At 38.0% G+C, this 288358-nt stretch overlaps 1 protein-coding gene across 1 annotated transcript; it reads left to right on the forward strand.

Annotated features, from left to right (window-relative positions):
* The first annotated feature begins 3371 nt into the window (after nucleotides 1-3371).
* On the forward strand, nucleotides 3372-189022 carry LOC139692332 (alkaline phosphatase, tissue-nonspecific isozyme-like). Its single transcript, XM_071590452.1, has 9 exons — nucleotides 3372-3906; nucleotides 9826-11771; nucleotides 93228-93484; nucleotides 121775-121949; nucleotides 127092-127270; nucleotides 179997-180204; nucleotides 183283-183423; nucleotides 184479-184673; nucleotides 187824-189022. The coding sequence occupies exons 2-9, from the start codon at nucleotides 11639-11641 to the stop codon at nucleotides 188432-188434; spliced, it is 1899 nt and encodes a 632-aa protein (XP_071446553.1). The 5' UTR covers nucleotides 3372-3906; nucleotides 9826-11638; the 3' UTR covers nucleotides 188435-189022.
* The last annotated feature ends 99336 nt before the right edge of the window (nucleotides 189023-288358 follow it).

Below are 288358 nucleotides of genomic sequence, written 5' to 3' on the forward strand. Positions count from 1 at the left end.
AACGGTTCCGGACTGAGAAAGAGAGGCATACTTAGGCATTGGCCTTTTAGGAGGGAGAAAACGTCCACCCCCAACTTTTGACTTCCGATTCAATATTTTCGTGGACGGCATCTTCATGTATGTCTACGTACCCGAAAAAAAACTCCTTTTTAACTTATACATCAATTCAAAAATCCTATTTTCTCCTAGACACGAAATGAAATTCCCCCTTGCCTGAATTTTAGAACCTACAAACTAGGGAAATTGAAAGGAATATTGAGGAACTTGGTTGCTTCAGACTTCTGATATCCCTTTCACGTCAAAAGTTGCTGAGCGGGGTTGAAAAGACTTCTGAATGGGAGGACCTGAGATATACTCAACGTCTTAAGATTATTGTTTCATTAAGATAATTGCGACATTCGATCAAATAAGCCGGCAGTCATTATTAAAATCAAAATGTAAGCTAAGGATGCCCCAACTTGACTGAACTAAAATGGGAGTGGAAGAGATAAAGATTGAGTCCCTAAAGCAGCCGCTCTTAGACAGAAAATTAGAATTTCATTATATTCAGTCATAAAATGCATAATTACTCTAAATTAGAAATATCGCTAACAGATAACTAATAAAATATGCAACGTTTTTGAATATGGAGTAAATGGAGAATGTCATTATCAAATCTTTAACTTTAATTAAGAAATTCACGTTTTCTTTTCCAAGTTTCAAAAGTAACTCTAATAAAATATAATACGGAATATTCATTCCAAATTTTTACACATATTCAAGAATGCGTTTTGTCACGTCACTTGCTATACCAATTAAACCAATACGGGTTAGTAGGAAAAAAAACATAAAACCAATATAAGATTTAAAACTTGGAGCAAGGTTAGCATCGGAGCGCATTAAAGTACTCGATTAATTAAAAATAGCAATTTTCCACAAAAATAAAATTTAATGCGACCGGTTTCAATGTTACTACATCATCATCAGGTCACCTGATGATGATGTAGTAACATTGAAACCGGTCGCATTAAATTTTATTTTTGTGGAAAATTGCTATTTTTAATTAATCATGATATTCCACCATATCACGCCTGAAACGTCTCTTTTTAAAGTACTCGGCTGAAAAAAACTGCTTCTATCTTATTAGGTGCGAGAAAAAGGCCATCGGATGATATCGGAGATTAATATTATGTACATCACATAAACGTTAGCGTTAAAAAAATATTAACATAATAGAAAAATCAAAATTCGATAGATCATGGCATGAAACCATGAATTTAACTAATATTTATCTGTGAAAGCTTTGTTCGGACCTTCAGAAATTAAGTTACCGGAAAATTCCTTCCCTTAAAGTTTTGAACAAAAGCTCAATACGTCAAGTCTTTAGTCGGAAAAGGCGTTGATTACCAACTATGTTGTCGACACTTGGCCGGCCGATAGTAGATCGGTAATGACCACACCCAGTGACCCCCACACAAATTATTTTGTGGTCTCTCCCGTTCGCTCTGTACTTTGCTTTCCTCTAATGCTGCGCAATGCGTACATTTTCAGACTTGTTCCGTTTCCAGGGCTGAAACACACCGAGATGTTCCATTCGCGAGGACTCTTCACTTTTTTCTCGTCCCCCCCCCCAATCCTCCTCCCGCTGAACCGCCAGTTCTCTTCTTCCTGCGGGAGCATCCCACTCCGTCCGTCCCTTTGCCCTCTCCCCCTTCGCTTCCTTACGCATCTCGCGTTCCTCTTTCACGCCTCGTCTCCCAACCCTCCCCTCCCCCTGATGCCCCCCTCTCCCTTCTTACCCTCACCACCCTGTCTTCCCCCTTTCTCCAACTCTCTGTCTATACTCCCCCTCCTTCACTCTCGAACACTTCAGGGGAGGCATCTTCACCACCACCCCCTCCGCATTCACAGTCCAGTCTCTCTTTAAACCTTTATATGTACAGGGCCCATCCTCTCCTCCTCCCCCTCATCACCACCCGACTTCCCCACCCTATTTTCCCGTCCCCCTCCGCCCCTTCGGCCCTCCCTTCTTCCCTCCCCTCCTTCCGAATTCGTACGCCCCCGCCCTTCGCATCCACCCTTCCCTCCCACTCACTACTGGAGCTCAGTTTCCACTCCCTGCCGCATTATGCGCGGTAATCGCCCCTCTCCCTCCCTCCACAGCGGCCGGGGAGCGCTGAAGGCGGGCTGCTGCCCCCGCAGTCGCACCCGTGTTCCGAGGCGAGGCGGCCGGTCTCACTCTCTCGCTCGGAACGGGGACGGATCCCGGTTTCTCCTCCGCCTCCCTCCTTCCTCTCGCTTCCTCCTCGTTCAAAAAGTTCAATTCCCCCTCCCGGCGCACACGCGCGGGCCGCACGGATACGGCGTGAGAGAGAGGAGTGGTCTCGGCGGGTGAGGTGGGGAGCGGCGGAAAAGACGAGCGCGCGCGCTTTCTCGTCCGGTCACCAGAGACGTACGCACTCCACAACGCGGTCCTTTTGCTAACTCGCGTCGGATTCGCTATAAAACAAAAAGTTCGTCCGGGACGACTGCGAGAGGACCTTCACCCGAGGCGCGACCTTTCCGGTCGGGGTCGAGATCTTCAACGAGGAAGATAAACCATCGCCCCTTGTGCGGAGATCGTCGTACTTCCTCAAGTTCTTTGTAAGGAGTTTGTTTTCCTTTCATTCTTTCTTCCGGCGTGAGAGAACGGACGCCAAGGAGAGAGCATCTCTCTGCCGTCCTCGCTAAGTCTTCCTCGGCTCGGAGAGAATGATTACCATCTTGAACGGGGCCACCCGCCGCTATCGCGAGGACGGAAATCCCTGAAGAAACAACCCCGACGGAAAGAAATTCCTGCGGTGGTTGTGATCAGATTGTGAACCTGTTTTCCCAGCTTTCGAGAGTTAGAAAGGAATCAACGAAGAGCATTTATTTGCTCGTATTACGCGCATATACTTCGGTGATTTCGTACACTTTTTTCCGCCAGGAGAAGAATCGTTCGTCGCCCGCGTCACCCCGGCGCCCTTCCCATCTGTGCGCTTCGAAATCCTCGGCGCCCTAAAACTTGGGACCAATGCCCGGAGGGGACAAGGGTGTACCTACTTTCGCGGTGCGTTCGCGCGAGATACATCTGAGGGGATCTCAACCTCGGCTCACTCAAGTTCGCACTTCAAACTCGCGAGAGCGCCGGAGTCAGATAGCTTAAACCCTTGTCGCCCAGCTCTTCTCCCATTCATCGACGCGGATGATGAGCCACACGGCGGCCGACCACTAACAATCACCGCACGGGGAAAGATAGCCGCGCGGGTGGAGGGAGGAAGGGAGGGAAGGTTGACATTTGTTGGGATGTGAAGTTGGCGCCGGGGAGTTCTACGCCGCTGCTCGCCTAAGCCCCCTGAGAGACGTGTGCCACCGACCCCCACCCCCCCTCTCGCAAATAGTTCGGCAGAAAGAGGCAGAGGACGATGGTTAGCGGTGGCGATGACGAGGGAGGAGGAGGGGAGGAGTGAGGAGAGGAGGAGGAGCAAGGAAGAGGAGGAGAAGCGGGCAAACAAAGTTTTCGTTTGGATGGCAGGGCGGCCGCGACGCTGAAAGGGGTGTTTGTGTCCTGTGTGGAAACCGTTCCGTGGAAAGGGTCGGCAAAAGAGGCTCCCAAAGCTTTCTCCCCTTTCCCCACTCGTCAGCCCCGACGCTTCTCCGCCCCCCCCCCACTGCCCCGGCCCACTGGACCGCGGGGGGACCGCCGGATGTTTGCGCCCGTTGCGTGTGCTTAAGGATCCGTGGTTCATCCGGCGTTCGAGTGCGACAATCAAATAGTTCAATTGAGCGACGGATAATTGGTTTTGTGACTGGGAAAGCAAGGGAAGGGACCTTGCATTTTGTTTTTTCCTTTCATCTGGATGGATTTAAAGAAGAAGCAAAAAGGATTTTTGATCCCTTGACAAGGTATGTAGGGCGTGAAATTTATTGGGTGTCGGGTGTCAATTTAGCAATAAATGTCTGGTAATCAAATAAACAAAAGAAATCATGTGAATATATTATTTTTCCGCTGATTTTTCCCCCTTCGAAGAAAGTATACATATAGCCATATACAATGTTTGTTACTTTTTTCATGAGACATAAGGCACGGTATCAGTGTATTGTATAATTGTTTTAAGGGTGCTGCAAAATCTTCCAAGTAAAATTTCTGAGGTGCTGTTCCTTTGTGAGTCCACGAAAAAATCAATAAAGTAGAATTATCTACTTGAGTGAGGAGCCGTTATAGCAGCAAGCAATTTCATTTGAATTATTGTATTAATATATATATACGAATTTGTTTTATACAGACATGATCCGCTATTCCTTTCAGTACTATTTATCAGGCAGCATAATAACTTAGATTATTTATGTTCACCTTAGATGTACACTTATTAAATGAACGAAATAATTTTGAAATATTTTGCCTTCAAATTTTTACTGCAAGTAATTTAACCCTGGAAAGAAAACCTGTAATAGATGCGCCAAAATCGATAAGTGAAGGAAGAACTTGAAAAATAGGAAGCGATTTCTACTTACAATTTATTATTACTTGTATATTTCTAATAAATTTCGATTAACGAACAGTTAAGTGACCGCTTTCGGTCAATAGGAACCGTATGTATGTGTACTTAAGCAACATTAAGCGTAAATGGCCAAATCATGTAAAGAGCGCCCATTGGAAATAGCCTTATAATGGTGTGATTATATGACCGATGGAACGTGACCTGAACCGGTACACCAAACGCAAAGGTCAAGAGTTCTCAGGGGCGAATGGAAATGCAATTCAGCTTCGTTTCAACGCATAAACTTTCATTTTGACGTAAACATTCCTTGATAAATTGTAATTTCACGCTTTCGCAATTTTCGTTTAAATCCTAACAATGCATTTGGTTTACAGTATGAGATCACTACGCGCATGAGATAACATGAACGGTTGTAAGGGAGCCAGGCAGTTGTTTACGAAATTAACCGTGCGCTCTCAGTTTCCAAAATCAGAATCGGCCGACGCCCATTTCCATTTCCAGTTGAGTGCTCAACAGCTTTTAGCTATATGGCAATCCATTCGATTGAAATCTGGTCTCGTCATTTGTCTTCGGCTATTCTTCCTGAATTTTGGGATGGGTTGTTCATTAATTCACTTAATGATGGGGAATACAGCAGAGCCGACGGGAGGACTCAGCCCGTGGATTTGAGTGAGAATTCAATTCACGGGTGTCAGTCACGGCATCTGATATGATTAACGGTTTCACTATGCACTAGAAATTAATCCCTCTCATTAATACTTCTGCAGTGCTTTAAAGTATCTTTACGGCCATACATTCGCTTAATTTCCAAGCCGGCACAACGAAAAAAATATATTCACGTAGTGATGACGTTATCAAATGCCGATGCACCCTTGTAGCTAGGTGGAGAAGAGTGAATAAACGTTTAGCATTCTTACGTGGCAGTGTTTGTTAATGCGAATAAAGATAAAAAGAATTCCGCACATAATTATAAAAATATTAAATCCACTAAAACCACTAAGCTTTCCAGTAACGGAAAATTGTAGTTTGATCAGATTTGGACTTCATAGATAAAGAAAAAAATGCTAATTTCCTACTACAGAAAGGAAATATGAATGTTAAAATTAAAAGTTTAATATTCATCGCATGTCTTTCTATTTCATTTCACCAAAAGAACAGTTTTAACATATAATACGGTACCATTGCTCTCTCAAACAGAGAATAATTATGACAGTTCATTATGTAGTATTTCGGATCTGTAAACTTCCATAAAAAGGGATAAGAACTAATTTTAAGAATTATTAACTTTAATTATTATTGATACATAGTTTTATTAGTCTCGTATCTTAAATCTACTGTAAATTTGTCGCAAAAAGTGAATTGATTTTTAAGTATAATTAAGGTAATTATATTAACAAAAAATAAGTTATAGCAAATAGATATTGTGTACCTTAAAATTTGGTCATTGATTGTTTTAAAATTGAAGTAAACTCTCCCATCAGGAAATCATTCTGAAAATGCATGAGTAAATTAATACAATCTGCGTTAAAGTATGTTTCTTCAATTCTCAGAAAAATCTTAGAATTTCATCCTTTCAAAATTTTAAATAATTTACGTTTTTTGATATTTCCAGCTATCAAAGGTTTCTTTATTTTTACTTCTCCAAATTTTGCCTAAGCACAGAGCTTCTGTACCGAACTGCATGATTTTGGAATTGTCCAACTATGCAATAACTACTAACGTAGGGCATTAACCATCATGAAAAATAGTACGCAAGGAATAAGTTTGGGAAGAAAAAAATCTTAAGCCCATTGATCCCACAACTTAAACAATAAAATCATCAAGGAAAGTTATATACTAACATCAGCCGAGCTCTAAGAACCGTTCACCGCAGGATGTGTTTCATTCATATACTCGAACGACGGATATTTTACAGCTAGAAAAATGATGATTCTTTATTCAAAATATTTTAAATGCATAATGTCTTCCCTTGGAGCTTATAATAATGATCATCGATAACTAATGTGCAATTTACGACCAGGAGACCAAGCTCATTGTTTTAATGCGGCGCCCAAAAAAAGATTTAAGGGATTAAAGATTTCATTATATCATTGGAGGAGAAAATATTTGTTTAAAAATAATACTTGGATATTGGTTCTAGTTGACTACAATACCGAAATCCGATCATTTCCAAAGCAGACGAACCGCTAACACAGCGTATTTTAACTAAAGTGGAAAGAGAAAATATGGATTATCGATGAGCTCACCAAACCTTCTACCGCGTTGGTTGATTTGTCTGTCGCAATGCTAACCGTCCAATATTTGATGTAGTTGTATATTTAGGACTGCCGTCTTCGCCAAGGTTTTCTTGTGTCAGATACTGTAATTATTTTGAAGCGGTCTGAAGCCTTTTTATCAACTAAATTTTTAGTGAAAAAGCTATTTTAAATAATATTATCATGCTTACACTTATGATTCCTCATCATTGCCTTGAAAATGGAATCAGATCCCTTTAAGCGACAAATTTCGTAAGTGGAAGGTGATGAATTGAGACTTGATTTGAGGAGTCGTGGCAGTCATAGTACAGCAAAGTAATATATATATATATATATATATATATATATATATATATATATATATATATATATGTATTCATGAGGTCTAACCTGAAGACATCCTCAGAGAAGAGAAGGCCAAAAGCTCAAACTTTCTAAAATGTGTCCTTTTACGTGCTATTTCTTTTATTTTTATGTTTTGCTGTGCCCAAATGTCATATATGTATATATATATATATATATATATATATATATATATATATATATATATACACACGCACACATATTCACCAATTATTTCTGTACACATATTCAAACAAGATAAACCACCAAATGGCGAACAAACATTCATTCACATTGATATACGAGGGTCATCCGGAAAGTAGTACCCGTTCGTGAAATAAAGACACAAAAGTAAATATTAACAAACATAAAAAATTTTATTTGAAAGAGGATACTTTAAACTACTTCTCAACATAATCTCCAAGCAAATTAAGGCATTTGTCATAACGTGTGACAAGTTTCTGTATTCCTGCTGCATAGTCCTTCGCCGCCAGCTCATTGAGATACGCGAGGGACCCATCTTGCACAAATTTTTGCATAATGCAGATGGTGTTTAACAATTTCATGAACAATTGTTCGAGAAACATTGGGAAAATGCTCACAGATGTCATCAATTGTGACGCGCCGATCGTTCCTCACGAATTCGTCAACTGAGCTCACCAGTTGGTCTGTAATGACAGACGGTCTCCCCGAACGCTCATCGTCGTGTGTGTTCCCCCTCCCCATGTTGAAGTTGCGACACCACCGCCGAACAGACGACTCGTCCATTACATTGTCTCCATACACCTCCTTTAATTGGCGATGAATATCACATGGGCGAACGTTTCTTGCATTGAAGAATTTAATCACTGCCCTCACTTCACAACTGGCGGCGTTCTCAATTTTTTTAAACATTGTAAACAATCACAGAAACAACACAGGCAATGCTAGCGTCACGCAACTTGGCTCAGAGAAGGCAGACAAGCCACTGAAGCTATCTGACCTCGTCCAGCGGCTACTCGCGTCGTCAGCACTTCATGCGGCACGAACGGGTACTACTTTCCGGATGACCCTCGTAGATATAAGGAATAGGGAGAAAAACACATAAAAGTAAATTACGATCCGGTCTCCCCCATTTTGCCGATGCTTATCGTGGTAGTTTTTAGGGGAGGCAACCGATAGGCAAGGCCGTTTGCGCAATTACAGATGAATGGGAAAGTAGGAATGGTGGCGAGAAATCCGGCGTCAGCATTAGCCTGTTCTAAACGAAAGGCGCCAAGGGGTCTGCCGTTTAACTTCCCATCTGACGGACGGCGAACTCACTCAAAAGGCTCCCCATAAAGCACCTCAAGAAGGGATCGGAATACCACTGAAAAATATCTGCCGTCTCTATGATTCGAACCCAATCCCTCTCGGTGGGAAGACAGTTTAATACATTTTCCTTATATATATATATATATATATATATATATATATATATATATATATATATATATATATATATATATATACAAACACTCGCATATGAACATCCTACCACCACAGTTATCAATGCGAAGGATGGTATTTAAGGTGAGGGTAGAGCTCACCGTGTTCTAAGCCCAACGGCGGACATTGGGCTGGCTGAAAATCATCCACAAGTGCAATATTTTTAACCAAACCTTTCAGGCAGGGGTTTTGAGGTTGCATGGTCCAAAAATGTTAACGAAATTATATAAACTAAATTTTGAATCTAAAATGGCGGAAATTAGCATGATATTTCATTTTTTCGACCAAAATTTGTTAATTTGTCGTGGAGTTTTTGAGTTTGCGGGATACGAATATGCTGATTTTGAATTTCACACGACACGGCGTGTGAAATGCACACATAAGGGGGCCAATTGGTTTCCCTGTGTCACCCACATTTTCCCAGTAAGATCTGGTACCCGAAAAACTACACAAAGGCTAAAGCGGAGGGTGCATAGAGGGGATTCCGAGAATTGAACCCGGGCTCACCAGTACACTACACAGGCCTCTACCTTGCACTACATGTATATTCTCTTCATTTATTTGATTAATTTTCGTTATTTGAGTACTTTTTTACTTACAAAACTATACATATTATATTTAGAATTATTCAATAATATGTATTATACATGCACTCTAACACAAGATTAAGATTAAACGTAATTAACATCTAAATAAAACATTCATAAACATGTTGTTAACCCCTTCTGTAAAAAAAGTTACATAAATACGTAGAGCTAAATTCTTTTTTTTTTAATTATAAACATACAAATGCAAACTTTTGCATCAGCATATCGTTTATTGGCAAATGTCGCATGGCGATAGACCAGTAGTACAGCCATGAATCTGTACATTTTATTAATTCATTTTTCAGTGTCAGGACACTTTCAGTGGGCATTTGTATGAAAACTCTGACCGAGTTCGCGATGTCACTTCATTCTTTCACCCACCCGGCTAGTAGGACTAAGCACATATCACTCTAATCGATCCAGAGTTACCGAAGGGAATTCCATTCCATCTTGATGATGCAATATGCAATAACGTTCGACGAGCACCTTTTACAGAATTGAGTTCTCCCAGAAATATGAGGGCAAAAAAGAATATTAATAAACGAAACAAAAATTCGGAGCAGTAAACGATTTTTTTCGTTTGCACATGCGAACGCCATTGTTCTTTTTTTCATTACGAACCAGCTCGATGAAACCATCATGAATTTAGCGTTATTTACGCTTCCGTTTCAGGTGGCGATGACCATGAGTTCAACAAAACGAGAGAGCCGAAACTGAGAACAATTACGGACTCCACGTTGGACAAAGGGCAGCTAATTTAGACCTCTCCCCTCACCCCCGGGTCATCGCCTGGACCGCGCGCTCGTAAAAGAGATCTCCCGGAGCGGACCGAAGTGACGGCGGACTTCCCATCATCGCAGCTCCCAGCCCCGGCCATCGTCACGCCACTGCACAAACAAACGGCGCCCACTTGCATCGCCGTCACAGTCGGGATGCACATCTAGCAGCAGCGCCCAAAACCGTGCGAGCAGCCGCGGGTGTCGGAGCGGATGGGGAAGGGGAGGAGAACGGCCGCATTAGTTTTGTCGTTCTCTCGAATTCAGCCGCTCCGGGCAAGTTATGCATACCTGGGAAAGCTGAATCCCACTCCCGGGCACGGGGACGCTTCGACCCTCAGGAGCGACGAGACCATTTGGCTTGCGCCCACACGATAAAAAGTCCGGATCCCGCTCCTCAGCGCAAATAAGCTGCCGACTCCCACACAAACGCGGGGCAGAAATACGGTGTTATTCTTCATTTCGCCCTATATCTCTGTTTCGCGTCCTTTCTCTCTTTCTCTCTCTCATTCTCTGACTAAACACATACTCCCTACACCATTTGAACAGCGATTACTCCCCTCACGGTTAAATATGTACGTATGCATGCGCGCGGGTGCGAATCCTGTTGGAACTCATGCCATGGGAGATACGTACTTGAAATTTTATTTTTTTCTGTACGTCCTCGGCCATTCATAGACGTGACGAACTCATCGAGAGCTCATCTCCTCCCACACAAAAGTACAGTCCTTTAAGGATAAAAAGCCAACCTCGAAATTTCTCGTAAATAAAATTTAAAAATCTCCGACGCACCATATATCTCCCGCGCAGTCCTGCAAGTGAAGTGGGAAGTGTTGGAGCTGACTCTTGGAAAGATGGATACTTGAAAAAGGAAGAGTAGGAGGAAAAAAAAACATAATATATTTAGAGTATAGGAGAGGAACAAGACCGTGATAGCCCTAGAGGATAGTGACAAATCGCCCTGACGAATACATAAGTCAGGGGAGTCAAAAGGATCAAACCGTCCTTTCGCTCCCACTCTCTCGACCCTCAAAACAATCCACGAAACCTTCCCCTCCGACCATTCAACAAATTCCACACCCTAGGGATTTCCCCATCCCTTAACGCCAGCCCCTGTCACGCGATTCCCTCTGCCCAGACGGAAATTCACACTATTTTTTGCGTAGTTGCTGTCATATTTACCGTTGTAATCTTTTTCTTTTTTGCAAGAACTCCCTCAGTTTACCTCTTCCACCCTTCTTCACTTTCGTTCCACTTTTGTTTGTTTTCTCCCCTCGTTGCTCCCTCCCTCTAACCAATCCACTTTCCAGGGATAAGTGCCGAAGTGGATGCAAAGAAAGGAGGGGGCGTAGGAGTGGGACGTCGGGAGAGAAAAAAAGGAGGCGGAAGGTTCGGAGGATGAGCGCGGGAGGATTGCAAAAGGCGAGGTGATGGGGAAGAGTGAGTGAGAGTGAGTGAGTGGTGAGGGGGACAAACGGAAAATAGTCGACGATAAAAAGTGCTCGGTGGGCCAGCTCCCCCAAGTTCCAATTTACCCTTCCCCTCCCCTTCTCCACCATCGCCTTCCTCCGCCGTGAACTCACTGAATATCCATCTTCGCCCGTCCTCCCCTCCATCCCCGACTATTCCCTCACCTTGCATTCACTTCTTCCCAGTTCGTGTTTTTCCGGACGGGACGTCGACGAGGACGAGCTAAACGAGTGGAGGCGATGGGTTTGAGCCGCGGAGCCGGCGGGTGCAGCGGTGGGAGCAGGGGAGGAAGGATGAGCGCGGCGGCTTGCACCTGCGGCTTGGCGGTGTTCGCTGCGGCCTGTACCCTTGCCTTTGGCACCGTTGTCCAAGGTAAGCGAGCAACGCCCCCGATTACCCCGCTCGAACCTTTATATCCTCTCCGCTCGATCGTCTCTCGGCGATGAATGAATGTCCTCGCCACCTCACCCACACTTCCGCAGCCTTTAAGTGACGGTCGCGTTCTCCCTTTGCCGAGGGGAGGTTGGTGGTCGTCTATGGCGAGGGATCAAAGAGTATCTCTCACATGAGAGAATTTCGGCGACAACCGTACGTATACCACCCATGCACTGAACCTGGAGTCCACCACAAGTGTGCGGCAGAGTGTTCCATAATTAAGGAGCTTTGAAGGAATGACGCTAATAACATTACTTATCGTCAAATTCCTCTTATTTCAAATAACTTATCGTTCATATCGAGGACATCTCTCTGAGATATTGAATGCAAGAAAAAATATGACCCAAAGAGTCACGAAAAGGTATGATTAATCCTAAATAAACCCAATCTTGCTCTTCCTTTTTGTTCTTGTCGTTCAGAGTAATTCGAGGAAAACTCCAGTAGTTATGCTTTAATTGGTCGGTAAATATGTTCCATAAACAGATAATTTTCAGTCATGAATATTTTGACAACATTACTTAGAGGGAATTTCAAAATAATCCACTGCCAATATGGGATGAATATGACATCAGATGAATCCTTTAAAGGTGAAAATTACATTCATTTGTTAAGTATTCTATTACAACTGATTTGACATGAATAGACTTATAATTATTGAAAAAAAATCAACGTTTAGCAAGAATAAATGGATTTTACATTGAAAATTATTATACCCTTTTTATCTCAACTAATCCATTGGTATATTGTCAATAAAAATATCTGCAAAAAATAATCTCAGCAGTGCCTTTCGGGTAAATTTTTGTGGAATTAATTAATTTATGAAGGAATCTCTGATATGCTAATCCACAGAAATCTGTAAGGACGAAATATTATGCGCAGTATGCTTACACACTCACACATATATATAGACATACACATATATATATATATATATACACACATATATATACATATATATATATATACATACATACACACGGTACATACATAAGTGTGTCAGCCACTATACCGGTGTACACATTCGTTTTAAAGAAGAAACATTTACAGCGATGAAAGAGAATTTAAATTCTTTGCAGGGAACCTCAGGCTCCTACTTCTATAAATTAAAAACAAATAATGCTCTCAATTATTTTGAGGTAAAAAAAGTCCAAAATCAACCAAAATAATTGTATTTATTAAATTTTCCATTGACATCTCCACCTCCAAAAGATAATTCAAATTGAAATCATTGAAGTCTTTTTATGCTACGTGTTTGAAAATGAAAATTTACCACGATCCACTTCTTTTTCTAAAAATTAAAAGTGAATGAATGAATAAATGAGGTAATGAATGTTGAATAAATCGAATTTCAACCGATAATTTGAGCAAATACTTCCGAATAAATGTAAATGCAAGACCCTTGGTTTAAATTGGACAAGAGGACCGAAAAATAAATTTTCTTTGATTATAGAATTTTTTTATTTCACTTATTTAATATTCATTCGGCCTCATCAAGTGAATATCGATCATCCAGTGGCGTTAGTCAGCCCCTATCTGAGTGAAAATGGAATTATGTCGAGAAATATTCTAATTCGAGGACGATAAGCACAAAACGTCGCCATTATTTTAATTACCTCACATTTACAGAATGCTGACGGAAATATTATAATAACTAAAAGACTTTAAGAAAGGTGAACAAAATATTCCGTTCATGTTGCCGGAACTCCATAAGGAAAAAAAAACCAAGGCGATCCAAGACCTCGCGTCGTACTTGCGTCTATTTTCTCCAGAACCCACCAAGGTTTTAGCTCAATTGGGTGGATACAAAAATCTTCGCAATCATTAGACCTTGATTGAAAATATATCGTCTTTCAGGTTGCCATGAATTTAATGACCAACAACTCTTCTTTCTCTCTAAATTTCTTTCACTTTCAGAAGTAAAGACAGCTTCAATTAATTAAATTTTTCTCCAAGAAGCCATTCAATACTGTTAATATAAGCTTCCTTCTCCACCTTCCCTGCGAAATTGGTAATGTCGAACGTTTTTCATCGGGTTTCTCACCATACTCAGGAGTTTTTAGAGCTATTTTAGATGCCGTCATTATTTGGTAGTTTTAATCCTGAGATATATAAAAAATATAATTCTTCAGGAAAAACGGAGATATGATCAAATTACATAACGTAAATAAGAATGTTTTTTTTAATTAACAACCAATTAGTCTTTACTCGAACATATTTTTCAAGAGCGTAGCTTTAATTTCATCTTTACTCAGTCCATACTTAATAACCTTTGAAGGAGAATGCCTTTGGCGGTTAGTGAAAACCCTTATCTCAAATTTTTCCATCTCCCGCACACCTAGGGAAAAATTTCATTTTCATAAATAGTATGAGTAACCTTTATTTTACTTAATGCACAATCGTGAAGTATATTTTCACATTCCCAATGTAATTTGCATGTTGTAGCTTCATAAACGTTATTAAAATTGAATTTGATGAAACACAGTGGGCAATATGCAGTACTTTACTAATGTTAATCATTTTAGTTCAACTAGATAATAGATCACACTTTCGCGATTTTTCTTTCATCTCGGGACTGCCAAGCAATTAAACTTGCACGAAAATCACTAATTTAATCCTTTCATTCTCCATCTTTTTTTTAACTTCATCATTACATAATCGCCTTTCATTCAAATGGGATTAAATTTTAATCAGAGTGTTGTTTTTTTTGGAGTTCTCGCTCACAGTGACGAACTTATGACCTTGAACTTGGGTGAGAAAGAGCTGAAGCTCCGGATAAAATGCTGCCCAAAGGAAAACATATTATAATTTGCATGAATCAAGCAATCTTTTTCGTTTTTATAATCTATTCAGTACAATTATTTTAAACTCAATTGAAACTCAAAGATAATTCTATGGCATCCTGAATTAAAACTGGATGTCGAAAAAAATAAAAATATACCCAGTTCTGTAATCTCCACTGTATACAACCTCAAATCTGTGGTAACAGCTCTGGTTATACACATCCTTTTCAATATGTGCATTTGGAGGATGCGCTTAGTTGCTGACCCCTTTTGAAGGAACCAATAACCCCGGTGTGCATTTACCATCTCACGTTGAGGCAGTTAAACGATGAGTTATTCGAATCACAAGAAAATCCGTTTGTCCACTTTAAACTCATATTTTAATTAAAGTAAAATTATTTTACCACATTAAACTCATCATTGTAATGAAATCAACTGAATCAACGACACAGGTTCGGTTTGCCTAAGGACTATGGATATAGAATTTACTCTACGTTTTACTTAATATTCCTTTCTAATGGCACCACCAATCAGATTTAAAATATTAATCCAAATTTAACGTTAATAATGACCAAAGGAGACTCTATTTTCATTGTTAACACTAAAAAATGTGAAAAGGGTGTCAGTATTCATCTGAAGTGAAGTAAATTACTTCCGTTAGTTGAATAAAATAGATATGATGACATTGCCTTTCATAGTAATAACTCAAATTCTATACCGGTTTGAATCTCCGAGTGATAATGAGGTTTCTTCAATTCTTTCCCGAATCGCCGCGAACTTATTAACCTGGCGCATAATGGAATTTGTAGCGATTCCCCAACCTCGACGACCCCAGTTGGAAGCAATGCGCGGGAAAATTGATCACAATATTCAATGTGACTCCCAAACGGTATCGAATCACTCCGACAGCCGCTATGCAATCGAAATTCCATTCGGATAATTGGACAGCAGCGTAATTACAATCCGCATAATCGGAATTCTGGTTATTTGGATTCCCAAGGGAGAAGGAAAATATGAGGAAGTCATCTTTCAGGATCCTTTTTTTCAAGCCAGGGAAATTACTCTCGCCTATGCATAAATCTACCGATGTGGGTGCAACGGGAAACAGAAATATTTGCTGGACGCAAAGATGTGAAATAAGGGACTGAACTCGGAGGCCAAAGATAACATCGCTACGATAAGATAGCAAAGAAAGGTTAGGACTTTCTAAACAGCTATTGTTTATAGTGATTACCGGCACGCAGAAAAAAATCCCAGGAATTTCGTTTTGAAGCCAACCATTCGATTGAAGATATAACGTTGATCTTTACATAACATTGATATTTAATCAATCACAAATCATATTCATTTATCTTCAGTATCTTGATGATTCAAGTACCACAATAGTGTAGAACGGGAAAAAACAGCATTAATATCACGGGGTACAGTAGTTTATCGACCCTTCAACGCATTTTTATTTTTTTAAAGTATGTATATGTGTATCTATCGTGTGTGTGTGTGTGTGTGTGTATATATATATATATATATATATATATATATATATATATATATATCCTGTATATAAGGAAAAGGAAGACATGAAGGACAAACATGAGATTAATGGGGGTTATAAGGGTGCCAGGGTGCATAGTCCAACCAGAAAAAAGTGCCCTTGATCAGGATAGCTAGACCGATACTGTGACCGTTAAGCCAACACGTGATGCATATTTTTCGCTAAAGTCCACGAAATTTCATGCAACCAAGTTACCCGATTCTTTGACTAAAGGTTGGCGTTCGGGAGCTATTTCATGCACCGCCAGGGAATCGACGAACCCACAAGATGGAAGTATAGCATAGAAATTGTTATACACTGTCATAAACAGTAGGAAAAGGGTGTTTAAAGCCACCCATAGCCAGAAGAAGTCAAATGAGTTATGTTCCCTGAAAATACATTCCAACACGAAAACCCACCAAACGGCAAAAGCATATTTACACGGATACAGATAAATGGAAAAGGGAAGAAAATACATAAACCGAGCAAACACAAGGTTAGAGGGGAAGAAGATTCGCGGGGGTTTTAAAAAATGGGTTAGAAATGAACTCAAAAAAAGATTTTTGAAGCAGCAGCCACCACACATACTGATCCATCTGCCGATGCGCAAAGAAAGGGAAGGTTATGCTCTGAAAATGTTCCAAAGAGCGAGTACGCGACCAAAAGGACTCATATGATCAAGATTATTTCGGGCCCAGTGAAACCATGTTGAAATAGACTAAAGAATTTGTGACAGAATAGGAATAGTACGTGGAAGTAGTTGATATTCACGAAGGTATGTAGAACGAACTGACAAAAGACAAAAGAAAAAGACTATTAATTGAACAAGATTGTCTTCCGATCATAAAAAGGGAAACAAATGAAAACATTTTCAAAAAGATTTTTTAACAGAATGTAGGAGGAGAATTATACCGTTTGCGAATGATATTATACCGTTTGCAGTTTGTTTCTGCTCCACCATTATTCCTCTCCTTATATATGCGAATATAAATAAACGTATTCTGACTTAATGATTTAAAAATCTTAGTACCATACTTTCAGAGTAACTTTGTGACAATTTAATGTTTTTTTTCATATTTGCAATGCATGAATCCGTTTTGTTCCTCCGGCGGAAAAAAAAGAGAAAAGATGAAATAAAATCCTTCTACACCAAAAAATGAGTTACAAAAGTAACTCCAGCGGTATCAGGGATTACTTCCAGCCTTGTTTTGCATGAAAACCACGAAATATCAAAGATACAGTTTTTTGAAACCGTGCCTACATTTATGCTTTCTGGTCTAACTAAATTTTGTTTTTTTTATTCGTTCAGAATGCGGTTGCTATACCCGAATTTGAGGCTGCTAAGTTTATACGCCACAAGTTAACGCAATAAGCCAAGCCTTGTATTCCCCATCTACTAAATGCTAAGAAAAACTCTAACACCTGTGGTAATCAAACAGTTTCATCTACTTTTCCTCTCGTAAAAATAACTATAGTAACCTAAGGCACATCTTCCTCTACCAATGCATTTGTCTTTTACAGGACTGATTTTGTAGAGAAATTTTTCAGAAGGGTGGTATGAAAAATTTTACGAGAACTCTCTCCCCTCTCGCCTCGCCACGATAAACAGTATTCCTTGGCTATAGGGTGAAAACGGAGCTATTAAACGAACCTTGGACACCCACAACGTACCCATCCGCTAGGGATCCCTCCTATGTATCAAGGACGCAGATAGATATTTCCCCGAGCCTTCACTTGCCGAACGCCCCGCGACGGTCCAGTCCTCTTCCGCAGAGCACCGTGCCGCACCTCTGCAAACAACTCGCCCTCATATCTCTGCCAACCAGTCTCCCTTAACCGCACCATCCGCCTCCTTTTTCCATCCCCAAAATCCATATGAAACCTTTCCACGTCCACTCCTGCACCACATTAGGTTGTCACCGGGTTGACTCTCCTCTCTATCTATCTCTTCCCAACATCCAACCCGCCCCCCCACGAAGAATCAAAGCAAACATTCGCATGAAATCGCGTCCATCCTCCGCAGTTTACAAGGCTATGCTATTAATGCTGTCTCCGTACGCATGAGCATTTGCATACATCATCCCTCCCTCCCTTTTGGGCTTCCTTCTCTTCCCCCCTAGTCCGTCTCTCTCCCTCCCTCCCACCGTAACCTTAGACCCATCGACCCCTTCCGACGCACCTGCCTCCTGTTCTCCGTCCCCTAGCATCCTATCTCCCCATACTCTCCTCTGCAATCCCTTTCCCGGTCACTCTCTTCGCTCCTGTATTTCCACCCGCACGACGCGTCTGCTTGGTTCTTATCGGTTCCATCGACCAGGGGCAGAGTGCTGTCTTGCGTATTTCAGTTGGCTTTCGAGCTCAAATGCAGAAATGGTTGAGCGTAGGGGAGGGGAGAGGGGGCGGGTGTGAGTGATTCACGCCCCACACTCAGGGGTTGGGGTAAGGGTGTCTCAATGTTTTGCTTAAATTCCCACAATGAGCCACTCCCTCCCCCGAATATCACTACCGCCAACCCACCGGCGTGTCGTCAACCCGAAATGTGATATGTGAGAGGGTGGATCGCTTCGCACTCTATCTCTTCGGGTGCTGTAAATTATGCATTCAGGGAATTAATTCGGACGGAGGGTAGTTATTTTCCCTCAGAAGCTTGAAGACTAAGCAAATTAATCATCCCGCACACCAGCATACCTAAGACAATCTTAGCAAGATTTGAATCCAATGCCTTCCGACAAGTAGGTGGAGCTTCACATTGTAGATTTAGTTGTTAATTTCAGAAGCAATAATTATTATATTGCACAATTTAAGACATCGAAGAAATAATCACTTCAAGTGAAATATTGGAAAATGGATAGACAATTGTCATCAATAAATTGAAGGCAGTACGTAATAGAAGGTGCAAGCGCAAGCTAGAACAGCTTTGTTCACAATTTTGCACCCTATATGATTTGATTTTTCGAATGATAGTCGCTCCATTTACAATAACCATGGAAGAGGTTAACGTATTCCTAAACATGTTTAATTTTAATTGGTTCGTCCAATAATTTCGTGTATTTCCCTAATGGATACATCCTAAAACCAGTGTGATAAAAAACATTTTACCACACTCCTTCAACCGATGTAAGAACTCGAAGCACTTGTTGAAAATTAGGTCAAATTATGGTTGAAAGATATCAACTTGTATATTGTATACCATTTTTATGACTTTAAGTATTCCTTACAGTAAAGATACATTTCCTTTCTCGTATTTTTTTTATTTTAAAACGCTTAAGTTAAATTAAATCAGAGAAATCACATTTTAACTAACTTAATGTTATACATTACGCAAATTTATCACACTCGAATCTTATTAATTTATTTCTTCGACCGAAAAATTGCCAAATTATCGCCTGAAGTCAGAAAACTATAGGAGAAGCTTCTCTATGCAAACAAATATTAAAATATTTATTTGACTTTGAGTAAAAATAAACCGATACTTTCCCATCGCTTAAGAGAGTAAAGTATACGATACTTTAATGAAAAATAAATGACAAGAAACTCTGGGTCAAAGGATCACGTTTTCATTAGAGTTATAAAGGTGATCGAGAGAGAAAAGAAAACCTAATTTGTGTGCAACACGGTGTAATTTTCCATCCATCTCTTCGATGACAAAGTGACAAACTTAAAATGACAAAGGAACACGAGCACGTTTTTCTCTCTTTATACTGCTGAGCTAAGAACTTTAGAATATAAGACGAGGATACTGAAACTGCAACTCAATTTTACAGGGAACAATGGATCGTTTCGCACGGAAAAACTGTAGCGGAGGAACCTTTTCTTTTGCTAGGAAAAAATTCCATCCCAAGAGGGAGGAGGAAATGGAACCTGGTAAGTAGCTTCAACCAAGCGGCGCAACAGACTTCACTCGTCGACGGAAAAAAATAAATGAAGGAGAGGACGACCTTTATTGGTGACGCGGCCTGAGAACAATAAAACTAGATGGCAGCACATATCAGAAATGTAACATATTTCTACCCGTGGTGAAAAAAAGAGGGAGACTGGAATGGATATCAGACGTGACCTCCCCTAAAAGGGCAAGGAGAGGACGAAAAGGAGAGGGGATTTAGGAGGGGCATGAGAAAATGGGGTGGGTGGGACATGGACGCAAAGGAGGGGAGTAATGGCTATATATGACGTGGAAGAAGTTCAGAGAAGGGAGATAAGAGATGGGGGAAGTGAAGATGGCGATACATCGACCTACCATTTAGGGGAAAGGGTGCTACATGGAAGTGGCATTTCGCTTGGTCACATTTTTCTATACAATCCTTCCTATTGCTATAAATGTCTCTGCTGTCGTAATTAAGGTAGTTTCAACGTTTTTGAATGGATCAATTTGAAAGATAGGGTCCTTTAGGAATAATGTACAGAAAAATATCGCACAGTTTATAGCATTTAACGCCTACCACGACAATATTTTTGAAAAATACCTTTAGTTTTACATTTGAACATTATATTGTCACTTTATCGGTCACTAAAACGTCTTCACCTTGTCTAAAGGTCGTCTAAAATCAAGTAATGATGAAAATAAGGTAATAAAAGAAGATGGGTACTTTAAAAGATACAGTTTTAATGTCTTTAAGATAAAACCAGCCTTTGCTGCAAGATATTTGATCAGTAATATGGGTACGAGTATTAGGCTGAGTGAATTATTTACGTGTCATCAGTGACACCTGTATATCCGAACACTGCTTTATTTATTTCAGTTTTTGCCCACAGCTAGATGTTTCACTCAAAATAAAGTTTACTGACTATGCAATAACTACTCATATTAAATGCACAGAGAAATTAAGAATGCAAACACCAGCGGTCATGATATAAAATTACTCCAGTACCTGTTGCCACTACTTTGGCCACGTCGAACAAAATTAAAATAAGACGCAGGCATATTTCTTCTATGTTACGTATAGATAACGATCTTTACTTTAAAAGTTTTATGAATAAAACTATTAAGAATAAGTACATATATGTATATGTATATATACATACATATGCATATATATACATACAAACATATATAGTATGTGTGTGTGTGTATATATATATATATATATATATATATATATATATATATATATATGTATATATATATATATATATATATATATATATATATATATATATATATATATACAGGTATATATATTGATGTAAAGTAGGATGCTGTGTTTTATTAAAATTATTTAATTAGTAATTATGTCCATCCAAAAATCTACCTTAACCGGTAGACTACCTAATAAATAATATATATATATATATATATATATATATATATATATATATATATATATATATATATATATATACATATAGATAGATAGAATCATGCATTATTATGAGCATAACCTTGAATATAATATTTCTGCGAGTATCAATAAAAAGCTAAAGTCACAGAAGGAATTTCAAAAAGTGGCTTCCATTGCTACTAGGAGAATCCAGAGGACGTACGAAAAGTGGTGATCAAGTTAACAGTCGTCCGACATTTCGGATTACAAGTTTCTTACGACTTTCAACGCCACTGGAGTAAGATCCATTCCTTTTAGCGCTTGCTGCTAAGCTCGCATCATTACTCCGATACCATCATCCCCCCCTCTTCGATTCTAATCATTGAGCAAAACATACACGGCTCCCTTGCCAGAAACGGGATTCGAAACCAAGATCGATGGGTTACAAACTGATGGGTGGACACATCCCCTAAGCTGTAGGGAGATGTGGGACGGGAAGCAGTTGGGGGAAGGTAAGGAGGGGTTTGCTTGGTGGGGAAATTTCCAGGGGAACGGTGGGCAGCGGATGAGGGGTGGATCCATTGAGGTTACAGTCAGGGAAAGGGGGTGAGACCTGGACCGTCCAAGCGATAAGGAAATCCTTCGAAGGGACGTCCCCCATGACATGTGAAAGCGAACCAACCGTGCCGTCCGTCCTCTCGGTGGGGGCTCCGTGAGCGACGCCACGAGCCCCCCGCTCCGTCCCTCTCTCCTTCCCCAACCCGCTTCTCTCCTAGTTCTTCCTCCGCCCACCAATACTCTAGCTACCGATTTCCTAGTGGCTTTTCACCTATCGCAATTTGAATGGAAGCGCATCGACGGGAAGGATGGTTTTGTCATTCATCAAAATCGGCCAAGGCACGGTGATGACTCTTTTCTTTGCCCGTCATCGACGTTTATGACGTGATTCTCCTCCACGATGAAGTTCGAAATCGCGGATTTTGAGATCCAGCTCCGCTGATTAGGCGGTACCGCCAGAAATCATGTTGGGTTGCACATTAGGAAGTTCAAAGAAAGATGAGAGCGCTCAACGTAATCAGTCACGTTGATCATGGGCGCAAGTTCTGATGATACTCAATTGCTCCACGGATTTTGCATCCCTCAATGATACACCAACCAAATTTTCCGAAAACTGTGACTAAACACAGTGGGCAAAAAGTTATTAAACCAAAAGAGGATCACCACGCATCATGCACAGCAATTAATTAACGAACTTTAAGCACTCCTTCACTTTATCGGGAATTATCCTCCCTTCAACAATTTCATCCCATACACGAATACGAAATTTAGTTACCATTAATAACAATTTTTGATGGAAATATTGGAAAGGGGAGAGACGCTAGCACGCCCAGCATGTGGTTCATAAACAAGGGGGAATTAACCTGTAGCGTACCGTTAGGAGAGTGGACTGGTGGAAAATGGATCGAGGAGGAGGGTGGGACGGTTGAGGCTAGATGATGATTGCTCCGTTCGTGAAGCCCACTACCGACCTGACCATATAGTCTTCCTTCCCCAACGTAAGCAAACAATGACTCATCACCGATGTGTTCGCTCAGTTTAGCCGCCGCACTCGATCATGAGATAACGTCAGCGAGACTGGGGTAGCGATATGTGTATGTTCTCAGCAGCAGAATATTTCGAAGAGTTCGACATCAGGCGACAGCTCAGCGTTGCACAGACACTCAAGCGGCAGACGCCGGGACTCGTTCTTTACCCTGTACCCACTCCACACTCTTTCTATTTCTACCGGCTTACCGCCTCGCATACATTCCCCTTAATGAAGTTTCGGCCGATGCCTTCTGCCCACGTGCTGGCTTTCCTTCGAGGTATTATTTGTTATTTTTTTCCTGTTCAAAACATAGATAATATCATGCTTATTAGTGGATAGTGTTTTTAGGCCATAATTACGCTCCCAGATGTGGGTATAGGGAATGAGTTTCGTGTCGATTACTTTACGTTAAACACGTATACACCAAAATATTTTCACTGCTCTCCGATCAAATCGACTTTCCTAGAGTTAAATATACTACTTTGTACGGACGTAACCATAAATTTCTGAATGATTTTAATTCCTTTTACAGCAATTATCTTACTTGGTTTCTTGGTAAAATATGCTTTTAAAGCATTTTGTCACTTCGACATTGTTTTTTGTCTCGGACAACTTTCTTCACGAAGATATTTGCTATCGTACGTCTCTGTCAAGAATTTAGAGTATTTCAGGGTTATAACGAAGTAACTGTAAGTTAAGTAAATAATTATTTAAACTTTTGAGAAAAAAATCTGTTCCTCTACATCTCGGGAAAACCCGTGGGCGTTATCATATTTCCCCTAAGGAGACGGAATTGCTTAGGAGTATTAAAAGTCAAAACAAACCAAAGAAACGCGTCATATATTTCTGTGATCACCAGATATCTCAATTCACAAACCTTGGGCCGCATCATATAGAGCGTTAAAGTTTATCAAAACTTCAAGTTAAACGAAAAAAATGATTGGTCACCGAGCAACAGCGCACGCCAACAAAATTCATACGTATTGTTGCATATACATAATTCCCATACAGTTAACTGCTCCTAATTTTATGATTAATCCAATTCAAAAAACCTTTTCTAAAATTATCCATGCAATACTTCACGCATAGCAGATGCTACTAACCAGCTAATTTGAATATTAGATGGAAGCAATTTCCCCATGAGTTTAACCTGCCAATCATCCCATATCAATCTATTATATTAAGTAATTGGAAGCCATATTTTTTTTAATTTAGCAGTTATTCTACAATTGGCATTCATTTTACGAGCTCGATAGTTAGCCGTTATATCATGATATTCAGAAGAAGTTTTAAAATGGTGTATGTACCAATAGTTCAGTCATTAGCGTCAGTCACAAGGATAGAACCCGTTCTTGCTAATATTTAGAGCACGAATTCGACATGTTCTCTTACCATTCTTAGATGAAATTACGAGGGATCTAATGAAAAAGTTTTGGGTCGGCTTCCCCCTGTCCCACCGCTCACTCGGCAAAACTATTACTTTCGAGCTATTTGACTGGCTCGCTCTTCTGTCTTCATGCAACGGCATGTGTTTTCGCATCCCCACGAACTTCAGGATTTCTCAGTCAAGTCACTTCAAAGCCTAATGGAATTACGATCCCTCGCAACTCTAATGAAACAACTTTGAAGCGGAAAACATTTCATGCCTACCGTGGGCGATAGAAATCAAACGATACGATCTCAATTAAGATATCTCCCGTGGTGACGCAAAGCTTCGAAACTCGAGCCCTTAAGCCTCAGTTCCGTAAAAGAGAATGAGGCAGAGATAATTTCTTTTCATCACGATCTTAGTAAATGATCAAAAAATATTAATCGCAAAGTAAATTTAAAAATCTTTAATTTAATGAAAACTAAAAAATAAGCAAATATAATAAATAGGGTAAACTGAGAAATTAAACGGGAAAATTTTTTTTAGTTTAACATTGATTGCTCAGATAACTACAAAAATTAGATTAAAAAGGAAATAAGAAAAAGCTGACTTTATCATAAATAAATGTATTATCATAATATATCTGTTTATTAAAAAGATATTTATTAACATAACTGATTAGGATTGAGAATTGATTACTAAAAATGGTAATCAGTGCTTCATTTATCATACGTTTACAAATAGATTTATTGACTTCGCAATTGATAAACAAAATTATTAAAGGGAAGAAGACTGCTGACATTACAAGCATCTGTGAAACAGCTCTAGTTGTGTTTAACGGAATGTATTATATACCTTCCATTGACTCCGGAGGCATTACACTAACTATCTAAAACTATTTTCTCACACATTTTTATGTAAAGACTGTTATGCGAATATCGAATCACCAAAATATTTTCCAATAATTGTCAATATTAAAATCACTAGTTTTCCTCATTCAAATGTGAATTTAAAAATAGCAATTAGTAACTCCCCCCTAAAATAAGTTTAGAATAGAAATAAAACTGAACAACCTTTTAAAATAAAGTGCATAAAAATCACAAATAAGTAATACCTGATTCAGTGTTATTCAACTCTTGAATGAATGAATATTTGAGAACTCTAAATTCTTTAAGTTCTTAAAAGCTCAATCATTTCAATTCTACATTCGGAAAGTTATTCATCCCTCCCTATGGAATAAGACCTGGGCGTTGTTGTAGGGTTTGTGCGTTCTGATGGCCCCTACAACTAAGTTGGCGGGATCAATCATAAATGTGCCCGCCAACAGGGGTGCACCATGCCAGGTTTCCCACGCCAGGTAGATCGAAGGACGGAAGCCAGATAAAAGGCAGTCCTCACAGATAGAGACTGCTGCGATGGCGTCTGACCCCGCTGGAAGGGGTCATTTGGGTGATGGTGATATGTTCAAGACATCAATGCTGAAGCCACCTGAAGTACGTAAATTCTCACGGCTTTATAATGAATACAATCAATACCATTAGTCCTGACAACTGTGGCATTCGGCCAATCGGACTGAGTCGTGCTCGGCAATGAGAGAGCAAGCCTTCCACGGTCGTCATCACACGAAATTCTTGCAAAGCAGAATTGCAGAATTGACAGCAGCAGCAGAAAAGAAAAAAAGAAGAGGACTTAATCAGTTGGAATGGGAAATTTAAATTTTAAGACGATATTGAGAACAAGGAAATTAGAAATATGAAGCGAGAGATGGAGAGAAAAAATATTCTACACTTTGAAATTTTTGCAATGCAATGCGTGTCAGCGGATTACTCCGTTAAAATGTACTGTCACGGCATATTTCGCAGTTTCTTTGAATTAGCTATTTTATGCTTAAAAAAACATAAACACAGTAACCAACCCGAAGGTAAGTTTGGTAAGTGATTGTAGAGTTCACCCAGTACTAAGGCCGACGGTGTGTGCAATTCACACATCAGGTTAGGGGGGCGGGTTCCTTTCCCTGTGCCGGTTTCCCAGGAAGATCTGGTACCCGAAAAATCACATAGCTTGGGTGGAGTTGCAGGTGCTCAGAGAGGCTTGTCCGGGGAATCGAACCCGGCCTTCCAGTCAGTACTCAAACGCTCTGCACCTGAACTGCCGTGATCCACCATTTCATGATGGAATCAGGAGATTACAAGTTTATGCAATGTCAAATGGAATCATAGCGGAGATTCGTGGAGCCATAATTATAGAGTTATATACAGCGGAAGGGAAGACAACCAGCAGGGCGTGGCAGCAGTACTGAACAAAAAATTAAGAAAAAACGTAGTAAAAATAGAAGAAGTGAGTGATAGAATATTATTAGCATAAATAAAATAAGTACCAAAGAACTTAGTCATTATTCAAGTATACAAGCCGATAAGTAATCATACGAAGACAGATACAGAAATGGTGATAGTCAACTAGAGGAATTAATTGTGAGTACCTTTGCGTGGAAACATTTGATAGTTATGAAGAGAGATATATTAAGTGGAGTTTAAATGAGGTTGGAACGAAACAAGGTTTGAGAACAAGGAAATACGATGGGGAGAAAGTAATAGAGTTCTGCATGAAACAGGGTTTAATGATAAGGAATACTTACTTCAAAAACCATAATAGTCGTACGATTACTTGGAAAATTCTCGGGGATTCAGAGACATCAGTTAGATAATGATGGTTAAGTACAGATTTAGGATCAGCGTGGCTTAGAGGTTTTGCTGCATCAAATTACTTATTCCTCACTGAGGAGCAAACGCGATTAAAGTAAATATTCAGTGATTACATTGTCCACTGACACATCTATGCGTAGTTTCTTTCAGACAACTTTTTTTCTAGGAAAAAAAATAAGTTTTGAATTGTTATGGAAGTACTTACACATTTACCTCCAGGAATTATCCTCTTGAGCTCAAAGTGAATATTTTAATTTAGCTATTTAGGTCAGAGGTTATACTGCACAAAGCTACGAGTACATAGTATTAACTAGCACATTATAAGCATAATAAAAATAGGCATTAAACGCATTAAAAAAATCTGAAAATAATGGAGGTGAATTAAATATACGGAATCGTGAAACATAGAAAATGAACAACTTTATGATATCTTTATTTCAACATACATTTATGTAAACCTTTATTTCAATATCTCGACCAGTTTCAACTTAATAATCACGTCACCTTAAGAGGTTTCGAACTGTACGCCAAAACATTCGGAGGGTGATATGATTCTTATGCTGAAATTGAGCAAGTATTCCTGTAAAGTGTACTTTCCTAAGATGTCGCAAATACACAATTAAATATGATGGCTGTTGATTACAGGGATCTCTGATAAGCTAATAATAGCAAAAAACCCTTTCATGTTAAAACCTTGTGCGACAGGAAATGACATTCCTTATGTATCAGAAAATGTTTCATAATAATCCCCATTAATGATACCAAAAAATGACGAGAATTTCCCAGGAAAATTAGCCAGTAACGCATGCAGATTTGTGTTCCAGCTCCCGTGCCCACAATGACGATAATGAGACAATTCTCCTCGTTCACGTCGAAAATTAAAGGCATGCAAGAAATCCTGAGCACAACAGCAACTAAGAGGAGGAAGATGTTCATCCGCGCCAAATAGCGCAAAATATTGTCCATCGAAATTAAATACACACGATCCAAGATGAAAACCGATTGGAACGTCGGTTACTAATCCAGGCACGCGTGTAAACGATATCCGCGGACGGGGAGGAGAGACGATGGCCTCGCCTGGGAAGCGCGACCCGAGCGCCGCGGCCGGGCGGAAGGGGCGTCGCCCACGTTCCCCGGCAAATCCTCTTCATCACGTTCGCGAGCGTGATTATGGAGTCAATGCATAAACACATCGTGAATATTCATCGGAGCTCACGCAAACGCACAGATAGGCGGGCTCTTGTTGGGCTCAAAGCGGGGAGGCGAATGCTTTATTGGTTTACGACGCTCTCGAGGCCAATGAACGAGCACAGCTAACCAACTTTACGATTTTCTTCTTGTTCAAGAAACTCGAATGTGTGATATACACGTAATTTACTCTCCGAATGGACGGTAGAAAAGTTGATGTTCGTGCGCTGAAAATGATATGAATGAATGCATATTTTTTCAACCCTATGGGACCAAGAATGTTGGGTTCGGTGTAATGAAGGACCATTGTTAATAGCAAATGTCAGGGCACTCAATGGTAATGGGAAAATATAAACATTCAAAGGCAGCATGTAGAAAACACTCTTACTGATGCAAGAGTTCATTACATTATTCGGTTACCTGAAAATCTCGTTTTGAAAGTTTCTCAAACCTATTCCACCATTAAATTATGTAATTTTTTAAATGAAAAAAATAGATACAGGTATATCATGTTCTTTTATTTCATTTAGATTTTATTTTTTGCATTTTTGTTCCTTCCCATCCTATATAAAAACGATAAGATATTTATTATCTATTGAGATTACAGTGCACCAAGTTAAACAACGAGTGAAATTTACACATTAAGTTAAGTGTGTCCATTCCTATCACTGTGCCGGCTGCGGTTGCCCAAGAAGACCTGGTAACGAAAATAATCACACAACCTTGATATGCACAGCTAAGTCTCTGGGAAACGAATCTGGGCCCTCCGGTCGGTGTTTCTCTACGCGAGAAATTATCCGCTATAACCTCATGTCCCCAGTATGTGTGTGTGTGTGTGTGTGTGTGTATATGTATGTGTGTGTATATATATATATATATATATATATATAAAATTATATATATATATACATATATATATACATATATATATGTAGTATATACTACATATATGAGTGTGTATATATTTACTACATATATGAGTGTGTGTGTATATATATATATATATACATACACTCGAGTATACATATCTACAGTATGTATATATACTCGACTCTGACCTGAAAGCCTGACAGAGGGCCGAAAGCTCAAACTTTCTAAAATGTGAGTGTTCTTTTACGTGGTATCTATTTTATGTATGTGCTCTATAGTGCGGTCTATATATTTATATATCTGATGGCGTGTTTTGCTCTTGCCCAAAGGACGGACCATGGTTACTTGTTCGGGAAATAACTCTATAGAAACCCAACCAGACAAAATCAGTTAGATGGGTCAAAATAAACTAAGGACCTTTGATTAAATACCTTTATAATTAGCATTCAGTAAGCTCTCTTATCAATCTGGGCTAAGCACTGTGGGTTCATGGTACATGCATAACGCGCAGGGTCTTTAGTAGCATCTATGCTATCGTTCATCAATGTTGCGATACATTTAGAACTGTCAAACCATACTGGATACGTAGTTTTATAATATTTTCTAAATGACCAACAATGAGATTTCAATGATTATTCTTCCATCTTGTTTTTCTTTGTCACAGGTTATATCAAATCAAATTTTATTCAAAGGTGTGTTTTCTATCTCTAAAATTTCGTCTGAATTCAATGTTTGAGCTGAAATAACAAAATGCATGCGGTATCGATGCCAGAAATAATGTTGTGAAATGATATGATAATATTATTATCTGATTATAAATGCATATGCAGACGAGAATCCATCATGTGTGGCTGATACAGCGAAATGAGATCGACGAGCTTGATTTCGCCTTCTCCGAATTCACGCCGGGCACAAATGAAGGCGGAACGAGAGCCACCTGAAAATATTTTCCCGTAATCGAAAGACAAGCGTGTGGGAAAACTTTTTACAGCTCATCCTCTTTCGCGCACTTGGCATGAACCTTTTTGAAACACAGTAGCGGTGTATTTTAGCGGTCCATTTCTGACGCCAGAGTAATCTTTCAAAAAGAAGAAAACCGAGGACGAGTTGATTCCTATTTTTTTTCCTTCATTCATTTTTTGTTTGTTTTACTGGATGCCTCTCTACAACACGTTCAACTTCCCCACTCAGACACCTTTCATCGGTTTCCCCGCCCTCCCCCCTTTCTCTCTCTCCCCCAGCATAACCCTCGCGAGCCAGACGGTGGGATATCTCATTTAAGGGAGGGAAAGATATGGAGGGACGTGTGTTTTGGGGTGCCGGGGGGGGGGTTGGAAATGGCGAAAAAGACATACAGAATGGAGGGAGACGAGAAGGGAAAATTCAGGGTGAGGGAAAAGAGGGAGAGGGACGTGCGAAATGCCAGCAGGTGCGCTCCGCGGGCCGATTCACATAGACACACCCAGCACCTCCACCCTCTCCTTGCCCAAACATTATTCTTTCCTCGCACGTCCAAAAATCCGACGGCAGTGGATGCTAGATGTGTTGGCCAAAATAAAGTGGGAATGCCGCGCGCGTCAAATGAGAAAAAAGAGGAGGGGGGGAAGCGAACACATGGGCGGTCGCCAGAGTGGGCCGGGAGGATCGGGCGGAGGGAAAGAATGGAAGCCATGCACACACTAACACACCAAGCCCCCAACGAGTCGCGGGGAGAGACAGCAAGAGGATACTTGTTATGCGATGGAAATACAGGCATTAAAGGGATGAAGCTTCACTGTAGGGCAAAGCCTCCGCGCAGGAGGAGCTGTGGTCGAACGAAGAAACAAAACAAAAGAAGGATTGTATGGGTGGTGTGGGAGAGAGGGAGCGGCATTAATAACTCTCGGGTCTCGAAGGAAATAGCGTTGTCATGGTGCGTGAGTTATGAGCAGGGAGGGTTTCGCGACGCGTCGAGGGAGGGGTGGATTGAGGGAGTTTGGAAAGAGGTGGAGAGACGCGGGGCGTCAGACCGACAGACGAAGCGAACCCCCCTCGATTTTTCTCCCTCTTCCATTTCCCCTCGCCCTCTGCATCTCTTCCCGCATCTCTCCCCGCTGCATCCTCATGAATTCCCTCCCCGTGGATCGGCTCCTCCTGGTGTACCACCCCTCGGTTTGGTAGGGAAATATAAGTCCGTTGTGGTCATTTTTGTTAGCTGTAGTGACGGACGTCGAGCCTGTCTGGAGAGAGATTTGACGGCTCTCCTCCGGAGTTGAAGTCTCCGCGCGAATGTGAGAGGATGATCTTCTAATGACAGTGACAAGGTGAAACGAAGAGCGGGTTTGGGGGGTGAGAGTTTTGGAGAAACAAAAGACTGCACGCCTTCTCGAGTGCATCTCGTCATTGGAAGTTTGGAGCCCAAGTCTTACGAATGGTGACAGTCAAGGACTTTTTACCATTTAACGCGCTGCAGATGACATAATGAGATGCAAGAGGGTACTTTCGTCTACGACACACTCGCTCGGGATGACTTTAAAAGCCCTTCTGAAAACAAAAATCCACTGGGAGTAGATTAAATTCGCGCTTAGATTTCAGTTAAAAATACAAGTTTTTTCAATGTTTTTTTTCACCAATGCAAGTTTCAAGGTTGTGAAAATTAATATTCTTACGTTAAACAATACCTATAACTACATTCATTAACACACGGTTATAAACCTATCAAATACTTGCTTTTTGTAACTCAAAATTCATGAAATTGAATGCCCATTCAAATAGAGAATACTTTAACAAATGCAGTTGAAAGTCAAACTAAGGCGGTTATAATTAATACCGCTGCACAAACAGATTGGGCTTGCTGTACCAAGTTCTTTATCGTTGAACATTTCATTTATTACTCATTAATATAAGCTTTATTTTTTGTTTTGAAAGTACAAAATAATCTTTCTTAGTTTCATTAATTTTGAACGAAATCATAAAAATGAATATCCATTTACTGCCCTGGCAACAATATAAGCTATATTTATAATTCCCTATCTTCCTGAAAAACTATATTACTCCAAAACCAAGTATGAACGAATATAATCTATGATTTGATAATAAGTAAAAATCATGATTATAACTATTATTACTTATTTTATAAAAATGAAGATGATTTAAGTGCTGCCATCTAAATTTTTCATGATAGCGAAGACTCGAACTATAATTTCGAGTTAACTTAATTAAGTTTAATTAAAAATTAAGACCTCCGATAAGAATCCAGTGCTTTCATCCTCGCACGAACTTATAAAAGTGTTTCTTAGTCATTATATAACTAGGCAAAATCATAAGGAATTTTGCATCAAGGCAGCAATGTATACAATGGCAGTATAAGAAGACGGGAGCGCTGATGACCCTATGACATTTTTGTATGTATACTTGACTTCGATCATGCATGATGATTATTGAAGATGGCGAGGTAAGGCAATTTAAGCTTAAGACGAATTTGGAAACTCATTGCACAAAGTTTACTCGAGCGCAGCTTAATCGTGAAGAAACACTATATATTGAGTTAGAGGGAACTGAAAGCATGAAAAACTGAATAGAGTGAAAATGCATATACCTGTTTTATAATTCCCCTTGAATATGATATAACGCAGTGGAAAATAAATATCATTGGAAACGGGAAATAAAACCGTTATGGAAGTGTCATTTCACATGCGGAATTTAAAATTGAAATCAGTTGGTTCGATATGAGAGAGGGAAAATGAAGCCTAGGATTTGTCTGCAAAAAATGGATAACTGAGATGAAAAACCCAAAATTATTTCCTATTTATGGTACGTAATACGTGCATATGACAATACTCTCAAATAAACCATCATTATAACCTGAATAATATAAAAAAGACATACAAATCCAATTGAGGCTTAATAACCTAATATAACCTGAAGAGCCTGATAATTTGGCGCTTTCCCGGCGCATTTATTTGATGAAGTTTGCTCGGGTCTTCCACCGGGTTAGGGGTTCGATTAATAACCTGTATTTTTTTGTATCTTCAAAATATCATCTCAATCACATTTTTAAATGCGGAAGTATGACTAAAGTTGATCACATTCTTATCACGAAAAACATTTACTATATATTGCTCTACTTCTCCGATGAAATGACTTCTCTTTATTCGTAAAAAAAAACATACAGGGTGACAACACGTACAGTATAAAAACATTTCCACTAATGCTTCTTAATCTAAAGATCCAATAAGCAAAAAGTCATTTTCTTATATTTCAGAGGATGTAGAGAATGAAATGAGAAAATCTAAAACTGCCGTTACTATCATTTTTATAACCTGACTTCTAATTTTATCCTTGGAAATATTATTCTCATTTGACAAAGCGTTAGTGTGTGTGTAAACCGCGTATTATTGCTTGGAAATCCGTGGGAAATTTCATTATTATTTTATTGTACTAACTTTCAAAGTTTTAATTTGAATTTATAAGCGCGGGTTAGGTGACTATATTTTACCGCTCAAAGGTAATTCGATAGCTTAGGTTTAAGCGTTACCCGTAAATATGTCCATGGATTTCATATGATGGACTGCATTTATTCAAGTTCTTTAACGTAAAATAGAGAAAAAAATTCAAAAATAGTATGACATGAGACTAACATGACAGCCGCATGGCTCTTTTGCGTTTACATCTTGCGTCGGAATTTATTATTATTATGGCGGTGTATTTCGTAGATACAGGCGTTGTTTTAACACATTTTAATTGTAAATCACTCTAGCGATAAACAAGACATATACCGAGTTTTTAAGAGCTTAGTGTTTACATTCGTTTTTTGAGTAGCTTCAGAAAATGTATGCACCATCTTAGTTACAGGAGAGTTATTTTAAGCAAGAAGGATTTAATGTATGCAACTCTAATCTTTGGTACGAAGACGCAATCGAAAAGATCGGCTGGCAGAGTTGCTCATCGCGTTCCTCTTAATTGAAGGTTCTAGATATCTTACCAATGGATAATTGGGTTGGGTATCATACCCTACATGGAAACCTAATATACTACGCAGATTTCCTTTATTGTTTCATATACTGACATCTTTGAGGTGAAGGGTAATGTAGCTCTTTCAATTTTTTCCTATCTTCCAAATTTTATTCACTGTTGTCAACTTTTCCAAAGAATTCCTTTTCAATGTCTTACCTTTAATAAAATCTGTCTTTTTGCTTTGGTCTTCCAAACTGTAAGTTGACTTTCACATAAACAGGAAATTAAAAACATCCGAGAAAACAAAAACATAAGTCTATGTAGAAGCAAAAATCAATATTCTGTTTCATTTTTCGTAAAAAGTGTAAGTTTGTAGAATTTTGAAGGATCTGGTATATAATGATCATAACGGCAGCTTTAAGGTGTACCTTATCCTGAAAAACGAACAGTTTTCAGTCAATGCGTACAGATATCGTTTCTTACATTAGTGAAATGAAGATTATCCACATTTTGAGAATGATACCGAAGATCCGTCAAAAAAATAATTTTTACAGTAATAATTGATTTTCCCAAATGTACCTAGCTGTTAGAATTGTTTACCGTTTTGGTATGACCGGATATGCTAACATAACTAATAATCTGTCTAACTAATAATCATCATTAAAGACCTATACTCGATTTCGTGATCATTTATGTTTGACTTTGAACAAATAAATATAAAAAAGGTCTATTTTTAAATGCACAAAATTGTTTAAATACGAAAAAATACATTAAGAGTCCTAATAATGCACAATGAGCATTAAACTACATCAGAAGCATCACGTAAACACACTACGTAAGACATAAATATATAACGAACTTTAACTAACTTAGCGTGAAATAGTGCAACCATTGAATGTATTTTCACCAACTTCTTTATAAATATTATTGATCAAAATTTGTAGATAATTCTGTCAATTTAACCGTTAAAAAACATGAGAAATATTGCGGAAAGGGCAGAGATTAATCTTGGTAGGAAAAATCACCCAGATATTGCGTACTCCACAAAATCTCCTTTCGTAAGAATCTTAATTTTATAATACAAACGAGTTGGAGACCTCCAATAACTAACGCAGACAGAATCACAAACCGAATTATATTGCTTTGATATACACAAAATATTAATTGATTCTCGACAAATTGAGGCACAAACTATTATCATTTAATTAAATGCATCCATATATTCTGAAATAAGATGTCCAAAATGGTCCCTCCTCACTATGCTCAACCAAAGCGAAACAGATATTAAGTTAGAGTGAATGGAATTCTAATGCCTCAACAGAGCCCGGAATTCAAAACAAATGCAGAGAATTATATTTTTCCTCAAATCCCCGAGTTTATAAACGAGCAAATTTGTACACGGGAGTAAATTATTCAGTACCCGAGCAATGGTCTAGCTTGTAATTCCAGACGAATCCACAGTTTGCGTAGCCACGAAAGAGTTTTTAACTTTCCATTTCCAATCCTCACACCTCCACGGCCAAGAGTGTGAACGAAATTGTAATCGTCGTTCAAGGGAAAGAAGAAAGGGCCTGGTGGGCCAAGAGGCGGATGGGTGGATGGGAGCCGAGCAACGAGAGACCTGCGTTAGGGGGAAAGGGAGATTGGGCAAGCGAAATGGGTTTCCCCTCCCAGAACAAACAATTAGCGCGGAAGGATTTTCGACGGAAATTTACATGAATTAATGCGCGGGGCGTTAAATGTGAGCCGGCGCCGTGAAAACTCAATATCTCTCGAGAAATAAAGTCTCCACACTCCCTACGACCCTCTTTATCCATTCAGGTCGCTCGCTCTCTCCCCGCACTTCACTTCAACTCCTTCCTACCCCCGATCCTTTCTCTGGAAATCCTTCTTTCGAACGCGCCTCCGGCCTCTCTCTCACACCTTAATCTTTCGGTATCCACTCCCGGCTTTCCTTTTCCACTAACCCTAAATCCGCCTCAACTTCCACCCTCTACAACGTCCCCCTCCTCTCTCTCTTATTCTTTTCCTTACGCCCACACTCGTTCCTTAGCAACGCCAATTTGTCAATCGAGTGATCGTAAGGAAAGCTCAAATTTCGTGGGTTAACCCCTGCTCCGGTTTCAAGGATCAATAAGGAGAAAAAATTTCAAGAAATTCCTCGTCGTGTGGGCAGGATTGTGCGATCACCTTCCTGGCCATCATTAAAGAGATTCCCTTCCACAATGTCACTTCGTCTTCATTTTTATTGGTTCCACGTATCAATCTTGAAGTTTTGAAAGAAATTTAGACTTATGATAAGTTTCCTGACTGTATTTATTTCAAAAAACGATGAACTGAAAACTTGCCTGTGACAATGAAGCACTGAGGAAAGTTTCATAAGCCGGCCATTCTTCGCCGAACACGCGCGATTTCAGACGCAAACTCAAGAGAGAGTCACCGCAAAAACTAACATTGTGATGGTTCTCATCAAATTTAAACTTACCGACATCAATTATTTTATTTTTGTCTTCTTTGCATGGAAAAACAACATCACGCTGTTAGGTGCGAAGCATTATGATTACAGAGGTAAACACTGCTAGTCATTTATTAGTAATTGTGGGTTCAGTTTTTGGTAACGCTAGACACGTCCACCAGAAGAAATTCTATGATATTCATTATTAGTTTAAACGTTCAAATCACAAATGCCCCCTAACCCCATGACATTATAGGTCTGTCTCTTTTCCAAAAGCTCAAAGTCCAACTATTAAATTTGAACTCGAGCCAGAGTTGAAACCGCGTAAACAAAAACTTATCATACGAATTATTGGTTTACATAAAATACCAATACGGCCTATTCCGACTCCTACACTTCGAAATTTATATTTATTCCTTTTCACACGCAATAGTTCATTGCAAAGAAACTATTACCACGAAAATATCTTTCGTTCCTCAGAAAAATAAATAAACGAATGCAAATTTTTCGGGTGACACGAAACAGCATATGGCTTTCGATGATTTCATTTATTTATTTATTTATCGACTTAATTGGGCGAGGTTGAGACTAATAGTCCCTTTTTCCACCTAACCCTACATTACAGACATTATATTGAAGACATTTACATACAACCAAGCCCTAGATGGGGGGAAATCCACCTAGGCGGGAATCGAACCCGCGACCTTTGTAGAAAAAGAAACTTTGCAGTCACACATAAAAATTTAATACTTCACGTGACCATGGTTTCGATGCTGGGCATCATCATCACCTGATGATGCAAAGCACGGTCGTGTGAAGTATTAAATCTTTATGTGGAAGTGCAAAGTTTCTTTCCCTACCCTCATCATGAAGGAATTCCACAAAGTTAAGTCTGAAACTGTTATGTTTTCGGCTGTTGTTTCCAATCAACTAATTTCTCAGCAACAAATTCTCTTCAAGCCTATCCCAAAAATTCCACCGTGATTTTCACTTGACAAATCAGTGATGATGTTACTGAATATTACCTTTTAATCATATTTAAATTGTAAACCACGTGATGAATGAATTATTTGAGTTCACTGGTTTCATAAATTACTGGGTTTTGTTTGTTTTATAAATTGTGTGTTTGTGAACACAAAGCAACGGAAAAATATTGCCATAAAACTTATTCAGCACGAAATTTTGCTAGAGTTACGGCTCTACATTCCATGTTACCTGGTGACCAATGCAATTGTAAGCTGACCTCCTGCTCCGGTGACGAGAGGTTTAATTCTTTACTTTGGTACTTAATAAGTTAGAGGTTCAATCCCAGCCTATTTGGGCTACGGGATTTGACGTACCATAGGCTTGGTTTTCTCTGATTGCATGAGTTAAAAACCACATTTACAATTCAATATTCATCAGCATCATCAAAATTTTTGGCTAATTTTAAGTCCCTGATGTTCTTCATTGCCTTCTATCTCATTCATTTCTTCTAGACTTCTGTAACCCCTATAGTTATTTTACCTTGCCCAATATCATTCTACAACTCTTTTTTCTTCCTTCTTTCCACCACTGCCTTTAAGTATTCCAATCTATCCACTTACCACTCATAGCAATTTTGGCTATTTCGTCTAAGTATAACAATCATAGTGATTTTTCCCAATAATTGCTATTATCCCTGAGATCTTTTTCGAGCGAATTAATTCTGCCATATGCACCTCGACATGAAGTATTATTTCATCCAAATCACAAGTTGATTTCCAAAATTATTTCCATATAGTATCGCTTGTCCTTGTTGATTCGGAAAATTTTTCTGTTGCCTGACCGTGTTCATGAATTCAAACCAGCGTTGTAACGATCACCATTCAGATGACTATCATTTAGCATTCACGGTCGCATAGCATAATGAAGGATAGAAATTAAAGGTTTTATCTCGAATTAAATACTTGAGAGACACAGATTTAAGTCATGTTTAAGAAGAAGGTGCCCTTAACCCTAAAAGATAGATGACGAAAGTCAACCCCAAATAGTAGAGATGGCAAAAATGTAAAATATATGGAAAGATGAAAAAGAAGTAAAATAAAAAATGAATTCTAAGACCTTATAAAATATCAATATAATTTACAGATATCATTCAATTCTGTCTATCTCGACTCGGAATGATGTTAGGGCGATTAGGGTACCACTCCTCAGAAAATCAAGTGTAAACAATCAAATATTCAAAAGTTCTCGTATGTTGCCTACTTATAAATATATGCAATATAAATTACTGACAGAAAATTATTCTTTATAATTTAAATTCCCTATAAGGCTCAGTATATCACTTTTACGGGGATGATGATCAATAAAAGACGTCAAAATATTGAAATACCTGTAGTCAAACAGAGACGAGCGTATTACCGCTTATTTTTAATATATTATGATCTGATCTAAAAAATATTAATCATATTTCCTAGCCAAATAAAGAGTTTCAAATAATTTCTTCAATAAATAAATAATAAAAGATATATACACACTCATGTGATTGTGAAATTAATTTGATGGGAACAAATCCGAACGCTCCCCAGCGGAGACTCAAATATATCTATAAACTCCGTTTCAAAAATTAACTAAACATAAAAATACAAAGAGAGTCACATTTCTATGGAGTGCGCTTATTTTGTTTATGCATATAAATTTTATCTCTTTCTCTCTCTCATATATTACGCTTGCGTGACATAAAGAAAAAATAAACGCTGTAATTCACTCCAAAGTGTATTCCTTAAACCATTCGTATTTAATTTTTCGGTCTCTACACCTCTTATTATACGTGTCATACGTCTTTTAGAAACTAGAACAGTACTTTTAAAAAAATTTCTTTCCATAAAATTAGTATACGAAGGTGTGGGAGAACCTTCTCAATACCTGTAAGATAGGTGAGAGAGGACATGCTCGGTGAGATACTGACTTCAATCAGAAAGATATGGCATTTTTAGTTAGAGATAGAATTATATTAAATTTTTATGAGGGAAAAGGAGAAATGTAAAAAACAGAGGGAAACCGTCCCTTTATAAGATCTATTCGCAAAATCAGCATTTTTCGAGAGCATCAATAAACTGATTTGCTATCATGTATATACATAATAACGGATCTGATGAGCTCAACATAAATCCTACCGATACTAGTTTTTCTTGGAGTTCCTACAGCGCGAGAAAGGATGAAAAATATATAATCCTTGTTTAATGATAAACATACCACCAATATAAACATAAAACAGACTGAGTTTATTAAATTATCATTTCCTGCGTACATGTTTCCAAGAATGTATTTAGAGAGAGTCGACTTTCTTTATAATAATATGGCTACATTTATAACCAATTTTTATCTTGATATATATATATATATATATATATATATATATATATATATATATATATATATACTCAAGAAAAAACGTAAGAATTGTAGCCACCAGGGAAAGAGACGCATGAATAAAATGTCGATTTCTCCGGGCATAATGGCCTCCAGGAAGCAACCTAAATTCAAATAAAATGGTAACAATTTCTGTAGATAGAGAATTGGGTAGATAAACAAACTTGGCCAACAGAAACGAAAAAAATCTCCTCTTAAAGAACACTTTCCAATCCAAAAAGGCAGTTGTTACAAGATTCGACTTTCTTGGCTATTTGTATTCATAAATCATTCAGTAATTTTACGGATTATTGAGCATTCAAAGAGGATATGTTCAAAATTACAAGAAGAGATATAAAAAAACGATAAGAAGATAATATTAAATCATTATCCTAGACTGGCTACCTGATGGAGATAATATTATTACTAACATTAATGAAGGAATATCGTTCACATTAAACAAAATTAGCACCAATGAAATTAATTCGATGACACCCGTCTTATTGCAATAAAATTATTTTAAATAAGTAAAATTTAAACAATTTGATTAGAACGTTTTACTTCCAGTTAGTTTTATAGTCCAGCAAATAAGGTGCTCACCACGATTTCCCTGTAACAATGACAACTCTAAATTTTAAAATTGCAATATCAACGATGTTTATGCAAAGCTCACGTGATCGTTTTGATGTTATTTTGACCGTGAAATTCGAGCAAAAAGTAATGAATAAAAACTTTAAAAAAGAATAAATAAACCTTGGACGATTTTAATCTCTACCAGAGAGAATAACAAATGGTCCTCGTCATTGGAAGCAATAAATCCTTCCATGGATGCTTGAGACATTACGCAAGAGCAGCAATGAATAATCTATTTTTTTCCTTCGCCATTTCATTACCAGTAAAAACTGACACGCCTCCAAATTAAAAAAAATTAGTAGTTATTAATAATGAAATTGATAAATCTGTTTATAATCCTTAATTATTCAGTTCTCCTTTTTCGCAAGCTTGGGTATGAGAATAAGGAGTAATGAAACTAATATTCTCATTAGCGGCGAATGAAATAATGCACATTTCTGGGAATAAATTACAACGATTCAAATGATAATAGACTAATGCTAGTAATTCTATACTTGAGAATAAAACTTGTCTCACCAAAAATTTATCCAATTTGACAATAGTACACCTCTCTATTCCTGGTCGCATGTCGCGGGAAGCAATATAAACTTACCACGGATATATAACGAGAGCGGTTCAATAAGTACCCGTGTTTGACAACAAAGAGCGGTTCTGAGGGAAGTTTATGTTATCATCGTGTGCTGCCATCTATCAAACGACGGTGAAACAAATTTCAGACTGACTTATGGGTTAGTTTGGATTTGGCAGCCATTCGAGTAAGACGTGTTTCGTGATTTTCGCTAATACGGTAAAAGAGCAGTATCGTTCGGTAATTCGCTTTTCGTTTTTGGATGGTAAGAAATGCGAGGATATAAAAGCAAATTTGGATGTTGTTTATGGGGACAATTCGCCATCTATGACCATAGTTAGATATTGGTTCAACGAATTTAAACCTGGGCGAACACCTGTTTTTGATAAGCGACCAGGACACCCGGCAGACGTGTTTACCGAGAAATAATTCAAATGGTCCACGCCATGATTCTCGCTGACCGACGAACGAAAGTACGCGAAGTAGCAGAGGCCGTGGGTGTGTCGATCGTAACGGCAATTAATATTTCACATGATAAGTTGGCGATGAAAAAATTGTCGGCCCGATGGGTGCCGCGATTGCTCACGATGGACAACAAGCTGATCCGGCGGTCGACTTATGAACTGCATGAACTACGTTATGAATTACTGCCACACCCCCCGTATTCACCCGATCTGGCTCCCTGAGACTTTTTCTTATTCCCTAACATGTAGCGATGACTCGAGGGAAAAAAACATTAGCTCTAATGAGGACGTTATCGCCGAGACAGAGGCGTATTTTGGAGAATTCGACAAATCCTATTTTGGAAGGGGTTAAAAAAATGAAAAAATAGTTTCTTCATTTCTTACACGGGTGACCCGGAGGGCGGTTCTTATTGTACCGCCTTCGTATGTGTGTTTGTGTATATATATATATATATATATATATATATATATATATATATATATATATATATATATATATATATATATATATATATATATATATATAATGTATAACACTTAGCACTAGTGGACACAGACAAAAACACAGAAACACACAAAAAAGAGACTCACTATTTTTCGAATTTTTGGTGGTCGTGACCACCTTTATCAAGGAAGAGAGGGACAGAACCAAGATGATTATATATATATATATATATATATTTGTACGTATATATGGATATTTTACAAATCAATAGCTTTCATATTGAAAATATTTAATGTATAAAATGATATGTGTTTATTTTTGTATGAGAAAGAAAAGCTTTACAACTTATTTTCCGAAGATTTCATATCATTTTTGTGTAAAATTAATATTGTTATTATATCCAACTAAAAAAAATAAAACTCTGCAAAAAGCATTTTTCAGCCCCAGATAATAAAGTGAAATAAGGCTCACATATTTTTTTAATGGTAAAAAAGGAAAATATTGATAGGAATAATCTCTCTAATCACCGAAAATAGACCTCTACTCTTCCTGATGCGACTGATAACATATGCATTCATGAACATCGACGGGCGGCAGTATGTCATGTTCATAATTATTGCATTAATTTCAATCTTGAGTATATAGCCAAAAATATAATGTACAAAAAATATACCATAAAATTAATTTGAAAGCATTAGGACATGTTTTATCTTTTGTAAAGTTGTCCATGCAAAATAGCTTTTAGCATATTAAAATACATCACTGACAGTTTGCAAAACAAACTCGGAGATAATTCATATACATGCTACTCGGAATAACTGGTAAGTAAAACCTAACCAAGTTTTTTTTAAATGCTTCCGAACAAAGTCCACCAAGGCTCGAATATTAATTAACAAAACTTTTTAATTATTAATCACATGAACATAAAAATGAATACTTCAAGCGCATGAAAACTTCCAAGGATCCGAAAAATAAAGGGGAAACAGGAAATCGTGTATGGAATAAATACCATGAAAACCCATTGGTTTTCAGAAATAAACTTTCGAAACGTGGATGTTGAGGAAGTAAGCCTGGCGATCAACAGTCATAACATAAGTGAAATCTCATGCAATAAGAAGGGAATTGGAATGATGATGAAGGAATAAGGATAATTTTATTTGCTCTATTTCTAATTAGCCGTGCCTCCAAAACTGAAGTTGAATGATGCCCTCACCAGTGTACAGAAAACCGAGGACCCAAAAAAAAAGCTCCACCGCGAAACTCAATCACCAGCTCTCCTACCATGCTGAAATAGAATCTTCCGGGAAAACTGCGGTGAAGCACGTGAAGAAAGACGGGGGCGGCCATTAAAGATCTCTTCCCGAGGCTAACTTCTCTCTCTCTCTCCCTCTCTTTCTCTCTCTCTCTCTTTGTCTTGGATGAGTTGGAAGGTTCTCGAGAGTTGTGGAAGCAAGGAGGGGAGAGAGAGAGGAAGAAGATATTATGGTACCCACTCCCCTAACTACCTTTCATTTCCCTTCAATCCCCGCTCTCCTTCCGCACCTTCCGTTCCCATCCCTTTCCTTGACGTCGTCCCTTTCACCTTCTCCGCACCGCTTCTACTCGTCCATCCAGTCGCCACGACATACTTTCTCGGCCCTTCTCACTTCATTGACCGAGCGATGTTCGATTTTGAATCTAGCATTGTGACCAAATGGGAATTTCAAAGGATAGAGCGAAGATCGTGATAAAAATAGGATTCCGCGCGAGCTATAAAAAATGTGTCATCACGTACACAATGAAACGGCCGCTGAAAAACCGAAATTACAATATCTATTATGAAAACTGGACGTTACGTAGATTTAAAATCACATAACCCGGACTTCCAATGCATGCAATATTGAAAGGGCACGAGTTAACAAATATACGCTGAAATCGGATCTTAAGATCTGACGCGGCGGACGCGTGAAAGAGAGATGACAGAGCGAAGGGTAGATTACGTATTAGCGATTTGAACTTTTTTATTTTAATATATAAAAATATAGCATGCGTTTATTAATCCCATCAGATGTCATTTTTATCACTTCCCATACCTAATAATGCTGTGAAATGAGAAAAAAGGTAGCGTAGGAGTATCGTAAATGTGTTCATTTCACAAGGTCACTTCTGTCGCAGAAAATTTGATTTTACATTTATTTTGTGTCTGTTTTTTTATTTATAAAAGTGCACTTTCTCATTTCCAAAACGGCATATTCCATTCAAAATTGTCCATAAATTTAATGTGCCCCATATGCGGACAAGGATTTAGTTCTGTGACTGGTTGTCCGAAAGGGTGGGTAGCTGGATGCGCAACGGAGAGTGACGGGTTCGAAATTTGCCTTGGAAGTGGGAATTGTGTAGCGATGCTAGGAATCTTGCTGAACTACTCCCGCAGTGTAAAACGGTCTCATTTGTTGGAGCATAAAAAAACAAGATACTACCATTCTTGAAGTAGGAATTTCAATTCCAAGGAAACGGCATTCTTTTCTCGAGAGAAACAATTACAATTTAGCGAGAAGAGAATATAGGACGACAATATCAACGGATAGTATCATTACACACATAGTCGTAATCGTCGTCTCCCTCGTCTCTATATAAAACTTGGTGACGGAACGTTTCCACTGTTCTGGTCATGCAGTAGTACCATCTTTTTCCCAAAATGACGTCATAAACGCCTAAGAGTTCTCATTATGATCGGTTGGTTCGTAGTAGGTTCACATGAGATCATTAGATGGGATTAAGCATATAAGAGAGATAAGCCCTTCATAAATGTTACCAAAAGTAAAACATAATTCTAATATAGGAATATATGGAGGCGGTCTTGAATTTAATACGTTTCTACAAAATAGTTCGGGTAAAACTACAGTGCGTAATCAACTCGAAAGTTGGTTTCACAGATGAGAGTAGAGTTCACCTCGTAATAAGCCCTGGACAACATTCGAAACCCACACATCCGAGTAGAGGGCCTTTTCCGATCCGTCTTTGGTTTCCCAAGAAATATTAACTTGAAAAATTGCTCGGCTTCGGTAAAGTTGAGGGTGCTAAGAAAGATCACCCCAAATCAAACCTTGTATGAGGAACTAAAAGTGGCTGTGATGTGCTCGATGAAATTGTACGAAATTTCCTCTTTTATTTTTATCAAGTGATTCAAAGATTGTGAAAAAATACAGATCTATTCATCTCATGATTCTTAATAAGCTTAATTGATACATTGATACAGATCAAATAATTGAACTTCTTGATTCAATCCATCCCTATTCCTTATAATGTAAAAATAATTAATATTCATACATATGAAAAAAATTTGATATATTTTTATAATAAACACATATTAAGGCAGAATTGTGAAAAATTCTTCCCTATTTTTCCAGGTGTATTTTGAATTTAATGCTTAAATAATAAATAATATTAAAATTGAATGGGTAATAATCTTCTCGCCACAAATTTTCAATGCAGAGGTAGATCATTAAATGAGGCAGATGGAGCGAGAGAAAGAATAAAACCTTTTTTTGTTTTTTAATTATAGGATTACCGTTTTAATTCCGGAAGCACTCGTTATTAAAACATATCCATAACATTATTATATTAGTTATCGCAATCTTTCATGAAGAGCCCGCAATTAATTCATTATTTCCGTAATATAATTGGCATAGATATACGTTAGTAAAATAGCGAGTTTTTCTGAGATGTGGGGAATATGTAAATCATTTTCATTTGATTTTTTATTTGATAAATATTGACCGCACTAGAACCAATTCGGTGATTTTGAGGATGTTTACGAGTATATGTTCAAGTTCCGCCTACTTTATTTAACCGAAATGATGGGTGGATGGGAAAAACGTTTTCAACGTTTGTAAATAAACGTATGCGTGAAAATTTAATGATCCAAAAGTGAACTAATTTATTTGCCCACCACAAAATGCTTCACATAACTTATTATTTATCTTTTAAAAACAAAACTTAAATAAAACCCGTGATTATAAAATCACTTGGCCTCTAAAAAGAACGTAGCAATAACTGCAATATTTGAATATTTGTTTATTGAATCAGATGCTGCAAATAAATAAAACCATTTCTTAAATCAGCATCACTATGTTAGTTGCTGATTTAAGTAACTGGAAAGGTTATTGCAATCAACTTAGAACGGAAATTAATACATCACGAAATTATTTGTCTACTTATGCATCACTGTGACCATCTCCCGTGCAGCAACAGCGGAAAAATTTTCAGTGAGTATTCGGAGTTTAACGGATTGATGCTCCGCTAAACGGTCACTCAGTATAACCATCCCAATGACGTTATAGTAATCATGTGATTTATGCTGTTTCATAATCTATCTACGCAAAAGACCTATTTCAATACAGAAATGGGAACAACATGTATTTTGACTGAAGGACCTTTATTTATTACAATATTTTGCGATAAATTAATACCGACATGTCAAAGGATTTACGTAAACACTTTAAATGGAAAGATTTTAGATCAATGACTCATGGTCCATTCCCAGAGGACTTCGTTTCGCGTAGGCAATTTCACGATACATATATATTTCATTTCCATATCCGCTCCCTTATTCCCGTCAAATCCATTTTTTCAGTTCCACAGACTCTCGTGTTACAATTTAACTCAACACCGTATTAGGTACAAAGAAAGGAAAGCTGAATGACATGATCATGCTCCCAAAATTGTAGACTGTGATTTACTGCAAATTGAAACTGCCGTTGGAATTTCGCTGCTGGGAAAATCACTCCCGAAAATGTGGTGTTTAAATCATATACAAGTTGAAAAAAATGCAAGACCCGAAAAACAGAAGCATTTCGTCAAGGTATCACTCTTCTTTCAATTTGACGAGCATAGTAGGTGTTCGATGGCTAGTACACTAGCTTCCACCATGAGGGCTTCGTTTCGATCCCTCAAAACAATTTTCTGCCCCGTTTTTTAAATCCCGCGTTGGATTTCTCTAAGACTCCAACCGTTATTGTATGTTCTGGCGGTTATGAGTACCTAGACTCCGTTGACCCAGAGTCATTAGTATCCTTCAAAATGGAACCATTATTAATATTAAAAATTCATGGATAGTGATTATATTTTGGCTGTCATGACAATTGCTCATATATTGTTGTTGTTAAAAATCAATTTGATGGCTTGCTGCATGGTAATCCTTGCTAGGTATTGCCGTTAAAAGATAAAATATATAACAAAATAAATGATAACAATCTTTCAATAATGGGATCTTTTAAAATTTCCAAGCAAGTCGCTTCTAAAATCCATACTTGTTAAATGCCCGCTTTCTAGCAACAAACATTTTCCTTTCCACCTTGAAATAGACTTTATATATCTCATATTAATGTTCGGCACCTGATCTAAATCTCCCACCTGATCCCTCCCAAAACCTGCGTATGGTAACTTTCATTATGTACTGTACTCGTAACATACAAATTCCACGTACCAGAGTAAATTTGATACCAAATCTTACAAGGACTCTATCACGTATAAGTGGATTTCAGATAATGCACATTCACAGTTTTCCACATTACTTTGGCTAAAGCTAGTAGAAATTGCTTACAAAGATGAACTACGAAATGATTGGGAACGTATGATCTGCTTTTCATGCATAATTGTTATGTGACCCCGAATATTAACGAAAAATAACAATTGGTTTATTTAACCACCGAATATTTTTATAATATAGCAACAAAAATTCTTTTATTATACACATAGTCTTCCTTAAGCTTACTAAATAATTCGGGCTTCGGTTAACATCTAAAACGGGACAGATCTCAATAACCTCAGGAATTGGCTTCAAAAAATTTATGTATAATTATATTATTATTAGGCAATCTACCGGTTAAGGTAGGTTTGTTGATGGAAACAACTACTAAATAAATATTTTGTGGCTCCAAACAAAACACAATCCAGCGACCCACTCTACATCAGGTCCCTTTTCATCTCTGAGTACTTCCTTCCTCCCTTCATCCCGTCCAACATTCCTATCCTGTTTCTTCCCTTTCCTCGTTTGCCTAACATTCTCCCCTCTATCACAGTCTTCAACATCCCACGGCCGATTAATTAGCCCTCCATCCATTTTTCCTGCCTCCATAGGATTTCTCCTAACAAATCCCTCTCTTCGCCCACCATACCAAGTACTTCCTCATTTGTTTTCTTCTCGGCCCATTTCACCTTCTCCATTCTTCTCCACACCCCCATTTTAAAAGCCTCCAATCTACGTCTATCCTTCTGCTTCAATGATCACGTTTCCGCGCCGCACTCAGTGTAAATTACGTTTCCTGGATAGTTCAAGTGGTCAGAGCATCCGCCCGGTAAGTGGAAAGATCCAGAGTTCAAGTCCCGGTCTAGGAAATATTTTTACACTTGTGATTTTCCTGATTCCGCCTTCCGCACCTCTACTGTGTTCGTTCTTTATATGTATTCCTATCCCTTTTGCTTATATCTATTTCCATTTGAATATATATATATATGTATATATATATATATATATATATATATATATATATATATATATATATATATATATATATATATATATATATATATATATATATATATATATATATATATATATATATAAAGAAAGTATGGCACAAACACTGCAGGCCGATTAGTGGTGCCCATTTATATTAAAAACCTTTCAATATTATTAATATTATGAATATTATTTCACACTTAGATAATTGAATATTCAGTTATGTAAGTTTGATTAAAAACTCAATAGTGGAAAAACTAATCGGCGTGCAGGCCAATATTTTTTGTGTCCAACTTTCTAAAATAATTCCCTCCTCTTTGTTTCTTATAATTGATATAACAAGTAATCCATCGGGCAAAGTAGGTTTTGGTTCTTTATAATATCATAATTATAAAAAAATAATTTTTACAACAGTTATCATATTTCAATGGCCTTATAGTAAAAATCATGAAAATAAATATTTTATCAACATGTTTCTCATTCATAAACCTTTAAAATATAGTCATTTTGAGCCAAATACCCGAAAAACTAGGAATTTTCCATGCACCTAAAGTAGCAAAGCTCTGTCTAGCGTTTGGGCAACTGAAAAATATCAGTTCTAGATTTTTCATTCCCATTTTCCAAGATATCCAATCTGATGCTTATTATTTTACCCTGTCAGGTGCTTTTAACACAACCACAATGAGGCTGATGAACAATTTTCTCGCCAAATACCAAGGTATCCAACCTCAGGAGCACATGCTAGGTTTATCAATCGTGAAAGGCCTATTGCGTCCGACTGTCATTCCATCCAGCGGACGACTCTATCTTTCAATCCTAACTCAAAACTTTAATAGGTCACCAGGGTTGAAATTTACCTCGGAAGTACATATGCCTGAGGGCTTGAATGTACGTGTTCTGTTGCCTTGGCTCTTCCTTCCACCAGGCTAACCCTTCGGAACAGGCATTGCCCTTGGATATGAAAGCCATGCAGCAATTAAACGTAAGGGCATGCCACTCACTCCCCATCCATCCACAGCCAACCCTGAACAAATGGAGCAGTATATTCCCCATCGTCGAACGAGCTTGGATTTGGGGAATTTGCAAACGAGGCAGCTGGAAGCTCTCCCCCCTCCGCAACACCTTGAGGTTCGCGTATTATTAACTCCGTAACGAACTCCCCAGGGGACAAGGAAGGCACAAGAGGACGCGAACAGCCAATTAGGCATCTCTCACTTCACTCTTGGTATTAGTGCGGTGTAAGGATGTAGCTCTCCCTTTAGGAGGTTTTCTTTCTAATTCCTGAGGAATCTGCTGGGAGAGGGGTCGTTTTCGAGTGGGATGTTCGAATGAAATATCACAGCGTAATAGTCACTATTTGATATCGTGGATTTTAACCATCATGATAGTCATAATTTCCTTCTTCGTGATTTATAGATAGAGAACTGCATGAGAGTTTACAAGTAAATATGCAGCCACATCTTGAGCATAAGCTCAGCATAAATTTAGCAGACAACTAGACAGTTGATTATTTTCAAAAAGTAATACAGTTTCTGGCGTCACTTGGTGGAAAATCTTCAAATTGAACTTTAAATTAAACCACCTGGCTTTTCCACACAGAAAAAAATGTTATTTACTACCTAGGTTTCGTTATGGTGCAGTAAATAAATATTTTATCTATGTGGAAAACCCAAGTGGTTTAACTTGTACTTTCAATGAGTGCAAAATTTTGCGTACTCCAGTCATCTCCAAAAATGCATTTCATCTCATATTTATAACATATATGAAAAAGAGGACCTCTGTACTTTGTGTTTCCTGTACTTGTATTTATCAGCTTCTCAGAGATGAGTGTTTTTCACGGAAGAGAACTTTTTGTAGATTAAACAGGCTATAATTCAAGAAAAATTTCATATTTTTCATGTAAATTGACGAATGCGCTAAGCTTTGCCAATCACTTCCTGAATGAGTAATATTTCAAAATAAATAAATGAAAGGACTCAAAACAAATTTTATCAAGCAAAGATTCCACATTGACACTGCCCGAGTAAAACTATGAATCTGAAGAGTCAAGAATTTGACGATTGAATTTTACGTTTCTTTTGCTGGAATGTCATCATGAGAAGTCATTCGAGGTGTACATTAATCAGCACTTTTTTAATATCCAATGATACAATCAGGATACCATCTCCGAGCGATGTCATAAGAGCGACTTAAATCCACTCATCCGTATGAAGGACTTAAGATTTCTTTCAGCGAGAGAAATTCGAAAAAATACAACCAACATAACACAAATCCACAACTAAAAATAAGCTACCGTTTCTTCGATTTTTCTCTCTCGGCTCTTGTCGAATTTACTTCTAGATCTGTATCCTACCGAATAAGCACAAAAAAGATTCCTTTCATCTCATTCAATTAAGTAATTATTTTAGAAAGAGCTAATCCTGATTTCATTTGCCTATATCTTCGTTTAAAGATACATTTGGAGTTTTATAATACGGCGACAGAAGGAGAACGTTGTGCATCTGAAAAGGTTAAGTATTGAATGTTTTAATGAGCTATCAAAATGTATCTATTCCAAGGACTCAGAAAGGTATCCGGTATTGCTTACGTTTGACTGAAGAATTATGAAGGATCTGTGGGTAGAATTATTAGCGAGTATTTTCTTTCTTTTATAAGAGATTTTATGTCCATATTTCCAACGATATTTCTCATTTATCGCCCGAACTCGAACAAATACCTGCAGTCGTTTTAATGCATGAAAATATATGTAAGGGTTCGGGCGATCATGACTGACACAAGTAAATATTGAAACATACTAATTTTACAATGAATTTTCATGGTAATATGTGAAAGAATTGAGGGTAGAATCGTAAATTGACTTTAACATTTCTCCTTCATTCTTTTTATTCTTTCATGGGGATAACGGCGAAATGCCGAGTTTTAATAGCATGCAGAAAATGGTAAAAATCAAACACATGCTTACATTATATTACAGGTTCACCGATATATTTAATCAATACGTGGAATAATTCTACGAAAAAAGTTTAGTTAATCCCCTAATTACTACTCTAGAAGTGACTTTGTCTATTAAAGAAAGACGCCAACAAAAAATTGAAGCAATAATGAAGAAAATTAAATTAGGTATTTACTTTATTAATTACCAAGTCAGAGCGATTGTTTATATTTTTTAATTTGAAATAATGATTGTTCAAAGGTACATGTTACACGTAATGTAATGTTTCAGGTTTAAGAATTAATAAAACAAACTGGCCCAAATCCTCTTTGAAAATACATCGAATGAAAAGAACTCTTTGAAAATTTCATTTTACTCCTGAATGTATCCGGATGCATATCCGTACATATGGATGTTACCCATTAAGTCAAACGCATTTCAAACGAAAAATACTTCTTCCCTAAATATACTCGTTTCTTTAAATTACGACTTAAATGCCATTTTCTAAAATGCCAAGTTTTGAACGATTTTGAGCTCAACGATGCGATAAACAGACTTATTTATAGCAACAAATAGACTCTCATTTATGGAAAACTAGGTGGTGTTGGTTTTTTATATTGAGTAAACGTTTAAATTAAAAAAGTATGAAATAGTCGATTGCTCACAATGCTCCCCTCCATACTAAATTCACGACAGACATCGATGAGTTTCGATTTCCAATTTTCATCCCGTTCATCTAGACGACCATAAACGTATCGTGAGTGATATCACGATCCCTCTGCGGGTGTTTGGAAAAATATGGCGCTGGCATAAAATTCTGAACGGAAAAATTGTTTACTTACTCTTTGGAATATCGTAAATTTATTTGAATTTTTCCTAATCTAAAGTCTTCTCTTTATCTAAAGTCTCCTCTGATAATATAGCAAATAAAAAGACTCAGCGAGTATCAACCACGTAAATCTATGATATTAATAGAGGCACTATGGTACAGAATGACTTGGCGAAACAACTAATTTTACGTATTTCTTAATTAGGATTTGAAATCACTCTAAAGAAAACATTAATGACATTACGAAACTTCAAAGAAACTGCGGGAGATGCCGCAACAGTAACATTTAACGGAGCCATCCGCTAATGTGCATTTAAATGCAACAATTTCAGAGTGTAAAAATCATTCGCCTTGACTGGGATCCAAACCCAGATCCCTCAATATCCGGTCGAGTGCTTTAGCCACTTCAGCTATCGAGGCGTCCTCTTAAACTCAGTCAAGGCGAATGATTTTTACCTAACATTACGAAACGTTTATAAACTGTTATATAATGTACAATCTAATAATAAAGCAACATGAAATCTAATTATTAAGATTATTTACCCTGCATTTTACGCAGTATGTAAGGAATCCTAGCTAATTGATCAAGTATTTTGATATTGCCTTACTATTTTGCATTGATATCACTTCAGTGTGCGAAATACTTCACCTATGAATCATATCATGCGTGATATGTCTGTGTCCCTTGTGAAATTGATGACCATTATTATTTAGTGAGCTTGAATATTATAATGGCAGGTTTGACACCCAAATTTAACTCATTTCTTGAAATTGACAAAAGCAGTAAGAACGTGGTTCATTTTGCTAGTCAACTCACAATACAGATAACTACGAGGTTATCATTAGACTGTGTTATAAACAACTGAAATGGAGCCAGGAGGGAACCAACAGACTTCGAAGGAGAGTAAACGAAATTATTCCTCATAATTTAAAATCTAGAAGCATACATTTTGATTGATCATTATGAGGTTAAGATAAACTAATTCTTCGAGTCTGGTTGTTAGTTAAAATTTCCAAAAAATACATTTAAGCCAGTGCAAATAGAGGGTGCAGATTGCACATGATGGAAGGAATTTGGGAAAGGGATGAGAGGAAAGGAAAGAAGATAGGAAGGAAAGGAAAAAAGGAGGAAAATAGTGGTCAGAGTGGAGAGCGTAGGGGAGATTTGGGAAAGGTGTGGGAGAGAGGTATGAAAGGGGCTAAAAAATAGATTAACGAGGGAGTGAGTCATTTCTCTGGATAAAAAAATAACTGGTAAGGCTGGGAATGGATGAAAAAAGAAGAAGAGCTAATAAAACGAAAAGGGACTTCCCATTGCCTCGAGAGGGGGGAGAGACGTTGAAGTTTTAATTGCACTCGTAATGGCGGATGATATAACCATTCAAAAATAAATAACGGCGTTTAATTATGAGGAGTTTAGCATCATGATGATGACCTTTTTGTCACGATAATAAATACTGTAGCAGAAATTATGAAAATTTTCGGAGAGCAACTCCTACCCCAACCCTTTCCTAAGCTATTCTCGAGGAATGGAAATCCCGGAATGTATACGAGCCGCGCCGAAAGCAATTAAATTTTCCGAAGAAATAGGATCTTAGAGAAGTGAACAATTTTGAAAAATAGACTCTTATTTACTACGTAGGTAAATTGTAGACAAGTATCACAACGCTATCCTTAAAAATAAAAAGTAATTTTCAATATAACTAAAATCGTAGTCAACTAGGTAAACGGCCAAATATTAAAATGCATTCCTGAGACAATAAAGGTATAATAAAAATTAGAGGCTTTTATATCAACATACTGGTCAATGAGGTTATTTGAGCGATTGGCTGATCCTGAAACTAATGCCTCCTATTTTCATTCGATAATTTAATATGAAGAAAGTAGACACTCTAAACATGTAATCACTCGTGAGAGTCATGATAAATAATGTGTTCTTAGGTGATACTATCACCCCATAAAAACGTATGTCAATAATATATGAATAACTGATATCAGGTCCTTGTCTGCTAAAATTTACTAAGCTACATTAAAAATTGAAATATTAATGAAGGAAACCAAGTAATTTAGTCTTTCAATAAACAGCTAAAATAATATAATTTAATGCCCAACGTATTGAGTCAAAAATAATTAGTATATATTTTTTAATATTCTATTTGATGTCTAGAGTCAAATATACTCCTCTGCCATTTCACTAATCATTGAAAAAACAATTTCACTTAATCGCTCTTCTAAAAATACGCTAACCAGCATTGTAGATTATTTTACGATAAATATTAATCTTATGACATGTGTACAATTTTGAATCAATAATTAACAAATAGCAATTAAAAACAACTAAAACTAATTTCAAAATCCAAGAATTCGACTACGATTTTACCACTTAGTCAAAAATCTGTTTATCCAAAACACTTTTCGCAAACTTCGACTAAGTTATTCCTATTAGGTTTTTACTTTATTGGCCGAATTTAATTTAAGATAATATTTAATTTAATCAGTATATGGTTTAACATCCGTATTGATAACAATATTAGTTGTGGAAGTCTCTCAAAAACTTTTTATATCCAGATTAATTTATAATTTTTAACCTTTGGGACCTAGTTCCAGATCTGGGACATAAACGATCAAAATTCTAAATCTTTTTCCCGTCACAAAAAGTTCCCGGTTTTTTATTGCAAGCAATAAACGCGAACGTAAAGATAAATTAAGCTGCTAACTATACAATCATTAATACCAGAATGGATTGGCTCTCCTTTTCAGATAAATTAAGCAAGCATTATGTAGTATGATATGGTTTATTTTTCATGTTTAATATAAGAGTTCAAAGCCAGATCCACAGTATTTGCCAAGAAAACATTTATATTAATCCCTAACATGCGTTTCTAAATTAGTGTCTACTGCAGAGAATTGAAAAATAAACATTTAATATAAACCTAAGGCTAGAGACGAAAGATATTCAATGTTTACCAGTTCTTAAATTTTAGGCCTCTATCGATTATTTTCCTATATTCCCTTAAAGTTATTTGAGGGAAATATTGGAATTGGAATTTGGATGAGCGTGTTCATATCGGCTATCATTAAAGTAATTTGGTTTACTTTTGTTTTTGTTGTTTTTTTGTCCATCTCTGTGGTCCTTTGCTGAACTTGTTTCTTTATATTTGACTTTATTTGGTCATAAGGTGATCTCTCCGTTCTAGATAGCTTACATATTTTTTCCTGAGTATTTGGAAAAAATATTCACTGACAAGAGTTTAGATTTTCCCAGCCACTAAAAATCACATAAGAGTGAATGAGAATTAACCGTCGCACACAGACTGCTGACATTTTCTATTCCGAATAGCACAATGGGGAAATATTTAAAATCCGGAAATTAACTACTTCCATTTTCATTTTATTGAAAGTAAGGAAACTTTTGGAACCCGAGATAAAATAAAATTTGAAGTGAAATTACGGAAAAAATTATCTCTTGGTTACAGCTGCATCGTTGTCCTAAACAATAGAAAATGACGACTGTATTGCTCACAAACGCATTACAATACCAGCCTACTGACTTAATTAATGACTTTCTGAAATTGTAAGAATATAACGATGATATTAAAATGAGGTAGTACTCAGAATGAAACTCCGAAATGAGGCAAAGAAAGGAGCGACCAGTGTCACATTAATCCCTTACAATTTAACTTAAGCAACTATTCATTCGTTGAGCGAGCAAGTTGAACGAAAAATGATTATTTTAAAACAGAGGGTATCGCTAATTAAAAAAATATAAAATATTAGTTAAAAGCGATTTCATACCATTTCTATTATCTCAATCAATCAATAGAAGGTGTCTTATAAACTGTTATAACAATAACTACCTAATTGGAGCGCTGAGAAAAGATATTTTATTTGCTTTAATGATCATATAAAAATCAACATGTAGAGATAAATTCACTTTGATTCTCCTCTCAATAAGAAACATAACAAGAACAACCTTGACTCCTTCAACAAGTTTTTTAAATGTCAAAGAACGACGTGAGAAATAATGATTTCTTCAAAGATGACTCTCAAATTGATAATTACTGAACGTTAATACACTAATCATCTCAGTTAATAAATACCCCGCTGGGGAATTGCCCGTCTCAAATCGATGGTTCCTCCAAGTATATATTCATTTCTTCTTTAAAACCCGTCAACAATTGTCATTCTTCACTCATTCAAAAATGATAACACCCAACATTTCTAATTATAAAACTCTAGATCAAAAAGAAATTCATTCCACCTAAGGCGCTAATTCATCTTGACAGTTGCTTTTCCCATTCGACTCATTTCTCTTTCCTATTCCTTTTTTCTCCAAAATTGGCAATCTTTGATATGAAAAAAATCCTCCCTCACTCGCTCCTCACTCTCTTTCTCTCTCTCTCTCTTGCTCCCCGAATTTGTGGAAATGCGTCTCCGTCACGCAACCACACACACACACACACATACACGCACACATAAGCGTCCGGACGCCCACACAAACGCAGATTCACACGTGCGGAATATAAAAATAATCCTCCTGGCCCGGCTCTCCGGACTCCCTTTTCCCCGGAAAAAAAATCTTCGCCCAAACTCTTCCCCATTCCTATCTTTCTTTCTCCCCGCCATTAATGCCACCACCCGAGGTTTTTCCCCCTTTCTTCATCCGCACACAAGCATGCACATATACGCACACCCGCACTCGCACATGCAAAACGCTCCTTTCTGCACGCCTCGTCCAAAAAAATAAAGCATTTCCTTCTTTCCCGCGAGCCTTTCTTCCTTCCTTTCCTCCCTTTCACTTTCCACCTATCACATCTTTTCCGACCCCCCTCCCTTCCGCCCTCCTTAATCCTCACTCCCTTCTCTTACGCCAGCCGCCTCCTCCTCCTCCCACTCTCCACGCCCCCGTCCTCGACCCCCTCCGATCCCTTTCCCTTCCCACTCACATAGAGGTCTCCCTCGCCGCCGCCCCCTCACTCCCTTTCATACGGAGCCGGGGTGGAGCTGAAGGCGTCCCGGGCGGCTCGGGCACCCAAGGGGAGGGAGGGGAGAAGAAGGGAGGATGGGGCAGTTTAAGGGAAGGAGGAGAGCATCATTCTTATGGGTCTCTCGGACGAATATAAATTTATCAAATTGAAAACTTCCCATACGTCAAGTTTTAACGGTTCCCTCTCTCATATCCTTTCTTTTCCCGCTCCCATCTTCCTTTCCTCCCCCTCTTCCTTTTTTCTCTCTCAGTCAATTAGTTCTTCATTAAAAATTGAACTAAAGGTCTTCCACGTATTAATGAGAAAAATGGAGGATGAGAGTCGCTCGCGGGGGTAAAAAAAAGGAAGAATATTGGTTTACTTGACTCAAAAATGCTGCTGAAATATTTAAAGAAATAATATAGGAAATTCAGTTAGCAGTAGTTACTTAGTTTCTCTTTTTAAATTTGGCCCATGTAGTTTTACCATAAATGGAAACTCGGTACAGTAAAGGATAACTCGGTTGTCAGTATGGTTTATGTTCTACCCCAACGATTCAACAAATTCAAAACACAGAGGGAATAAATAAAGAGATCGTAAAGGAAGAAGTGGGCGAGAGATCTTTAATATTTAATTAAAATGGTCAGCGGAGTTATTTAATCGAATATTGCCATTGTGGTTCGATTAATCTAGATACACTCAAATTTTTATCACTTTATGAAATTAATTCCAAGTAACAGTATCTTTCTTGTATATTTTTAAGTTGAATTTCATGCCGAAATCTTTATACTCAATGATCATATTTTCTAGGATAGTATGACTTTTTAATTCTCTCAATGGTAAATCATTATTTGATATAGATTTTTTTATTTGGCCAAAACATATTCGTTGATTAAAATACTTATAATTTAATATTGAAGACAATTTTGAAGATAGTAGAGAAACTAGGCAACGCATTTCTAATGAAAATTACATTAATTGGCCGCACAATGGCGTCCAAGCTGAAAATTCAGATTATATTATCTTACAGGATTTATATAGATGAAACCCTTAAAAAATTCTCTAGGCTTACGAGAACCTCACAAACTACGGTTGTTTTGTATAAGCAATAATGAATGGATTACTGAATTAGTGACCGTCTAAACGGCACGTGTGCGTAAACTAACAAAAATCATATCCCAAAATATAGACTTAATGTATGCAGCGAGGTGGTTTAACGAAAATATAAAACTCCAATGGCATTGGGCTGGTAGTTCAACATGCCACAGTTTTTATAAGCAAAAACCTCTTTTATGTATTTATATCACGTATTTTTCTGATATCTCATTTTGTTGATCTCCCTATAAATTCGACGTTTAATGGTAGCTTAGCATTTTAACTGGAAATACACAAGGGTGCGATGAATAAGTAGAACGAAACACGTTGTCCATCAGAGTTAGCATCTCCCTTCCACAAATCAGCAGCAATTCAACCCTGTCCATAAACTTGCTCTTTGTCATTAAACCCTCCTCCCGATGGGACTAACTTTTGTAATGAAAGAAAGGTATAAACTAATTTGTCAGAGTTCGTAATGTAATCAATCAAAATAGTTATTCGTGCGAAAGATTTTGATGGGTTTGCAAGTTTAATCTTTTGTGGTTCTACATAGTTCCTTATGACCGTTTTGTTGCTATCCGTGTAAACTAAAAAAGCGTACGATTACGGATTGTATCAGGTAAATACGTCTGAACTAGTACAGTTTCCCAAACCTTTTCAGCCTACCATAGTATGTTCATAGGTGTAATAAAAGCGTCCTTTTCCTGCATTTATAGTCCGTCAATGCGGTGAAGAGCTAATTGTTGCACAAGGGTCTCTTCAGTTAATCTTCTCCTATTTCTTGTAAATATCTTTTACATAATTCCTTCTCCTTACATTTTTTGAGGTGAAATGTTGTTGCTAACAAGTTTTGGTAATGGTAGGGGCATGCCTAGTTACAGCACTTATCCTCATTTATTCCCTAATGGTGAAGAAATAATTGTAGACTCAACAGCAAGGGCGGGGTTGCATGAGCTGGGTAAACGTAGATGATGAGTTAAAGGTCGGAACCGCAAAATATGACTTGGTGATGGTACGGAAGACTAAGGCATTCCTGGATTGGAAACGAGGGTACTGTGAGATTGGCGATGGATTGATGCTAAGTCGATTCCACGTAGACGCTTTGCGTCCAATTTTCCAGGAAGAAAAAAATTCCGTGCAATGTTTTCCGTCTAGATAGACTAGACGCTTATGAAATACTGTGTGACAAAAAGAACTCTTTCCCTACTTATAGTAGGTGCCAAAATTCCCAGGATCTTCTTCCATTTTACCTGCCTTCCTTCCCTGGTAAACATCGTTTCTTGATTCCGCATTCCCTCTGATCTACATCATTTGCTTATCCACGTCTACCTCCGCTCATCGTCTTCCCTTGGGCTCATCTTTCCACACTCCAGCCTAGCATCCCCATTTCTCTCTCTTCCCCATTTCCTCAGTTTGTCTTCTTTCGTTTATTCCCTCCGTTGGATCTTCCCTTCCTCGCCAACACAGCCCCCTAACGTCCTCTTCCACATTCACCTCCAGCTCCGCCGCCATACCCTCACCTAGACAACGGCGTCAACAAAATCCCAAACTATCTCCCTGAAACTCATCATCGTCCTCCTGCCTCCTCCCTCCTCCTTCATCCCCCAAATCCGCCGAAGACCAAACTTCCAACATCCTTCATCGTGTCTTGTCGGTCGTATTTTTTCAAAGTTTGAGAAGTCCTCTTCAACAAGCGGCGGTGGCAAACAAGTATATTCCTCGCAACGCAATTCCGCATTCTCAGCCGATAGCCATGATTTAAAAGTATGAATTCCTGAGAGCAAACGGGAGGGCAGGTGAGTTTTTCCTTGACTTTTTAGATTAGTTTCCGCTCATGTATAATGAAAGGCCGCGGATTACCTTTCTACCGCCTGTGTACCAGTTCAAGGTTGCTCGATTCCCACAATCTCAATCTCAGTTAACTGACTAATTTACGCGGACTTGGGTGATTATAACAGGAGATTCGGACCAGTGGTTTGATTACATAAGACTAAATAGATATTAAGTATAAAATTTCGCTTTGAAAATTAATAAAATATACGAAATAAAATTTTGCAAGTTTTTTTTTGATGGATTCTTCGTACCATGCCACCATTCTACTTTTTTTTTAAATCGGCAAAAAAACATGATTTTGAAAAATTATAATCAGCAACTTTTTAAATTAAGTATAATTGATACTCTTAAACAGTTGAAAAGAAGTTCGACAATTTAAATCAAGAGTTAAAATTGCATTGTTTCAAATAAAATTATTTAGAATACAGATATTCTAAATGCAAACAAAAATTTACAGTGACTTCAACATTTCCGAAGATAAATAATGTTTGCAAAAACGGGTATGCTCTTGTTATTTTAACAATGCCGTTATGACTAAAATGCTCTCTTTACTCCAACGTATTCTTAACGATTTCATTTTGCACATAAAAAATTGTATATAAAAATAAGCTAAAGGCTACGACAGGTATATATGGTCGTGAATACGTTGAAAACAAATATGAAAGATTCATATGTCTCTGTGAGTATCCTTATAAAGTTAACGCTATTTTACTTCTGATCCACTGGAAAAACTTCTAAGTCCCATTATTTCTTCGTTACACCTTCGTTTTCCTCTAAAATACTCTGTTATTCCACGTCGTTGCTCCAATTTTTTTTATCAAGGTATCCGTCGACTTTGCGAAGGCAGCTTAACGCTAAGCGGTCCAGTCGCCCTGTGCATCACCCATGGAAACGTCAAAGCAAACCCTAGTGGCGGCGTGAATGCGAAATAAAATTTTTAGAGGCTTGAACAGTGCAAAATATTCCCGAGAATCACCCCGCCTTCTTGCCCTCACCCTTTCCCACATTCGCTCACGCTCCAACGCAAAAATGGGACGGTCACGGGGAAGGGAGATGGAGAAAGATGGAGACGACGAGAAGGAATTCTGGTGTATTTTTGTAGGTGTGTGTGTGAGTGAGAGAGTCGAATTTTTGTATGAAGAGGATAAGGGAGGGAAGGATAGAGAAATGAGCTACAGAAGCCTGAAAAGATCTTGTCTCGGAAAGAAATGGGAAGAGGAAATACGGGAAACTTATTCGGGTTAGTTGGGAGTGGAGTAGACGATGACGACAGCACACATGGCGCGAAGTGGCATGAAAGGAAGAAGGAGAGTGTAAATGTAACAGAGTGAAGAACGGAAGAAACGAACAAATTAAATGTGTGGGTCACGCGTACATAAAAAGCCAAGCAGACAAACGCGCACACACACACACACACACACGAAGGCTGACAAAATATCCAGCGCAAGCAGGAACGAGCGGCGCAAGGAGGCCGCAACGCTTGATTCCACGACACGCCCGGGGTGGTTTCTCGCCCTGATTGTCGCCGAATGACAGCGGTGGCCTCGCGCGAGGCCAGCTGGCGGCATCACACCGCACCGAGCGCCATTCCCGAGTGCCTGGGGATCGGGAGCAAAGCGGGAGAGGCGGAGAAAGGCAGATGGTGAGAATGATGGAGGGGAACGAGGGTGAAGCGATAGGGGTTTTGTTCGCGAGGAGCCCATGACTCGGGAGCTTGGTTGAAGGGAAGTGTCGAGGCGTGCCTCCACGCTTCCACCGTTGCGAGTGCTAATCTCTGAACGGCCATGCCCGTCATCACGTGAATGGAAGTCGTCCTTGCATACGCTGGAGACCGGAACACACAAGACGATGTAAATCCATTTCACGTGTAAGTGGATGCCTGAATGGTGGAAGTATATTCAATGTAAAGAGGAAACTTGGATGGCGCTCATTATAAACATCCGTGTAAAGCAAACGTAGTGGGACAAAATTTCACGATAACGATCAGTATGGTGGGTCATCGAGGTATCGCCGTGTTCTAACATCTGCTTCTCAGACACCATGAAGACGTAGGTGCCCGTCGCTTTCGGGTGACTATCATATCAGTATCCTAATGTTTATGCAATTTAAGTACCCAATGTGTTCTGAGGATAGGCCTATGTCTAAGGCTCTCAAGAAATATTCACGATATGATTCATAGCTTCCTGACCGCGGTGTATCATACGTCTCACTAGAATTTTGTGCACCGCAAATTATCAATAAAGCCACGGAATTATAGAACTATTTCAAAGGACGAAAAAAGTTGGCAATAATTTCAGAACCTACTTATCCCTCTGTTCCTTTTTAATACTATATCTATCGGAAAAGAAATAATAATATTACTAACTGAAATTAAGCAAATTACATTTAATTGATTAGCTGAGAGTTGACAGATGTCAAACGAGAAATATTGAAAAAACTCAAACCTCATGTTTTGACGCAAAAGCATGAACACTGCAGCCATGACGGCTTGAAACGAATTCCTACATTCCTTAGCACAATTATTTTCTCAGTCATCCATGTGCATATATTTTGATCATGTATCGTTTTATTTAGAAAATTCAATTCTCAGTTTAATTCCGTCTTTTCAATAATATTCACCAATATTTTACACTGAAACATATTGGGATTGATACAGCATAGCATTATAATTGTGAAAAATATATTATTCTAAAGATATCTAAAGTAACTAGTCTCTCGGAGTAAAGGAGCTAATTTAAATATTTTAGGAGGAAAGATGACATAAAATAGATGGAACAATGTGAAACCAAGGAAATAATCGGATAGTAGTTTACATCAAAGGAAATGATAAATTATAACAAGTCGAACACTTCAATCAATCAAATATTGTCTTGGTGAAAACAGGGAGACTATACGGACTTACGTTACGGATTACGGAAAGGGTAATTAAAAAGGGATAGGACCTCTTGATCGGGATTATTATTTAATACAAGTATATACAATAAAAAAACTCGGTATTAATTTTGGCAATATATTCGTTCGATGTAGAAAAGTAATTCAAACAAGAAGGCTAAGGTTGTCGATTTTGAAGCGTATACAGGCATTTTAAGATCCTATTGAAAATGTCTCCATTAGTAGTGATTCCATCGTCTTATTTATGAAATTCCGGTAATAAATACTGACTAATCTGTATAAAAATCAAACTCACAAATACTATGCATTTAATTTTCGTTTTTTATATGATTTCTTCCTATCCCAATATTGCAAATTTTCTAATGAAAGGGCCTTTTTTCCTCATCAAAGGTAAATTATTGACATAGCAGTGACTGAAAAATTATTTGGGGATTTTGCTAATAAAACGCAGAAAACCTTCAGTTAGTGGTGGAGTGGGTAAAAGTGGCACAAAAGACAATGGTCCCTCCAAGACAGAGGGAGGAAGTTAAGAACGGTTTTGTTGGAGTGAGGGAGTAAACAAAGTTGTCAGAACCTCTCTGGCTTCCGAGCAAACGTTTACTTATTGCGTTTTCCCCAAGTAGACACTCGTGCAACGCGGTTGACAACCTTCCCAGCGTCTATGGTGTGCTAATTTCAACAACATCGGACTTTAAGGGAATGGCTGGTATTTACCGAAGTGATGTTCTCCAAACAAAATAGGCGAAAATTCAAGTAAATCTTAAGTAAAAATATAAAATTAAAACTAATTAATTCATGTTTTTTTCATTTCATCGAGTGTCATTCTTTCAGCCTACAGTTGATTCCAACTTGTACAGTAAAACAACAAATAAACGGTGTTTCTGGAACTCTACCTACAGATGATAATAGTGTTATTTTACGAACTTCGACTAACTTTGTGTCCAGTGCCTGCCGTTTATCTTAGTGAGAGTAGTTAAACTTCATACTTTGTGTAAACTAATTTCAACTATATACTGAAATCTAATTTTTTTAATAATGAAAATCCTTCATACGAAATAGATTGAATATACTTGGATAAGATTATTCCATTGACTATAACTTAATCAGGAGATTTAATATTTAATTATTAATTTAAAAATTCATTTAACGTATTTCAACATGATTTCTAATTATCCCGCGGAATGCATGACCTTCAAAAATCACTTCTACCCCTAATTGATAAGTGTTCTAAAAATTATATATTCGAATTACTTTAGTTTTCCAAACTTCATTCATGTATATGCACTATTTCCGAAGATTTCGAAAGAGGTTTGATTTTCTATCTGTTTCGTAACCATTAGTAGGCACATCAAAGAATAAAATGCTCATTTGAACTTCTTAAAATATAAAACATCGGCCCTTTATTTGTTGACTCTTGAATTGGAAAAACAGGAGCGAACTAAATCTTATTGAGATACGACCTGGTTCATCACATATTGGCATCTAATTGGAAGGGTTTCGGAAAGTATCCAGCAGACTCCTATCTGTCATATAAATCTTGCAGAAGCAAATAGGATTGCCGGGGGAATAAAATATTTTGATAACTTCAAATAAGATGAATTTCTTTGGGCATGGAAATGGCATTTAAATACGCAACACTTTACCTTGATTTAGTGATGTAAAAGACTCATAGCACATATGGAAATGTTGGTATAAAAGGATCCCAAGAATATTTGGAGTAAGTTCATTGACTTCCCACGGAGCACTCACCTTAATGCAAAATCATAAAAAGATGAAATTTCATGTGGAAGGTAATAATCAATTCTGAAAACCTTAGATGGAATGAAAGACCAATAAATTTAATCGCCATTCCTTAAATAATTTCAATTACATTTTGAGTTAAGTAATAAACTGAAACTGTTAAAATAAAACTCATAAAATAGAACCATTTCAATAAACAGATTTTCAATTTACGGATTTCTGTACCTCAAACATTTCGGCATCTTTAAGGGCGTTATTCACGCGATTTCTTCATCCTGAAACCTTTATATACTAAAAATAAATCAAAGAAATAAACTCTGCGCGCCGAAATAAGTAAAATTCAAATACGTTTGAAGAAATATCCTATACAGAATTGGGTTTGTTCCATAAGTAAACTCTATGAGAGCAAAAGTATTCAAAAATTCTTTATTTTTTAATAATTTCATTAAATAACTAATTTGAGGGCATGGCTGCGTTTTTGAAAAAATAAAACTCATCCTCAAAAAGGAAAACCCAAATTCAGGCAGAGAAAAAGCATGTCTGAGCCTATTCCGAGTGCACAATACTGCCCAAATAGTCATCGGGGCTCACTCTTGGCACAAACGGTTCAAGCAGTCAAACAGAAAGGAACGGACGGAAAAAATTAGAAAAATTGGAAGGTGCCGGACGTGAGTGCCTGCAGAGTGCGAAGGCGAGAGGATTTGATGGGGAGGGAGCTTGGCTTTCGCCGTCCAGGGTCGCACCTTCACGACGCCAACTCTTCACGAAACGACGCGTCGGGGCAACCATGTGGATGGCTAGCTCGGATGCCATCCTGCTGGGCGGTGGGAGAGCGTCCCATTGATTCCGACCTCGCAGTCGTCGCGTTCGAAAGCCGGGTTGCCGAGTTGATGAGGCAGGAGATACGGCTGGGTCCGAATCGGTTTCTGAATTTTGCAGCGACTGCCAGAAAAAAAATTTCCCATTCCTCGGTCACCCGATAAGCTGAAGGCTGTTCCTTAAAGAGGACGAGCGAGAACGACGTGTTAGAATTCTATTTTTTTCTTTGCAATCGTTCGACCCGAAACCGAATCTGAGCAACGATTCATTGTAGAGCAATGGACTCTCAATGAGGGGAGAACATCCCCTTTTAGGTATTTTGACGGTTTCAGACGGGAGAATAGCGACCATTATTCGGAAGGGTACGATTTTGTGAAGATTACCTACAATCTGTAGGGTTTAAATTTATTCCGTGGCATTAAATAAAGTTAAATAAATATTACGGATAAAAATCGATAAACTGATATTAATTGGAATTATTTTGTTGAGTTAGACTACTTGACTTGAGAATGAGGCGATTATTTTCCAAAAGGCAAGAATGAGGCAAAAGAGGCCAAAACCCACTGCTTCAGAAGGTCTTGGTTGTTCTTAGACACGCAGAACGAATCGTTGAATGGTACTGACATAGCATACAGGATGTTTGGACATTCAATCCAATACCACCAAGGTGTTGTGCTTGAATTGACCTTCCAGAGCTAAAATTGCTCTAATGAATGGGTCCGATTCCTATTTTCCAGGGGTTGAATGTTGGACATACACACATTATTGACTTATTGAAATTCTGTCAGCTATGCGAGATATTTACTGAAAACTAAAAGGCGCTGTTTAAATGCTCGTTGGCACTAAAAATAATGCCCAACATGACCCTACGCTGGCATTGCTAGCAACCTGACCCATTTGATTATGGATGATAAAAAAGTATTTCTATCAACCTTATGAATTACATCATGAAAATTACAACTTTCTTGTAACTACCTTCCACCATATCACTCGAAGAATCAAATTGCATGACTTTTGGTTGGATTTCGATGCGACTTTTATTTATTATGCACTCCGGCTAGTCCACGACTTTCTGTGAAAATTAGAAAGTCGGTAAAACAATTTAAAGGTTTCCTGCCCATTAAAAACATTTATTATCACCTGATTAAAATATTTATTAATCGTTTAAACATTTTGTCTTGCATAAACATTCATTATAAAATGCGCAAGAAATAGTTCCCTTCTATTACTTCCTTGGTTAGAGAAAAATCTTTTTTTCCTGAAAAAATTGGTATTTACGGTATTGCAGCATCAATGAATAAATTATTTAGGCCATATTGCTAGTATTGTTCCTAATATCAGAAATTTAATGAGCAATTTCTTCAAAATCAAGAAATATTTTAGTTTTGGCACATTATTTACGCACAAAAATTATGCATTTCTTAAATAATTGGCCCTCCTTAAAGACATTAGTCTTTTAATGGCTGAGGCAGAGGAAAATTTACTTTGGAATGATTTCCCACCTGGTCTATCAACGGGTATAAGTCAAAAATCATCAACCATTTCACTCGCCATTACTGTTCGAAGAAGTAATTAAGAATCTAAAATACAAGACGTTTTCCTATAAAATCCTTAATAGATTTTCCTGAAGCTAATTAAAACAGAAAGTCTGCGTAAGATACAACAATCAAACCTTTGAATTCCTAAAGTTCCTTCCATATTTTACGAGTAATTACTAAAATCATACTGACATTGGATAGCTAAAACTTCTAATTATCGTCAGCTTGAAAACCGATTTAGTATTAGCATGCCTTTGCTTCTTTCCTCTGTCACCTCTTTTCTTGTTATTTCCCTTCTTTCAACAGCTTATACCTACAAGAAAACATGCTCCATTTATTTTCCTGCGTTTTTTTAAATATGAAAATGGACTTATCTTACAGAAATCATTCTCCTTTGATAAGCTTTCTACCACATGACGTCTGTGCTATGCACTGCATCAAACCAAACACGGGCTTAAATCTCTATTGCTGTCAGGTTTTCATCCTAGTTCAAAAATGTATGTGGATATCCCTTTGCACTGTCCGTGTATTCTCTGCTATTGGTACTTCTTACGAAAAAAGGTAAATATTTAGGTGCTACTTAAGGGGCCTGTATTTCCAACCACCGATAAATCAAATTGTTATGAGGATCGGGATTGAGGGCGCGGGTTTGAATCTTGGAGGTGGCGGATTTTTGCTACCCCAATCCCTACTCGATGTGCTTTGTAGAGAGCACTTTAAGTGAGTACGCCGTCCGTCGAATGGGCCGTTAAACTTTGGACCTCTTGGCGCCTTTAATTAAGAGGAGGCTAATGTCGACGCCGGCTTTCTCTCCTGCCTTTCTCCGTTCTCATTCATCCCTAACGGCGCAAATGAACTCCGCTCTTCGCCACCTCCCCCAATAACTACTAATAGTAAAAATATTCAGTGGACTAATGCTGACAATAATAACATAGGTTCCTTCTACCTCATTTGTAGAGTTTCAAAGCCGTTTTATGAACGCCAATTATGATTTTGCACTATCTAAAACGTATTTTTCTATAAGGTCTTCCGTTGCAGTCACAAATTCCCTGGTTGATCTTGTCTAATTAAAAGAAAGCCAGTAATGAGTGTGTGTATACCACATTCACACTCTTTTTGTGTAACAGGAAAAACCTTTTCGCTTCGGAAATATCGTTTTCATGGATTTTCTGTGGTTAATTTCCCATCATGATGTAACCACTCAAAATAACCGAATTTTTAGAACTCAAATACATCTTTATACAAAAAAAAACAGATAAAAAGCATAATGTACCGGACAGTTGGCGATCAAAACGATTAAAATCCTCAAAACGCTTTATTTTTTATTATATTAAGAAGTCACGGCCTCATCATACTTTATACTTTCACAGCATTTCAGAAAAAATGGGACTGAGAGTACCTTTCGTAGATATCTTTACCATACCAGACTGGCTTAAATTTCTGATGCGATTCCAACAGTACATTGTAAGAAAATGAGTTTCGATTCAAAATACTGAAGAGGTTCTCTGACTTCTTTGTAAAACTGGTCTTAAAGTGCTGAGAAGATTACGTTGGGAAATCCGGTAACTTCTGGAGTGTATGATACAGAAGAGCAACCGCTCAAAGGGAGTGAATAAACTCTCGATGAGTTAACATCACCTCATTAATTCCTACATTGAATTTTGCTGAGATATTTCGTTTTCTATAACGGTTGAAACTCGAAAACAATGGTGGAAAGGTATACTTAAAATGAGCGCACCTCATAACACGAAAATGAGAATAAATTCTTATTTCCTGAGATCAAATAACCGTATAAAAATATTTTATATCTAAATCCAAACTCGTAATTGAGATTTAAATTAAACATTTTTAATGTTAATTAAAGTTAAAACCTCAAGTACAGATTTTGAATTGGAATAGTATTTTTACGCATAAGTGGCTAATACAAAAAATAAGATAGAGTAAACAATGTTAAACGAAGGGAGACACAGAAACACTATTAGGCATTGTAGATAAAGAGAGGGAGTTGTTAGCTCATACACAAAATTGGAAGATAAAATGAATTAAAGGAATTGACTGACAATTGGATGCTGAAACCTGTGACAGAAGGGCGGATGCCAAGTAAGCGTAGGAAAATGGGCAAATAGCGGCTATTTTAGCACTTCTGGTAAAGTAAAATGGCGGGGAGATTTCACTTATCATTTCATTATATTTTCCAGTTCTTTCAACTCAGTAACAAATCAAGTTTAAAGATCATTATTTGAATAAATTTTTCTTATCATGAATTATGAGTTAGTCTTCATTCGCTCACCAAAGAGCAGCGAAAATTGGGCATCCAGTTTTAGCCAATTAGTATTTTTCTCACTGAACTACGGGTTTCTGGGGGATTGCTCTTCTGCTTTGTCGCTATCGCCGATCGCGTACCTCTCACGTACTCTTGTTCCACTTACATCTACACAATACCTCGAAAGCCAGCGCAGGAGTATGGAGGAGGTTGTTAGATAACCAGCCATACAAGAATACACATACTGGTTCATGCCTGTATGTGCAGAAATATTAGGTTCTCCGTCAATTTAAATACACATTAGCACAAATACAGAAACAATGGTGTACATACAAACATCCTATATATATATATATATATATATATATATATATATATATATATATATATATATATATTCATCGTTGAACATATGTTGCGCTTCACTCATTCGTTGCATATTAGAATTGAATTTAATATTAAGTACGAGTTAGTGATGATTGCGTTTCGCGCGAGGTAAAAACGAGTACTTAAATGTGTCGAAAATGGTGTCTATCTCTCCTCTATTATCCCGGCGTTTGAATCTGCAATTATCAGTCGTTCAATAATAACCTCTGGACACCATCGGCGTGGCAATTATCTCGGCGTTTTCGCGTGATTTAGTAATTGAACTATGTTATATATTGGATCTATGACGCTCAATTAATGTGTAACAAACAATTTTCCCTAACATATAAAATTCACAATTTAAAGCATTCAAAGGTATTTTTACTAACCATCCCTTTCATTGTTCGGGTAAACTAAGTAATAGCAAATGGACGGGAGTATAGTTTTCATTAATCATCCATTTCTGGACTACCACAATTCTAGTATTGATAATGATCACATGATTCTTTGTCCTGACACTTAAAATAGCAATTCGTTGGTTTGGAAAAGAGTAATGGAAAGTGTGGTTTGACTTTTGCTTTCCATGCGAAGTCAAGCTGCTCTTTGAAGATTGAAATTTTAGATTCTTTTTGGTTAATCTTTGGATGGATGTGACATATTTTAGCCCAACCTCGGAACTTGTGTTCGGAGATTAGCAACGCAAAGTTTGAGAGACACGAACTCTGCCGCTCACGAAAGCCTTGACGGGCACGAAATCGTGACGAACAAGACTTGCGCGCAACTTACATACGTGAGTAAATTCAGAATGCCTGTTTGGTGGAAGAGTTTAGTCTTAGTCTGTCTGAGGCAGTGGAAGATGACTGCGAATGGTTCCATGCAAGTTCCTCCAATATAAAACTGCCGTAACATATACAACGATTCAAGCGGCAATGACATGACAACGCGACGGACGGGCATGGCATCCCCTCTTCCTCTCTTTCTCTCTCGTTTGCCCTATCCCGCCAAGTGGTGACCAAATCAACACGACAAAAACCCTCCTCTCTGTCTGGGAATCATTTCCGCGCTGGGCTGAAAATTTCATGCCCTTCAACTTAAACTCAATATGTTCCCTATACCTACATCATCTATTTAACTTATTCCATAGGTTATTATATTTCTGAGCTGTTGGTGTAGTGACAAAAGTTTGGCAAATTGACCAATGCATGCATATTTGAATCCCTATAAAATTTGGACGATTTCTATTCTTGATTTCCCGAGTAACCAATCAGTGCCGTGATATTTATTTTTCGCAGAGGGATATGCGAAATATCAGGCGTCGTAATAACTTAAAAAAAACAAAATGATGATCGCATTTCTCCTTCCCTAATGATTCAATGCCCGGGTTGTCGAATGATAAAAAGTGAGATTAAGGATTAGGTATCGGACTTGCGCGGTGGCTAGCGACGTAATACCCCAAGGGCTCGAAATCAGATCCCTGCAATGGAAGAATATTTCAAAAGCTTTTTGATCATTACTTGGCCGCCATTTGGAGAGCATTTCAATTGGATTTCACCGTTAGTCCGAAGTATTTGTGGGCTCCTTAGCGTGTTTTATAAGGCGTTCGCTAATGCCGACACGGAGTTTCTCTCCGCAATAATTTCCGCATTCTATAAAATTTCTGCCTCTGTCAAATTACACACACATCAATAATAGTGCATATAGCCATCAGCTGTTAATAATCCCTCCCCTCCCCCCAAATAACTACAGCTAGTTTAAGGAGTAACTTACAGACGGAAAAACTTTTTCTTCGGTGAAAAAATAGTTCAAATTTAATGCACGCATAACGTACGATAACCCACAATATAAAATATTTTTTTTCAATATTTTAAACGTAAATACATCTTATCCACTTCAAATTCTTTATAAAAGAGAATAAAAAATGCTATTGGATTTTTATTGGTGTTTAACCTTATACCTGCCATTTAATGAAAGACAAAAATGGCTGACATGTGTCACGTGAGTTGAGCTACCATCAATCACCAACAAATACGTCTGAATAGTCCAATTAACAAAAATTTGGAAAACAACATTAATATTAAGATATAACTAGTTGAAAAGAGAGGTCTTGCTTTTAGCGCAATGGCTCTCAGATTATTACTAAAAGGTTCTCCTTCCTGAAATTTCAGGGGCATATTCTCAAAGTTAAAAATCAATTTAAATATTCTTCCTGCTAAGGTCAATTAAATTAAAAATAGAAGTAAAGTTAATGTTCTAAGTAGTTGGCTAATGTAAAATCATATAACGAAAATAAATGTACCTTCACATTTAATACTTTGACTTAAATAGTTTAGATTATACAGAATGTTTTACACATTCCATTTACGCTTTTTTTAAAAGACTTAGAATACTATATGACTTTTAACTGAAGATAACGAGCTCTAAAAACCTTACAGACATTATTAGTGCATCTTGATTATTGGATGGACTTTAATTGGAAGTATAAATAGATTTGGAAAGTTCCACATAACCTACTCCATGTAAAATATTAAATATTTTATTATTAATTTTTTTCAAAGGATAATGATGCTAATTTTACAACTTCAACTTTGCCATAATTCGTAAAGGAATCTGATAAAATGTACGACAAAAATGAGCAATTAGTACTTTTATAAAACCATAAACACAGTAATCAACCCGAAGGTCGGTCTGGTTGGTGGTAGAGTTTCACCCAGTGCTAAGCCCGACGGCGAGTGAAATTCACACATCAGGGTAGGGGTGCCAGTTCTTTTCCATGTGCCGGCTATGGTTTCCCAGGAAGATCTGGTACTCGAAAAATCACATAGCTTGGGTGAGGACAGAATGCCTTACCCGGGAATCGAACCCGGGACCCTCCGGTCAGCAGTCCAACGCTCTACCCACCGGACTACCGCGACCCACAATATATTTATATATCCCTGTTTATTAACTGAGCAACTATAGACTTCATTAGTTTACGCTTTTAGAATATGGTTATTATTATTATCCGAAATGATTATTTTTATATACTATTGTTCGCAATTTCTATCTAACTAATCAGGCGACTATATATTTCCATCAACTCGAATTCGAGCAATTACTTCAGAATCCAAACTTATTTTTCTCCACGCGCAATTTGTGTTTGTGAAAATGAAATTTAATAGAGGTTGGAATTATCCACACATGCATCTCTTCAATGAAGTTTTGGGCCAATCACGAACAACAATGCTAAGTAAAGTAAGCGCAATTGTCTGCATGCGAGATTTTGTGACTTCGAAGGGATTAACAGATTTAGGGATTTTGAATGGTGCTGACAATATTGCGAAAGAAAAAAGAAGCAGACTGCCCAGTTTTTTTTGGGCCTTCCGAAAGAAGTGGATAATTAGAGTTACGCTGGGTTAAAGAAAACGAAAAAGGGGTTGAAGGCTAATCGGAATTCTGGGTTTAGTTACGGTAATGGAGTATAGCATAGCTGTTGGACTTAAAGTATATTTTATTACAATCAAGACAGCATTATCACACATCTGAGACCTCCACTTCATCCTCCATGCTTCTGTAGAACTGAAGGGAAACAAAATCATCGCAGGCATACCATTGGCCAGCACCTGTAGTAACCGATTCAATTCACGTTAATTCTCTTAAAACAGGTTCTCAAATGTGAAGTGTGTGTTTAATTAATAAAATGCAAAGTCCAAGTGCAATTATAGCGAATATTAATGGAACTGAGAAACAGAGCACAACACTGATACATGCAGAGATATGGCAAAAAGACGACCCAGGCAAAAAATGCCCCTAGACCTGCACCTACACTGAAGTCAACGCGCTGCACAAAGCTTACATAAATAGTGTGCAAATAACTTCTGTTTGCGTATTCCGTCCTTCACCCATCAAGTAATCCAACCGTTCCGATCGAGGCTTCAACGGTATTTGGGCATGATATGATACGCCAGATGGATTGCACTTTGAACTTTAGTCCCACTACCTCATCCATGAGATACGGAGGGAAAATCCAGTGGTGGAAGAGATACAAGAAGGGATTGAGATAAAGAGAGGAAAAAAAGAAGCAAAAAGCTAGTACCGAAGGGATTTAGATTCGATGAATCCTACTCCCGTCGCGGCCAAAGAGAGGGAGGGTGAAGGCGGGGGAGGGTGAGGGGGTAGCTAACCGTGTTTCATCTCCCCACTGCCGCCGCCACAGAAGAGAGGCGACTGACTATCCATCTTTCGCCAAAGCGGATCTTTGATCCCGCCTATACCCCCCAACCTAACTCACTACTGTGTACCCCTCCACCGCCACCCACACACCCCCTTCCCCTAATCTTCCTGCCTTCCCTTTTTAAAAATCACCCTCCCTCCCTCTCTCGCGCCTTCTCGCACTTTTGGTACCTAAAATATATTTTTAAAAAAATAAACTCCTGCCTTTCCGAAAACCTTGCCTGCCACCCACCCAGCCACCCACACCGAGTCGGCTGGTCCTGTTTATCTCCCAACCCGCCGCGGCGATTCCCCCAGTTGGCTTTCACCCAAGGCACCATGGGAGGGGGGATCCGAAGAGCAGTGGAGAGAAAGGAAGACGGGGAAGGGAGAGAGGGTGAGGGGGAGAGACGAGAGGAGGAGGTGTGGGGAGGGGCAAAGGGGCACTTTACCTCCCACACCTCTCCCACTCTTGCCCTTCCGAAAGAAAGAACGGCCCGCCCGGGACGACTGGTCGCTCTCTTCCTATGCCACCCTCCCCACCTCTCGCTCCCTCTCGCTCTCTCTCTTGCAAAAGAACCCAAAGGACGCACGGACAGACGGCCGTATTTTACACCTCGAGGGCGAGTTAGGGCGGGAAGATGGTGGTATGGGGCCGAGGAGAGAGGGAGGGAGGGATGAGGATGAGGTTGGAGGAAGAAGGCGTCCGTGAAAAGTTTTTGGACCCTTTAAGAAATCCCCTTTATTCGGCAAAAAAAAAACCTCCAGTGCGCTGTTCCTCTCCTCCTCTTTGACTATTTTTATTTCACCTTTTTATTCCCCTTTTTCCACTTTTCTTTTATTCCTTCGGCCTTCCTTTATCCAGCCCTCGTCTCCTTTCTACCATCTCCCGCGCCCTCATTCCCTCGCCAACCGCCCCAAACTCCAAAACATTCCGACAGAGGCGCCCCTTTTTATCTCTTCTCCTACCCGACCAAGTCTTTCTCCCTCCTCCCTTTTGTCCTCCTCCTCCCATTTTGTCCTCCTTCTCCTCCATCTTCCATCCTCCTCGCTCCGCTTTCGTCCCATTTTCCTCTCCGGCACGTTTCTCTCCCTCTATCCATCCCCCTCCCCTTCTCCCACCCTCCGGCATGTGGTCTCGTCAACATTTGCATTTCAAGTTGCCGCCACCACTCTTCCCCCGGGGTCGGTCGGGGGTGTTGGTCCCCCAGGGGTTCCTGGGTGGTGGGGGTAGGATGTGTGAGGGGGAATGGTGGCCTGGGAACTGGCGGAGAGGACAGGGGAGGAAGGCAGGGAGGTGTCTAAAGACATCCTCCTAAACAAAAGCAAGGGTGAAGCGGCCTTGCCGTAAAGCAAACAAAGGGGGATGCGTCCTCGCAAACCGGATGATGAAGTTTTCGCCTACCCCGTGCGTGCGAAGGGGCCACCTTGAGCGGCCTCTTGTGTCTCGGGGCACGGGAAGGGTGGGGGAGAGGAGGAATTTTTTCGCCCCTTTTTTTCTCATATGCGTGGAAGATAATATCGTTACGGTCCGCCAACCACTTAAAAGACACCCTAACTCCCTCCGCCACGCAGAAGAAACATAAGGAGCAAATTGTACTTATTCCACAACACGTATTTGGAATAAATCGCTTTGGTTGCTGTAAGACTGCTAGGACATTTGTGAGATACGTGGGAATTTGAGGAATTGAGAAGTAGATAAAAGGCATTCAGTTGGCTCTTTTGCATTCATCAACAACAGCTAATCACAAACGAAAGGGTCAAGGTGTCGACAGATTAGAATTCGCCGAAGCTATGTAAAGCACGCTAGGAAGAAGAGAAAGGAGCTCCACATTAGTATTCACTCAAGAGACTGGTTGCTTGAATAATATTCCTACCTTTTTAATTAATGTTTTCGATCTCACTTCATTTCACTATTTTCCAATCTTTCCCAATGGTAATTCGAGTCAATGCCAAAGACATTCGATTCCCGCAGTTGCCCTGGTGGCTGAGATAGTCGCAGTCAGTGAAATCAATGAGAAGAGTGTAAAACATTGCTTTCTTCCAGCGGAAATCTTGCAAGGGAAACTGTCTGTGAGAATAACCTTTATTTGGTTAACTGGAAGACCAAGAAACGATTCCCAAAATTCGGCTCCAGAAAAAAGCAACTACACAAGGAACACATTTTACTGTGAATTAATATTATTATTGGCCAAATTAAAGCAGCTTTATGCTAAATTTTAAAGAGCAGGAGGGACAATATTAAATGATTAGGACATAAATAGCGAGGGAGCCATATAGTTGGAGCGTCTGGCTACATGAGCGACAGATGCCGCGTTTGAATGCCAGGAAAAAAATTTGATCCACCCCAGCCAGATTAAATCAAAGCGACATAAGAAATATTTTGGCCGCTAGAACTACGCAAGAAACCAAACATAAGTATAAAGAAAGAAACGGCTCCCTCTACAATGAATGCACGTATAAATTTCACTTAAGACTTATTCGAAGTGATCTCTTAACCAGTGACTGAGCTCCATCTACTAAACCCAACTTTCGAGTCCATTAATGTGATAAATTAGGGTATTAACAATAACTTTTGGTGCGTTTTCCGAAATAAAGCACTCTTCGGATCACCGTTTGAGAAATGTAGCATTGAACTGATATTAAATCGATTCGATCACTAAGAATATTTTGATTCACATTATGATATCAGGACGCTTTTCGACTCCCCTGAGGTATATTAATGGAAAGTAATTTTTTGAGGGAAAAAAATAATAAATAAAATTGAAAAAGTAAATTAAATTAAATTAATAAAATAAAATTAATAAAATTGTGAAAATCGAATGCATTTAACCTACCTGGAATCGCAATCCTTTCTTGGAAATAGTTTCATTAAATCTGCCTTTTTTCCTATTTCCCATGTTTGTATGCTATCAGATCAGATAGTCTGCCAATTATAAGTTGATTCAGGTGAAACCCGCAAAATTTTACCTAACATCATGGGCTTGTTAAACTTTTCCCCACACATTATGCTTTTGCCTTACATTATTTATTGCTACCGCACATATCGAACTTCTCATTATGTCGAACGACAAGTCCACTATTCCTCTTCTCTTTTCACGTTATATAATGTCCTCCCTTTTACCGTTGCCTTCAATATCCTATTATCTCTTACAATCAATTTTGCCTTCGACTACATTTTCTGCCTCTCATTATTATCCCCATACAATTCCCTCTCTCCTTCTACCATTTAAGACACTTGTTCCCTTTTTGTCCTCGCTACTCAAATTTTCTCATAGCCTACGCCATACTCAGATATTAATAGTATCCAATACACGTGTAAATTAGTCCAATTTCCTCAAAAACTAGGTTTCGGAGACTCGCTTTCTGATTGCTTCTTTCAATGATGCATTTTTCTCATAATATCGAAAAAGATATCCGAAATGTTGCCAAAATACCTCAAAAATAAATACAAGAGGTCTGCTTGCTCTACTGTATCTTTATTGTACATATATTCTACCTCTCATGTTTAATTTCGACTTCCAATTCCTTGAAAATCTCTTTCCCTACTTGATTTGTTTTTATCGTATTTTAAGTGTGATGGAACGTGTAAAAGACATGAGCGGAAAATTCTTATGCTAGGAAAGAATTGCACCTTTTAGAAAACTCTAAAGTTAAAAATCTAAATAGCATATGCCTGAATCCGAGGAAGCGTTCCTGTGAGGCATACATGCATGGTGTGGTTTATGCATACCACCACCTCCGAATAAAGGTGTGTTTTCGAAGAGATGGAAAAAGTGTGAACCCCAAGCAACTCCGAGGGCGCTCAAATTCATCCCAGCACCTCTGCTGCAGCCTTTTCAAAAATCCAGTTTGCCTCGCATTCGCCACCACTCCTCGTTTCCCCTCCCTCCTTCCCCACTACCCCTCCCTCTCTCCCTACCTTGACGTCACGGACGAAACTTCCCTCCCGTCTTCGACAACAATCCAATTCCTCCCCGGGCACAATTCCCACCCGAGCAGCAACAACTACAACTCTTTTTATTCCTGGTTTTCGCAAGCACCCCTTCTTGACCCCCACCACCACCACCCCCGCCCCTCCATCCCTGCTCTTTCTCTGTTGCCGCCATCGCAACCGCCGCCACGAGCTAAGGGATGGCCCGGGCAAAGTTCCGAGGGGAAAGAAAACAAAAGAGGTGTGTGTCCTATCAATTCAGGCAGTAGAAAACAGCAGGCAGTTTCACCGCATGCCATATAGCGAAATTGCACTCTCAAGACTCCATTTTTTTTCTGTACCGCAAACACTACCGTGTAGGAGAGTGTGCCGAGCGTGTTTTCCTCCAAAACGACCATTTGTATTTCCACCGACCGATATCGGTTTGAATGATTCGATTCTGGTCACTTATCTTCTCGAAGTGAAGCGATAATTGAGACTAGCAGTAAAATCAGTGCAAGAAATAAATATTATTTGATAATTTTAAATGCCAAACTTAACCACTCAGATGAAAATTTGATTAAAATGCCCTTTCATTTGGCAACAAAAAATTTACAGAACTTTACACACACACACACATATATATATATATATATATATATATATATATATATATATATATATATATATATATATATATATATATGTATACATACATATACATTTAAACATATATATATGTATATATACATATACATTGAAACATATATATATATACACGAGGGTCATCCGGAAAGTAGTACCCGTTCGTGAAATAAAGACACAAAAGTAAATATTAACAAACATAAAAAATTTTATTTGAAAGAGGATACTTTAAACTACTTCTCAACATAATCTCCAAGCAAATTAAGGCATTTGTCATAACGTGTGACAAGTTTCTGTATTCCTGCTGCATAGTCCTTCGCCGCCAGCTCATTGAGATACGCGAGGGACCCATCTTGCACAAATTTTTGCATAATGCAGATGGTGTTTAACAATTTCATGAACAATTGTTCGAGAAACATTGGGAAAATGCTCACAGATGTCATCAATTGTGACGCGCCGATCGTTCCTCACGAATTCGTCAACTGAGCTCACCAGTTGGTCTGTAATGACAGACGGTCTCTCCGAACGCTCATCGTCGTGTGTGTTCCCCCTCCCCATGTTGAAGTTGCGACACCACCGCCGAACAGACGACTCGTCCATAACATTGTCTCCATACACCTCCTTTAATTGGCGATGAATATCACATGGGCGAACGTTTCTTGCATTGAGGAATTTAATCACTGCCCTCACTTCACAACTGGCGGCGTTCTCAATTTTTTTAAACATTGTAAACAATCACAGAAACAACACAGGCAATGCTAGCGTCACGCAACTTGGCTCAGAGAAGGCAGACAAGCCACTGAAGCTATCTGACCTCGTCCAGCGGCTACTCGCGTCGTCAGCACTTCATGCGGCACGAACGGGTACTACTTTCCGGATGACCCTCGTGTATGTATATATATATATATATATTATATATATATATATATATATATATATATATATATATATATATATATATGGTCCTAAAATTTACTAAGTGCTAACTTAAATCTACTGCTAAAATATGTACACTAATAAATGAGGAGTTTTACATTGAAATTCCTAGAATAATAGGAATTCATTATAACGCTTGAGGAATAATTGGAATCATGGGTATTTTTTTAAATATTACCCGGTATTTTCATCGAAGATTCCCATGCATGCCTACCTATTCTGCGAAACCGAACAAATATCAACGGTTTTGTTTGAATAATAATACGTGCACAGTCCTCACGTGGTTACCTCTTCGGTTGGGAAAGGTCTGTAAGTATGACATAAAATATTTCTGGAAACATACTCCCATTCGTTAATTTTTTATGCACAACTCTGTTCTAGAGCATTTCTTTCGCTTTCGTCATATTCATCCATACCAGAAGACATTCCTGACATTATTCCTGAGTTTTCTGATATTCCTGGTCTTGAGGTTCCCGTCGATTATAATCAGCCATGACTTTCGTGAACATTCCTCTCAAAATATTTACTGTTCTTTCATTTATGTGCTTAGTTATCACACTCCCAGCTGTTCTAACGACATGGCCAAATAAGCTCGCACAAATTAATTCCATAATTTTCGATTAACAATGTAAACGCAAATTCATAAATTGGTTTACTTTCGCATATCGCTATTGCTTTATCGCCCATTTTTATCACACTCACTCCGTAAGTGTTTTTCAACCAAAGTAGACAATTTTTATGCTTATCATAGTATCCCCAAGTTTTACCCACGCAAAACAATATCGTGTGAATGTTTGCATATGCTATTTTGCTACCATGGATAAACTTCTATTTATTATATAGGTACTCCGTACACCACCATACACTTCTTACATCCCTTTGAAGCTCTTAACAGATTCAACAAATTTTCGCGTAATTACAACTAAAATATACAAAATGTGTCGTTTATTAATTTGTTTTTCCGCACCCGAAATCATTCTTCCATTTACCTTCATCAATCATGGCTAATTTAGTTTTGGATAATTTATCCTCAATCCTCGACTGTCAACTGTTACCATACGAAATCTATCAACTACTGCCTGTTGACGTAATTACCAGATAATTTAATTTTTTACAAAAAACCATAGCCTAAGGCCTGGTTTTGTACCATCATAATAATCTGAAAGTTGACTTTAACCTCTGGTTAAGGCAAAGAGTCAGTCTAATGAACGCTAATTGACATTAAAATCGATCCTTACGCTGTTCAATTCATTGCAATGTTCAGATTCTCTAATGAGGAAACCAATATGATTTTAGAATTGGATTTTTCGATAATCCTCTGGTTGTGTCAATGAATAAGTTCAGAGTAATGGTCTTAAAAATCATCACCCATTGAGAGTAAAGACGATACTTAAGTCCAGCTGACTATTCCAGGAACATTTTCCGCTGTGGAAAAGGGTGATCGCACCCCGTCATTAAATTCCATCTCATGGTTTTGTCATTTTTACGGAAACACCTACTACTCCGCGGCCAAGCGCTTACCGTATCATGAAGGTATGTAAGGTATCAATTAACTTGTTCTTGTACTTGTACTTGTTCATTGGAAACCAAGTCCATGTGAGTAAAAACTTGAAGAGTATTGTTGACGGTTTCTAAAAAACTAACATCTTATTATTACTAACAAAATTGGTCATAAAAAAATTACATACTCGATAAATGTCAACTTCTCTAGTTCAATTTTTTTCATCTCTGAATATTAAGATTCACTACACATATAAATGTAATTTGATAGAATTACGGGGTTTAAAGGTTTAATTTAACTATTGATTTTATCGCAAATCGATGAGAAAAAAAGCTTATCAATAAAAAATAATTGCACATGAAATAACCCATACATTGTTACAGGAAATGTAAAATAAAAACATAATAGAGTTCGAAAGCGTGGCTGACGTATGGCCGCGAACAACTCCTTCTTTCTCACCCTTTAAATTTTCCGAAAAAGATAAATAAATTTCTTTATTGCCAACTAAATAAGCACGTGAGAAGCTTAAGAAAAATAATAGCCTCGAAATGCGTATTCCCAACAGAGAGGCGCCGTATTAGTGCTATAACGTCCCTTATTTCGAGGGTGGGTAGTTAATGCCTAATATTATTTGCGAAGAAAAGTTGATTTAACCCCGAGCCCCTGAGCTTGTCTGAAGTTCCAACTAAGGGCCCGCGAGGCATTTTTGTCCCTCCACTCGTTTTGTGAAAAGTGACTGCCATGGCGATAAGGGAGAGGAGATAATTCGGTCGGTGGAGGAGAAGCCCTTAAGGGCTAAGCAAGGCGGAGGCCCCGGACTCAAAGGGCGGACACCGAGTGTACTCTGGAAAGAAGCGAATTTTATTAGAGGAGGAAGACGCTCAGAAGAGAGAGGATGGAGGGAATGTGGAGATTTAGAAAAGGAAATGAGGTAGAGGCCTGGGTTGCAGGATGTAGAACGGGGAGCGATGGAGTAGAAGAGAAGAGGGAATTCAATGAAAGAAGAAATTTCGCTCAATGAGGGAGTTAAAAAATATTATTTCCTCCCGGGCACTAGGAAACTCAGCAAACCCACCATATCTCTCTGATACACAATAAATTCCCTAATCGGCATATTGGAATAAATATATAATCAACGGTATCTCATTAGGTTTTGATTAATTATTTCATGGAACTCATTCAACATATTTTTATAATTACCACCTCGCAATTGCAAAAATATATATATATATTTCCCCATTTATTTCAAAATTCAAAAGGTCACAAATTTTTAAAAACTCAATTACGCTTATTATCCTTGGGTTGAAAACAAAAAAATCAGAAAATAATTTTAATTAAACCTTAATTTTAACCGAAAAACAATACATAATATAATAATATTTCCATTTACGTCCTTCATATTCATTAATTTTTCACTGGGTACGATCAAATTTTCCTTCAATTTAAACATAAATTAATCATTTACTTTTATAATTAAATTTATTTTATTAATGACCTTTGGAAATTGTTGCTTATTTTATTGTTTATTATGTGTATTAAGCATGTGTTACTTTAATATAAAAACGGTCAGAAAATCCCAGGAAATATCAGCAGAGTTAAAATATCTGTAGTCTCTATCATATCGTAATGAAGGACACAAAGGCGTTATTCCCAGTGCCTAACATTAGGAAAAGCAAAATTCACATTAAAATTCTCGAATGCTTTGAGCTTTCAAAAGACTTAAATTGGCCTTTGGGAAACATTTCACCACCAAGTATGTAATAAAATGGTACCCTCAGTAATAATAGTTGAAGAGAATAATATGTGAAGAGAACAATAATAAATATGAGTCACTATTTCCCTGGTCTTTTATAGCCAGCACAGGGATTAATAAAACTTTCCGATGTTACTGCATCGTAAAACATCCCGATTAAAACCTTTGACCGTAGATTTTCTTACAAGAAGATAGCTGGAGCGCAGGTTTTGCCTTTTCGTCCCAATAACAAACCGGAAGCTATTTAGCATGGGATTCGTAATGAAGGGATGGAATTGTAGATTGTTCAAGTGGCCAGGCACGCAGCCAAGGACTTCGGGAGCTAGGGTTTCCTCGCCCGTCTCCCCATCTCCCTCTAGAAATAATAATAGACATTTCCTTTAAGCAAACAAAATAGGGGAAGAAGCTCAAAACCAGCATACATAAGTTTCAAAACGATCTATTTACTGCCCTTTCTTCTGTTGTGATCACAGTGCCCTTTCTCCAATATCTCTTTCTGGTGGATCAACGGAACAATTCTAAATATAGATGGAATGTGTTTGAGTGGCGAATTTTTTTTTGCTTCCCCTATTCAATGCATAAGTTAACATAATTCACAACCTCGACTGACTTTATTAGGGAACCGAAAATGTGAATTCGGAAGACTGATTTGTGCGTTTATGTGGACACAGAATAAATGTATTCACGTACACATAAATAAATGTACCTACCTGTATGGTGCCCCCGATATGGATTGTACAAGGATGTTATTTGGAAATGAAATGTAATCAACTCTTTGAAATCATCACATGAAGTTCAACTACATTCGGTACTAAGTTTACAAATTTAAGGTAGACACGATTGTCATTAAAAAATCCAAGAGTCAAATTGAGCATTAGCTGTTTCATTTGTATATTTAGTGTTGCGTAGAGTATTTAATCATCAACGCATCCTTTGGCAGTCTTAGAATCCTAATCTCTTCCCAGCTACCCATTGGCAATGCAATTCAAAGCGCACAAGATCGGGAAATGGGATAAGTACCACTTGAAAACATGATGACACACAGCGTGATTCATGATACGCAGTAGAATTCTCGAAATACCAAGTTTATCACAAACCATCTCGCAAAACTCACGAGATGACTAGAAATGAAGGATGAGACCAGGCAAAATGCATTCGGTTTTGAATACTTTTCTTGATGCCCAAGCAGAACCAAGGAAGGTGATTTATCAATGTCTAATCTGCGCTTTTGTTCTAGTCCGTCGGAGGTGCAACGTAAATGTCTCAACAAAGATATCAATTCAAATGAAATTCTAAATACGTTTAATTTAGACATTAGATTGCATTCCATTTTCAAAATAAAATATATAACTCTTTGATTCATATTGCGCAACCGTTCACAGAACTCTTATCAAATTAATATCCTTGAAAAAACATTTGCAATAAATAATTCAGTGTTCTAACGAAAATTGCAATTATACTCGTAAACGTTTACCGAGCGTAAGAAATCATGTTTTATTCATTATAATATTTTTTCAAGAGAATGAAATTTACTGTCATCAATTTTTACCCTTCATATGATTACATTTTAAGACACTCTTGATTCATCAACACTATGGTAACTTCGATAAGTAGCGGCGTACAAACAAATCTATCTAGAAGGTGGATGAGGCCGCTAAACATGTCCGAGTAACTGAGCTAAATACTGGACTAATGGACGTTAAAAAAGGTACTTAAGTAGCCCTCTGATGTCAATATTCAAAGCAAACCAGTTATCCCCGTAGAACTACTCCGTCTCCCATCAAAATTTATGCATCAAAAATCATTCCGAAATGGAAGAAGAGGCTTTAATTAGAATTTTAACGAGATGTGCAAAAAAAATGCAATCTGTGACGCCAGGAAGTTTTTCATTAAGTTCTATATGAAGCATTCCAGTCGGGGAAGGAGAGTGGATGGGAAGAATTTTAATATCTCACCCCTCCGACACTCCCCAAACTCCTACCTTCAACGAATAACCTGAAGAAGGGAATAAGGAAGGAGGAGTAGGAAAAGAAAAAAATAAAGAAAGAATTAGGGAAATGGTTCGCCTGGCGCCTTCGCTTCCAAACTTCACCCCCCCCCCCAACCTCCACCCTCATCATGCCAAGATGGATACATCTCTAGTTCTCTTGAATTGGACATGTGTTGCTTACGAAGTTGTTATTTCAATAAAATGTTTTCTGCGAGCGCTCTCTCCCTCGCCGATATAAATTGCCGCCCTCCCACTTCCCTCAGCCACTAACACCTCTTCCCCTCAACAAATGGCCCGCCATTGAAGGTCCTCTACTCCCCATGGCGTTTTCAGTTTCCACCGATGGGGTCCGAAGGAATACATTCAGTCATTGCCACGTCCCTCTTCTTTAGCCACTCAGGGGATAGAGCGGGATAAAAGATTCCTTCCGAAAACTTGCTGCTCTCCAAAATGAAACCACGTTATATACGGCTGATTTACTTAGATATTCGAGTTCGTGGCATTTCTGAAACTTACCCCCCTCAAATGAATGTGTGTGTGTGTGTGTGAATGTATATACGTGTGAGTGTGTGTACGCACACTCGTTTCCCTCTTCAGGCTATGAATAACACGAAACACACTGTTCCTATCCTTTATGACGTTGTATGATTGCTTTCCCTACTATATCCTTTCCTGTTGTGTCCTCGTCCATTTCTCCTTTGGTGAGTGAAACAGCTCCCAAACGCCATCTCTTGGCCAAAGAGTTGGGACATTTGGTTGCATAAACCCCCCGCAGATTTCAGTGTGATTAACGTTCCCTCGTTAGCTCAAGTAGTTAGAGCATCGGCCCGGAAAAACCCGTGGTTTTAGTCCCGGTCAAGAAAATATTTTTGCGCTTGTGATCTGCCCGAATCCACCTTCCCCACATCTCGTGTGTTTGTCTTTTATGTGAGTTCCTATTCCTTTTCCTTATATCCAAACCCATTTGAATCAATATTTGTTCGACAATTTGGCGGGTTTTCGTGTTTGAATGGGTACATGGTCCTCAATGAAATTAATGCGCATGATTTTATTGTGACGCGACTATAAATGACAGTGCAATAAAACCGGTGGGGTAATGTGGTGGGTGGTCTGCCCTTCCAACGCAGCTGGTTTTCAGTTTGCTCTCAGTAGTCTGAGCGGAAAGATGTGCCTCCGAGTGAAGTGTATTTTTCGACTTCAAAAATTCAAAAATCGAAGACAAGTCAAAAAACATCCCAGCAAAAAAGCAGTCAAAAATTAACGGAACAATCAAAATGGCCGAACTTTACGGCATCAGAGAGAAACATAAGTACCATACATAACGCTACAAAAAAATCAAATATACGAAACCCCCGAAAATTCGCGATACTTTTTGGGCAAACCTCGTATATATATAGTATATGAAATTGGGAAATGGTTGGATCAAAAGTGTGAATAATTAAGTGAAGTAAATTCCCATTTGCGGAACGAAGTCTTAAGGGTTGAGGTTTTGGAGATGGAAAGGGGAACACTCAGTAATGGTTTGCAGATGAAGATAATTTATTGATCACTGTAAGGCGGAAGTAAAAAATTGGATTTATGGTATATTGATGCTGCATAGTAAATTAGAAGAGGAGGTTGAAGGGATTAATGCTCTGATTAGCCTAGGTAAATTAGGAAATATCATATTCATCTTGGAGAATAAATACGGCAAGTGAAGAAAAACTGCAGATTCAAGTCAATTTTGCTGAATATTTGACTTTTATTTGTGCACAAGTTTGTATCAATCCAAAACTGACTGTAAACGATAGTCTACCAACCAAATAATACTTGATTCTCAGACAGTTGAGCTTTGTACAAACAGAAATGCGTAGCATATTTTAAACGCTCTATCGTGAAGCACTTCATGTACATTTAACATTAAAGTTAGCCTAGAGAAAAGTGGATGATTCTCCAGCAGCTACTTGGGGATATCGGTGACTGCTTAGGTTATTTAATCATTCTTATAATGCAGAATATAATAAAATTTATTTTTTGTAGTTATTTTATATTTTCATCGAATATATATTTATATCGCAAGAAGCAAATTCGACCCACCACGTGGTCACAGTTTTACCCACCGTCAGACAAACTTCCAAGCAATCAATATTACCTCAAACTAGGAATCGAAATGCCAACAATTCTTCATATTGGCTTAACAAAGCCTTGGGGAACAAAACACCATAATAAGAGATAATGATATTTATGAAAACGTTTACCATACCTTGTGATATCATAGCTCTCGAAAAATGTATACAGCAATGATACGGAGTCAAGAGCTCCACTAAAAATGATACTACAAACAAATGATAATGTATAATCTCGAATAGTTAAACAGGAACGATATCTTATCAGCCTCCTTTCGTTCTGGATTCACATAATTGTTAATAAATACGATAACACTCACAAATGAATGACTGACATATGAAATAACGAGTTTATCACAAGTAGATAATATATATATATATATATATATATATATATATATATATATATATATATATATATATATATATATATATTTAAAATACCACAGTATGCAATGAATTATTAACCCCATGGAACTGTAATAGAATGCATGGTAATGTCTCACATTCCGTGGCGCAATATGTATTCTACTCACTGGTAACTGAGTCTCTATTCATTGAAAGCAATCTTGCACTAAATATGTGAATTCAGAATGGATCTAATTTGAACAAAAATAACTTCAAAATATCTTTATAAGCTGCCGTTTCCTTTGCTGGCAAATGATTTAGAGCATAGTGCAAGGCATTTGATTCGGCTAATTGAAAAATTTAAAGGGTGTAGGTGACGGCTCCTTTACAGATAAGACTTCATTGAATTAAATTTGTGTCTCAAGACGTGGACCTATTGCCACGTTTGGTAGTTATACTTATTTATCCCGTCGAATTAGGATCGAGGGTTCTGTCATTAACCTGGAAGGTTAACGCTGGTAGCATAATTTCCATCCACTTTTCTTGAAGATGGAGTTAGTTGAATCCGTGCTGTCGAATCGAGGTTGATTATTCCATAGAATTTAGCTTTTTACAAAATCATTTTATCCGGTGAGATTGAGAAAGTGATTTGTAACAAATTGAAAAGAGAAATATTAGCTTCTATAGTTGTGGATATGGGAGAAATACAAAGATGAGAACGTGAAGGTTTCTTGTGGCGTTCCTCAAAAAGGAGCTAATTATTTCTCTTCATTTAAAAGTCCTGAGAATCTTTTGATTTGCTTTCAATAGAAACATTACGAGAAAGCGTTAAAGATGGTGAAAACATGAACTTAAATAAATAAACACACGAAAATATTTCAAAGATTTTGTGAAGATTTCAAAATTGCCAGCAAGGATATTTTACGGTCTAGATGTCCAAACTTTGAATTTAAATACATGCTATTAACAAGGAAATGATTTGGGAACCTGCATAGGCTGGTAAATTGAATGTGATCATTTATTTTAATCGTGTTTTAATTCTTTAATTTTTACCATAATTACGATAAAACGATGGGTTTGAGGAATCAAATGAGAGTTATATTATTAACACCAAAGATAGCTAATATTTTTGGGTCATTTTGTGCCCGTTCTATAAACATCTAACTTTTTCTATAAATTATTTTCCAAAAATGTGCGGGAAAAATTAAAATTCATGGGCGAGTCATTTTGATCAATCAAGCAATCTTATTGTAGATAGGTTTGGGACAGTACCTAGCATATACTTACTCATAGATAATTTTTAGAGCTTCGTCTTTCTTTGTCTTAGATTATTTATTTCTTCATCTCTTTATAACTTCCATGGGTTCACACGAGGTCTAGAAACCCTATACTTTTCCTTCCTCTACCCCGCTAACCCAACGTTTCATTTATGTCATCACCTTAAGCATACTTACCACATACCGTTCAGTATTTCCACCATCCACCTTCTCTATCTTTTTCCAATTTCCCCCAATAACTTCATTTCTTCTCCCACCCTATTTAGAACCTCAGCGTTTGGCTTCTTTTCTAACTTATTTTCTTCGACCGCTGCCACAATCATAACTCAGGACTTTCTGAAGTCTACGTCCATCCAGACCAGATCTCACATGCATAAAACACTAAAATTCATATTAAAGCCTTTACTAAACTTATCTTCTCATCTTGACTGATTTTACTCGTCATCACTTTTCTTTTTCTTGCATGTGTCTCTTTTGTTGACGCAATTATTCTCCTAATTTCCTCGATTATATTTCCCTTTTTCTCTAAAACACTGCCAACTGCACTGCCATGGAACCACTCCACTTGCTCTAGTTATTTCTCCTTTACTTTTAATTTTAACTTGTTTGTTATACTTCTCGAAAATCCCATTACTCTAGTATGCCCGTAATTAATCCTCATTCCTTTTCTTCTAAATTGCTCCTAGAAATCATTAAATAATAACTTAAATCCCTTGGTTCTGTGATTCACTACTAAATGAGTGCATTCAAGTCTTACGGAATTAATTATATTGCCACCTCCATTAAATCTCAGCTCAATTCGTTCTTATGCCTTCCTGAACGTTTCCTCAGCGTATATGTTGCAAAATACTAGGGATAACTTGCAACCATGTCTCGCTACTCCGCCATTCACCGCCCATCCCGATTCTTCCATTGCCTTTGCTTTCAAGCATTCAATTTCAACCGCGATAACGCGAAAGGCGTTATTATAGCCTGGGTGATTTCAATCTCCCTTCAATAGACTGGGACAACTACTACAATGGCAACGAAGCGGAAACCCGTGATTCATGCGAGGAAACCATAATTATGATCACCACCCAGTCAACACACCAATTCGTAAGACATCCAACCAGAGGAAACAACATTCTAGATCTCTGCTTGATAAAATACCCTTAAATGATAACGCTTTTAGATGTAACCGAAGGAATAAGTGACAACCAAGCTATTGTTGCCGCATTAAAAGCATAGGTAAATAAAATCGTAAAAATTTGAAGAAAGAAATATCTTTTCGGGAAAGGAAGCTTCAAGGGTTTTATTCACTATCTTAAGAAAATCCTACAACTTTAGAGTTTTATTCACTATCTGAAGAAAAATCTACAATTACTTCATGCGAAATAACCCAACTCTGGAACTGAAACTACATGGAAAGGTTACTTAGATTTAATTAGAGACGGTATAGGTACATATATTACTATAATAAAAAACAAAACTAGGAAGAAACAAACCATGACAGTACGAGAGTGGTACAATAAGTCCTTACAAGAAAGTAGAAAAAACCATTTTTGGGCCAATTTTTTTATATTTTTCAACATAACCTCCTATCAATTCTATACATTTGTCTAAGCGTTTTTCGAATTTTTTTAAGCCGTCTAAAAAGTAGGATTTTGGTGAATACGGTGGATGATGTAATAACTGGAACTTAAATTCCATAATTTTGGCCATCGCAACTGCGGAGGTGTGCACCCGTGCATTGTCTTGATGAAAGAGAATCTTTTTCTTTTTCAGATGAGGACGATTTTCCTTGATTTCTTTGCTCAGCCGTTCCAATTATGACGCAAAATACTCTCCTGCCATCGCTGTTCCCTTTTTCAAGTAATCAATGCAGATGATTCCGTGAGCATCCCAAAAGACCGTAGCCATTACCTTACCGGCCGACTTGACCGTCTTCGCATTCTTCGGAGTCCGTTCGCCTTCAGAAATCAACTGTTTTGACTGTGGCTTTGTCTCTGGAGTTCCTTGGTATATCCATGTTTCATCAACAGTTATATATCGACGCAGAAACTCATCAGGGTTGCGACGGAAAAGGGCCTAAACAGCCTCAGAGTCGACCACACGATAGCGTTTATTCTCCGCTGTGAGTAAACGCGGCACCCATCTTGCCGAGATTTTTTTATGGCTTCTACTATTTCGCTCCCTTTCAGTCGTCCATCACTTAAAATCATATCGTGGATTTTGTCAAGCATTTCGGGAGTAGACACTACCACAGGGCTTCCGGATCTGTATTCATCTTTGTATGTAGATGTGCGACAACGTTTAAAATCATTCACCCAATTTCATCCATTTTTATAGGCAAATTAAAGATTTTTACTTCAATCGATGGCAACAACGAAACTATATTACGGATACAGCTGACTAATTTGACGTGTTATTTAATGGAAAAAAATTATTTTCGATACTACGAGCGCCATCTCTTGGATTTTCTAGGGACTTATTATACCACCCTCGTACAACTTCGAGGTTAGGAGCTTAAAGATAAAAAAGAAAATTGCGTTTGAAACACAAAAATACACCGGTAAATAAATAACACGGTGTAGGAATTTATTCAGAAAATACACGGAATAAATGCGTAACACAATGTGAGGAAGCAAAAAGAATCACGCTAAGAACTCTGGTGACTTTTAAAAGAAAAAGTCGGTACGATTACCTGTAAGATGACCATAAGGCCTTCTAGTCATACATTCGGTAATTGCAGGGAAAACGTCCAAACATAGAGACCGTTAAAGATCTAGTTTGTTACATATTTACACGCAGGACCAAAAAGCGAATGTTCTAAATAATGTCTTTCAAGGTGTGTATACTCGAGACAAAAACTTACCCAGCGAAGGCACAGTAAAAGTGATTGTAATGGTGGATGACGTTTTTGTATTCGTAGTACCCTGCAAGCCACCACTAGGGTGTGTGGCAGGGGGTCGGACAACGTTATTCTGATCTCTCATCGTTCGTGGTAAAAATGGCAACTTAAATCTATCTTCGCTACACTTAAGCCCTTTAATTTTATTGGCGTGATCTTGCATACCGTAGTACGATAAGGTAATAATACATTTTAAACATCATTGTTAAAGAGACATCCTTCCAATTTATTCAAGAGATTTAATCTGTTAATTGCCAGTGTTAAAAAAAATGTGCAGAAGATCATCACCTTATTAAAAGCACAGGCGAATTGTTGGGACATAAATTTAGTTGTCCACTGATATCGTGAAATTTTCCCAAAATTCTTTTTCGTTTACAGAAATGACAGAGCAAATAGAATCGGAGGAGGTGTCTTTATTGCAGTTACAAATTCTTGCGCCAGCAGGACTGAGGGAATTCCAGGTAATGGGTGGAAAATGGTTTGGTGCTCACTTAAAAGTGCTGAATCCAAAATAATTCATGCATGCGCATTTTACAGGCCACCGGACAGCGAAGATACTTCAATACTAGAATTAGATCAGCAAATCAAAAGTTCCTTATCCCAATACAATGATCATGATGTTATAATCGGGGAATATTTCAATGCCCCATCTATTAATTGGAGCACATGAGTAGACACAGAAGAAATTAGTAGGAGAATACAAATTACATTATCCCTCACCAATTTGTTACACCTGTTGTCCTAACGCATCCTTGGACTTGGTGATGGGTTGTCACGCAAATAAATCTTTAGATCTTAATCATTTGTGACTTTTCCATCCTCTATGAATGTAATGCTACCTGATTATTGGTAACTGCGGGGATCGAGATGGTGCGGGGGCTAACGTACTGGCTTCCCACCCTGAGGGCGCGGGTTCAAATCCCGGCGGTGTTGAATATTTTTCAGAGGTATCTCGATCCCTACTTGAGGTGCTTTGTGGAGGGCACTTTGAGTGAGTACGCCGTCCGTCGGATGGGACGTAAAACTGTGGACCCCTTGGCGCCTTTCGTAAAGAGTAGGCTAATGCCGACGCCGGGTTTCTCTCCACCCTTCATCCTTTCCTATCCATCCCCTATGGCGCAAATGACCTTAGCTGTCGGTCGCCTCCCCTCAAAACTACTACTACTTGGTAACTGCGTTGCATTTCAGCCCGCCCTCTATATGGGATTCCTTATTTGTGTTCAAAGTTTAGTCAGAAAGTGATTAATTACATTATAAAATTCGTAATACGCATAAAAGATGTTGCATAAATTATATCTGGTTGTCCCCTTCCATATACCGTTTCGGTATTTCACGGGATGATATATGTTTGTGGAAGTATTGGATTAGACGTAGTATGACCGGTGATCTAACATCCCCTGCCACACGTTCTTGCAACGGCTTATGGGGTAGTATATAGATATAGATGTACACTTCATTCTTGCTACCGATCCAAGATTCTGATGATGTATCAAATTATATCAATTTTACTGATTCAATCCTGAAGGTTATCGAAAGATAGGACACTATAAATGTCCTAATAATATCCAATATATTTTCTATGAGATCCAAACAGCCGACGTAGCACTTTTTTCGATGTGAAATGTAGCTCCTTTAACTATTTTATTTACATACCTTTAAACCTTCCTAGAGCATTGAGTACGGCCCGTGATCTCCTTTGATTGTATTTGCCATGTTCTTATTCCTTTATTTTACTTTGTAAGCTATCATTCGTATTTAATCGCCGATGAAATAACATTTCAACTGCCTTTTATACTTTCTCCTTTAATTAGTAATTTTTTTAATTAATCCATATTTTGTACTCACCCTTTCCTCAAAATTCCGACGGCCATCACTAACACACTCCTTCATTGCCTCTCTTTCCTCACGTACAGACCGGGAGTACTGGTACAGGGAGGCGAAGTCGACGCTCGAAGAAATCCTTTCCAGGGGATCTGGGGAGGGTGGCAAAGCTGGCGAACACCCCGGATGGGAAGTGGGCGTGGCCAGCAACGTGGTGCTCTTCGTTGGTGACGGAATGGGCATCTCCACGGTGACCGCCGCCAGGATACTCAAGGGTCAGCAACTCGGGGGCTCCGGAGAGGACCACAAGCTCGCCTTTGAGAAGTTCCCCAACTTAGCATTGGCCAAGGTGAGCGCCCTACGGGGATACATTCACCTCTTTACTCTTCATCATCCAAATTCCAAGCCAACTGCCTGAATTTAACCATAAGATAGATAGGACATAATGTGAATTGGCCGTGAGTGCCAAGACTGGAATTGGTGGACCGGGTTCCACTGAAAGAATGTAATGGCAGATCATTCACAATATTTCCGGCCAGCGAAACATGATGACAATGTAACCATAATTCAATTCTCCATCAGGTTCATCCAGTGCATGAAAATAACTTTTTTAAGATTAATACTTATGATAAAAGTCGATAACTGAATCTTGAGTGCTCGGAAGTGTTTGCTAAATAATGGGATAAACCTACAAAGAGTGCTAATTTTTTCAAATCAATTTATTGACATTGAGGTCAATCACCAGGTTTTCAAATTTTTTGATGAAACTGCTCAAAGAGTCATCTATTTATCTGATTGGTAAGCAAAACTACGATAAAATCAACAGTTGTGCAACTGTCAAACACGAAAAGGGGCGCCAGACAACAAACATATAGCATGAGCATTTTTAAGTACCCCTTTACTAATTATGCTACTGAAAATGTGATTTTTTTAAAGATGGACGAGTATTGCAGTTTTTTGATGCAGCGGGTTCACCAATCTCTGTTTAAATTAGATTTTTCAATATTATATGATCTAAGAAATTTGCTAGCATCGACGCATTTTGAGCAAAATGCGTCGATGATCGCACGAGCTTTAGGTGTTCCCATATAAGTGAAAGGTCTCCCTGTTTCTACTAAGCATCAAAGCTTAGTGAAACTAGAAGCTACAAAGTTCATTTTTTATTCGGCTTTATAAATATATCCTCCATCTAAAGCAATTATCTACGATACATTAACTTATAGCCAGTTTGCAGTAAAAAGTTCAATAATTCAGCAGGAAATATTCCAAAAAAGAAATTTCTATGAGGATAATTTGTACGGATACCAGGTGGTAAACAAAAACAACACTGCATTAAAAACAAGGAAAGCTTGGCAACCATACCTCATGCCGTTAAACCATATCACTGAAAGATTTATCTCAATAAGTTTTTTCAATAAGTTTTTCTCAATTTATCTCACCTTTTCTACGTTATATTTACAATCCCGTTTATTTACTTTTCGAACTGAACATTTCGTACAGAACATTTCAAAAGTGTTGATGTTCACCCACTGAAGTGCATTACAACGACCATTGAATAGGGTGTAAGAGTGCAGGTTTTCAGGCGTTTTAGACAAAAATGCTAAAATTAGCATAATGCAAATAGCTCTCCGCCTATTTAATTTTTCCACCAAATTCTCTCCCTCCCAAATGTGTCTTCTTTCCTTGAATGATTATTTGCGGAAATGCCATTTTTGTAGTGCGCGACGAAGCGACAATAAACCATGAACTTCCTGTGGTATTTTATATCGCATTGAATGGTACCTATGCTGATTTCCACTCTCCTCTCTGATAAAAGAGACTTCCATTGTGTCCCATCTATTAAGAGTAGCTCGAAATATCGACGTTAAGAGCAAACTAATATTTTAGTTCCAGGTTAATCCTGATTTATTTATCGAAGGCTTGTTACCCCCTGCCACACGTCTCCTCTGCTGCTATTACGGTACGATAAAGATGTAATACTAACACGTTGTAAAATATTTATGCAAAGATGTCCAGTCGTGAGGGGTATAGTGTCGCAACGGATATATCTGTTGCTTTCGTCCACTGACCAAACAGCCTGGGTTCAAATTAGGGGGCTTTTGATAGCCCATAGCTTCATCCAAGCTGCATGACTTTTGAAAGTAATGGATCTGCCAGGAAACAGTGATGGGCAAAGAGAAAAGAACTGGATCCCATAAAATGATGTTTGAATTCCATGAGTATTATACATGGTGTTCTCTACCCTCATATACCAAAACAATCTGGTTAATTTCTATGCTTTTTAAGCCAAACTCTGCTGTACAGATCGCAAACGTATTGCAGCATGAGTGGACACGAAGTTCAACACGACTCGGCGAGAACACCAACGGGTTGAATCAACATCGATTAAGACATAGCGCTCCATCCCACGACCTTTACATTTCACCATTATCCTATTTTCTAACTCTCGCATTGACCTCCAGCCTTTTCGCCTTCGACATCTCATTCGAGAAAGGTGGAAGAGACTTTGGAGCTTACCTTTTCAACCAGAATCATCCATCTTCTCCCCCATTTCCCTCCCTTTCTTTTATTCGCCGCACTTGAAATGTTTTTCTTCTCATCCCCCTTCTGTCCCCCATTCTCTCAGCACACTCCGTTCATTTCCTTTCTCAAAGAAGCCAGAAAATATACATATAAAGAGGAAGGGGGCCTTTTTACGGATACATTCACTGGAAAACTGATAACGAGGCTTAACCTCGGTAGAAAAAAAAAGAATTTTCCACTGCCAAAAATAAATTTGGGTGATATGTTGCATGCTTAATCCAAAAAAAAAAGACCACTTCCGGCATATTTCGGGGTGATTATACTTTAGTTTAGCCAGTAGGCGGGAGTGTAAATCACCTACAGAATATAAGCTAAGATTACTGAACATAGCAAAGAAGCGTACCATGAAAAGGATCTCCTAGGACACCCTTTGCCGGAAAATTGCCTTAGCTTTCTCCATAATGTTAAATTAAGAATCAATACACATACAGACTCACATATACGAATAGTTGATATAAAATCTCAAAAAAGTAGAGATTTAATTCAACTTGCCCTAGGCCTAAAACTTTTTGACGATTGACCAGGAAAATAAACGGTTGTCTCCATGCTCTGCATGCTCTTAAATAACAGTCAAATCACATATGTTCTATACATTGGTACTGATTATAAGGCAGAATATTTTAGCCCAAGGAGTGAAAGTTTAAATGGGACTGAAGTTGTCCTCTAGAAAAATATGTTGAGATAAATAGCCTAAGTAGAACAATAAGGCCTTAGTCCCATTTGAAATACATGTACTCCCCTAACGACCTTTTACGCTTATCTTAAGAGTCTCTTACACTTTTCAAAACAATTGGCTAAGTCCATTTTGGGAACGGTCATCAGCTGCATCATGGCATTCTCCTTTATCTTGCAAAGCGACACTTGGGGAGACTGGGCTCTTGTTTCAGGGTCATATTTGTAGTCCCATGACTCCAATAATGACCTTTATTGAGAAAACCTGGGTCATCGTTTGAGTAAGTCCCTTGAAACTGCAGCACGGCATTCTTGACATTGACGAGATAAAATAGAATGCGATTATGTGTGTGAGTGTGTGTGTATGTATATATATATATATGTGTGTATATATATATATATATATATATATATATATATATATATATATATATATATGCTCTTAACCACTTGAGCTATCGAGGATAGTCAATTTACCCTGAGATCCGTGGGTCTCTCTTGGCTGAAAGAATCGGGGCGCTTGGCGACATATTAGACCCACGGATCTCAGGGTAAATTGACTATCCTCGATAGCTCAAGTGGTTAAGAGCATCCGCCCGGCAAGTGGAAAGATCCGGTGTTCGAGTCCCGGTTGAGGAAATATTTTTACTCTTGTGATCCGTTCGATTCCGCCTTCCCCACCTCTATTGTGTTCGTCCTTTATACGTGTTCCTATCCCTTTTCCTTATATCTGTTTCTGTATATATGAGTATTTATTCGCCGTTTGGCGGGATTTCGTGTTTGAATGTGTATTTGGCCAATGTGGCTCATCTCTTTCTTCTGGCTATGCGTGCCACGAAACGCACTGTTCCTTTCCTGTATGATGTTGTATGAATTCTAACCCACTGTCCTTTCCTTTCCTTGTGTATTGTCTATTTCTCCTTTGGTGGGTGAAACAGCCCCCTGACGCCATCTCTTGGCTGAAAGAATCGGGGCGCTTGGCGACATATTAGACCCACGGATCTCAGGGTAAATTGACTATCCTCGATAGCTCAAGTGGTTAAGAGCATCCGCCCGGCAAGTGGAAAGATCCAGTGTTCGAGTCCCGGTTGAGGAGATATTTTTACTCTTGTGATCCGTTCGATTCCGCCTTCCCCACCTTTATTGTGTTCGTCCTTTATATGTGTTCCTATCCCTTTTCCTTATATCTGTTTCTGTATATATGAGTATTTATTCGCCGATTGGCGGGATTTCGTGTTTGAATGTATATATATATATATATATATATATATATATATATATATATATAATGGGCTGACACAACATAACACAAATAGAAAAGAATAGACACATATAAAAGAACACTTACACGGTAAATTGTTCGAGCTTTCGGCCCTCTCAGGGGCCTTCTTCAAGAGAGACTGAAAATATGCTATGGATCAGGAGAGGGGAAAGAGTTATGGGCGTGGAGGGGAGGTGTGGAGGGGAGGTGTGGAGGGAATGCTGGGAGGAAAATTAAATATGGCGGTTAAGGGTGGGAATTTTAAAGGAACGGAAGGATAGAATGTAGGCGGATTCACGAGTTCTCACCTCTATGTTGGTAGCTGAATCAGGTAGGGATTCTAGGATGCTGAGGGAAAAACACTGGTCGAATGAAAGGTTGTGGGAATTGGCGTGTGAAGGGATAGGAAGAGATGAGAGTGAGGCAGAATTACAGGAGTACCGGTGATTATTCATTCGGATGGATAAGGGGGTAATGCATTCACCTATGTAGAAGGAAGTGCAGTGTTTGCATGATAAAAGATAAATAATATTTTTTGAGAGGCAATTAGCGTGGGAACGAGGTGGGGGGGCTATGAGGGGACGTAGGGAGAGGGGAGTAGGCATAATAAGAGGACAGGTTTTACATCGGGGGCGGTTGCAAGTTGGGGAAATATTGAAAAATTTGTCACGGGGTTGGTGGATCTCAGAAGGTTTTTGAGATTGGCGGGTCGTCTGTATGCGATAGATGGGCATTGGGGTAGTAAGGATGAGGTCGCGTCATTGTCATGTAAAATTGGAAACAGTTCTTTAAGGAGGGTTTTCAGTCTGTGTGATCCGGGGTAATAGGTGGTGCAAAGGTTGAGTCCTGCGTCAGATGTGGGCTTATATATATATATATATATATATATATATATATATATATATATATATATATATATATATATATATATGCTTTCGTAGACGCAACACGGAAGTGCCGAATAGTACAATACACAGTAACACACAATATAGATACACAAAAAAAGAAGAATACTCACACGTTATTTCTTGATATTTCGACGGAAACAATTCCTCTTCATCTGAAGATATAGAAGTAAGGAGGATTACTTCTATATCTTCAGATGAAGACGGATTGTTTCCGTCGAAATATTAAGAAATAACGTGTGAGTGTTCTTCTTTTTTTGTGTTTCTATATTGTGTGTTACTGTGTATTGTACTATATATATATATATATATATATATATATATATATATATATATATATATCCCAATGCTTCACCTATTTTGCCCCCTTTATAAGGCGTAATCCTCCCAGCCTACCCCGGATGACGTCAAAGCCAAGGTTGCCGAGAGGTAGGTGGAGGGGGTAGTGTCTATTGCTCATGTGGTCTTTAAGTTTTCATGCACTCAAGTGATGAACTTTATAATATCATTTTATTTACTTGCTCGCATTTTGGCTAATGCTTCGAGGATGGAAATTTACGTAATTTCCTCTTTAAAAACAATGTCATAAGTAAACTTTCACCCTGTATGCCCAAAGTGTTATTTAGATCAAAATTTCAGCAAATAGAACAGGATTTAGCAATGCACAAATTATACGGTGCTATCAATAGTGGTACGAACAATACTTCGTGGAAATGACATCAAGAAAGTTGTGAAAAAAAGAGGCAGAACACCCTTGAACAACATTTTCTTAATAAATGAATATTGCTATTATAAATACTAGCATTTCTATATTTTTATAATCATTTTACAGGCTCCCATGTCTGGGCTTGTCCAAGCCAATTCCATTCGTGGCGATACCATTTCAAATACCGAACAAGTTATAAGTAGTATGTCCAATAATTAGACTCGCGAATAACTAATTTTACTCAAAAAGCGAGAATTTGGTCATGCGTTCTCCTCACAACTGATGCAACTGCTAATTCTCTTTTCACTACTAGAGTTAGCATTATATTTCTTCGGGTTGTAGGTTCCGTCCGCAGAATTTGTGTCCTCGCTTTGAGGTCGAGCGGAGCACACTTTTAAGTTCATTGCACCCCGCATCGGAAATTGAATTGATACCTCTGACGCCCAGGTCAGAACTGTTTCTATGGCATCCTTTTACAAACATTAGGATTCTCACCACGCGCGCTCTCCAAAAACCCTTGCTTAGCTCTAATTACGTACGAATTTCAAAAATACTACTCCCGAGCCTGGCTAGTCAGGATGACGCGTTAGGTTAGCGCGATGACCGAATATCTAGGAACCCATTAATTCGATTACCGCCTCGGGTATGGATGCCGTGATCTTGCATGGCACAGTTTCTCATATTCATTTTTTCGTTAAAAATATTCCCTATAACATTCATGGAGTTTTCTGAACCTAACTATTAACACCTTTCCAAAATTTGCTGTGCAACCCCAATGTGAGTGACCTCCAAAAATTATGTTAAGGTGTTCAACGTTTAACACACTATTTCGGAAAATTCCTACAAAACACCGTAAATTTGAAGTTGGCGCAATTCAAGGCTAATTCCACGAATAAGTGGACGAGAATGAGCGTGATAACAAATGAAAACGTGTAATGCTATGCCCTCATGAAAACTTCGATGAAAACACGGACAGAGTTAGTAGATAATCAGAGTCCCCGACAGTTTGACTTCGGTATCGGAAAAAACATGAAAGATCCGAAAGCAAAACATTAAGGCTAATCACTTTAGTGGATATGGAATTGCGAAAAACCTTGACGGGACTTTCTATTACTCGGAAAATGGCCACCGACGTCGAAAGCGTAGCAATTATTCGATTTAATATTCATCCGTGACTCAAAACTGGGGCAGCAACAGAGGGATCGCGCTTAGTTGAAGAGGGGAACGATCTTATCATCATGGATATCTTACTCTGCATTTGGAATATTCAAATGACCGAAGGGATGTGTATTAAGCCCAGAAATAAACAGGGACCAACGAGGCAGCATCCCTGCCCCGATTCTCTTCACCAAATATCCTCTATGGATATAGTCCGCGGTGCATTCAGCAGAGGAATGAGGCAGTAAATTCATTCCCTTTCTATATTTTAAAGTTCTTACATCTTTCACTACGTGTTCACGTCAACTTAAACTTTTTAATTTGTTGCCTTCTTCGGAAAACTGTAGGAATTTGACGAATCAAAGTTCAATTTTACTTCCTGAAAAATGGAAAAAATAATATTCAATAAACGAAATATTTTGAATTTTGCCTCTACCTACTCTCAACCTTCATACACTCTGTTCCACTGGGTAGAAGAGAAATTACCTATTGCCTCCGATCCATTTCCTCGCTTTTTCTTCCCAGCCAATTTCACAACTTCATTCTTTTCATTCCCATTCAACCCTTTCCCTCCTCCAGGAGCATACTAAGGTTCTCTCATATTTTTGGTTCATCTTCTCCATTCTCGAGCTATGCAAAATACAGGTATACCTCTCCGCACTATGTTTGCCCAGAACATCTCTAATTCATTCCATAATTATTTATTACTTCCCAAAAATGCTTTATTCTCTTTCGCAAACCTCATTTGCACGTCTCAATTTACTTGCTTTTCCATCACATAACATTTGGCCAAAATTGCATGCATCAAGTTTCGCACTAATATATTTGTAAAGTGAGGATGTTAAAATACCGAAAAATGAGAAAATGGGAATAAATTACACAGAAAACTTACCATAATGTTTCCACGTTATTATCTTTTAAGTATTCGTCAGTGGGATAATTTAATTTTACACAGTCGTAAAAACATACAAATACATAACAGTAACATCATTATTGATTATAAAACAACACAACGATTTGGAATCCCTGTTTCAGGGAAAACAATTCTCCTCAGGGATATTACGAAAACATAAGCTCCATAAACATTGCATAGATGGCATAATATCAATGTGACCGCTATATATCGGAGTTTCTGGCTGGTGTTGAGCGCTCTGATTGGCTGGAAGGGAGTTGGAATATCCTCTGGCGCATGGATTGGCTGTTATTTGGTCAGGTCAAATTACCCTTATCCACGTCGAATCAAGTGGATATCCGACCTCAAGGTTGCAGTTTATCGCATTCGTTATTATTTATTTCGATTGGCTAATGAGTCTAGGGAAAAAGCAATTTCCTTAACCTGAACTTTTGCCCGATCGGGGAGAAGCTGCTCCTCAATTCTGCATCCAATTGATCTCCCTACTTGTTAGGATTCCCCTGCATCGACACTTGAACTACTACGTACATAAGGTCCTTAGGTTCCAGGATGACATCACCCCTTTTCTTCGTTGTGGAGAACCTAGTAATCACATTATGATTTCGTAGTCGCTTGTTTACCTTTTTCGCCGTACCTGCAACACACAAGATGGTGGCAGAAACGTTTGCATTTTTTTTTCAGATTTATCCAATCTTTTTCCCTATCATAATTTGGTCTTTGGTCAGGTACTTTCCTTTCTTTGTGTTTCTTTTGAGGGCTTTGTGTCTACCCACAGTATTCGTTCTTTTCAAGTACTAAGATGAGGTGTCGTTTCTCCGTGGGATGCGATTCGGCGTCTGGGAGGCTGGGGCACAATGAAAAAATCTGTTCACTCGTGATTGTTTTGATAGTTCTCTCTCTTTATGATGACCGTAGCATTGCCGTTATGAACTGGTAGAATAAGAAGTTCCATATTGTCGCGCAGACCTTCGAGGGCCCTGCGCTCCGCGGTGGTGTTCTACAGTTTGGATTCATTTGGTTTCACCTTTCGGAGGATTTGAGTGACGTCCTCCCTTATCGCGTCGTCCAAATGTTTCGCTACCTTGTCTTAGTGGTGCTCTAGAAAGTCTAAGAGGGTGGTGGGACTGCTAACTGGAGGATCCGATTTCGAATTTATCGACAGGGGGAGAATCTTGGGCGAACGGAGAAGGGATGAGACTTGGATAGGAATCTTAGATGTGATGAAAAGGGGAGTGAAGTATGCTGAATTTAAGAGATTTTTTGTTGGGTTTCATGCCTTTTACCATTACATAGTCAATGTCCATCCAAAGGCCACCATAAACGTTAAAATACTAAGTATATTTATATAATTTAGTAAGTGGCGTTAGTATCGATTTTGGAATTCAGTAAAATTTTATAGTGGAGAGTATAAATTAGCCATTGATATTTTAGGTTTTTACGTACATGGAAAACACGAGTATGATCCCCACAAAAGACTGGCTTCGGCCTATTTGTGATTATCCCATGCAGTCACAAAGATCAGAATGTTTATAAAAGCTATAAATAAACGTGCTCAGAGAAGGGAAGTCCTTTTAAATTAAACATTTAGGCATGAAAATACCGTGATGAAATAAATCCTGAGTAGGTAAAAAATTCATCAAAGAAAATGTTAGAAATCACAAAATGTGACGGTAATACGTCTAGGGGTCATTTTTTTCATGTAACTTGTATACTCAATATTACATTAACCTTATACATTCCGCATTTATGAATGCGCAAGACATCGATTTAAAGCCTGATTCCGCTGAACTCCGGCTAAATTAAGTCACAAAAATAAGTAACGATGAACGCTGACATTTGTAGCAAGGAAACAGTCAAGATTGGTCATCGAAGGAGTCACGGTAACCCCTAAAGTTTATGAAATTAAGTACTGAATTCCTTTTTGCTTAATAATATATGAATCAATGGAGTGTTTCGACTTTGCAAAATAATTTCGGCATTTCCGACGCAAAATGTAAAACATTTTCTAGTCTATATGCTATGCATCCAATTCATTAACGATAGTGATTGCGAGTTAACAAACTGACTTGGTAGCATTTTCTCTATAACTTAGACCTTTGAGCATCCACTAGTTATTCTTGTATTATATTACCGAGGGAAATTGATAACAGCGGTATGAGAGCGATATAAACATTCACATAAAAATTTAATCACAGCCCATTTTCAAACGGCCAGCTGATTATTCGAGTGATAGATTTTAACTACTTCATTTTCCTGGGTGATGTGTAAACAATTATGGTGAAATAAACTTATAAGAACAATAAATTAATAATAGTTTTCACTTTAAAAAAAAAGCAATAGAGATAAAGAGGCACAGCGTCATAGATTTTGTTGTTTGTGATATCCACTTGCTCATAGGAATTAAGGAATATTGATTAATAATATCCCTGATATTATTTGACAATATTATCAGAAAGATACAGCTTTTGTTACTTAGAGGGGACAAAAAACAAAGCGGGAGCTATTTGTTTCAAATTGTTGTTTATTATTTCTTTAATTATAGCACTTTTCTGAAAATCGGAGTACTTTCCCAAGAGTTTCGTCAAATATTCAAAAGTAAAACCCCACGCTGAGCTCTGTACGCCCGAGGCGATATCAACACCAGGTCAAACAAATGAGGAAGATCCTATTTAATATTTCGGAATATGAATACAACTGAGAATCTCCTCACAAATGACATAGTAAACATAAAACCCTGGGCCAGAAAAAGTGTCCTCATGATTCAAAATAAAGGGCAGCATAATATTCACATGTGAGATTTAAATACTCTTCTTCAATACTTTTTGGAAGAAGAGCAGCTTTCACGAAATTGCCTCCGTCAATAGGTGAAGGCCCCGTATTAGGCCATCTTACTGCATTGCGAACGGCTATTTTTTTTAAGTTTCCATATATCGGAACGGTCGGGCAATTCTGCCGGGGACCTGCGTCGTACCAAAGAGAGCAGTCCTTTCGTGAGTCTCCCTTGCCTCAAAACTTTGGCTTTGAAAGGTAGTGGGGTTTTTGGGGTAGTTTTATGTGCCCGCGGGAGCGAGAAACGCAATGACGCAGCAAAATGGACCTCAAAGTGAGACGTAAACGCGAAACAGGTCGACAGGGGAGCACGAAAGGATGGGGAAGTGAAAGAGAGAGATGGGGAGGAGGATGCGGTGAAGGGAGATATTTGAGCGGTCAACAGGCTCCGCCGGTGAGGAGAGGAGGAAACGAGTGTATGTCAGGCCATAACATTTCATAAAAAGGGCACTGGAAGAAGAGTCCGCGACCACAGGTGCGCTATGGGAACACATTAGGATGGGTTGTGGGTGCCGCGGGTGCATTCACGGTCTCTCACTCTCTCTCAGAACACGGCTGAAGAGCCGATTCTTCAATGAAGTGGACCTTTCGAGTTTAAGGACCCCTTCGGTCCCTCAAGTGTATGGGCACAGAGTTCCATTGCCCTAATGAAGCAAAGCACAAAAGCTCACAAAGCCCATCATCGTTTACCCACGCACATTCACCCAATTGAAACTACTCAATTAACATTCGATGAAATGTTTGCTTACTTTAAGTCCGGGAGCAGAACGAAAAAGAAATGAATCAATTGTGTATGACAGCAACCACCTACGCTATTTTCGAGACTATATTCAGCATTATAATTTGTCGGCCAGCTTTTGTATAAATATGACTTTTTATTCAATTGTCCCATAAAAGTTAACCTTTTTCACGAAATTTCACGCGGCGTATAACGATGAATCCATTATTTTTCGGTTGCTGGGGTGCTGATAGCCAATCGTAAGATCGATTACATGGGTCATAACGGAAACAACCCGAAAATCATGGATTCAAACGACCGCTGCACATTATGAAATTACCTGGCGCAGCGTTCCAACAAATTGTCGCGCTCACCAGCTGTGGTTCCTAATTGTTCCATTTTTAATTATAATAACAACCAATATTTGGGTTAACCACAATATACGATACATGATGATTTAATCAAAATCACTCTCCCTCCATTGAAGGGAAATGGGAAGATTATTTCGAGTTCTATTCATGAAATAATCAGTCGTACAATTAGTAGGAAACATTCTTAAGCAGGAAGAAGTCAATAGCGATGCTATCATGTCAGAAGGGGACATTACGAATAAAAAATACCCATAGTATTAAACTGCCATAAAACAGGGAGTGCAAAAGAATAATTTGTGGCACAAACAAGTTTCCAGTCAAGACATTTGAGTGACGAATCTCAGAAAATCAATCGTGGTATTTTGAATAGGTGCTAAATACGTTCATATTAGGTGTGGATTAAGGGATCACTTTAAATATTTTTCCCGGGCGAAGATAAAGGTTTCACAGACCTTCAATTAATCAATATATACATCTACAAAGTGATCCCGTAAGCCTCTCTAAGGGTGAGTGACACAAAATGAATAATGTCCATGACTAAGAGGAAATGGGGTTTTAAAGAAGGATAATGGAAGGGGTCTCAACTCAGAGGAGGAGACAAAGGAATAAGAGCCTTCGAATATCTACGTTTTCTCATTTCTTTATCGTTTGTTTCCGTCTGAGGAAAGAATGATTTATAAAATATATCAGCCCCGTGATTTATTTCTCTTACTCCTAGCTCGTAATATGCACCCATGTAATTAGGATCTTGGACTAAGGAATCACAAACCAAAAATGTCATGATTGATTCATCCTTTCTCTTTTCTCTGCTCATTCTTCTACATTTCCATAAATCTATAGGTGGACATGAAAACCACCCTTACTCAAACACACATGATGGCTATTGCAGTGGTGGGGTGCACTTAGCACAACAGTTTAGCCTTCTACTCAATTAACCAAATAAGAATACCAAGCAAGGAAGATCCGAATAACTCTTAACAAGATATTTGCCTTACAACATCCATTTTCTATGTTACCAGTGCGATATGGCCAAGTCCATTTGATCGTTTGAGAAGAAGTTTGATCTACTTGTAGTAAATAGTCTAGGGGGTAACTAAGTGCACTTCCATGGTATAATGATGATCAAACTTTGTTATATTTCACGATATTTAATTGCCCCAACCGCGTTTTAATGTCATAGCGTCAATTTCAAGGGACATTGCTCCAGTTATTTTTTACTTTAATGTTTGTGCGTGAACCGTAAGTTGTTATCTTAAACAATGGCGCAAAGACGTTGAAACCGCAGCGGGGACCATAGAATATTTTTGAACATGCACAGTTGGTGTTTTATATACCAAGCAATTTACTACCCAATATTTTCGTCGACGTCTTCAAAAGTTTAAGACGTTCATATACGAACTAAAAATATCCAATACAAATTAAACGGCAATAAAACGTTTGAGAAAAAAGTTACACTTCCTACGGGTATAATTTCTTGAAAATAGGCACTGGCACCTAGTAGAATTCCATGAAGTCGCATACGAGCAGGGACTAGGCTGACCTTTCCTTTAACGTAGTTTCTATGAATAATGTGAGGAGATAGGCAGTTGTTTCAAAATATTTCCTTTTCTGGAAGGACCTCATGTAATCAGGAATCACAAAATATTTCTTTAGATCTTTCTAAAGTCTGAATGTTTCTCAGGAACAAAATTTCAAATTAAAGGCATTCACATTTGAGTGAAAAAAATTTTCAACATCAAATTTTACATGATAGCCGACATAATCAAGATGGAGTGTAAGAATCGGTGACCAAATCTGTAGCAACTGAAGACGATCATTAATGTTCAAGTTTTTTTAATCGTTTATTTAAGATCTGTGTCGCATGAATACTAAAAAAATCTGCAAAATGAATTCAGCATTTCCTCTATTCCCGACGGAAAGGCGTTGAGGGCTATTTGAGAAAACCGACGGCAAACAATTTTCAGATGTCTCATCGCTGCCACTATACGCATTGGACCTCAGTCACTTCCCTACCCTCCGTCATAAATGTGTGAGCTTTACGCGGTTGGGACCTCCCGTCAAATTATTTTCTCTTTATCCTTTTCTTCTCTCGTCTCGTGTTCCCCCTTTCTCCTCCATCCAATGGGAATGGGGGAGGGGGGCGTGCCGTGTCAAAAGTGGGCGGTTTTTTGTGCGTTAACTCGCTAACCGTGCGTGATAAAAGTCTACTTCCTCCTCCTCTTTCGTTACTCTCTGTCTCTTCCCCTCTCTCTATTTTGGCTTCGCAACCTTTCCCACTTTCGGTGCACCATCCCTCCATCCTCCCTCCAAGTGGAGCGAGCGATGCTGCTTTTCGGGGCCGCAACTTTCCCCAGTCTCCTCAACGGGCGTCTTTCTTCTCCCCCTGTCCCGCTGATCCCCTCCCCCCCCCCCAGCTCCCCCGCACGCGCTCCCGACCGGATTTTGCCTCTTTTTCGTCTCCAGTTCGCTGAGCTCGAAAGTTTCCGCCGCCGTTGGCCGTTCACATCATCATCACGTCGTCGTTCGGGAATGCCTCCACTTGGCGACAGCGGTTGAGGTCGTTTACACCTTATTTCCAGAGGGAGTCGAGTAATTAGGTCAAGGGGAGGGCCAAAGGGAAGAGGAACAAGAATGTCAGTGAACCTTGGAATGAAGACACGCACGGGCTCATAATATATCCGGTGGAAAGCACACGAATATGCAGCAAATTGTTGGTAGAGGGGGAAAACGTCATCTATCGCTCTATGAAATACTAACACATGTATATTCCTGCATGCGTGTATAAGGTACATATAAATATGTGTGCACCAATGCGTGTATTAATCATATATTAATTATGCAAAAGGCAATATGTCCGTTAACACTTGCTAATTAGTTAGCTGGAATGTTTGGGTACCTCCGTGCAGTCAATGGGATTGAAATTTGAAATTTTCTACGTAGATCAGCGTAGCCATTTAAAAGGCTGAAAATATCGAAAGTATAGGAATATTACCCCGATTTCTAACCCAATGAAAATTAATTGAGAGTATGAAAATGAATAGCCTTTGATAAATGAACTGCCCAAGGCAATAGAAATTTTATTTTACCCCCTATAAATTAAATACATCCACCCATAACTGTGGTTGCGATTAAATACGTACAGCTGTGCAACTGGGATTTTTTTAGGATCATGACGTACTTTCAATCATGTGGCGATGGACACTGCGTCATTTTTCTCACCTTAACCTTTAGCACGAAGGGCAAGGAAGAGTGAATAGAAAGCTAATGCGATGCAACCAATGACACCGTAAAGAAGAGATACAGCGAAACGACTTATTATTATTATTATTATTAAAAATACACATGTGCTGATAGACATTGTCAGGTGGCACACAAGTCCCAAATAATTGCAAAATATAATACATAAAACTAGACTTCAAAACACAAATCTCTTTAACAAAACAAGTGAATCCCCATCCCATTTACAACCATTTATCAGCAAGAAAAAAAAAAGATAAATTAAAAAAAAAAATTAAGCTATTACATATAATACCATACACCACATATCAATCAAATTATTACATATGTGCCTTACATCTATTCTTAAAAGTATACACTCTGTTAGGAAAGGGCTCGAATATTTTTGCAGGTAAAGTGTTCCACTCAACAATTGTTCTATTTAGAAAAGAAAATTTTTTTTTATTTGTTCTCTGTGCCCGGCATTTTATCTTAAATTTGTGATCATTTCTGCCTATAAAATTTGGGTTCCCCGCCTCTTTCCTAAGATCTGCCCAAGCTTTCTCCCCCTTCAAAATTCGGAACATTCCACAAAGTCTGCTTACTTTTCTTCTAGATTCTAGAGGTTCCCAGCCCAGCGTTTCTAGCATGTCAGACACACTCTCCATCCTCCCATGCTTCCCCAGTACATATCGGGCAGCCTTTCTTTGCACCTTTTCCAGTTTTTTAATATGACCTTCTTCATGAGGGTCCCATACAAGAGAAGCGTACTCTAAAATTGGCCTTACTAGGGTCTGATAAGCCTTCTCCTTGGTTGCTCTAACGCTCCCTTTGAGGTTTCTCATTACCCAATGAAGAGTTTTGAAAGCTTTCTTATAGATGCACTCCACATTTAGCCCCCACCCTAAGTCCTTAGTTAAATATACACCTAAGTATTTGACAGTATCACTTCTAGGAATGACATTTTCTGAGAATTTATATTCCCTATTGTTTCCAATTACCTTATTGCTAAAAGTGATTGATTTGCATTTGTTAACATTAATATCCATCCCATTTTTTGTCACCCAATCTGCCATTTTATTAATGTCCCTTTGAAGTTTGTCACGGTCTCTGTCATTTTCGACTTTCCTGTAGATAATACAGTCGTCTGCAAAAAGTCTTATCTGAGAATTAATATTTATTGGGAGATCATTTATATATATTAAAAACAAGAGCGGGCCAAGTACGCTTCCTTGTGGGACTCCCGATGTTACCCTTGCTTTTTCAGAATACACTTCTCCTAATTTGACCCTTTGTGTTCGACCTTCCATGAAATTTCTGACCCAAGAGATTACTCTTCCATCTGTGTGTAGTGGCAATTGGCCCATCTTAAGCATTAAGAGATCGTGGTCAACTTTGTCAAAGGCTTTTGACAGGTCGACTATTATAGCATCCACCTCTATTCCCGCATCCATAGAGTCGAACATTTCTTGGCAGAACCCTAATAGCTGAGTTTCGCAAGAGTGCCCTTTTCTAAAACCGTATTGGCGACTATACAACCAATTCTCACTCTCCCACAAGTCCCAGAGATAATCAGCCATTATCTTTTCTAATAGCTTGCATACAACTGATGTCAAGCTTACCGGTCTATAATTATCAACTAGTGCCTTATCTCCTCCTTTGAAAATTGGCGTAACATATGCCTCCTTCCAATCATTTGGCAGGGCATTATTGTTTAAGGTAACATTGAATAAATGATTTATATAATTTGAAACTACACTACCGCCCAATTTAAGCAAGTCAATTGAGATACCATCTGGCCCTTTTGATTTATTTGCCCTCATTTTCATAATTTTTTTATAAATTTCTGCGCTGGTCGTTTTAATACTTTTGGTATTTAATATTTTTTCGCCTCCTTGTTGACTCAGAGATGAATCTACAGGATCCTTTTTATTTACCATAACCTTAAATACACTTGCATACCAATTGTTAAACGTATTAGCCTTTTCCTTATCATCAACGATTAGTGTCCCATCCTCTTTTTTTAAAGTTGTTATGTTTTCCCTGTTGTCTTCCCTCCTCCGGAGGTACTTGTAAAATTTATTTCCATTATCTATCCCGATTATTTTCTGTAGAAAACTATCTTTGGCTATTTTCTTTTCTCTATTTAATTCACGAACTAATTTTTTGTAAATTATGAGCCATTCCGAGCTCTCGTTCCGTTTTTTGTGAATCACTCTCAGTTTTTTCTTCAAGGATCTAATTTTGCGGTTGTAGAATTCTGGATCAGTATTTTCTTTAAGAATTTTTTTCGGGACAAATTTATTTAATCCCTCCTCCATTATCCCCTTAAATGTTTTCCAGATTTCTTCTACATTCTGCCCACCACTTACCCATTTTGAATATTTTTCCCTTAAAAAGGTCTGTAACCCTTCCCTGTCACCCCGTTTATATTGCCAAACTATCTTTTTGTTTACTAGCCCCTTATACTGAGCCCTCTCCCAGTTTAGATACATACGCACGGCTGAATGGTCCCTTATTCCCGGAAGGACATCGACTTCCCCTACCCACTTTTTCGGTCTCACAAGTATGACGTCGAGGATGTTTCCCCCGCGCGTGCGTTTTTCCACCATCTGTACAAAACCCTCCTCGTTTATAAGACGACTAACGATTTCTTGGGCCTTCCCACCCCCCACCGTGACCTCGTCTGCCGACCATTGAATACCTGGAAGGTTCAAGTCCCCCGCTATGAGGGTGTGATCCTCAGGGTTAGCCGAGCATATGTTTGCTAATACCTCGACTGCGTACATCCCTTCGTTGGGGCTTCTGTACATAGCAACTATTTTTAAAATTTTCCTACTACTATTTTTAAAATAGACTTATAATCTGGCAAAGAGACGCTTCGGAGACAGAAACAAAATTCCACAACGTCCATGATGCTAATGGAAAGATACAAATAGACAATAAAATTATTAAGGAGGGATGGAATAAATGCATTAAAGAAGCCAACAAAAGGCCCAAACCACTTTAGGGTGACTTAATTAGAGAATGAATCGTGATAGAAGACAAACGGGACCCGAAGATACTGATAAGCGAATTCGACAGAGCAGTGAAAGACCCGAAGAATAACAAGGCACCAGGAGTTGACAGAATAAACAAAGAAATAATCATTCAATCGGGGTCAAACAAATATGCTCCCTTGGGAATAAACAGAGATAGCGACGATAGCGGAAAACTATCAGAGGACTTCGAGAAGAGTGTGATTATTGCATGGTCGACAAAGCCAAGGATAGAAAAAATGCGATGAATACAGAACGTTGAGTCTGAATTCTCACTTATTTCAAATACTTACTCAGAAAATTGGCCAAAAAACAGAAGGATATACAGAAAAAAGCCTCAAGGAAAACAAATTTAGATTTAGGAAAAGCCGAGGAACAGGAGAGCCAATACTCAGCTTGATGGTACTGGTAAAAAATTATACGAGTTAAAAAGCCATTACAAGCGGCATTCGTGAATTTAGATAATGCCCTTGACAACATCGAATGGAACAAGATATTGAAGACACTAAAGACGCCTGGAATGAACTAAAACGACGAAAAAACAATCTATCGCCACGAAAAGAACCAGATTATGACCGTGAAAATGAAAAAAGAAGAAAAATAAAAGCCAAAATAAGCCAAGGAGTTAGACAAGAATGCAACCTCTCACCAGTACTATCAAACGTGCATCAAGAAGACGCAATAAAAGAATCACTAAATTGGGAGTCAAAGAAGCCAGTATGAGTGTTGAATAAATTAAAATTTACAGATAAAATCGCAGTAGTTGCAGAAACGCGAAAGGACCTGCAAGCTACTCTGAATGCTATGGACTAAGTACTTCATGATTCGAGCATCAATAAGACGAAAACTAAAATCCTGGTAGCTACTGGACTGCAGTAAAACTGGATGAAAGAAGTTTTACTGTCATCAAGTGAAGAATAGATTAACCTATGAAGGCGTTCATGAAGAATAGACAATCATAATGATCAAAGAACCTATGGTCGCAAATAAGGCCGCCATTCGTTAAAACTTTCGTATGGAGAATGGAACTTCATTGATCAGAGGCAGGGAACATTGGAAAAGTGGACCAGCGAAAAATTGTACTCTTTGAAACATTGTGTCGGAGGAGAATACTGTAGGTTAAAAAAAAGGGAGAGGAACTAGGAATAAGGGCAGAAGAGGAACATATGGAGAACTCCACACAGAATAGAAGATCAGAAAGGGAAAATTGTAAATATAGGCAGCAGGAGAGCATGTACTTGAATGAATTAATGTGATATACACCTCTTTAAAAAATATAGCATTCATTTTGTTCAAATAATTACCCAGGGAATAAATTAAAGCATTTTTGTTCCAGTATTTTACAAGATTAATGTCTAGTAATCTGTTATTCCATTACAAGCCACACATTTATTCCACTGCAATTAACGTTTTCCTGCTATGGGGACCTGATTTTTTTAAATTAACGCACTACAGAATGGGCGTGAATTGATTGATGACGGGATTTCAGGAACCATTTACTAAGTGAATACCTTACAAATGTACCATTTGTGGTTATAAATCGTCAGTTATTTGAGTGGAGTAGAAGGATATTCACTCAAATATAGTACATAAAAGCAAGGTTTTACTAAATATTGACGCTGCCTTTGACAATAAATAAAAGCCTCCAAACAATTATCATCCATATCATATCCACCGTAAAATGCAACAATACGTAAACGTGATTGAATCGAATTTGAATTGCTTGGCGGGGACCAAAATAACAATGGCTGAACTAATTCAAGGGTTCATGGTATGATGAGAGAAGAACCATGCGCCATCATTCATCAGGTACCCAAGGTTGTGGCACTAACTCCCGTCCTTTACCGTAAAATAACTTCGGGTGACCAAGAAACCCATTCGTATTTCATACTGTACTCATACTATTGACAGATTAAGCGTTTTTCTTAACCAGTTATCCTTTCTACGTCCAGAATATTCTATGATTGTATCTGACAAGTGAAGCCGTTAGTATTTAATATTTTTAAATTATAGTGGGCCCATTAGTTGTAAGTCGGGATTTTTCCTATTATTAGCAAGACTTGATAAGGGTGAGAATTACTTTAACGGGAGTGAGCAGCGGATTTGGTATAATCCACACATTTAGTTAGGATCTGTTTGAAATCCAATCAAATATTTATGTATAATTAGATCACCCACCTAAGACATCAACAATTTCATTAATATTTAAGACGTTGGAGAGGTGATACTTAAAATTTCAGTGAAAAAAATTAATAAATGTTCATTACTCCAAGCACAGAGCAATTTTATTATTGCTGATTCCATAACTAAATCTTCTTTAGGTCTGAACGATCTTACGCCATTTTTTATGCGAATATATGCCAAGAAATTTGAATTGGACACTTCTATCTCTAGTAATAAAAAGTCTTCCAAGGAAATGTTTTTGGTAAAGAAAAAAGTTGTTTTGATTTTTAAACATATTATCGCTTATACCAAGAAACAGTTTCGGTCCCTAGATCCTAAAGAAAAATAGGAGACTGAAGGTTTAGATCAATAGCTGTTAGAGTGAACTGTTCGAGCCTTTTGTATCAAATTTTGCAACTGATTTAGTATCTTGTAGCGCCACTAAGTTGCGTGAGCATTTAAGGATTAGTTCTCGAACGAAACTCTTCTTCCTTTAAGGAATACTCATTTGGGCTAAGCTCGAGAATACTTCTTGAGCATTGCCTCTGCAAATCATTTGGTACATAATTTGTAGATTTATTACCGGGTAAATAATAAATTGTTGGTAGGCAATTATAATACTTTTTTATCGAGACAACGTACACATACGCTGGAAAAATGTCCAAAACAAAAATAATATCTGGATAATCTTTCACTGATAACTCTCATAATTTATATGGATCTACGTGCTTCTAATTTGGGCATGGAATTCAAAAATAAGCTCATTACATCATTAAAAATGTGACTAATTTAATTTTACTTCAGAGATAAGTTATTTATTCAAAGGGAGGGCGCAATTAGTTACTTCCAATTACCAGTACATTAATAAACAGGAGAATTGGTCAATATTAGATTAATATAAACCCTCTTTGTGAATGTTTCTAAATTGTAATGCTATTATCAATTATTCACGAAAAAGTTCCCGGGAGGTTGAAGCTTAGAGATGAAAAACTGTTCATGGATAAAAAGATAAACCAATATTTTTCAAAATATTCATTATCGTTAATTTTTAATGCTTGGATTGGCAATTTCAGTTATTTTTCCGTATTAATTCCTCTAATTATTTACATCCAGATAACACCCAGCAAACTGCCACCATGGCTTTCATCAAGGAGTTTTTGGATAGCACTCATTAATGGAGATGCAGAGCTTATTGTAGGATAAGCCCCTTTACTTCCTAAGAAACTCCATTTAGCCGCAAAATTATTATTCTGAATCATCGTACTTTCCGTTTTTCTTTAGACATTAAGGTAAAAATTAAGCCACTTACACTTTTTACATCATGTTAATTTCATTTAGATAGAACACAGTCCATCAACATAAGTTTCCCGAGGTGAGCAGCTAACATTCGCGATCGAATAGTCAGTAACATTAGAATATTTGGTGGATTGCTACTCATGAAATTAGAACCACACTTCAAGAACAGCACACGGACGTCATGAGGATGGGAAGCACCCATACAACAATTACTACTACAAGCAGTCCGCTACTAAAATATAGCGTGACCTTACCGACGTTACCCTTGGCGGTTTGGAACTGTAAATCCCAAATAGGATTGCTACGCAGGAAAAGGAAACCTTGCTTGACCTCAATTTCGCCCGCATAAGGGATTACGCCTCCCACCCACTGTCCACCCTCTGTAACCGCCATCCCTTTTTAAAGGGTCTAAAGCGCTCCACTCTCTCTCTCCGGAGTTGAACCGCAGCGAAGGAGTTTTTAAAAAAAAGGAGCAACTCCCTCCGCCCGAATTAAAAAAAACCAAAGTGATTTGGGGAAATAGAGGAAAGCGAGGGAAAGGAAGGGATGATGTGAGATTAACGCGGAGTAGGAAGGAGATTCGGGGAGGAAAGAGAGCGATAAAACGCATCGATTCGGCGAGAACAGTGGGCGGGGGATGTGTGGGGGGTCTTGTTAAAGGGGAGATGAGAGGGGCGGAGTATATATATCTCTTTCACACACACACACATACTCACTATCACTGTCCGCAAAATTAAACTCGCAACGCGAACAGATAAGTCGAGCGCATTAAGGACCCCAGGTATGGGGAGATCCGACATTCTTCGGAGGGGATGAGAGGCCATTGGTACGCAGTGGTCTCGCAGCAAAGACGTTCCACTGATATCGAACCAGAGAGCAGCAGTGAAAACTCCATGCGACAAAAAGTCTAACACAACGACGTTTATTTAATAATTGAAAACGTACATGCTTTTCTACCATGCATTGTTAAAATAAGTACCACTGCTAGATCCTCAAATGTATGTGGGAATTGGATCGCAACTAACCGATTGTACGAGGTATGTTCAAAAAGTATCGCGAAATTTGAATTTTCGCGGGTTTTGTGTGTTTGATTTTCGATTTTTTGTGGCGCTATGTTGGTACGTATGTCTCCCACTTATTTCGAAAAGTTTTGAATGTTCAGTTAGTTGTTGACAGCTGTTTTGGTTGGACGTGTTTTGGCTTATCTCCGATTTTCGCCAGTTCCAAAAATTGGAACTCGTAATCGAACTAAAAAACTAGATTACCTCAGTAGAAAATATCCCCTCAACGTGTTCAAAATTATTATTGGCATATCACTGAAGTCATATTCACGTTGGGGGACCGGGTAAGGTGCGGTGTCTAACGTACTGGCTTCCCACCCGGATGGCCCGGGTTCGACTCCAAAAGACGGCAGCTTTATTTCAGTGTCAGTGTCTACTTTAGAGGCTTTGGGGAGAGCTCTTTAAGTAAGTGCGCAATCCGTCGGATGGGATGTTAAACTGCGGACCCCTTGACACTTTTCGTTAAGATTAGGCTAAGGCCGACACCGAGTTTCTCTCAACCCTTCCGCCTTTTCAATCCATCCCTAATGGCGCAAATGGCCTTAGCTATCGATCGCCTCCCTTAAATCTACTACTGCCATATATACATTGGCATATAGGGATAGCATCGTTGAAGCCGGTGATAATGATCTTACGGTACTAAATACAAGATAAATGATTTAATAAATTGATTTTAAAAACAAAGAACAACAACAGTACTGTAATTACGCTGTTACTAGAACGTTTTAAACGGTTTAATCGAAATAAAGCTGTTACATACTTAGTTAAAACTTACTTACTGCTATGACCGCTGTTTTATCCAAGTAACGACCAAAGCAGTGGACGAACAAACGTAAAGGTCAACCTTCCCAAGTGACAGCTTCCTCAGCGAGTCAAGTCCTGCGTGTAATCGCTTAAATCGTAAAAATTGGTGTTTAGGTCAAATCGTACCGTTTTCTCGACCAGAAAAATTTAATAAACTAACGGCACCACACTGATCTTCTAGTGTGAATTTGACCCCTTATCATTCAAATGATCCCAAGTTAGCTTAAACACTAGCCATGTACTTTCTTTTAGCGGGACAAAATCTAATGATTTGAAAGCTGTCGGTAGGTCAGTAACTTTCCAGGCATTAAATTCTTTTATTACAGGTTCGTAAAACTGGAAAACCTCTCTCTTTTTAGAATATTGAACCTCACGTGTTTCAAATGAAAATCGTGTATCGCATCAAGATAATTATTGAATCGAAATTGATTTTGAATTATTTCAAATTAAAAGGGCGATTCAATGCTCATTATCACTGAAGAGTGATCCTCAGAAGGTGAAATGTGATCGTCGGATTGTGTGATGCTAGCATAATGGCTTCCCAAGGCGAGGACGCGTTCGTACGAATCCTGATGGGTGCGTTTCAGTGGTATCCTAATCTCTATGTGGATGCTATGGGTAAGGGTGATAAAGTGTACTACTCCATTCTTTTTATGGGAATGTGGACCACTTGACGCTCATAATTAACTTTCGTTTCTCACGTAAGAATGGGATGATGCCATCTTTCCCCAACATTTCCTGAAAATTCTATTTCCACTAATACTCCGCCTATCATTAATGACGTATATGAACTTAGCTTGCCGGTTACTTCACCTAATGACTACTATTAGTGCTTCTTGGTGATTGTGATGACGGATTTTGAAAGAATTTAACCCACAATAAATTGGTAGGTAGAATGCACTACCGACTTAACTTTCTAACATGCAATGTCATTTCTCGCGTCACCTAAACCTATGTCACTCGCATCATTATCTCCAAATATCCAATAAAATTTTTTCCCCAACTGTACAAAATATACATACCACAATGATGGGATAGGAAAAAAATGGAAAAAAGAATACTAACGATTTAAGTAAAGTGAATCTCCACTAGCATTTAAATAGTCAAATATCAAAAAAGCATTTAATTTAGAAGAAAAGTTAGACGACTCCTTTAAGAAAAAAATTATGCCATTTTAAAATAAAACCTCGAAAAATGGGATAAATAACAACCATGTATCTAAATCCCATTACTTTTCTTCTGTGGATAAGATAATTTCAACAAATGAAATCATGCGTCTTTATCGAAATTGCAAGCTAACTAATATTTTACTAACAATCGCTCATTTTTTTCCGCTACAGGATGCAACAGCGTAGTGCTACTGAATAATATTATGGCCGAAGCACAGTCTAGTTTTCTTTGACCTGTATTCACATTTTAGATATACGTGGACACACATTTTATTTGCATAATACCATGCACACAAAGTGTGGATTAGCAAAATAATTGAGTAGAGACAGTAAATCATATCATATCTGCACTTGCATTGGAAAACGCATGGATAAAATTAACAATGTGGACGACAATTGTTTTCATCTATGCAAAAGCTCTTCATGGCATATTGAAAACCTTTCACTGGTAAAAGGATTTTTGCTTTGCTGAAGTTTGTGTCTTGTTAAAATTTGAAAAATATTTCGCTCTGAGTGCTTTTCCTATAACTTAATTACAAGGCAATTGGACATTGCTAGGGTGAATGAAAGTGACAAAATACGACAAAAATAAAATGGCAGCTCAAAACTAATGTATATGGTAGGATTTCTCGCTCTCCAATCAACGAAATCAAAGTTTTTTGAAACACTGACAATTACTTTTTAAAGGTAGGTTATTTCTGCCCTTCGGAAAGCTTATTCGCCTCCATTAAGCGAGGGAGGGAAGTTTAATTACTGGAAGAGCCCTTGTATTCCTCCACGGAACCTTATGTTAACATTGTTAAAACATCAATTTTTTCCGAGTATATTATAAACTTTGGAGGAATTTTAATTTAGCTGCAAAAACAAAAGAAATTCAACAAAGGATGAATACACAATGGGTCAGTTTACTGCATAAATACATGCAGGTACTTGGGACTCATTTGGCACTTGGGACACACGTATGCGTGGATTCACAATGTCGCCCTTTGCTACGAGGAATACAATATGACTCTATCGAACTAGGAAAATATTTCCTCTTTGATGTCAGACGCAATGTTTTATAGACTTTAATTAGAATTAAGATATCATTGCGATGAGAATATTCTGCAAATTAGCAATAAATCTTCCTGGGATGGAATAGGAATCTACATATAAGGATAAAAATCGAAGAAAATTTCAGAATTGATTGGACAAAATTGAATATACATGTATTTGTATTTAGTTTAATAAACCTACAGCTCTCAAAGGTTGTACTTGATGAAAAAATGGTTAAAAACGTTTTTTAATCAAGTAAAAGACGGAGCATTTCTCCGTTCTTCCCATAAATTATCCACTGACATTGTACTACATACATTGTACATAGTACAATGTAGTACAATGTCATGTACGTAGTACGTTCATATTATCCACTGACATAAATTATTTACTGACATTGTACTACGTACATTGTACGTAGTACAATATATGTAGTACAGTGTCATGTACGTAGCGCATTCTTATTATTAATTGAACTATTTGAATTAAAACTCTTGAAATTTAATTGACAAAGAATTGATAATGTACTGGCTACTGACGCATATTAACGCAGAGTTTCTAAGTTTCATTTTATATGTGCTGATCTTCTTGCTTTATTTAATAAAATATATTTAGGGAATTGAACACTTGTGCTTACTCTTTGGTTTCATTTACTTTTTATACAAGATAAATGTATAACTTATGAAAAGTTTCTCAAGGCTTTAATGAAATATATAAAAAAGTTTTCGAAATGTTCATTACCTGCCCAAACGGGCAAGTATAAACCGTGCTGGAGAGTGAATTCTCCCCTTTACCGGTCATTGCACATAAGAAACGTATGGGATTGAAGAAAGAAACATGGCTGAGGTGGAAATGTGGTTTGCGAGAAGAAGAAACTTAAAACTTATTAAAGTTAGTTTAAGTTTAGATTCTCCAAACACAATTTTAAAATCGTAGAGAGATTTCTATTCAATGAAAAATATTGGTTACAGTGATTCTAAATGCAGATATTCCGTAGGTGCCTAATAAAGAGGCTCAGCATCGTCTAAATAAACTAACATAACAAATTAGGTACAAAAAGCTTTAAGAAACTGAAAGATATCAAATGACGTCCTTAAAATCAAAAAATATATTAATCTTGAGAAAAAATAAGGTGCAAATAAAAATTACGAAGCAGCAAAAATGACAGTTTAAAAAATAATGGCAAACTAAGGTCAGTCATTGTTCGCGAGTGAATTTCAACAGTAGGTATTTTGAGAACATCGACGTTCTACTATATTTATTTTGAAGACTGGTCATCATAAATCTATGTCAATTGCTCGTATCTCTGTATTTACGTAAGTATGAGATGACAATTGGCAGTTTTGTGCACTTATAGGACAACTGCATTACTGCTGATTGCAGTAGTTTGGCGATTGCCGAGCTGATTTTTCATCAAAATTAACGAAATCATTAACTAGTGAAATTAAATTTCTATTCCATTAATATGGACTTGATTCATTCATATTAATATATTTCATTTTTTAGGGTTGTTTTCATTCATAACGCTTAATCCAAGAGAAGTATTTTATTAATATTTATGAATATCGAATATTTAATTAAATTTAGAAATATTAAATGAACGGAGTGATTTCAGTCAACTTTAAGATTTGAATAAAAAGTATTATTTTTTAAGATAATTTTCAAAATAAAGCACAGTTGAATGACAAGAAAAACCACGCATCAGAATTCATTAATACAATGCAAGTGTATATTTTGAATGCAACATTTTCCTAGATTTTGATTCACGCGATATTACATTACCCTCAAAGGAAATCTATATCCGCCCAGGTCTACGGGTGTGCTACTATACTCGGCTTATAAAGAGCATCCAAGTATTTAGAGGCGCTCAACCCAGATAGCCAATTGTTGTGGCATTCGATATCCTTTCGTGTCAGTTTGTCACAAAATAGGCGGCTGTTTACATTGTTTCAATCTTTAAGAATTTGTTTCGATACAAATTTTGAATGCTAGCAGCATATGCTGAGGTGTCTGAATAATAAGACTTTTACATCTAGATTCCACTTTATTATAATTACAGCCATGTGCTTTTAGTTTGAGATCTGCACATCAGGAATACCTTACGAAGAGTCACTGCAGCACTGCAGATCGAATGAGGATATATATTTCGCATTTCTGTAGAGGCAAGGTAGTCTAGTGGGTATATCATTTGACCTACCCAAGTTGCCAGTGAGCAAATTATCTTGTCAATGGGGTCTTGGGCTAGAATGCCTGGGGCATGCCTTTGAGCCATCCCACTTTGAAGTCAAAGTGGTGCTATTTTCTGAATGCCAAAACCCTCAGCGAAACTACAAGAGGAACGGTGACAACGGGATTGGATCCTTCAACCTAATTCTAGTTCGAGATTCTTATAAAACCGAATGGTTACCCGGGGAACTAGACCGCCCCCCTTCCCTTAGGCTGAATGTGTTGATTTCAGGAGCACTAAAGATAAGCTCGGAGTGGAATCTAGTATCACCAATCAAAATCAACCTTTTGAGTCGATTCCCGTAGTTTTGGTGGCCTAAATTTGTAAAATTCAATACGATTGAGGAGAGGAGAGCTTCGATGTCACCTTTAGACCACCAAAGGCCCCGGGGTTGATGGCTTTGGTGCTCTTGTTTATGGTATTTGGCACTTTCATGCTACAGAAATAGCAATCTGTATCGATTGGCCAAGTTCTAATCATTCCTGAACGCAATTTTCTCTTTCCTTCCCAACAGACCTACAACAACGACGCTCAAATTGGGGAGTCATCGGCATGCGCCACCGCCCTGCTATGCGGCGTCAAGGCGAACTTCGAGACCGTCGGCCTGGACTCGAGGGGGCGCTTCGACAACTGCTTCTCGAGCTTCACGTCCCGAGTGCCCTCGCTCATCGACTGGGCGCAGAATGAAGGTATTCTCCCCATTCCCATCCCAACGCCACTCCACGTCCCGCTCTGAAAACCCCATTTCTCCTCCCCCCAACCCTCAACCCTCCACGCACCTTTCACTTTCCTATACGCATGTGGTGTGGGCAGGAGAACGTGAAAACCCTGCCACCCGGTAATTGGGCCAGAAACACAAAGGAGCCCTTCCCGCATAAATAAAAATATATAAACCCCCCTCACACTGCCCCCTCCCTATCGAGTATTTCCACGCATCAGAATCATCGTGGAAAACTCAACGGAAAACAGCCAAGGGTGTTAGGTGTTGAAAATGGACCTTCGGCGAGAAGAAAGGAAACCATTTCATTAAGCATTATGCTTTTCATTTCTTCACTTCCCTTAACTCATGAAGGTCGTATTTCTTTTACCAAAGTGAGACGCGATAATGGATTCAGACATGACGCCACCATGAAAATTCTCCATGAAAAGATTGAAAATGTTTTGAAATAAAATGCGGATACGCATGAGTTAATCAATTTATTTGTCTAAATATCTTAAATTACGCTTCTTTAAAATGGTTGAAGTAAATGAAATATTCAAGTAGGCTTGGCATTATTATCGGATACAAGAAGGAACGAACAAACTTGAGAAGCTATTTTATGATTAATAATTTCTTATTTATAATTTTTATTATTTAAATTAATAATATCTTGATTTCTTATTCATGTGTTATATGATAGGCCTTTTTTAAAATAAAAATATGTAGTTTATTTGCCCAAATAAGGTCACGACGTATTAGACCAGAATTTACGATGGGCAATGTAAATAGATAATCGAATCTATTTTCAACACTATTTTCGTTCATAAGTTAACATCTTTTGTATTAACTTACGCATATGTTAGTAAGTATGGCTAATAATGTCTGTATTAGCCATATTAAATAAAAAGGATGCCAACTACCGATTTGTAACATGCACAGTGTCATGAAGTTTGACTTGGCCTCTTCCGAAAATTAATATTAGAAACCCCTTTCACCAAGTTATAAACCAACGAGCAACCTCTTTCATGACGTTTTGAAATTAACAAATATAATTCCTTCATCTCATGAAAGATTTCAAATATATAAAAAATGTGTGCACTAATTTATAGTTCTATCTATTTATTAGGCCAGCAGAAATTCCAATCAAAAGTCACTATCATTAATACATTGAAATAGTGTAAGAAATGCTCTCTCCTTATCCCATTTCACCAGGAGGAGTTTAATGCATATTAATATGGTGTTATTTTTTTAAATATTACTTTTAAAAAATCTGCTAAATATATTAGTGTTAGATTGTGCATGGATATTGGTAAAATTCGTGCATTTGAACGAAATAAAGACATTTTTAAATGTGTAGGCTACTAAATTTCGAAATAAATTAGAAAACATTTAACTAATATCAAGCCATCGAAAGATGAAAAAGAAGCATACGAAATTATGACAAAATACGGGAAATTTAAAAAGTAAATTTTACCTTTTTTCCTGAGTTAATATGTCAGTTATGTGATATTCAAGCGAGAAAGCAGGATAATTAAAGAAAATTTTACAATAATTTTAAAAACTATCCGTCATTCCACGAACATCATGTTCGTCTCAAAGGACGAAATATGAATTGACTAACCTTCTGGATAAAGTCCCTCCCTTGTTTATTTCATAATCATTTTTTGCCGCTCTCTTTTTCAAGCGTAAAACTCGTATATGATTTCAGCTCTAATGACCAGTCATCACCCACTAAATCATATTCATCACAGATAACTGGAAAAAACGCACTTTCAGAGATATCCAAATCATAAAAAGAAAATTAAACGCGTAATATATAAAAGTATGATATGCCCTAACATCAGAACGATTAATGATTAAATTTTTAGCACGCATAAAATAAATTAAATGAACTTCATGTAGATAATTGAATGCATAAGAATGAACTGATGTTTTATGACAACCAATCTTGATTTTGAAGGATAAATTAATGAAATTAAATAGTCTAAATAGTCAATAATATAAGGAGCTTGATCACCTTGACGTTTATCTCAATTTCTCAAATAGGAACTTCAAAGGAGCAGAGGTCATCTTAGTATTACATTACGCAAAATGCTCTTTATGCCAAGAATAATGAAAAATTGTAAATTTTTCGGTGGATATACAAATTAAACAAATAACAAATTATTAAATTGCCATTATCTGAACTACGTCAGATAATTAAAAAACATAAAATGAGAAAATAAGTTGCTATATTTACAATTCTGCATAATCTGACGAATACTTGTGCAAAGGAAATGGACCCTTTATATTTTTTACGCTACAAAAATTCATCATGAAATTTATGATAAGTCGAAATGGAAATTAATTTTGTTTCTGGCGTTTAAATGTAATTTAAAAGTTAATGAAATACGATTTTACAGTGAATTCACTCAAAAACGGAGAAAAATAGGAATTACTGAAATTTATTAACACCGATGGACGGATTGCGTTACAAACGACCGGATATCCGAAAAATGGTTAATCTGAGCTTCTGCAGAGTGATACATCCCTCTTCATTTATAAAAAACCAGCTAATAACGCAAATAATCTCATCTACCGATGTAAAAATATATATTCACATAATTAGACAAAATCCTGAATGCATTATTTCGTAATAAGCTCTATATAAATTAACGATTAGTTATCCAATCGAGATTATCGTAGTGGAATCATTGGATTATTCCTAATCGGTTACTCAATACGACTTCTAACTCTACATTTCCAATGACTCAATTACTTTCGACGTTAATTCGTAAATCCTGAGGTTTAATGATTATCACAGTTAATTGCCTACTCTTCGCAGCATGCCCGGAACCGTTGATGAAACAAAAATGTGTACGTTTCCAAATTTAGATCCAGAGTGTTGTGAATTGCCTTAGAGCGGAATTTTCAATTCTGCCGAGGAAAACCCATTGAAATGGGTAAATAAATTTACCACTGAGAGGCCAGTCAATTATCTGCAGTAGAGGTACTAGTCCGCTTTACCACTGGCATTCCAACAGATCGCCAAGAGTAGGGTTCTAGCCTTGAGAAATGCAGGAATTGGGCGTTTCAGACAGTGGTTTCTAAAAAAGTAGCCGCACAATTCAGATAGGGTAAGCACAATTCAGATTGAAGACACTTATTACCAATTCATCAGTTATTTTCCGTCTTTATTAGTGATTCAATAGAACGACTGACCAATGTAAAATGAAAATTTTCATTACCTAATACCAGTTTCCCTTATTACTCCTCTTTTCAACGTTCTACGTGCATACTATATATACATACGTCTCCTTCATATTTTCATTTCCTTTCTTGAGGGACTTTTCCTCTTTCTGCGTTCCTAACAAATCTACTCCCTCAAAGTGAGCCATATCCCTCTGATTCTTCATATTTATTTCTTAATATCTCCTCTTCTACCTTTTATGTGCCTTCCTCTCGTTTTTCACTTTATCTCTCTATTTGAGATACCCCATCTTCTCACGGAACCAGGGTTCTATATTTCTTCTGATCTGCTTTAAGAAGGGTCTATTCCCATAATGCATAGAGCGACACTCTATAAGAATATTTTTCTGTATGGATTTATTGCTTGTAATCGGATCATCTTTAAGCATCTATTCCTCCTAAATTCCTTCTTAGCTAGGTTTATTGGGGCTATTCTTCCCTTGATACCCATCGATCATCTCCCATCCCATTTTATGATACTAACGAGGAATTTGAAAAATCCAGTCGTTCGAGTTTCTTTCCTCCATCTTCTACCTTTGGCTTTTCTCTTCCGCGAACAAAAAGTTTTAGTTTCCATCCTTAAAACTCATGTTCAATCCATCATGTACTCCAAAATTTAGATTCCAGGATGTCTACTTGTCTTATCGATTCTCAGTTATAACGATGACACCCATGCAAGCATTGGACAGCATTAATGAGAACAATGGAACATAAGCAAGCTGTAACAAGAACTTGGGTATTTCTCAGGGTAACATGCATAATAGCACCAACAAGAATAGACTATCCAAGGCGGCATGTTTGATATATTTGTATATGTGTAATACATATTTCATTATCCAGTGTATATACATATTGTGTGTGTGTGTGTGTATATATATATATATATATATATATATATATATATATATATATATATATATATATATATATATATATATATATATATATATATAATGGATATACATGTCTGTTTTATTTTGCAGTTACCTTTGTCAGTGGAATGCAATATCAATGGGCATTTAATGTATCACTTCATTCATCCTTTTTCATTCGTCCTGCTTTACGACATTAAGGCGGGCCTCTTAATAAATTCCAAGCTTTGACGATTCATGCAAATTACTTAGAATTCTGAATGTACGTCCTGAATGAACGTATATTAATGAGCTCTAAGATCAAATAATGTCCACTAAGAAAGCATCATTAAAACTTCACCGCTCAATATATTAAATACTAGAGCCTCCAATTCCACATGCTTCTAAAGCATTCAGTCTTCAATCTACCACATATTATACCTAAGGAAAAAAATAACTTACCTACGCATTTATTACCATGTGACTGATACTGTAATGTCCACACACAAACGTAACTGCACGATAAAATAGATCGATATTTCAATGGCCAGTCTATAATTTTGCAATTAGATTCTTAAATATAAAGATAATATACAAACGGATTGAAATTTTACGGAAAATGGATCAAATTTGTTCATTACAAAATTCCACAAGACCATATGTGCATTCCCGATAAAATCCCAAAGACAATTTTATTATAATGAATAGAATTCCTTCCCCTTTACAGTGAAAGTAATAACGCAGGGGCGTGCATGACGCAAGGTCTGAAAATGCATCATAAAAGATTAAGGATGGACATGTGCAGAAAAACCAATGTTTACACAACGTTAACAATGCATGTTTTACTCATATTTTGGACGAACCGTGAAGAAGATGAAAATAAATTATCGTCTTCGGATAATATTATAAACATATTAATCTATTCCAAGTATCATGTCTTCGCTGACTGTGAACTATTTCATCGACTTTTATTTGCATACAGTTCATTTCTATGAACACAAATGCAATATTTCAGAAGGGTATAATGTTTTGTTTTAACTTTCCGCTTACAGGGAAATCGACAGGGGTGGTGACGACCACGAGGGTGACGCACGGCACACCGGCCGCCCTATACGCCCACTCCGCAAGCAGATACTGGGAGGACGACGGGAAAGTCCCGCCGGGGGCCAGGCACGCGTGCAAGGACATCGCGCGGCAATTCGTCGAGGACGAGCCCGGCAGGAACATCAACGTGAGTGCTCCCCCTGTTGTTTACAGAGCGCGGCGTTGCATAAATATGGGAATTAGTTAGCGGAACCGCGTAGGAAACCTCCCTCGGGGAGTGGCAAACCTGTCGAGATAATCCCTGTTAAGCAACTAGGGAGTCACGTTAGATCCGACGAGTGAAACTCAACGTAGAAGACTCCATGACATTCCTAAGAGCGGCTCAAACAACGAAAAAAGCTTTCACCATTCGTGATTGTGCAGCGCCATTGCTTAGTCACCTGATATCATTCGACGCATTTCTATTACCCCTGAGGAGGAACGATAGCGGGCTGTAATCCAAAAATCAAAAAGAACAGCTACACTTATGAAACTACACATTTAAAGTTGATGTCTCAGCAATATTATCAACAAATGAGAGACTCGAGTTCCATTCTCGTAATTCAGTAAACAAGTAAAATCAAATATTTTTCATCCGAGCGATAAAAAGAGAGAAATGATCTATGAATAGGAATATGGGGGAGAACAAATTATGGAATTATGAAATATTAAGAAGTTGTCATGACAAAAAATTGTGATAAGAGAAAAAAACGAATAAATACCAATAATGAAATGATTATATTATATTCATCTTTTCCATATTCATCTGATAAAACAGCGTATGGAACAAAAGAAAGTATATGGCATCATTTCCTCTCATTACTCCATAACTACTTAATTTAATTCTATTTAATCTACTCGTACTATAACGGCCTTAAATAACACTGACGTAAATTAATTTTATACTCATCAAGGGTTCCTCGTTCCTCCATAAGCTAACCAACATTTCTAATAAGCACTGCCTCATTGTTCGGATCCGAAATCCCCAAACACCACCATCCCTAGAATAATTTCTACGATGGCATTAATCAAATTTGCTTGCAAGGCATTTAGTTCGTCGTCTAAAACGCCGCAATATGATAAACGAGTGCCGAGTAACGAGAAAACTACCTTTTTTGGCGACCGAGCATTTACATTCAAAAGCGGCCCCAAAACTCTGAAGAAGTTTTCACTTACCGGATTAAGGGTAATTTACCCGCGTCTTAATTCTTTTTTCTAAGAGAACCAACTGAAAAGCAACAGTAAATGAATATGTGTACCGCATGATGAATTCGAAAATCTAAGAGCACAGAATGGGTTCTTAAACAAGCTGCGGTTGCCTTGGTACTCAATCTCAAGTAAATAAATAAATATATATATACATATATATACACACACATATATATACTTATACATATACATATATATATATATATATATATATATTTATAATATGTCGAACGTCTCACCACAAAACCCCCCTGCGACGGTCTAGTATTTCCTTACATAGCCGGGGAGTGGATTACCCTTAATAAACGAGGCCGGAATACTGATGAGGCTAGGATGAGATCTCCAATAAATTTCCTTTGCTCCAACCTACCCGTTGGCCTCTCTCTAAGTCTAAGAGGCCCTAAACACATGCAAATTCGCGAATTCCTTCCTTGGAACGCCGCACACATAAAGTCAAGTGCTTGGCCAAAAACCACCTTCCCTGTCATCTATACCACTCAAAGCATTCCAAAACATTGCCGATAACCGACCACTTCGGCAAACTTGAAAATACTTCCTGCATTTTTTTATAAAACGAAATGGTAATTCCATGCATAAATTATTTACTAAAAGGAATATGCACACTTCACATACTTTACATGCATCGTAATTTATAACCTTTACGAACATTATATAAAATAAAATATTGACCAGATAGATCCGGTGCTCAGTCCGTGAATAAATGATATATAAATAAATGTGAAAAAATATAACTTACTATAATGCAAAATGATGAAAAAACTTAGCAAACAGAGTAATTTTAAAATTTGCATGTTATACAATCCGTGGGAGCTGAAATAGTTTACTAACGAGCTACCATATTAAGAAAAATTTGTCAAAAAAGAAGTTAAGTTACAAGTGAAGAATTATGAAACGTCAGGAGACGCTAGTGTGGTAAAAAATACATAAGGAAAATTAATACATAAGAGAGAAATACAGATGAAATTTCATGCGTCCAGAAATTTCTAAGGTGGATTTTCAATAACTGGAGGTGAAACTGAATTCTGCAGGCGTTCGTAACATTCTACGTGCCATTTTTTTATTCCATTAGAAACCAATAAATCGTTTTTTTTACTAAATCAATTATTGATTATTTTCCCAATGACCAGAAACCACCATAACACGAAGTGGACTTCCAGTATTGCACGACCACTTTAATAAATGTACATTAATTGCAATCAAATTTTGAAAAATGTGTTACCTACCTAATTCTCGTATAATTATTGTAAAGATGATGCTTAATATTTCCAACTTGATAAATGTACACCACGAAGTATATTTATCCTCAAGAGGAACTTCGATTTATCGAAACTTCAATCTAATTATAGATTATCATTAAGACTACTATGCTGTAAAATTATAGAATATCGGAGGTGAGTGAGTGTGATTTTCAAATCATATTACCGACGGCACACACCACAAAAAAACCGCGGAAAAAAATTTTTCCGCATCATTGGTTAAATTTGGTCGACTAGGGTTGGCAACACCGGCCCAAAGATTCCAATAACCCAAGTAGGCGACCAGGTCCCCCCATTCCTCTTCCCACTAACCCACTCCACTAACCCGCCCCTCTCGATGGTAACAGGGGACGGCCTCCCTCTGAAGGGGATAACGCAATCCATCCTTGCTCCACGAAGTCCCACAGTTTCCTCCTTGCCCCGTATACACCTCTCTAAATCCTCAACCCTTCCCCAGACATCTCAGCATCCTCCTCCCCAATTTTTTCCTCTCTTGCCCTCCCCCACCCCCTCCTGCCACGCTCGCTCCATTCAAGTCTCGACGCCCCAATTTGAATCGGGAGATGGAAGACCACCGCGCGCCATCATCGAAGTTGAATGGAAATGGACGGAATTTCTGGGATCCGGAAAACCCGCCGCTCGTGACTCTTGTGTTGGTGCGTTAGCATACACACATGGGGTGAACGGATAGCATTGCGTTTCGGCTGGGTAGAATGGGAAAGTATGCATTTCTGCGAAAAAGATAACGCAAGGGACGGGAGAGGTGAAATAAAATGTGTAAAAAAACAATTATCCTTGACACCAATGATGCAAATATTCAAGACCAATTTTTCCTTCATTCACAAAAAGTCCCTATCTCCTGCCCACGTTCCCTTTTTATTTTTGGAATACCTCTCGCATGTTCGGTTCAACCATAATACAAATTTTATATTGCTTGTGCTTCTCACATTTTTACATAAGAATGCTGGGAGACCATAAATTTTAGGCGAAAAAATATTTTTTAAACATTGATATTCACGTCCCAGTAATAATTAAATCAAAAATAAAACCTATGTAACAGATTTAAATGATAATATTAGGTTAACAGCAAGTATGACTTCTCAGAGAGTATTTCGTTATTATCCTGGTACGATATGAAATAAATATTTAAATTTCGACTTCAGATTCAATGAGTATAAATACAAATGATAAAAATCAGCCATTCCTGGGAAAAATGCAGATTCAAATCCAGGATTGCTGTACATTTATCGCTGTTGTCTTTGGCCACGTACCCTTGCGGCCCCTAGTGGGGTATATGTAGTGCAGATGCACACTGTATGCCTGTATATTTGTACGAGTTTATTCATTGAAAATACACCAATCAAGCCCTTAGCACTCATTTTTGGATGTGTAAAATGCCGAACTTGAATATGCGGAATAAAAAGTACAGTCCGAATTAGGCATCTGATTCCTTACAGGCCATAACCTGTTCACTAGTTTTCACTTGCATTATTTACTCGAAAAAATTTATTTGGGCAATATATTGTTAGCTTTAAATATACCTTAGTAATGGTACAAGTTCAATTCATTTGACTCCAGTATTTCGTCAGCAGCAGTGATTGCATTTTGAAACACGTTCTGATTGGCTAAGGAATCTTCGGAGGTAATACGCAACGATGCCTTAAAATTTTGCTTTTACCTGAACAAATCGTCTGCTGAAAACTATTAAATGCCACTGGAGCTCTAGAGCATTAGGAATACGGCTTTAAATGTTTACAGACAAGAGGCAACCAATCCCAAAGGAAGATGTTCCCGGAGCTCCAGTCGCTACACTTAGGTAAGTATTAACCCTACTGCTCTCTTTGCGAGAGATTATTGTCGAATGACGTTATGAGAAGTGTCAGAAATTTTTTAAATATTAATCGTATCCCACTTACACGCTGGTAGCGGAAATATTTGAAATAAGCAGTGTGTGCGCCGTGGCTTACAAGACCTATACTCCGAAAAAAGAGCGTTCGCGGGCTGGTCGCTTCTCAGTTAAAGTTGATGTTATAGGAAGGCGAGGAGTTTCTTTGAAAGGTCATCACTACATATAGGGCATGGTTTTGATCAACATTTAGATGCTGAGAGCAAACAGAAAAAGATTTCCTGTTTGGAAAAGGTGTGGAAATCACCGACACCAAAAAAAAGCCAAAATGGGTCTTCTTCTGTGAGAGCTATGATCATTTCATTTTTCGATATTCAGGGAACAAGTATCAGCATATTTTAGCTACATACATAAATGAAAATAGAGCACACTATGCAGACGTATTGGAAATTCTCAAAGGGCATATCAATCGCAAAAGGCTACATTTCAAAACAACAGGCTGTATGCTGCACCACGATAATGCACGGCGAAGCAAATGGTGTTCGCCTATGTGAATAGAAAACTTTGTGGAAAGAGTTCCTCGTCATCAAAAGCAGCCGTAGGCACACTGAACATGTTTCAGCTTACAAAGGCTGCCACTGGCACAATACTGGAGACAAAACATTCAAACTAGAACAACATATATATATATATATATATATATATATATATATATATATATATATCACACATTGGGCTAAAAATAACATTTTAAATTATATTTTCTCGCAATTCAATTATGCGAACAAAACATCATGATCCAGCTTGATTGGATGGATTTTGCATATTTTTAGCAAATATGTTTGAAATTAGCGCAATACTGCCCGTATCTTTGGATTTAATTAACGACTTTAAGGTTATCAAGTATGATTTAGAGCTATCACTTCAACTTCATTTCTGAAATTCACGAAAACTCGCGTGTTGTAACATACTAACTCAAGCGGTGATCATTGCCCTCACATAAAAGGTTTTGTAATTGAAGTGTAATATCAAATTTACCATTATCAATGGAATCTCTCAAAGAGATCACCCTTATCGCTTTGACAGAAAATGAGAAAAGTACACAGTGAAATGAATTGATACCAGCTAGTAAAATTTCAGAGGGTAAACATTGAGAAGAGAGCACATGACAAATGGTCAAATTTAATTACGGGAAAACGTAACAGAGTTTTCGCTTCAGTGTTCCAAGGTAACTTGGAGCTCTTCGCTGGTCAGGTGAAAGTATAAAGTGCTCAAGGCACCTAGTTTCCCAAGTCAAGGTTTTAATTTTTTCACTCCGTTCAAGGAGAGCATCAAAACTTTCCATTAATTCGATACATTTAGACCTCTACGAACGGAAAATTTCTGCGAAATCATATGAATAAACGGGATTTCCTCTTTGCCGAAATCATTAAAAAGAGAGGAAATTCTGTTAAGTTGTGCGTACGAACAAAGACTCTTTCTCTGCAACCTCTCCTCCTTTGCCTGTATTACAATCATGAAGTTGTCTCTCATCAAAGGAATATTGTAGGCACCAGAACGGCACAGAAAAAAACCCGGTGACAAAGATTCCTTTGATCGAACAAAAGTAGAAAAAGATAGTGTGCGAACGTGGAGCCAGAGAAGATTCATTGGGAACGTAAAGACTACGCTTCTTTGCAGCGGAGGTGCGAGTTGTGCTCGGGTTGGCAGAACGAGGTGAATAACTATGCCAACGCGTATCATGAGTAGTGAGTCTTAAGTAGAATCACGTTGAACAGAATGGTTTCAGGCGTCACTTTGTGGAAGCGATTCATTTTGGAAAAATAGGGATATATAGTAATCACGTTTTTATGGCGTATATTTTCCTAGTGAGCATCAAGTCTATACGGCGATCTACTTTTGAAACTTCTAGTATCCCGGACAAGGGGAATGATTTTTACACTTTGAAATTGTCATAGTTACTAGTATTTAATTTTAATGTTAACTTGTTCGGCTGTGTAGTTAACGATTGCGCTTCTTATTTCTCAACTATTAGATTTGAATAGTTGAAATTACCTTATCCATCGGAATGTATCGTTCTATTGTTATAAATAATATAATTGCAATATATTGTATTACCATGCATTACAATGGGCACTTCGTTTCAAATTGTACATATATGTGATATTTTCATTTATTTTTCCGTCCAAAATGGAAATTATTGTGAATTTCTTTGTGATTTATATTTCCTTTAATAAGGAGGAAAGTGATTTTTGTGCAGAATGTAAAATCGAGATGTGTGGTCAAGGTTTCTGTCTGCAATAATAATTTTTTTCAATTACCTTTTGATTTGTTATTTTTAAAGTTATTCAATGACAACTTCATACGGTTTATTATACAATAGCAATATACACTACGAAATATAAAACATAATATACGGAATTATCGTAACAAGGATCGAATACAGAAAGCGACAAGGTAAAATGTTGCACTGAAGGAGGAAAGAAATACCATTTGACAAACGGATGCCTGTCCATTGCCAAGTTAAAAACTTACCGAAATTGATAAACAAGCACAACTACTAAAAATGTACTCTTAATAATAAACGTCACACGATATCATCGTAAAACTGTTTTTTTATTACATTGTGACAAGAAAATATGTAGTTTTCTTCCATAAACGCGTGCATCTAAAAGTTGGGTCTGTCACTTTAGATTTTCATGTTTTTTTGGTACTGTATGAAACATTTTTCAACAAAAAGCACCAATCTGATCTGTTAATGGATAGTTCACACATCCCTAACGATGAGCCATTTAGAAAAAGTTCACACGGATACGAGGGAATAACACAAGTATTCCTCTACCAACATCCCTTTCAAACTCCAAGCAGCAAGTCAATTTCAACTATAACATTCAAGTTAATATTTATGCACGCTGGCTTCATCTACACTTTAACAGAAAGTTTTCATAGAAATCAGCTCACCCGGGATGATAGGAGTACTAAGCACTCGACTCAGCTGAGTTAACTTCAAACTTAAATCATGTCTATTATGACCCTTGAAAAGTTGCATCCTTGTGCTAAAGAGCCATTTTGTCAAGGGTTCTTCTATAAGGATTCATTCCGGCGGGAATGGTAAACCTATTTCTGAAAGAGCATGTCACATGTCTCATGGATATTTTCTACGCAGAAATGAGTTCTTAGGGTTCATGAGTTTATCCAATATTACTTTCATAAACCCTCATGAGCAATAATTATTCTCCACCGCGAATTTTAATACAGGCATGCATAGATTAACTTAAATACACTTTTGTGGAACAATATACTAGGGCAAGCAAACCAGTAATGATAGCATTAGCGTGAGCAGTCTTTCTTCAGAGTTAAGTGTCTGGAATCGTTGCTACAGAATTAAGTTACACAATTAAGAGAAATGTGTATATCTGGCTTTCAAAAAGTTATTTTTGAATTTAATTTTATCTTTATTTTCTCTCACAGCATCCAAAGCACAGACGTCTCTCGAAAGCTCACATACAAACCGCATTCACACAAGAGTTGATACAGTATAAGGAAATTAAAAACGTTTAATTAATGACTTGGTAAATAATATAATGTGCTCGCGTAAAAGCCCCATTTTCGGCCCATTCTTTCGTTTTGCTCAAATCTTCATTTCGGGGAGATCAAATACAAATTGATAAGTTTCCAGGATCATAAGGAAGAGAGTCACATGGAAAGTTCTTGAACTAACTTATGCCTTATTTTATTTAAATAAATTTTGCAGGGATCGATATTTAAATTGAAATATTTGAATTGCAAATTAAAGAAGGTACAATGAAGCAGGCAACTGTTTCCTGCAATATTTAGGAGGAAGATTATACATTGCCTAGTAAATTTAAAAAGAATAAATGCGTCCATGGTATGTACGAAAGCTACCGCAAGAAGCCAGGATTGTTCTCACAATTACTGTCCGTCAATTAGCCGGATATATTGCAGGATTCTTGGTTTAGATTAAAAATATATATAGCATTATATTCGGCATGAAAATTATAAAATCATCTTTTCCTGCATAGTTTTTCCATTAGCCTGGTTCGGCTTGTCTAACTTCTTATGCCATACGTATCCACCTTAAATCATCACTTGACTCCCCATCCTGAAATTATACTCAAATCTTGGTCTAACGAGCACTCTCCCCACTCTCCTACTCATAAAGGTCTACGTGGTGATTCACATGACTTAACACATGCACTTTTCTCTCTATGATCTAATTTCTATCGGTATTTCTGAGATGACGATTTCTGCCTTCCTGCTGTTAAATAAGTAAGAGTACATACAAGCATTTTCGGTGCATTTACCTGAATGATTGAGACCACCTGTTCTAGGCTGCCTGTCACATGGATCCGAAATCCGAAAGGAAAAATGAAATAATCTCCTCATGGATGTTGATTTAAACTTCTGTTGCTATTCGTAAGTAATCAACTTCCTATGGTATTCACTCTATCTGGAAAGAGAAAATGATTATTTTCCAAGTTATTTGTTAAGTTTTTTAATTATGTGCACACAATAACACATGCATACACATGTATCCTTATGTGTGGGCATATATACACACACACACAAACACACACATTCAAACACGTAATCCCGCCAAACGACGTACAAATATTCATTTTGTATCGAAACAGATGTAAGGAAAAGGGATAGGAACACACATGAAGGACGAACAGAGGAGAGGTGGGGAAGGCGGACTCAAGCAGATCACGAATGTAAAAATATTTCCTAGACCGAGATTCGAACTCCGGATCTTTCCACTAGCCGGGCGGAGGCTCTCAACCACTCGAGCTATCCAGGAATGGTATTTCACTCTGAAATCTGCGATGCTTTATCCAACCAAGTGCCACCCGCATATATATATATATATATATATATATATATATATATATATATATATATATATATATATATATATACATATATATATATATGCATATATACATATATATATGTATGCATACATATGTATACATGTATGCATATATATAATATATATATATATATATATATATATATATATATATATATTTCATTGTGCAATAAAATTAATGCATGCATATAAATACCGAATTTATTTAGTGTAACATAATTATTTGGACCCACTGTTAAGAGTTATAAGTTCAGTACTTTCTCACAAAGAGAGACGATTATGGCAAAACAAGAAAGTTTTTCCCTGCTTTGAGAGAGAGGTTGATTTTTTCCACAAAACTAAGGTCAAGGAAGGAATAAAATTCCTTTCTGTCTCTCTCTCGCGAGCGGAACTTTAAATGAATAACACACTGTTGGCAACACCTCCTTTGAAACACCAGGAAAGCACTCCGGAAGGGTGGAAATGTGTTCTGAGAGCCGCCAAAAACAGTGATGGGAACCCCCAGGCGCGGAAAAGGGTAGAGGCATTTTGCATCTACGGGTGGGTCGAGGAGTTATCGCGGGGCCAAGAAAGGGGCACAAGAGGAAAAGCAAAGGTCGTTGTGTTTTTTTCTCCTCAAGCTTGGCCGAGAGAGGAGTAGGGGGAGGAATGGAGAGAGGGACGGGGAAAGGAAGAAAGAAACGGAGAGAGAGAGAGAGAAAGAAAAATTAGATTCCGAAATGAGAGGCATAATGAGACGGGAGCGAAATTTTCACATAATTCATCGCAGAACTCAAGGGACTAATCTTAATCTCCCGTGTAAAAATTGCCTCTACTGAATAGAACCAGACAATTCGCGCAAAAATATAAATCGTCTGCATACTTGCCAATTTGTGGGGCCGAGAAATTACACGTGTAGTCTCTGTATAGAATAACAGATTCTCTCTTGCCTTAAACGAAGGGAAGCGGAGTATTTCCAATGGATATTTAACCATTCGGAGTTCATTTGAAAATGGCTCTAAATATATACGGTAATCGGAGATAATAGGTCCTTCCTGGATCAAGAGGATCAGTCAAGGACAAGATGGAGTATTCTTTTACACTAAAACTCCCTAGCCTCTGGGAAAGCTTTAATGCATGTACATACATATATCTAGTAATCTAAATGTAAACGCTTAGCTGATTGACGTCACAGAGCTCTTTCTGATTTCAGCCCGGGAATTTCCAATAATTGCCTGACATACACTTAATTCCTTACATTTTGTAGGTAATGATTTCGAGTCCTACTCTCGCCATTTGATCCGTCAGAGCGGTTTTCTTACTGAGGATGGCTGTTATTTCCAAGTTTTTGTGGACTAAACTCACAAAAAAGGCATCTTGGTTTTCCTCAGCTTTTTCCGGCATTAAATTCACTCATTATGTTCAGGTTCGGTTGGATTATGTTACATTCTCCAGTTACGTCAAGTTCCAGGGTATCTTTTCACTATTTTTTTCGAGAACGATCCTTAATCTCGCGGATGTACTTTAACCCGATTTTTTTCCAACTTTGATGGGCGGTGTGTTTAGCACATCAGATTATTTCCAATCCAGTGAGTCAAATTAAGCTATAAGTTATGCGGCTCAGGGCTGAAACATCACACTGATACTAAATGGAAATTTATCTTCTAACGATCCCTTAACTCTTCTAATCATCCAATCAAAGGTAAAAAAATTAAAGGGAAATATCAGAAATGTTGTCGTCATTACTGATAAAAACAATCTATTCAAATTATTTGCAGATTTTACAATACAGTACTCTTTAAAGTTCTTTCACAAAGATAGCATAATTTTATGCTTACTTTAGGAAATATCACAGATTTTCTCTGAAGCCGGGCGTTGTAAATCGTGAATTTTATTCGTAAATATATTCCTAATAATATAATTCACACTAACTATGATTACATAAAATGCCTTTTGTACAATCCTCTGATAAATATCGATGTTCTAGTTCGAAGCTTCCGGGCAATTTCAAATTCTCCAAGGGTGTAGAAAAATTAAAAACCAAACATAAATTAATTTTCCCTCGACGATACAGAAATTTTCTAATTTAATTTGGCATGGTATTTAACTTTCGGCACTAGTACAACTATCTCACAATAATATGTGCACAAAAAGTCAGAGCTTGAGTTTTAACCTTCTTATTACCGGATTGGCGTTCCCTCAAAGAACAAAGCCGCGAAATTTTGTGGTAACCACGTTTATAAATACAGACTGTCATGGGAAGCATTCCAAGTAGAATAAAATGGTTGCATTAGATCAACCACAACTTTGCGTGAGAGGTCGTCAACATTTGGGGACTGTATTTTCTAATATAACTAACTGTTATTTCATCGTTTCCTATGAGAATGTGGATATTAATCAATGGTCGTAAGTACTTGAGTTTCCAAATTGGAAGACAAAGATACGAATGAAATTTCTGGTGTTAAAATGAACCCAAAAATTTTATACAGCCAAATTAGGGACCTGCAAATCATTCATTTTCCATCCAATCGAATGCCAAATCAAATCAGAAGTACTGATTCAAATTCAAAACGAATCCGAATCGAACTTACGTCCGCATATACTCTCTTAGGTGAAATTTCAGTCATTAGACAAAGTTATATCAAGTACAATTGCCGTTATCCATGTATCCATTTTTTTTAATAAAGTCTGTGGAAAAGTACAAATTCTTTCAATACGGTTATTACACAATTCCACGAAGTGAAGCCTAAAACCGTAAGGTATTTATAATTTCTCTTATTCATTTTAATAAAATCCTCATACATCTCAGCTGACCTTTAGAAAGGATAGAATTTATGATTTCAATTCAAAAAATATTGCAAATTAAACAGTGAAAATGCATATAATTACAGAATAAATGTAATACATGAATTAAATTTAAGGAAAAGTTACAGCTTTGACTGATTTCAACGATTTAAATTACGTAGATACTGATTTAATAATAAAAGCCATGAGATTAATGGAAATCTTTTAAATGCCATTCTTTTAACAGCGCATATATTTTTGAAGTACATAAGTACATATTATCACAATAAATCATTGATCTTTAGAACCCAAATCAAAGTTCTTTCACTATTTATGAAAAATCCTTACACATGTCCCTAACAGTATTTGCCCCCTAGTGAGCTCTATACTATTACCAGTTATGGCTTACTTAGAAAGTAAATCCAGTACTGCTTTCACCATGACTGGAAATAATTTTCTATTTTCCAACCCGCTTTCCAAAAGGTGATCATTAGGACTAAATTATGGCTGTTTGGAACACTCATGGTCCCCTTTGGAATGTTTCCACAACTAACGGTACACAACCGCTAAAAATCCGAGATGACTTATCTAAAAGGATACATCTGCATCTTATAAGCTACATGTACTGTGTTACTAACATAGGAATTTACGCAAAGGCTTAGCATAGTGGCAGGAGAGATATTTTTAGAAAAATTCAAATAAAATAGAATAAGTAAATTTAAAGGATAGTCGATATGATGCTGAACACTATGACGAGACAAGAGTAATGTTTGCAGGAAATAAAAAGAGGAGAGTAATGAGTATTTTGGATGAAACTAAGGAAGGTAGGAAGTACGAAAAGCTAAAATGGTGTAATATGTGAGAAGTGTGTGTAATGTGTGGAGAAGTTGGAAGAAATAAAATGTACAGAAGGAAAAATAATTAAGAAATGTAAGCCATGATGGAAGAGAAGACAAGGTTCCTGGGAAAGGTTACAGAAAGGCATGAAAAGCGTAGGGACGAAATTCCCGGAAAGAGCGAGATGCTAGATACTGACATAGTGGGGAGAAACAGTCGAAGGCGCGCGGAAAATCTGTCCGATATAAACATGAATATCTAGCAATATTTGGTGGTAAATAAAAAGAAAAATAATAATTTGTAAAATAAATGCTTACAGATGAGATTGCCTTAAACTCTTGCTGAATAGCAGCATCAGTAAAGTACCAAAATATTTATTTCTGAGTCCAACTATTAACATCTTATTACATACGTAACATTCTATTGAACTGTTATTCACTTTAAATTCCACTAAAATTCACTACATGAAGATGATTTAGAGCTAGAAGTACAGTCAGAATCTATCTACAATTTTTCAAATATAATCGAGGTTATGTAGTGCGATATATATGCGGTCCTAATCAAGTGTTGCGAGGGCAAGAGACGAATTCAATCTCAAATGACGCTCAAAGTAAAAATGTTGGTAATTGGAGTAAGAAATAAAGACAAGGGTAGCAGGAATTTTAAGTCATATTTGCTGCACAGTAGTTTGCGCTACACGATGAAATACTATATAACAATGTAACTACTTTTTCATTCTACACAAATACACACTATTCCAAGGAATGGTGTGATGCCACGTTACGTTATTATACGAAAAAAGAAAACAGAGTGCAGCTGGTGTAACCTCAAATTAATAAAATTTTAGCTATTATACTTAAACAGATAAAGGGCGATCCTCTTTTTACGTAAATAGTCTGTTCCAACACTGGCTGCATAATTTGAAAGTTATTGCGGCAATAACGGTAGTCAGAGGAATTCAACGAATAGATCTCGACAATTTTCATACAGTATACTGTGGACTTCAAGGAACCATGTGCGTTTCCTTCGCTAATAAAGTTTAATGAAGAGGTATGGTATTTCACAGGAAATATCTAGTTACAATCACAATTCTGGAACCACAGCGCCAATAGCGTATCACGTGGGCCCCAACTCTATCACGCACGCACACCTATTTCCTTTCACAGACGTCCAAATTTATTCTCGCTGGGATGTCGACGGCGCCAAGTCCATCCATCTTCGTTGCCAACTTCTCAAGAAATGGAAGGTTCAAATGAACCTTCCATAAATCCTACAGAACCAAATAGCAGCCTACACCTCATGAAGTTGGCTATTTGTTGCTCAGCGATGGGATAACTGGCGAATTTTTCCCTGTAGGCTCTTTTGCTGTTAAAAAGTGTAACCATTTTCTTCCTAAAACATAGTTTCGGCAAATCGTACTCCTTCAAGGGAATTTCCTACTTCTTCAGCGCATTCAATCACTTCTATTTTCATTTCCACCAAAAGCCGAGTATCGTTGATCGGATTCGAAAATATCATTATGGCCACTGAAAATTTCTTATGCATGAAAAAAACACTGCGTGTCGGTTGAAGGGTGTCCGATGCCCTTGAACGGAAAGCAAACAAACCAAGCAACCCCCTCCAACCTCAAGCTGACAGGGGTAGCCTCATTCATGCATGGGATTTGGGAGGCAATTTGAAAGGAAAAATTTGAACTCGCTTCACACGTTCATTCTCTTTTGGGTGCATATATCTTGGCAAAGAAATGCGAGGAGTATACGGGTTTGCGCAAAAAAGGTTTCCCTGCCAATGACTGAGGTAATTTTGGAAAACTATACGGGACTTCGTCAATATCATTTGCTGTAAATCCTACGATAACCGCCTAATCGAAAGCTGTTTTTTTTCATTGGTGTATTTTTTGAAATTTCTTTCGAAGATGCCGTCATATTTTTACTATGTTTACAAGTAACTATCACAAATAAAAGGTTATTAGATATTTTTCCCAAATGATCGTAAACTGATAAAGCAAAATTACACCTTTTTGGACAGTGACCTCAGACACAAGTGCGGATTAACGTAATTCGAGACTCGCGTACCTTGGGGATTGCCTGAATCCATCTTCTTCTAAGAAGAGAATTTAATGCGCAAGGTGCATGTAAAGAAAAGTGGAATGTATATAATACATGTATGTGTTTTAATTGATGAATTAATTCGACTCGTTTGTCTATAATAACCTCACTTACAAGCGTAGACAAGGATTTTGCCCTTAGATGCCGTAGTATATGTATCTAAAGTTAGCATTAACTCTATTAATTGAAATATTTTGCATTTTTGTTCAATCATATTCGAGTAAAATTGAATTTTGATATTGTACGCCTTGTGTGGAATACCTACTGCCACACAACCTAGTGGTGTTTCGCAGGGTACCATGTAGTTTCAAATGTAGAATAAACATATCTTCACTTTTGAATAATAAATTTACATAAGGTGACGTCCTTTGGATCTACTTAAATATCGGAGAAAGATTCAACCTATCCTTACACCTATTCTGCAGCAATTATTTTTTTGATTGAACACTCATTTTGTGAATAATATGCTTTAAAAGAAGGATAAAATAGGAGGCATTGTAATTATGACGATTACTTACATCAAATTGCAATTACTTGAACTAGAAGATATATCAAATCATACGCACCCTACGTATCCAATTGAGTTTACTCACGTTTATTTCGGCATTTTCAATACATTAAGCCTTCAAAGGAGAACTACTACTGTCCCAACAATTCATCACTACGCAATGCCTTAAGTATAAATCTAATTCTGTATTCCTTTGGTCTAATGAAGAAAATATTTGCAAATGATTATGTTTAATTATCTTTTTTTCACAAGTGTGAATGAAATATATGACATAGTATATACGTAAGCACGAACTTCATCCATAAATGGGCTATTCGTCATGTTTAAATATTCGCAGGCCGATATGGGTGGAATTGGAAAAAGACCATTTGCAAATGGAAGCGGTGGATATTCAAATTGAACGAAGCGATGTTTTAAACCTCAAATCAAATCATTCAACTGACAAACGAACCAAATCGAATCACATTGCTCCCAAAACACTAATTAAATAAGATTAGAATCTTTCATGACTGCCCGTGGAGATCAAATTCGTGTATTTAAGATGCATAGGTACGACTACATTTGCTCCATAGTGTGCTGAAGAACGTTTTTGTAGTATAGAATCTGCTTCAAGTACCTCCTTTACTATGAGTTAATGCCTAGCCAGTGTGCCACAGTAATTTTCTTCCTATTTCACTGGGAACTTGTTCAATACATTTGCAAAATTTAGCCTCACGAGTTGAATGACCTTAACTGTCGGTCATTTAATTTAGCAAATGAATTTCTCTATCAAGCCAAAATATTCTATTACTAAAACAAGGTAAGTCGTTCAGCCACTTCCTGATGCCAAGTATGGAAAACAAACGGGAAGTTTAGGTGGGTAGATAGAGACTTTTTAATGTGTTTTGAGAAAGAAACCACGCATGAACATCTACGTAGGAAGGTCGCACATCCCTACACAATATAATAGTTACATTTTGGATATTAAATTCATAATTTTTAGAAATATTTAAGTCACTGCTTCGTCTTCAGAATGGCACCAGCAGCAAAATATTCATTGTAATATTTCTTTTTTAAATATAAAACGATTTCATACCCCTAGCAAGGATCATAATTAGACATCCAGTGCTTACACTGAATCCCACTAGGTGTATGCCACTAAGTTCATTGTGCAGAAATAGACTGTTCAATATTGAACGGTAAAACTAATTACATTAAGGAATTCAATATTAAATGCATGTGCACATACGAGTAGTTAAGTGGATAGATACTGTCTCCGCCTCGACTTGAGAAGAAATAAAATTGATTAGGATTTTCTCCTCCCATCGATTTGTCACTAAATAGCACAGTTTTCCCATCCCAGGAAGGATCCCTAGATTACTCGTTCCCTTCGTCGACACGAAACGCCTGATTAACATGCAAATTGTTAATTAGATCTCGACCTCTCCAAGGTCCTTCCAAATAAGCATTCTCTCACCCGAGGAGCATGCGATGGGGAGAGAAAAGTGCAAAGTTATTTTTTTCCCCGGAACGAAACCCTAGTTAGCACGTCCAAGTAATATTTCTAAAGTCTAAGTTAATCTACATCAAGGAAAAAACACATTACACGAAATAGGGAAAATCTTTTTTTAGGGAAACTTCACCTTTTTTTCACATTCTAATGTAATGAAAATTGTTTCCAAACTGACAGAAAAACAAAAACAATCCACACATCATGAGGGAAGTGAAAGTTTTGCATCCGCTATGGAGATAGACCATGAATACAAATAGGACGGAACATAACATATTTTACCTGATCCTCTCACAATATAATGATTTAAGTGATGCCATGGAACATTTTAAATTTCAATCCGTTCCAGACAAGCAAACTGATATATAAGATATATAATCCCCGCTCCAAAACCAATAACCCAGCTGTAAATTCAGAATATTCATAGGAGTTTATAATTTTTTCAACGAATTGTACGGAAAGGGTTAGAGAAAAAGGTTTCCCCATTATATAGCCACGAAAATTATACATTTAACTCCTAAAGCCTATGGATCTCCTCTCTAACAGATATTAGAAGCCCTTTAGTTCATTTATTTCAGCTTTAGTTTAGAAAATGACTAAAAAACATCGTTTCAAATTTCTTTGATTGGTAATAGATCAGAAAAATGATTCCAATTATTACTTTTTCAGGCGCCACAGGAAAGAAACATCTACGCCTAATGCATCCAACTCGATCAAATAACTCGCCTTACATTTCAATTCTATTAAACGATACTTGTAATGGAAGAGATTTTAAATTGAATTAGAACTTTTTACCGACACTACCGCATAATTACACAGACGTTTATCATCTCACCCTTAGTGTTAGAAAGTTTCAAAATATTATAACTTATCACGTTGCCACGGTAGGCACTAGTCTTCGCCGTTGTCTTTAATATTCCGCAAGTTAATTTTCAGAGAGAAATATAATGAAATACAAGGAAAAAAGAAAGGGGGAGAAGAGAAAAATTCTAAGGAAAAAGGAGCAAGGATGAGAAGAAAGTAAGTTAGCCAAAATGAAGCTGCAAAAAATGTAAGAGCCGAGAAATAAGGGATTTCCTCTACCGCCTGTTTGTATTCCGTCAAACAGGCGGTAGAGGAAATCATGGAGGATGGTAAAGAACTTAGTACTATCGAAGAAAAATGGGAAATGATCAAGAAAGGGTTGTCTAAACCCGCAAAAGAAACTATTGGAACCGTTAACGCTAAAAGGACAAGGAAACCATGGATCACGGATGAGATGATTACCAAGATAGAAGAGCGGCGAAAATGGAAGAATATAAATACAGAATTAGGCAAAACGAAGTACAAAGAATTGAACAATAAATTGAGGCGGGCAACAAATAAAGCAAAAGAAGCATGGTGGAAGACGCAGTGCGAGGATATGGAAAGTCTGCAGAGGAAGAGTGAAATAGGTGCGCTGTACAGCAAAGTTAAATCGTTATCGGGAAGTAGGAAAGGGAGATCAACGATAGTACTTAGAGATAAGGCGGGTAAGGTAATAGTTGACGCAGGGAAGATCCAAGAGAGATGGAAGGAGTACATAGAAGAACTGTATAGTAAAGAACTTAGACCAACAAAGTTAGACATAAAAAAGGAACATGACGTAGAGGAAGATAGCTTAGGTCCAGGTATACTAGACAATGAGATAGAAAGGGCATGAAGGGAGATGAAACTAAATAAGATAGTGGGGGTGGACAACATTCCCACGGAACTTTTAAAATGCTTAGGAAAATGTGGGACGAAGAGGCTATATGGGCTGATTCGTAGTGTTTATGAGGAAGGTATCTGGCCGGAAGACTTTGTGAGATCAGTTTTAGTTCCTGTTCCGAAAAAGGTAAAGGCTACATCTTGTGAGGACTACAGGAAGATAAGTTTGATACCCCACGCAGCTAAAGTTGCTCTCAGGATCATAAACAAAAGGATAGAGAGTAGGGAAAACGACTACTTAGGGGATGATCAGTTTGGGTTTAGGAAGGGGAGAGGTACGCGTGATGCCATTGCAGTAATGAGATTATTAATCGAGAGGAATATAGAACACAACCAGGAGGTATTTGCCTGTTTCGTAGATTTCGATGAAGCGTTTGATAGAGTGAATTGGGAAAAACTAATGAGTATATTGCAGAAAATAGGAATAGATTGGAGGGAAAGGAGGCTAATCCGCAACTTGTACATGTCTCAGACTGCTCAGGTGCGAGTGGGGAACGGGGAGTCAGGATGGGCAGTGTTAGGAAGGGGTGTAAGGCAGGGTTGCCCATTATCACCGTTGCTGTTCAACCTGTATGCAGAGGAAATGATTAAAGAGGCATGGGAAGAACTGGAGGTAGGAATGAAGGTGGGCGGGGAATTCGTAAAATCAGTTAGGTTTGCTGATGACCAAGCTTCAGTTTGTCAGTCAGCCAAGGGGTTGCAAGCATTGCTAAGTGAATTGGAAATTCAGTGCGACAGGTATGGGATGAGAATCAATATTAATATTACAAAGGTTATGCAATTTTCTAGACAGAAAAAGGCATAGCTAAACATTAAAATAGGAGGGCAAAAACTAGAGCAGGTAGAACAGTTTGCGTATCTCGGTAGTGTATTGGACCAACATGGTCCAAGTAGTAGGGACGTAAGGAGAAGAATTGCGCTGGGCAAAGAGGATTTCACAGGGAGGAGGGAGTTGATGACGGGGACGTTGAGTAAGGACGTTAAGAAAAGACTTGTAAAAACTTTGATATGGAGCGTAGCTATGTACGGCGCGGAAAGGTGGTCATTGAAGCAGGAAGATAGACGTAGACTGGAGGCTTTTGAAATGTGGGTGTGGAGAAGAATGGAGAAGGTAAAATGGACAGAGAAGAAAACAAACGAGGAAGTACTTGGTATGGTGGGCGAAGAGAGGGGTTTGTTGGGAGCAATCCTGTGGAGGCAGGAAAAGTGGATGAAGGGGGTCCTGACCGGCGGCGGGATGTTGAAGACTGTAATAGAGGGGAGAATGTTAGGTAAGCGAGGAAAGGGAAGGAATAGGATAGGGATGTTGGACGGGATGAAGGGAGGAAGAAAGTACTCAGATCTGAAGAGGGACCTGATGTAGAGGGGGATGTTGTGTTTTTCTGGGGGTCACAAATTGTTTTAATAGTAATTTTGTCCATCCATAAACCTACCTTAACCGGTAGATTACCTTAAAAAAATAATATATATATATATATATATATATATATATATATATATATATATATATATATATATATATATATAAGCCTACAACTTTCTACGACAATTTTGCATTATTCCGATATCTTATTATTCAAAGGATGTGTAATAAATGATTAACTAAAAGATGCTATCTGGCGTCAGATAATAAAATTGCTTGATTTTAAATAAGCACCACATCTACTCACTCCAAGTCCGATGATATCGGAGCGGTACCCGGTTCGTTGAAACCCGTGTACAACAAATGATCTTTTTATTTCGTCCGTCATTCGTAAAGAAGATTCCTTTTCCAACCCTTGTGGTGAAACGTCGATGTTACTATCGCAAGACTATTTCGTCAATCCTCATGTTTTAATCACCTCTTCTTCGCCCTTAGGTGCTATCCTCCTCCTTTGGAGGGTTTTATTTTAAGATTGCACGTGTTTTTCTCGCCGTTCTAGAGAAAGGGAGAGGGACGAGGTAGATGAGGAAGAGAGAGCGATTGATTTGATTGTGAGAAAAATACGAACCAGAGCTGGGGGGGGGGGGAAGAGGCACAAGAGACAGCGGCGATGAGTGGAGGGAGAGAGGGGCAAAGGAGGGAATTGGATGGGTGAATGAATTGTTCGCCGGATTGGATGCCAATAAAACGAGCGGAAAAGGGGAGAAAGAAGAAGGAGAAGAAGAGGAGAGACAAAGGTGGATAGATAGGTGCGTTGAGTGGTTAGGGGTTGGGGGTGGAACGGACTCTTGGGGTGAGTGAGTGTCGGGGGAGGGGGTGGATAGAGGAGGTTGGGGTGGAAGTGAGTGAGGAGGGTAGTTGGAGAAGGGGAGGGCATTCCGAAATGGGATCTCGAGGAAAAGGATTATCTTCAGGAACTCCCGGACTGGAGAGAAAAGAGGGGTCGTGAGAGACGGGGCAGGAGGAGTAGCAGAATGAGGGGAACGGGTGTTGAAGGAGAAAAAGGAAGGGCTCTGTTTTATGGAGTGAGTAGGATGGCAGACAGTCAGACAAAAGAATTTTATCTACCTGGAGCGAAACTGAGACCATTCAATCTTGTCTAATGTTTAAATAACTAGTCAGTGATAAGCACTTTCGATTTGATGAAAAAATTTTAAAAAGGGCCAAAGCAAATACACACACACACACATATATATATATATATATATATATATATATATATACACATACACACACATATATATACATATAATTCTAACACGGAAAACCCGCCAAATGGCGATCACATTCATTCGTATGGATATAGATATAGATAAGGAAAAAGGAAAGGAGTACACACAAAATACGAACTAGGAATTTTGGTGGAGGTGCAATGGAGCAGACAACAAACGTGTAAAAGTTTCGTTGAACAAGACTTGAACCACGGTGCTTCCGACTTGCCAGGTCGATGCTCTTAGCCACTTGAGCTATCGAAAAAACTTAAATTATATATATATATATATATATATATATATATATATATATATATATATACACATATATACACATATATATACATATATATATATATGTTTTTGTGTTTGAATTTATGTAAAAATACACATGGTGTAAAACTCCTACCTTCGAACGATGGAAGAATATGAATTCCTATCCCGCCCTCGGTTTACTGACGACACGTAGTGGAAGACAATTCTATGAGAAGGGAGGTGGTAAGCCGTGTCAAGGAGAGGAGGAATCAAAATTTTTGCCTTAGCCAAAGGAAGAATGGGCTGGAAATGCGTTCACAGGGTCAAAAGGGATAGTTGGGGGAGAGATAAGATGTCCAAGCTGAAGGAAGACCAAGGAGAGTGGGAAGGGTGCTAGAGGGTGAACGAGAGTAATATGACGGGAGCAAAGGCGAGTGGCAGATGAAAGGCAGGCAAAGACGGGATTGATGGTCAAGACAGGAATGGGAATGGGTGATATATATTATAATGACGGGTTTACGGAGAATCGTATACACGGAATGACGATGTTAGGAAATAACTAACTTGAAATCTCAACTACGATACTATTTTAGTGATCTAAAGGACATATTTAACGAATTGAATATTTCAACTGTCATAAGCAATATCACTCTGTCTAGGGCAAAGGTAGTTAGCCTATTTAAACTAAGCCTACATAGTCTAAGACATTAGCAGGAAAGCCAAAATACCATACAAAATGATACTTATACCAGTTGTGACTCTTCTCCTTCCGAAAAGTATTCTTGGGATGTAATGCCAAATGTGATCATTCGATTGATACCTACAGGTATTTATTAACTGATTTCTTTGAGTCCCTAGATTCAGGAATGAAATACCCAAGATTTTCCATTGGTATGTGTAAAAAAGGTGGCAATATTTGAATTATGATTAATACTTAGCTCGTCATTTACCTCTACTACTGGCACGTAAGGATGAAAACATTCACTGTTGGTAGGGGACAGGATTTTAGCAGCATATCAGAAAAAAAAACTTTGAAATTCCTACCAAACTTCCGCTGTAATAGAGAGGAAAGTGCATAAAAGTGGCACGGGAGGTCAGACTATGATTAGTCATTGATAAATTGAATTGGAATTAAGTATACACCTCATTAATTCTGAAGTACCTACACATCATTTCCATCGTTTTTCCGAAAGGGCAACTTTCTCCTTGAGCCGTGACGGGAAGCACTGCAGAAGAAATGGGAGCACTGTATTCTTAATCGGAACTCACTTCTGAGCAGTACAATTCCCCGCAACTAACGCAACCAGTGCATTGACGTGTGCCACCCATTGAGGGCACTGTTTTTTATCTTATCGCGTTTAAATCCTTCTTTATTGTCAATCAGGAAAGTTAATAAATTTTCCTACCCATTTTCTTCACCTCGACATCGAATGGAATCACTAAGAGGTTCATTAAAATGTACTTGTATGAATGAATTGAAAGAGCTCTTCGGTAAACATTTTTTTCCATGGAGATTTTTTTAGCATAACGGTTCTCTTCAAAATGGTTATAAAGAGTCCTCATGTTCTTTTAGTCATTTTTCTTATAAAAAGAAAGAATATTATTGGGTCTTGCTGTAAACGTTTAGAGTTTTATCTTGAGGGTTCATTGTCATCCTTTTCCTTATTTTTAGTAATGGCGGCAAATCGATTTTTTTCAAATTCAATGTGTCATCACTTCCAATGTAGTCTATTTATATTATTATACCTGAGAATAATACTAATTGGTTTTTCTCTTCTCCGAGCAGTCGTTCATTAGTCATTCAGAAGGGTCAATTGACTTTCATCGATCTTTTTCATCACACAATTCTGATCTTACCCCGGTTTCGACTGTCATCTAAGCTTAAAAGCCATGGGATCTTAATAAACCTAATTAAAATTTGCTATCAATCCGGGAATTTTTCTTCACTCGTGTACTACTATACCGGCGAGAATTTAATATTTCAGACAATCAACTATAGTAAAATTGAGATAGATGCCTCAAAACCTACGGGTTCTCGAAAAATGCTAGAGGGCTTGCAATTTTACTATATTATTTCGCCTCCTTCATATGTGTATCACTCCATGCAACCGCTGGTTTACCATTATTACCTTATATTTCAAGGCGTTTCAACTTAAAACTTTGATGTATTAAACCCATTTGCAGACCCTAGGCATGAGTTTGGCACATAAAATTTTTTCCATGAACTTGGAATGGCCTCCTCACATTACGACGGGAACTTGGAAACCAGGTCTCCTGGACTGACTGGGAAAATGGGATTCCCCTATAAATGTTAAATACAAAAAAAGAAGAGCATTCAAACGGAAATTCATAAGAATAAGTTCCTCTCCGTCTTAATGACCTGAGAAGAAGTAATGGAATGGAAACGTTCGCCATCTGCCCCACATGAGAGAATAGTGACTGGAAGAAGGGTCTTCTATTGTCTCGCAAATTGATAGACAAAAATCCCACGAGAGAAAGCAATATCATTAGGCGTGATTATCTGGGATCCGAGTTAAAATGGTCCTCACATTTTAAATACTCCTACCAATGCAAAATACTTTAAAGCTAAAGAATAGTACATACAACTTAAACACATCTGACCTAAACAGCGTTGTTACATTTATCTCGACCTCATTTACTTCATTTTTTTACAGTGATACCGTCAAGCTTACTATTTGCATGGTTATTTGTTATTTTGGTTAGTTTTTCAGTACCCTGCAAGCCATCGTTAGGGTGTGTGGCAGGGGGTGAATACACACCAGATTAATTTAGACCCGAATATGCCCTTACCGCGGTCGGCCAATGTTATTCTGATCCCTTATCGTTAGTGGAAAAAATGACATCTTAAGTCTGTCTGTTCTACATTTAATCTCTATAATTTCATCAATATGATCTCTCCTACCGTAGAAATATAGGGGTGATAATACACTTTCGACATCAATGCTAATTTTTAAGGAATAAAATCTGATTAAACGTGCAGATAAATTAAATGTCGTCACCACGTTACAGTCGTAATACCACGACAATTCTCAGCTTAATGAATTAAGATCGAGTATAACAATCATAAGCAGCAATGTTCATACTAAATTTTAACATATTAACATAGCATGAACCAATGACCTGAATTATGACTGAATCGGTTATATGGGCAAAGCATTATATTTCGAATATAATTACGAGGGTCATCCGGAAAGTAGTACCCGTTCGTGCCGCATGAAGTGCTGACGACGCGAGTAGCCGCTGGACGAGGTCAGATAGCTTCAGTGGCTTGTCTGCCTTCTCTGAGCCAAGTTGCGTGACGCTAGCATTGCCTGTGTTGTTTCTGTGATTGTTTACAATGTTTAAAAAAATTGAGAACGCCGCCAGTTGTGAAGTGAGGGCAGTGATTAAATTCCTCAATGCAAGAAACGTTCGCCCATGTGATATTCATCGCCAATTAAAGGAGGTGTATGGAGACAATGTAATGGACGAGTCGTCTGTTCGGCGGTGGTGTCGCAACTTCAACATGGGGAGGGGGAACACACACGACGATGAGCGTTCGGGGAGACCGTCTGTCATTACAGACCAACTGGTGAGCTCAGTTGACGAATTCATGAGGAACGATCGGCGCGTCACAATTGATGACATCTGTGAGCATTTTCCCAATGTTTCTCGAACAATTGTTCATGAAATTGTTAAACACCATCTGCATTATGCAAAAATTTGTGCAAGATGGGTCCCTCGCGTATCTCAATGAGCTGGCGGCGAAGGGCTATGCAGCAGGAATACAGAAACTTGTCACACGTTATGACAAATGCCTTAATTTGCTTGGAGATTATGTTGAGAAGTAGTTTAAAGTATCCTCTTTCAAATAAAATTTTTTATGTTTGTTAATATTTACTTTTGTGTCTTTATTTCACGAACGGGTACTACTTTCCGGATGACCCTCGTATAAAACCAAATCTGAGTCTGTCTCTGCTTGCTTTCTTCTTTTTTTCAATTTGATATCATCGCAGGTAAAATATGAATACTTGAAACTCTTCATTGAAACATGTTTTTCTGCTCTTTAAATATCCCATTAAGTCAAGTTATGGCTTATTTTTTTATTAGGTCATAATAATAGTATGCATGAATTAAATTAAAAGGTTAAAAGATGTATAATTCACATCTTAAGCTATATTAATTGCATTGGTTCCTCAACGTTTTGATTGAAATGCCATCGTTTTTCAGTTTCAAGGCGTCAATCATTTTAGTTTCACGGTGATGATCATGTCCCACTATCAATCGCATGTTTTATGCAGTTCTTCATTACTAATAGCACATCATCACTTCTTCCAGGAAATATTTTTCTGGTTTTTGAGTAAACAATCTTCATTATTTTTCATCTTCATTGTTTTAATTTAGAAAGATTCATAAGAATTATTCCGGACAATAACGTGAGTCATTTCTATACGTTATAGATGTCATTTATTTTATGCTAAATTTTATCAAAAGCTTGATCTATTGCAGTCAGAAAAAGTTGTTTGGCAACTAAATAAAATTGCTTCCCGAATTTTGATTTGAAAATCCATTTTTAAGCGACATAAATTATGCATAACGGAAACCCCCTGAAGAACTACGAATGGAACAGCTATTGCAGATTTTAAAATAAGTGTTTTTAGATGAATGTACTAATTGTATTCAGACACTTGAACCTCACATAAGCATGAAGGTTGGATGCAGTATGTCATTCATCGTTCTTAAACTGCTTTCCGCTATGCTTGCTTTGTTATGTTACTTAATCATACAAGATGAGAGTAATAACAAAAGGTTACCCAAATGTATACTTCTCACTGACCACGAAATAAATTTTTTGCGGGTATCCTGTCCGTATTTATGAGAGTAAATTAAGTTTGATCTATGATTATGAGTACACAGAATCAAAATGCAGCACCTTAATTCTTACGAATATTAAAGTCACACTGTGAAAAGTTTTCACGTTCAGGAATTAAAACTTGTGATCATGGCAAATGTATATTTAACATTATCATCTAATTCATTCTTACATTATTGAAATAATTTTTCATCCATCAGAGATTAGACGAAGAAATTCCGCATTCTATTTCTTGATGACGACTGAAAATTCTTGTCTTTCAAACACCATATGATATCACATTAGAGAAGGCTTTCAAATAAAGTATTTGAGTTGATACCTAATGAATTGGTCACACCGATGATCAGAGTATTACGCATTTTTCAACTACCACGAAACGTTTATAAATCTCATTGAATTATTGACTGCTTAAATTATAATTTTAGCCAGCGGCCTTGCCTAATATATATCTAACCTAGCCTAAAACACACTTGAATTTAAGTCTTAAATGAGATAGAGAGGGCCACGTTGATTCTTATTAGTAGAAAGTCAATGAAATATTTCGAAAGCTACGCTTTTTTTGCGGTCTACTCCAATTAACTAGTGGTGCGCTTATTTCAAAGATTATTTGCTACATATACGTTTGAGTTATTTTCTGGAATATTTCAGCCACACACGAGGCTTTTCGCAGTATGGTTTTAACTTGTAAACAGGCATTGAAAATGATTATTCAGGAGAAATTTCACTTAATTCCATATTTTTGCCTAAGTAATACATATGATTATCGTTTTCTTATTTACTTGACATATCATTTTTACTCACTAAGTCTCTTTTGGAAAAAATTAAGCCATGTCTGCATACAGTCATACTTTGCGGCTTATCTATCTTTAAATGAAAACTCGACCACAATAAAATCAGAATTTGAATAGGAAAACGAACACAACGAAAACAATGACAAATGTACCGAATTTCATGCTTACAATTCTCGAGGTGAGACATAATTTTGCAATTTATTGTCTACATGAAAAAGGAAGGAAAATTAGAATAATCCATCACAAACTCTTCTTTTGAAAATATTAAGTTAAAAGTGTAAAATATTTTTATAATGAACAGTGATGAACCAAACTAAAGACAAAGATAACGATCCGAAATACATACACATGCCTCATTAAATTAAAATTTTAATCAAAGGAATGATCCAGACTTTGACGAAATCGTAAATTAATAAGACAACCGAATGAAGGAAGAACTAAGTAATAAAGAAATGCAAAAATGTGTCATTGCGGTTAAATGAGAATATTCTCTTAACTCCGCAAAATAAAACTTTCCATTGTAGGGCCCTTAGGAAATTTTCTTGAATTCTGGGCGCGAGTGACGGAAAGGGAAAAGTTGGGAAATTCAAGGTGGGAGGAGAAGTGACCCTTAAAGATGTATGTAAAAGTGGGAGGGAGGGAATGGATGAAGGAGAGAGAGAAATTTTTAGAGAATTCCGGGGAAAAAGATGGAGATAGCATGTGAGTTATTGTGAGGTAGAAAGGAATAGGAGACGTGAGTTATCATTCGAAAGATTCGAGTTCACGAAGCAAAGGGGGGCGGAGATTTTAAAACAAATTCGCTTTCCTGTCATGGTGTCCCTGATACGGCTACTTCCAAGAAATGGATGAAGAGAAATAGAATGGAACCCTTGAAATCCGGCCCCGTACAGGCTATATCCCTGAGTAAACCACCAGAGGATGAACACGGAACCAATGATGTGAGATACACTGATGTAAGGGAACGGATCGAAGGGAAAGTTTTCAGACCCAATCCTCTGGCTGCCACGCTGATACAACTTTAATTTCGGATAAGGACAGCATGCAAAAGTTCGTATTTTCCATTTTTTTTAATGCAACGTATTCCCTTATTTTCAGTGGCTTTAACATTACAAGCACATGATATCTACATTAAAACATACTATTTCTTGTCATGATAAGATTTTTTGATTTAACTTTGATAAACTTGTTAAAAATTTAAACTTTACTCAAAGGTGGCATATTACTATGATTAACGATCTATTCAGCATTATCTCTCAAATTTGTCTTTCATTGCATTCATTTTTTTTAAGAACGTTAATCTTTTCGAGAAATCATGAAATACATAAAATACCTATTTACAAGTTTAGCCTTTATTTATTTGGCAGTAAATACACGCAATTGTGAATGAATGCAGTTAAAATGGTAAAGAACACATTCTCGGTCAATATCAATATTTAGTTCGAAAAATATTCAAGGAAATCATCTCACAAAATGTATGTGCATGTGTGTGGAAGGTGGAGATTTGCAGAAAAGTTTATAAATGCTAACGGAAAAAATGTACATTAGAAATATGCAAATAAATATTGATACGAGGCAAAGGGACCTTATGGTCTCCATTACGCCCGAATAAAAGCATTAATCTATGAATCTATCTATTATCTATATGGTGTAGCTAATTTATTCTTTAATATGTAGCTAATGACATGTCATCAATATGACAAATGTCATAAAAAAGAGTAGACAGTTCAATTTTTAAAGCTTTAAACTCTATAGTGGAGTGTTTATTATAATTGTTAGAGCTTTCGAAAGAGAATCAAGGGCTCAAATTCAGTGATGCCCTGGGATTTCTTAAGGGTGTTCCAAACCCAACTGGTTTTATGGAAATCAATCCGTGGGCGAAGATGGTATATAAAAAGGCGAAATGTGCACGCCTCACCGGTTAGTATGAGATGAAACATTCAAGGTTAAAAACCAAGATTCAGATTGATTGCAGATTATATAAGGCTCATCAATAATAAGAATGGTTATGCATGAATGTGTAGTGTTTGAACTGAGACTACACAGTTGTGGGACTTTTTTTTTATTTCAATCGATTCCCACTGTATGCAAGTATTGCAGATCTTTTGTGAATATTTACATAAACATATTGAGCCCAGTACCGTCGAGAGACAGCAGGTAAATTTAGCAAAGGTGGGAAAGAACTAAGGGAGAAATTCCCACAGGGAAAACATTCCTGTTCCTTTATTGCTAGGTTAAAATTTCTAACAAAAAATTTTGTTTGTCACGAAGGATGTGCCGAAAGACAAAAAGCTAGATAATTTTTTAATCTAAAATACTTTATATTTAAAATCCACCCTTGTCCACATTATTTTCTTGCAGTAACATAAAAAAACATAAGTATTACTTGGGAGGAGCGTTTATGATTCTCAATGCCATTAAAATCACCGATTGTAGACAATAACCTTAACGCGTGTGTTCCAAGAATGAGGGTAATGGAGTAAATACCAGGAAGAAGTGATAGGAGCAGGGTGTATATTGGGACCGATGCAGAGGTGTAACAGCGTAGAGTAACGGGAAGTAAAGAAGAGAGACCATTTCCCCTGGGTATGGAGGAAGGCGAGAAGTTCTACCGTGTGGAGGGGGAGAAAGAAGAGAGAGAGATAAAAGGGGATGAAGGAGAGAAATATATAAAGAGTGGAAATATCTCTGTTATGCTGCACAAGGCAGGCAGAAAATAAGACAAATGGCGCAGTACATAAGCTTAATTGTTAGTTGTGAAGAGATGCGAGGAAGAAGAAGCGGTAAATGGCGGTTATACAAGGCAACTCTGAGCGTCAGAAGACGAAGCTCAAGGGATTACTGGGTCGAAGAGGGAAGATGAGAGAGAAAGAGAGTTGAAGTAAACGCTGAAGTTGGAGAAGAACAGCGCTGAGAAAACTGATTACATTGCCCAAGTCTAAGTACATATTCTGATTCAAACATAAAGAAGTATTTGCGATACGTGGGATAAACTTCATCACGGATCGTCCAAAAACTACCTCTAACCGGCAGAACGCCTTGATTGGATGAAATTAATAGTAGCTATTACTATTATATAAAAAGACATATTGGCATTTAAATGGTCTTCATTTCTAGGAGTATTAGGGTGTAGCAGGTTTATATTTTCACGTAATCGCTGAGAAGAAAATTAATCCATACCCTGGCATAAATAATTAAGAACCCAAAAAGAATTTAGAACAGAAAAAGATACCAAACGGTGTTTCTTTTTAGATTAGATTAGCTAGTTAACTTGTTAGATAGATTCTAACTTTATTGAAAATATTGGTTTTAGAAGATTCACTAAATGCCTGATCAGACGGACAAAATAATGACTTAATATACTTTGCATTAAAATATTAAAACGTATTAAATTAAAATCGAATTAATTCTTTCGTATAGTCTTTCATTTGGTATATTTATATCAGATGAAATATTTTCACATCTACATCTACACAATACCCCACAAGCTATCAAGGGGGCATGTGGCTAGGAACAGGGTGGCGCCAGCCATGCATGCATAATTATCATTATAAACATATTTTTAGCTCATTAACAAAATTTTTCGTACAAATACATAATTCTCTATTAACAATATGCAATAATTGACTTAATCATGAAATATTTCCCTTCAGGTAAATTTATTCGAGCGTTTAGATTCGATTTTATTATAATTGCGGATCATGCGAGGCAAAAACGATAACTTGAATCTATCGTAGACGGTATCTGTCTCAATTATTACCCCTTACGATTAGCTCTTCCTGGGAAACCATAACCGGCACAGGGAAGGGAACTGGCTCCCCTACCCTTATGTGTGAATTTCACCCGCCGTATAGGGCTTAGTACTGGGTGAACTCTACCATCGCCTTGCTAAACCGACCTTCGGGTTGATTACTGTGTTTATGGTACATATATATATATATATATATATATATATATATATATATATATATATATATGCAATATATAATATATATGCACATTTACCATTGTTATTATAGATAATCTACCGGTTAAGGTAGGTTTTGCATTGACACAAACTACCAAACAATTCTCGTCTCTCCTAACAAAACACAGCCCAACATCCCACCCTATAACAATGCATTCCTCATCTACATACACTTCCATCCTCCCATCATCCCTATCCTATTCCTGCCCCTTCTTCATTTGGCTAGCATTTTCCCCTCTATCACAGTGTCCAACATTCCTCGGCCGATCAATATGCTTTTCATCCATTTTTCCTGCCTCCTTAAGATTTCTCCCAACAATCCCATCTCCTCGCCCACCATGTTGTATATATCCAGTGATTGAATATAGAAATATTATTTGGTGCTATGAAACTTACCTCAGCGCCGTAAAAAAACTCAGGTTTCCTTTACATTTCTAAATTCTCAGTTTTGCCTTATCTTTTTTACATCTCCGCCATTACTTGCAAGCAGCAGTCCTGTGATAGTGCGTGTTAGGTCACCAGCAGCTATTAACTGAATGGATATACTTGAGGTTAGTGGTTCACAGTTAGGTTCACCTGCCGTATTTTTTTTCTTTGTTTATCTTTGTTTACGTTACAAAAGAATTGCAAGAGGAAATAAATATCCATTGGTACCGTACTATATTTCCTTTACCATTCACTAATGGATCAATTTTCAGTTAGAATCGCAGACTTTTCTTTAATGCCATAAGTTAAATCGAGTGTCCTCTTAGGTCTACCTTTCTAGTAGGCTTGCATCCCTCCCCATAGGGACTCCCCTCCTACTTTCTCAATTAAAAACGCGCGATGCGCCTGCTTTATTATCGTAATATTTATTTACAAGCCTTGTGGCCCTTCTTTGCAACTATTCTATTTCCTTAATGAACTCCTACGACGGGTCTCAAATACTTACCGCATTTTCCCAACTGCGGCCTTACCAGTACCAGACAACATCTCTCCCTTACATTCTAATTACATTTCCCGCCAACTTGTCGAATGAATCCAAGTTCCTTCTAGGAGGAGGCTGCAGAAATTATTCTAACGTGATCGCACCAAGATAAGTTTTGAGTGTATGACATTAGTACTTTACTTTTCTGATGATGTATTTCGACATAGCCAATTTAAACGCGTTTTTCAGTTTCCCATTTCTTCTTTCCCAAGCCTGCTCTGCCTAAACCCATCCTGTTTGCGGTTCATTTGGTTTCAACTGTCGAAAACATTGCTAGGAATGAAATTTTCTAAGATTTTGTATGATGATGACGCTCAAAAAACCGATATGTAGGTACTGGGGTTTCATTACTATATTTATATATTACAGCTTTATATTGTTTCTTTAGCATCATATGAAAAAATTTTGAGCCTTTTGCAAAGAATCACATGCGTTTTTATTTGCTCAATAATCGCAAAATGAAAAAGGAAATCCACAACAAAGAGTAAATAAGATGAAAAAGTTCAATCACTTGCACGTCTAACATCAGCAGGAATAGAATGAAGTGATCTACTTGCAAAGCAAGTGGTTAAAAAAAGAAAGTAAAATTTGCAATATAAGATAAATTGAAACAAGTCAAATGAGAGAATGCGCATACAAATATTTTAGTTAACTGAGATATTTTTATTGCCTTATTTAACGTATCCGACTCCTGTTCGAGTTTTTACCAACCCACCCCAAATGTAAACACAATTCAAACGAGGAGTTTCCATTTATTTATTTCATATGACAGGAGAATGATATTTCTACTGAATTCTTTCAATTTTCGTTACATCGGCATGATTGAAAATTTCCACGCCAATCAACTAGCACCCTTCGAAAAATGGACGCTCATTATTATTCTACTAGCTTAATATTTGTCCTTTTTGTTAACCTAGCGACGAAAGTTATCAAACTTATTAATCACTCTAATCTATACAACAATAAGGGGTAATACGGCCAAAAAGAAACGATAGAACACGATATTTGGAGACCAGACATTGATAAATTTTAGACATCATTAATGAAACATAGTTCTATTATCATTTGGGACTTGAGGTTGCAGAATGACCTGAAATAGTACAATCAAGAAGAAGAAAAGAAGGCTATCAAAGTGAGGATGACGACCAACAGAAAAAACCGCACTGATGGGATGTAGGTCAATAGCACCAGGCTGGACATATTGAAACCGTTCGTGAAAATTATACAAAATGAGAAGCGGATTATTCTAAGACTTCGAGACCTGGCACACAACAACGGTATTGTATATTAAACATGAAAATTGGGTAATGGACACGAGAGATGAAAACGAAATAGATTTACCAAACGACCGATGATGAGGTACTTTAAAAAAAGGGAATGGAGAGGAAACCGTACGAAACCAGAGTACAAAGGTGTATCGCTTATATATGGTCATTATCATTTAAATAACTTGTGAATCTGAGAATTTCTTCGTACATCTACACTTTAGCTCACTGGCCACCACAAGGGCTTGTAGCGTGGAGTGTTAGAGCACCAGGAAACGGTGCTCGTATAGGCAGAAATATTGAAATATTAGTTAATACATATGTGCATCGAATTTATATACATACACAAACACATGTATAAATATATATATATATATATATATATATATGTATATATATATATATATGTATATATATATATACATATATATATATGTATATGTATATATATATATATATATATATATATATATATATATATATATCGATTATACGGAAAAACTCAGCAGTATAATATTTGGACGGCACAATAGAAAACAAATAAAATAGTAACACTTAAAAGGACACTCACATAGTAAATTGTTTAAGCCTTCTCCGAGGCCTTCTTCAAGTAAGCCAAGTATGATATATATATATATATATATATATATATATATATATATATATATATATATATATATAACGATTGTCCGGAAAAACTCATACGAGCGGCACAATAATGGGCTGACACAACATAACACAAATAGAAAAGAATAGACACATATAAAAGAACACTTACACGGTAAATTGTTCGAGCTTTCGGCCCTCTCAGGGGCCTTCTTCAAGAGAGACTGAAAATATGCTATGGATCAGGAGAGGGGAAAGAGTTATGGGCGTGGAGGGGAGGTGTGGAGGGGAGGTGTGGAGGGGAGGTGTGGAGGGAATGCTGGGAGGGAAATTAAATATGGCGGTTAAGGGTGGGAATTTTAAAGGAACGGAAGGATAGTATGTAGGCGGATTCACGAGTTCTCACCTCTATGTTGGTAGCTGAATCAGGTAGGGATTCTAGGATGCTGAGGGAAAAACACTGGTCGAATGAAAGGTTGTGGGAATTGGCGTGTGAAGGGATAGGAAGAGAAGAGAGTGAGGCAGAATTACAGGAGTACCGGTGATTATTCATTCGGATGGATAAGGGGGTAATGCATTCACCTATGTAGAAGGAAGTGCAATGTTTGCATGATAAAAGATAAATAATATTTTTTGAGAGGCAATTAGCGTGGGAACGAGGTGGGGGGGCTATGAGGGGATGTAGGGAGGGGGGAGTAGGCATAATAAGAGGACAGGTTTTACATCGGGGGCGGTTGCAAGTTGGGGAAATATTGGGAAATTTGTCACGGGGGGACGCCAAAGGGTTGGTGGATCTCAGAAGGTTTTTGAGATTGGCGGGTCGTCTGTATGCGATAGATCCACGAACATCGATCCACGAACATCTTGTGCCACCGAAAGATCATGTTTCTGGACATGGCTGACTCCTCGTAAGCCTGGTTAATCATACCGACAGTTTCGGTAGACGATTTCCCAAGCTTTACCGCAAATTTGATGGAATAACGCTGCTCCAAAAACTTCGGCATCGCGTTCCGTGACGTGGGTCGAGCGTGGAGTTTCGCGTTAACAGAGCTCCTCACTACACCACAGCTCAGAGCCGACTGCCTTTTTCAGCGTCGCTTGCCAACATACCCCCCTCCAATCGCAGCCCGTCAGAGCGGTGCTGGGCGCGCCTGGAGCGGCGGGAAAACATCAGTACACTTATTTTCCGGACGAACCCTGTATATATATATATATGTATATATATATATATATATATATATATGTATATATATATATATAAGAAGAAGAAGTGAGAGAGCGTGACAGTTGAGGCACAGGTGATGGAATGATAAGAGATTGTAATATCTGGTGCTTTCCCGGCGCATCCCGGCTTGATGAAGTTAGTTTTCTCGGGTCTTCCATCTTCACTCATCTACCCTGAGGACAATGCACGAGTCGAGCATCGAAATATCGGCCAACATGAAACCCCTGATCCGCTGGAATACCCGAGAAAACTTCATCAAGTAATCTTCAGATCGATAATCTATGATGATGATAAAATTTGTAAATTCATATAAACCCTAAACGTTTTATAATACGTCCATCCGAATCCAGGTGCTATATGTAAACGAGATGCATGATAGCATTTATTTTTTATGCCCTCTCACAAAAAATACACAGGATTCACGTATACGCATACTTGTAATTTATATGAACTCAAAATCAAAGGAACGTTTCGTCAAATATATTTTCGGCAATTTTTTGGCGCAAAACGAAGCTAAATTGAGGGGGCGGAGACAACAGACATCATCAAAACAAAAATGATGTCTGGAAGGCGTGAGAAATAAAGGGAACACTAAATATTCGTAAAAATATCCTTTTAAATTACATCAAATTTAATATTCGCCAAAGGCACTTTTCGAGAAAGAAACACATTTCCACCAATTAATGTAAAGTGAAAAAGATGTTCACTAATTAAGTAAAACTGGATGGATAAAAAAGAATTTTCTATTTCTTGAGCAAGATTATAAAAAAACACTTAGCATGTTTATTTAAGGCCCTCCGATGGCAGTGGTCACTTTGTACCGTAATTGGAAATTTATTTGCACACTGACGCCTTGATTAAATATGGATTTCATCGATGGAACCCAAACTTGTGACGTTAGTGTAGGGGTGGCTTAATGGGAGGAATGTTAATTACTCGAGGTACTGAAGCATCACTTAAATGTATTGTGAACATATGCATAGTTGACTTTAAACCTGGAACTGCCATCATAATTGAACGTATGCTCTTCAGTCCGGTTATTTTTATTCTCTTGTAAAGACTTTGGGATATTAATAATATCTAACCTTCGTCACAGCTTATGAGGGCTGCAACGACAACAAGTCATTTGGATAGAGTTCAGGTACTCTATCACTAATATTATTCCAGTTTCCGACCCTCATCATCATTGTTTGCGAAAAAAATATTGTTTCTTGTTTTGAGAGTGGGAACGTAGCTATACTTTGCAGGCGTGGTGCAAAAATAACTCGAATAGGCTCTTCTTCTGGGTCATCGAAAAGGTGAATTAAAAAAAGGGTTCCAACCCGTAAGGCGAGAAATATTTTTATAAAGGAGGCCCACTAAAGAATTAATTAATATGGAGGATTAAAAATTAACATACACAAGAGATAAAGACGACATTACAAAGGGGAAAATCAAGGGGTTAAGAATAAGGAAGGTGGATGGGGGCAGACGAGGATAGGGGCTTGGCTTCACAGTTCGAGGAGAGGATAGAAAAATCGGGGCGTAGGTGAAAGGAGGAAGGTTAAGGCGAACACAAGCAGAACGAGAACGAAAAGTAAAACGCAAAACTATATAACGAGAAGGATTTCGCGGTCATCCTGGATAAAGTGGGAGCCCGCAGGGAGAAAGAGATCGTATAAGAGCGCCGAAGGGAGAGTGTGGTGGAAGAGAGGTGGTTAAAAATCGTGGGATGAGAAAACGGAGAAGAGAGGAAAGGTGAGTGGGAGGCGGAAGGACGTCGGGAGCAAGGTCATTTGGGTCTGGAGAGGGCGGGGAAGGGGGGACGGAGAAAGGGAAGAAGAGTTAAGCAAGGAGGAAGCAGCCAGGGCCAAGAAGAGGGACCCCTTGAGTGGGAGGGTGGAGGGGGTGAACGTGCGTGTGTGCTCGCGTGTGCGTGTGTTTGTGTGGGCATGTGAGCGGAGGCAGTAAAGATAAAGGACAGGGCTGGACCCTTGTTTCGAGGGGTCCAAAGGGTTTCCGGAGTGCGGAGCGAGTAATAAGAACGAGCTAAGCGTGGGCGTGGCGAATTCTCAGGGGGACGAGGGCGTTGGAGAGGGAAGAAAGGGGGCTTGTGGCGATGGGGGGGGGGGGGGGGGGGGGGGTTGCGGGAGGGGTGGAATGCTGAGAGAAAGACTTGGGAGGGGACGGGACGTGCCCTACAGAACCCCCCCCCCTTATCCCCCTTTCCATCCAACTACCTTCCATCACTCCCCACCTCACCCCCGCGTATCCTGTAATTCCACCCTCCCCCACTCGCCCTCTTTCTCCCACGGCCCCTTCAGTCCCGGAACCCACCTATAGAGACTACCTCGGTGAGCTATGAATCCCTCAGCACCCCCTTAACTCTCCAATCAATCTCCCGCGGAGGATCGATAAAATTCCGCAGTTTGGAAAAATAGAATATATCTCTCAAACGAGAGGCAGTAATCTTTCCATCTAAATGCCCAATCAACTCATTTATCTCCCAATCCTTTCACAATGCTTAAATGAGATACTCTAGCCTAAGCCACGTACTTTGGAATTTTTCAATAGCGCAAATACTTTATCACCATCGTTTTATTTGAATACTATAATGCTAACGAGTCCCATTTTGAGATACACAGCAAGGTGTGACCAGAAATTTGAAAAAATTGAGGATCAGTTTGTGAGCCGAAGAAAAACGGATAAATACGCATATTAACCGCAATGTTACATACGTTAATACAAAATAGCTCAGTGAAAACTTCGTGAAAGCGCCAGAAAGTTGAATAAAAAAGCCTTAGATAAAATAAAAACATAATCTCTTTAGAAACTTCTCGGAATAATTTAATGATATTGCAATTCCATTGATATTAGATTTACGTGACAACAGTGCAAGCATGAATGCAATACTTAAAGAAAAGCATATAGCTTCAATTAACCTACCATTAGTAAATGGCCTCAAAGACCACAGGAGCAGTCTTCTGAACGTCATTTATTTCCTTTAATTGAAATTTGCGCTAATATAATTTCGTTGATACTTGTTCCTCATTTATAATCGGAGGAACTATCAGATTAATTTAAAATTCTATTTGGTTGTTACATACTTTTAATACTCTCCTAATATTTATCCATACACTGGTACTAGCCCTTGAGCTATCAATCGCCGTACGCAGCGACTTGTAAAGTAAAGATTCTTGGCAGTAGTCCAGATTTACGGTGGTATTATTCATTTTCACAACTGTATATTTGAAATTTGATTATTGTTTATGAACCATAGCTCTAAAATGTTCATTAATGAATTGAAATTTTTAAGACCTTAAATTAAACACCAATTACTGAAATTAAACATATTTATTACGTAGACCATCTTTTTCTTAAGGGATTTATTTCTTGGAAAGTGAATCCCAGCGATTGCTTTGTCGCAGAAAGTCCCATGTAAAGCAAATCTACTGCTTTGATTATAATATCGGTTTCAGAACTATTCCTTAGGTGAGATGAAATTCTTGGAGCGTAAGGAAAATTATGCTAAAATGACTTCACCATTATCTCATTTGTCGCAAAATTCAATGCACCATTGCTTAATCATAACCTGGAGTAGCATCATCTGCATATGGAAGACGAACTCCTTTTCACGAAGTATCACAACAATATCTACAGTAACATTCCTCAAATTCCTCTCATTTCCGCGAACTCTTGATTAACTGCACCGCTCTAATGGACTTCCTTCTTATCTATCCCTGCCGTCGTCAAATTTTTGGCTGGGATGCAATCAGTCCAATGTTAATTTGAGAAGATAAAATATCCTAAGCCACACACGCACTGTTTCCAAGCAAACAGTTATCACTCTTGCCTTGGTATTCGGTATTTGTTTTTCGAGCCGACGTAATTCGTGCAGTTTGAGCCTATCGTCGAAAAAATGGAGGTGTTGCCATCATTTACATTTCCAAAAGCATAATAGCAATCTTTCAGGTAGGGCGGCATTTCATTGGTCTAGACCTAAACATGGAGTGAAATATTAACATTTTGATACCTCATAACTCTCTGGGACAGTAACAATTATCGAAATTATGCGAAGGTTCTCGGAGGAACAGAGCACGTGACCCTCCCTTCGAATGAAAATATGCATAATAATAACAATATTTCCTTAATTATTTCCACGACTCTCTTGCAGCAAAAATATTGAGTGTAATAAACTCTTACTGGAATGTAAGCAACCAGCTAATGATAAATTGATATTAATATTCCTGTTAGCTCGTTCTCTACATTCTCTTTTAACATAATTCAAAAACTTATATCTAATTTGACAATAATTTTGTGTTGATAAATACTCATCACTTCGTCTCCAGATCTAAATTTTGGAAGGTAATCGAAAAACCTTTTTAAAGGAAGCCACTGGCTCTTAGCGCTAAATTCACTTGATACCAATTTTTTTGAATTTTTGGATAATCTAATGTCGTAAAAATGAATCGGGCATCAGTTATTATTTATTCTGAATATCTTTCATTTCGAAGCCACAGTAATGGAGCATCCTCGCATCATTATTACTTCATTCCAATCATTCTCTACTTACTCACCCATTTCTCTTACTTCCACAGGCGTTGCCAGCACGGTAACCCCAATTTCAAGATATCCGTAATTCGAAACTTTTTTTTTCAACCGAGAGAGAGAGTGGTTTTCGGACAGGGAAATAATATAGATTGCTCTAGTTCGCAGTAGTGATGGCGGTGGAGATAAAGAAGTTAATATAATCTGGCCGCACACGAATTAGTCGACGGTTAAAAAAAAACAGAGGAGTCCACCCTTTTTGTATCACGCGAGGAGTCGACTACTAAAGACCCCCCTAACATCTCACCCCCGTCAACTTCCGCCCCACCCCCAGGTAAGCATTTTCTCCCACCCCTGTCCACCCTTCCAACCCTCCGTAACTGCACACTGGTCCATCACACCCCCTTCGACCTTTCGGGCAACATACACGCGAGGAGAAACACGTCCTCGGCCTGTTCCCTTTTCCTCTCGCAGTCTTTCTTCCTCATCCTTCCTCCGCTGCACTTCTTCTCCAAACCCTCTCCCAATCCTCTCACCACTCTTCTTTTTCCATTATCCTCCACTCCCCTCCTACGTTCTCTCATCTACCGCCTCCACAGCCCCAATCCTTCCTCCCTCACTCACCCTTTCTCGCAATTCTTCGGAGCAGTTCCGTAAGTGCCTTGAGGGCTTATACTTTTCTCTTCGCGAACTTCACCAAAGATATCCCTGGCTCTCCACCTCCTGCCCAAACCTCCCTCCCACACACACACATACACACACTTCCTACTTCTTCCTGTCTGCCTGCTTGCCTTTTCTCTCTACTTCATCCTCCCCTGCCCCTCCTCCTCGCCCAACCACCAAACTCCTTCCTCTCCACACCCCTTCTTCAAACCCTGCTGCTACACTCACACCCTGCCCGCAACACTATTGAAAGAAAGACCTCCCCAAACTATTTCCCTTTCGCTAACTTAGCTAAGCACTTCCCGGTCTGTCTACATCACTGCCCAGGCCCCACTTCTCTCTCTCTCTTTCAGCCCCCTCCCCCGACGTAGCATCCCCTCATTCAACTCTTTATTTTAAACGCTTTGCAAATATATTTTGTTTATAACTTTTATACCTACATGAAATATTTTGATGCATCAATCCGCAGAGGAAATTTCATTTTCGGAATTTCTTCCCTTCTGGGTAGTTTCGTGTTTGCAAGTGCCTGCCCTGCACGAGATGGCAATCAATTTGTACAACCTGCCACTGCTTCTAATGGGGATGGCAACCGCTGATCATCATTTTAGACGTGGATTAACGAGACGATATTATTAAATTGACGTTATGATATTTTTGTACTTTTTTAATTAAAGATCTTTGATAAATTGAGTAATGCATGTCTTTTTCCTTGTTATGTGACTATCCATCATCAGTATTTCATTCCTTAGACTGATTTACTGCTCCTCATTCGCATCTATTGAGTGTTCACTTCCTCATCCCCTGATACATTTTCTGTTCTACTTCCTTCTCCTCAATCCTACGCACTTGTCTCTAGGTCTATCTCGCGTAATATTTAATTCAATTTTCCTTCTCGTATTTTATTTCTTACTAATCCATCGTACCTTAAAGTGTGTCTCATCCTTTTACTTCTACTTTACCGTAGAGTTCTACATAATTACTTTTACTCTTCTGCTCTTCTCTATTCATCCTCGTTCCGCACTTTGCCTATGTATCCACTAGTACAATGCATTAAAGGCTTCCATTCTTTATGGGTCGATTTTTCCAATGTTCCATATATCTGATCCGTAGAGTTCCATGTTCCAAACAAACTTTTAGATGAACTCCTTCCTTGCTTGCAACGTCAGGGTATTTGAATATAATAGTTGCATCTACTTCGTGAACCCCTTTTTTAGCTTTAGAGCCGTTTATCGCTTGCTTTAGGTCAAATTACTGCTTCTTGGGTAGATGAAGGATTCTACTTGTATTAGTTTCATGCATCGAGTTGTGGTACGTATATTCAGCTCCTCTCTTAAAAAAAACCTACTAATGTAATAAAATAATTCACATACACGACTTAATCTCCATATTTACCATTTTTCCAAACGCCACGCGCAATCTGCGAAAAGTATGCCATGCATCCCTTCCATAAAGGTCTTGAATCACGTTCCCAAGAATTTGTGACAAATTTACTCTCATTTGAAGGCTTGACTCAATATCTCTCCGGAAGGGAGTGAGAAACATGAACTTTGCTATGAGTATTATACTGATGGTGTGTTGGTTTTATGCAACTGTGTTTTATGTAAAAATTTTTCCTGAAAAAAATATAGTCCGTTAAAATACATCACGAGGGTGCTTTCGTCCGTTCATCAGTCCGAAATAAAATCCTGGTGGGTAAAATAATGAGCCAATGATGACTAAAATATCTCGATGAAAATCAGTAAATTTCGGAATGTTATTTTAAAATCACATTTTCCACGTGACTAAAAACGAATATTAATGAGCGAATGCGGTTTAAGTTTGACTATTTACCCTCATTAGGATTAAAATAAAGTCTACCGCATTCACAGTGTTTTTGAGGTCACGGACAACTACTTCAAATATGGTGAAAATTAATTCAAACCTCAAGGCCGTGAATTAATCTACAACTTTACCAGGCGATTAGATAATCATTCAATTTTCAAACCTCTTGCACCAAATATTTCCCGTTGAAGGCACAATCTTACCCGAAAACTTAATTTATTACGGAAACAACAACCTAGCATTATAATCAATGAACATTCGTTCCATAACCCGAGTAAATTGCCTTCCATCAAACCATTATCTCTATAAAAAGCAGAAATTATTTTACTACAGCTTAAATTTAAAAGATACTTAATTTCAAACATGACTGGACACTACGAGTAGTTTAAGGAAGAGAAAATATTAATTTACATATATACAGGTATAATCGCACAAACACATGAAATTTGCATCTAGTTTTCCGAATCAAGACATTGCCAAGAAGCTTAATAAAATTCAAGTGAAAAATTAGAGGGATTTCACATTGTTTTCTAAACAGACTTTTATTCATAAAAAATTATGCCCCAAATTCATTATATACGTTATATCTCCGCTACGCAAACATACAAATACTACATTTGTCATATTGGTCACCGCGATAATTCTGTCAGATCTGCTTTATGTAACGATTATGTATGGAAATATGCACATGTGTGGGTTGCGGTAGTCTAGGGGGTAGTGCGCCGGACTACTGACCGAAGGGTCCGGGTTCAATTCCCCGGCAAGTCACTCTGGGCATCTGCAGCTCCACTCAAGCTATGTGCTTTTTCTGGGAACAGATCTTCCTGGGAAACCATAACCGGAACAGGGAATGGAACAGGCCCCCCCTACTCCCTGAATTTCACACGCCTTCGAGCTTAGTACTAAGTGAATTCTACCATCACCTGCCAAACCGACCTTCGGGTTGATTACTGTGTTTATGGTTTTTTTATACATAAATATGTACGTATATGTATAAATATAAAAATGCATATACTATATATATATATCTATATATATATAATACACACACACATGCGTGTGCATATACACACATTCATAGATACATTCAAACAGAAACTAAAACTAACGAAACGGCGAAGGTATAAAACATATCGATACGGACATATATCATAAATATATATATATATATATATATATATACACACACACACACATTTGTGTGAGTGTATATTTATACTTTTACATATATATATATATATATATATATATATATATATATATAAAGGTAACTAAAACACAGATTATAACGAATAAATGGCTATTGAGGAAGGCCAAAGAATGCGGATTTCAAGCAGAAAAGTTTCTTTCACTGGGACTTGAACCACGGATCGTAGGTTTGCCTGTCGGATGCTCTATCTAACAACTGAATTTTACTGTGTCGTAGCCGTATTCTCACTCTTCATTAATAGCCTTGAATTGTCCCCACATATGTTTCTAACCCTTTCCCTATGCATACGTACCATATCATTACCGTGTCAACAGCCGTAATACAGTGGAAAAATAGTTTTCTCCCCTTAAAATTTCATAAATATTTTTGTTGAAGATTGGACGCAAGTAAATCGAACTGGTATAGGGATGTCTGTGGTTTAATATTTAGTTTTCTCAACTATTGCAAAGATTAACGTGACCATGAGACCAATTACATACCGCATAGTCGCGCGTCGTGCCATTAGGTTTATGTTTGAAAACATTTGAAACAATTCATGAGAGTAATCAACGATTAACTACAGATTGGTGGCAAAGAAATATAGCAGCGAGTTTCTGAAAAATAAAACTTTGCTCTTATCCGCTCGGAACTGCGACTCTTGACTCCTAAATTACTTCTTGAGAGTTATTTCGATTGGTTTCGTGCGCAATCACCCCGAGTTCTGTATTAGACGCGTGACCTTTAGGCTTTTGTTATCGTGTAATCATTCATTAATCAGTTTCATTCTAACTGTAAAATCTCGAAACTTGAAATAATCAGTTGTACGAAATTTCATCCAGCGAGGAAAACAAAACAGTTTATAATATTGTGATAATACATACCCATTCTAACAATCATGCGAATATTAAGTCATCACCATCATTCAAGTACAACCACAAAATACTACGCAACTTGCCGCATGGGCGCGGATGTTATGGGTACGCATGAACAAATATTTGTCAATGCATACACTAGAATATGTAGAATATAGAGCGTTGGAATATATTTGCTTGTATTCACGAACATTCGTACAAATGTATGCCTATAAACATCATGCAGAAATTGACTAAATCATTAAATATTTGCCTTTATGTTAATATATATTCGGGTTCTTGGGTACGATTTTACTATTTCTGGGTCACACTCGGCGGAGAAGAGCGAATACTTCAATTTTTCGGTGACTTAGTGTCTCCCTTGTTCATCCCGGAGGTCGAACCTACCAATATAATTCAGCATTACGTCAGGCGCAGGGATCTCGTAAAGTGAGCCAAGTTAACGACGCATTCGAAAATCACTGGAATGCTTCGGCACGAGGTATTCGGGTACATCGCAATCATTCCTCTGCCCCAATCTTTTGCGGGCGTTTTATTTCTCCGAGCGGTGGATGAAATAAAGTGGATCTTGGTGCGTCCTTTTAACGCTAATAGGTCGAACCACGCGGCCGCGGAATTAATGGCAACCCTGGTGACGAGTCGAATGCGAATCCCGCGACGTGGAAGACCCACTTCACCTCCATTACCCCTTGGAATAGTAAAGGAATAAAAAAAACCGGAGATGGATCCACGAATATTCGTCCATCCCCACCTCCTTCCCTCTCGCTTCCCTCGTCCGGGAGCCACCCGAAGCGGATGGCTTGCGGAGCAGTTGAAATTTGACAGAGCGAGAAATACGTTTTGCTTAAAAACGGCCCTGACGACGCTTCCGCTCCGCAAGGATTATTACGGCCCGCTCATCCGGGCATTAAGCCAACAGCTTCGAAGGAGCGAAACAAAAGAATCGTGCGCGACTCGCTATGGGGGAGGAGATGCCGGGGATGGGGGTTAGGGAGGTGGGGGAGCTCAAAACGCAAGCGGCCCCGCCGTCTTCTTTTGTTCGCCGCTTTTTTTCCCCGTTATCCCTCGCAACTCTCCCCTTCCAAAAAAAATAAATAACCGTTGGCCACCACCCCTACACAAGTCCTATCTGCAGACAGCCCATCACTCCCACACCTTCACACTCAGCCTAACCCCTCCCCTTCCAAGCCCCGTCCGACACTTGTCCCATTTCACCACCCCCTGGGTGAATTCTTTAACCGCTACACACATCCACCACCACCCCTGGACGAGTCACTTCGAATTTTGACGTGCGCTCGAGCGTTTCGCTAACGTCTTGCATTGAGGTGAAAAGGTTTTCTCGTCTCCAAAAAATATATATTCGTCTTACATTTCTGGCCTGCACCTGACGGAGTATTTTGCCAAGGTATTCCCCGCGTGCTGAGAGATTCATTCGGGAACGTTCGATGAAAAATATATGACGTGTTTTTTTTTAGTCCCCCAACGGAGCGCTCCCATTTCCATGGAGAGAGATGGCGTGACCGATACATGTGACGAAGGTCGTGAAATCCGAAGCAGCGCCATGCAGCGGAATAATAATCCTACAGGATGCCCGAGATTTAATCTGTATGAAGCATGGGGGACAAGGTAAAATTAATTACAGGGCCGTCAATTTCCACTCATGAAAAGATATTGAAAACCAAGTGTCACGCACTGCACTACTAATCCCTAAGATTCACCGAGAATGACACCAGCCTCTCCAACTTTACCGTATTGAATTTAGTTTAAGACGTATTCAAAATAATAACTTTGTAATTCACGTTAGACAATTATAATAAAGAATTATGTTAAAACGATCAAGCGAGCAATAAACATTCGTTATCTTTATTTGACAGCCGTACATGAACTAGTATTATTAACAACAAACCGTATCAACATAATAATTTATTAAAAGAATATTTAATGTGGATCAGAGTTATCCTGTAACATAATTATTTCCTCTTGATTTGAAAGATTTCTCTCTTCGTTTTTCTTGTCGCCATTTTCTTAAAGCATTTAGCCTCTCACCTCTGCGGACTTCAGAGTTCCTTGCACATTATTCCTCCTATTACCTCAGTGACTTCATGAGATGGGGGAAAATTAAATATTATTGTGTTTGTTTTGATCTCCTAACCGGAACCGTGGCGTGCTATTATGAGTGCGCTAATATAGTGCCTCCCTATTACCAACTTCAACCCTCTTTCACTTCGCCATTAATTAAGACCGTTTTTACTTTGTTAAAGTGAACTTCCAAGTTAGTACTATAATCTCAGCAGTTGCTTTTTTCCGAAGTATAGCTTTAGCATATATATAATGATTTTAATATTAAAAGTTTTGATTTACGAGTATGAAAAATCTCAATCCTAATTTGTATTACTTATAAAAGTCGAAAACATTCACTAACTACCCGAAAGAATATGCAGCGAGTTGTTCACAGCAGAGTTTTCTTTTTCGCGTAAAAAAGTCGGTTTTACAAAATTTTATCCAGCTAGGCTAAAACACGCACATCAAATTCGAAATGATAGCTTTTGCATATCAAGTTAGCAAAATTCATAGTTAAAATTTTAATTCATGTATTTTCAACAATTTTATTTCGCGCCTTTAAGTGTAGGCTAAGCATCGCTCAAACAAAACCTTCTCCTTGTCTTTCCGCTTAAGGTGAATCACGAATTTTAGATGCAACGTTGGCGCATATTAAGAGTTTTAGCACTCGTGAAAAATATATTAAAATATGTATGGTCTGTTTCTCTTTAAATGGTGGCAGAGTAATCAATAATATCTATGCAATTTATTTAAAGTTAAACCAGCGCAATGGAATTAATTTTTGAATCTTTCAAAAATGGAGTAATTTTAACCATTTCAATAATTTCCGTTCCATAATTACGATTTCTCGCACCAAAATGATTAACCAAGATTAATCTCCATTGCCTATTCGTAATCACCTGAAAGGTTTTAAGGCGTCTCCGGGAAAATTTCGCCATAAATATATAAATAGTTCAATACACTAAATAGTTGAAGTAAGTAGTTTTCACATAGAAATATAGGTATATTTGTAGAAATCAAGACTCTTCTCAAAAAAGTATCAAATTATATCAGAAAAAATCTTTCCGATGGCCAAAAATCCCTCGCAAATAGAATATAAATATGTTCCACTTCATTCATTCACTGTACAGGTAACATTGCTTAAATTCGTGTACACGACTTATTAAATAGGTCATCCTCAGCAGGCTAAATGTAGGTCATATCATCCCTCGCAGTATTTTTATAATATAATGTGTGCATCAAGATTGTTGCGCGATATTTAATGGAGCGATTGGAGCATGTTGGTGCGGTGAGTAATATTTTCATCCTGAACGCCAAGTCGCTGCTTCTTTCTTTGGCTCAAGTGTCCCGATTGGATTTATGGTTCTATGGCCTTTTCGGCTGGATATCCAGGTAAAAGTGGTAATAAAATGACAATGATAGTCAATTATGAAGAAACTATTGACATAGAATAAGACGACGACTAAAGTAAAACTATCGTAAAATCTGGTTAAATCATTATTATGATTTTCGCACATACTTATTACAGAAATATATATGTTGGAAAACGATGGAAAAATAAATAATGGCATTATTAGAACAATGTAATTAATTTTTTTTTTATCGACAGATTTACATTTTTGGGACACTAGCAAGAAAATGTTATCTCTCCAACGAAATCATCAAATGTTTTCCCTTCCTTTATTCAGGGGAGCGCTTTTCCTCTGAAATGTGTGACGTAATACGCAGAGTGTTTTTTAACTTACATGGGTCACAATTGTTTTTATAAAGGTCAAATATGACCAAAGTCGTACCAAAACTACTCCTTACCCAAGCTTCAAAAGAAATTCGCCAAAAAGGGATGCGTTGACTATGTCTCAATAGATCCGAGTATTTCACAGAGGTGTAAAATACTGTAAGATGTGGTATATTGTCGACTAAAAGACACGCTGAACACCAAATTCATTTTATCTTTGTTAATGCGTACCTCAGTTTTCCGTTTAAAACTTCGTCATTCATCCCCATGTTAAATCCGATGTTAAAGAGTTTTCTCGATGGTCCCTCTCCTGTTAAAAAAATACATAAACTGAAAGGTGAAAAATCTTCGGTGTTATCCATGACTGGCATATGAAAGGTAGCCGAGGTAAAAAGCCAAGAGTTCGGGCGATTCGAAGTCCTTCTTAATGAGGTTTGACCCGGATAGGATCTTAATGAGTTTCGAGCTGTTGAAATGTTTCAGCGGTGGCACAAAATCGCCAAATACCATTTTAATACAAAGGGCATAAAATTTGGCCGAGTTATGTTTCTGAAGACGGGTTTATTAAAACATTCAGCGTTCAATGAATGGCCTCTTCTCCTACCCTATTCTAAACTATGCACATTCATTGAAGGGCGCAAGCGATCATTGATGGTGAACCTAACTCACACCTGATTTTACAAATAACCTGCAAAAATGTGGATTTGATATATTCCGAAAAGTAAAAGACATGCGAGTGTGGAAGGAAATGAACATTTTGTATCTTCCCTCGAGTGAAAACGACTACGAGGCGACAATAACTAACCAAACCTTCAATTTCGGTAGCAATTGCCATTTTGTAAAACGCGAATGGCTCACTTCCTTCTGCAAGGGTAGGTGAGGGCACGCGGGGTTCAGGCTGTCGCAGAGGCTAGTTCCCGGTGACTAGTGGGACCACAGGTTCAAAAACCGGCGGTGGCAGAACTTTTCAGTGACATCGGATCCCTTGGGGTGTCATGTTGAGAGCATTTCAAATGAAGTACGCCGTCCGCCGAATGGGAGGTTAAGCCGTGGATCACTTGGCGCCTTTACTTAAGAGTAGAAGAGTTCATTTTCGGCTAGTGGAGCACGCTACGAAACATACGTACCCATCGGAGATGGAGTGCGTTCCCTTGGGTGTCGTGTTTTGACTGGCGGGTATTCACCCAAACGGACTACTCAGGTCAGCAAGGAAGGATTAGGAATCTTCACCATATTACGGTGGAATAAGGATGGCATTGGCGTGGGAGAATGTGGCGAGAGAAAGAGAGAGAGAGAGAGAGAGAAAAGGATATAGCAGCTTGAAAGCAACAGAGCTGGAGAAAAGAGGAAATAAGGACAGGATGGGGAATTAAGAGAATGAGGATGATGGATGGCATAAAAGGTAGGAGGGAAAAGAGAGGCAAAGGCGGGGAGAGAGGGGAAGAAGGCAAGGAGAGCAAGGAAATGATGGGAGACAGGGATGGGGACGTGGGTAGGACGGACGAGTCTGGGTCTCTTTACGGGGAAGGGATGGAAAGGGGGAAAAAGTAGAGCTGGAGGGAGTGAGGAGGGCAGAAATGAGACTTTTGGCGAGGGAGATGGGAGGAGCAAACGAGGGGGGAGTAGAGACGAAGAAGGAGCAGAGAGAGAGGCAGGCAGAGGCAGGATAAGGAAGAATGATGAGAAGCCAGGTGGAAGGGGAAAAGGGAAAGGATTAAGGGAATAAGAAAATAAGACGCGCCGTCTGGGAAATGGGAGAGAGTGTGGGGTGAGGACCAGTGTGCATGCCGCTCGTCGAGGGTCGGGGGTTGGGGGGGGGGGTGAGAAGTAAATGGGCCGGAAGGGATGGGGTGGGATAGGCGACGGAGATGGAAGGAATATACTCCCAGGGATACACTCCCTTATTTGGACCGAAGAGAGGGGAAGAGAGAGTGAGAGATATAGGACGGGAGGAGGGGTTGGCATATGAGTTGAGCGGGGTAGGGATTTAGTCTTAGATGCCCGACTCTTCACTGGGAAAAAAAGGTGATAGGGGAGTAACAGGCCCGAGGGGGGAATAGGGTACAGAGACGCACACCATCGCGCAAGGACAAAAGGGAAACATCAGCGGATAACAGAGGGAATGAGATAAGACTTTGGGGGAGGAGGAGAAGGATACGCGGCAAGGGAGAGACAACAATTCGAAGGGAAATGGACGTGTAATGCCAAGGGCTCCCTTCCCGTGGTGGATTTCCTAACTGTCTCTCTCTCTTTCTCTCTGACTTCCAATTCCACAGGCAACGCATTTGCACACGCGGTGCCTGCGCCCTTACAACTTTCTCCGCGTATCTCAAAAAAAAATCCGAAGGGGTTACAAAACGGTCACGACATGGGTGGAAAATTGGAATGATTTCCTCTACCGCTATCAACTTTTCCCTTTATATTTATCCCTTTATTCCTGCTTCCTATTCGCGAACCTGTTCGCAGAAATTCACGGATGTCTCTCGCGGAACGAACCAAACAGGTATTGGATGGGTGCGGAGGCTCAAATTTATTGACTCCCTAAGCCAACCCAGGATCGATTCCCGGTGATGTCCACATATATCAGTGTACCTGTAACATCCCCTAGTGTAAACTACAAGCACAATAAAAAAATCGCCAAAAAGAACTTTGAAATGATGCTAACAGTAGATTCACGTACTGTTCGCCATGCATGCTACTACAAAGGGCTAATGAAATATTGGGCCGATTTACAAACGCACTTTCAATGGTTAACAACCAAGGACATTCGACAGTTATACTTCAGATCAAAACAGTTCTCTTTAAAGTAATTATAACAAAGCAACTCCCTTCTATAGTTATGAAAATAAGGAAATGAATGGAGAAATAAGGGATAAAAATGGTTATTATAAAATCTTAAATCGTACATAGAGCATATATTATGTATTAACAAGTGTAAAATATTGACTTGATTCCTCAAAGAGCATTGATCTACATTGTGAATGATTTACGACGGTAATTTTTCAAGTTAGGCCCGTTTGGTCACAAAAAATATATTCGTTAGAAAATTCATTTATTCGCGGTTTTAGTTTTCTGCTAACATTCTTCACTCATTTACATAATCGCCGTTCTCTTCTTCGCACTTTTCGTAATTCTGTACCTGCTTCTTCAACACCTTAGCATAGAAGTTCACTGCCTGAGAAATGAACCAGGGTATAACGGTGGTCTTGAGTTTCTCTTCGTCTTCAAACAATTTTCCACAAAGACACAGTTTCAAGCGCGAGAAGGGAAAATAATCGCCGGGCGCAAGGTTAAGTCGTCTGGTCGATAGCTGTCCAAAACCCTTAGTTCACCCAACATTCTTTGCTCTTTGTTTTGGTAAGTAAACATTTTCGTTACACACCTTGCACATGATTGGTGATAGCGAGATATTCTATTTCAATCGTCTACATAGCGTGCGTCCAACAATAGGAGATTAAGCAGTCAGAGCACTAATCGCCGATCAGACCGCGATTCTTATTTCACTTTTTAGCGATTTCATTGCCCTGCCACTCTTGCACATTAAAAAGCCGTATTACACCATACACTTTACAACTGGTGGGAACAGCGATTTTTGCGAGCATTGCTATCTGCATTCACGTACAGTCAAACGATCAAAACAATTACTTCAGTGGCTTCGGAAACAATCCATACAAAGCAATTCATGCTTAAAACTTTGTTTTGATGCGTCAATATTTATATTTAAGAGAACGGTTCCTACTTTTCAAATATGCCTCATATGCAACAATCATTACGAACAGAAACATCTTCCTATTATTCTCTAGAACAAAAATTATCTCTTGAAAAACGTATGAAAAATCCATAATTCGGGTTTTTTAACTTAAATAATTCCTTTTAACTAATGCACTCAATAGAGGGAGTATTTAGGCTGGTTTTAATGAAAAAAGGAAATAATAAGAAATCAATTGACAAAAAGACATTGAGCCTAAAGTTATGTGTTATATTAACTATGATTTCCTCTATCTAAAGCAATCTATCAATTTCTTAGAATTAGTTATGAAAAAGAATATTGAAGGAATGACAGCTTATTAAGATATATGACACTAATACGTATAACTAAGGTTAAGTCATCCACATATAAGTACACTAAATCCAACATAGAAATCAACACAAAGGTTAGTTTTACATGCAATGGTAAGCTAACCTATTACCAAGATATATACGCAATAAAATTCACACTTCAAATTAAAGAATCCCATCCCTGAGCCGCCATGGAGCAAAAAATCTACCCTGGGGACGTTCATAGTAATCATCTTGATTTCAGCTCTGGACTCGTACCCACACCATAAACGTACCAAATCATTCATCTGAGGTAAGTTTCTTTATTTTGACCCCTTGATTCCATGCCGTGACAATGGCCATAATTTTGTATCCAGTAAAAATAGACGTATTTTCATTTTACAACTAATGACTATGCTTTCACGTTCAAATCAACTTGCTCATGTTAACGCTACCTTTGGAAATACGATAGTATTTTACCCTTCCGCATTATCAAATTTTCAAATTCAATTAGGGGACTCCGTCCTCTACAATCCTTATACCCAATCTTCTTTCGCATGTTCACCTAGCTAAAATAATTACGAGTGGTTGGCCACAAATTCTAATCTCAATTTGATTGAGTTATTGCCAATATAAGTTATTGAGTGAAGGATTTTGAATTTTTTTTCCTGCTGCATCGATTGAAAGTATAGCCAATCGTTTGACGAAACTTTGCGGCGTTCACAGGTGATGCTGGGCGGTGGTCGCCGCCACTGGCTCCCCAAGGTGGCCCGCGACCCAGAGTCATCCTCCGAGGAGGGTAGGAGGCTGGACGGGCGGAACCTGGTGGACGATTGGTTGAGGGACAAGAAAAGAAGGGGCGTACGGGGACACTACGTGTGGAACAAGGGGCAGCTCGACGCCGTCAACCCAAAACACGTGGATCAACTGCTCGGTGAGTGTGGTTGCCAGTTGTTGGACAGATTGTGGGCATGGCACTTCACGGAACGGATTCGGTATCAAAAATCCATTTCCATATACCCTGTTTGGTAAACCGTAAGTTTTTAGCCATTTTTATAGTTCATTTTAGTCCTAACTTTTTGGAAACCCACGTCGGAACATTTTACATTTGTAGTTCAGCTATTCAAGCAAGTCGCGATGATTTCTCGAATAATGGTCCAAAGAGGTCACCTCAATAGTCAAAGCGTCGCTAGAAACAGTCAATTTTAATGCGAATAAAAGATAAAACTTAAGGATATATTCCTCAGCGGTGCAACAAAAATTAGAAAATAATTTCTAAACTCTTTGCTTACACTTGTACAATACCCGAAGAGTTTATTTATTCTATCCGAAATTTCAATTCAATAGTGTCTAATCAATTATTATGTGATTGTAATTAATCCCATCTACACCTTCAGCAATGACCTAATACAGTAAAGTTGATTTAAAATTTTTTAATGCGATAAATCTTACTAAAATATTAGAAATGGGAAAGGCGAAAATAATAAGGTCATTTGCATGAAAAACCGAGGCTTACTTTATTTTAATGTAGTGTTCCCTAATCAAAAATATAAATTACATTAGAATAAAAGCATGGGATTACCAATAGTCCACTAATTTTATAAGATTAATATATAAAAAGGCTGCAGTCTATTAACCCCACCTATCTGTACCATTTGACTCCATGTATGTTTTTCCAATTCTTGTCACATTCTTACGTACATTTAGTCCAAGAAAGACGAAAGGTTTTAGGTCAAGAATTTTGTGATCATTCATTAAGCGATATTTATTAACTTTTCATTAACCCAAATCACTTTCATCTATTCCTCCACTCCAGATGTTTTGTTCCAGAGACGTTATATCATTTAAATAAAACAGCTTTACTTCCATATTCTAAGGAAAGTTAAATCAGACTATAATAATAGCCATTGAAAATTAAAATCAAATATTTACTGCTTCCCGACTTCAATATTTTTTCTATCGGCTGATATCACTATCATCATTATTTCTTTCCAGCCCTCTGGTGCAGCTAATATTTACCCTATCGTTCAAACTATAAAAGAAATGTAATCGCCCATTACTTGCTTGTCAACGAGTGATGAAAAGTAATGCTACCAACTAAATGAAAATTGCATTGCTTTATGTAAAGATGAGAATTTATCCATAAAAATTCATATGCGAGTTATTTAAAATCCTTATGTTTGATGTTTCTGAGAAAAGTAATCAAACGCATGGCACTATAATTATGGCTGGGACCCGACACTCACGTGTTTCAAGGTAATGTATCAATTTGAATACGTACCACCAGAATTCGAAATATACACGTGTATTAACTTGTTTTCTTTCCTTTCATAATGTCTCTCCTTTTGGACGCAGAAACGTTTAGCAGAGTTAAATCTGATATAATCAATACATTGAATCAGGTATAACTTCGATTACTTCTATACGACTGGCAACGTTACTTTAGCATATGCCATTGTATCGACAGAAAAATATCCATACCGAAGGAGGTTTCTCAAAGATTCATTGGAGACATCATAAACATAATTTCTGAAAACACTACTTGAACTAAAGGCCTTTATTATCAATGCATTTGTGATATTTAACCACAGCAAAAAGGCTGAAAGAAAAATACTTAAAGAGTTCCTAATCAGGAGAAGCAAGGCTAAGCTAAGTTAATGCAGTAGATAATGAATCGTATATAAACAAGAGAATATACAGAAGCAATAAACAATTAATCAAAAACCTTGAGAGATGATGACCAACTGTATATATAATGATATCCGGATGAGCAATATTCTAGACATTTCTGTTTGTTAATATTCCTACCTATTCCAACTTACAAGTTACATACCACTTCCATGTATGAATATATAATCCTACACTTGAAAGACTTTTTCTAATGTACAAATGTACCTAGAGTACAATCTAGATGTATTAATTCACTATTGTCAGTAAATGAGAATGTTAGATAAATAACGAATCCCAGTAAAATAAATTGACCTTATTCTTTCCACAATTTGCTGATCAAATAACTAACTACCAAGTATTTACTCGGAATTTCCGAGTAATTACATTGAAAATCTCATATTTTAACTCAACTGCCTGACACGCTTTCAAAACACCAAAGTAGCAATCAATATACTAGCGCTGTACAGCCACAAGCTCCGCAAACCGCAGCCTGCCGGTCTACCGCCACTATTTTTTTACGTTCTAATTGACACTTGATGGAAAACAAACCATTAAATAGGCAATGATACATGAATGACTGAACGAAATAATATGGCTGTTCAGTAAGTCATTAATTGTTATTGAACGAAGTAAAAATATCTTGAAATTCATTATTGCTTATGAAATATTAAAGATATCATTTTTGTCATTTTGATATAATGCATTAATTATCTAAAGTTCATATGCATATTATTATTTTAAACAAAATTACATTCGCACATTAATCAAAGCATATATTTGATCGAATATATATCACCCTTTCCCAAAGAAATTCATTGACATTATCAACACGAATTGAATTTATTAATGGTATGACACTTAAGGTGAATTTTGAGAGAAGATTTCGTCCCTCCGAAGCACCCAGCCTATTGGAGGTAATTTTTGAACGATCCATAAATAATTAAATTCAAAAAATTACGAGAACTTAAGATATATTTTGTCTTCTTTGTAGTTTTATCACTTGACATTTTCAGAGTCAATAACTTTTGATGGCCAAAAATGAATTTCAGCTCTATAACTAAACAACAAAATGCAATTCCTTGTGCATAATATGACCCTGTGTAGTAACAGTTACTTCCTTCATGATATTTAAGACCGTTTTGCTCACAACTGATATAATCATGATCAGCAGTATTTCAACTCTAACCTTACTTTATTGTAATCCTTTATTCTTCTTCTTTATTTCTATTGTTCTGAGATAGTTTGACCAAAATCACATAATCCGAAATACGTGCGCAGCCCAAGAAATATGTGTACTGCTTCCAGCCAAATCAATACTACTGATTAATCATCTTTCCATTAGGTCTGTTCTCCTACTCTCACATGGACTTCGAGGTAGACCGAGACAAGAGTGACGACGGAGATCCGTCTCTAGCAGACATGACAAGAAAAGCCATTCAGATCCTGTCAAAGAACCCGCAAGGATTCTTCTTATTTGTCGAAGGTAAATGAATCCCCTTCTTTCATTTATGCTAAAATCCCCAAAATTTCTAATGTATCGTATATGTGTATGCTTATAAGATTATATATATATATATATATATATATATATATATATATATATATATACATACATATTACATTTATAAAAGAAACTGACAGTTCCTTCTTTCCGTTGAGGAACTTGGTCTTGCCACCGATCATTTTGTCCTTTTCTGTTTTCTATATATTTTTTGGTTCGAAACGCAATCCCGCTCCTTCGTTTGAATTATCATCGTACTATATACTGTTGTTCGGACGCTAAGGAGGCAATTTATCAACGCTTGATAAAATTTCAAAGGTAAAATAATTCATACATTTCTTAGACCTACTAAATACCTCTTTATGCCTGTAATTATGCTTATTGTTATTTAGCCGTAAATACTTTAATGAAAACCAGCCTTCATGTCAATAGAATCTACCCTCAAACGTTTGGTATTTTTAGTCATTCTGCAGCACGAGTCTTTCAGTAAAGATGATCGTACTTACGAAGGTGATCCACTGAAGTAGACAGCAAGGTCAAAAAATATATTTGTAAAATAAATGTCATCACAATAAATATGTGCTACTTGTATTTTTCACGTGAACGTTTACACTTGGTATTTACGTTCTTAATTACCCATGTTATATCCATTCAGTATCGCGCCGAGGCGCTTTTAAGCTAAATATTCTTTGTTCTTAGATATGCTTCGAATATTTCTTGATAAAATTGATACGACCCTACCTATTCCAGGTTATGCCTAATTTATTTTACACATGTGCTATTACAATTACAGTGAGTGAATTACGTATGAAGAAGAATGTACTCGTGGAAAGAGCCTTTTCACCCTTCTATTGATGATGAGTACAGAGCACATCTATAATTAAATTTGAATGACAGGAGCATATTGGCCGGCGTTGACACTAGCAATTATACTTTTAATTTCAGTTAACTAGATAAGTGGTAATTTCAAAATTAAATCATTAATTCTAATTATGTGTTGAATTTCAAAGTCATTTTTCATATTCTCTCCACAAAAGGTGGTCGGATTGACCACGCTCACCATTATAACAACGCATACCGAGCCTTGGAGGAGACCCTGGCGCTGGAGTCAGCCCTAGAAGCGGCTCTACCCCTGCTGAACCCTGAAAGCACGCTCATTGTCTTCACCGCTGACCACTCCCATGTGCTCGCCCTTGGAGGGATAGCCACCAAGAGGGGAAATCCCATATTAGGTGCGTGATATTACACAAGTCCGATAATAGCCGAGCCCCCGTTCGCTTCCGATATTTCTTGACCAAAAGAAATGTTGTTTGCGACGGATAGTCATCAGTTTGTGCATGCTATAGAATTATTTGAAATCTACTATATATGGAAGACTAGATTCTCATATCTAAACAATATAATAAAATAATATGATAATTTCTTTAATATTCTCCCTCCCTGGCCCCATTTCCTGCAATTTAAAGCCCTTTTTCAGGAATATTTTGGTCACGTTTGTCTCGATGCACATTCACAAAAATTGAATGCGCTAAGTTGAAAGGGTGACATTTTATAGCTTCGTCCTGCATAAATATTTCAATAACATATTATAATTTTCAAGTATTGCATAATTTTTTAAACAAAAATAATGAAATGATTAATGATGAAATCAAATGTGCTGATATCGGATATGCAGACGCTTTGATCCAAAAAAATGTAATCACTTTAGGATACATAAATTAATTCTTGACTTGCTGACCACATTTTCTAAAAATCTCGACTTAGAATATTTTAATTCCACCGCTATATTCCGTTTAATTTCGTCGACAAAGGATATTCATGATTTAAATTAATAATATGTTAATCTGCTAAATTAATTAATATTTTCATGACATTCCCCTATTAATCTAGTCCGCAACTTCTGATTTTTTTACCATTCGTTGCAAAGGGAATAAGTTGATCCAAATTACACGCTTTTCGCACCGGAATACAAATTAAGTTTATTTTTCTCTCCTTTGTCGAGGCAAAAATTTTCTTTTAGTAATATCCTATTCCAATTTTAATGACTCGGACAGGATATCCGGTTAAATATGCTTGGTGTGCACTGCCTGAGCAATGCAACTCGCACAGTCATTTTTTCTCCTAAGATGTTTATCGATTTCTTTGGTGGGATTTCGTATCGCTGGAAGAACCAACAGATTAAGATTTTTAAGTCTGAGTTTCAAGGTCAATCTTCGAATCCGTTAAATCATCAGCACAAACGAATGGCTCAAGCCGCAGAAAAACCCAACGCGGGAAATTGAGCAAACCGATGCACGTCCACGCACGTCGCTGCCCGGGCGACTGCCTTAAATCTCATCAAGTATTGATTCGGGTGTTTTTTATTTCATCCGTGCTCCAATATTTAATTCGCAAAATCTATTGCTCGATATCAACTTTGATGAATTTCCTCGGCGGAAAAAAATGTTTTTTTTACGCCTTTGTGGAAGGTCCGATTGAAATTTCCTGATCAACGTATATTCAATTAATGTATGCCGGGTAACTTGTCGATGGAGTAGGTTTTTCCTGCCCCAGGTCCCGGAAGTTGCGACATTGCTGTCACCAACACGCTGGTGATCATTGGCTCCATTATTCCTTTGGCAAAATTTCAAAGGGGATCATCAATCATAATTTTGCTATCGCAGGCACGGCGAATGTTGAGAAACACAAAAGGAACGGTGAAATAGATTTGAGCGAGCAGTAGGAAATCCCGCCACAGCGACCCGAACTCACTCGCCAATGGCATCGATGGAAGTCTGAATATTGAGTTAAGCGTCATTTATCTGGGGAAACAAATTTTAAATTAACCAGCAAGAAAATGTCTGCACCCGACCTCAAACTTCGCCGGCGTTCCTCCTGTAAATTCATTAACGGGCTGCCTACACACGTTTAACACGCAAATTCGCCCTTCGTCCCGGTGAAGGGTGACTTTGGAGGAGAAGAAATACCGTTGATACTTAAAATCGTATGCTTAGAGTACTTAGATGGATACTAAGGATACAATTGATATTTAAAATGCTAATTTAGTTTTTGAATAATTAGTGATTTCGCAGCGAAGTACCTAATAATAATATTATTATAATAAAGTGCAAATCTTTAACTGACTAGTGTAAGCAGATAGGCTCAGAACCACAGACTTTAAAGATTAGGCATGAAATATTTTGAATGGGCTTTTTAGACTAAACAAATCTAGTATTTAAACGCTTTTCATTAGTATTTTGATAATGTAGGGATGTTAATGCCTAATTAATAATTTGAAATGGTGATTCTGTGAATGATTTCTCCAGAAACTCGCTGTAAGTGACAAAAAGAGGAGTTGTACAAGTCTAGAAGGAGAGATAAAAAGAAACAGCATAAGTTGTCGTTTTATTAGTATACAGCTTATCTATGTTGATAAAATTCTCAAATACTGTACGACGCACCAGCATGCAATTAAATAGCATCAGATAATTTTCGTTTTTTGAGATGCTTTCAACCTAACTTTCCATGCGTCATTATACTATGGACACTTCTTGATTAATGTGATAAAAGAATTTTAAACAGATTCAAATATGTAGCGAAGAGCAGGAACCCTATACTTTCGTCGTGATTTCATCGACTTCTTTGGATTTTGAATCGATAAAAGGTAGCATATTGATTAACACTTTTATTTAAAACACAATGCTAGATAGACAATTTCCTTTCCGGAAAAAAACATTTGTCAATAACAGAGGCCTAACATGAAAAGTCAGTTTTCATAGTTTTCATTGGGTATATATTCCAATAATTGAACGTTTTGAGGGAAATAAAGACAAAAAGTAGTCAGGATGCGATACCCCAAATATATTGGAGATCAGTTATGTAATCGAAACTCTTCGCAGTTTCATTTAGATTCGACCGAATACCCTGCCGAATTCCCCGTGAACTTCATTTCCAGATCCAGACAATCAGATTCCTACTTCACTACCATTTTCCTATTTCATATTTACTATCCATATATAGATCCATCGGTATCATATCATTTTATTCCACTGCTTAGATTTTTATTACCAACGACGCCGAAATATCCATGTACGAGTATGTATTTCCCCCTCCTTAGTCGTATATACCCCTGTCAGGGCATTTTCATGCTAAAAATGTCAAATTTAAAAGAAAATTACGTAATTTATTGCCAATACCTATCATTTGAAGAAACATTCCTGGCACACTTTAATGTCTACTGTAATTAATGCATTTATCTTAAGAGCTTTGATAATTTAGAGCATTTATGAGTTTCCCCGGGTTATTAGCAATTGGCATAATTATAAGTTTTCCGTGATTACCAATATTCTAAAGCCAAGAGTTTTTTCATGTGTTTTATGACATTTCTGCTTTCCACTGCTCAGGAGTGGACGCCAAATCCTCCGACGTGGACGGCATGCCGTATACGACCCTTCTTTACGGCAACGGACCAGGGTTCGGGCGGGAGAACCTCAGCGGTGTGGACACGGGAGCCAAGAACGCCGTGCAGCAGTCTGCTGTGCCGCGGCAATGGGCGACTCACGGTGGAGAGGACGTGCCCGTCTACGCGAGGGGACCGGGTTCCTCCCTCTTCCGGGGCTCCCTCGACCAGACGTTCCTCCCGCATGCCATGGCCTACGCCGCGTGTATCGGGGAGCACAAGGAGCGGTGCAAAAAGAGCGAATCCCCCACGGGGCAGCCCCCGTCTGGGCAAGGGGGGAAGCAGCCGGCACTACTGCCCTTGGCTACTGGAGGGAGGCAGCAGCAGCACTCCGGCGGCTTCCTCGGGTCGTCCGCGGGCGGCGGACACCCGAACGCCTGCGACGAGCAGTCAGCGTCCTCGAACGCCGTGAGGACGGCGGCTGTCGGCACGGCCATAATGGCGGACGGTTCGACGAGGGCCGCCGGCGGTGGGGGAACCCTACTTTCTCCAGTCGCAACAGCAATCGCCGCTCTAGTTTCGGTGGTCATTTTGGGGTTCCCAAGAAATTTGTGATGACCCGTGGGATTAGTAGGGCGAGGAGTTGCCACTGTCCTTGTCCCCATTGCGGGGGTTCCCCCGAATGTTTTTCACGTCCATTTCAGACTTTGGTGTTCGTGACTCCCTTACAATTTCTTGAGACTAACTATAAAAAAGGACAAGCTTGCACCTCGCCGGTCTGTGAGCGGAACCCATTGGAAAGCGTGGTGAAGTGACGAGGTAACTGTGAGAGACGGTCGTAGCACGGTAGATTCTTAAGCACTGAATAATTCTGCGAAGAACGTGAACCAATGCTGTCGTGATTAGTTCGTCTTTCTGATGTATGAATCAAAAATACATATCGGGAAATAAAGCCGACGTCAACAATCTAAGTGAATGTTGATGAAAGTCGTGTGAGTGAAGTGAGGAGAGATCAAACTTTCGTTGAAATGTGAAGTGCTCAGGACGTTTGGTGTCAAGATAGTCCGAATGAAGCGAAGAGGCATGTTCTTCAATCAAATGAATGAGTGATCTAAAATGAAAAACTATTTGACCGTTAACAAAAAAATTAAACCCTTGGCCACCGATCGTTCTTTTAGTAGGAACATTCACCTTAAATGTTCAAAAAATCATTAAAACTTTTTATTTTGCTTTTGAGTATTAAATAATATGCAAAAGCAAATAAATTCAATTTTATTTCTAAATGGAAACGTGACTTTGGTATATCTTCGACGTATACATTGGAAAAAAATCTTTTCTCCAAGAAATTTGAATTGGTTAAATAACCATGCGACATAATCTCACAACTGTCGAGGTAATTATTGGCAACTTTAAAATGTAAAAAAAATTGTTTCATTAATATTTAAACAATATTCACCGATAACATTTGTCAATGTACAAAGTGAATCAAACGACCAAATGGAACCAACATAAATATTTGATTTAACGCCTACAATCTCATTAATCTCATACGAAATAAATTTAGTCTAGATGAGAGTATTAGGGGAGAAATAGTAATAGTTTGAAATTTGTTCATAAAAAGTACGTAAATTATAACCAGAGGCATAAAATTTATGGAGTCTCATTTTAACGTTTGCTCGTGAACTCTTTTAGTTTTCAACTGCACTAAATATGCTTTTAGGTTCAAAAATGAAGGAAAAACGACAGGAAATAAAATTTACGGCACCGGCAGAAATTACCGTTAGTGGAAAGTCGACAGATCAATGAAATCGAGATGATAAACGATTGCCATGTATATTCAAGTTGCAATTATAGCAACCGCCGATGACCAAATGTGAATTGTTTGACTAAAGCTAAGCAAAAAAAAATAAAGCAATACAATGAAGTGAATGCTGCTCACTTGGTTTAAGCACGCATAATTTCAAAGAGCAGTCAGGAGAGGAGAGTAACCTCGCACGACACTTAACTCGGGCAGATTTGGAAAGCAATTATGTTGATTAATCGTATCGTTCTAAAAGCAATCGCCGCTCTCTGAAGCAAAATAAAGTTAGTTAGGACAATGTTTTTCTCCTTCATTAGAGAGTCATAAAATGCAGATATATTATTTGATGCATTCTCATCATCCAATACTTCATTATTAGCTATATATTACCATAAATTAGAAAAGAAAAGTGATTCAGTCTTGAAATGATGACGCTCTGCTCACTGTGGTGTTTAAAATATCATGATAACAATAGGATTATTTATTGAAGTTCATAATCACTCTGATTATATTTCTATATATTTTCCAAAATTTCGTAAAAGATGGTTTCTCTGACAATTATCCGATATAAATCTCATCAGAGCACTATCACAGTTTAATTGAGCACAAAGCTTGGTCCAACTTCTGGAATTTTGAAAATATACATATTCCCACTATATGAGACTGTAGGTTATCATCTGGCAATGGCATGAAATTCTTTCACGGCTTCTTTGAGAAAATAGAGTAAAATATTCTAATGGCTCAGAAAGGAGTAAATATTAAAAGGTCATTTATAGCTCTGATTGAATGCCTTTCCCTTTATGTTCTTAATGCGTTATTTTCACTGAACCTTTGCGTCTTTACCTAAAAAATGGAGTTTAATAGTAAATTTTTCAGGGTCTTCACATCAAAGGTAACGACTAGAGAAAGTAACTAATACTCGTATTACGTCCTATCTGATATTTAAAACTCATTTGTTTCCTTTGGAGTCGTTAGTGGCTATTTTGGAAGAGTGATTAAGCAATGTAAAGCAGGGGGGAACGATGCGGAAGACGACCCATCAGAAAGGAAATCTGCCGTAAATGTGATCACTCGGGAATACCGTCACGGAATGGGTCTCATTCTCATCAAGTTTATTGCTCTTGAAAAATAAAAAAAGAAGGAAAGGGACGACTATTCAAACTTACGATCGTCGTTGAGGTGATAGAACTGGGAGAACGGAGGGGAAGGTTGAACTTGTTGAAAAGGGAAAAAGACAAAAAACTAGTCAAAACTGCCTCACTCTTCGCGAATTCCTGTAGCGCAGAATGCTGGTAGGGACTACCAGCCCAACTTGCCCTTGCATCCGAGGCGGAAACGAATTGTAAATTGTAATTAAGACTTTTTTTGAGTGTGAAAAAAAGGAAATAAATACGTGAGCGAATGGCACGTAAGCGTCTGGAGAGGAGCCCATTGGTGATGGGAATAGGGATTTGCATCGAAACTTATGCATCGCGAGGAATTATGGGCGGCATCTCGAGGGGGGAGGGGGGGACGAATGGTGAGCTTGAAATGGTGGAAGAAGTGGAAGAAAAAAACCTCCTGGAAGCTATTCGAAGAGGCGATTCATGTCGAGGATGGAACGAAGGCGTTTTTAGAACGGTTTATAATTCCCACACGCCACCGTCGGTGCGGAGAGAAAAAAATTAAAACAAAAGAGCAAGCTTTCGCGAAGTGCCTTTGAAGGAGGAAGAGGAAAAATAGCGGAGGGCTTACGATAATTAGGGAGGCGAGGGCCCATATGCATAAAGGGGTTTTCGCCGTCCGCTCGTACCTTTTTTTTCATCCCCCTCTGCTCGATTTATTTCTTTCAATAAATACGGGATTGGAGTGTTTTCCACCGACCGAAGGTGAGAGTAAGGAGGAAACGGAGAGCCCTTGCGATTGAGCTGGTGGGCGCGTTTGGGAGAGAAGAGAAGAGGTATGAGGGCGGTTGAGTGGGAGGATGAGGGTAATGGGATATCCAGGGCCTGCGTCAATACGAAATTCCTTCTCACTTCGGCCAGCGCTCCTGGAGCCACCTAACCCTCTGACCTCTCCCCCCAATACCCCCCTGCCCCACCCATTTCCCCTGCTCCCACACACCCGTCCCTCGCTTCGTATTTACACCTGCTCCCAGCTCTCATTAAACAAAAGCGGTCGTATACAATGGTCCACTTCGGTTTCGTACGCCGGTGACTCCTGTGGAGGGATCTAACTTCGAACAAAGTAATCATATGCGGGGGGGAAGTTTAAAGAACATATGATCATCAAAATTTTTTCCTGTCCTTATTTCTTTAAGACTGATGCGAAAGGTCAATCCCAAACAATGGGGTTTCGCTAAATGATATCAAGTACCTCATTAAAGGCAATACCAAGGAGAGGTTATTTTCAACTTCTGTACGCAGTTTTTGAAGTTAGGTTCATTGATTGACGCTTTCCAGTCATCGTCTCATCGACTCCTTTGAGGGCTATATTCCCACTGGATTGGAAAGGAAAACATAAATTTTAACTTCCAATAAGATCATTAATGTCTTTTACCATTCTAAGTGATACATTCACTAAAAACAGTTAATCGACTCTCAAGTGTTTTTTTGACCTCGATTGCTAAAGTAAATTTTAGTATTGGCATTTGAATTTAAAACACTAATTTACAGCACGGTGAATATGGCTTTTGTGTCTACCGTGAGTCCCTAGCAAGAAAGAACTCACGTTTTGGACTAGTTGAATTATGATTCAAATCCTTAATCGGGTGTTTTAAGTAATTTATTGAGAATAAAATGCATACATTTCCTAAGATGTAAATAATAATATGTATTAATAATTGTATCCTTCTTCTGACAGTTTTACAAAATTACATTTTAACGTTAATATACAATTATATTTTAACTTTGGCAATGGAATTTTGAAGATTGGGATAGAGGGGGTAACGTTAGACAAGCGAGGAAAGACAGGAATAGGATAGGGATGTTGAACGGATTAAAGTAAGGGAGGAAGTATGTAGAATTGAAGAGTATCCTAGTGTAAGATTGGATGTTGGGCTGTTTTGTTAGGAGAGACAAGAGAATTATTTGATTGCTGTGTTCATCCAGGACCAACATTAACCGGTAGATTACCTATATTAATATTCATTTGTGTAAGCAATTATTTGCTGCCTAGACTTTGCCAAGATTGTAAATTTTCCGTCATTCTTATTTTAAAATTCCTTAGGTTTGACGAACATAAAAACAATTTTTTAAGTTTTGTCTTATCAAATATATTTCATTTTTGTCGGGCTGATTAAAACCTTTAGGATGTATCAGCAATTTATAAATCGTCACAAGATATATAAAAACATAAATGACCTTCTTTTTAGGAGTAAGTTAATCAATTTTCTAAGAAATAAAATTAAATATGGCAGTTTGATACACTTTCAAAAGAATGGGGAAAAAAGATTGCCGGAAGAGTCTAATGGATGGCATCATGATCTATTTTCGGCGTAGTCATTCAATTCATTAATCAATGAGCACCTCTTCATAACTATGCGGTATGATACGAACTTAATTATTCTCAGCACTAACGATACTCCATACATTAGAGGGGAAAAGAAGGGAGATGATATAACAAGTGATAGCCAGGCTATAGCAATGAAGATAATTTGAGCTCTTTGAAATTATAACAACAACGGCAAAGATTTTTTAACGAAAGATAGGAAAGCGGTGATTACAATTTATTAAGAATATAGTTAAGTTTGAAAACTCTGGTATTCATAAATCGACTACTGCCCAAAAATATTGAGGGGTATAACGAGTTTAATAAGGACATGAACGTATAGTGTTTCCTTTGGCACCTGGCCTATAGAAAATTTACACCGCCAAAAAATGTCTTAATGAGTCTCCAGGCTTTAAAAAGAAATATACGCCCATCAAACCACACGTAAAAGCGTTAAACTTATGACAATACTATATCCCAAGGAATTAAACGTTATGCCCAATATTAAATGGTCTGCAACAAAAAAGAAATCTATGCTCCAGGTCCCAGTTTCTAATTGACTAAAGCTATCGGCGCGATTAGTTTGATCACCTTCCTCAACTTTGGTCACTTCAGCAGAATTTTCCGGTTTTCGCCACCCATTCACTGCCGGTGTAATATTCCGGTAAGCGCCCACACCAATCCCCTTCTCGCCTCCGTCGTAAAACCCTCTCCACTAAACCCTCCCAGGCCTCTTCTCACTCCATGAACAGCCGAGCCTCACTCTACACATAAAAATCCTTTCACCTTTACCCTCTTCTCGTCTGACTGACCTCCCTCCTCCCGCACACACGCGTCAAAGAAACCTACCCAGTTCCGCCAATGCGGTTTCCCCGCACACTACCATTCCTCCCAAACGAATTTATCCCCTCACTTCTTTCTTTTCCCACATCCAACTCTATCCCATACTTCTTCTTCCTTTCCCGCTGCCCCCTCCTCGACCCCTTCCACGCTGCGCCCCCTATTCGTATAGCAAAAGGGTTCTCGGTACCCTCTCTCTCTATTCCTCCCCTCCTTCTTCAACTTCTGCCCTCCATTTCTTCTTCCCCCCTCGATCTCACCTTTCCTACGACTGTCCCCGCATGCCGTGTCATAGGCACCCTCTCCCAACTCTCTCCCTTTTCCGTTTCTTTACGCTTCAATCTCTCTCGCCCTCATCTCATCTACTCTCTATCCCACGAAATCCTTATTTCCCCCTTTCCCACAACAATCGACTTACAGCACTCGTTCCAACTCCCTAGGTCGAGGAGGAATATTTATCCCCTCCTTCTTCCCCGGAGCCCTCCTACCAGGGCCCCTCATTCCCCTTCGTACCCCGAGGGAGACGCAAAGTCCGGCCTCAGCGACGGACAGGGTAAGGGAGAAAAAGACTTGGCTACGCGGTCGGATACACTGCCCTACCTTTGAGGGCAACAGCAATAGCAGGTAAGTAGGTTTTCCTAGAAGTGCTCGGGAGGATGAGATTATTACCCACCGTTCACGTAGTCCGGGAAAATAAATTGCGTTTCGCAAAATGCATGGTGTTGCATTCAAGTGTGAGAAAGTTGAGAGGAAATTAGAATTCAATGAAATGGTATATGGAAAAACATTCATGATTGGGAAAGGAATTTTATTTTACCCTTGTTAAGTCTCATTCATATTGAGCCTTAGTTTATATGTATTACTTCTACAAAGTCGGTTGGAATTTGGAATAAGATTGACTGCAACAGGGAAAAGCTACTATATTTATTAAAGCATATTACGATAAACCATTAAGAAAATATCTTCCCTGAAATTTTCAAGAAACATTTCAAGAACCGAATCACACTACGATAATTTCAACTATTATCATACGATTAGGGACGTATAATTTAAATGCAATTTTTATTGACGATTTAAAAAACAGAATAAAGAGAAAGAGAATTCCCCAGATGATAATTATTGAAAGAATTGGGCCCAGTTTGTACCTCATTCTATCTCATTCTATGGGTAGTTCATCCTTTATTATCACCATATAACCGGCTGCACGTTCATTCATAGAGTGTTTGCTGAATCATATGAATTGTGATGAGCGTAAAGCTGTTCGGCTTTCGATTCTTTTCTTTTTTATAAAAGTTCATTACCAGTTTATGATATTTCAGCAATATGAAATGTGCCTGCTTGGAGTGAAATTCTAGCTACGCACACACACCATGTGCCTTCCATGGGTAAAAATCACCCTTGTCTAAGCCCCCGCAATTACTTGTAGATTACCATGCATGTGCAGAATAATTTTCAAACGCATGAAGGAAATCAATCCCTTGTCAAACCGGAGCAGTATAACAGTCTCTTGAGCCAACTGCCGTGACAGGGTGATCGGTGTAAGAAAATTGTGAGAGGGTGAAGTTTGATTTTGAAGCCATTAACTCACATGAGTATCAATACTATCTGTTGAGTAATTTTAAAACTACATTCATCAAGTTTACTCGTAACAAGGGAACTATGAGGAATAAATATGCAAACAATCTAAATATAAGTTTCTCGGAAGGAAAAATTATTCTAAGGCATTCATCACATACTTTTTTACATTCATCCAAATTCAAAAAGAATGCATAAACAAAAATCATTCGGTCATCCATCATGACTAAAACAAGGTATAGCTACGGAGTGTCAAAAATTCACTTAAAGTTTAAGCTAAAAACTGATCATATCAAAAGTAATGCTTCCAGTTAATTAGTTAATGCTTTACAGTAAATCGTTAGATTCCCTAAATCCCTATGATAAACAATTAAATCTTATTATGTAGCTCGTAAATGCAGTTACGTAACCCTTCAACTTTAAGAATGACGACAAAAATAAGCCCTCATCAGGATTCACTACCTTCATCATTTCAATCTGATCCTGCACATTTCCTTGGCTTCTTTGCAGACTCGAAACTCTGTAAGTCAAACACTATAACAGAAAAAAATTCACTCCAATAACAATTCCATACTATGGTTAAAAGGAAGCTAGACTGAAATATAAAACGACAACTACACTACTCTGATTTTTTGCACTCACATAATTCAGCGTAAAAATACGTTCAATTTTCTTAGGCACTAATCAGTCGCGTCACCGGATATGTGAAGTAAGATTTGAATATTTTAAATATCTCCCCACTTCATGAACCGCGATCATCAAACACCCTGCAAGTACTCTTTCCTCTGCACTTACATATATATCCCGTAAATTCCCTTCTCTTCTATCATCTTCCTTAGTCTCAACTAATGCTTATTTCTTCTTACCCAATCATTCTCCCGTGGTTCACTGCTTTTTCGTTAGCAGATTTGTCCTCGAACCTATAATACAAATATATCATTTCCTCTTTTGTTGGTCTTGTCCCCAAGCCCGCTACTGTATTTCCTTCATTATAAAAATGCCTTTGAAGTCTCCCAGATTCTATTTTTTCCAACCTAAAACCATAAATTTCTCAGAGAAGAAAGACATTTCAAGTTATTCCCAGTGTCACTACATGTATATACATACATATATATATATATATATATATATATATATATATATATATATATATATAATGTATAACACTTAGCACTAGTGGACACAGAAAAAACACAGAAACACACAAAAAAGAGACTCACTATTTTTCGAATTTTCGGTGGTCGTTACCACCTTTATCAAGGAAGAGAGGGACAGAACTGACCATATATATATATATGTATATATATATATATATATATATTTCTAAATTTTCTTGAATATTTCGAGCTTGTAGATGACTTCACTAGGCAAAGCAAGTGTCTAGCAACGAAAACTACAAGTTTAGAATAAATGAACTGTCGGTTAATAAGAACTTAAGATGGGATTCATATTGTGAGATAAATGCTAAAATCATGAACTAAAAACCTTTTATTTTTTCATTAAAATTTAATATGCTAAATAATTACAATAATTGAGTTTACAAATCCAATCTCTTGCGATACAATTAATAATTCAGTTCATTTGTTTGTCAACCTCCCTTGTACCTATATTTTAACAGTTTCTTACCCCGTCCTCCTTTTCACCTAATTTACTTAGTTTCATTACACATTTCTTATCAATTCCTTTTGGTTACGTTCACCAGTTCCTCCTTTCTATAAGTCACATAGTTTCCCTTATGTCGTATCACTTTCCTCTGTTTTTGCACCCTTAAAATTATTCTCCCCTTCTATTATTTCACCAATGTTTCTTATTTTTTATTAATTTCTCTTTGTCTCTCCTTTCCCACTGCCTGGTGCTCGGTTATTTTTCCCTGCTGCTGTTTTTTATTCACATACAGTTTTCACCCCTTGATATTCGAGCACCTATTTTCCTCAAAGGCTTTCGTCCTTGCTTAATTGTTTTGCGAAACCTTTTTCCTTCGGAGAATTAGTATATTTTTTAGTGCGTCATCATACTCCATTCCCGAATTCTTTTGTTGCGCATGTGTTCACCAAATTTCAATTATCCTCTCAACTCTGAGAAACGACCAAGAAAAGAGCGTGACTGTTTTTTTCAGAATATTCTATAGAGAAAATTCATCTTTAACGACGGGATATCGTTCTAGGTTTGCTGCATTTGGAGCGTTGTGTTGAGGCGATGTTTTTCTGGCACTACACGTTTTTTGACGCACCTGGTGCAGGTTACTATAGTCTTAAATTCGACTTCAGTCTTGGTAGCAGCTATTTGAAGAGGAGACCGACAGCTGAGATAATTTGCGTCATTAGGGATAGGTGTATAGTTCGATTGAGGTGAGATTTTCAGGGGATGGGGAAAGCAGTGTTGAAAGAAGCCTGGCGTCGGCATTAGCCTCGTCTTAAATAAAGATATCCACTGTTTAATGTCCCATCCAAAGGACGGTATAATCCACTAGGAGTGATCTCCAAATGGTAACCAAATATTTGCCCACTGGAGGCCACACCAAGACAACGAGCCGTTTCATACCGACTTCCTCGTGACCAAGTAATTCGCAGTGATCAAAATGGAATCGCTACCCCAGCCGCCCTACAGCACCAAAATTGCACCACAAGACTTTTTCTTGTGCCCATGAATAAAAAGGTGCTTGAAAGCAACCATTTTGGAACGCTGGATAACAACAAAGCCGCTGTGACGAGGTGTCTGAACGAGGTACCCGTCGTCGACGCCTTTTAGGAAGCGTACCGCGACCGGCAGAAGCACTGACATCGATGTGTCGATGCACGAGGGCGCTATTTTGAAGAATGTCAGTAATTTGTACTTCGGTCTGCATTAATGTTTTTCGGGATTTTAAAATAATAATATATCCTACTTACTTGGAGGACGTACCCTGTACACAACCCACCGCAACATCCCGTTCCCCTTACTTCAATACTTTCTTTTAAGAAATCGAAGAGACGGTAATTGACTAAGCGCTGGTCGGTAACTTACGTATGTCCAATAATGATTGAAGGAATAGGATGAAGAATGGATGAAGTTTTATAGAACTTCGTCGGATCCATTCGAGCGATGCCGGAGGAAGTTGTGATTCGAGAGCACAACAGAGCTGTGAAAACAGTAGTAGTGAAGATCATTTTACGTGGAGAATCTCATTTCGAAATCGAGATAAAATCGATTTGGTTCGAGAAAAAAATTCCCCTAAAAAGAAACCGCTCTAATTTTTGGGTAAAATTCTTCGGCCAATGAGAAATATTAAGTGACAAAATAATTGGAACGGAGAGGGATGTTTTCATTTACTTCACGCGTGAAAACTCCGTCTACACCGACAAAAAGCGAAGAGACTCCACCAAGTCAAAGGCGGAAGAGAGGAAAGTAAACAGAGATGGGTCTGAACATAAACAACAACAAAGGACACCAGAGTCAACGCTCTAAACGAGAAAGAACAAGGGGTGTGTACAAGACGGTGGAAAGAGCAGAAAATTAATTCCAACCTAGAATCTCTCGGGGCACCCCGGAATATATGTTGAGCCGCACAATTATCCACACTCAGCCAACCTCGAAAGGCACCTCAGCGACAATAAACCGCTAGGGAAGCCACTATCGAAAAGGTATTGTTAACACAAGGAGAGTAAAATTAACCAATTAGGCTACCTGAGGGCATCTATATACAGTATACTTGTATTTTTCTCAAACCCCAGACGGAATGAAGTAAAAAATCGTTTACTTTTACCACATTTCTCGCAGCAAATAAAAATCATACCAATAACTTAACAATTTTACACACTGCTGCCAAGCTTCAACTCATGGCAAATAATATCCTCTCTCTAGAATATGAGTTCATTACTTTTCTTCAGAAATTAAGTATTTCTGCATCTATTGTTATCTCGTTTAACCAGAGCGTGAATATTTGGGTTTCAAAGTGTTTGTCCTCGGAAAACCATTTTTTCCAACTGCAGCAAATATACAGCCGATATATCTTATCTCGTTCTGGCCTCTCTCTTTTATTACACTACGTCTTCCATCTCATTTCAGTTTTTTTCTAAACGTCGGTTCCCTGCTTGCTCTAAAGGATCTTTTCCGGGAATGAATAAAAATGCCCATTATTTCACATCTTCCTCTAGTCGTTCCCACGCTTCCTTTAACACTTCTACCATTTTTTTGTTACTCTTCTCCATTTTCTTTAATGCTCTTCTTTCTACTTACAACACAATTTCTTCAACGAGCTCAAATAAGTCTTTCCTTTATCCAGCCTGATCGCACTCTTCTGTATTTCTTGATCATTACCCTTTTTTCAATCGTACATTTGTAATCGTTTTGTGATTATTCATTCATTCAATCGCCCATTTCTACACTCATTTTACCTGCTGAGGTATTCATCGATTCGATTATTTGTTTCAAATCATTTTTTCGTTAATTTCAACTCTTTATTTGCAAGTACTTCTGAATTGAATACCTCATTTACGCTCTCTCGCGCAGCCTTCCGCTAATGAGTAAAACCACGCATTATTATCAATTTGTATCATCCACCGTTATCCCTATTTAGTATGGCGAAATAAAATTATTCAAGAAAATGAATAGAGTTCATTTTGAACATAACACTATAATAGAATCTGGTAATTACTCGGCGGTAATAAACGCTGGAAACCTATTCAAATTCAGTAGCAGTTTAATCAATATGATTTTAGCAATAAGGCTATCACTTTCTCTATGCAGATTTACCAGGATCAAAGTGGACGAGTAAATGGTATTTGCAATTGTCTTTTCGTTCGCTTCTCTCATACCAATTAATTCTTATTCATAAGTTCATCCGGGAACAGCCGACATATATACAGCATCACGGAAACTGAATTTTGGGTAACAGCTACATTCCTCACTATCCCAGAGCTAGAAAATATTCCATTGTCCTTTAAAACCACATTAATTGCTTTGAGGATCACGATAATTGCTACATTAAAGTTAAAAATGCAAACTGAATATAACTACCCCTATACTACCTTGATCAAAAATTTCCCGGAATTTATTCAGAAAATTAAAAATACAAGTTTATTCATCTAAATCTATATTGTCCCCTTCAAAGTAATCCCCATCGACTGCAACACACTTATGCCAGCGCTTGATCCAATCCTCGAAACATTTTTTATATTCGGTTTTCGGTATGTCCATCAGTGCTTCCTGCGATTTTTCCATTACTTCCTCTCGGCTGCTAAAACGCGTTCCCCGTAATGGTTTTTTAACTGAACAGAAAGAAGTCACAGGGAGCCAAATCAGGTGAATTCGGTGGCTGTTGGATGGTATTTGTTGCATTTTTCGTCAAAAAATTACGAATAATGATAGCACTGTGCGACGGTGCGTTATCATGGTGCAAAATCCACGAGTTTTCTGCCCACATTTCTGGTCTCTTTCGGCGAATTGCTTCACGCAAACGTCTCATAACGCCCAAATAATACTCTTTGTTTACTGTCTGGCCTTCTGGCAAAAATTCATGATGCACTACACCGTTGTAATCCATGAAAACCGTCAGCATTGCCTTCTTTTTTGACTGAAAACGACGTGATTTTTTTGGTCTCGGCTCATTTGGTGAACGCCATTCACTTGCCTGATGTCTGGATTGCGTGTCGTACTCATAAACCCACGTCTCGTCTCCAGTAATGATCCTTTTGATGAATGTGGGATCGGATTCAGCCTCGCAAATCATGTCTTTTGCGACGTCAACACGGTCTCTTTTTTGCATGAAATTGAGGTCTTTTGGCACCAACTTTGCTGCTACACGACGGAAACCCAAATCATTAACCACAATGTCTTGGGCGGATCCATAGGCAATGTTCAAGTCCTCCGCTATTTCTCTGATGGTTAATTTGCGGTTATTGACCAACATTTCTTTTACTTTATCAATTTTTTCACCGACTTTCGATGTCGATGGTCTGCCACTGCGTTCATCATCTTCGATTGACTCACGACCACTTCTGAACCGCTCGTGCCACTGGTAAACGACCGTTTTTTTTAGAGAATCGTTGCCGAAACAATTTTCCAACATTTCCAACGTCCGTGCGCCACTAAATCCGTTTTTTACGCAAAATTTAATACAAGTTCGTTGTTGCAAATTTAAATCCATTTCTGAAATTGTAAAAAATCGCCAACACACACAGAGATAGATGTACTCTTGGCTACGTAACTTTTGCAAATGTCAAGTTATGACACTAAGATTTAAAGGGAATATCAACAACAGATGTACCAATTTAACAAAAAAAACAGAACTCAAATCGGAACGATGGGAGCGCCACACGGTGGTTATTCCGGGAACTTTTTGATCAAGGTAGTACGTATGTAAATAATCAAAAAACCCTATCATGCGGAAAGAGAGCACGCCGTGTGTGAGCTCGTCGGTCGGGTTGAGTTCTGAAGGGGTGTATACCACTGGGTCACTTCTTGTGACACCATTTTTCTTTCACTGAATTTAAATACATGTTCACAAATATCTCATTTTATTTCTCTCCCCGATCGTGTGAGGCCGGGCATTCTGCTCAATTATAAAATAGAGACGTGCTTCCGCATGAGGATTCAGTCGCAAAATTGGTCGAGTTGAGGAAGGTGCATCACACCAGAGTCAAACGAATATTGAATAACCGAACCGCTGACCGCCCAGGCGAGATTTACTTGAAGTTGACGAGGAAGCAACTGTAGAGTGGCTTCCTCGTAAAACCACTGCTTTTGCTAAACCTCCTTCCCCTTCCTCATTTCACTCTGATTCAAAAGTATTTTTATCACCTTAGCATAAGTTTGAGTAATATAGAACACAACACGAATGAATAAAATGTAGACTGAAATCATTTCGTTTCATTGAAAGGAAGCACCGGTTACGGAAATCCCATCTGATAAAGAGTTATGCGAAAATGGAGAATTAGCATTAACATGTTGTGGGGACTACATCATTGTGCGGAAATCTTCATGAATTTCCTAGGACATACGTAAGATTACACCGCGAAAATAGAATAATGCGATAAAATTTTCCACGCTTCAAGTAATGCGATGCGCGAGACATTTTAATTTGCGAAGCATTTGACCAATTTTCTTTTTACCCGAAACCATGACAGCTGCCATCGTGCGGTGATGTCTTCCGCATTCTCGGTAATAAACTTGAAATTATGAATTAATTCTGCGTGAGAGGGAAAACAAACGAAATTATCCCTTCAACTTGAATTTCGAACTTTCCCCAACCGCCGCACATTAAAGGAAGAGAACTTCAATTTATACGAATATATATATATATATATATATATATATATATATATATATATATATATATATTCCGGTTTTCACTATCTCCTATTTGAATTATAAACCAGAATAGCCAAATAGGTCATACTAAAATTCAGTAAAATTACTATAAATACTGCAAAAGTACTTAAATCGAATTAGGTAACCAACCATTTAAAGTAGATATTTTGGGGTCTACACGTTTTATCATGTAGAAAGTGGCGCGTGGCATTCTTGCTTGCCCAATTTTGTTCGAATACGGCATATTTTACGCCCAATTTCCAAAAATGTAAACGCCACCAATCTATGTAAGAACGCTACACAGCAATGACACATCCCGCGAAAATTCTGGGCCTAGTGGCCAGGATTTTGTTTTCGGTGGATCTTAGGCTCTCCAATCAGGTACCGGAGGGCAAATCATGCCATATAAGATCAAGGGAGTCATATAAGAGTAAGTGCGTATGAACCTAAAATGCGTACACCCTTCGAGGGGGCTAAACGGAACTCTTTCCTACGTCTACGAGGAGACTGTGTTTTTGAAGTGAAAGCCTCTTCAGCCTCGCAGAGCTGGTATCAAAAGGGGGTGAACCTGTGACTTTTGAGCTGAGAGTCGTGACATGCTCGACGACATGTCCCGCACATGCGACCTTGGCGCAGATAGAGAGCCAGAAAGCATCGGTATGGAAGGGAGATCGATGGGAAAAGAGTGGAGTAGGTTAAGTAAGAACACAGGCTGGCTCTCCACCCACCTTTGTACAGCTGCGTGGACTTTAATTTTTGTAATGGTTTCAATTCAACATTTCCACTACACATTGATTTTACACATTAATCCTCTTTGTACAATACTAATGAATGTTTTATGCATCGTTGATCGAAACATTTTTAAAAGTACGTATGTGCAGTAATGTAAGGATGAAGAAAGAGAGAATATAGAGAGATACGGGTTTCACATTTTACCGTCATTTAAGTTTCTCACTTCATTCAAGAGTCCCGCGACGCATGAATATTTTTCTTACTTTTCTCCCCTCTTTAATACCTACCTGCTTAGAGATATCAATATTTAAAATAGGTGGCTAGTAGAACTTGAAAATTACTATCTACTAATGGTAAAATTATACCAGTATAAAACTAACTAAAACCATTATTGCGAATAAATGAAACCTTACAAATTTTTCATGGCATATTAAAATAAAGGTGACATGGCAAGAAACTGTGAATATTTCAATGTTATACAGTGGAGTTTAACTACAAGAAGCATCATTACCTGGGTTGATTTGTTTCAAATAAAAGTAGAACTATCCATCATAATTTCCCTGATATTCTGAATTTTTCATAGTTTTCTCGAAGTAATGGCTATCAAATATAAACTAGATTCAGTTGCAATTTTATACCACGAAGTACATAAAAATTTATTTTTATGACCAGTAAGTTCAAGTTTGACAAAGTGGATTTCAATTAATATTACAATGATCTAACCGTTGATGATTTAATGATCTAACCGTTACCCCACGCTCTCGCATGAAGTTATACCATGATTATTTGGCCCATTATCAATAAACATTTATTTGCTGAATTTATTCAAAAATAAATGTTCAGTATAGCAATCGATATTTGATTCGCTGCGTACGTGCGTGTGCAATTTTTTGTGAATGTGTATGAAACTACATTTTTGAAATATTGAAGCCTTCTCGAAGGGAAGAGTACTTGCAGAAGTATTTGAATTTCACCCAATGCAAAGTCGTCATTATATTAGAATGGCGAATTAAATAATCTGCCATATTCTTTATAATTTTAAGGTGAGACTACCAAGGAAAGACACCCTCGTACTATTCACTGTGTTGCCCTTATTTCTTAATTTCTGCACATTGGCCTTCAATAACATAGTCAAATCTAAATGATCGGTTGGTAACATTACATGCTACCAATCCTCTCAGGATATAGTAGTTGTAGTTTTCATCAAATTAAATAAAACTACGGTAACCAACCGCACAGAGCATGAATTCGCTCATTTCGATGATAATCTTAACAGCATACGTAGGTTTTGAATAGTGCCCAACAACTATTATTATCAAATTGATTACCAAATAGATCAAATTGAGTAAAAACATGTGAAGCAGAGATTTTAAGGAATCAAATAAAGGACTGCAAAAGCTACTAGGGATATATTTGTCAAGGACCTCAATTTATTGCTATTAAAAGGCCATCCAAAATTCAAGAAGCTAATGAAGAGAATTGAATCTCAATCGAGATTAGAGAGAATGAAAGAAATCATGATTTCCAACGGAAATAAAAAATAAAAATGGAAAAATGCAACAGCATGATTGATCGAAGAAAAATGAGTGGAAAGAAAGACTGGATATTTAGTAGCCACGAAGAAAACTATAGGTCAAATGAAACCCGTGAAAAGGAAACCATGGATCACTCATGAAATACTGGACTTAGCATTAGAGAGAAAAAGTGTGAGGGCTGCTCAATAAAGTGGTCATAATTATTTTATTTACTTGTCGTCTAAAAATTTATTTCAATGCAAAATAGTCAAATATATTAAATGAAATGTTAATGCAAATGTGCAATTTACATAGGTGCGGTACAAGTATGCAAACTAACCATGCTATAATCTGCAACATCAACCCCTTGAGCAATACTTGAGTCAATCAATGAAACTTGAGCCTCATATGTGCTCATTCTCTGCCTGGCCTCTGCCGAGAACAGACGTGCTCGAGCTCGCTCCCTAGAACCGGTTCGACCCTACCTGAGACTACCTGCGTGCCTGCTGATACTTCTGTACCTCTGTGTTTGTTCTTCCCTAGTGAAGTGTAGTTTAGTGTTAGTTTTAATTTTGTGAAATAGTTAAGTTTATTTAGTTTTTGTGTTGCTTGTTATTAGTTTTTAATAATTTGGTGGTATTCCTAGTGGGTACTCGTAGTGGCTTGCGGTGGTTTTTGTCCGTCGAATCTACCCGTCGTGGCTGGGCGATTAGAGACCTACCCCGTGTCCCATCTCCCAACGAGGGAGTGTCTCACGTCCGTAGGTCGGACGATTGGAGGGTCGTCTCTCGGGGCAAGGGGAAGGTAACGCTGCGGCGTGGATTGGACTCTGCGGAGGCAGATACCATCCCCGTCTCCAACAGGTACCAGGAGCTGTCGGATGACAGCACCACCGTACCTGCAGCCCCTATCCCCACTCCGAGGGCACTGCCTAGGGTAAGACGTCAGGGAACGGGAAGGGAGGGAGTTGTAGTAATAGGTAGCTCGAATGTCCGTCGTGTAATGGTTCCATTGAGGGAAAGGGCGCGCCGCGTAGGCGCCGATCAACGGGTGACCGCCTGGTGTATACCAGGCGGAGGAGTCCCTCAGGTGACGAAGGCAATCGAGGCGGCGGTCAAAGGCACGAAGTGCTCTAGGCTGCAGGTCGTGGCCCATGTGGGCACCAACGACGTCACGGACCGTGGATCCGAGGAGGTCCTCCGTTCCCTTAGGGAACTGAACTCCGAGGTGAAGCGTGTCCAGGGCGTCGAGGGGGTTCGGCTGGGACTAACGGTCTGCAGCATCGTTCCGAGGGAGGATCGCGGGTCTCTGGTTTGGAGCCGAGTGGAAGGCATAAACCAGAGACTATCGAGATTCCGCTCGGACATAGGAGCCTCCTTCGTCGACCTGAGACCAACCCTCCGATCTTGCAGGACTCCCCTTAACCGATCTGGGGTCCATTACACGGCGGAAGCGGCGAGTAAGGTAGCGGATAGGATACTCGACCACTGTAGGCCTTTTTTAGGATAGAGGGCAGGTCACTTAGTGGGTCAGTAACATCTGGGGATAGCGCGTATAATATTATTTATAAAAATATAAAAGTCACCGACAACACTGACATTGATTTAGAAAGACATGTGACATGCACTTCCCCACAAAGGCGTCCTAAAATACAGTCAGGCACAAATAAGGACGTTATTCAACATCAAAATAATTTAACTATACTTGTTATAAATTGCAGAAGCCTCAAGAACAAATCAGCGATTCTAGAACACTTAATCCAAACTCATTCCGCTGATATAGTATTAGGCACAGGGAGTTGGCTGTGCAATGACATAAATGACCAAGAAATTTTCCCAATAGATTTCAAAGTTTACCGACACGATAGAGATACAAGACCCGGAGGAGGGGTTTTCGTGGCAGTTAAAAGTCATTTTGAAAGCAGGCAAGTTTCATTTGAAAATAATAACATAGAAAGTGTTTGGTGCACCTTAATACGGACCAATCAACCCAACATAAATTTATGCTCTTTCTACAGACCTCCAGACTCAGATTTGAAAACACTTCACACCCTCAACGATCAAATTTACAATTTTACACGTAAATATAATAACAGCATAAACATAATTGGTGGCGACTTTAATCTCCCTGGTATAGATTGGGACAACAATATCGTTAAATCTGGGACCCGCGATCGCGAATCTTGCAATTCCATGATAAAATTGGTTCAAAGAAACTCCCTCCATCAAGCAGTACGCATGCCCACCCGTGGAAAAAACATATTGGATCTATTTCTTACAAACACGCCTGAACGTATTATTAGTGTATCAACTGATGAGGGGTTGAGTGACCATAAAGCAATTAATGTCCACTTGGACATAGAAATAAAAAAGATCATTAAACCAAAAAGAAAAATTTATAATTACCATAAAGCAGACTTTGAATCTTTTGCCAATCAATTAAACTCTTCACTACCCGAGTTCAAAACCCGCTTAAGTCATGTCAACGTGGAAGAAACTTGGACAGAATTTGTCAATATCATGCAAAAAGGAATCGTAGATTTCATACCTATAAAATACGTTAAAGCAAATCGCGATCCCAGGTGGTACAATAAAGACGTTAGAAAAGCCCTTCGAAAGCAGAGAATGCTACACTCTAGGGTAAAGAGGGCAGGCGTGAACACATCATCCCCTGAGAATAAACAATTATGGGACACATATAGATCCTGTAAAATTGAAACCAAAACACAATTACGTAGCGCTTTACTGGACTTTAAACGCAAAGTACTTTGCGAGCACTTGGACACTGACCCCAAAGCTTTCTGGTCATATGTTAGGGAAGTAAATGGGAGTAAACAAACCGTGGCTTGCTTAAGGGATTGTAGCAATATAATTCATACAGACAGTGAGGGTAAAGCTAACATCTTAAATTCATTCTTCCAAAGCGTTTTCTCGAATGATGTTGCCACCGCATATCTCCAAGAAACAATACATACTCCACCCATGGAAAATATAACAGTGGACCAACAAGGAATTCTAAAATTGCTTAACGAGATTAAACCCAACAAATCCCCGGGTCCCGAAAATATACCAGCTAGGGTGATAAAACATTTAGCTCCAAACATTGCCCCGTACCTTGAATTTATATTTAACAAATCCCTCACAGAGTGCAAAGTACCTAAGATTTGGAAAACCGCGCAAATAACGCCTATTTTTAAAAGTGGTGACAGGGAGGATCCCAGTAATTACAGACCTATATCTCTCACTTCTATCTGTTGCAAAATCTTAGAGCACATAATTGTCAGTTCAATAATGAGACACCTTGACAATATTAACTTTTTAAGTGACAATCAACACGGATTCAGGAAAACCCGCTCCTGCGAGACCCAATTAGGATTATTTACACATGATTTACTTTTATCGGGTGAGAGAGGTAGGCAAGTGGATGCCATCTTCTTAGATTTTCAAAAGGCATTTGATAAGGTCCCACACGGTAAACTCATTCATAAATTAAAGGTCGCGGGTATAAACAAGGGCGCCATAAGTTGGGTTAAAGATTTTCTTTCAGAGCGGGAACAGAGGGTAGTCCTTGATGGCGCTAGTTCCGACAGCGTTCGAGTCACGTCGGGGGTACCTCAGGGAAGTGTGATCGGGCCGTTGCTTTTCTTGATTTTTGTTAACGATTTGAACCGCGAAGTGAAAAGTAAAATTAGGATGTTCGCGGATGACACGGTGATCTATCGGGAGATATCTGGGGATGAGGATCGTTTTATTCTAAAGCAGGATTTAGATTGCATTACTAAATGGTGTTCTAACTGGGGATTGACTCTAAATTATAATAAATGTTCAGTGGTAAATTTCTTTAAAAGATCAACGGGATTTGCTTACAAATTAGCTGGAGGTGACCTAGCAGTAGTTGATACGGTAAAATACCTAGGTGTCACATTCACCAAAGACTTAACTTGGGGGACTCACATACGTAAAGTCTGCGGTCAAGCATATAAAAAATTGGGATTAATTAGACGCATTGTCGGCAAAAGTGACTCGAAGGTCAAGGAACGTTGTTACCACGCTCTTGTAAGGCCTCATTTAGAATACGCATGCAGCGTGTGGGATCCGAGTGAAAAAGGTCTCATTCGGGAAATTGAGAAGGTTCAACGCCGGGCAGCCCGTTTTGTAAAAAATTCCTATGATAAAACGCAAAGCGTCACCGAAATGCTCATGGATTTGGGGTGGGAATCATTGGCTGAGAGACGATTCAATGCAAGATTGAAATTATTAAATAAATTTAGATCCGCATGTTTCAGCACCGAGGTCTCGCAAATTATTCGTACTCCTACATACATTAGTCGCTTGGATCATGCATATAAAATTCGGGAAATAGATGCCAGAACTAGCCGACTCAAGGACTCCTTCTTCCCACGGACAATACGGGATAGCAACTGCAGGGTTATAGATAGCAAAAATTCCACTTGCCACCCTCAGCGTCTAAAAAATAATTAGTTGTATTTAAATGCATGCTCTTCCACTAACCTTATGTGTTTTTCTATAATAACCCATTCTTTCCGAATGACTTCATTCATGTTCTGTTCATCTGTTTTTAAGTTTCCCTTTCAATCCCTCGTCCCTCTCCGCGGGGGCAAATTCCTGCTACCTGCAACGTTGGGTCCCATTCCCTGCCATTTAGAGACTCTTTGGGGGTAGAGTGTTTCGTGGTGCATTTTCATGTGGTAGTGATGTTTCAATTTCTTGCTTGTTGTGTCCTGGCTTCCGTGTTGTAGGATGTCTTTCGTGCTGCATCATGGGGTGCAGTTTTTTAGTTGTTTTGCGGTTTATGTGTTTGCATGAGTATTGGATGAAGGGATTTTTGCATGAGTGTGTGCGCTGCTGTGGGTGTAATTTTCCGTGTTGTTTTTTTTTTGCATGTAGTATTTTTCTTTTTTACGGTTGGTGACCTAACACCCCCCGCCACACGCCCTTGCGGCGGCTTGCGGGGTATTATGTAGATGTAGATGTAGATGTATGTGTTCATTACGCATGAAGCTATCAAAATAATATAAAATTAATTTTTGAACAATAAGTTATGAGGATAAAAATTTTATGATCAATCTTTGCTGAAAATCCCTTCTACAAAAATGCACGGGGTTATGAAATACTGATATTCTCCAGAAGGCTGAGGAGTGAAATCAGCCGAATTAAAAAAAGAATCAGAGAAGTGTTGATGCATACCTTACGCCCTGGAGTGTAGAATAAACTATTCCGAGGAAAATTAGAAACAGCTTACAGAACCGTGAAACCCCATTTCAGTGAACACAGAGCATGCCACTCTGGGAAGCGATAGCGAAGTTCTTACTGAAGATGAAAACAAGCGAAGAGATGGAAAGAGTTTTAGATAAATCTCTATGATGGAAAATTAATTCATGCTAGAATCCTGTAAGAAGAGGATTATGTCGACGATGTTGAGAAAGTGGAATGCATTCTCACGTCTGATTTAACACCACAGTAAAAGACTTGAAAGCGAACGAGGCAGCAGAGATCAACGATATACCCTGGGAGCTAATAAATAATATAAGAAATAGAATTTTGCCCAGATAAACAACCAAATATATGTAATTTGAAAGAATAAATAATGATTAACTATAAAAAGAATATAATCAACCTAATGATAAACTGATTATTTTGAAATGTGGAAATTGCAGAGCAATCAGTAGGACGACCCGTTCATCGAAGTTTATGGCAAGAATTATCTTCCGAAGAATAGAGAAGAGAGTGGAAGAGTATCGGGAAGAAAACTAATTTGGATTTTGAAAAAGTAGAGGAACGAGAAAGGCTATTCTTGCATCCAAACTTATAGTAGAGAAGAGGATACACAGAGATCAAATAACTTATTTTCCATTCGTTGATTTGGATAAAGCTTATGGCAACGCTGGAGTATGATAATGCACGTATTCTCTAAAGACAATTGGAAAGAACTACAACGGCAGGTGATTGATACACGCCTAATATATATAGAAATCGGGTGACAGGGAGTAGAAGTGGTGAAAGCAGCGGATAAGCTAAAAAAGGAAGGTATTAGGAAGAGGCGCACATCCCTGCCCTTGATATTTAATGCAAATATAGAGAAGGCCATTAATTTGCGTACGAATACACAGCAACATATGAATACTTAAATTCGGGGATGACACGGCAATACTTTTGGAGAAAAAAGAATACCTGACAAGAATATGAGCCAAGAATAAGAAGAGAATGAAAAAGTACAACCTCAGGATAAGCAAAATGAAAACCAAAGTAATGGTCTAGATTCGATAGGAGAGATAACCTCCAAGTAAGACTAGGGAAATGCACACTGGAACAGGTGGCAGAGGTTTGCTATTAAGGTAGAGAATTGCTATTTATGAAAGCACCAAAATGCATGCGGTAAACAAAATTGGAATGGAACGACGGCCTCCTAGCCGAAAAAACTACCGCTAAACCGTCAATAGCACTAGCTTTCCTAAGAGATTCCCTAAAACTTAAAAATGGAGTTTGGTTTTCTACGTACTGAGGCTTTAACGATAGTAGCAGCATAGATAAGAAGATTAGATGCACAAGAAACGTGATACGGAAGAGTATTGGCCATGAAACGAATGGACGGAGTAACAAATGAATAGGTACTTAGAAGAGTGGATGAATGAAGTGGCTAATTAAGTGTATTTGCAAGAAGAAAAGGGAAACTAACTGAAAACATATTGAAGGACCATAGGTTACTGAAGGCTGTTAAAGAAGAGAATATGGAGTGGCAGAATTACAGAGGCGGACAAGAATCGACTACGAGAAGAAACTACTGGGAAATTTAGGTACAAGAAGCTCTCGGGGAAAGAGTAGACTGGCAGGGAATAGGGCAAGTTGAAGAGCTGATACAAAGCAATCCTTGGACTGATAACCTGTGAGGAGGATGACCGTCCATGATGCCTATCCATGGCAGCCTAAACCTAGGCAACTCCTCTAACCTTGGTGAGCTTTCCTGCCATCATCAATAGATTTAATAATACTGTTATGAGATGCTTTAGGAATGTCCTCATAGAGGAAGAGACATTGGGTACCTTTTCGTCTAGATGTTACCCTTCGATTTATACAGCATGAGTGACAGACCTGGGAGTAATTATCGTTTGCCCCTCCCGGTAGATCTCTAGGGAATATTGGAGCGCATCAGCCTTACAACCACGTCAAAGTCGTTCTCCATAGAAAGGGCCAAGAACACTACCCTCCCGTAAATTATTTAGGTAAAATACCAATAAATGTAGATGGTCTAAATATGCTCAAGCAATAGAACTGAATCAAAAAATGAGGAAAGATGTTAGCACCTACAATAGCTTGCTCAATTATATTCCTCCATAGGTTGTTGGTAAGTAGGTAAAAAAGAAAAACGTGATTCTAAAAAAAGTTAATACCTTGAGGAAATCTCGTTTGAGTGAGCCCGATTGGCATAAATCTCATGACCCTTATTTTATCTTGAACTAAATTTACGGCAATGCAAAATATCAAAACGCATTTTACCTTGTAATAAGAGTCTAGTAGAAAATTAAAAACGTAAAAGTTCATTTGATTTCATGATGAAATTCAAAATTTAGGCCCTGTCACAGTATAGGAGATAATTAACACGGTACTAAAGCAATTTTAAAAGCAATGAAACAAATACGGCCACAAACCTTAATGTGGTAGGGATTTTTAGACATGGATGTTATCATGAGACATAGATACTGAGGAATCAGCTAACGTTTACTCATGAATCTTGGCTAAGCCCTCTTTAAGTTCTCACCGCTTCATGTGCACACTATGCAATTAAGTACCTCAATTTTTTTCAAGTCGAGGTGCCATACTGGACCGATAGCAGTAAGATGGGTATTTACCAAAAAAATATTCAGAGGTCGTTCGGAGCCTTTTAATATTTAAATAAGATTAAATTTCAGTAAAAAGTTTACCTTCAACTCTATATATATATGATATTCGCAAATATTTTCTCTCACCCTCAGTGATCCTTTGGGAGTCCCTGAGCGATTGCGTTCGCGACCATTTAGGGTCACACATGGCCGTTTAATTGTATGGAAGCGTCAGATCTCTTTCATGAGGCACATGGGAGCATCTCTCACCCAGCTGTTCGCATGCTCTCCCGTCAATGTAAACATCCACAATATTCCGCTTTATCTCTTTTTTTGGCATCAGAAATAAGTTTATAGATTTATATGCTGAGGGAATGACGCTCCAGAGGAGTCCTGATGGTTTCTAAAACCAGTCGACACCAATTAGTCAAATTACTCCATGCGAGAAGACAAGCGTTCTTACGATGCTCCCTTATTGAGCAAACTTGGAGAGTAGTTCCATGCGCAATTTCGCTGAAAACGACACGTGGAATTGAAAACATTCGAGCAAACGGAAATTATACCCATTTGGCGTGACAAACATCCGGGATCAGAATTGGAAAAACTTCGCAAATGCTCTTTCAGCGCTTAAGATAAGCAAACAGTCTCGGGAAAGAAGATTTCAGCATATTAGGGCTGATGTTCATAGTTTTATTGGACTAAAAGACTTGAAATACGAGAAATTCGGAAGGAAGTTCTGCCTTTCGCAAAAATATTTTCACCCAAAAACCGGAATATCAACTGGGAAATGTCAAAGAGGTGTGATAGGATTCCTGGAATTCCATTTTGATCTGAGGAAAGTGAAGTACAGAAGTCGTACAAAGAACTCCTACATAGCATACATGTACTATTGAATCATACATTTTATGATTGTATTTTACACTGTTCCAATTATAGATTTCAAAATTGGTCTTTATTTTAATACCATGTAAGCAAACATCAGATTAGATGAAAGCGCAAAATGAATGGAGAAAATACAAGGAAATAAAATGAATGCTCAATATTAAAAACGTCTTACTTGGTCAATTACTGTGCCAATTTTTATCAATGACAACGTGAAGAGATGTCATATCTTCCTAATAAATTATGATGGCCCAAAAACAACGAAATGAAGCGTTTTTATAACCTTAGTCATTAAAAAAATTTGCAATGCATAAAAAAACCTGCCTATAATTCTTACGCTTTCCAATCAAATGGCTTAGCTTTCGGAATTTGGAATCGATATTTGTCCAATTCTAGCAAATAAACTCAAATAGGGACCAATGCATTGCTATCAGAATTAAATATCTGAACTTTAACGGGATAGATTTTACCGCTAAGACTGCTTCTTCTTAAATAAAATGTAGGCTAACGCTTTTTATTCCTCATGTGTTTCAATAAATTGAATTCCGAATGATATCGGTAGGTTTAACCGAAAAAATAGCAATTTTTAAGTTAGAGTTTACTGATTGGATTGAAAACAATGTTCTCTTCTTGAAATAATGAACATAGTAAAGAAACAAATTTTATGGGTACTGAAATGTGAAACTTACTTCATTCTCATGAAAGACAATTGCAAAATGTTTTACACTTCCTTTGCTCAATTTCCTACTTTTCCCGCTCGCAATTTGGCTTCATTTTAACACATTTTCATTCCTCTCGATTGGCATCATTCATCCTTTTGACACCGTTACTCATTCACTCGGTATGCTCTGGGATGGGCTTTCAAGGATATTGCGTAGCGATATATGTCATGTGCACAAGCAATCAGTTGAATAGCGGCGAACATTATTGGCACATGCAGCACAGCACGCAATTATTTGTCCAGACCAAAGTTGATAGAAGGCCATTGATATATTTTATGTCCAGGGATGACAATATTTCGCCAAGTAACTAAATATCTTGCGAATACTTCTTGCCAGCCATTGTTTTATTTGGGGTCCATAATCGATGAATTCCAAAGGCAGAATATATGAGTTGGAATATGAAATTCCTGTTTGATGGTAAGGCAGGATTTATCGATTTCACAAACAATTATGCTTTCGGTGCAAATTGAAAATCGGCACTCTCCAAAGTAGCAGATTATGAACGACTTCCATTAAATTATCAATCTTTAGTTTTCATTAAAAATATTAACTACTCACGGCTCCTCAGGCATGCTATTGAACAAATTCAATAATTTTGGAATAGTAGAGAATGGGGTATTTTCCGACTCTCAGGCTGCACAAACCTTGGCAAGTTGCCATTCCGGCGTCTTGGTTAGGATCAACCGGTGTTAAAGACCTTAAATATTGTTAATTTCCAAGAAATATTTAAATTTCTGAAAAATATGTTTTGATAATATTCGCAGTCACAATATAATTATGTACAAACATAAGAGTGCATCGTAAAGTGATTCTTCTTCAGGCTAACTCCGATAGATTTGGATGAATGCAAACAATGAAATGAGAGGGGTTAAAGTCACAGAAGATTATCATGGGCTCCATAAACTTCTCTTTTAACTGTGTATCACTTTTTTATTTGCACTAAATGAAATGAGAGATACTTTCAGCCCTAGATTCATAACTGAAAATTTCCACTTTTAAATTCAGACACACTTATAAAAATGCATGGATTATATTTTTCCCTCTCCTCAACTCGTTGAAATAGAAATGAAAATACCAAGAAAACTTCAACGGACTTGTGGCTCCTTATCATACATATTCGTCTTTCTACCGCTTAACCTTTCAATAATATTATTTGCCCAGTTCTTCAACATTCGTCCACCCTCTGCTCAAGTTGACAATTTTGTTCTGTGGAAAATCAAATGCTAACAATTGAAGGCCGCCATAAGCAGGCGAGAGAACGGAAGAGTTTTTTGTTTTTGCGTTCTAAGAGGCACGTAGATGGATCATGGAGAGAAAAGAACGGAGTTTTCTAGTGAGGAAGGAAGAAGGAGGTTAGGAAGGGAGGTAAAAAATAATAGTTAAATGAGAGGAAGTTGACTGCGCCAGAGGGTATATTCATTTTATTCGTCGAAACCACCAATCTAACCGTAAAATGCGAAATTACCGTCACTGTGACGTCTCCCCTCCATTCTTCATTCAACTCCACGTCAGCCTTCACTCCGCCCCCTCTCGCAATCATGATCGCGTCGACATTTCTCACTCCTTAAACCGAAAATTTATGAAAACACATCTCCGCGCCCACATTATTTGAGGGACTTATTTCGTATTTAAAAACGGTGTAAACAGTTACGGGAACTTTTTAAACCGTTATTTAAATCATATATGGTCACAAAAGGGCTCTATGGAGCAAGCTTAGAGGGTGAGTGAGAAAGAGGAGGGGAAGGTATGAAAGTGAGAAGGCATCTGCTGAGTTCTTCTGTTCTCTCTCCGAGAACTTTTAATCTGAAAGCTGAGAGCGCAGGAATGGATTTTTATGCCGAGATCATGCTTTCCCGCCTATGAGAGAGGGGAAAGCTTAAGAAGAGACTCCATGCCAAAGTTTCCTCCAATCCCAAACCCCTTTCCTAGTTCCTCTGAGATAAAAGAAGATATACAGGTCCAGTAAAATTGAAATGAAGGATAAGCACATTGTGATGACACTTTCTACTTGGATCAAGAATAATATAGGGAAACCATGACCATAGAAGGAGTGGGTGCAATAAACGTCATTTAGTCATGTTGTATAGAGGTGAGATCTCTGATCCCGAGGCCAGAGTAATGAGAGCCTCAGGCAACGCAAGCGGCTGGGCGAATGATTTAAGTTAAACCTACCTCACATCACACTACCTCTGGCATTCGGGATTGAGAAAAGAATTATTTTAACAATCAATTCACCAAAAATGAAAAAGAAAATCCGAACCGTTTTGATTGCTAAGAAAGAATAGATAATGCATAACACTCATATGTAAAAACTATTTTTTTTTTGTACCCGTCAAGCCACCGCTAGGGTGTGCGGTAGGGGATGAATACACACCAGACTAATTTTCATCCGAATAAGACCCTATCGCGGTCGGACAATGTTATTCTGATCCCTTAGCCCTCGTGGGAAAAATGAAAATTTTAAATCTATCTGTCCTACACTCAATCTCTCAAATTTTATTGACATGATCGCTCCTACCGTATTACGATTGGGGTAATAATATATTTTCAACATAAACACATCGATGAAAATACATATATATATATATCATACAGTAGCCTAATGCTATCGTACTTAAAGTATCGAATTTGGACCGATCGGAAACTTCATTTCTTACACTGTCTATGGGCATTGATGTTATAGGACTGCACATAGATAGTGGGTTAGAAAGATGGAAGGGAGAAAATGAGACAGGGTATGGTGTGGAGGGAGAAACGGTTGGGTTAAATCCGTGTGGATAGTTGGTTGAGAGAGGAGACAATCGGTCCCAGGTCTGAATGCATACTATTAGTGGAATTAAAGACGAAAATGTATTTGCAGGGGTCAAAGAGATGTTCATGGGGTCTTTTTAAGAGATTAACGTCGGCAGGGGATATGGATTGGTTGGTTTCTCTTAGTTGTTTGGCGATAATGGATTTTCTGGTCTATTATGTTTGGAGAGTGCTAAATGTTCCTTAAAGCTGATGAGGGCTGACATTTTGTTTACCAGATCTTTTGATACAGGGTTCGTCCGGAAAATAAGTGTACCGACTCCTGGGCTGGGCGCGCCGCTCCAGGCGCGCCCAGCACCGCTCTGACGGACTGCGATTGGAGGGGGGTATGTTGGCAAGCGACGCTGAAAAAGGCAGTCGGCTCTGACCTGTGGTGTAGTGAGGAGCTCTGTTAACGTGAACCTCCACGCTCGACCCACGTCACGGAACGCGATGCCGAAGTTTTTGGAGCAGCGTTATTCCATCAAATTTGCGGTAAAGCTTGGGAAATCGTCTACCGAAACTGTCGGTATGATTAACCAGGCTTACGGGGAGTCAGCCATGTCCAGAAACATGATCTTTCGGTGGCACAAGATGTTCGTGGAGGGCAGAGAAGAGGTCGACGACGAGTCTTCGAGAGGTTCCCGATGATGCCTTCGCGGGAGCGTTCCAGGAATGGGAACGCCGCTGGAACAAGTGTATCGACTCACAAGGGTCCTATTTTGAGGAATATTAGCTTAAGATATGTAAAAGTGTAATACATTTTTTTTCCTGAGCTCAGTACACTTATTTTCCGGACGAACCGTGTACACAGTGGTGGACACTTAATTTGGTATATACCGCATTTCTTAGTCATTGGCGTTAGAAAACACACTTCTAATAAAACACAGGCGTACAAGTTTAACGATAACTCCAACACATAAAAATAATAAATCATCCGGGCAAGAGAATATTTCCACAAGGGTACTGAAAGAGCTCAAGACCAAAATTGCAGCTTTTTTTAAATACATATTTCACAAATCAATTTCTGAAAATGTCGTTCCCCTGGACTGGAAAATATCCAACGTCACACCTATTTTTAAAAGCGGAAATAAACAATACCCAGGTAATAACCGACCAATATCGTTAATCTCCCTCTCCTGTTAAGTCTTGGAACACATTATTGTCAGTAACGTTATGACATTCCTCGATACTCAAAACCTGTTATCCAACAGACAACACGGATTCAGAAAGGAGAGATCGTGTGAAACGCTATTAGGACTTTTTATAACCGACGTTCTACAACCGCGGGAAAGAAACAAACAAGTATGCGATATTCGTGGATTTCAAAAAGGCCTTTGATAAAGCCCCACGCACTAAATGCATTCTCAAGTTGCTAGGGTATGGAATAAACGACAAAGTAATAAACTGGATTCGGGACTTCCTTACTGACTGCAAACAAAGGTAAAGTGATAGATGGCTCAAACTCTAATTATGTGAAATTAATATCCAGAGTCCCACAGGATAGGTCTTAGGGCCACTACTATTTCTTATATATATATTAATGATTAATTTCACCAGTAAAATAAAAAGCAGCATAAGACTCGTTGCTGACGACATTGTAATCTACAGGGAAATAGCGAATAACGCAGATCGAGAATCACTATAAACTGATTTAAGCAATACTCAAAAATGGTGTGAAGAATTGGGGAAAAAATGTACCGTCATGCATTTCTTAAACAATAGAAAACACAGCCAAACTTTACCAACTTACACACACGGAGGTGTTCGGATGAGCGTCCTGGATGAAGTAAAATACTTGGAGGTCACTATTGCATCGAATCGTTTTTGGGAAAAACATATACGCACGATTTGTGGAATGGCGTTAAAAAAAGGTGGCATTTATCAAACGTATATTCGGAAGGTGTAGCAACGAAAAAGTGAAGGAAATGTGCTATTTATGTAAGGCCTCACATTGATTTTGCGGCAAGCATTTGGGATCCATTTCAAATAACATTAATTACAGAATTGAATAGGGAACAGAGAAAGGTCGCTAAGTTCGTAAAAAAACTCAAACCAAAGGACACAAAGTGTAACACATTTAATACATAATCTAGGGTGAGAAAATTTAAATATGCGAAGACTTAGGGCTAGATTAAATTGATTACAAAGATACGGGCGTGTAAAGTATAAAGCGTGTGGTTTTAAATCCGACATCGGAAACATAATTAGGCCCCCAAGTTACATTGACTGGGTCGACAGTTATCACAAAATTAGAGAGTTAGACAGTCGACCTAATTGATTCAAATATTCGCTTTTCCCGCATACTATTCGCGATAACAATAAAGGGGAAACATCTAAGAAAATAATACGTACGTACTGTCGAAAATAGGGGTATACAAAATCAAATTCCCTCAAAACACTCTCCAAGTCGATGTCCTAACGCCCCCCGGTGTGTGCCCTTTTCCCAGGTGAGGTTAGGCGAATGTATTTCAAGTCTATTGTATTTGTGAATTTTTGGTCCCGAGTGTGTAGAATACTAACTGCTAATACATGTAAGTATCTGAATTGCATGTGTGCCTACCTTTTTTCAATGTATTTTCTTGTCCTCTTTGTGTAGGCAAAGGGATAGCGGCTAACCTGGTAATACTCGTGATATATGTGGGCATATTGCATGATTGGCGTTCGGTCGCCCTCTTTCCTCGCGGTTTTTGGTGGATCGCGAGGTGCAAGGTGCCTGAGGAAATAAGGGGAATATATGTAGAATAGCTGGTGGCCTAACAACCCCTGCCACACGTCCTTGCGACGGCCTGCGGGGTATTATGTAGATAACTCCCGGGAATTGATTGTTAAACCAAATGTGTAAGGTACTGATGTAAACTAATTATAGCATTTAGGTGCAGTGCCAAGTTTTACGAGTAGTAGGATTCAGATATCAGATAAGGGGAGCCAGTTCCTTCTCTTGTGGTGCCTGCTGTTTACCAGGAAATTGAGAAAATGATAAAATCAAAAAGCTTGTTAGGAGTTAGAGTTCAAAATCAAAGGTAATCGAATTTGAACACTGGTCGGTAGCTGAACGCTTCTTATATCACTATACATTTTTGGTGGCTCGCAGGGTATTGATGTAGATGTAGACTACCACGCCTAGGCCATTAAGCGAAAAAGGCCAGATAGTCACATGAACCTAATATAATAAAAGCTCCACTTTAATCGAACCCTCCCCCGAAATACTGCAAAAAGCTGCTTTAGTATTTCAGCAAAACAATTCAGGAATTTGTTCTTCGTGAGATTGTATGCGTGGTATGCGTCAGCAGAAATTGTGCATTTTTACAGAAAAACATTATAGAGAATTCATGACTCATTTGTGCCATCGTCACAATGATGACTTTTTTCAAAATAAATTGTTCAGTACATTTAAATTAAATAGTGTTTCAATACTGGAAAACTCCCTCTCCCTTAGTACGATAAACGACCAAAATGAAATTAGTTTAACCCCTCCGTATTTGCATGCTTGGGCTTCGTTTTCTTCTGTTTTTATTCCTTTTCCAATTTGTCATAAAAGAATACTCAAAATTTTCACAAAATCAATCAAGAAATGAATTCGAAATTTGAGTGCATTAGGAAAGAGTTTCGATTAGAAAAACATGTGGGACTAATGCAGAAAAATTCCTAAAAAGTTAATTACCCTACTTTTTTATTTAAAAAATCACAAAGTGGACGATGCTAAATTGCCTCCTCTCCTTTGTGAAGTGTTTAAATCAGTTCACAGTTTACACCTATAAGTGCAAGATATTACGCACTGGACTTACTTGACCAAAACATTAGAGAACAATTAATTTGTAAAAGAAAAAAAATTAATATCCTTCCGTGATTAAGACATGCACAGATTTTAATGTGGAACAAATGTGGAAGATTAGTGTACGAGTTAAGTGCCATAGGAATTTTATAAATCGTGCTTTCATAATGCCAACATCTCATTTAACAAGAACACAAAAGGTACCATAAGCGGCATCCTTAAAAAATTAATAAACCTCGACATGATTAATTGTGGCGCTCATCTTCTTTCCTGAGAAGATTCCAAAATCGACAATCGGATGAAAATTAACATTCAAATTCTTGAAACCTGGAATTGGATGAGGGCTTCGAAGGAGTCAAGTTTAGAGGGGGTCTATTGATGTTCGCCGAGAAGATTCAGTCGTTGAAAGAGATGGATCATGTAACAATGGTGGCATGATTAAAGAATAAAGGTAATGAAAAGACAACGGAAACTGAATCCAACTTATTTACGAATCTTTACATTTGTGGAGTAAATATAATTCAATTGGACGGAGAAGCAAGAATAATTTAATCAAGGAGAAGGCACGTGACAATATTTCATAGAATCTTCCGGATATTATATTCTCCGACCCGTATTCCAATAAGGAGGAATACTAGCGACATGGTCGTAAAAGGACATCATAAACGAATAATCCTCTCTGTGGGAATTCCCATACATGTAGCATTTCAATATAGTTTTATTCAGGCCCAACTCATGTCTCTTTAATATGAGAGAATTATTATGCACCGTTAAAAAAGAAGATAAACATGAAATTTAATACGTAAATAACAACTGTATCATTCGTTTTGATTAATGGATGTGGTCCTGGCCAAAGGAAATACTATATGTTATCTTTTTTACTCCATGAAAACCAAAATCATATTATTTCATATTAATTTGATACAATATGGGTGAGCGTGTAATATAAAGCAACGCGATTTATTCTAAGTTGCACACTGTGAATGCATAAGGAATAAAATGGAAAAATTCTTGAACTAATGATTTATTATGAAGTTAGTGGTCAAAAGACGACCAGACACCTTTTGCAACATCCCGAAAAATAAGGTTCTATATAAGATGCGTCTCTCTATGAATACACACATGTACCATCAATACATGCATTTTATAAACATATTACCTGCAGCATTTAATACCGGTGATGGATTCCGCGTGGTGTCTAGTAAACTAACGGCTTAGATCACTGATTATATCTCCGCATAGCAGGGTATTCCTAAATGCGAATTTCCAAGGGAACACTTTAATGCCGGAACACTTTCCAGCGGAAGGAACTGAAAAACGTTATCCCAGCTGAATCTCTAGCTGAAGGTAGCTAATTAAGGCCCCGGGCTTCCCAACCTTTCCACATTTTCCTTATTCATACTCCACCTAAATTACCAACATTATGAAAATGAAATTAGCAATAACGGGCTCCTCTACTATCATTTTTACAGCATTTAAATCAACTTATTTTTAAATTACAACTTCATGACTTTAGGCTTTAGGATTCACTGATGGGGTAGAAATGAATGAGACGTAACACCAAGTGGCAAAAGGAAGGATGCAATAGAAAGAGAAGATTTCGCACTGATTTGCGAAGGGAAATGCTTGAGGGTTCAAAAGCCTAATAGACCACCCGTACCTTTGATACACAATAAGAACTTTGGTAAGCAAGATATCTCAGGTAATCTCTACGTAACTTCCTCAATTCATCAGAATATTCATTTCCACAAACAGTAACCCCTTAAAAAGTCTTTGGGCCTCTTTCCGCGTTAGAAAACGGGAAAATAATTTCAAGGAAATGACAAAAGAAAGAGAGAAAACGGATAGTATTTGCAGTAGTGGAGAGGAAAGTGGATCATGTGGGGATCAAGGTGTTAGCGAGATGGAAAGAGCCAGAGCGTAAAGATCCGCGGTACCCCAACAAGGTGTAAGCCGACGATGACTTAAAGAGCTGGAGAAGAAGAGGTTGAGCTAAGAAAAGTGAAGAGAGAAGAGGAAATCAGGCTTTTACTGCGTCGTTAAGGAGATTCTAAGGAAGGCATGAGAGGAAAAGTTTGTTGAATGTTCTCGGACCGAAAACATTAGCCTTGTACTATGGTAAAGGAAATGTTGCTTTTCCGATGATATTAAATTCTAACCTAATTACGGCATGAGGTTTTCGTGGCTGAAATCATTCATGGCAACGAATTAATCATAACCACCAGAAACATGCGACTTTGCTAGTTTTGCTCAGTGACGAGAAGAATTGGAAAAGTCCTTCAGTTCAACACCTAACTATTGTGACCAAACATTCCGGAATTATCGTATTAGCTTCATCTCTATTCGGTCGACTGGTGTTAGCAATATGGAGGAGCATCATAAGATAGATCAACTAAGGAGGCATTGCGATATTTAAAATATTGATTAACACCACATTTTTCAATTAAAACAATAAAATATAGTAGCATTATACCAACAGCATAGCATAAAATGTAATTTACATCCACATAAGCAAAAAAGGGGTTTTCATTTTGCCAATATAGTCAAGAATATTGACAGTCAAAGTTCTCAACGACGAAACCAACTGCATATGGAGTATCAAAATATAAAAAACCAAAATAATTATAGTGACTCAAATTGCAGATATATTTCTTATCTGCTAATTGAAAATGTAAGCAATGGAATGCTCAGGAATACAAGGCACTCCCAGCAGGTAAAGGAATAGTTGTAACTCAACGAACGGTTTATGTATGTTTCAGTTCACGTAAGACGCAAGCATCTAATAAATAAAATATATATACACATATAACATACATATATATATATATATATATATATATATATATATATATATATATATATATATATATATATACATGCGCACACACACACACACACACACATATATATATATATATATATATACATACACATATACATATATATATATATATATATATATATATATATATAAACACGCACACTTTTTGTGTGCCTTATGTTAGTCGGACAACCTTAGATGTGCTGCGGAGGGATTTCAAGGGACCAAAGCAAAGGAAGAGAGAAAGATGGATTCGCTATTCAGCGACTCTTTGGGGAAGGGATTTGCCTCTTCACCCTCCCCCCTTTATCCACCCTCCACTTTCTCCCATCCACCTCGGAAATCCCAACGCGAACAAAATGCCGCTAAGGTCCCGGAGTCTACGGAGGAACATATTCCATTTCTTCGCGGTCCGCGCTTGAGTAGTAAGGACCGCATCAAGATTAAGCCTGGGATGTGAGGTTGAGGAGGAGAGAGTAGGAGGGTTGGTTCCGAGTGTTCACCGCTGCGGATTAAAGGGAAGGACGGAAGCGCCAGCAGCCTACATAAATGTCTTGGATACTCAAACGTACCCGCAGCGGAAGCTAGATCTAATCAGATGTGCGTGCAATCCACCTACGGATTTTTTATTTCCTTCGCAGTCCAACTTGTCGTAGCCACTGGAGCAACCAATAAAACCTCATATTTCGCCTTCTTTCGAAGTTGATCAAAAAAGGAATAATATCCAGAATATCCAAGGAGAAGAGGGCAATTTCCACCAAAGGAAAACGATATTAAATGCGAGTAACCGGAATACACATAGAAATTCGAATAATATCAAAGGGAATACGTTCCACAAAGTTTTGGATATTTTTCCTGCACGGTGAATGTATCTAAACTCTTTTATATAAAAAAATAGAATTTGATTTAATCGGGCAATTAAATACGCAAGCGCTAACAATATTGATGACTGTTACTCTAAGTAAATATCTAAAGAAAAATTTCGCAAAGACTGAATTAAGGCATACCATAGTTATATAGTAAAAAGTTTAATTTATTTAAGTTTCAATTTTATTGATAATTTAAATTTCTCGTTAAACGTATTAAAATTTACATGCTTGAGATATCGTCGACTTGTGATTATTTTCGTTGATATTATAATAAAATATTATGTTACCGATAGCTGGCCTTTTCAAAAAGGTGGAATCTGTATTTATTATATTTTCGGATTTTTCTGGAGAAGGAAGAAGGAAATAAACTGTTTCGTTCAGAGCGGATATTGTTGTGTAAAATTGCTGGAAGGCAGAAATATTATATGAAAGGGATATTAAGAGGAAGTGGATTCTGGGAAAAAGGTTGGAGGGAAAGAGAGGAACAAAGTGTGAATTTTGGACGGTTGAGGAGAGTGAGAAAAATGAGATTCTGAAGTATGAAATGCTATCCGTGTGCCCACAAGTTTTAAGTTACTAAAAATTCTTTAAAAGACCATCAAAATATGTAACACTTTCCATTGACTGTAAACACTTATCTCTAATGGCAAGATAAGCATATTAAGTTGGTAAATAAACACAACAGACACATCACTAAGGAAGTTATTGTAATTACGAGCGAGCTCACATAAGAATTGCAGGTAGAAAGAAGTCCCGAAGAAAACTCCGTCCATATGCTGATTATTTGCACTTTATTTGCTGAGAGACGATAAAAGAATCATTTTCAAATTCAGACGATTTTTTTGTCCCGATATATGATGTCTTGGGGAGAAGCGGACGAGGAAGAGTGCGGCGAGCGAATGTATCTGAAATTTGTGGTGGAAATACATTTTAGACACCTGTAGGAAAGTCATTATAAGCGCTAACTATTAAACGCTAGTGTCATATTCAGTTAAGGCGAGATTCCCATTTAATTTCCTATGGCTTGAAACGTTCAAAGTGAGCACGAGCATTGAAATTGAGATACATTAAAATAAATGGCGTTATGACGTATGTTTAATGAATAACTGGGGCCTATTGGTTACTAATTAATTACTAGTAAACGGGAGGATTTATACGAAATTTAGGGACCCCTTATTTTCAACGAAGTACAAATAAATATCGATTTTGGGAACAATTGTAGTGGTTTTTACCAAATAAATTGGAAATAGTGGCCGCATAGGTATCATATTACTCACATATTTCAGCTCATTGTTTTTATGTACCCTAGCCTGATTACAAAAACTCACTTCTCGGTAGTGATGACAATTGCAGTTCTGACTAGTTGGTTGCAGCGGATACACCTTTACCAAGTAATTGATTTCAGATTAATACGACACCTAAGAGTAATAGTTGGGTTAAAGCGAGAACGTGCTCATTCGATTCAAATTTTCTTTATTAAAATTTATTTTTCCTGATTTAATTAAAACTTCTCAAAATTAGTTGTGTAAAAGGTTACAGCTATGATAGTGCTTCTGCTAAGTTTGTATCCCACTATCATTGATTTTCGGTCGATATGTTGGTTTTATCTGTCATTGTAAGTTATTCGCACAATAAACACTCCTAATAACAACCAATATAAACTAATAAGAGTCACTCTACAACCTACCGTGTACAAATGCGACAATTTCAATGTATAAAAATCATTCGCTAAACAGGCGATTTTATAATATAATTATTTATTTATATTTCAATTTAATTCAATTCTATTCAATATTTTTATTTAAGGTTTTTATAAACCATTCAGGCGAAAGAATCGCATTTTGCGCATTAGCTGAAGTCTCCGTTAAAAGTCACTGTCGCGGTATCTCCCGCAGTTTCTCTGAATTTCCGCTGCTCCATTTCTTAAATAGTGAAAATAAAATTTTCCTTGATAATATTATATCTTTTGTACACCTTATATTAACGATTTTATACTGGTGTGCTTAAACTTAAAAGTGCGAAACGCGCTCTAACCACACCACCTAAAAAATATTTAATGTCTTACTATTAATTTTACTGAAAACATATCTTTAATCTTATGATTCATTTGCAGCCAGTTTATATTATATTAATATTTTTTTTGAAGGCATATCAAATTACAGAAAAATGAAATAACGAATAAGGCGATAATATTATATATAAAAATGACACCATTATATAAAGGTAAAAAATTTCTAGCACGAAAAACCTCGCAAATTGAGCATTTTGAATCCAATTGTACAAAGTGCTACCCGAAAGTTTCATAAATGTACTGTAACAAACAAACAGGGAGATAGATGCATCGATTTTAATGCAATTTTATATCTCTGAAAGAGTAGTGCTGGAAATGATTTCCCGTCGGTTTCTACGAAACCTTTCGACATCATGATCCACCTTATCAAATATTTTCTTCATTTTCACGAAAACATTCGCAAGAGCTAGGTTTCTTAGTGTAAGAAGAAATAGCAGCTGCGTAACGATGTCGTCGATTGAAATAATGTCGTTTTCCTGATTATAAAAAACGAGCAACCATTGAGCGCCATTGAAGAAAGTGTTCCATGCTGGATGCAATTCCCAAAATCGTCCAAATACCACAGTTTTTCATTACTATAACTCTTTTAAATGCCTAAAAATTCTGGGCTTAATTTACACACTGTAAACTCATTTTAGAAAGGGAAACTTGAGATAGGTCTATTGGTGTGATAAATTATAAAAGATCTCTTCCAGCGTGTAGAGAAGAATGAAGCTCAAAAATTGGTAAAGATTGATTTTCAATCTTACTCATCGACAGTTTTCTTTAAAAATGAAAAATAAATACGGAAAAATGCGACGGCTGAGATTCGTTTTTCATAACTCTACAATCTCAGAAAGTAACATATATGATAATATGGACCGTGTTTGCCTCATTAACAATGAAATACCGCTCTTGAACTACTCGTAATAATTCCTAGATAGCGATAAGACCAGCGCTCGCACTCTTACCTTTCACTCCCTGTCAATAGACTTTCCAGAAATTTTCTTTTTAATGCCAAATTCTGCGAACTATTTATTAATTTTGTAACCGCATGGAATATCAGTTAAACAAAAATACGCTGTGTTTACGACTAAAAATTAAAATTGACAGGAAGAAAGCTATTATTAAAGCCGCTACCTGCAATCGTTGGGTCGCATTCCCTGCCTTTTAGAGTCTCCTCGGGGGGTAGAGTGTTTTGTGGTGCATGTTCATGTGGTAGTGATGTTTCACATTCTTGCTTGTTGTGTCCTGGCTTGCGTGTTGTAAGATGGCTTTCGTGCTGCATCCTGGGGTGCAGTTGTTTGTTGATTTATGGTATATGTGTTTGCATGAGCATTGGATGAAGGGATTTTTGCACAAGTGTTTGCGCTGCTGTGGGTGTGATTTTCCACGTTATTGTTTTGCATGTGGTATTGTTCCTTTTTACGGTTGGTGACCTAACACCCCCCGCCACACGCCCTTGCGGCGGCTTGCGGTGTATTATGTAGATGTAGATTATAGCAAAAACAAATTTGCAAGTTTCCACAAAACTTGTGGAAAAGTGCAATTTTTCTCTCATGATGACGAATTTCCACTACATCACGTCTAAATCTATAGAAGGTAAAGCCATTCTTTAAAAATTTTAAGTGGCGAGCGATAAGTAATTTCAATTTTTCTTGGCTTTAATGGAATATCGAAAATCTAATAGCTAGCTGAGTAAAATTAAAATAATGAGTCATATTATTTCACAGCGTGATCAAAAACTGTCAAAAGTACGTATTACATAGTTAATTGCACAACAGACTTCTAATATACAAAGAAATTTCGCTAAATTTCCATAATTTATTTCCCCTACGTTGCCTTTTGAGTACATATGGTAGAGGATGTGATTATATAAAAGGCTAAATCCACATAATGTAGAATTCATTATCAGCAAAGAGAAAAATATTTGATTGATTTACCATAAATATATTTATGAAAAGTTATTATATCACTTTAACATGAATTAACATAACTGTAAATGAGATTCTAATATTTTTTCTAGCTCTACTGGCCTCCAAATTCTGTAACCTAATGGTTTGTTATGCAAGAGTCTCAAGCTCAATTCCCCCTAAAAGTGCTCTTTACCAAGGGTATAACCCTACAGCAACTAAAATACGTGACCATTAAAAACTGGTTATTAACCTCACCAGCTCCCTATATTTTTATTTCCTTTGTTACCAACCAGCCGGCATTAAAGGTATACTTGAACATTTCGTTCACCAAAATTCTGGAATCACTCGGAAAATGAAATCCTAACATTTAAAAGTCTCAGATAAGCAATTTACTATTGATGAGGAATTCCCACGCACGAGCCTAGCGGTCATTGCATATAGTCATTTTTATGAACGACATAAAAATTGACACCCACCAGTCCAGAATGATAAAGCAAATAATAAGGTTCTAAAAATTCTAGCAATCACGGTAGTAAAATTTACACTGATTTACACAAATTTATCTACCGACATTATATGGAATGCATATCATGCAAGTTAAATTTAAATTCATCCATATTAATAATCAGCTAATTACCATAAAATACTCCATTTTCACAGCTGAGAAATAATTATATCTAACCCAATTGATATATTATTCGAGTAGGCACATGCCAATAGAAAAGCAATCCTATTACGAGGACATTGTTCTATATGTTAAGGTAGGGACATAAATCAATATTCACTTCCATGGACTAGAGCCCTAACGTGGAGGATGGTTTGATTCTTTGCAATTCAGCTTTAACCAGTTTCGATAGTATATTCCACCTGCAAGGAATAAAACCTTTAATTTAAGAACTTCGCTCGAACACATCTGATTCACCTCCTTCAACCAGAATTTACCTGGAACGTACTCGTGAGCACACAAGAAAGTGCTTGAAAAATATATTGCCAGTATTTTACCTGAAAAAAATTCATGGAATGTCGACATATGCATATCCCATTGATAAGGATCTAACGTGGTTGAAGAGCTTGCGCGTTTCCATCCAACGCTAATTGCCACTGCGAGGGTCACCTTCACCAAATATAAGTATCTATGTCCAGGACCCAGACCAAAGGTACTCCACATTGCTCCTCGGGGAGTTGGCCCAAAGACACCTCATTCCAATGAGGCCATTGGTAGCGCCGAAAAACCACCTAAATTATATTTCCCTTAGCAATATGGACGACAACGAATTCATAATGAATCCTGGCAACTACGGGATCCGGCCCACTTAAATGGGCATCGCGTCCGGCCAGAAGAGGAAAAGGACAACCACGATCGTCATCCCACGAACTCCTTGCACGACCGAGCTAGCTGTGGTGAATGAGTAGACTCAAAAGAGAATCGCTAAGTGAAAAAAAGGAAAACTCAGCAAAAGTGAATCGCAACTGACGAGATAAAAACTGCATCGAAGGAGGACCGGAACAAGATCAAAAAATATGATTTTTCGAAGTGCTTCGAGGATTGGGAAAAACGTTGGCACAAGTGTATAATATCTAAAGGGGATTACTTTGAAGGACACTAAATAGATATTCATAAATAAATAAATAATTTTTGAAAAACACAAAAGTTGTGATACTTTTTTAACACACCTCGAATTGAGAGAGACATGAGAGACTGTTTTGGAACAAGGTCGTCAAACAAGTAGGAACATACGTGCGAAGAACATAAGTATTAGAAAAAGAAGCTTTAACAAAAAGGTAGAACATTATGACAGGAACTTTGAGTAAGGATTTTAGGAATATATTAGTGCAGCATATTTTGAAGCAGTAGTTGTTACGGCGCGAAAATTTGGTCGTTAATGTGAGACTGCAGACTTTTGAGATATGAGTATGGAGAAGGCTGGAAAAAGTAAAATGGACCAAAATGATAAAAAAAGAATTATAAAGCATAGCTTGTGAGGAGAAAGGTTTTTAGGAGAGAATCAACGGAGGCAAAAAAAGTGAAATCAGAACATTTTGACTAACGACGGAATGTTGAAGGCTAAGATAAAAGGGAGAAGCAGATGAAGTAGGGGAGGTAAATCTTACTAATGATGGATGGAATGAAATAAAGTGCAAGGTATGTATAATGGAAGAAAAGTGTGCTGTAGCGGGGGATGTTTTTCCGTGCTGGGCCAAACTTAAAAAACTAACAGTATTAAGCTTAAGTCCATCCAAAATCAGTCATAAACTACAAGCAACAATTATAGCATTATTAAATTTATATGCATATGTATAACATTTACTTATATATATTTAAACATATAAATATTTAAGTCCCGCTCAAAGAATCTTTCTCTGCCTGAAATCTGCTCGATTCCACCTTCCGCACTAACCTAATATTTTTCCTTTATGTCTTTATATTTTTATCACGCGTCTCTATACCTATATCCATGTGTGTGTGTGTATGTGTATATATATATATATATATATATATATATATATATATACACACATACATACATACACACACACATATATATATATATATATACATACACACACACACATATATATATACATATATATACTCATATATATGTATAATATATGTATTTCCTTCAGGGGAAAATATGATCGAAAACGGTAACAAGAAGGTCCTGGGGTGTAATTCGAACTCATGAAAGAGTGAGGTGGAATAGAGAAGAGAAAAGAGGGAATGAAGGAAGATAGCGAGGTCGGGTGTAACATAGAGATCTTCCGAGAACGAAAATGATAAAAAAAAGCAAAGACAAAGTAAGAGAGAGAGAGAGAAGCAACGGAAGGGAGGTGGCAAAGGAATCACAGGAGAATGATGAGCGAAGGCCGGAGAGGGAGACGTGAAAAGAATCCAACCAATTCCCTCGTCTCCGCCCGGCGGAAAAATGGGAAAGCGCTGCTTTTTAAAGTGAATGAGGGAGAGAAATGTGCGGGGTTGTGACTGAACGATACGAGGGGGAGAGACAAGGCAGGAGAGAGAAAAGGAGATGAGTGCGGGGAGGTGAATATATATTGAGAGAGGGGGAATTTGGCGGGGGAGGGGGAAGGAAGTGAGGAGGAGGTTGATGGGAAGGATATTGTGAGGGGGTGGGTTGGGTGAGAGCTAGAGCTGAAGGTTGGGGCGCGGGCCTGGGGTGGATGTGTCTTGTAGTGCATCAACTGAATTTCGGAATGGGTTCCCTGCGACTCGGATGTCCTTATTGGATAATATTGTGCCCGAATTTCGACAGCTGAGCGATCCCGCTCCGCGAGGGCGTATTAATCACAGCGATCCACCGAAGACGGAAAACTTAATTTTCTTCAAATATGCAAATATTGATATTCCATCCTCACAACTCGTGGGAAATATAACCTATGAGAAATATATCCACGGTGCTAAATTTCCCAGCTTCATACTTGCGTTCTTCTTTTAAAGGTTTGTCAAAATTGACGCGGTTTCTACTAGGGTTGTTTCTTTTGTCTGTTATTTTGGTCGGTCTTTTATAGATATAATGACATCACCACATTTTTAAACCAATCTACGCGGTATTGAATTAAATTTACAGCACTCGACCCCTTGGTATAATTTATCCTGTAATGAGTGTCTTATGCTATACAGAAAAGAATTCAACCAATGCCGCCATTGCGTACTTTTGCAGAACAATAGGATATTTTACTGCAATTAAATTAATCGGAAATATGATAAAAGGGTTTCACTTATGGAACAATATGAAGGTGATGTAGTTCAAAGTTAAATGGCAAGTCAGTGCCTTAGCTGCATGCAAAACAAAAACCAGAAAATAAACAGAGGAGCAAAATTTGGATTGTAGGGAAACAAGAAAAATAATGCCCGAGCCAATTGATGACAGAAATATCAAAGGAACAATAAAATTCCCGGGCAGAAAGATTGATGCAAGAAAGCAACTTAGACTATTCCAAGCCGCCGGGCGGGTTTAAGACATTATTTTGTGGAAAATGTACGAAGCATTAGGACAGAAAAGTTTGCGTAACCTGAAGAGAACACTAATAATCGATACATGGGGAAAGGAAAACAAAATGTATTCCAGAGTATTAATATGAAGTATATATTCGCCCCAGTCGGAATCGTGGACTCCAAAGCTTCATCATCTGAAGCAAGAGTCCTTTGACAGTCAAATTTAGAAAAGAAATAAAAATTAATGATTTCCTGACCACCTAAAAGCTTAATTAGGAGATTAGATTCTTAGTCTTTAGTGTAAAATCATTGATGGATTCCTTTATCTAAATCATCGATTAACTAAACAGAGTCATTTCGAAGTTTCGGGTTTTAATCTGCTGTGAGGCGTAGTAATACCGAGATATATGCTTTTCCTACCACTTTATCATATACCTATTCACCCCGCTTGGCAAAAAATATTAATACCGGACTATTTCCGGTCCGGATTTACCGGACCGGACTACTAATCATGACTATTTAATCATGTAATTTCCCTTTCCTAGTGGGCAAAACATCAGAAATGCACTCGAGCCATCGAGCTGGGATGATGATCAATTGTGTGCCTATGATATTTCTAATGATCTAGACGACCGGTATTTTGAAGGCTAAAAAATGTCCTTTAAATCAACAAAGCTAAGAAGTCCAAAAGCTGATTGAGTAGCGACGTGAGAAATCAATTAATTTTTTGATGAATCTAAGGCGTAACATCGAAGACCGCCAAATAACCATTCATAGTTTTGTTTTACTGCTTCACACAACTCAAAATAATGCAACGCTGTATTTTTTCCGCCTCAGCATGCTGCGCATAAGCCAAAAGATTTATATTCCACATCGCAGGCGTTAAACCCGAATATTTGGTGACTCAATTTGACACCATTTGCTATGACTCGAATGTCACCGACGAAAAACACTCGTTCCGCGCCCTCTTTAGTCCCTTTAATTTATGATCTGAACAAATTAAAACTCCCATCATTTGAATGGTAGAATTATTTTTTTTAATCTACTGTTTTTCCTACATTTTAAATATTCTCTCCATTTGAACTTAAGCGTACCTGATCATATCCTGCATGGTGAGTCCCCTAATCAAATCCAGATTATGAGAATAGAGTTATTTTCTTATCTTAATTATCTATAAAATGGGATCACGTACTCACTACGGAGCACCTCCGACAAAGGGAAACATCGTAAATTCGATTTTCAGTTCTTTTCCAAATGCAATTAGGTGGCTGAGAACCGTAAAGAAGTTAATCATTGCGATTAATCCTTGAAGATATAATTGTAATTAATGAAGTTCAGGTGGCCATGTTCTTAAATAGCGGTGCTTACTTGAGCAAGTATTAGCTTATCTTGTCGCAAATAAGGCGTGGTGTAAATTCAGATATTGTATATTTTTTATCCCTACATTTTTCCCTCCACCCAAGCTGGTGTTTTCATCTCCACAATAGCAATCAACCCCCTTTGGGTGAGGAAAGGCTAAGTAAGAGAGAGAGGGCGCTCTGTTGCGATATTGCTCCCATGGGAAATCTCAACATCTCCTCCCGCCCTTCTCCGCCATACATAAACTCCCTCTCCCCACGATATCGAAAACGAGACGCTCCCACCATGGAGTATGCTGGACCTCTCATTCTTCCTTTCTCTTTCTCTCTCTCTTTAGCATGCAAAACCGATAAAATAAGTTCCTTTATAATTCAAAAACAATATTCCTCAAAAGCAGGTCATATAGATCCGACTACCGCGTAAAAACTCAATTACTGAGTCAGTGAAGTGAAATTTTTATTTCTTCTGGCCATGAAATCCGCTTGTGAAGTTTCGATTCCCTACTCGTTATAGCCCACGAAACAATATGGAATGATATAAACAAAAAAATTCTCTTTGTGTTCTATGCCGGTTTTTTTTGCAGGTCCAACCCGCGAAATTTACTTAAAAGGTGATGCATTGACCTTCAGCCAAGGCATTTTATGGTTTGATAAATCAGGTTTTATTAACCACTCCGGTGTTTTAAACACTACCTTCTTCTCAGTTTTTTTTAAATTTCAATTGTCTTTTCAATTGAGAAGTTTTCAACTCAAAGCTACGTCGTAGACAATGTTATTTTAGCCATCGTAATTTCTTTTCTTCTCAGAAATTGCGATATCTCGCTAGAGTAAAAACTAAAAAAGCAGACAGCATAGTAAACAGGAGTAGGCAAATGCCATATCACTACGCATATAGACGAAAACAATCCAGAGTTTAGAGCATACAATTGTTTCCAGCGTGAAAAAATGAGTAAAATTGTTCATGTATAACAATCGACTAAAACAAATGTAAATAAGGCAAAGATTACGAGATGTTCATTTAAGCTTAGGTAAGCGTTAGAATTATAGAGTGAATAAATTAGAACAGGTCAAACGGTTTACCCATCCTGGAAGTAATTTGGATCAAAACACTTAAGGGGCATCAGAAGAAATTGTATTTGAGAAAGGGGCTTTTACAATGAGGGCATTGATGACGGAGACGCTGGGTAAGGAATTTAGAAAAAACATTAGTGAAAACTGATATGGAGGGTGGTTTTGCCAGGTGCAGATACCTATAGCGATAAAAACTATTTAAATAAAAGATAGGGAAGTCTAACGGATGGAAAGGTTAACAAACCATAAATTATTAGGGGAGGAGATGGGATTTTTGAGAAAAATCCAATGAAGGCAGGAAAGGTGGATGCAAAGATTTTCACTGGTGATGGAACGTTGAAGAAATTGGTAGAAGAGAGGTAATTAAGCAAGGATAAGAAAAGTATACGCATTTTGAACGGATTGAAGGCAAACAGAATGTGCGCGATATTGAAGAAGGATTTCATTGTAGTTCAAAAATGACTACTTGTGTATTTTAAAGCGAAACTTAGAAATGTAGTGGTATGCATCCAAAACAAACATTACCCGGTAGACTCACTTAAAAAAAAGTAAAAATTAACGCATTAATTACAATTTCCTACTCTTAATCATTAATTCGTTTTCACATTATTGCTAATTTCCTTCAAACACGATGCACTTCAATATCCTATGTTTTCTTTTCTAACTCCCTCAATTTAAGGAGTTTTTTTAGCTTATCGTGTGAAGGCCAATAAGTCTAAATTATTATTCCAAGACACATGCATGACAAAAACATAATTTCAACTGCTTTCCTACCTCCCCTATTGTACGACCTGAAAAATTTCAGGAAGTTGCTTTTATAGCGAGTCCAATGCTAGGTCCCATGTCGACTAGAGAAGCCGATCGGGAACTTTCACCCTCCGTTTTCACACTACACTGCCACGCTGATTGACAAGCTCGGCACGGTGCCGCCGTGTGCCATTTACGCTACGTTGAAGCAATTTAAGGACGTGACAAGCCCTCTTGATGCACAATGTGCGGTGGGAAAGAGCTGGAGGGGCATAACGCCTGCTGAAGTGAGAGAATTCCTTCATGGTTCCACCAATTTTTATTTTATCGATGATATTTTCCCCGTAACGACAATCGCTACGGTACCATTATTCAAAAAGTGCTGATACAACTGATTTTGGTTGCTGAACTGAATCCTTCAATTCAATTTTAAAATCCAAATTCGGCAAATTAATGTAGCGGTACTAAGTACTAGTATAAGTAAAATATACGTAAACAAATACATGTGAGTGTGTGTGTATATATATACACACACACACTCACATGTATTTGTTTACGTATATTTCACTTATACTAGTACTTAGTACTGCTACATTAATTATATATGTATATATAGATATATCTATATATATATATTATTACATACACTTTGCATAATATGGATGAGTATATGACCATTAAGCATTAACCGCTCGAATTTTGCTTAAATTTTCCGCACCATTTGATACCAATACAATCTGAAAGCGCCAAAAAATATTTTGGGAATCAAAAATTACCGCATAAATTTAAACAACTCAGTATTCCATGAATATCTGAAAGAACTGCGCCCTTAATGAATATTTTTATTCCATGATTATCTGAAAGGTCATCTGCGGCCCTTATGTATACTTTTACCACCCTGCTACACGCCAATGTTGCTGTTTGAAGTACTGCGCCGTAAATGTTAGAAGCCCGGACGTTCGTTGCATTTTAACAATAATTATTTGTAGTATTGACTAGAAAGCTCAAAATAGTTTCAAGAATATCATTAGGCCAACTATATTCAACAAAATCCACTACGTACGATAAAACGCGGCTCTATCGCGTTAAGCACACGAACCTACTACGAGTATCTTATACCCCGTGAGACAATTTCCAATTATCCAAGTAAAACCCGCAAGCTGATGGTAGCATTTACAAAACAGAGCACAAGGTCTTGGATTCCTGAGAGGAAAACACGAGATGAAGTAATCGCATCCACGAGTCCCTCTTTGAGTGCAAACACAGAGTGGTACTTGATGGATCCCGTTTTCATTTTTTGAAAAAAGCATCTACTATCTCCCAGGTAGGTCAGTTCATACCTATCCATCACTTGAATCAAGTTATAGTTCTCAAATGAGCAGAACATTTGAATAAATCACGACGTGTGTGAAGAGTTTGTTTATATCCCTCCAAATTATAAAGCGATCATTTGGAGGGATATAAAAAAAAGAAATTACTTTGTGGCTCTTTCTATGGATCTCAAAAATATCAGCCTTGCAACAAAGAGTGGCTTCTGTTTTAAATGCTGAAGAAATTTCAGAGTAATGCATTTCTAGAAAAGATCTATCCATTAAAATTCTATCCGTATACTCGGCAAGCATAGACATTAATATAGAGGACCAAGTGAAATACTTTTGTTTCATGCTAACATCGGACTTAAAACAAAGAAATAGCTTAAGGAAAATCAGCCAAACTGATTAACTAAATATTTCTTCGAACAAATAGTGCGAAAATAAATGAAAAAAAGTGAAAGATAATGATGTTAACTTAACCGCACGAAATTTCTCATAAATTCTTGACACGTAAAATGGGAGACATCTTGGAAAATATGGTACACTGTGACGTAACAATGCAGCACGCCCATTTAAGAGTATTGCGGAATTTCAAATCTCGAGTTGATTGGCGCGCTTTTTCTGGATAAAATATTAAAACATAAGAATAATCCACGGCGTTTTACTTCCAGGAGAGCCAACTGTACCTAAGAAAAGACCATTTAAAATAAAATTCCTTGAGTCAACGTAACTATTCTATCAGCATTTTTAAAAGATGTCGAGAGATTCGACTCCGCCATGAGGAGGGTATTAAAGGAAAAATTATAATTACAATTTGATTAATATATTTTGATGATAAAATCAATATTTTCCTCCAATTTTCTTCCCATGCATTTTTAAAAGAATCTTCGGAATATCATGTGAATATCCTCGACCCATGGACTCATAACTGATCAGTTACTAGAATTTCAGCATTAATTAAATATTTTAAGCCCAACTATTAAGTGATATAATACCTCGGAACCGTCTTAACAGCGGTACATAAACTATACCCAAAAAAAAGAAGTGGGCTATGGAAAAGTTCCTCCTAAATAAATTCTGCAGTAGATCTTCTGCAGATTAAAAATATCTTATCCATTAAAAAAAAGCTGCGCCATTGAAACTTAAGTGAAAGAACACCAGCCCTCCTAGGTGGAGGCTAGAGCTTAAGGGTTTTCAAAGGAAAACAATCAAACTCTTTAAAAAGCCCAAAAGGACAAGTGACTATGGATTGAGATTGCTACACAGCAACCCAACGCAATCGTAAAACATCAATTAAACCCTTCAAAAGGAATTTTAAAGGAATTACTGCAATAGTTTTGAGGGAGTTTCAGAGACAGACACTCCAAAAAGCATTACCTAAGAATTCAGATTCAGCAGCGGAGTCTCTTTTTGTTCCACAAGGAAATCTTAAACAGAATGAGCTTTAGAAAGAAAACTTAGCCATGTGTTTTTTCTGTTCAAGATCTCGGAAAGAGAGCAAACGAATATATAAGGGATGGCCACATGAAAGAGTATTCCTTACATCCAAATCAGCGTACGTATAAGGAAAAAAAGTCGTGGAAACGGCCGTCCACCAACTGGTCAACAGATTAGAAGGTGTACTGGTACTGGAAGGTACTGGTCCAAGGACTGTACGGACTAAGAATACTTCTTGATATTAAAAGGGACCTTTAACAATACAATCTTCAATCAAAAATGACTTGCAGCACAAAGGTATGGAATTAAAGATAAAGAACATCTTTGGGTATGTTGTCGAGTGAGAGGTATGTTAGAAAAGATAACAGGTATAGCCACCCTTAGGGGCGATGAAGTGAAGGTGGTTGTGACAAGAGGCTGTGTCACAATGGTTCCAGCAAGGATAGTTGTGGTACCATTTACCAAAAAACGGACCTCATAAATATTAACCAAAAAGGCAAATAACTGAGGTTATCAACAACGGCTAGGGACCTGAGCTTCACGTGTCCTAGACTCAAAACGCGACTGGAGAGCGCATCAAGGTACAACGGTAAGGAAGGTATGCGCTACCTTGTAGATTGGTGGAAGAACGTTTGATAAAACCTGGAGGGTCAATGACTACATTAATCATGAATTAGTTACATATAGCAATAGTAAGAGAGTGTCTGCTTTACTATTACATAGTATGATGGAAGAGAATTTGTTAGAAATGCACCAGGAGTCAGATCGACCACGCACAGATAGTGGTATCTTTAGGTACCACGGTAGTCTGTAAGAACTACCCCAACCGGTAACTTTAAACCCTGTCGGCCAGTAACTGTAAACCCACTGTAAACCCTGCTGGCTCTGCACTGATCCTATGTGGAGGTGAACAGGCAATTCAGAGCAGCAGCTTTTCACCCGAAGTAAACAGGAGCATCGTATGACAAGGGAACATATCGGGATATATAAAGGCTGAGATTAGAAATTCATACCCCATCGTTGAGGTGAATGAAACATATGAAATTAAATACATTTTTAGGATTTTTTTACCTTTTTTCAAGGACATGGTGATACAGCAAGAGGACAAAAACCTTACAGCATAAGGACAACTACCACAATGCAAACTTTAAGTTGATTTCACGTAAGTTAAAGTCTCAGCTCAGAATAATTCTTGCATCAGGCCAAATTAAAGGCAAAATATGAAATGAACACTGACATCGACGTGAAGTTGTTGAAAATACACTTAAGTATTAGAGTAATTTTATTTTCAAGTTAACTTCTTTCTGGAGAGGTCTTAAGAAAACATTTCTCCTCATCATTGAATACGTTAGATACGATGATTTTTTTATTATGATCAAGTTTCTACACGAATCATACTCAAGTAGGTATGCGACATTGGTCTCCTCGGCGGACATGTCTGCGAAGCAAGGATTTAGGAATTGCATGACCTTAAACGAAGAAGAGAGCTGGAGGGACGAGAGTTAGACCAAGGACCTGGAAGCAGAAAGACTGAAATGGTATTTCCAAGAAGAAAGAAAGGCATTTGATGAGGGTTAAAAGGGTTAATGGCATGAAAAGAGAGACTTGTAATTGCAAGATTGTAAGGGAAGAGTGGAGAGTGGAATGCAGTGACGAGTAACGGGGAGAGGCGATGCTAGCAACTCGGAAAATGGGAAAATGGAAATATGGTTAGGATGGAGAGAGGGTGAAATGAGTGGCAAGGAGCTGGGGACAAGAGAAACGGCTGGGGGGGAGGGGAGAACTACATTGTTCTCGAGGACGTATATTTTGAAGGATTCATAATCCAGGTGTCGACAGGAACGAAGAGGTTTCACTTTACACCTCATCCCTCTTCAAGGAAAGAAATAAAAATCACACAATAGGTTGGAAAACATCTATTAATATACTAGCCGCTCGAGGAAAATAAATGTTACTTCTGATTCATTGCATGGAATGCATGCCTTCGTTTTATCAACGAACACAGCGAAAATAAATGGCGTGAAATTGAGGGACCCATTGTGACGATGGATATTATTGTATTCGTGCAAATGAAATTCAAAAAAATATAATGAACGCCATAGCATGAATGGCAATATATGCATGAATAAAACTGAGGAAAAAGAGCCAAATTTGGTCAACCTTGGCGCTTTTAAACAAAAGTTTACCATTCAAATCCTTCTTCAGACTCATAAATAGATAGATAGATAGATAGAGGTCTTTATTAAGGTTTTTATCAATTTATTCTATTATAAATAGGAGCACATAAGGCATTGCTCGTACACGTAAATTAATCTATTGGAATTCTGTAAACAATCGGAGAATAGGTTTTAAGCCTTATCAGTTATCCTTCACATCACATGATAAAGGTTCGAAGTTCCATGATGAATTAAATATTTCAAAATATGAAAGACTTTAAATTTCAAAAGGATCTGTATACGGGATCAACGACAAGGTTTAGAAGCATTTATATGAAGTTCTTTTCACACTCGCATCTCTTTGTGTTGTTAGAATTTTCAGGTGGAAAGGGAGTTGAAATGCTAATTGTGATAAAGCAAAACCAGGAGAAAGAAGTTATCTTGTGCTAAAAGAATAACGGAGCACCGAAAATAATTACAGCATTATGCATTCCAGGGTTCGAGTTAAAAATTTCCATCTCCCGAGCAGTTTCATAAGTTGCACAACTTGCCTTTTCTTTACACCCATCCATCATACAAAGTTTTCCTGGGAAGTCGGCGCATTCTCTCCAATTCCTTTCTCCTCACAGCCCTAATAAATATTTTTTTTACTAATGGAACGAAATAATGTTTCCTTTACGCCATATATGTGCCTACTCGAGTTATTTCAAGGTTCCAAAGGATGATATAAAGTCGTACCAGAATATCATGGAAAACAAAGTAAAATAATTCCAAGTGCCAAAATATAGCATGGAAAACTCAAAAAGTATTCAGACCGTGTAGTAGTTTTTTTTTGCTTACTGTTCCAGTCTAAGCGGCAATTTAAAATTCCACCCAAAAATCCGTTTCAGTCATTCAACATGATGATGAAGAAATTATGACCGCAAATAACAGTTTTATTTTCTGAATTGTGAAGATCACAAGGGAGTAAAGAGAGGTGCACAGCGTTACTATAATGTTCTATTTAAACAAGAAATACTTCAAAACTTACTTCGGAAAAACGTGAGTTCATTTAGGATTCGACATAAATATCTCGCGATCCACCAAAAAGGTGTGTGGCAGGCGGTTCAAGCACCGAGAGGAAAGGGTGAGTTTTATGGCAGGATATGGGAGAGGAAAGGAGAAGGGAAAAATATTTGTGAAAAGACTATCAAATATCGTGAAAATGTGTATACATACTGGAGGAAGACCCAATTCAAAACATGAGCTAATTTACCTAATTAACTAGTAACTTGTTATGCGAAAAATTGAATAAAAATGAACAAAAACCATTCATACGACAGGCCTCCGCAAAAAAAAGACAGGTCATGCAGAACTGAAAAATAAGAAAGGGAAACTCCACCATCACTTGGTCCACACCCACGTTGAACGTTCTCAATTTCCCGAATGAGGCATTTTTCTCTCTGATTCCATACACTGTATGTAAATATTAATTGGGGCATTACAAGAGCGTGATAACAACGTTCCTTGACCTAGGAGTCACTTCTACCGACAATGCGTCAAATAAATCCCAATTTTTTCTATGATTTCCCGCAGACTTTACGTATGTGGGTCCCCCAAGTTGTCTTTAGTTACAATAACCCCTATGTAATTTACCGCATCAACGACTACTAGATAAACTCCATCAGGTTTTTAAACAAAATTCATTGATCTTTTAAAGAAATTCACCACCGATCATTTGTAATGGTTTAATGACAATCCCCATTTACACCAAATGCAATCTAGATCCTTTGCTAGTATTAAACTATCCCCGTTCCCAAATATCTCCCGATAAACCACCATGTCATCCTCGAACATTCTAATCTTACTTTTCACTTCGCGGTTCAAATCGTTAACAAAAATCAAGAAAACTAACGGCCAGATCACACTTCCCTGAGGTACACCTGAGGTCACTCGAGCGCTGTCTGAACTAGCGCCGTCAAGGTCCACCCTCTGCTCCCTGCGAGCCTTCAACCCAATTTATTGCGCTCTTATTAATACGAGCAAACCTCAATTTATGAATTACTTAACCATGGGTTTAGAATTAGTAAACATTAGTTTACTTCCTCTAAAGAAAAGTCTTATATTTTAACTACTTTCTGAATTCATAAAAATATTCTTTCATGCCCTTGCTTACCCTAACTTACTATTACGAGTCGGAACAACGTTTCTCAGTGTTCTTTCTCAAATGGGCATTATGGTTTTCTGTTTTTCATTCATATGCAAAGCGTTTCTCCATTTAAGTGCTTTGTTGAATCCTCAATGAAACTCAATGATCTTCTATGGTTAGTGCTAATTAGTAAAGTAACTCTTGCGTATCCCTGAATTGTTTAGTATTTCATTTATTAATATCCTCCAATGTAGACATAAATGTCGTCATCTACATGTTTCATTAGCCTTTGAACGAAAATCGATGCAGCAGCGATTGCAGTCAAATTACGCCGTACTACAACCTCAAAAGCTTTTTACTAAGGGTTAAAACTGTTTGCTAGGAGCATATAACATCATCGCTTTGGGTAATTTTGCAAAATGATTGAAGTACACTCTATTCTTAATACCCCAGATCGTAGGTTTCGATGTGAACAGAACACCTTCAAAACAATTTAGGCACAGCTGCGCTCATAGGTAATTACATCATTAAAAAATGAAAGGTTGGTTAAGTTATGATTAAATGAAAAATCCTCAATTTTTATATTCGTGACAGATTTCTTTTACAGAAGAGCGGTGTATTTTTCCTATTCATCAAAGAGAACTTGCACATCTTTCCGACAGTAAACCTATTATGTTGATATTTTTTCTATATTTTATGATGTAGTATATGCTGCGGCACTGGAGTTTGTGGCATCTATTGGATATATTATGTTAAGAAATATCGTAATAGCTAAGGCCATTACTAATGAAGAACCCTAATAGGCATTTCAGTACATAGGTATATCCATAATTACTATCTCCAGGCTAGATACGAAAAGGGAACTTCTATAAGACTATCACAACGTGAAAACCTCTTCACGACTCTTTAAAATTTTCCCTCCTGAGATCATAATTACAAAGCGATTCGAAATATCGAGCAAAGCATATAATAAGGAAAAAAACAATTAATATGAGTTTGTAATTAAAAATATTCAGGTAAGCTGAATTAGAATTATACGCCCACTTATAATTCAAGTGTTCTTGCTGATCGACTGCATGGGATGATTTTTCTGCATTCTGATTAAATCTAAAACAATTATTTTTTTAGCTTAAACCTGACTTCCACATTGACATTTCCGCGTGTCCACTTAAAATCTTAGTTTGTGGTATTTATTACGGTCATAATAATGTTCATTCAACAGTGGAAGACCACAACAAAGCTTATGAAAGTCTAGCCATGGATCTACATACATCTATGCATGAATGGCTGTTACCTGAACATATTGCGGCAGTTTTCTGGATAGTGCGTAGTTATGGCATTCTTTGAGTTCGTATTATCTGTAAAACTTAGAGCTGGCAATTAACAAATCGTAACACTTGATTTAAAGCACAAAAATCCGTTGTACCAAGTAACTCCTAAAAATCCCTAAGTAAAACCTCTGCTTTGTAACATTTCCAGACTTAAAATCTGCATGGAAAACTATGGAGGAAAGTAAATAATTAGGTTTTTACATCTTTGGTTCCTGAACTCAAGACTTCACGCATCTCAGGGTTTGCGTGAGCTCTTTGACTTTTACCTTTTCAAACTAATCTTTTGCGTTTGATTATTGTCTTTTTGAGCAATAAACGGACCATCATCTACGCATATCCAGTAGTTTTCGATTATCGAACCCTAATCGGTTAGGGAAACGGACTGTAGGGAATAGGAAATATCGAGGGGGAGTGGAAGGAAAAGGAAGCCCACACGGAGTGGTGGAAGGAATGGACGGAGGCGGGGGAGGAGAATAATGGATTAGTACCAGCTCAGAAAAAGAGTGAGTGAGAGAAAGAGAGAGTGAAAGGGGAGAACAATGGGATAGGGGGGAGAAAGAGGAGGGTGGTCCTAATCGGGTAGTGGGAGGGATTCCTCTTCAAAAAATTAGTCCTTTAAATAAAAGAAGGGAGGAGGCGTGGCATCTCGCTGTCTCTCCGTCGGCCTGGAATCTGAGGACGTTTCGACGACTTGATGTCAAGGAGTGAGCGGGGAAGAGGGACAGTTGGGATGGGACCGAGAGGAGGATGGGAGGCATCAACAATAGAGACCAGAGGAGCGAAAACGAGGAATACGGGTGGGTCGCTGAGGATCAGAGTGAGGGATATATTAATAAAAAAAATATGAAAGTAGTATAAAATAAAAAGAAGTGAGGGATCGGGGGAATAGGCGACCGTTTTGGAAGAGGGGACGGGAGAGAGCTAAGGGCAGAGAGTAGAGGTGAAAGAGAAATAAGCACGAAAGAAAAAATATTGAACGAGTAAGGAGAAGGATATAAGAATACGAGGATGAAAAAAATAAGAAAGGTGGGGGAGGAGGGTGTGTGGGTAATATTTGAGCAAGCGGGAGGGTATAGGAGGGGGTGGGGAGTGGTCAATTAAAAATGGGCGGGAGGAGTGAGCGGAGAGGGGTAAATTATAAAGTAAGGAGAAATTCAGTTATTTTTAGCTCGCCGTGAATTGTCGGAGAGATGATAAAAAGAAGAGGAAAAAGGAGGAAGAAATTTGGCAAGACTTAAAGGCTCCCGACTTCCAACCTTCGACCACGAAAAGGCAAGACCAAGGGAAGGGAGAGACAACGCAGGTTTCGAAAGTCTTTGTCAAAAAGCGGATGATTAGGAGAGGGTGGATTCGGCTTTTATTTTTCCTTCAACTCTTATAGTTTGTGTGTGGGGGGGGTGGGGGCTCCCAGAGACAGCGGAGACATGGAGAAGCAAGATCTCTCGCGAGGGCGTCATCAGCATTCCTCCCTCTTTTGAGCTTTGAGCCTTGTAGCACATGTCGAGGAAGATCGAAAGGGTTTTTCCTCAAAAAAATTGAGGGATTTTGCGGGCTTTGGTCTTCTTACATCGCAAGTAATTACAATTTTCTATGATCGAGCAACGTTCTCTAAGGCACCGCCCTGCAATGGAGTACGTTAACTCTAGTAGCATTCCAGAATGTTTGACCTCTTTGTCTTTGTTTCGGAAAGTGAGGGTCAAAGAGGCTCCGCGTACCTATTCTGTTACGTATCTTAGACTCCGTGAAACAATCCAAAATTCAGTGCCCAGAAAGAAACAATTGGCAATCCCAAAAAATTCCGCACGTTAAGTGATACTGTCGACTCTAAAATACAAACACTGTATCCTGATTTAGTATCTAATTCAAATCACTCACTCATTCCCCTATTATACTCTCTTTTCTCTCAAAACGGGGAGAAAATTTTGCTCTTGTCTTTTTTTCACAACAACGACCAAATATTATGGAAAAATATTCGCATTGAGTATATACATATATATATATATATATATATATATATATATATATATATATATATATATATATATATATATATATATATATATATATGTATATGTATATATATATATATATATATATATATATATATATATATATATGTATATGTATATATATATATATATATATATATATATATATATATATATATATATATATATTTCTAGCTCCACTCAAGATAGGTGTTTTCACGGATACCAGATCTTCCCGGGAAACTATAACCAGCACAGGGATAGGATCTGGCCCCCCTAACCTGATCTGTGAATTTCACACGCCATAAGGCTTAGTGCTGAGTGAACTCTACCATCACATTACAAACCGACTTTCGGGTTGATTACTGCATTTATATGTGTATGTATATATATATATATATATATATATATATATATATATATATATATATATATATATATATATATACATATATATCTAAGTCATCGATATCATATCACGGTAAGGCGGGACAAATAATAATTACTGGTAGGGTCACCCATGGTCGAAGGTTAGGAGCCAGACGAAAGGTAGTCCACGCAGCGTCTTTTTTCAGTGAGGTGGCTGCAAAGACGTGTGACCCCGTTGGGACGACCATTGAGTCACGTTAAAAACAATATTGAGGAAAGTAGCGCGAAACCACCTCATTTTCATTCCAAAGAATATAATGATGGACCGTATAGAGAATATGAGTCCTGGCAACTACGGGACTCGGCCCAATCGGCCGTGTGTCGTGCGGGAAAGGCAAGGCTTCCGCGGTCGTCATCTCACGAAACCTTTTTAAAGGAAAACCGACAGCAGCAGGATATTAGATGCAGAAGAAGAAGACCAAATTAGTTAAAATAGGAACTTGGAATATTGAGGACAGGGAAATTGGAGAATATTAAGCGAGAGATGGAAAGGGGAAATATAGATATTTTAGGTCTATGCAAGGTGAGATGGAAGGATAGCGGGGATTACTGGATCGATAGTTATAGAATAATATTCATCGATGGGGATGAGAGCCAACGAGCGGTTGTAATTATATTTAATAAAGAGGTAGGAAGAAGCGTAGTAAACATAGAGCAAGCAATGGATTGAATATTACTAGTAGAGATCAAAGCAGAACCGACAAACTTGGTCATTGTTCAAGTATACAAATGTCACTGAGCAATAATGAGGAAGAAGAAGTCGATAGGGAATACAACCAGTTAGAGGATAAAATCGCAGGTGTTCCTGGAGGGAAACATTTAACAGTGATGAGGGATTGGAATGAGACTGTAGGTGAATGAGGAGATGATGGTGGGGTAGGGGACTACGGTTAAGAAACAAGAAATGACCGCGGGGAGAAGGCAATAAACCTCAGCAGGAGAGAGGAGTTAGTCATAACGAATACATAGTTTAGACACCACAAAAGGCGTAGGTAAAAATGGAAAATTCCAAGTGATTCAGGAATATAACAGATATATTATATACTGGTTAGGCACAGATTTAGAAACACAGAGATTCATCCGCACGGGTTCCCGGAAACAGGTGAGGACTTAGACCATAATTGAGTAATACTGAAATGTAGCGTCCGACTAAATAAGATAAAACAGGTAAAATGGCTTTGTAAATGGGAATTCGAAGCATTAAGAGGGACGGCAATTAGGGATTAACACTAGAATTTGGATGTAAATATGAGTGAATACAGTGAGCTGGGTAACATAAATAAAAATGGGAACATATCAGAGAAGGGAAGGGATATCGAGGGCTGCAAACGAAGCAATAAAAACTCTAAATGGAATTAGAACAAGGAAACAATGAACCCAGGACAAAATCATTAGAAATATAGAAAAGAGTAGGAAATGAAATAATGTAAATACAGAGACGGGTGACAAAAGGAAGCAAGGAGGCAGTAAAGATGGATGCAAGGCATTTTGATTGGAAATGGAATGTTATTGACTGAGATAAAGGGTAGAATATTATACAAGGGATGAAGAGAGAGGAATAGAATAGGGATTTTGGACGAAATGGAGGAATGAAGCATACGGTGTTGAAAAGAGACTTGTTGTACAGTAGGATGATGGGTTGCGTTTTGTTAGGAGAAACGACAGAATTATGACTGTAGCTATTGATGGTTTGTGTCCATCCCAAACCTACCTTATCCGGTAGATCCTATGATAATAATAAACATATGATAGATTAATGGACTTTAAAATTTGCGCAAACATGCAGAAAGAAGATTGCAAGGGAAAAATTCATAAAGTGAAAGGAACTCAAGTTTATTTGTACATTTATTTTATTTTTATTATTATTATTATTTTTATTTATTTTTATTTATTTATACATAAGTTTATTTGTACATTTCCAATAAGGTATTAGATTATTTCTCCATAATATGCAAAATGCAATAATATTCTATATCATTAGAAAGAAAAAATAAATTTTTTAACCTCAATACCAAAATGATACCCATAAAATTTCATTTTTACAAAAGAAACGGAAAAATGTTTTAATTTCTTTTTGAACTTTGAAGGAAAATTATTACTTAATATCATTACAGAGAAACTAGTATATTTTAGAAAAAAATATTAACAGTGTAATTTAGGCTCTACTATTTGATTTTTTTGGAACTCTATTCTCATATCTTTAAGTACGGTTCATTACAAAAAAATTAGCGCTTGGATAAAACTTTTTACTGTTGATATTTTATACTGCCCTATCTATACTCCTTAAGATGAACTCAACAGTAACCACAAGAAATTTAAAATGTTCCGAGATATTAAATCACTATTCCAATGACTAAAGATTAGAATTATATGATGGCATTCGCTCTGTAAATTTCCATCATAAAAATAAATATATCTATAGTTATATCTCAAGAATGTTTTTAAGATCTAAGATCATTTTTTCTGGTTTGACTTGGCTGTAATTCTTCCACCATTAGGAACAGGATGAAAAGAACACTGAATTCCACAACCATATTGATGTAATTAATTATAATTTTTACTATTATTGGTAGTTAACCGCTTACAGTAGGTTTGGGATGGACATCGATTGGACATGCATGTATTAGCTTTGTTTAGCAAGAAACAACCTGACTGTTGCAACTGAATTAAACTATTCTTTAATCTACATAATTTCTACCTCCCTAGATTCAATCAAACAAGCCTAGCCTTTTCCTCACTTTACATAGCCTGTCTAACGTTCTACTTTCTATGACAGTCTTAAGCAGATCATCCCCATTAAAATTCTCTGCATCCAACACTTCCCTGTCTCCCTTGGATTTCTCCCAACAATCATCTCACTGACGGCTAAGTGCCTCATGGCCACGTCCTGGGATTTCCACTGGGCCGCAGTGAACTCCAGAGAGATATATATAAATGGGAGGGTAGGCAGGGAGGGAAGCAATGAGAAATTGATTCATGTCGGGTGGAAAGAGACTCAAAAAACGACCTCGGATCAAATCGATTCAGCGAGCGACTGTTCCCGGTAGTTCCTCACAGACGCCGTGCCTTCAATGACACTGGAAAATTCCGCGGTAATATTCTGTCACTTCCACAGAGTAATTTTCCGAGGACAAAAGCCTTGTAACTTGGAATGCGATTGCGTGCATTGCGAAATAGCTGAGCGAGAATATTTAACCGAGTAGGATACGAGACGAAGAACTGAAAAAGCAGCGAGGAATGCGCTAAACTAATTACTGTACCTATTTCGAACTTGTAGGTTACTGTTTTAATTCCGTCCCCATGGTTCCCACCTGCGCAACTAGACCTATGGCACAAGGATAAATAACGAGCATAACTTTGTTCGTTCGCGACCTAAATTCTTGTAGAATTTTCTAATTCATCGGGGCAAGTATTATTTAGTCTAATATTCCAACCCGAAGATTTACAAAATGACATTAGTGAACTTTACGATAAAAAAGTACTGTCATTGTACTATCTTTGGCGGAAACATTATTTAGTAACGGAGTTTCTTCTATGTCACTTATGTATCTGAAAAACGAGGAGTATAATAGGAAGCTAAATGTTAAGGACACTTAAATTGTAGACGCTTAGGTGGGGCCCACGTGCCTCGATGAAAAATGATCACTTTCAATATTTAGCCTGCTTGAGAAAATCTTATGATTACAATCTGGCTACAACACAACAATTCAAATTTATATTATTCTGAAAGGCGAAAAAAAGTGCCGAATTAATAAAAGGGGTGGTTTCGGGCCTTCATTTGACTGAATTATTTCATCGGAAAACTTTCAGGTAAATATGACGAGCTTGGGACATGCGATGATATAAGAGGGTCATCCGGAAAGTAGTACCCGTTCGTGAAATAAAGACACAAAAGTAAATATTAACAAACATAAAAAATTTTATTTGAAAGAGGATACTTTAAACTACTTCTCAACATAATCTCCAAGCAAATTAAGGCATTTGTCATAACGTGTGACAAGTTTCTGTATTCCTGCTGCATAGTCCTTCGCCGCCAGCTCATTGAGATACGCGAGGGACCCATCTTGCACAAATTTTTGCATAATGCAGATGGTGTTTAACAATTTCATGAACAATTGTTCGAGAAACATTGGGAAAATGCTCACAGATGTCATCAATTGTGACGCGCCGATCGTTCCTCACGAATTCGTCAACTGAGCTCACCAGTTGGTCTGTAATGACAGACGGTCTCTCCGAACGCTCATCGTCGTGTGTGTTCCCCCTCCCCATGTTGAAGTTGCGACACCACCGCCGAACAGACGACTCGTCCATTACATTGTCTCCATACACCTCCTTTAATTGGCGATGAATATCACATGGGCGAACGTTTCTTGCATTGAGGAATTTAATCACTGCCCTCACTTCACAACTGGCGGCGTTCTCAATTTTTTTAAACATTGTAAACAATCACAGAAACAACACAGGCAATGCTAGCGTCACGCAACTTGGCTCAGAGAAGGCAGACAAGCCACTGAAGCTATCTGACCTCGTCCAGCGGCTACTCGCGTCGTCAGCACTTCATGCGGCACGAACGGGTACTACTTTCCGGATGACCCTCGTACTTTCGCGTGGAAAAATAAAATTTATTTATTTCACAAGAGCAACTTACTTTCCATGAACGAAAATTGACTTAAATAATTCAATGCAAAGATATGATTTCCCGAACACAATTCGAAGTCGCAACAGCATTACAAAGTAAAGTCGGCAACTTTACGAGTTTAAGTTACTCAATTAAAAATAGCACGGTACTTGCCAAAACTATAGTACTCCCTATGTAATCTATTTAAATCAATATCCAACATCTAACCCGCCCCCATGAGGGCGCATTGCAGAAGATATTAGGTCACCAGCTATTTGAGAAATTGGTGATTGGCAATTAATGGAATTCGGGAAGCTCAATCTGTAATAAATAATGTTATAATGCTGTGGTATCGAATTTTTCGAGGGTAAAATGGTTCCTTAATCATTAAATTCGACAGTCAATATCCTTCAACCTCTCACTGTCCCTTCACCTACCAATGCAATACGGGGCCAGGATTACTCCTTCAGCATCAATGTTACAATGAAATAGTTTGTATTTACATAAATTTTTGAGTCACGCATGCAATCTGCGTCCTTCCAGGGTCTAAATTTTTATACCTATATATTTTTTTTATACCTACGTTCCCCTTTGTTCAATCTGTAATCAATCGACCACAACTATAAGAATAATGCTATCTTATTTTATTCACATGGATAGTACACCCGATTTAGGGCATCCAAATGAGCACTAAAATGAAATAGTAATATATGCGGACACACCTAATATCCAAGTGAAGAGAAACCCACCTGGGCAGGATTTAGCATCGGCAGAAGAGGATGCCGCCAAAAAGACGGGCTTATTTGTTCATTAATCATCATTGCAATTAAAATACATTGATACATTAGTATTTTTAAGTATAATACATTTTGTGTAATTGAAACTGTATCCATGATATTGAAATGTAATGAAATAATTGACTTTGTAATTCCACACACTTTATTTAAAAAACACACGACCCAGGTTTCGACGTTGAACGTCATCATCAGGTGGTCCTCATAGAAGCACGCTGGCTATATATACCTTCTGATCATAGGAGGGGGGGGTTGGTCAGAGAGGGAGGTCGGAGGGGTAAAAAGGTTACAATGTAGCTGGGAAGAAAAGAGAATTACATTTTTGATTTAGAAGAGTGGTAGGTCTAGGAGTGGGGAGTGGGAGGGATACAAAATTTCGTTGGCAAGATCATCTTTCCAACGGACACATTTCAAAATTTCTAACTGCTCCAAAGCATCGAGCCTTTGACCTTTTTCTTCAAAATGAATAATTTTTGTCACAAAGTCACTTTTGTGATCACTTTCGATGAGGTGTTTTGCAAAGAGGGATGTTATGTTCTTATTTTTTACACATGTTTGGTGTTCTTTAATCCTTTCTTTAAATTTCCGTCCTGTTTGTCCAATATACTTTGTGCTATTGTCAATCTCTCATGACGCAAAAGACTTCAGCTGTATATCACCCCCCTTAACTACTACTACTTCTATATTTCGGAGGATGAGTCTTATACGATCAACACTTAAGATGAAAAGAGGTCACAAATAAACAGAACTTAAAACTGGAATACTTTAACGCAATTTTAAAAACATGGAGAAAGTACATTCAAACCGTAGTATGGCAAAGTTTATCTGCGAACTTCAAGCAACGTTCGGGGAAAATACCAATGAAATTAATCAAATCAATTACTTTATCAAAAGGGACTATTTATCGGAAATATGATTAAAAATTTCTCCATCAAACAGTCAACAGTCATCAAACAGTTTAACAGTTTGTTAAACATTATATATGGTATATACAGGGTCGTACCCATAAGTGGTAGGACTGATTTTCTCTGGCGCGAACGGAGCGGTGGAGGGGGGTCTGTCTGGCAGGATAAGGTGGAGGGGGCTCTTAGCAACAGACCGACACCAACCTCAGTCGCCTGCGGGCTGTCGTTGAGTGAGGACACCGTTTTTAGTGAAGCAAGTTTTTTGTCCGCGTCGAAAAACAAAATGAATCTGAATTTAGAGTAACGTAATTCCGTGAAGTTTTGTGCGAAACTCGGAAATACGGCAACTGAGACCCTCGATATGATCAAGCAGGCTTATGGGGACACTGCCTTAAGCCGTTCCACAGTATTTGAGTGGCACAATTTGTTTAAAGAGGGTAGGGAGCTCGTTGAAGACGACCATCGCTCCGGACGGCCGTCGACGGCAAGAACCGACACGAATGTGGACAGAGTGAGGACACAGCTGAACACATACCGACGCTTAACCAGTGAAGAAATTGCAGCACAGTTGGGGCTGTCTGCATCCAACGTCCAACGCATTATTTCACAGGATTTGGCCATGCGCGAGGTGTGCGCCAAGATGGTGCCGAAAATTCTGAGTGTCGGCCAACAGGCAACGCGTGTACGCATTTCCGAAGAAGTGTTAGCCAATTTGCACCGAGATGAAAATTGTTTGGACAATGTGATAACTGGTGATGAAACATGGGTTTTTCAATATGACCCCGAAAAGAAAAGACAATCCGCGGAATGGCACACTTCCGCGTCCCCACGTCCAAAAAAGGCTCGCATGAGCAAATCAAAAATCAAAACGATGTTGATTGTGTTTTTCGACCATCATGGAGTGGTTCACAAGGAGTTTGTCCCACCAGGGTAGACTGTGAATGCGAACTTTTACGTGCAGGTGCTCACCCACCCCCGATAACGCGTGAAAAGAGTCCGACCGGCCATCGCAAACTGCTGGGTGCTTCATCATGACAACGCGCTGTGCCATGGCGCGCTCGTCGTCAGACAGCTCCTGGCCAAATACGGCGTTGCCAAGTTGCTGCACCCTCCCTATTCTCCCGATCTGGCACCACCGGACGACTTCTTCTTCCCCCTGATGAAAAGACAGCTCAAGGGACGACGTTTTGACTCGATAAAGGCCGTTCAAGAGGCTTCGATGAGGGTCATCAGCGGCATCCCCAAAGAAAATTTCCAGTGGGCGTACGGGGAATGGGAGCAACGTTATACTAAGTGTGTAGCAGCTCAAGGAGCATACTTTGAAGATTATTAAGTCGATGTAAGTATATTGTCAATAAAATTCTTGTAAAAAAATCAGTCCTACCACTTTTGGATGCGACCCTTTATATGTATATATATATATAATAAATATGTATTTGTATATGTGTATATATACATATATACACATATATATACACATATACATATACATCTTGGCATGACAAATAGTCAAAGATATCCTCCTGGAATTACTGTATCTTATTCCCCTACGTACACATTTTTTTCTCCCAAGTTAGGAAACAGGAACGAGGAAGCAAGCAGGATATAAAAAGCCTTTTAAAACCAGCAGGGGACTTTGAATTGTTCAAAGGTTTTAGCTTCTCATTGCTCCAAAAACTGTTTCAAGCCATGCTTTCATTGAACATCACTCTAGGATTATAAAAAATAAAAAGGACATCCTTGAAAGCGATTTCATGAAAAAAATCCATAAATATAACCCAGATTTATTCAACTAAACTCAATAGCTGATAAAAGATCACTCTAAAAGCTGTTTTTTCTCAATCGCCCAAATGCCTCCCTATATCAGAGATCAATAAGGTTTCCTATGAATCGTTCGCTAAAAAATACTCTATGGCTACTCGACCAATCGAACAATAATTGCCTTTGAACTGCTAAGTTGGAAATCACTTATCCCCTTTAACCTTAATCAAACTCGGTCAGTATATGTGCATGTATGGCTAACGCCCTTTGGACGGCTTACGGGGTGTGGTGCAAATTTAGATGCGGATTTTAATTGTTGTAAAGTCCCTGAAGCATTTCTCCAACGCACCGTTTACATATTTTAACTGGTTCTCCCTATGTACGAATGTAATCACGATAAGTAAATTGTTTCAGCAAACACGGCAGTAGGATAAATTTGATTATTCATAAGTCACGCCATTCAAAATTTTTCCATCAGGCGGCACTTAAGTTCTACCACGAAACCAAAACCAAGAGTAATTACCGCGAAGTTTGGTTTCATATTTAAGGGTAAACCTGACTTTATACTAAGCCCAACGGCGTATAAAACCCATGCATTCACAGGGTTCGGGCGGCACCACCTATGGTTTACCGAGAAAATCTTGCAGCCGAAAAATTACACTGCTTGGTTGAAGCTAAGGATACCCAGGGATGTCATCCGGAATAAAAATCGGATCTTTCGATCAATGCCCCATTGCTCCACTCACTGAATTCCGACACGATATACTATTAAAAGACGAGCATGGATTTTTTGATAGTTATATTTTTTAGTTTTGACTAATGATGCATTTGGAATGAATGAAGTTCATCAAACAAAGCATGCTTGTTACAGAAGTAGTGTCGAGCAATAGTGTTAAGTATAAATATAACGAATTTTATGTTTATTTCCGTATTAAAAGATTAAATTTTTAGTAATATAATACATATAGTTAAATTTTTCAAGTGATCTAATATTTTTTGCTTAGCAAAAAATAAGGCAATTCTTACACACATAAATAGAGATCAAACGTGTCGATTTGATTGAAAGCCTCGTGGAATTATTACATATTCTCTTCCTCAACTGATATCCCACTTTCCTCCGCTATAATTAAAAGCCTAAAAACATGAACCACATGTTATTCAGCGCTTCCAAGGATTTATTAATATGTAATAAAACAATTGATGACAAAATATCAAAATGTTTCCGCATTAATAATCATTCTTTTCAAATAAAATTCATTTCATTTCATAAAAAAATCTCTGTTAAATAATTAAGGATGCCATTAGATTAGCCAACAAAAACGGGAATGAATGATTGATAAGACGTAGAGCACCAAAACCAATTTGAATCAAACGGGGTCAAAACTCACGTACCAGAGATAAATTTCTTGATTCAATGTTCATTGGTTTTAAGAAAGAAAAACCTAGGTAGGAAGTCAATTGCATATAATTTGAGGTTCACTCCATGGATATTGTTCAAAAGCTAAAAAAACAAATTCGGGATAAGTTCTTACTTCGGAGCCTTGGACTGTAACAGGCATCAAATGCGTCACCTTCCATTTGATTCACTATTGAATGCAGAATAAAATTAGAAAGAATTTTTAGATGGGAAAGTTTTTTTTTTTAATTTTACAGGTGATGTAATATTATATGTTTTCCAAAAAACTACAATATACTCAACCAACGCGTGTATTTTTGTAAAATATCGGTATCTCAGAGGAATTTCATAGCAAATTCATGGCGGTAGCGGTGCAACTATCCACACGAACAAAAACATTTCACATGCCACGCAAGCGCAACGGTTGATTTGACCGCTAACAATCAAAACATGGATTTTGGATATACTATGTGGATTTAAACTAAGTCCCCATAAAACCACTTGAAAATTTACCCATTGCTTGTAAAACCAATGGGGAAAATTCCTCATTTCGTCACAGCCCGTCATCACGTAGGTGTCTCGAACGACGAAATGGGAAATGGCAAACAAACGGAGAAAGATATACCCAAATAAAGGTAAAAAGGACCTATATTCCGTCCTTCCTTTTCATACTTTTTTGGCAAAAGGGATGCTGAGACAGATAGAGCTCAAACAGCAATCGTCTAGACTACTTGGTTACATTTCGACGGGCCTCTCTGAGGTTTCCGCTGCGATTGCTAAACAATTATAAGGATCAGGTAAAAACACTGCAAGCTCGAATAATTTCAATTTCTCGTGTCCGGAAAACAGCACCGGACCGGAGCAAAAACGAGCAAGTTTTTGTCCTTGTGACCGCGGGGCCCAATTGCAACACACCATTTCAACGGGGAGCAAAAACACTTGGACAGAAACTCGGATGTTAATGAGTCGCGCTGAGGATTTTTTTTTATTCCGAACGCTTGGAACGAAAAATCTTTCGAATAATTAATGTTGGCCTTCCTTCCATCTTTCCTCATCAAGTTGCGCAATTACACTAGTTGCGATGCTTACACACTAAGGATAAAGTAAAAAATTTGAAATTCAAGGTGTTGTTGTACATGTGACCGTCATTCATTACCAATAATGAAATATTTTAACACGTACTAAAAACTGTTTTTAGAAAATATCTCCTTCTATCTTTCAAAACATAAGCATCAACACGCACAAACATAAAATCTTTTAATCGATCATAATGAATTTAGCCTTATTTTATGCAATAGATATTTACGAATGAATACTCCTCTCTCAGTTCTTATCAAGGCTTACTTAATCCCATACTCCAAAATTGCATGTCCCTCTGCTTCAGAAGAGACCCAAACTGTCAACGAATTTTCTCTCTTCTTTAAAATTTTAGTTTACTTCATAATAATTTAGATAAACTTGTTCAGGCATGAATATTATTATAGCAGAAAAGATAAAATGGGTCGATAAATCAAGCGAAGAAGTATAAGGCACGGTAGGGGAGGAGAAACCGTTTTAGGGATGAATCCAAAGAAGGCAGGAAAGATGAATACAGAGCATTTTGATAGGCGACGGAGCGTTTAAGACTGTGATAGAGGGAATTTCAAAAGCAAGTAAGGTACAGGTAAGATAATGATAAGGTTCTTGAACGGAATGAAGGAAAGTAGAGATTGGGCGGATCCATAAAAAACATACCTTAAAACTGAAGACGACAAAATAATAATTCTAGAATCCCAGTGTGTTGTCATTATTTCATCTTATTGTACTCCTTGTTATTAGCAGGTCATTTCGCAAGCGCAGAGAAGTATTCCGCACTCAGATACCGTACTTCATGTACATACCTGTAGTTATCATAGCCATCATTAATTGTAATTTTTTACATTTACTTGCTACTAACAATGTTAGATAACTTAATTCTTTTTTTGCACACCTGGGGCTAAACCATCCCCTGTCACACGCCCTAGCGGCGGTTTTTCAGTGAGTCCTAAATATGTAGATCTAGATGTACACTTGAAGTAAACAAATACGTAAACACACACACACACGCGAGGCTGTGATAGAGGGAATATTAATATTACACTTGTGATTTGCCTGATTCCGCCTTCCCCACCTCTACAGTGTTCGTCCTTTATAGGTGTTCCCATAACTTTTCCTTATATCTATTTCTATGTGAATGAGTATTTGTTCGCCGTTTGGCGGGATTTCGTGTTTGAATGTGGGTATATATATATATATATATATATATATATATATATATATATATATATATATATATATATATGGCGCTATATATATATATATATGGCGCTATATATATATATATATATGGCGCTATATATATATATATGGCGCTATATATATATATATATATAGCGCCATTCATCAGTATTTCAATCTTGGGATTGGTTTCCTCCGGCCCATATCTTGAACCCACCTCTCTTGTGTTCGTCTTTTATCTGCGTTCCTATCCCTTTTCCTATATATATATATATATATATATATATATATATATATATATATATATATATAACGATTGTAAGGAAAAACTCACACGAGCGGCACAATAATGGGCTGACACAATATAACACAAATAGAAAAGAATAGACACATTTAAAAGAACACTCACACGGTAAATTGTTCGAGCTTTCGGCCCTCTCAGAGGGCCGAAAGTCTCACTTCTTCAAGTGAGACTCATATATATATATATGTACAAAGTTGCAACAACCCTTATTTGGGTGAATGCCGTGAATACGCTTACCACGCCGAGATATTGAGTAAGTCTGCCGCGGCGGATCTCTTCAATGGCATTCCGTATTCACTTTGGTGTCTCTTGGAGGAAACTTCGCACTGTGCTGTGAACCCTTTAGCTAACAGCAAGCTAACTCTAGGGTCGATCTCTCCTCTGTAATTCTACGCATTCCACCCGCATCCTTATTCCACCCCACCTTAAGTTGCCATTTAATGATAAGACGCTAGCGTTTAATGTGAATACGCTACGGTAGGTTTTCTCTTTGGTAAGATTTTCCGAGTAGGTCTGCGTCATCTTCAAGTTTGGAAAATTCCATGTAGCAGAGGCAACTAAAACGATTTAAATTTGGTATCAGAACACGACGCTAGCAAAATCAATCATATTTACATTAGTGTCGTGGAACGTTGTTGAGCCCGCTACTCTCAAATCGCCTACGTACCTATTTATGATCTGCAGATTTAAAATCAAAGATTAATATTAAATGAATAATATTGCCAAATCCAAATATATTCAGCGCCACATTCATTTCACGATGTGTTTAAATATATAGATGCTATCTAGAGATCTAGTTTCATGAGCGTCGCAAATATAACGGTCAATACAACATGCTGCCACAGCGCTCCGTGGAAGAATCCTGGGCCCGGTATTCTGATAGAGGAAGGGCGTCAGGGAAGGGCACGGAAGGGAGGGGAAAAAGAGAAAGACAAAGAGGGAAAGAAAGAGTCCTTCAACAACCATTTCGCAAGTCCGGGGTAGCTGAGGGAATGGGAGAAACGGGGATGAAGAGGGGGAGGGAGCCGTGAGGGTTTCGTCCCGTTCGCATTCTGCCTCAAACGGCGATTCCCTTTTTGCTTGGCAGTCGTCGAGGAGAAAGGACATAGAGACGGGGTGGGAGGAGAGAGAGACAGAGAGAAAAAAATGTTTGAGGGGACGCTGAGGATCGGGTTATTTGTCACGGGTGCGCGGGGGGAGAGGGGGAGGGGCTGGAGGGTCGGAAACCCAGAACGCCGGGTAGTGAAAGATAAGGAGGGGAGAGGGGGGCGTGGCAGAGCAGACTGTAGCATGGTGTCGTGGGCATTGAAAGAGGGCGGTCGGGGAGGAATTTCATGACGAGGGGCGTCGTAGTCTTATGCCCTCCGAAGAATCAATCTCGTGTAGCGAGAGAGTAATAGAGAGAGAGAAGAGGTCGGTTCTCCGTCCCCTCTTACTCTTTTTTCCCCATTCTTTTCCGTGTTACCAATCCAACCCATTGTATCCCACGTGACGCTACGGTCACACCAAGCCAGGACACGGTATTTACTAGTGAGCCGATAATTTAAAAACTCGGTTGTGGGAAAATAAAAAACGGAAAATGCTAACAAAAATTTCGAACGGAGAAGCATAAGGAGACCATAGTAGTAGTAGTAGTTTTGAGGGGAGGCGACCGACAGCTGAGGTCATATAAGGAGACCATATATACCCGTTGATTACACACTTGAAAATCGATAAAAAAAAGTTGTATTCCGAAATGATGGGACTGACTTTCAGATGATCCACTATAATAGGAGAGTAACATAATACGATTACTATACATAAAATATATCTTTTATACGTGCATATTTATTATAAAGAGATTCAACCATGAGTGCCTGTAAATATATATATATATATATATATATATATATATATATATATATATATATATATATATATATATATATATATATATATATATATATATATATATATTCCACCTTCCCCACCTCTCCTGTGTTCGTCCTTAGTGTGTGTTCCTATCCCTTTTCTTTGTATCTGTTTCTATATAAATGAGTATATATATATATATATATATATATATATATATATATATATATGAGAGGACACTGAGGATCAGGTACATATATATACACACACATATATATAATTATATATATATATATCAAAATTTACAAAGTTTATATAAGTAATAAATAATATAAATGCACATTGAAATTTGGTTGCCCGACTCATATGCGGGATGTCTCTGCATTTCCTTCAAAGAATCAAGATGTAACATAGGCCCACACTATGGATATTTAATATAAAATTATAGATAATTCCAAAGAGTGAGCCGCAAATAAAAATGAAGGGTCATTGAAAAAAGGCATGCCTGGGAATTAATGGGAAATATTTTCATATCATCACATATATTTTACGCTTAAATAATATAACGATAGTGTGGGAGTAGGAGAATTATGCAATCTCATGCGATTACCTTATCAAATTTGATTTGACAAATATAAATCGGAATACAAACGAGAAAAGTCGATGTGGGCCAAATAGGCGGGTTGCGGGTGAAAAAACTATAACGAACGAACGAAAAAAATCTGAATCACGTAGATCGGGGGTTTGATTCATTTCATTCGATCAATTAAACTTATCATTAAAAAGGGCAGCAACAACTAGATAAAGAGGTTATAAACTAAGGACATTCAATTCATGAGCAGGTAGTGGAATTAAAAGTACACCAACTCCGAAACCGGAATTGAAAGACTCGACAAATAGACCACTATGATAAAACGTCTGAATTCACATGTACTCGAAAATAAAACCATTAGTTGGAGGAATTTCAGAGTTTTTAGGATATCTCAGCGCACAATAAATATGTCTCACTTTATGAGGCGAGAGTTGAAAAGATTTAAAGTCTAAAAACTAAGTCTTCTGTGGATGAAATCTCTGAAGTATTTATTTATGCTTTCCTCAATGAAAAATAATTATGAAATACTAATGAGGTCTATTAAATATAATATAATTGCATGTGTATTATAGGTTTTTCATAGTTCTCAGTATTTCTCTTGAGTTGCGACAAAGGAGGAAAGTTTAAGGAATCTTCGGTAAGAAATTGATTTTGAATCGCAACACACACTTCAGTCGAGTAGCGAAATATAAGTACACTTCTCTAAATATGTATTATTTGAATTCTCGGCCGATAAAATCCACCAAATATGCTTTTAAAAAACTGGATTATGTAATTGCTTTACAAGTGAAATATTAGTTAGGGTAAAAAATAAGGAAAATATCTTTAAGCTGATGCACCTATTTCTTTCTCTTTTTGAATAAATTCGAATCAGCAAACGAAATTGAAAAGTTAAAGTTCCTCAATTGCATATGCAAATTATTTTCATCGGGTTATTTGTAATGGGCTCAAAATGATTGGGTAGGCGGGAGATATTGGATTTGTTTTAATTTTCGTCCATTCACTACCTTTCAGGTTAATGATTGACGCAAATGCATCATTAGAACGTGGCATTCACCTAATCCTTTAATCCTGTAATATGACAACACTGAATTTAATGTGTGGCGTGAAATGAATTTTTCAATCAATTTGCATATTTTTCCACTTGATAGGGTTTCATTTAGTTCAATCAAAATATTTAAATAAAGAGATCAGCTACAAAAGATTATACAATAGAGGGAAAAACTAAATCATGCATTTCTCAGTATCATGGAAGGAGATTTATTGTCTTAAAACTGTTCCCTTGAATTTTTAATGACTCTTGATAAATATGCAGCAAGAAAATATGAAATAATATACTCGTGATAACAGAAGGGAATGAAAATCTTCGTGAGCAATGAATGCCGCGGTTCCCCATTAAAAACGCGACTTACAAATGTGGATTAAGAAGAAAAATATTGATTGATAACTGCAATAAATTATTATTCCGATATTCATTATGGCGACCCGGTATAAAATTAACTTTAAAACGTATGCATAGCAATTTTCAATTGATACGTCGGCAGAGTTAGTCATATTTGTAGCCTCCGGCTACTAAAACGTAGCTACAGCTGTACACCATCACTTTTAATTCAGGTCAATTCCATCCGAAATGTGCATCTCCTGCCTCCTACAAACACTTCGCGCAAAATGACCCCAGTGCTAACCATTTCCATCGTATGTGGCATCTAGATATCACCTCTCCCTACTAGCGCGAGTGCCACCTGCATCAATGGCCAAACCAAACCTACGTCTAGCGTCCCATTTTCAACGCAGGCGCCTCGGGCGAGGACCCTGCGTCAGGCTTACACCGATACGATGGCATGCAACTGGCTCATGAATTGATTTTATGTTCCTGGATACATGAAAGCATGCAAGCCCGGGAGATAAGCATGAGACGAAAGACGGAAGATAGAGGTAACAGCTTCACAGCTAGTGAGACTAAGATTATTCGATTCATTGCCACCACCAAAAAAGCAATACAACCTCCGACAAGAATAAAACGACAATGACATTTGCATCAGTACTTCGAGGAATTACCCGTTTATAGAAAAAACACAAAATAAAAATTTTACACTTACAAAATAATTGTGTCTAGATAAGGAAGAAGTGTCAGCAGAATAAACTTTTAAGAAACTATGGTTTTCGGGCGCAGAAGAAGCTTACCAAAACAGAAAGTGGTTACACAAATATCAATATTACATTTTTCATTAAGTTATACGGCATCTATGCTTTAATTAGTTAAATGTTAAGACGAAAAAATCAGAAGGAATACCAGGACAACTAAATCATTCCGAACGATGGCTGGAACATTTTCAGAAACACTAAGATTTCATTGGTAACTTTCTTGATAATTTGAGAAATGTCAATTTGGTAGTACAATCTTATGCATACTACCGTGGCAGCTTCATATAAATTTATTAACGATTACAAAAACTCGTAATAAACTATCAGTAATTAGCTGTAGTATTAATATTTTGAATATAAGTACATCATTAAATGGACACTTTTCAATAAAATACGAGGTTAAAACCAACGAAGTTGAAAAATTAAATATGTTATTACTGCTGCGGAGAATGAAGTAAATAGTCTAGGAGGAAATGAAAAAACTATAATAAAATCGTTTAATTCCAAAATATTTTAAGTATGCCAGTTTTGCTTATCATTTGACTTTTTAGAGAAAAGATTGAACATTACTCGATAATATTTTGATAAATTACTGGATAGCATATAAGAATATATAATAACTAAAAGACAAAATCAAATTCTGTCAACACACCTACATCCATAAATGTTTGTGAAATAGGTCCTATTTTCCGTTCAGTATCAATTTACAAGAGGCAAGAGAAATAAAATGCCCAACGTCTCCAGGCAATGACATATTATGAGGGTCTTACTTTTATTTACGGAAAAGAGAAAAAGAAATTAAGTGATGCAATTAATTACAGGAGCTTTACTTGTCCGGGATTCGTCCCCACTCGCCGCATTTCTGAAGATACTAGTGTCTTGGGACGAAAAACCTTGCTAAAAACCCTGTCCTTACGCCACTCGAAGGAGATAAAGGGATGAACGAGGGGGATTGGGAATGCTTGGTGTGAGGGATGTAGGGAAGCTGGGATAGAGAAGGAAGGTTGGACTCCGGCAAACGACGGAACGAAGTGAGGAGTGAAGCGATTGGGGAAAAGTAAAGGACGTCCAGACCTATAAATTTGGTATACGACAACACACAAATGTGTAAATGGATAATAATATTTTTTTTAAATAGTCGTAAAAACACAAAAAATATATACACAATACATATTCAATAGCCTACACTGAGGAAGGAGTTACGTACCGATGAAAATTAAAAATAAAAGTGAGTCATGGAGGTAAGGGAGAATCATCTGTGGGGGCAGTTTGCGAACCCTTCAGTAGACAATAAAGTTGATGGTAAGCGAAAGACAGACTGCTAAGAGAAAGGCTGAAGGGAGAGGAAGAGCCGTCGGGTCTAGCAGTGGATCGGTATCGAGGTATTTTGGCGCCTTCTTGCCAACAATCCATCCTAAACTTCTCCCAAATAAATTTTATGAAAGGCATGATCTTCTTCAACGACAGTCATTTTTTCGCTTCTGCATTTTATTTAGAAGTCGAAGAAGATTAAATTGGCATTGAAGCGTAAAGAAAATAATAAATCCGATTCCTATATCAATCAGGGTCCAAAATTATCTTAATTCAAACCATAGCACAAATGCTTAACACTGTGTAACCTTTTTTAAACAAAAGAAATATTTATTAAGATTCAGGGCTTATTATCTTATTTATGTTATGCTCGTAACCAAACCATCCTGAAACATTATTTCAATGGATATAATGTAAACCATAGTTTCACATAAATTATCATGTTCATGATTGAGAAGACTTAGGTAAATATTGGATAACGACTAAGATTTCCCCTGATGGTGTTCACAGATTTTTCCGTGATTTTTAACGATTCATCATCCATTTAATGTGTTAAAACTTTTAATAAATTAAATATTTATAAATAATGTGTAATGAAAATAAATTATAAATTTCAGACAGATTTTACCCCGTGACCACTGACATAATTAGTGAATTTTCAGGTTTCACTTTATGAAAACTTTCTATATTTGAGAAAAAATGATAATTAGCAATTGCAACTAGAGTGGAAATTACAAATGGTACTCATAACTTCTCTCCAATATGATCAGTGTTTATGGAGGAAGATGGATACCCTCACACACTATAACAATTACATGTATCATTTATAGGATATAGAAAAAGCCCTACCCTATCATTTATGCAGTATTTTTCTTCGAATACTGAAACACTATGAGGTTTTTAGCTGAGTTAAAATCTCAATATTTACCGTCGCTATCACATCATATTAAAATTATTACGAAAAATGAAATATTTACTGATTTAACTCAAAAGCCGCTTAAAAAAACTAAAAAATCTGTACAGTGGTGACATCAAGACTGTTTAATTTCGATTTAATTTTACCCATCAACATTGAAGTAAATTTGAAGATAATTTTTTCCTAAAATCAAGTTTCCTAAAATCAAGTTCCTAATATGTATTAAACCACCATTCTGCCCGATATAAATCAGATGAGTACTACTTTCTTCTGGGTTTATAACCTACTTGAAGGGCGTGCTTGGCGTATTTTTGTGCCTCTAGCAGCGTAAATGAAACCTCTTTTTGAGAAAGGTCACCAAAGGCTAAAATCACGCTGTTACTTGTCACACCACCACACCGGTGCTTGATACTGTTAGAATTTCAGGGAGTGGAGGAAGGTTTCAGAAAGAAAACTTACGACGTCTTTAACTTACTTTTATACAGCCACGGATTCCACAGCGCAACAGCCGATTCAACTGACGGAGTACTTGCACTGGAAGAGGTCTTCACAGAAGAAACTAGTGGGAATAGAAAATCTCCATTAATTACACCTCCATCGTGGGGATTTTAACCCTAGGTGTCGAAGTGCAAAAGTCAATTCACTATTCAGCACATGAGGCCCTCCGATCCCGCTTTTGTTAATTGCACTCCAGAGAAGATGCTCACAGCGATTGTCTGTTGTAATGATTTGTGGTGCATGGTAAAACCTGTGAAATGTGACCAGTACTAGTGCTACCAAGGTACACTAATAAAGCGTTCCAATCCGAAGGCCTAATTCCTTCAAACCGCCTGAGGCAATTTTATGCGATTAATGATAGATAGATAGATAGATAGATAGATAGATAGATAGATAGATAGATAGTGGTCTTTATTTGGGCGAAATTGAGACCAAATGGTCCCTTCTTCCATTTAACCCATCGTCATATACATATTATATTAGCCATTAAACTTATAAATACAGTCATATGTACACATAAATACATATAGACAGACATCAATTCATTAACACAGATTTGCACATCGAAAAGAAAACAGTATATACATATATATAGACACACACATACACATACATACACATACACATACATACACATACACATACATACATACCTATATTCATACACATACCTACACATATACATACATATCCACACACACATACACATACACACATAAACATACATACATGCATTCATACACATACATAAATACAAACATAAGTACGCACATACACACCCATACATACATACATATACATATACATATATAAATTAAGAATACACCTACATATACTCAAATTAAATGACAGTGAAGTCAACAGTACAATAAAATGAGGAAAGTCTGAGCAAAGAATGAGGTTTGTGGGAAAAGCTAGGGAGAGCGTGGCATTGCTCAACTAGTAAAAACCCACGCAGGAAAAACACCCACGAAGAGAAGGGGGGTGTGAAAAACCTGCGAAAACCCTATTAATTAGAGGAAAGATACATGTACATTGTAACAATCATTTTTACAGAGTATACATATTATTAAGTTACTGAAATTGAATTGGAGAAATTAAATACATTGACAACACATGCGGAGTAATGAGAAGCGAGATATTTCTAAAAATAATTATGCAAACTCCTACCGTCCTAGGGGTAGTAGGATAGGGAGCACACACTAGGCCATTTGGGAGTGTTTGGGAAACAGTGACCCACGTATACCTCAATCACACACAAAAAAGCAAAATTAATTAATTATTAATAATAGATACTTCGGAGGATAGATAGATAGATAGATAGATAGCGGTCTTTATTTGGGCGAAATTGAGACCAAATGGTCCCTTCTTCCATTTAACCCATCGTCATATACATATTATATTAGCCATTTAAACTTACAGTTACATTCAAATCTAAACATAAACACATAGAGATAGACATAAATTCATTAATCCAAATTTGCACATCGAAAAGAAAAAAGTGAAATCTATGAAGATAATGAAGTAATGAAGATCAAATGAAATATCCTGCCGTCCTGATGATGGCTCGAGTGTTGAAAACTTGAAAAGCGCGTTGCGATTAAAGAAAACAGTAGATATTACGGTCTATTTTCTTTCTTAGTTAACAATGAGCAGTTTTAACATAGCATGACTTCCGTGGTTAAATCACCTTACGTAGCTTTTTTTGGCGTGACCCTATACAGAAGAATATACTGGAATAATAATAAATGGAAATCAATATTAGTAGAGGCTAAATAGAACAAATTTTGTTCATTTAAGTATATGTTGCAGCTCGAGTTCATAAGCTAATGTTCTTGACTGCTGAATGTATTCTTAGCACTTCAGGCATAAGGACAATATTTACTCACGCTCCACCGATATGATGCTACCGTGCCCAGGTAAAACAAAAAATCTACCATAAAATAATGGTTCCAAGAATATTTACTGAATGCTGATAGTTTCGTAAAACCGAAGACGTAAACCGTCGACTAATAAATGAAGCAGCTTCTTCCACTCACTTGATCCAGATAAGACATTATCTTCTTCTCAACTTTAAACACAACTAAATTACAATGCAAAAACATTATATTAATATTATGAATATATTACCCCAAAGAGATTTGCAAAAAATTAACTCTTCCCTCCACCCTGTCTACACACGTTTATACGACTAAGTAAAATAGAGTGCAGAAATAATAGTTGTACTTTGGTAATGGGAGACATGTATCCTTCAATTCAAAATTGGAAAAGTACAGCAAAGTTGTAACCACACGAAATCTATTAACCCATAGACCCTCGTGAGATATATGTGGCATTTCATAAGCATGGATGCTCCTCACCCAAGGAGACATTCAGCAAAGCGTGATAAGTGAACTTCGGAGAGTTTCGGAGAACATACGAGACTCGTACCTCTGTTAAGTCATGGAGCTCAGGGAAGTGAATAGCAAGCCACCAAAAGACGAAACCCTGCGCATATTTCAATGCAGCGATCTGAATACCTTTCACATTATATCAAGGGTAACAACTTCACCGAGGAACTCTACAGTGCAGAAGAACAACAAACAGCATCCCTCCCGGAACACCTGGTTGCCGGGACAACCAATAACGAGATGGAGGGGATGTGGAAGACAGCGAGAGGGAGAGGGAGGGTTAAATTCCCGGCATTTAGAAATCCTCAAACACGGGAAGGCATAAATCGGGACCACCTGGCGGAGCGCGTCAAAGATGCTCGCCGAATTGATGAATGCGAATTTATGACCCTTGCTGACAAAACCATTTCGCTGAAGCTTTCGCGAATGGATGTTTAGCATCATCATTGTACCTGCGTTGGAATGGCAGAGCTCCCTCCACCAATCGATAGATGCGGATCCAAAATGCCACTTTACCAGCGTCGGTGCTGCATTATTAAGGGGTCAAGGTCAAAGCCATTATCTCCATCATGCAGGGGAGGGCGAAGGGGCGTGAGAGAGAGAGCGATACGGTAGGAGAAGCGCGTACGGAGGAGAAGTGCGGAGAGGGCACGAAAATGCAGCGCAACAGAACACTCTCGATACGGAGCAGCGGGCCCCAACCCCTCTTCTCGTCCACCCCTTCATTTCCTCCTCTTCTTCAGTCAAAGGGCTCGGCATAAAGACCTCTGCCCGATTGGCACAGGCGCCCGGCAAAGAGCGAGCCTCGAGAGCGGCAACACGGAGGATGGAGAGCACCTATTCTAGCTCGCCCGTGCGCGCGACGAGCCAGAAAAAAAAGATATTTTTCAAGATTTATTTATCTTTTTCCTTCACTTTATTATTTCTCTTTCAATTTGACACTCGCCGATCACAAGATCGCCCACCGTTCCCGTCGAAATCGCTATCTTCCTCGTGACGTACCCCATTACTATCCACTAAACGCTCCGAATAACAGCTACACGATAAGACACTTCGATCGCGAAGGGTACCCCTTCCACATTGCCTATGGCGCTGAAGGGCGTCGCACGGATAGCTATTTCGCCGGGTGATTAGCTTACTCTTTGGACGCGTAATAAATAATTCTGACTGGACGATTTATGAGCGTATGATCGCATCTGGAAGGTTGAGAACTTATATATATATATATATATATATATATATATATATATATATATATATATATATATATATATATATATATATGGTCCTCTGAATTAAATAAATGCATATAAACCAAGTCCCTCTATTTCTCTCTATCGAAGTTGAAAGTACATACAGGTATATTTCTCTCAGAAAACTACATGGACCCAATCCGCTAACTACACTTAAGCTGCACCACTCAAGTTCACCTTGTATAGCAGGCCGGTTGATGGGTAGTTGAGGGAACATACATGACCTGAACGCTTTTCGGGTCACAATACCGGAGATTTTCTCGTTTGGAGGTACACCAAAGAGCTTATTTATACAACACTTGATTCTTATGGGCTGCAATAGTTTGCCATCGCACAGAATGGTCGACACTTCACGAAGTGAAGCCTTGAGGCGTGTATAATCGTTCAGAAAGGTCGCTTCGGACATATTCCTAAGTACGTATATTTGAAAGGGTGTAACTCGGTTGGAAAGGATTTCTGGAACCTCATGCGCATGAACTTATTTTATCCGTTGAACCCGTCTAACACTACTCTAACGTTGATCCAAACAATCCACGTAAACTTATTCCTGCACGATTTCATCCCATGCTGTTGAACGCCGTTTTACGATCTGTGCAAGATTTACGAGTCCCAGAGTAAAGGTCAGTTATTCTGGAAATAATGCAAATCTGGTACGAAATAATAAAATATGTCTATGGCATTATAAGGGCAACAACAAATTTAATTACAATAAGTTAAATGATAATTTATAATATCATCTTATTCACTTTTGCAATAATTTAAGTGGTAGTGGCACATTTTGGTCAACAACTACGCGGATCATCATCTCAGTTATCCCGAACAAACTTAAACCGGTTTGTCCACTTAACAGCAGTTGAATATGAAGGAGCAGAGAAGTGTCCTGAAAGTTGGCATGAATTTCATTCGCTTTCATGCCTTTTATATATTTACTCATTAAGGATTACCTACTATTGCGCGGTCAAACTCCTTGCGTTAACGTGGGCATATAGCGGCGATTCCGAGAACCTTTGAAACTACCTTCGTACATTTTCAAACAACTTAAATATTGTCTCCTCGTATGGATTCTAATACCATTACAGGTGAAAGCAGTATAGTATTATGGCCATTCTACCGCTCAAGGCAGGTTTTGGATGGACAGATTTAACAATAATAAACTTAAATACTTCTCCAGCAGGAAGGTAATATCAAAACCGACATAAAATTTATTGGTTCTTATATTAAGCATGCATTCTACCTCCCTCAAATCCGTCCAACATGCGTATGCTACGAGTATTCCTTCCCGTTCCTCGTATACCTATTATTTTCCCCTCTTCCCCTTCTCATTGCCAATCAAAATACTCAGCATCCACCTTTCCTACCTCCTTTGGATTTCAGCCAAAAAATCCTTCTCCCAACCATGCCTAGTCCTTCTTCGCTTGATTTCCTTTCTCTCCATTTCATCTTTTCTATCTTTCTCACCTACATTTCAAAAGCTGTCACTCTCTAAGTATCAACGACCATCATTTAGCTTCATAGGGTATCACGATCAGAGTAATAGTTTTGACGAGTCTTTTCATAACACCATCCCTGTCATAAATGCCCTCCTCCTTGTGAAAGCTTCTTTACCTAAAACATTCTCCCTCTTAACCATCTTGGCGAAAGACACTGTCAAGATAAGTAAGCTACTCCAGGTTTTCAAGTTTTTGCGCACTGATTCAACGTTTAACTTAGTCTTCCGCTTTCTCGAAAATCTTATAACTGTGGCTTTGATTTACTTATTTTCAACCTTCACCAATCACACTAATTTTGTAATACACTCAAAAATACCTGTAAACCCATGGCTAACTGGTTACTAAAGCTTAATCTTTCACTAATCTAACTGATTTTATGAATTCCCCACCGACTTCCGTACCCATTTCCAGTTCTTCCCTTACCTCTTTTACCATGTCATCCATACATAAGTGGCAAAGAACAGTTGATAATGTACATCCCCGTGTTGTCCCTCTCTCGAACACTGCCAATCCCGACTCCATCCATCACTTTCACCAGAGCCGTATTAGATATGCACATGTAGTGAATAAGTCACCTTATCTTCAATCTACCCTTATTTTCTGCAATACATTCAATACCCAATTCATTCAATCAAATGCCCTCTCTAAATCTACGCAATAAAACATATACATCCTAATTTAATTTTATATTCCTTTCTATTAGTGACCTCATTACTTCTACAGAAACACGCATGCATCTCTCCTTCCTGAACCCGATTTGATCATCCCCTTAGTACTCACTTACCCTCCTCTCTGTCCTCTAATTAACGATCCATATTACCGCAGCACGCGAAATAAACTTATTGTTCTATAGGCCTTATACATGGCTCCCTTTCACGTCTTTGGTATAGGAACTGACACTGATCTGATGACATCTTCCTGACAAGTTCCTTTCTCAGAAATGCTAAGAATGAGTCCATTAAAACACTCGTATTTCGGATGATCAAGCCGAAGTTAGCCAGTTAGTCAAGGGATTACAATGATTGCTGAGCGCATTAGAAAATTGGTATGATATGTATGGAATGAAAATCAATGCAAACAAAGCAAATGTTATGAGATATAGGTGAAAGCAAAAACTAAGTGAAACGTTAAAATTTGAGAAAAACTAGATCAGATGAAATAGCTTACCTACCTTGAAGTTCTTTGGACCAAGATGGTCAAATTCGTAGGGGCACAAGAAGATTTGCATTATGTCAAGAATTTTTCTCACGATGGAGAGCATTGACAACAGACATGTTGAGTACGGATGTTTAAAAATAAAAAGTGAAAACTTTGATGTGGGGCGTGGTTTTGTATGAAGCGTAAAAATGGGTATTGAATAAAGATGATTTTCTTAGATTGGAGGCTTTTAATATGTGAGCGTGGGGAAGTATGGAAACGGTAAAATTGAAATAAAGGAAAACAAATGTAGAAGTACAAAGCATCGTGGAGTACGAAACAGAATTATTTGGAGAATTCCAAAGGAGGCAGGAAAGGTGGATTCAGAGTACAGGTATTTTGATAGACAATGGAATGTTGAAGGCTGTGATACGAGGTGCAGAAATGAAGAAAGGTATATTGTATTGGGTATGCAAAGTTGGGCCTTGTTGAGCGAAGCTGTGATTTGTGAATATGTGAGCACTGTGTTCATCCAAACTCTAACTTAAACGATAGACAACCAAATAATAAAACTGAGTGCAATGCCGTGAGGTCCACTCTTCCATCAAAAAAATGCTGCGTCCGCCCAGGGCGTTATGGTCCAATGGACCGTTTAAGAATTTCCTTTAACGAAATAAAAAACTAGTTCCCTTAGTTTTATCTCTCTCATCAGAGATTCCGTGCACAACACCTGAAGTGCTCTATACTCGATACTCGAAAAATTGTCTAGTTACAAGTCCGGCATTTTCATGCATAGAACCCACGCCCTATAGGTCGGCGCTGGCAACCATGGTTCTATGAAATAAAATTAAATGGATTAGAGTTTCAATATATTTGTAAAAAGATAATTGAATTGAATACATAAATATTAACCTAAAAAATAGGAGCAAGTTATCCAATCAGAAAATCATTCTTCTCACACAATTTTCGAGCCAATCTCCATGCTAAAATGAAGTGATACAAAGAACATATTGAGTCTGAAAATCAATATTCTTACTAAAATTCCAAAAATTATATTAACCCTCTTAGTGTGGTAGGGATTCCAGGGGAACTAGTGAGAAGTGCGAAGGGTAATTTAAGAAAATGTATCACCTTAGGAAAAAAAACATTTTGAAGTTATTTGTTTAGATATCCATATGCAGTTTTTTTATTTTAAAATAAAATATTGTAGTTATTTTTAGACACAAGACTACTACTTTTTAAAAATATTTTTCAATAAAATTACCATATTTAAATATAAGAAAGAATCAAAAAGACACGTAGAAAAAATTATAAATAAATGAAGAAAAACCAGTGAATTGCAAATTTTTTGTCAGCCTCTGCATAGGTCGATTTGGTTGAAAAGGCTGATCTCACTGAGTCAAATTGGGACTTTTCCCCTTTCCTTGAGACTGCGGCAATGTGCTTACAATCTAAAGGCAGAAAAAAACGAAGTTCTAACTCACAGAGAACTACTGACAATGTAATCCAATGCACAGGGCGCAAATGATTAGATAGGATGGGCGGCAAGAGAAACCAAAATGATTACAAAGCAGTGCTCTCATTTCCATCGTATCAACAAAGTCTGAATAAGCAGTTATATAGTATATCAACACCACGACACCATAATACAGTCAAGAGATTACAGATGAACACAGATTAGTAGCCTTTCGGTGGCTTTTCATAGTGTAAAGACCACTCAGAAAAAAACGAGCAGACAATTATGCTGAGCTTCTCGACATGTACAAAACTGAACCTAAAATTATAGTAAGAATTATACTTTTTGAAAAGCATTTGAAATTGCTAATAAAAAATTAAAAAATTTGTTACATAATTGTATGGAATTCACCGTATTGATAGCACAAAAACCATAAATAATTAGAGAAAAAAACCATAAGTTACAGCGATTTAACAATAGCCTACGCAAGAGCCGATATATCGGCCCGCCGCACTAGAGGGTTAAATGACTTCGGTTATGACAATTACCTGAGTGGGTACACTCGTATATTATCCCCAAACCACCGGAAAGGTTGCGTGAAGTGGTGGTTTGGACATTATGATGAAAAAACAGTGGAAGAAATCTGTAAATGGAATATTTCATTAATCTATAAGTGTTTCTTTCTTCGAATATTGTGGAGGTTCTGGTTCATAGTTTGACGTAAAAACGAAACCCTAAATCTAACGATGCGACAGTTTATCTCTCTGAATATTTTTTTCGTAATTGTCTTTATATTTCGGTTCAATGTGGAGCTTTGGTTATTTCATCGCGTGTCAAAACTACGAGACTGAAACCTACCCACTGCGCTTATTTAAACATTTAGTATTTGATTCTCCACGGGTTTCCACCCCAGTGTACGAACAGGTTTGAAACAAATGAAGAAACAGCTCCTCACTGTAATTGTTTAAAAAATTTGATCAAGATAATTGGAGACTGATCCGAAATGAATAAAAATCAAAATCCATCTTATTCAAATCTAATCGAATTCGCAAGGCTAAGAGTGTAGATTCATTCCTTTCGTCTCCTTTTCTAGACGTGTATTGCTTAAAAGTTTGAATTAAAAAGAATTGAAGCGTAGTTTATAATTAGTTCACGAGGACTTACGAAAGAGGGAAATAAATTTAACAGCCTGATTAGCGTTTTCATCCAGTGAGTAGAGCGGTGGGATGGCTGACTAAACCGGGGTTTTCTTCCGGCTGACGCCTTTAAGCACCATTAGCTACACCCATACTGATTATTAAGGTTTTAGATGTCTGAGAAACCTCAGGCGACCACATGAAAAGGAACTTGCTACCCTGCCATGCTTAAATTTCACACACCACTTTGTATTAGGTGTGGTCTATACTCATCACACAAGCTAAATCTTGATTTGATAAGTGTGAGGTTAGGATTTTCATAATAATAACTCATAATTAGCGTACTGCCTTTTCCCAATAAGCCATTAAGTTTTCATATACCTACGGGTGCTTCTTGCTTGCTCTGGTGCGTTCGAAACAAGCGGTTTTGTCTGCTTAAACAATTTGGGTGAACTTTGGACAGTACTAAACACATAAACTGGACTAAATATAGAGATGTACGTAGGTAGTCATTCACTTTCAAATATAAATTCTCTGCAAGAGAGGTAAAAATTTCTCGCCAAGTGAAATCAGAATTTTGACACCGTCTCTCCAGCGGCGGAACTAAATTACTGGGTTGGAAAAAAATGGCGACCACTCATTGTGCTGAACTTCATATTTCATTATGATTCATGCCTTTCACTTGTGGCTTTAATGGTATCAACTGGAATGAATAAGTCACGCCGACTCATTCACACACACACACACACACGAAGTGTCCGTGTCAATGGTTACCTGTTTACCTTTAATCACGCGAGAAACGGTGCCGAGATCCGGCAAAAACTCATAAATTAATGGCATTCTCGATTTGCTGTCGGAAGCCTCTTTCTTTCGAAATCCAGTTAATTCAAATCAACGTTTATCCATTTAAACCATGACAGTTGGATCAATTCCATTTTTATCCCTTCTATTTTTTCCGAGTGTCCTCCACGAATCAATAGACTTATATAGCCTATACCTTATTCAGATGTTAAATTTTTTCCCCACTCTCAACAAATTTAGAGGATTGAAATTATCGGATCGAGAGACATTAAGGTCTGATGGTTGAAAATTTTAAATTGAGCACCGGGAGCCTTTTCTCCCATCCAAATGTAATTTCCGTCACTCACAGACGCGCGGAATTGAAACTCTCAATTTTACAAGTGCACTCACCCACGTTTCATTCTAATGAGACGAGTTTTACAACAGCTTTTCAGCACCGTGTCGAACTCATAGTTATTGAAATTTTTTATCGATATAACCTAATTTAAAAATTAATATCCTTCATTTGAAATTTCGTATTATAGCATTTTGAACTATGCAAATAATTCAAAATGCTATAATATTAGTATACTTTTATGTTAAGAGAAGTATGATATTTAAGTGACATATAGATCATGAGGATTTATTCCATGGAGAATATGGAAGAAAATAAACTTTAAATTAATATCACTTGTGACCCAGAAATTCATCATCATTGTATTTTTTATTAATACGGTACGTTATTTCAATGCTGATTTTCAAAGTATGATCGAGAGGATATCTTTATTTTTTTCGTCTATGCAACAAAATAGGGGCACAGAGTTGAGGCAGCTACAAACGATATTTTATTTGAAGCATAGTTCGGCAATAGATATCATCAAATCGATTATTTCCCTAAAACACTCCGAATAGATCACTTCGATATAAACCACTCAACGATGTTTTTAGTGCGAAGTCTAGGTACTTATCTCTAAGTGAGCGCCTACACATTTTTCAAACGTTTTTTAATTCCCACCATTAAAGGCGCCTTAGCATTCTCTAAACAACAGTGAACAGTGGAGATGGTATGGGAGGGAGAAGTAGCGAATCCTAAAGACCACTTGCTCCCAAGGATCTCCAGGTATCCTGGGAGATGAGAGAGCTTTCCTGAGGCAAACATTATATATACATGTACACGAGAAGGGAGTTTGGGAAGGGATCAAGGCTCCACCTGAGGTCAACGATGAAGCACCCACACGCCGCTGAGAAAAGCGAGTCGAGAGGCGAGGAGGGAATCACGGAAAACCTTTACTTATGCATTAATCTCCTTCCTGTAATACGGTATCGCTGGAGGCGACGGCGGTAGGAGGAGGACCGAAGGGGAATATCCAAGGCTTGGGGCGAAACCTAGCACAGTTGCGGAGCGTATTAAGTGCGTCAACCCCAACCAAACCTATTTTGTGGATTCCCCCTGGGGATCCCCAAACCTCTCCCACGAAGGCGATAAGAAACACCACATCCTTCGCGGGTTGAATAAAGACAGAAACAATAAACGCTCCTTCAAACATGTTAGAATGATAACTAGTTTTTCTTCCATTTGAGAGACCGGCGAAAGAAACTGACCGAGAGATACTAACTTCGGTTTAAATATGAATATTTTTTTTATTCAATCTATTTTACTTCACCTTCCAACAGTGCACCGTATTTGATATAATTTAAGGATTCCCATGCTACTTAATTGATCTTTGATATTCTTTCCATGCGCATTACTTAGAATTTATTCTGTTTGGCCAGTTTTAATTGATACAAATAAAGATGAATGGATATTGAATTAATTAAAATTTATGAAAACAAAAGGCCAATCGGCTGAAAACTAATTTTGAATGACCACGATGGAAATCTTTTAATCAAAAATGAAACGGATTAGGATGAATTTCAATTCGATTCGAGCAAATTAATCGGATAGAAATCAAATTGGACTCCATTGAAATACCCGTTAATTCTTGCATATGCAATAGTTACCCAGGGAATGATCTTCGAATACAAACATAGGGTATTCTTCCTGCCAAGCGTTTTGGCGACAACTGATACCTGACAGAAGAGAAGTAATTGTAATGGAGGATACCCCAGAGCAAAGTCGCAGTTGCAGGAAAATTAGAGAAGGCATGCGTATAGTAGAGACGCCTTACATTTTCCTTCATGGTCATGCAACCCTTATATAATGTATTTAGGGAATAGTTCATTTTTCAGATCCATTTATGACTTTCAAAAAAGGTTAATACGAAAAGAAAAAAAACTCCGACGTATTCTGATTGGACCGAGACTGCCCCAGGGTAGCGATTGGATGTGATTTAGTATCTGTCCGCAATATGGAATATCACATTTTACTGAATTTTACGGACATTGCACCTCATTTCATATTATCTTCAAAAAGGTAAGGAAAATAATAAAATATAAATTTCCTAATTCTAATACTGGGTGCGACAACATAACTTCCTTTTTTGAAATGCGCGCCAATCAGGCTGTGGAGGTTGTAGCTAGGTAAGAGTAGTTTCATTTGACAGCCAGGGTTCTAAGGTTTTTCCCTTACTCCGGTCAGTTGCCATCATGCTTTGGAACAGTGAGGAGCGTGCGTTTGCCGTCGAGGCCTACTTTTCGAACGGATGTTCTGTTCTTGCAACCCAGCGGGCCTTCCGAAATCGCTTACATGTAGCCCAATTGGGCCCTATTTCGGACCGAAAATCGATTGTTATATGGATCACTACGTTCAGAGAAACCGCGAGTGCGACAAGACGGAGAAGTGGAGTCCCTTGGCCCATCAGATCACCTAAGAACATTGAGGCAGGGAGAGCCGCCATATTGCAATCCCCACGGCGTTCTGCGCGCAAACATACGTCAGCCCTTGAACTTTGTGATCTTTCAGAGAGGCAAATTCTTCACAATGACCTTCATTACCACCCTTAAAAGTCTCCGAACGTGACTTCAATTCTCGGAGGAACGCATGGGTTCTATTGTCGGTCAATGTGATTGTCGGAATGCAATGTTTTTTTCATGTATCAGTTATTGGATAAACCAAATACCAAATATATATTATTACTATAAATATAAGTGAATAAATTTTTTCATTAAAGTAACAATTCCCTAGGTAACGCAGGTTCGAGGGAGATATATTTATATGTATTCATCTGACCGTATGAAATTACTTTTCTAAAAATGAAAAAATGTTTGCATAATTAAGTTAATCTGTATATACCTGCAAATAATCTACGTACTTCTTATCATTAGAGGTATTGCGAATTCAGAGAAATCAAAAGCCAAACTTTGGCTCTAAGTTTACCCTTGAATTTAAATAATAACCGCCAGCCCCTGGGCCCATGAGGGTATAAGTTATTTACGGGATAATGCACATCAATATTCTTTTACATAATATTTGCATTATACTCATTTTAGGAGGAGTTATTTATACTTCTCGGAGCTCTAAGCCTATGTTTTTTCCATTCCTCTTTATGAAACACACCCATATCTAATAAAATAAATCACAGAGAGCCCCCAAGGGATGGTTCACGCCGTCCACAGCCTACAGTGTGTCAAATTCCCCACCCGTGACTTAAGAGGCGCGGACCATTAGTTTGCATGGCCATGAAACAGTACCCTTGCTTACTTTTCAATTCTGCATGACCTGTCTTGTAATGATGGAGCCCTGTCGTATGGTGGCGGTTCATTTTTATTCCCTTTTTTAGCATAACAAAAAACTAATTTATTAGGTGAATTAACCCTTGTTTTTAATTACATCCTCTCTTAGATGAATTAATCCTTTTAATTAAGTCTTCCTCCAGCATGTGTGCAAAATTGGACGATACTTGATAGTTTTTACTGAATATTTCTCCCTTTTTTCTTCATCTCTTATATCCTCCCTTATCACTCACCCGTCCCACCTGGTGCTTGCACCCCTTGCGACACACCTCTTTGGTAGATCAAGGGGTGTTTATGTCAATGCGGAAATGTATAAAGTTTTTTTTTCTCCTCCTCTTCCAGCATCCAGGGCCAATGACCCGACCCTAATTGTTTAAGATCGTCACAGTAAAGCGCAGTGATATTTTTTAGTGATACGGTTCTGAAAAAAACTTGCAAAAAATTTAGAAACACCAAATTAAACTAAATACTTAGTTATCAATATTTTCCATAGTGGCGGAAACATTTCAACAGCAGTTTGTGTATGAAAAATACCGAAATTCCATTTTAAAAAACTATTGAATCACACTTTAAAGAAAATTTTGCAGCTGAGGATTATTCAAGAAGGACTCGTATTTCTTCAAATTTTGAAGATGATGATTTGAAGAATGTTGTTTTGGCAACAGATTGTTGTATACATTGTCGATGATGGACAGTTTTGATGTCCTCCTTGTTCAATTAATCTGAATAACAATTCCAATGCATAAGATGATAAAAATTCAATTCTCATGGATTCAGAATCATCATATTTTGGATTCAATGATGACTGTACGATAATATTCATATCTATTATAAGCTCGAAGGACAACCATTGTTATTTCAATATTCTGCAGATGACTATCCTTTGACCATCGTGTTTAATTTTAACTCTAACATAGGGTTGGACCACATCTAAGAATAAGTTTCTCCTCGTTGCTGCAATAATCGCCTAATCATTTTTTAACCAAATATTTCACCCAATCCGAAGAGAAAAAAATGTCTACAGCAGGTGCAGTTTCTAAAAGAAAGTACCCTAAAGGGTGTCACGAACCAACGTTTGAGCATTCACTCAACAATTAAAGGCCATTCATGACACAACTGTATCCCAAATCTTGATCTGTGCGCTTCAAAATCCACGGGGTACCCATAGTTCTCATCCCAAGAACCCAGGAATATCTTTAATCGTTGTTGAAAATTCCTCTTCGCACTTACACAAACTTATTTTCCCTTCCACCTCTCCCTAGAGTGTATTTTGAGAGAATAGCAAACAAAGTAAAGGGTCGGTCGGGAGAATGCGCAGTGGGAGATTCCCGTTCCTATGTGCGTGAATATATTTCAAAGGGCGAGGGAAAGGGTTGAATGAGGAGCCCTTCACGTGCGCATGCGCCCGAGAAGCAAAAATATGCTTGAATCAAAGTCGCACGGCAAAGTTCGACGCGGCGTCATATTGGGGAATGGGAAGCGTATATATGCAGCCGAAAAAAAAAAGTGGGGCGTGGTGTTCTCGGGGATAAGCGGCCCAAAGGAAGGTGTGAGATCGGGCCGTGAGTTTGCAAGGATTGTAGTTGTGGAGGAGGAAGGGGATAATAAGGGTGGGAGGGACACAAAGGGTGTGCAATATGAGAGTAGGAAAGGAGGGAGGGAGGGTATGTTTTTGATGGGAAGAGAGGAGACTGAATAAGTGGTGAGGAGGCGGGTATGGAGACTTATCATCCGTTGAATGAGGATGGTTAGAGAGAAGGTTAGGGGAGAGAGAGAGAAAGGGCAGGGGAGGAGGAGGAGATGGTGGAGGTGGTAGGCCATTGAGGCGCACGAGGAAGAAGCAGCGACACGGGAGTGGCGTCGGAGGGAAGTTAGTTCTACTCCGCCGCGTTCGCAAACGGTGCCATCGAGAGGTTGAATAGAAGCAGGGGGAGTGAATAGGACGAGGGAGGTGAAAGGGGAGGAGTTGAAGCGGGCTGGTGAGGAAGGCAAAAAGTATGAACACGTCGAGAGGGATTATTATGAAAGGGGATGAGTGAGTGAGCGAGACAGTGGTGCGCTCACGGGAAAAGATAGATATATAAAGAGGAAAAAAATCGAGGGGAAAGATCGAGAGGGGGAGGGTGAGAGAGTAGGAATGGGAAAAGAACATCTTATGGAAGGCTTTGAGGGCCTTTTTACGCTCCAAGTGTCGAATGTCGAGTTCTCCATGACCACTCAGATTCAAGATTCCGCTGAATTCTGGAACTTTGTCGGGAAATTCAACACCCTCTTGTCTTTCGACGGCGTTCCGACTTTGTCGACGGAGACCTTTTCGACGAGTAAACTAAAACCGTGGCAACAAAAGGCTGGATTTCACAATTTAAAAACCAAAAGGAGAAAACCGCGAAAAGTACCGTTGAATTATTACAATTGTTTTAAACAGTCGTAAGACGTTAAAAAAAATCTCAATCTAATGAGCTGTCATCGATGGATATAAAATAAGCTTTACTCCATCCCATTCAAATTTCTTATCACTTGCGAAGCTGCTTACTACGCTCCAAGAGAGGCTTACACAAACCGTCCATAGTTGTTGCTACAATTAGAGGTCAACTGAGCAAGTCAGGACCGGTTGGTTAAATTCAGATCCGCTGCAAAAATTCAGGGACGATTTCTACATATTTGAGACAGATTGATTGCCCTAATTCAATAGACCATGGCCCAAAATTCAGGAAAAAATCAGAATTCAGGGTCATCTCCGCAAAATCAGGAAACAATTCCGTGTGCCATAATTCAGTCCATAGAGCTTATGTCATTCTAGGGACTGACATATTTAACATTGTAAAAGAACGCTGTGAAAGACTTTTATCTCAGACATCAGTTTTCCTCGAATATTAGATAAAATTATGAATTCATTATCCAAAAAACGTGAGGAGCAGAAACATAATTACTCAAATACTCGAATGCTAGAAAGAAACCAATAGTTTATGTTACACGACGAACGCGTACCAATATCGATCTCTGGGTATGAGTAAAAAAAATCCTTGTCCTTTAGGCCGATAAAAATCTAACTTTCTCTCACTTGTAGAGTTATTAAAATGCTACCACTTTATTTCGAACAGCGAATTTAACCAACGAAAAATGAAAAACAGTTCATCTCTGCGCAATTAGCAACTGGAAACACTTGCCGCCAAGCTTCACGCTTAGTATGGAATTTCAATGTTCAATGAGAACGGCTAACCCACACAAATTTTACAATCGTTTTCCAATTTTTGAAGTTAATAGTAAAAGGTTTTTGGTAAGGATTATATTAGCGTAAATTATTATTTCAATGTGAAACATTTTTTTTGTTTCTTCATACAAGAGGTGTTCAAAAAGAAGCAAGAATTTTGAAATTACGCATAGTACATAGTGCACTATGAGTTCTGGCCAAAAGGTGAAACGATCAATAAAGAGTACTACTTACAAGTTCAAGGCTCTTTGCTTGAATCAATACGAAAAAACGCCCGCTTTGTAGTGCAATAATGCATAGCTTTTGCACCGCCACGATAATGCACCTGCTCAGTCTGCTTGTTCATTAAATTTTGGCCATAAACAGCAATATAATGGATTCCCAGCCGCCATATTCGCCTAACATTGCCCGGCATGACTTTTTTCTCCCCCCCAAAACTAATGGGAACCTTAAAGGCTATCATTTTATAAGCATAAATGAGATTAAAAACCCATCGTCGAGTAAGCTGAAAGCTATAACAAAGATCGAGTTCCATAAGTATGTAGCGGATTGGAAAAGCGCTGGCATAAGAGTATAATATCAAATGGAGAACTCCTTCGAGAGGGATAACATTTAAATAGACGAATAAATAAAATTCTTTCCAAATTGCTCAAACTCCCGTTATTAATTGAAACACGCGTCGAACAAACTTACGCACTGATTTTAGCAACATGACCAGATTTGTTGGGTAATGCTCGAAACCTTTATCTTCGAAATGCGTCACTTTAAAATCGAGATTAAGGCGCATGCAATTAATCATTTCCACAGCAAAAAAATTCCTACCAGATTAGAATGAAACTTTCACGCCATTTCCCCTTCACCGTTTCGTGTGATGACATCCACGATTTCTGTTCGTATTACATTTATATTCTGGCCGGATCTCTTTCGTTCTTTCTCCTTCTCAAACATCGGCGTTTGAAATTTTACAGAACCATAAGAAGAAAATTGTAACATCGTGGGCTTTTTCAAGATCTCCTCAATCGGAGAAAAGCTGTGATATCGTCATAATTTTCTTTTAAATCACTCAAAAAGTTTTGGCGAATGGAATTAAACCGGTGGAGAGCGAAGCGAACAACAAAAGAATCCAATGATATTACAGGTGATAATGTTATAAAATTTAATATATTGAACGTCTTTAACAACATGGTTCAGTTTTATTGGTTTCATTTTTATCCTAAAGAAAATCATAACTTTCATATTTTATTATTTTCCGAGATGAAAGGATAAATAATAATAAAGGTACGTTTATTGAAGATATTTATTAACACAGTACATTAAAAAGTGTCACTCTGCGATGGATGAAGAACTGACAAATAATTAAACGAATATACTCCACCATCGATCTTCGCAAATATTTTTGGGACTGTGGGCTCAAGCCATTCAGATATCAAGATTAAATTACAGATTATATTACAATCAGGGTTAAATTACAGATTAAATCTCTTGCATAAATTAGAAGGAAGTCTCTTTAGCATAATGTTGAAAATGTATTATTACCCCATAGTACTATTGTAGGAGAGATCATGTCAAAAAAATTTGGCATATTAAGTGGTGAACAGAAAGATTTAAGATGCCATTTTTTCCACGAACGATAAGATATCAGGATAACATTTTCCGACCGCGGTAGAGTCACATTTGGGTCAAAATTAGTTTGGTGAGTATGCACTACCTTTCACACGCCCTAGTGGTGGCTTGCAGGGTACTAAAATACTAAAATATCAAATTATATGTATATGTGTGTGTGTGCGTGTGCGTGCGCGTGCGCGCGTGCGTGCAAACAATGCCTTTTTTTATCTCCCCAATCGTGAGCAATTGGAGAAAAATTATGAGTGAAAAGCTATGACGTAGGATGGAATGAATAATGGAATAATGGCATAATGGAATGAATCGCACCGGAAAATTCTGCGCCATTATGTTATTTTGACACAATGAGACATAAATTTACATTGTCACGTCTAAGAACACTTGGGCGACCTTGCGACATAATCCATATTTCTCTTGGTTTAAACGAGTGGCCTGTTCTACCGCTATGACGAGGAACCTTAATAATATGTCCTGAGGATTCACCATAAATGTCGATAGTCCAGTATCACTCTATAATTCTTACTTGTCCTTTTCCTGTTTTAGAGTCTCTAACTTTAGTTTTTCAAATGGTTTGGTCACACTTACTTTCTTTTCGTAAGGAGTTTTTATGAATACTCTTCTTTGGGCTTTTCCTGAATCCTTAACTCACGCATTCTCCGAAGAACCACAAATTCTCGCCTCATATTCTAGTTTAAACTCACCGAGACGAAATAACATATCTCCTTCACTATCTCAGTACATTTTCCGACTGGATAAATACTATGACTTTACGAGCAGAGGGAGTTTGTTCCCGAGATAACAAATGTACTCGATCTGCGAATGAATTTCATATATCCTTTGCTGATCTTTCGTATTATCGGAAAAATATAGCTCTATTTAATAACAGTTCGTGTTGGAATAAAGAACGAAGAAAGAATCAAATAGTTTTTGTTTCCACGGCAAAGAATTGGACTATTTTCGCTATACTGTGGCATCATCTGCACTCCAGATGCTACAGTGTAGCGAAACTAGTCGATAGTAATAAATCTTTCCTGTGGAAACGCAAAGTCTTTGATTTTTTCTTGCGAGCTTTCAAAATAGATCCCCCATAAAGTATCGGCTTCAACTATTTCTCAAGTCAAGATGTTGAAATATGTTAAAAATCGATTGTTTAAGGGATGGATAATTTCACCTAGGAAAAACAGAACGAGATTTTTAATTTTATATAGATTCGAAATCCTATGAAGTAACTAGTTAAAATTTATTTCAAAAAATTGAAACGTATTGAAAATCTTCGGAGATTTGTGTTCATTAATTTCTAACCGTCTAAACTTTTCAATTTCCCTCTGTATGTCCCCTAATTGATCCGTTTTGATTGAATAGCATGGAAACTTGTTTTATTTTTTTTACTAATTACCTATACTTGCTCCAAGGATTTTAGCCCACAGTTTGGATTGATTGCAAAATTAGGGCATATTTTCTAACAGCTTTAATTATGCATATAACCGAAACGATCGTGCAAAGTGGTTATTTCCAGTTTAAAAGGTAACCTCATTTTCGGGAGTGAAAACATCGTCAAGGTATTGGTAGACAATTGGGCAGGAATAACTAAGTATTTTGTTTCATTAAGTATGTTACATGAGGCAAAAAATATCAAATTCAAAAACTTTCAAAATAAATCATACGAAATTTATAAATGCAGTACAAAATTTGGATCGAGAAAACCAAAGAGAATAAAATAGAAAAGTTCACACTGTGACTATGTGGCAACAGTTGCATAATGCACACACGGCTTTGTTTCGACTTTTCCTAGTCCGCTAAAGATGTAATATTGAACAATAAATATTAGCGCAGATATGGGTTAATTAATAAACGGTTCATCTCCTACATTCCCTTTAACTTGTTGAATTTCATAAGACAAATTAATTCCCTATTTTACGTCGCCGAATAGTCGCGTCCCAACACAAGCCGCGTAGCCGTAAAATCATAGCGCACCTTTCTACGCGGTATCCAAAACTAAACTCAACCAATTTCTCGAAACACTCCAACCCTTTTCCTTGCTTCACCCATATTTTAATAATTAAATCACTCCCTACGTTTAACCTTGTTTCCTCCAGCAATCGTAAGGCCGGTACAGACCGCAACTGCAAATCCCGTCCGTAATCCTGCGTATTTTTTTGCCACAGCTCTACCTCAAATTACTACACCTATTTTGTGGTGTTCGGCATTGGCTTCTTCTGCAACCCATATTGAATTACTTCCGCCATATATCCACATAATCTCATAACGCTTCCCCTCCCAACAAGCCAGAAGGCGTATATATTAGTAAGGTAGGCAATAGTAAGTACTTGAAAGCCAATTTATGTAGAAGGATGAATAACATTCCAACAATTAAACAGCGAGAATTCCTATATTAGCGTGACATAAGGCTGTATTGATTAGGATTAACTTCAAACAGAAAAAACAGTTCTATATTTATTTTGATTTTGTTCTTTTCCCCTTGTGGTGACTTAAGGAAAATACAATGACTACTAAAGATATATAATAAATTTTTCCGCAAAATTCGTGCAATTCAAATGAATTATTAATCAACAATGCAATGATGTCTGATAGGAGAAATTTCAGAGCAGGGACTCCATTTGAAAATATAATATTTTGCAAATATTTTATACTTCTTCATCCTTAACACTTATTCCTTCCTTCCCACTCTTCCAGAAGCTGCCCATGTGATGATTGACTCAATATTTTTTATCACCACTGTACAATATAATCCCACCACACTCCCTAGTGGCGGCCATCTAAACATTGCAATGGCCATGAAAGGCCATTACAATGTTTAGAATTGAGTTCGGATAGACAAACTACCGAATAAGTAACGGAACTTCCCTGCGCGAAAAGCAGTTCTCCACCCAATGGTTATCTTGAAAATTCAGCAATCAAACGGAGATGAAAAATTAATCGGCCAGTAGAGATAATGATACAAGATGGCAGGGACACCGACAGTTTGCGCCACGGGAAGCTTAAAATGCGAGCTTAAGGAGTGTTTCCCGGCATTAAATAATCCCGCCGATCTGGAGCGTAAGATCGGACTCCCAAAAGGGGCACATTCCAACGCAGGGAGAGCGTCGTCGCAGTGGCCGCAGAGGCGTTCCTTTCCCGCAATTCAGCTGGGATCCTTCAAAGGAAGGAGGGAGGCCCGGAGAGGAGGGCGAGACAATGGCACCCTCCACCCTCCCAAACACTCACGCACAATCACACATATGCTGCTTTCAACCATCCCCTTTCCGCAGAGCGTTTTAAAGACTTTTGTCAGATTTACTGCGCCTCACTCTCGAAATAAGGCGCGGGATGGGGGCAAGGAGGGGGAGGGTGGAGAAGTGTTTCGGTCGGAAGAAGAAGAGAACAGTTAAGAGGAAGGACGGCTGAAAAGGAGGCAGGGATGGTATGGTATGGGAGCGGATGCAGAGAGGCGGAGGCAGAATGAATGAACTGGAGGAGAGGGAGAGAGAGAGAGACGATGGTGGTGATGTATGGCGTGAAGTTTGAAATTCGAGGTGGGCACACGTGAGTCTGCGGGTGGGTGGAGGGAGGGTTAGAAGTTCGTCGGAGAAATAAAGGGATGGCTAAAAAGAGGAGGGGGAGGGAAGAGCAAAGAAGTGGGCGTGCATTGGAAAGTGGGAGTTCGAGAGCAAGGACCGTGGCAAAGGGAAAGATGATGAGAGAGAGCGGGAGTGGGAGGTGAAGAGAAGTGATAGTAGGACGATAAATAAACAAAGACGCACAGACATTTGACAAAGGTTTTCAAATACAAAGATAATATTGGCAAAAAACGTTTTCGCAATCACCAATGCGGTTCTATTGCGCTCCCATCATGTAGTCTTAGTAAACCATTCCATTTGCAGTCAAAGAAAAACTATGGGAGGCAACTGTTTTCGAAAGCGACCGTTTTCCATTGATTTTCCAAAATAAATTCGAGGTAAAATCGGTTTTTTATGGAAACACAAAAGCCCCACAAATGAGTTATCGGTAAGCATCGTAAAACAGAGGTATTTCAGTTTAGATTCAAATAGATATGGACAGATAAATGGTATGGCTGGAACGAAAGAAGAATAGGAAGGTGTATTTATTTGACGCGACAATGAGACTACGTATTCCCTTCCACATATGTGCCTAAATACATCGCAGATATACAAAAAGGAGTAAGTAGATAGATAAAGATCAATATTAAGGTTCCCGGCAGAGCCAGGCGTGAAAGCCCATGGCCGGGGGGGAG

The sequence above is a fragment of the Hetaerina americana genome, unplaced genomic scaffold (genome assembly GCF_022747635.1).
Source record: "Hetaerina americana unplaced genomic scaffold, ioHetAmer1.1.p SCAF_4, whole genome shotgun sequence".
In the NCBI taxonomy this organism is placed as follows: Eukaryota; Metazoa; Arthropoda; class Insecta; order Odonata; family Calopterygidae; genus Hetaerina; species Hetaerina americana.

Coding starts and splice junctions, on each gene's coding strand:
- LOC139692332 (XM_071590452.1), top strand. CDS start 11,639: ATGGGTTTGAGCCGCGGAGCCGGCGGGTGCAGCGGTGGGAGCAGGGGA. Junction 127,271..179,996: donor AGCCCGGCAGGAACATCAAC/GTGAGTGCTCCC, acceptor CGGCGTTCACAG/GTGATGCTGGGCGGTGGTCG. Junction 183,424..184,478: donor ATTCTTCTTATTTGTCGAAG/GTAAATGAATCC, acceptor TCTCCACAAAAG/GTGGTCGGATTGACCACGCT.